General features: G+C 56.1%; 1 protein-coding gene across 8 annotated transcripts; it reads right to left on the reverse strand.

Moving 5' to 3' along the window:
* Positions 1-27,380: 27,380 nt before the first annotated feature.
* TTC7B (tetratricopeptide repeat domain 7B) lies at positions 27,381-243,020 on the reverse strand. 8 transcript variants are annotated; one of them, XM_036013151.1, is made up of 23 exons: positions 242,813-243,020; positions 219,711-219,865; positions 217,643-217,811; positions 195,257-195,387; positions 182,383-182,504; positions 181,699-181,722; positions 158,694-158,772; positions 151,825-151,997; positions 144,435-144,498; positions 140,521-140,658; positions 124,735-124,818; positions 123,670-123,774; positions 121,729-121,846; positions 119,581-119,638; positions 113,950-114,022; positions 111,200-111,360; positions 93,958-94,074; positions 87,667-87,764; positions 83,115-83,279; positions 71,313-71,453; positions 57,084-57,286; positions 28,135-28,356; positions 27,381-28,098 (listed from the first exon to the last, which is right to left on the reverse strand). In XM_036013151.1, the coding sequence occupies exons 1-22, from the start codon at positions 242,931-242,933 to the stop codon at positions 28,135-28,137; spliced, it is 2,721 nt and encodes a 906-aa protein (XP_035869044.1). In that variant the 5' UTR covers positions 242,934-243,020; the 3' UTR covers positions 27,381-28,098. The 8 variants fall into 8 exon arrangements, with proteins under 8 accessions (XP_035869044.1, XP_035869056.1, XP_035869039.1 ...); XM_036013163.1 differs by lacking the exon at positions 83,115-83,279 and adding an exon at positions 80,246-80,296 and having other exon boundaries at positions 27,381-28,356; XM_036013146.1 differs by having other exon boundaries at positions 27,381-28,356.
* Positions 243,021-254,571: the final 11,551 nt, after the last annotated feature.

Below are 254,571 nucleotides of genomic sequence, written 5' to 3' on the forward strand. Positions count from 1 at the left end.
GATGACTCAAAGATAAGAAGGCTTCATATGAGCTAAACGAGCAGGATTAGAGTCCTCGGAAAGACAAGTGTGATCTGGAGGGGGAGGGGTCCACACAGGTCCCTTCCCCTCCCCTTTGCTTCCCAAAGAGACAACCTCGCCTGTCATGGGGACCAGCGAGGTGGTTCAGGACCACGGAGAGCACCGCAGCCTCCTCCCCGCCCCCATCCTTCCTTGCTAACCCTAAGGAGCACAGCTCAGGCTAGGCCAGCGGGGAGGAAGGGTGGGGTCTGGGGGGGTTGGGGAGCTGCCCAGCTGGAACGGAGGCAGGAGAGTATGGGGGCGCTGGCTGAGGTCCAGGGTACCCACGGTCACCTCTCCAGATGAGTCACAGACCCAAGGGGAGCCTGGTGAGCTACTTCTAGGCCTGGGAACCCAGGAACCGCATCGGCTGTAAGAACGGGGGCAGGGTAATTGAGACAAGTGGTCCTCAGCCGCTCAGAATCAGAAAGCCTTCTGAGAATTGTTGAATAATAAAGAATACATTTAGAAACATAGCATAATAAATAAGTAAATTATATAGTGTGTGAGAGGTGACGAATACTAAGAGAAAAAGACTTCCCCTCACTTCCTCCCCAAACCCCAAGTGGATCTAAAGTTCAGGGCAGTTCAGGAGGTTTTGGGCATGCCCCAGGCCTCTGGGGATGCAGTTAGGAACCTGTCGTCCTCCAGGGTTTGGATGAGAGTAGGGGAGGGGGGGACAGGCCAGTGAAGACAGAAACCGGGCTGAGTCTGCCTGGACACCCCAGGCCATGACCGAGGGGGGACCCTATACCCCCTGGCCAGCTGCCAGAGGCGTCCCCAGGGCCCTGGCTCCTGACTTGCAGCCCCTCTCTCCACCGTGACGTTTACGGAGGGAATGTTGTTGAAGCAGTCACTGTTCTAGAGGGTTAGGGTATAACAGTGAGCAGGGAGAGTAATCACTGCTCCCAGAGAGCTCATAGTCTAGTGGATAGAGACAGATAATAAATAATAAAGTAACTTAAAATTATGTTGTACATCAAAAGTGGTCAGTGTTATGGGAGAAAGAAAGAAAGAAAGAAAGAAAAGAAAGAAAGAAAGAAAGAAAGAAAGAAAGAAAGAAAGAAAGAAAGAAAGAAAGAAAGAAAGAAAGAGAGAGAGGGAGGGATGGAGGGAGGGAACCTGGCAGGGTAAGATGGATTCAGTGTAACCAGAATGTGCTGGGCGGTAGGGGCAGTTGCAACTTTAAATATGGAAGTCGGAGTGGGGCTCACCAAAAAAGGGACCTTGAGCAAAGACTTGAAGGGGAGGAGGGTCTGGGCCTAGCAGCCATTTGGGGAAAGAGGCTCTGGGCCAAGGGACCAGCCAGTGCACAGGCCATGAGCCGAGGACTCTGCCGGCGGCGGTGCTGGGGGAACAGAGAGGAATAGTCAGGCAGCAGGTGACGGGGCCCAGGTCGTGAGGAGCTGTCGGGAGGACCAGCCTCTGCTCCGAGTGTGAGTGCGGCAAGAACCAAGGCAGACTTTGGAGCAGAGGGAGGGAGCGCCCCGACTGTGTTTAGAAGTTGGCTGGAGGGGCCCTGCCGTGCCCCAGACGAGAGGCGATGGGACTTGCACCAGGTTCGTAGCCAGGGCAGTGGATTCTGGAGAGTCTGGGGGCTGCGCCAGTGGGGTTTGCAGACGGGCCGAGTGGGGATGGAAGGGAGAGGTGTCCAGCAGGCCCGCCATTGGGCTTGAGCAGCTGGAAGGGTGGAGTTGCCAGCGACACAGATGGGGACAGCTGTGGGGGGGGGGGCAGGTTTCTGGGGACTGACAAGGGCTCAGTGTCAAACGGGCTCTTTTCGAAGTGTCCACTGGACATCCCAGGGGGGACGCTGAGGAGACGCGTGGAAATGTGATCCTGGATTGCCCAGCCAAGCGGCCCCAACGGGACGGGCCCCTTGGAGGTTCACTCCTGCTCACATTCCCACCACGGCCTGCCCACCGCCACGCTCCGCCAGGGCAGCCCGTCTGTGCCGAAACAGCCCTGCCCAAGAGAGTCCTTCCTGCACCGAGCAGCTCTCCGTCCCAGGGCCTCCGGCTCACGGAGATGGATGTTACTAGGAGACGCCATGGCCTCCAAGTGTAAGGGAGAGACATCTGGGTTCTTCCTGGGTCTTCATGCACCCTCCTGTGAGATCAAGTTTCCCCCAGGCCCCCAGGGGTTCCCCCCAAGTGCTCTCTTTCTCTCAAGCGGGCTCCGGTGGACTCGACGCCTGCCCCCAGAGGCCCCGGCCCAGCCAAGCCGAGTGCTGACGGGCTGGGAGCATTCAGTGAAAGGGCACACCTAATAGGTAGCCGGTGCCTGGTGCAGAGGAGGTGCCGGATGCAGTGAGGTGACCACCTGTGAGAGAGGCACTCACCTGCACTCTGGCAGCCTGGGGCTGGAGGTGGTGCTGCTCCAGGATGGAGACCCTTGCGTGCAGTCCTGAGAGGTGGGTAGACGTTAACTGGATGGAGAGGGGAGAGGCGTGCCAAGAATTTCACCAGTCCTGTGTCCCCAGGCCGTTTCTCCTCCGTGCTGACCACGCCTAGCTCCTGCCCCATCCCCTTCCTCCGTGGCTAGTGTGGTCTCGCTCCTTGTTTAAAAGGCAGTGCCTAAGACAGAGCCTTGAGGGAGAGCATAGCACAGGGTAGAAGCACGTGGAGACTAGAGCCAGATAGTCTGGATTCAAATCCAGGCCCAAACTTAACAGCTGTGTGACCTTGGATAAGTTACTTAACCTCTCTGTGTTTTCAGTTTCCTCATCTGCTGCCGACAAGGAGGATGGCAACAGGACCTACTGTGCAGACTTGTTGGGAAGATAAGGTGGGATAAATACCTAGAAAGAGTTTAGACATGGGGTGAGCATCTGTTATGGTTGAATCCTGAGGGCGTACTGGCCTCGGCTTCTGCTCAGGTCTGCCAGGGGTCACAAAGCCCGCTCCACTCTGCAAGCTCAGGGGGCCCTATTTTACAGAGAAGGCAATGCAGGCCACGTGGTGGCCAAATGACACTTCTCAGACCCTGTAGATAGTCCAGGACAAATGCAGCCGGAGGTCTGGGGTCTGGCTAAGGAAAGAGGCAGCTGCCAAAGGCCCCAGGGAGGCTGTGGTGGGAACTCAGGATTGGGAGCAGGAAACAGCAGAGACAGGAGGCGCTGAGGGGTGGGGGGAGCAGTTTCCAGCAGGAAGAGGGAGAGGAAATCCAGCAGTCTCCTGAGGGGCAGCGGAAGCTCTGGCCACAGGCACCCGGCTGTCTCATTGGGTCCCCTCTCCTCTCTGGGCTGCAGCAGAAAAGCCATTTGCTGAGTCACCCAGCCTCTGGAGCAGGCCTGGAGCGTCCTTGGTCCTCCTGCAGAGCTGAGCCAGCAGCCCTCAGTTCCACTCCCCTGACCAGCGGCTCCTCAGAGTCTCGGCTTCTGCTCCGGCCCCGCCACCTGCCGACTGCGGACCCCGGGGCAGGCTGCTTCTCCTCTTAGACGCTGAAGCTGTCCAGTGGCAGTTGCTGTACAAGAGTGCTGCCCCCAGGAAGCCGGGGAACGTGATGGCTGGCTGGCTGGCTGTGTATGCTAGGGCCTATGAGTAAGTGAATGAATGAGTGAATGAGTGAGTGAGCGCCAGCCTTGGTCTGAGGGCAGCAGTGGAGACCAGAGGAGCAGATAGAAGCAAAGGCCACCTCGGTCGGGGTTTGATATGTGCATATCCTGGCCGCTGGACCCTCCTTCAGGGTGATTGGGTCCAGACTCTCCATGACTGAACCCAAACCCATCATCGCCCACTCACACATTCCCAGCTCTGTACCGCCACCTCTGATTCTGCTAGGAATCCCTCACCAGCCTCCCACCCTCATCTCCCTCTCCCGGCCATCACCTGCTACCTCTCAAACAACTCGCAACCCCACCCCTCTCTCCACCCGAAGCCAGAGGTGATGGCCTCAGCCAGAACGCTTCTTCCCTCCTGCCTCCAGGGTGACCCCCCAAATGGCCTGTCTCCAGCACACACTCCCACCCCCACACCGCTCCAGCGCCCCACTGCAGACAGATACTCTTTTCCAGGGCTCGTCCTTGTCCTCAGGACAGAGTCCAAATTCCTCAGCAGGGCCTGCATGGCCCTTGGAATCTGGACCCCTGCTTATCTCTCCCGCCTCCTCCCTCTCCACACTCCCCTTTGCTTGCTGCCCAGTATCCCCCTTGTGGTTTGGGAACTGCCGTACTCTTTCCCGGCCCCCGGGCCTTTGCACGTGCCGCTCCCTTGGCCTGGAATGTGCAAGGGCCTCCCTTGTCTGCATGATAAACGTTCATCCCTCTGATCGCTCAGGAACATCCAGGGAAACTGGCACCAACCACCCCCGAGTTGACAGTCCCCCCCCCTCAGACTTGCACGACTTTCCGTAAACACATGTCTCACGTTGTGTCTTACGTATCTGGGTGTCTCTCTTCCTTTGAGATATTTCTAGAGTGGGCTCGTGAATATACATGTGGGCATTTACATGGAAGCAGTCTCTAGCTCAACTAGGTGTTCATAAATATGTAACCGATGAATGCATGGAGTGATAGAAAAGGTGGGTGGACAGACAGAAGGAGGAAAAAGGAAGTTGGATAAGTGGATGAATGGCAGTGAGGAACCAACGGAGAGGCAGCTGGTTGGAGGGATTACTGGTTGAATGGATGGGTGGCTGGATGGTGGGAAGGTAGATGGGTGGAAAGATTGAAGAAACGGTTGGAAAAGATGAGGGAAATATGGAGGAAAGGAAGGAAGAGAGAAAGGGGGAATGGATAAAAGAAGAGTTGGGTGCGATAAAGGAATGGAAGGAAGGAAGACAGGAAACAGGAAAAGATGAAATGATGGGTGATGGATGGGTAAGCCAGTGACTGGCTAGACGGATGGAGGGACTAAAAGGGAACGAAGAATGTGAGAGAAGACGGGAGGAGGAATGGAAGGACGGATGCGTGCTTAGATGTGATTCGTAAATGGATGTGATTGTTTTTATGCCACTGGGGCTGGTCAGCTTTCTCACAAGGCAGTCTGGGGCTCCCGGGGGGGTCCCTGAAATGTGTCCAGCTGCCTGCCTGGGTACAGGGGACCTTGGACAATAAACACATCCTCTCTGTGTGCTCATTCGGAACAACTAGAGTGCTAGAGGTCAGTTAGTTCAGGAGTTTCAAGCGTCAGAGAAAACGGGGCTAAGAGGGCGTAAGCGGCCTGCCTAGGTCACAGCCAGGGCCTGAGATAACCTGCCTCCAGCCCAGCTCTCCCCACTCCCTCTGGGCTCTGCATTCCACTCTTTCATTTGCTCGGATCCTCTCCCCGGAGGCTCACTCTGAGCAGGGCCAGCCTGGCCACGGACCTGGGGAGCGTTTTTCATGGGAGAAACGAGGAGAGAAAATGACCTCAACAGAGGGTTGAGGCTGGGGAGGTCTGAGCGGGAGCGGCTGCCCTTCCACACGGAACGTGACCCTGGGCGCAGGCCTGAGCAGGAGGAAGAGGATCTGGTTGGTGCCAGCTTCCAGGCGCCCTGCCAGGGCTGTGACACCGAAAACGTTTGGGCAACATTCGAGAGTGTCTGGGTGTCCTGAGGACCCCCAGGGAAGGTGAGCCTGGAGGCCAGGGTGCTCCTCATTGTACCCAGAGCACAGGCTGAGCGTGGAGGAGCTGTGACCCCTCTGCCTCCACCCCCATAGTCCTTTGAGGTCAAGGTCCAAAGGCTGAACTTCTACCCGTGTCTCTAGGTTGTCCTCCCGAGTGGCACTCACTGACCTCTTCCTGAGTTCTTCACCCTGGACTTCATTATGAAGTTTCCAGAAGGTGCTTGGGCCCCTGTGGTTCCCACAGACGGTCCGGCATACCTGCATCCCAGAGCGGCTGGAGGTGACCCAGGAGGCCTGTGCCTGGGGTGTCATTTGCTCCTTCCTCCTTCTGTGCTCAGCCCCACGCTGGAGGTAACCACCTGGAACTGGCACCTTCACCTTCTCATGGAACCTTCTTGAAGCGCCCCCCCCCCGAGGGGAGGGGCTTGGGGTTTCTACCACACAGATAGGGACCCCAGGACCCAGGGCAGAAGGGGTCAGAGCGGTCACAGAGTTTAGTTGCTTACTGCGGGACACAGATTCTGGAAGGTCCTCTTAAGGAGCCGTGAAGACTTCAGCTCTTTGCAGCCTCTTCATTTAATTTTGTAAGTCCTGCTGTTTTATTTTTATTTTAAGGCAGCCTAAGGACAAAGCATGTATTTTTGAACAGCAATGTTCTTCGTGTTTTTTCTCTTTCTCCCTTTCTTCCTGGAGAACAAGTCAGTGCTTTCTTTTCATGTTTCATGACCATAGTGACTGAAAAAAATGCCCGCTGTGGGAAGTCCGGGGGGAGTCCAAGTTTCCCAGGGGGGCCGGCCTGGCCGCCGGGGCGAGGGCTCGCCTTTTTCTCTGGTGCAGATGACAGCCTGTCCCTGTGGCCAGCCGCGGACACTCAGCCTGCTGTGGGCCCCGCACCTGCCACGGCTTTTAATGTTGTTCTTCTTCAGAGTTAAGAATCCGTGGTTTTGAATTGTACCTCGGGACTCCGCCCAGTGGCTCCCAACCCCCACCTGCTGCTCCCTCTCAGGCCGGACGGAGGCGCTCCGTCCAGGTGAGGTGTGGAGCTCTGTGGTGCAGAAATCGGTGTGTCCTCGACCAGAGACGCGTCCTAGAAACCTTTGCAAAGGACTAGATATAACGTCTAATTTTAAAACGTGCATTTGTGTGAATGAATGTGCGAGCTTGACACATACGCAGCAGCAGTCGGTGATACCGCACTTCAGGTCTTTATTACTGAGCATCTTTGCAGTCTCCTCTGACGGGCGTCTTTGCCGCGAGCCTGGCCCCTCGCTGTCCGTTTCAGCCTCGCAGCCAGAGTGTGCGCTCAGGCACGCACAGCTGGGACAGGGGCCAGAAAACATTTTCTCTAAAGGGCCAGACAGTAAATATTTTAAACTTGTGGTTCACATCGTGTCCAGGGCAGCAACCCCACTCCACACAAAGCAGCTGTAGACGATAGTAAACCAATGGGTGTGGGTGTGTTCCAATAAAACTTTATTTACAAAAACAGGGTAAGGGCCTGATTTGGCTCTGGGATTCTGTTTTGCTAATCCCTATTTAGAAAAAGGACAGACGTTAATGCCCAGTATGGTGAGCATTCCGGAGGTCCGGGTATATGTGGATTGGTGAAGATCTGGGTGGGGTTTAGGGAGGAGAAGCCTTGGAGGGTTAGACATTCCCTCTTAAAACATCCAGGGTGGGAGAGGGCCCACTCCGTGGTCCCAGAGGCAGGCCGTAGTGAGGCGGAGCTACAAGGGGGTTTAATTTCACTCATGACAAGACAAAATAAACAATAAGGGGGTGACTTCCCCATCAGTAGAGGTGTGCAAGCTGAGGCTGGGGCTTGAGGGGATTGGGCTGGGTGTCCTCTGCTTCTGCTCAAACTCCCCACGGCCCCTCTGTTGCTCCCGCTGCCCTCGGAGCAGAAGCCAAAGTCCCCACAAAGACGGACAACGACAACGCTGCACATCCCGGTCCCATGGGTCCCCCCCCGCCCCCCCCCCCCCCCCCCGGCTGTGATGCCTGCCCTGCAGGCCTCCGGCTGCTTCCTGAGCCCTTCCCCCTAGTGCCTCCCCCAGTGCCTCTTCTCTGGCTGGTCAGTCTCAGGCCTCCCAAGGTCAACTCCCATGTGTCCCCCGCCCCCGCACACCCTGGCCCTCCACCCAGGTTACTACTGCTCCTCCTCAGCACCCACCTCCGCTTCATCCGCCTTTCAGGGCACCTATTTACTTGGCCAATGGTCTGCCTTCTCTAACTGGACTGTTAGCTCCATGGGGCAGAGACAAAGGTCTCTCTGGGTCGCTGCTGTGCCCCTGGGTTTGGTGCGGTGCCTGGCTCAGAGTGGGCGTTCAATACATAGTTACTGAAGATGGGGCGTTGCTTTTTTCCTTTTTCCTTTTTTTTCCAGCAGGTTGCATCTCTCAAAGATGGCGGCCACCACACCTCCCACCCACTGGCTGGTCTGACAGCAGGGTCTGACCCTCCTCCCTTAGAGCACGGGGTCTGTGCCCTCTCCCCCCACGAATCTCGGGCAGGCGGCCTGGGACTATGTTGGAAGTGACATCACGTGCCCTCAAAAGCTGGCAGAAAAGGTGACAAAACTCAGTCCGGTTCTTCTGGAATGTTCACCTGGGAGCCCGGTCACCATGGTATGAGGAAGCCCGAGGTGCACGGAGGCCCCAGCTGCGGTCCGAGCTGACAGCCAGCCTCAACCGTGTGACAGGTCCGTGAGGAAGTCACTGACATGACTCCAGTCCCTGCCCCTGTCCCCCCGGGAGGCTCCAAGCGAGACCCAGGGAACTCCAGAGCTGCGGGTGCAGGAACGAAACGTCGTTGGAACCCGCTGGGTGCTGGAGGTGACGTGTCAGCTAAGAGCACTGGAAGAGCGGGTGCCGAGGCGTTCTCTGTGACTCTGCCTCGCTGGTCTGGCACCCCCCTTGGCCCTGACCCCTTGCTGGGAACCAGCCCCCCTTGCAGTGTGTCTGTCTGTTTCCGTGGGCCGTCTAGAAGCTTCTCCTGGGCAGGCAGCGGAGTAGGTAGGCTCTCTCTTCTGGAGTCTGCTGAGACTCCTCCTCCTCCTGGTCATGGCTCCCTGCTGGGGTCACTGCGGATGGCCTCCAGGCCCCGGGAGGCACGGGACACGGCCCTCTTCAGGCGGAGAGTGGCCAGAACAGACGCCCCTGCCCTGAGGCCGAGGGCTCCTGGGCCATTGCCCTTGAACCTGGTTGTCCCAGGAACTGATCACGGCTCCGGGCTTCTGCTGCCGCCCCCAGCAGCAGCAGCGGCGCGACCCGGAGGCCCAGCTCGTCCTGGACTCCCCGCCGCACGTGCCCGCAGGAAAGCCCACCCACCACCAGGGCCACGTCGGGCCGGGGCGGAGGGTGTGAGTCCGGGCGGAGGAGCAAATCCTGGCCCGCTCCTCGCCACCGCGCCCAGAGTCTCCCCTTTCGTGCACGTGCTTCCCCAGACGGCTGGCAGCACCCTTTCCACACAGATTTCACCTGATCGCACCGCCCACACCCATCCGGGACGGGGCTCGACGCCGTGGGGCCCACACGTGGCCCCGAAAGGCCCGGCACTGGTGTTTTCCTGGGAGTCCGGGATGTTCAGTGTTTTCCTGGGAGTCCGGGATGTTCGGTGCCCTCTGCTGAGGCCCCTGGCGGCGCTTCTCCTCTCCCTCTGGGGCCCTCTGCGCTGACCTCCCTCCCAGGTGGTGAGCTCGGGCGGCTCCTTTAAGGAACTCGGGGCCCCGCTCCCAGGGCCTGGCCCTGGGCTGTGGGCCGTTTGGCCAGCGCAGGGTGGCCCTGGGTGGGGAGACTTCCCCAAGACAGCCCGTCCCCCCCCACCTTTGAGGAAATCCACTCTGTTCCCCAAAGGGTTCCCTGTGTGAGTGTCCTGCCAGCTGAGGCACCCAGGGCCTTTGTTTGTGGACTGCGGGGTGCCGTGGGCGGGGACAGCAAGGGTGGGGCTCGGGCCCAGAGGAGCTCCCAGCCTGGCAGGAGTCCAGCGGGCACCTGCTTAAGGCCACGGTGTCCCCGGAAACCTCCCTTCGGAAGCTCTCCTTACCGCCAGCCCTCCTGGCTCCCTGGGCGAGGCGAGGCCGAGCAGGGACCTCAGGCTGGGAGAGGCTGCGCCCAGCGTGCGGTTTGCCCCGCCCCTGGAGGAAGGGAGCCAGGGAGGGTGGCGCTGCCTGGAGGTCACACGGGAGCCCTGGTCGCCGGCCACCTCGGGCTGGGCCTCTCACCTCGGGAGGCCTCTGGTGCCCAGAGGGCTGCAGCGGCCACCCTTTGACACTCTCTCCAAGGAGGGTGGCGACCTTTGGCATAACTGTGAGGTCAGCAGGGCTGAAGGAAGTTCATGTGAATCCTCCTTCAATCCCAAACAAAATCTTTTAACCAGCTCGTGGCTCCCACTCTGACGGTGCCCCGGGAGGGAGGTGAAGAGTGATCATTTATTCATTGCAAGCCCGATAAATAACAGCGTGATTCTTACTCTTGAGATGTGCTGGCTTGGTCAGAGAGAAAGAGCCTCGCAGGTGACCACGCCGTGGGCCGCCCTGCACCTCCAGGCGCCCGGACCCATGGACGGCGGGGGGCGGTATGCTCCGCCACCGCCTCCCCCCTCCCCCACACACCCCAGGGATGGCAGTGCAGACGCGAAAGTAAACCTGACGAACTCAGGGGGGCCACAGGACAGGCCTGACGAGCTCAGTGACCAAGAGTTACCACAGGAGGGCCTGGCCATAAATCCCGAACTGGGCAGGCCGGGGAGGGTAGAGTCACGTGCTGGACTGACAGCTTCCTTAGCAAAGGTCACTCTCTCCCCTTCGTGAGCCTGGCTTTTGTCTTTGTGCCTCCGGGATCACATACCTCTGAGAGGTCGGAGTGATCTTCTCTTCCAGACCCTCAGGGCACACCCACCTGCACCGGAGTGGGGTGCGGGGGCGGGGGGGGCGCAGAGCTCCTCCCTGTGATCCCGTTCCCCACATACCATCTCCATGCGCTGTGAACATGATTTACTCACGGCCATGCGCCCGCCAGTGTGGGAGGAGTGTGTGTTCCTGCACCTCGCTTCTCCTGCCCCCGTCACCTAGCCCCAGTGGACTTCACGCTTGTTCCTTAGGGCTGCTCCTTTGACTCTAACCCATAAAGTAAACCGCACAACTGCCTCTCTGCAGAGCGTTTTCTGCATTCACGGAGATCCTGCTTCTGGGCATGTCCTCAAACATTTGGCTCGAATACATGCGTATAAAACGTTTCTCTGGGTTTGGATGTTCTTTCGCCAGCAGCGGGAAGGTGGTGAGCGGTTGGGACCGAGCCAAACACTGACGACGACCGTTGTGTGAAGGACAGGGGACACCTCCCAGCTCGGCTCTGTGCAGAGGACAGAACCTCAGCGGCTGGGCCTGGCTGCGCCGGCCCCTCCCCTGTGACCTTGGGCCTGGGCAACGCCCCCTCCTGGGCCTCAACGTCTCTATCCCCCTCCTGAGCCTCGAGGCGCTGAGCCGAGTGACCTCTGGCGTCCTCCAGCCCTGCCCCTGTCCAGAGGACGCCCGGACTCTGCCCTGGGGAAGCCCCTCCGAGGTGGGGAATCACCCCCGGCCCGGTTCAGGAAGGAAAGAACGTGCTGGTTAAGTTGTCATAACAGCGCGGGCCTCCAGGCACCTCCTGTTTACCCGGGCTGAGCAAACACAGCCAGGCCCTAGCAACCGGCACAAAGGGGCCCTTGTGCCACCCGCCTCCCTCGGCTCCCTCCCTCCTTTCCTCCCAGCTTGGCCCAGCCGGGAGGCCATGGGAGGCAGGCCTGGCAGGTGACAGGGGTGGGGGCAAGGTCTGCTGTGGAGGGGGGCTCCGAGGCTGCCCACCAGGCTCGTCAGTCAGAGATGGAGCACAGTGAGCCTCCGGCCCAGGGGTTCAACGTCAGCCTCGGCTGTGAAACCTCGGGCAGTTTACGAAGCTGCTTTGAACCTCTGTTTCTGCATTTGTAACAAGGGGCCACCACAGCCCAACCACCTCCCTGGCCACCTGGGTATCAGGCAAGAGGAAGGTTCATTCTACCAACCCTACCCCTGTGCAGACAGAGGGGGTCGCTGTTTCAGGACAAGGGCAGACCTGGAGTTCGCGGTGAATGGGTTGGACCCCTATCCGGTGCTCGGGTCTCCCAGAGCCCCTGTGGATGACGCAGTGCCCCACCCTGGGAAGCCTGCCCTGTGCCAGGCCCTGGCAGGGGTGGGGGCGGGGCGCACAGTGTGCCCCACAGGCCCGCCCTGTGTGAGGACGGCGGAATACAGCAGGTAACGACAGAGGGCTGATTTGTGTAGTATGTAAAGCATCACTACGACTCAAGAAAAAGATGGAAGGCCTGGCTGAAAATGAGAGAGAGACGTGAAAAAATAATGTGTAAGGGGATTCACTAAACAAAGGACTGATAGACCCTTGAAATCAACCTTACCAATACCAAAAATAAAAATAAAAGCAACAATGAGACTTCCCCCCTGCCATGAGATGCTCAAAAGATTAGACAGCTCTCCCCCAGAGCTGGCAGGAGTGTGGGGAAGCGGGCGCCTTCAGAAACACACACTGGCACTCACTGACCTTGACCGCTGACGTGAACTTCCGTGCCCCACTGTCCTCATCTGGGAAATGGGTAGTGATCATACTCACCTTGGGCTTTGGAGGGAGACCCCCCGGCTTTAAACGCACTCACCAGTTCCAGAGGTAAAGGAATAATTCGACAAGCAGGCAAAGAGCTCTATACTTCTCTGATGAAAGAGATTCATCAGAGAATTGTGTGTAAAAACAAAAAGATTGGAAATAAATCTAAATGTCCTTAACAGGGAACAGGATGATTCGATTATAACCCACCGATTCCTGGAATACTGCCTAGCAATTAGATTAGATTAGATTAGATAGGGCGGGGGTGCTCCTCTGGACACGGGAAGTTCTACCTGTCTCCTTGATGGAGGGAAGAGCAGGTCACGTGACAGTTGATAAAAGAGATTCTATTTCTGTGAAATGGTGGACACGGATTTGTAGGCGTGAATGCACATTGAAAGGTATACGTAAGGATGCACACCAGAATGTCAGCAGCTGTTCGCTCTTAAGGGAGCTTTTAATTTCTTCTTTACACTTTTTTGTATCATTTATACTGAAATACAAACACACATGTATAAAGCTATTTTTAAAAAGCTTACCAAAACTATCTTCTTTTTCTTTTTCTCTTTTCTTTTCTTTTTGTCCCTTCCTTCCCTCCTTCCTTCCTTCCTTCCTTCCTTCCTTCCTTCCTTCCTTCCTTCCTTCCTTCCTTCCTTTCTTTCTTTCTTTTTAAGATTTACTTATTTTTAGGCAGAGGGGAAGGGAGGGAAAAAGAGAGGGAGAGAAACATCAATGTGTGGTTGCCTCTCATGCGCCCCCTACTGGGGATCTGGCCCACAAACCAGGCATGTGCCCTGACTGGGAATTGAACTGGCGACCCCTTGGTTCCCAGGCCAGCACTCAATCCACTGAGCCATACCAGCCAGAGCCAAAGCCATTTTCTTTAGTTTCAAGTTCAAAGGCAGTATGTGCTTAATGGAAACATCGAGACCTCACTTTCTGTGTCTGGAAAGGGACCAGGGCACAGAGTGACTTAAATTGGGGATCCTCTGTGGGGTCAGGAAGGGTCCAGGGAGGGCAGGAGCTGTGGGCGGGGAAGGGTGCCCCGTGCAGCCAGGCCCCAGAGTCCAGGGGACGGAGCCATGAGGGTGGAGGGCTTCTAGAAAAGCCAGTAGAGAGTGGGTCATCACGATCGGAAGGCCGGATGCAGAGCGTGATTCTATTTGGAAGGTGCCAGCAAACTGGGGGAGGCTCAGGCCCCGACCTGGTACCACTGCCCTCTTTTCATTGGTCACACCCGAGCAGGAGAGACTTGGAAGGGCAGGGTCGGGCCCGAGGAGGCAGCCGGATGCTCACACAGGAGCACGTCCTTCCGGCCGGAGGCCTTCCTGCCAGGGCTGCAGCTGTGGCCTCGCCTCTTCCAGTCCCACGGGGCTGGGCCACTCTGTGCCCTGCTGTGAGAGCTGGTTCCCCATGTGCCTGCTGGGACTCGGGGAGCCCGAGGAGGGGACCGCATCCTCCTGTGGTCAGCAGGCTCTCCCCACCAGTGCCCCCCTCTGGAGCTGTCCTCGGCAGCTCAATGGGGCACCACGGGGATTTTGCCAGGTGGCATCATCCAACTCTGGGCAGTCCCATGCTCCACTCTCTGCGCTCCGGCCACTCCCCCGCTGGTCCAGAGACGTGCCACTGACATTTGGGGCTGGATCGTTCTGAGTGGTGGGGCCGTCCCGCGCATGGCAGGATTTTTAGCAGCATTCTTGGCCACAGCCCACCAGAAGCCAGCAATACCCTCGGCCAGCCGTAACAACCCCAGATATCTCCAGACCGACATCGCCGAGTGGCGCCCGCATTTGGGAACCAGGGCGCCACAGGGCCCTAAGTGGCTGTTAGACTTGTCCCCTGGGCAGGGTGTCCACTGCTCCAGCTCTGGGGAGGCACCCGAAAGCGCTTCAGCAGTCGGCGGCCACATGGGGAACCCTGCCTGCCTGGCCGGCCCCCGCCCCTCCTCATGGGGAGAGTGGGGGCCCCCAGGGAGCAGCACACCTGGTCCCTGCCCCCCCTCCTCATGGGGAGAGTGGGGGCCCCCAGGGAGCAGCACACCTGGTCCCTGCCCAGGGGGCCGGGAGCCCTGTGATGTCCTCACCCCTCCCCCGGCGCTGGTCTCCAAGTGGCCTTGATGAAAAGAACAAAATCCTTCCAGTGAAGCGAACGTTAGCAGCCTTTTCAGACGACGGCCCGCACCCTGCTGTGCACGCAGGGAGCCAGTGCCCCTGGCCCTGCCCGGTGGGGACTCGCTCTCCTCCTGGTGGGCGGTAGGCGCTGCTCACAGGTCCTTCGCACCCAGCCTTCCTCGGCACCGGATCCCTCGGAGGGAAGGGCCACCCAGACAGATGGAGCCCCACACCCCTTGATACCCAAACACACTGCGGGGAGTTAGATTCTCAGAGCGGCAGCAGGAAGGGTGCTGCGGGTGACGCTCCTCTCGATCTGCAGGGAGGGGACAGCGTCGGGGTGGCAGGGGAGTCCTGCCACCAGTGTCCTGCCAGGGCTTGCACAGCTCGGACTCGGGCCAGGATGGGTTTCTGTCACCTCCCTCTGCCAGCGCTTGGGGCGAAGACAGCCCTGGTGGCCGGGGAGCCGCAGGGCCGGAGGGGAAGCCAGAAGCTGTTCTGGTCGGGAGGGAGGGAGACTCACGCCGGCTGCCCTCCGGGCCTGGCCAGACAGAGTGTTTGCAGGTTCGGGGGCCCCAACGTTGTGCACACGGTGATGGGGGCCTCGCTCAGGGAGGGCCCCTTCCCAGACAGAGCCCACAGCCAGGCCTGGGGCTCACGGGGGTCCCGGGCACCAGCAGAACCCCGAGGAGGAGGAGGAGGCGTTCGGACAAAAGCAGACGCACCAGGGACGTGCACCTAGGACCAGAATCACCACAGGTGCCTGGAGAGGAGATCGCAGGCCCGACAACCTACAGAGCCCGGAGCTCAGCCACGGCGGCGCTTCACCCTCAGGCTCTGCTCGCTGAGGGGCGGGCAGACTCCCTCTGACTCCGGACGGTGCCTGGCCGCCTGCCGGGCCCTTGGCAAATCGCCTTTGTGAAGTGCCACCACTTCAGGGCTGTCGGCTCTGAGTGGTCCCTGGTGTCATGGGGTCCCTGCAGAGGGACCCGTGCGTCCTCATGTGTTTCTGAAGTTAGGGGGATCCCAGGGAGCCCCGTGATGTCATCACACACAGGCAGACGGCATTTGGTGAGGGCTGGTGAGGTTTGGGACCCTGTGGGAGCGCGGCCGGCCGGCAGGTGCGTCGTGGTGGGAGGAACCTGGTGGAGAACCGCAGCATTCGATGTCTGGGTCCGGGGGGATGCAGGGCGTCATGACCACGTGTCTGGTGCCTGGGGTGGGCACAGCCAGGAAATGGCCCCCTCCAGCTCCCAGTGAGCTGTCTTCCGCAGGCCTGTTTCTGGCTGGGCTTTCTGCCTTTATGGGCACAGATGCACTAATATTAGGGGCCCCTTTCCTCTTGCCCCAGGGAGTTCAAACCCCTCTGCCTCTGGTGTCTTCTGTCCTCACATCGCCCCCTGGAGGACGGATGGAGAATGGAGCGCATGGCCACATGGCACAGGTGCCAGACATTTTAAATGGCCCTTCCGCCCCTCTTCCTGGCCATCAGAATCCCAGTTTGGTCCAAAAAACAGCCAAGAGCCAGGCCAGGGATAAATCTTGCCTCACTGATCAATGGTCCTGTGCCCCTTTGTCAGGTTCTTTCTTCCCAGCCTCCCTTGCAGCTCTGGGTGGCCCCTGACCCAGTTCCAAGCAATGACATAGAGGGGAAAGTCTGTGGAAGGAGGGAGAGGAAGGACATCTGGGGGAGTTTTTGCTTCTTCATAAAAGGGACAGGTGCGGAAGGAGAGTTCTCTTAGGCCACCGTTTCCCTCCTTTCACACTGGAACACAGACACGATGTCCAGAGCTGCAGCAGCCATCCTGTAATCACGAGGCACCGGGTTAACACTGAGGCTGGAGGGCAGACAGAGGAAACGAACCTGGGCACTCCATGACCTCACCAAGCCCCCAAACCCCCTGAAGCCCGCTATGCTCAGGGTCCTTGTTCCATAAGCAGTCACAGTCCTTGTGCTTTAGCTGAATTCGAATATCTATGGCCAATCACATCAGGGAGGCAGGGAGGTGTCACTTGCTTGGTGTGAGCACATGTGGAGCATTGTGCACAGCGACCGTCGTCACAGCCTCAGATGTGTGCGCTGTGTGTGCTGGCAGTCGCTCACACACTCGGGCACACGTGGGTGGATCTGCAAAGTGTGTGTGCTTGTGACACTCGGGGTCAGAGTGAGATTCAAGCCTGGCTCCCACGCCTTGGCTCAGGCCCGTGGGACACGCCCCGGGCCTCGCCGAGAGGGGAGATTAACGACGGTGAACCACACTGACAATATGTCAAGTCTCAAGATGACTCAGGGGCAGGGAGAGAGTGCTGGCCCCACCTGGCAGATGGGGGCACTGAGGCTCAGAGGGGTTACAGGTTATGCCAGAGTCATGAACCAGGATGTGGTGAGACTGGGACTTGAATTGGGTTTTCTGCTGTACCGCATGCTGGCCTCACACAGTGTCTGGGTGTCGGAGGGCTGCGTGGGCCTGAGTGTGCAGGGTGTGTGCCGGGCATGTGCGAGTGTGGCTGGAGGGTGTGTCCACGCACAGTCACGTGGGCCAGTCACATGGGCTCTCCCAGACTCCGGGGCTCCAGTGGGGCGGCCCCGTGTGACAGATCCCTGCGGCTCTCCGGGGCCCTGGGGCCTCCGCAGCGGTGCCTCCTGCTCCCTGCTCCAAAACATCAACAGCAGCCCCGGAACAGCTCCCAGGGGTGAGCCGCCTCCCTGCTGTTTACCACCTGCCTGGGCCTCACCCGCTGGGCTGCTCCAGGCAGCCACCAGCAGGCTTATTTTCCAAGCTCCCCCTTCCCCCTCCTGGCATCTTTGGGGGCCAGCTTCGGTACAGTAGGAGCTCCGAGGAGAGCTCCCCTCCCCTCGGATGCCAGCACTCCAAAAGGAGACCCCCAAACAAGGGGTACTTCCCAGGCTTCTCCAGCTGGGCCAGGCAAGGGGGCAGGGTGAGGGCTCCTCCCCGCTCCCCTGGCCGGAGCAGATTTTCAGGCTGTCCTGAGGATGCGGGTCCACGGGGACCTCAGGTCCAGCCAAGGCTGCCTGGGCACGGCAAGCATGCAGGGAAAGCCTCCAGCGCTCACCTGCTGCTCAAGGGCACCTTGCTCCTCCCCCTTGCTCCCGCCCTCACCTCGGCTGTGTCTCTGGCAGAAGGACGTTCTGGCCCTCTGCCCCAACCTAGAGCTCAGGCCAGTCCTGCCCCCCAGCCCACCCCCAGGCCCACCCACCCCTCCAGCCCCTGAGGCTCCGGCCAGCCTGCAGGTGTCACCCCCATGACCTTCTCACAGCAAACAGCCTGTCCTGTCGTCCTCCCCCCAGGAGTCTTTGATCCAGCTTGCTTGGGCGCTGATCCAAAAAGTCATTAAAAGAAAGTACAGACAAGAAGAGGAAAAACATTGCTCTTCTGACAGGCTGAAGCCAAACACTGTCACACGCCAGGGCCACTGGCCCTCTCCCAGGAGCTCCGGAGAACTTCTGGGGAGGCGGGGAGGCCAGGGAGGGTGGCAGAAGGGGAACGGCTGTGGCCGGGCCCGGCGGTCCCGCAGAGCCCAGCGCATCCTGATGCAGGCCTGGCACGAGCGCCCGGCCTCCTGGGGACGGCCACGCTGCAGGTCTGGGGGCCTTGGGGGCCTGGCACAGAGCTGGCCCCAGTGAGAAGGGCCTGCTGAGGACAGTGTCACCCTGAGCATTTCACAGGACAGGGGACTACGCGAGGTCTGGGAGGGGTGAGACCTGCCCGACAGCAGAGGACGGGTGGGAAACCTTGAGCTGCTCCCGCGATCCCCGAGGTCCCCACGCCCGTCCTACGCCTGGCGCCTCACACTCTCAGCCTCCAGCTGGGGAAACTGAGGCCCAGAGCAGGCACTCCGAGGGGACAGGGGCTGGAATATAAATCTCCTGGTTCTCTCTGCATCGTGCCCCGCTGAACTGACGGCTGCACGTGGGGCCTAGTGCTCTGAGCTTTCAATGCATGATCCGACTTGTTTTTTTACAACACACTGACACATGAAGTACCTTTATGACCCTGCCGTTCATGCAGGAGTAAGCTGGGAGGGCAAAGGTCAGACCCAAGGGCACAGAGCTGACACTCGGCGGAGGCTGGACTCGAACCCAGGCTGTCTGTTTCCAGCGCCCTAGGCCATGGTCTCTGATGAGGGCGGAGAGAAACGGACACAGTCCCCCACTCACTGCCCCTCCCGGGGCCTGGGCCAGGTGGTACTGGCCAGAGCTCCTTCTGCGGTGTACCTGGGGCTGCCCTGAGATGCGGCCAGATGAGGCCCGCCCCCTGCCCACAGAAGAAACAGAAGGGGCGGGGCTCACGTGCCCAGCACACTCGGGGCAGGGCACCAGTGCGGTAAGCGCAGTTTGAGGGCACGCGGTGAACACCTACTGCTGTTGTCGTCAGGGGAACAGCAGCGCTCCCAGGTGGGAGCCCCGCGGCGTGCAAGGTCCGGTGGGGAGTCTGTGAGGACGCAGAGGCCAGCGAGGGCTCTTGGAACGGGCCAGGGGAGCAGGGCGCAGGCTGTCTCCGGGAAGACCAGGCAGGGTGGTGGGAGGGGAGGCCACCGGCTGCAGGAGCGGGGGCTGCTTCCTCCAGGCGCCTGGCCCCCGCTGGGCCTGATGCTGACCGAACACATGCTCCCAGCTCCTGCCACGGTTTCCGCTCTCTCCGGGCCGGCCACAGGCCTCGCCTGGCTTCTGGAGTTTCTGCTCTGAGAGCCTGCATCTTCCCCTGTCCCACGAGGAAGCTGTGTGGGTTTCGGGGGGTGGGGCTAGGGCAGGACGCACCTCCTCTTTGAGCCCCAGCCCAGTCCTGTCCTTCTGGCAGCCACAGTTGGGCTCCATGTGCCCCTCTGCCCTCTGCCCTCTCTGTAAAAGCTGAGGCTTGGTGCACCCACACAGGGACCCCTCCTTGCACTGAGTGAGGGATGGGGAGCTGGTCTTTGGCTCCAGACCCTGAGCCTGGTTGGTTGCCAGGGCAACAACAGCCTGCAGGGAGGCGGCCTGGTAGCTGAGAGGAGACTGGTAGCTGGGGTGTTGGGGAGTCACAACCCAGCCCCCCTTCACTTCTCTGTGCTGTCAGGGAAGTATGTGTGCCTGGGACCTGCCTGGGTGTGCAAGCAGGGGCGTGTGTTGCTGTGTGTGCACGAGAACCCGAGGCCTATGAGCACCCAGCCCTCAGCTCTGCAGGAGCGGGGAGGTGGGGGAAGCATGCCTTTGTTAATCCTGCTGTGAGTCAGGGAGCGCTGGCTCCGTTTCATAGGTGAGGAGATCGGGGTACCTTACGTGTTTCGTCCTTCGCATAACAGTGAGGGGGAGCTAGCTCCCCCCAGACCTGCCAGCTCCACCCTTGGACTCTTCCCCTCCCCCCTCTGTCACTTCTGCCTGTGGGCGCAGGGCCTGCTGGGCACATTCTTCTCGATCCTGATGGCCTCCGGGCTGCTGCTGCCCGCAGGTCTCCTGGCGCACCTGCCTGCGGTCTGTCCCCCTGGGGTGCGGTGGGACAGCTGAGCAGAGGGGCGCATCCAGACGGGGCCCCCAAGCAGGGGCAGAGCATGTACCCTGCAAAGCTTGGGACCAGGGAGCCCCAGGAAGCCCCAGGAAGGTGGCAGGGGAAAGGGCCCTGGGCGCTGGGTCTGACCCCACCCTGGTCAGCTGAGGCCCAGCAGGCAGGTGGAGGGTCCGTCCCCTGCATCCCTGTCACAGCCCCTCCTGCCCCGACGCCTGGGGGACCAGGGGCCTCTGTGGGACAGGCTGCTTGGCAAGCCGCCCTCACAGTCCCCACGGTCTGAGCTCGCCCAGGGGACAGTGATGCTCTTCTTTCCAGAGGACCTGGCCTGGGGGACAGACCGTCCTGGCTTCACGTCCTGCCCCAGAGGCTCACCAGCCACGTGAGCCTGAATAAGCGTCTGCACGTCTCCAACGCCCGGGCCTTCGCCTCTGGGACAGGGCACAGGCTCGTCTGCGCGGGTGGCCGTGACAGAGCACCGCGGACAGGACTTAAACCCAGACACCTGTTCCCTCCCAGGTCCAGAGGCTGGACGTCCGAGACCCAGGTGTGAGCGGGTCGGTTGTGGGTGGCTACCTTCTCGCTACCTTCTCCCCGTGCCCTCTCGTGGTCTTCCTCTCCGTGGGACTGGGTCATCACTTCCTTTTCCTGCTTCCCAAATCCACCAGTCACACTGGAGCTGGCCCACCCACCTGACCTGATACAACCTATCACTGCGTTAAAGCCCCATCTGCAAAGGCGGTTGCGTTCTGAGATGCTCACTGGGGGCCAGGACTTCAACCTAAGAATCTGGGGGCTGACAGTACAGGGTGCAATGTAATGTGAGTACCAGCTTCCCCGATTTGGTGCGAGAGTTATTAACCACGAAGTGTAGCTAGGACACCTGGGCACTGCCACCTGCCCAGGGGTGGCATCACCCTGATGACCCTCCTAGCCCGGGGTGTGCTCAGGCCCGCACCCCGAGGAGATGAAGGGTGCTGGGGCTTGGTCCTTGGCTTGGGTGGGCCCTCGGTCGGGAGGTGGCCTTCCCACGCCTGACCTGTCCGCTCAGCCACAGAGAAGGGCAGGCATGTGGTTTCCAAAGCCAGGCCACACCCTCGGACCAGCGGGCACAGCCCAGCTCGGGAGGGGGGCGGGGCAAGGCAGTGGAGCACTCTGCTTGTCAGATGGGGAAACCGAGGCACTGAGGAGCCATGCAGGGCGCTGTGGCAGGGGGCAGGAACGCACTGGGCTCTGGGCCCAGCCCAGGGCATGCTGACGCCCACGGAGAAGCGAGGATGGGGAGGCGGCTGGGCTCCCAGTGGCCCGGCTCTTGGGAGCGGGGCGACGAGGAGTGAGCCTGGCCCGAGCATGGGGAGGGTCCCGGTGGTGGCTCCGGTCCATGGCCCTTGCCCCTTGCCCCTTGCCCCAGGCCCGGCTGGGCCAAGCCGCCACTTCCTGAGCCAGCTGCCGGGACAGGCTGGGCTGCCGAAACCCTTCCTAAAAAGGAATCGGGCTGTGGTGGCCCGGGCTATTTTTAGACAATTGTGCTGAAAATCCCCAAAGTACATGTAGCATCATGCGTTCCTTTGACTGCAGGAAGAGAAAAGAGACGGAGCGAGTGGGTCCCCCACCACGGGAAGGGCCCTACTTCGTCCCCTCACTGCAGGCGCGGCGACCAGGGCCCTGCAGCCGGCCAGCCCTGGGCTCGGGAGCTCAGGGCTCCGGCCAGGCTCACCTCGGCCTCGGACGCAGCCCAGCCTGGGCTCCCTGGGGGTGCGGGGCACACACGGTCGCCCCACATTACCGCTGGGGAGACTGAGGCCTCGTCCCGTCCTTCCGACAGACAGCTTTATTGAGGTGTCATCGGCACATCAGCCACGGCACACATGTAAAGCGTACGACTGGGCGTGTTTGGACATATGCAGACATCCATGAAGCCACCCCCACAGTTCAGAGCGTGAGCACACCCACCCTCCCCAACTGGCTCCCTGTTCTGCTCGCAGCCTCTCCTCGGCCCACCTCCACCCGCCTCTGCCCCCCGCCTCACCGCCCCCCCCCCCACCCTCGGCAGCCGGGAGTCTGCTTTCTGTCACTGCGGATTAGTTGGCGTTTTCTCCAGTTTTCTGTAAATGGAATCATACAGTATCTTCGCTTCTTTTTTTTTTTTTTTTGACTGGCTTCTTTAACTCATCACCCTAATGTTGACATCCACCCATGTCGTTGTACGCAGCCATAGCGCGTTCCTTTTTATGGCCAGCGGTTGCCCCCCACGTGAACACACCGCCGTGTGGTCGCCCGTTCATCATCGCGGACGGACAGACGGATGGACGGACGGGGGGCTGTTTCCAGTTCTTGGCTATCAGGAACCAGGCAGCGCCCAGCTTTCCCGTGCCAGCCTGGGTGCGGGCGGTGATTCCCTTTGCTGCGGGGTAAACACCTGGGACGGGGACTCCTGGGTGACGGACCGACTGTACGTTCACCTCTTTAAGAGACAGCCGAACTGTTTTCTGACGTGGCCGCACCACGGGGCATTCCCCCCCCCAGCGGCAGCAGCACAAGGAGTCATTTCGCAAGTGGAAAGGACCCAGGGACGAGGGCGGTGGGGGAGGGGGAGAGGGTGGAAGGTGGGGGGCAGGGGCGAGCCATGGGGGGAAAACGGGGACAACTGGAATGGAACAACAATTTAAAAGTTAAAAATAAAGAAAAAAAGCCCTGGCTGGTGTAGCTCAGTGGATTGAGCACGGGCTGCAAACCAAAGTGTCGCAGGTTCGATTCCCCGTCAGGCCACGTACCTGGGTTGCGGGCCACAGCCCCCAGCAACCGCACATTGAGGTTTCCCTGTCTCTCTCTTTCTCCCTCCCTTCCCTCTCTAAAAATAAATAAATAAAATCTAAAAAAAAATAAAAAAGAAATAAAGAAAAAAAAAGAAAACTCAAACAAGCACACACACAGGAAAAGGAGCCGTTTCTCCACGCCCTCACCAGCACCTGCTATCGTCTGCCCAGGCAAGGGGGAGAGGGGGCACCCCTCGGGGTTTTCACTTGCGTTTCTCTCACGACTGATGATGGGGCGCGTCCTCTCGAGTGCTCCTTTGCCCAGACGTCATGGTCTTAAAAAATAAACTTTTCATTCTGGAACAATTTGGGATTTACTGAAACGTTTAAAGGTCACACAGATCTTCCCCTCTCCCTCAGTCTCCCTGTTCTATTAACCCTTTATGTTCCCTGGGGCAACGGCCACAGCCAAGGAACCTCCGCGGGTGCGTTACTACTAAGCTCCAGCTTTTTTCTCGCGTCCCGGTCTGTAACGCTCGCATCCCTTTCCTGGCCCGGGGTGCCGCCGTCCTGGGACTGCTCCACGCCGCGCTCGGTGGTCCTGCCTCCACAGGTCCCTCGGCTGGTGTCTGTGTCTCAGACCCTCCTTGTTTCACATGCTTTTGACCGTTTTGAGGGGCCTCGGGCAGGCGTTTTGTAGAAAGTTCCTCCCGTTCGGTTTTTCTGCTGTTTTCTCACAGCAGGGCCGGGGCTGTGGGCGTTGGGGAAGAAGAGCACAGAGCTGAAGCCCCTCCTCACCCCAGCCCTGCCAGGTCCGTGCCCCCCACAGGACCGGGCCCTGGTGCTGCCCTGGGCCGTCGGTTAGGGTGGCGGCTGCCAGCTTCCTCCGCTGTGACGTTGCGACGTCCCCCCTTTCCTAACTCTGCTCGTTGGAGGCGAGCCGCTGAGTCCAGCCCACACGCAAGTGCCGAAGCTGCCCGGCCCCACTGCTGCTTGAGCGTCTTCTGTGCCCGGCCCCTCCCGCTGACAGTTCACTTAGTTCCCCAGCCCTGCGGCTGTGCCTCTGGGGGAGGGCCCAATACTCGCTCAACTTGGCGATGTTTAAAATCACAGAGGATCGGGGATCCTGTAGCCAAACCCGTTCTTACCCTTTTTACAGACGACGAGGAACTGAGAGGAGGTGACTCACTTGTGATCACACTTCAGCCAGAAGGAAAGTGGCCTTGGGGCCCCGGACCGGGGCGGAGACCTGGGAGGACGTCCTGGCCCAGAGTCAGCGCTCTCTCGGCATTTATCGGTAGGTGAGGCATGTTGAATGAGCGATAAGGACCTCTGTGAGCGATAAGGTGTCTTCTATGGACAACGTGGACAGCCCTGCAGGACCCCGGCCGCCTCCCACTGACCTGCACAAGCCAGGCAGGCGAGAACGCGTGATGCCAAAGGGCAGGTTTTGGTGCCCGAGATGCCAGCGAGCTGGGAGCCCACCCAGCCCCAATGCCCCGACGGCGCACCTGCCGAGGGTACCATCTGGCTGCAGCACACCTTGCGGGGGCACCAGCTGGCTAGGTGAGCTGGGGGGGAGGAGCCCCAGTACGGGTGGCCCACACTGCTGCCGCTGATCAGCCTGCACCTGGAGCCAGAGCACAGCATCTAGCCATCCAAGCCGACCAGCTGGGCCCTGGTCACAGGGCCTTACATGTGAAAGGGGGAGGCAGCAGTCAGGGTCAGAGGAGGAGATGGGACAGGGACGATCAGAGGTCAGAGTGACTCACTGCTGCCTTTGAAGAGGGAGAAGGGGCCGTGCACCAGGGAGCTCAGGACAGCCCCTGGACGCTGGGGGAGGCCAGGGACAGGTTCGCCCCTCTCTGCCCCCCCACCCCCCAGGAGGCCCCGGCACCTGGATCTTCGGCCCGTGAGGCCCTGTCGGAAATCTGATTTGCAGAGCGCTAATAAACGTATGTTACGTATGTTACATGGAGCCACTCAGTGCGTGGCAATTCGTGACGGCAGCCACAGGAAACAAACACAGTGGGCATGTGTTATATAATCACAGGAGGAGAGGGACGGCTGCTTGTTATTTGTTTGTTCAAGGCAGAGTTGTGGGTACACTAGCTGCATTTCCACACAAGGGCTATTTAACTTTTCTTATTTAGTTTTATTGTTTTTAAGGCCACTATTGGCTACATGAAAATACTTGTAAAAATTGACTTAGTTGCCTTTGAACAATCATATTTTTTAAAAAAGCAACAACCTCGAGAGGTCTTAAAGTTGGTTAATATTTTCAGCTTAAAGGATGCTTTTCCGACTTCAAGTAGCCGCCTCCCCAACAGCCCCCTCCCTGCACTACCACTTAAAACTTGCTCCAGGAGCTCAATCAATCGGGTCATTATTTATTTACACCTCTGCTTGCTGCCTGTCTCCCCAAGGCCGGGGGCCCTGTGTCTGGCCACAGGAGGTACATGATACGTGGGGACTAACAGAAGAAGTGAGGCCCAGTTACTGCTGGGTTTCACACCAGGCTGGGCGCCCAGGAAGCTGCCAGGGAACTTGGGGGTGGGGGGGTTGGTCCGCCTTCCCGGCAGCTGCACCTTCGCAGGTGCTGCGTGGGAGGGCAAGGCTCGGCTCCAGCCGAGAGTCATCACACACACACTGTGAGTCAGGTAATGCCCAAAGAGGCACCCCCTGGCTAAGCACGTGCTGCCGGTCCTGTCTGTGTTTCACAAGCTCGGAATCTCTGCGGCCACCTCCGTTTACCCATTTCACAAATGAGGGAACTGAGATGCAGCATGAGGGAGCCCCCCAAAGTCCTGCAGAGAGTGGGCGTGCAGGCCCGGGTTCAAGTTCCAGCCAGCGGACCCTGCAGCGGGAGCCCAGCTGCAGGTGGGAGCCGCCCACGGTGCACGCGGGCAGGGCTGGGCCCCGGCTCCCTCCTCACGGCTGGCTGGGCCCAGGGCCTGAGGACGACCCTCCGAGTCCCAGAAGGCAAAGGTGAGGAAGGCTATAGGCTGCACCCCTGCTTGCCTGGCACTGCGGGCAGGGCAGGACCCCAGCCCAGTCCCCTCGCCGCCGCCTCCACGTGGAAGGAGTGAATGAATGAAGTGCAGTGGGAGTCTCCGCGTGGCTTCGAGCTGTGCTGCAAATAGTCGTGCGTGGGAGGAGGGAGAGGAGAGCCAGCGCGTCCCCTCCTGCCTGGCCCTGGAGCTCCTTGGTGTGTCCCGGGGCCGCTCTCCCCCGGCAGGTCCTTGCAGGGAGCCCTTGGGCCCAGGCACAGCGCTGCATCACATGCCCAACAGCCCTGCGAGGGGACGCGTCACCCCCTCTGTGAGAGAGGAGCTGGGAGCCCTTTTCCAGTGGAGCTGACGTGACTAGGCAGAGCTGGGCTTCCAGCCAGATCGGGGTGACCTGCAGTGCACTGGTCACCAGGAAACCCTATTGTCCTCAGGGGGTCAGGGGTCACCCAGCAGAAGATGGGGGAGGCAGGGAGGGCTGTGGGGGCTGTGGGCAGCTGCATCGCCATCTGGAGCTCCTGACTCTAGACAGACCTGCAGGAGGCACCCTGCAACCCGCCCGCCCCTCCCCGAGGTCAGCCCGGCTCAGGGTCTGAGCCTTCAGGAGCCGTCCTCTCCCAGCCTGGCTCTGAGGCCACACTCATGGTGGCCCTGTGGGGTGGTGTTCCCCTCCTGGCACCTGGACTCCTCAGCTGCCTGCTGACTCATGTCTCAGCCCGGAAGGCAGGCTGGGCAGGCCGGAGGCCCAAAGGGACAGTGTCTTAGTGAGGGTGGCCCCTGGGTAGGTGCAGACTGGGAAAGGGCCCCTCGGGGTATTGCCTTGAGGAGGGGGGGCCTCCGCCTGACCCCCAAAGTTCCTTCCGGAGGGGGTCTTCGCCTGAGATATTCACAGGATGTGCTTTTCCTGGTCCCATCTGGTGGCGCGTGGGCGGGGCAGCTGGAGAGGAAGTGACCGTGGGTGTGTGGGTGTGGGAGGAGAGGGAGGCTGGTGGCAGGAGTGGGAGCCCCTGAGGACTGGCCAGTTGGGGGTGGCAGGGGTGCACTCGGGGTCCCCCGGCTCAGCGTGGCCTGTCCACTGCTGACTTCCCGAGACAGGCCCCGAGCAAGGTGTCAGGGGCTTTTGCCCAGGTGTGAGCTGCTCTCAGATGCAGGGACAGCGAGAGGAACCAGAGGGGGGCCGGGGCCGAAGAAGAGGCACAGGGCGTGGTAAGAGCTGCCCACCACCAAGCGGCCACGTTGTGTAGGGCCTGAGAGCACTGTCTCCAACGCTCCAACGCTGTTGGTGCCTCCGCTCGGACAACGCCCACCCTGCCGCCGTGAGAGAAGAGCCAGAGGGAGTCCGGTGGACACACGGGAACAGGGAGCTGAGCAGCGAGAGGAGGCCTGGGGGTGCTGGGGGAGGCGGGAGGTAATGCAAGAGGGAGACGGCGGGCATGGGGTGGCCTTCAGCTGAGCCTTACTGCCTTCCTGGCCAGTACTGGCTGTGCTGCGGGGGAGCTGGGGCAGGGCCCCTGGGCTGGGGCCAAGGCCGGGGGGTCGGGGGGAAGGCTGGTGAATGCTGGATGTCCACTGGCCAGGCCTGAGCCATGTGCTCCAGCCCCAGATACTGGGGGGAGTCGGGAAAGGTGGCTTCCCAAGCCAGAATCAGGGCGGGGCTTCCTGGGGGGGGCGGGGCCAGGGCGGACTCATCCAGAGCGGCCCCGGGAGCTGAGCCTGCAGCTCCGTCGGGTCTGGGGGGCTTTCACTAATGACACCAGCCATCGGTCCATTTAAAAATCATTTTATTATTAACATCATCTTCCCATTTAGCCAAGTGTCTGTCATGTATAAGGAATGTCGGTAAATATTCCATTTGAAGCTTCTTTGTACATATTTCCATTGATAAATAAACTCTGAATTCACATAAAAAAGTTAAACTTAAATAACTCATATTTCCTTCTCTTGTAACAGGCATATATTGGTAAAATATAAATATTCTCGGACTCAGGCTTTGCTCTACGTGAGGACGGTAATTGATCACGTGGTACAATTATCGACAACAAAACCAAGAGAGTGTTGGCTGGTGTCCTGGCTCGGACTAGCACTGAGGTGGGAAAAAGGAGATTCACATTCGGTTTCCGGGCCACGGGTGGGGCGGGCGTGGTGAGGAGGAGAGAACCGCTCCCTTTACAGCTCGGATAAAAATAATCTGTTCTGCCACTGAATTTTAACTTGGAATATATTTTTCTACTTTTGCTGATTAATTCCATAATCGTGTTACTTAAAACTCAGATGTCGACTAACAGAATATGGCACGGCAATCCGTCCTGAACCACGTCAGTAGACTCAGAAATGGTCGCTGGGCTGGCGGGAACAACAGAAACGCAGGTGGGGGGTGCAGTGTGTGGTGATGGGGGGCCTGCTTGGTTAGTCCACGGTGGTCCGTCGCGCATTCTCCCGGGGCCTCGGTGTGGCGGACCCGTCCCCTTGGTGCACCACGGGCAGGGGGTGGGGGGAGGGAAGGCTGGCGGGCGCCGGCTCAGAGCACGCGGGGGATGATGGTGAAGGGCACGGCGGGGCTGCTGGCCTCCAGCTCCAAGGCCGTCAGGAAGCACTCGGTGGCTGCTGTGTCGTTGCCCTGGGCTTGCAGGACCTCGCCCAGCCCGTTCCAGACCTCGTGGGCCGTCGAGTTCACCTGCACTGCGTCTCGAAGAATCTTCTCCGCTAGACTGTAGCGGCCCAGCTGGTGTAGGATCAGGGCCTGTGGGTGTCAGACACACAGACAGACAGACAGACACACGGTCAAAAAGGGTCTACGGCTCTGGGCTCCTGTCTGCTCCTGAGCTTCAGCGAGTGCCTGGGAGGTAGCATGGAGCTCCTTCAGGCTGGGCACATAGTAAGTTCAAGTTCTCCCTGCACTCAGGGGCAAGAGTCAGAGTAGTCGCTTGAACCAAATGAAGTTGCCGACAGTCAGCCACTCTTGGACGATAAAAACGGCAACGTCACACAGTTCGTCTGCACAGCGAACGCCCAGGAGTGAGCCGGTCGGAACGGCACGGTCAGGGGGCTGGCCGTGTGCGCCAGTGGACCCCTGCCTGCGTGGGAGGGCCATCTCTCTTTTTTTTTTAAACCTAAAGAAATGCCATTTGTGGCATCGTTATCGTAACAATGAGAACAGGACTATGAAAAATTAGCTCAGGGTCCCCTATTCTAACGAAGTCCCTAATCTCGCTGACCCCTGCCCACCCCGGGCTCGGGCCGGGCACAGCTGTTGCTTTTCAGTTTTAAGCACGGGGCCGGGGGCGGGGGGGGGGGGTATGTGTCGGTCCCCAAATGTTTTGTCACAACCGAGTTTCCAAGTTGCACATTCCCACACCTACGCGTCTGTGCTCGCTCACGCCCTGGCCTCACCCTCGACCCAGCCTCTCCCCGACGGGGACGGCGTTTAGGTTATGTCCAGTCTCCTCGCTATTATAAAGTCCTCGAGATGGGCGTCTTTCCAGAGAGTGCCTTCGCTTTTTAAAAAAGTTTAATTTATTCTTAGAGCGAGGGGGAGGGAGGGAGAAAGAGAGGGAGAGGAACACTGATTCGTGAGGGAGACATTGATCGGTTGCCTCTTACACGTGGGCCAAGCAGGGGACCAGGCCACCACCCCCTAACATGTGCCCTGACCGGGAATTGAACCTTTCGCTTTGCAGAATGAGGCCCAACCCACTAAGCCACACCAGCCAGGTCTTCTTCCCTCTGCTAGGTTAGTAATTTCAAGTCTTTTTTATAGCTCTGGAAGTCTTCGGTTCAATGGAACCTTCCTGAGAACACTCACACATTCCGGGTGTAAACACAGACAAAAAGAAGCTGCTGGGGGAGGGCAGGGCAGTGGGAGGGGCCGAGAGCCCTCTGCGGGCTCTCACAGAGGCCCTGGGCGAGGGTCAGTGGGGCCAGCTTGACAACCACTTAGAGATTCTTCCTTTTTTTTTTTTTTAAAGATTTTATTTATTTATTTATTTTTAGAGAGGGAAAGGAGGGAGAGAGAGAGAAACATCAATGTGTGGTTGCTGGGGGCTGTGGCCCGCAACCCAGGCATGTGCCCTGACTGGGAATCGAACCTGCGACACTTTGGTTCACAGCCCGCGCTCTATCCACTGAGCTACGCCAGCCAGGGCATAGAGATTCTTCTTTCAGGGCTCATTTCCTCAAATTGGCCTGATGGGGTCAAGGAATGTGACTCTTTCGAGGGTTCTCCAAATAATTTGCAAATTGTCCCCTCTAAGGGTCACATTGCTTTTTGGGCCATCCACAGAGTTTCAGTGGCCAGTCCCCGGCCCCACCCCCCCACGGTCATTATTCTTTATTTTTGCTGATTTTGCAAGTGCAGAATGTCCCTCCTCATTGAATGAAGGCTGCGTTTCTTCCCTGACGACCGATGTAACTACTTCCCATGACTTTGTTTACGCACCTTTTAGAAGGGGGGTGTTCGCCTGCTATCATCACTGTCTAGTCTGTTTTTATTTGAGAGTTTTTTCTTTGAACATTTTTAGTTTTTCAAATTGAATTCAATTGATCTTTGGCTATCTGTCTATCTAATCTGTCTTCAAAGTCGAGAAAGTTACCTTTCAAAGAACTGACACATGATTGATTCCATTCATTGTGATTTTTCTCTATGGAGCTGTCTTCTTTGCCTCGGCAGATGGAGAAAATCTCAGTGCATTTCTTCTACTTTGCTGGAGAGGAAACTAGCTACCGTATTTCGCCGTGTATGATGTGTATTTTTTTGCCCAAATTTTTGAGGGGAAAATTAGGAGGCTCATTATCCATGGGTAGTACTCATTCCACATCTATATAAATGTTTTTAATTCTTTTATTTATGCTTATGTGTTAAAAGTATAACTCTAGTTTTGTAATTGTTACATAAAATTTTTTGTACCATAGTATGTTCAAAAATAAGTGAAATTCCTTTATAATACAAAAAAGTATCTAAATATACATAATAAAAAACTGAATTAAAAATTAAAAGGTTTTTCCCTGGAAGTGTGGGCCAAACACGTGGGTGCACATCACACACGGCGCAACACGGCAACCCTCCCCTCCACTCGCTCCGGTGAGGCTCCGCCCTCGTCACGCGGTGAATTGCTACAGGAGACAGGGGCCTTTTCCCGGAGAAGCCCGGCCTCTGTCCAGTGTTCGGTCTTCTCACCCGGGAACGCGGTGAATCTCATCCCGAGTCTCCCAACAAAGGCCTGCACTTCCTTTCTGTGGCTCAGATGCACGGATGAGTCATCCCCAACGTCCTCACGCCTGTACTTTGCCAAGGGTCAAGGGCCAGTGGGTCGGCTCTCAGAGCAAAGCCAGCCCGTGCCGGGGCACGCACGTGCCTGCCGGTGGGGGGGGGGGGGTGGCTAGTCGTGGCAGCAGCCACTGGCAGCGGGCCCCACGGGTGCTGAGGGACCAGGTGGGGTCCACTCTGAAGAGCCGTGGCCCCTGAGATGAGCTACGGGAGGAAGGCAGGGCACGGGCCAGGAGGCCGTGGCCCCAGAGCTGCGTGTGACGCTGTTGGCGGCGAGGGGTTGGGGGGGGTGGGTTCCTCCACACGCCCCAGCTCTGGGTGGGGCAGGACACTGGGGGAGCCTCCCAGAGCGAGCAGGTGGAGGCGGCCTTGGGCAGACAGAGGCTGCCTTCCCCAGACAGGGGCACGCAGACTTCAAGGTCAGCTCCACCCTCTCCGAGAGGAAAACTGAAAGAAAACATCAGCAGTTCCCCCGCCTAGGGAGGAGGCAGGGACCAGGCCCTGGGTTGGGTCTTCCAGAGCAGAGGGCTCCGAGAGGGCGGCTGTGGCCAGGCAGGGGGGTGGCTCCCTTCCTGAAGCCTCAGAGCAAGAGCGGTGGCCGGAAGCCAGTGCTGGCCACGAGGACTCACCTTGGCTCCTGCGCTCTGCCCGCCCCAGACGGCACGGCCTTCGGGCTCTGCGGTGTGAGCCGCTGGGTCTCAGCGGCTTTCCCGAGGCCGGGCAGGGCCAGCGAGCGGTGCCGGGCCCCCCAGCAGGTGCCTCCCAGCCCTGCCTGTCTGCACGCAGGGGCCACCACAGGGAACTGCTTCCCCATCCTCATGGGGCCTTCTCCCCGCGCTCCCTCTCCCTGACCCCCCAAGGGGATGAGCGACTGTGTGCCGAGAGCGGGGGCTTCCTGCAGGACGACCGTTAATACTGATCACGGTAGCAAATGCTTTCACAGTGGCCACGACACACCAGGCACTGTTCTGAGTGCCCACTGTCAGTTCATGTGAGTCGTCTGGGGACCCCCAGAGCAGTTTCATGCGGGCACCTGGTGTAAGAGCCCACAGTCGAGGAGCGCCTCTGGTGCGGGGGAGGAACTCACTCATCGCACAGGTGAGTCCGTGCTGGCTCCTGGGGGCTCTGCACCCCAACCGCAGGCATGAAGCTGGCTGCTGTGCCGGGCCAGAGCCGCCCCTCCTACCCCGTGGGGCCCTCCTGAAACCCCTGAGGGAAGAGCCCATGGGGTGGGGGTGCTCTTCCCACTCTGGTCCTTGAGAGAAAATCTGAGAGCCCGACACCCTCGCTTCCCAGCGTGAAGGTCAAGTGGAAAGAATGGGAGGCCACCTCCCCAGGCTGCAATCAACAGGATGCGAAGGCCAGTGAGTTCCTGCCTCCCCTCTCCGAGGGCAGATGGTTGCTGGTGGCAGCCCACTCCAGCACGTCCCCATTCCCCATCAGGGAAGTGAGGGCTGGAGGGGGTGTGGGAGGGGTCTGGGAGGTGGCGGCACACAAAGATGACGAAAGGAGCCCCACCCTGTCCCTGGAAGGCCCGGCTTTCCTGGTGCGTCTGCAGTATCGAATGCACACCACCTTTTCTCCTGCGAATCGGGGAGAAACACACTGCCTGTGATTGGCACGTGGGTGGTGGGGGCAAGCCAGGTGTTAAGACACCAAGAGGCCTCGTAGGTTACTGGGCTGCAGGCGGAGACTATCACTTCGGTCAGGCGCTATGCTGGGCCCTTATTCCTGGCTCATTTCACACGACTGCCACTTTAGATGTAAGGAGACAAGGTTCAGAAAGGGCAGGTGTCTTGCCCGAGGTCACGGGCCCGAGAAGTGTGGAGCTGCGGGCCAGCCCAGGTCTGCCTGAGGCCCAAGTCCCTCTTCTCCCCACCGGGTCTCCCCGCCAGCTCACCGCTGCCTGCCGCTTTAAGAGACAAGCCCGGGGCCCCTCAGGCACTAACCCAGTTACATCTGAGCGACGGCGGATGCGCACCTGCCCTGCTGTGCCTTCCCCTTCATCTCTCTGACCACGGACTGTGTCACCCCTTCTCCCTTCTCCGGTCACTGCGCTCCGGGGCACAGCTTTTCTCCGGCTCGGCTCTGCTTTCTGGGCGCATCCTGCAGATTCTCGCCAGGACCAGGAGGGCTCCTCGCCCCCCTTCCGCACCCACAGGCTGGCTCTAATCTTGTAGCCTGGGGTAGCCGCAGGGGCCAAAGGACTGGGGGGCCCTGCTAGCCAGCAAGTGGGCCCAGGAGATGTGCAAACCCAGGAGGAGCAGGGGCTTGGCCCCACGGGACCCTGGCGTCAGCCCTCTGAGACGCCAGGACCTGCCCCCACCCTGCTGGCGTGGAGACCGGGACGCTGGTCCTTTTGCTGGGAGGGGTGTTGAGAAATGGGCAGGCCGCTGGACCCGGATGCAGCTTCCCGCCGGGCATGCGGCAGGAGGGGAGTCTGCCCGCCCCCAACAGCTTGCAGAGAACGGGCCAAAGGGCGACCCCGACCCACGACCCTGGGCATCGGGCAGCTCAGAGTCCCTGTGGTTCTCTCGGTTCTAGGGTTCTTGTGCGCCTGGAACTTTTCAGCCCGTCCCTGAACGTACATGCCGAAGAGGGGAACAGGCTGCCATTGCCAGATGACCTTGAAGCGTCCTGAGCAATCTGCTCAGTGGAACTAACTGTGAACGCTGGAGCTGCTCAAGGAGACAGCCAGACCGGCCAGGGCCGCCAGATCCGGCTGGGCAAGGGAGTGAAAAACCAGCCTCTTTCCCGAGCCCCAGCGGGCCACGATGTGCTCAGAGACCCGTCACATAGCGAGAGCACCCAGACAGGCTCTGGCCAGGGTCTGGGCTGTGTCTGCCGCCCGCGCTGCTGGCAGGCTGGCCAGAGGTGGGCCGGGACCTAGACGTGCTGGCCGCCGGGACTGACCCGCCGCCCAAGCCCCTCTGTCATGCGAGAGGCCCTCCCCGGCTTTGATGCACTGTTAGGTACCGGAGCCCTGACGCCCCTTCCAATTCCACAGGCGCCGCCTCCTCTCCTCTCCAGAGATCACAGGCGCAGCTCCCGAGGTTGGCACCGAACTCACTGTTCTCACCGGCAGCTGGGACCAGCAGGCGGCCACATGCACTCCTCGGCTCAGCCTGGCTAGTCGGCCAGCCCGAGGAGATGTGCCCGATGCAGCCCCCGGCCCCTCCCCTCTCCCCGACCATAGGCATCCCAGCCCCGGCCCCCCACTGGAGGGCCACCTGTCCGAGCCCATCTGCCGGAAGCTCTGACCATCCCCGTTCACCCGAGGGACCCGGTGACACAGGCCCCGAGGCCCCACTCCCAGCCCCCCAGGCTGGCAGGAGACAGAGGTTTCGATGTGTGACGTATTGCATGGCCACAATGACCTGCCCTCCCCCCACATCACAGTCCCCAAACCGACTGAGTGGCAGCCCAGGTCTCAGCCCTGTGTCAAGGATGCAGAGGAGGGCAAGCCACAGGCCTGCTCTCAAAGCTTGGGGCGCAGCGGAAACCCCGATGGCCGAGCATTTGTGGGGTGCTGGGCGCTGGGCTGTGCCACTGGCGGACAGGAGCCCCCCACCCCCTGCTCCCCGCTAAGGCCTGCCTAAGACGCCCCTGCAGGTGCGAGTGGCAGAGCCGAGACCCGAGCTCGAGCAACTGCGCTCTCAACAAGAGGCCTTCCCTCTTTCCTCGGAGAGAACGGGCGGGCGAGCTCCCACCTCTCCCGACCCCAGTGTTTCCGGAGCCACTGCAGGAGCGGAGCCGGCCCAGGCTGGCCTCCCCCGGAGGGGGCACCCCTGAGGAGGTGGCTTCCTAGTCCCTGTGTTCAGGCACACATGAAGACAGTCTCCCGAGCTCAGCTTGTAATTATTACAACCAGGTGTTTTGTACATTGCGCTCTTGGTGCTGCATCGAATTGGAAATGAGAGATTACATCGAACCGTTATTTCAAATGAGACAAAACGGACTGGGCCAGGTTGAGGGCCATCGGCCCCTCCCCCCCTCACGTCTTCGTCTGGGCGTGACGATGGCGCCCAAGGACTAAGCAGGCCGCCACACGCCCAGGGCGGCCGTGCCGGAGCCCTGCGCAGGCTGTCGTGCCCCAGGCGTCCTGCTGCGGCGCCAGCTCCGGGGAATACATCGCGCCCTGGCTCGGGCCGGCAGCGGGGCCGCAGGACGAACGCCCCTGTGGGAGGCTTCAGATGTCCCCGTGGAGCTCTCCCCGGGTGCCACGCCAGCCCTTCTGGGCTCCAGGGCATGCCACAGACCACTCTCTGCTGGTCCCTCTAGGGGACAGGGAGATAACATCGTGCAAGAAAGCATCCTTCCCAAGCCAGGCCGCCACTACAAAGAAGCCACACAGCTCGGCTCTGGTCTCTCCCTGTGGCTGCCGCTTGTTCGTGGGCACGACGGTCCGGAAATCAAACACTCCACAGGGAGATGAACCGCCCCCTCGTGCTTTCCCCGCTGGGCCTGGAGCCCTCTCCGCATGGGCCCCTCTCCGCGTGGGCCCTGCTCTCGGCTTGGCTTCCGGCTCTGCAGAGGCTGTGGGAAGGCCCCACCAAGGTCCCGGCAGGGACCGGAGCACTTAAAGACCTTTCTGTCCCACCTGGGGCGGAAGCTACACCACCACACCACTGTGGGGATGGCAGGGGGGTCTTAGGCAGAGCTGCCAGGAGGCTCCTGCAAAGACACAAATTAACCTGCGGGATAAATGCACAGGCCTACCAGGCCCCATTAATCTTCAGCGTGCGAGGGATTATAACCAACATATCACATGCTTTGCTGATTGAAAGGTGCATATCACATGCTTTACAGGTGCGTTCACACCTGTGCTATGAATCGGCGCCTCACTCACCCAGGTGGCCCCTCTGTAGCTCCGCTCCCCCATGAGGCTTCGCTGCAAGTGCCTGGTGGGGCGGGGCGGGGTGGGGCGGGGCGGGGCGGGGCAGGGAGCTGTGGTCCTCTGCACAGCCGGGCCTGACGCCACTCGGGTGGGCAGTCGCCAGGCAGCGGCCCCATGGGAGAACCGCTCTGTTCCCACAGGAGCCCAGGGTGTTGCCATGGCCGCCCTTCGGGCTCTTTGCTCCCGCACCACAGGTCAGACTCAGCTCCCTGGAACACTCCAGAACCCACCTACTGACTGTCTGGCCCGACACTCTCTCACATGAGGACACCCAGGGCCAGAGAGGAGCAGAGCCCTGCGGAAGGCAGCATGAGGCTGGCCCCTGGAGGTGTCGGGCGGAGAGGCGCTGGCATGTGGCGAGGGCCCCGAGTTTCAGGTCCCGAGCAAAGTGCTCAACCCCAGCCGCTCTCTGCTTATCCTGCCAAGGCCTGCCTACGGGCACAGCCGAGGGAGAGCTTTCTGGGAGACTACCAGGCCCCCTAGAGCAGCTTCCAGAACCCAAAAGGGAACGGGGACCCCACACGAGCTCCTGCCCCCTCCCAGAGGCTGTAGATTGGTTGGCTGGCCTGGCAGTCTGCACTGGCTGAAACATAAGCACCCAGTGAGACCAACCAGCACGGTGCGGCCACCATTTCTGTCCGGGTGTTTGCGTCTTCCTCCCGAGGATGCAATGCATCAGGGAGAAGCAGGCTGGGAGAGGTGGTGTTCTCAGACACAGCTTTCCTTTAAATCAGAACATGAACAGACTGCAAACCAGCGCCCCTCTGAGAAGACCACAGGAGACACGGCTTTGAAAGGATTTCCTCGGAGCAGCTGCAGGACCCCGCAGCTCAGGGCAGCCCCGCCTCCCCTGCCCGCCGCCCTTCTCCTCGGGCAGGCACCAGGGGCACCGGCAGTCTGAGCAGGGGCGGTCTGTGGGCACAGCTGAGGGGCAGCCCCGCGCCCCGCCCTGCCTTGCAGCAATGCCTTGAAAAGGAGCTGGAGGCACACGCAGATGGGGAGGGGGCAGTGCCCGGCTTCTCCACCTGGACGCCAGCAGCTCCGGGGGGAGGCCTGGGCCACACTGGACTCTGCTTTGCGTCTCGCTCTGTTTGTTTTGAGTCCTCAGAAATTGCACGGGCTTGCCAGGGGCCGGGCGGGGGTGCCCCTGCCAACACGCTCGCCGTGGAGGGCCTGCCTCACCAGGCCTGGAGCTCCGAGGCAGCCAGAGCCGAGGTGTCCCGCCGGAGGCCGAGGGCGACCGCAGCCCTGCACATCTGCAGCTCAGCCTCTTCCACTAGGTCAGTCAAGAGCGAGTCAAGGTCGCACTGGAGAAAGGCCCCCTGGGAGTTGGCATGACCCCACTTTCCTTTCAGCAGGTCAGAAGTTTTGAGTAGGGATTGGTGTGGGGCTGGGCTTTTCATTTTGGCCGTTTTACTCAATTTGACACAGTTTCCCCAAAGGCCCACCAGCCATTCCTGACGGCCTTGCCACTCGCTCTCCAAGCCGCGACACAGCAGGGCGTCCTGGTGTGTGCGCATGCTGTGGCTCTCTCTCCTGCAACATGTGGCCGCCACAGCCGGCACCTGCTGGTTGCCGAGTCCCACCCACCCTGCCCCTGGCCCTGGGGGTGGGGAGAGGGGGACAGAACATTGACCTTCAGAGCAACAAAGGGCTGTTGGCAGCCTGTTCTGGGGACCTGGACCAAAGAGTGTGAGGGGGCGCAGGCAGGAGAGGAGGGAAACACCGCTGAGCAGCTCCTGGCGACGGGCCGGCACTGGAGTGGCTGCATCGGGCGCAGCTCCTCCTGACCAAGGCCGGGGTGGGGGACGGAGAAGGGCCCCGGAGGGGCGGGCGGGGCCCTCGCCCACGGCAGCCGCCATGATGGGGCTGGAGACGTCACAGGGAAACCTCCCGGCCTCCCCGCGGCCTCCGTCCTCCACGCCTCCCGCTCTCCCTGCTCACATGTCAGAACTAAGCACAGGCGGCTCCTTCCCTCGCTCCTCTGCCTAGTTACTAAACCGAAGGCCCCAGGGTCCTCAGGCAAACTTGGGGGTGCGGTACCCCAGGGCCTGTAGCCTAAGCACCCAGAGCAGGAACAGTGTCGGGGACAGAGGGTTGGGCAGCAGGCAAGCCTGGGGCAGGGAGGGGCAGGAGCCTGGGCACTGAGGAGACTCCTCTTGGAGGCGAGCTGTGAACCGGTGCTGAGGATGCTAGAAGGGCCTGGGGGGGCGGTGAGGAGGGAAGACCCCGGCCCTGCCCCTCCCTCCCCCCACCCAGGGGCAGCCCGCACCTTTGCTCACTCGGGGCGTCTGATGGCTGCAGGAGGCTGTGCTCTCACGGGGCCCCCTTTCCAGGTCAGCTGTTTTATTTGAAGAAACGTGCCTTCTGGGGACCAGACCTTTCCAGCATTGAACTCGACTCAGGAGGAAATAAAGCTCAGTGTTTCAAAAACCTCTTCTTTTTCTCAGCCAGCAGCCCACTAGCTCTGGAAGCAGAAATCCTTGGGACTCTGCTCTGCGACACATAAGCCCCTGCTGCCGTCCCGACAGGCAGCCTCCTGCTCTTGCTTGTGCCCTCCAGCGACGGGGAGCTCACCACTTCCATGGACAGTGAACAGTTGATTAAAAATGTGGAGCCCACCCAGATGGTGTGGCTCAGTGGGCTGGGCGTCACTCTGCGGACAGAAGGGTAGCCAGTTCGATTCCCGGTCAGGGCACGTGCCTGGGTTGCAGGCCAGGTCCCCAGTTAGGGGCGTGTGAGAAGCAACCGATAGTTGTGTCTCCCCTCTCACACATCAATGTTTCTCTCCCTTTCTCTCCCTCCCCCTTTATCTAAAAATAAATGAATATAAAAATATTTTTTTAAAAATGTGGAGCCCTAATTAGCCCTTCTAATTCTCACTCATTGACATTTGCTGAGTCTTCTGGAGTCATGAAGGAAAGGCCCCTCCTTTTTTCCCTGACAGCCCTTCAGGGTCAGAAGCTTCCAGAACAGCCCCGCGCACCCCTCCTCTCACTCCAGGGTGTCAGAGAAACTGCAGATGCCGAGCCCCCGCCCCTCCCCCACCTCACTGAGTCCTGCTGCCCAACGGGGTCTGCGGGAGACCTCGCTGGGGGTCCGGCTGCGGGGGGGCAAGCCCAGGAAAATGTGAGTATGGCTTTCCCTTCTTTTTTTTTTTTAAAAAAAAAGCATCTGACTCTCAGGATCTTTTAAAGCTGCTTTCTTCCAGGGTGGTTTGGAATGTTCTAGAGCATCTTAGTCTGCAATCAGCAGAGCGACGGGCTGCCAGGCAGTAAACCCCAGCAACGAGGAGGGGGCCAGTCTGTCTCTGAGCGCACCTTGCAGGGACCCAGGCCCCGGGCCTCCTCTGGCCCAATGTCTCTGAAACAGGCCACGTCGGCATCAGGGTCGAACCGTGCACAGGCTGTGCTGGCTTTCGGAAAACAGTCGCTGGGGATCAGGGGGATGTTTGGGGGGGGACCACAGCCTGCCGGCCAGCAGCTTCTCAGGACCGATGCCCCACAACCCGTGCCCTCTCCGCAGCGGCACCCAGGGGGAGGGGGTGGTCAGCGGTGGCAGAGGAGGACACGGGAGCACTCCTACAAGGACCAGCCTTGTTTCACGGGCCAGAGACGGGGCGCCGGAGCAGGAAGGCAGTCTGCCAAGATCACAGGGCGAGCTGAGGCCAGCACCCGGGTCCCAGGGTCCTGCCTGGGGGCCCCTTCACGCTGCTCCAACCACAGCTGTGTCTGCTCTTTCCTTCCTTCCGCAAACTTTCGCCGAGCACCTGTGCACACTCCGGTGCCACCGTACGGAGCACCGAGCTGGGCACAGGCGTGCAGTGGCACAGGCTGTCCCTGCGGCCACGTTCCCTGCCCTCTCGGGCCTGGAGGGGCTGGGCTGCCGAGGTTCCTGCCCCAGGTGGACTCCGTGACCTGGGCAGGGCTGTCTCTCACGTGGGGAGGCCCAGGGTCTGGAGCAGAGCCAGGCCTTAGAAGGAGGCTGAGGAGGACATTCCGACAGAGATAACAAGATGCTCCCGCCCCGCCCCGCCCCTCTTTTTAAACAAACGAGAAGGCTGAAGGTCAGAGTCGGGGTGACGAGCTCATGGCCACGTAGCTACAGAGGAGGAGCTGTCGCCCCGACCAGAGCCGTCGCTCCTGCCTCTGGAGCTCCCTGCGGGCAGACCTGCGGCCCGCGTGTCCAGCTCTTCCTGGGGGAGGCCCGCTTCCGGCTGTTACTCGGATGGGGTGGGGCAGGCCCCTGGGGCATCCGCCCTCGGAGGGCGAGGACCCAGCTCAGGGCCCAGGTGTCCTGGGGACCGCTCAGGGCTCCCCACTCCACGTCAGGATGCCGGGGCCTCGGGCATTTAGGGGCCTCAGAGATGATTCCAAGAGGGCCTTGCTGGTGAGCTGGCTCTGGACCCCATGGCTCACACTGGGCTGCCGAGGGGGCAAAAACGCTCCTGGGGGAGAAGTCCTGGGGATGGGACTCCCCCGCCCAGCTCCGTGTGGCGGCTGCCAGACTGTGGGCTCATCAGACCTGGGTGACCGCTGCAGGGCCTGACCGGGGCGGGGCTGGCGTGAGGAAGGCCCACCCACCCAGCACCCTCTGATGGGGGCCTGGAGGGGAACACCAGTGGCAGTCCCTCCACAGTCTGGATGCTGCCGCACACGGCAGGGTGGGGGTGGGATGGGCACCCAGCTCCCCACCCTGGCGCACACCCCCCTACCCCAGCATTCCGCCTCCTGTGTTCCTCTGACGACAGACCTCTGGAAGATGAAGCAATTTAGGCAACTGGTCAAACTCCAAAGCGGAGATGGGGCACCCTCAGCAGTCTCCCCGCCCAACCCCAGCCCAGCTGCCTAGAACCCAAGTCCTTTCACTCACTCTCAGAATCGACGGCGTGGAGACCGGGCTAATCGGGGAAGAGAAGGCGAGCTGGCATCAACAACGGAAGGATGGCCTCACCTCAGCGCAGCGGGGCCTGAGTGGCTCTCTGACCTCAGCACCAGAAGACTGAGGAGGGGCCTGCTCGCCCCACTCCACGGCAGAGCGGGGGGTGCGGGGAGCTGCTCCCTCTTTCCATCCCCGGCCCCAGCCCTGGCAGCCAAATCACTTTTATCCACGTCCCACTGCCCGTGTTTCCCATGTGGCTGCAGGCGGCATCCTGGGATGCCAGGCCCACGGGCTGATGGGATGTCCCATGCCCGGGGGTCGGAGGAGCTCCCTGCAGGCTGCGGCCCGGGGCCAGGCATTTGAGGGTTGGAGAACACACCCAGAAACACCAGCATGAGCTCCTCCTGGGGGCTGCACGGTGCGTGACCTCACCGAAGCAACAGAACCGTCAGCCGAGCAGGTCCCTAAGGCAACACCACAGGACATCGGTGAGAAGGAACCTCAGGGCAGCCCCGGGCAGCTCAGGCTGGCAGGAGGCCGGGTGAGCGGCGAAGCGGGGACGGGAGGAAGCCTTAGGTCCCAGAAAGATGCGGGGACACTGGGCCTCCTCCTTACCCTGAAGCCTGAGACTGTTCCTGGCAACGATCCCGAGGAATCTGCAGCCTCCCCTCCCCCAGGCTGCCGTTTAAACCGCAGGCTTTGTCGCTGCGGTGAGCATGAGCTCCGAGGCTCCGCGCGACCAGGAGTCTCGGCTACCGGCCTTCGGCAGACAGAAAGCCTCAGTCGGGCCCTGGGGCCGTGGGACCCACCACACCCAGCCCGTGTTTTCTGCAGGTGCTAACACTTTCCATGGGTGACGGAAGAGACTCCTGTTCATTATTTATACTTCTCCCTAGGTGACTTATTTATTTATTTTTACCCACCTTCCCCAACAACAGGTCCGGCGGAGACAACAGCACGGGGCGGCCTGGAAGTCGCTATTCCCCACGGCCGAGCTACGCACGCAGTGGAAAGTTTGGTGCCGACCTCCCTCGGGAGCCGGGGCCCAGCCTCCCAGCCGCCCACCCCCCGGGGAGGCTGCCCTGAGACCGTGTGCAGAGACCGAGGGCGCTCCACCCCAGGCCCGCGGAGCCCGGCTGTAGGGGTGCGGGCCTCTGGGAGGCTGTGAGCGGACGGGCCCTGTGCAGGCTCAGCGGCTCCCCGGGGCCCTGGGACCAGGCTTCCTCAGGCGTGAGCAGAGGCCCAGGCGGCCACCTCGCCCCTCCAAGGCTGGCGGGGGCACGCGGGGGGCTGGGGGCGGTGGAGGTTCCCTGTGGTCAGAAAAGCAACTCACTTGCGACCACCGCAGAGCTGAGCTGTGGGGCTTCCTGGGAGAAGCCAAGAGGAGGAGGGTCCTAGAGACCTCGGCCCCTCCCTGAGGTCCAAGGCTGGGTCCCTTCCAGTGACCCTGACAGACCCTCATGGGGCCTCTGTGTCAACCTGTCCTCCGATGGGGCAGAGGTGGGTGGGTGGCACAGTGCCTGGGCCTGCCCGCCTATCACCAGCCACCAAAAGCAGAAGCCCACCCCAGGGTCTCCAGTGAGAAGGCCCGGCCAGGAGAGCTCATGGCCGCCCAGGCCTGCCCTGCGGCCCACCGCCGGCCGTCACCTTAGAACCTTCGGACACGCAGTCGGGTGACTACCTGCCACTGGGAATGCGGTCATTTTGGCGAGTTACCTCCCCCCTCCCTGCCGGGGTCTGGCACCAACTCTTTTTCCATTTTAAACAGGGACAGATAGAGACGATAAGATACTCTGTGATGGAGGGAGAGTGGGAATTGGTAAGCCTGGGAAAATTTTCCCCACAAATAACGAGAGGACCCACAGCCTGGAATCCAGGCAGGAAGGGGGGTGGGGACTCGCGGGACAGGACCCTGCTCCACCCGACGGCTGGTCACTCACACCATGGCACGCGCTTTAGTGAGGAGAAGGAAAACAGGCCGCTTGCTTGGAAATGTGGGCTTCCACTCCTGGCTTTTGTCATAAACTTTCTCCCCAGGCCTGCTGCCCTCCTGCGCCACACCCCCCCTACCCCTTGTCCCAGGGCTGGAGCAGCTGCCCCTGGGAACCACGTGGATACTGTGGAAATGGAACAGAGACCAAGCCTGGCACTTTCGCTTCCTGCACCGTTGAGCCACCTGCCTTCTCGACCACTGCAACACGGAGCAAATCAACGTCCAGATCAGAGCCGCTTCCCCACACGTGCCCGTCGGCGCCGAGGGGAAGAGCGCAGGGATGTGCCCCTGCTCTGAGCAGAGGCGCTGGGGCTGAGCCGGTGTGAGGCCCCGCCTGCCAGTCAGTGGGCCACGGCCAACAAGGAGCAGGGAGCCTGCTCCAGGCCAAGTGCCCGTGCAGGAGGCTCCGAAATGGATCCCTGAGGGGCTGCAGGGAGACGCAGGAAACCGGAAGAGAAAATCAAAGCCACTGGGAGTACTCCTGCTCCTGAGGCCAGGCTCACCTGCCTCTCACACTGTGTGGACTGAGGAAAAGGGATGCAGCGCCCATCCCTGGGGTCCACAGAGGGCGGCAGCCAGCGGTGCCCTGCGTGGGGGCTCTGCCTGCTCCAGGAGCTGGGGGCATCGCGTCTCAGCCTTCCTGGGCACCCCCCCTGCTCTCCGATTGGAAAGCTTTGCTGAGAAGTGAGCCCTTTCCTTCTCCCGAAGAATGGGGAAGGGCAGGGCCAGGGGGGAGACCCGATGTCCACCCCGCACGGCCTCTGCGGAGCCTCACGCGGCACACGCGACTCTCACAGCCACCTGCCGCGGGAGAGTGAAAGGCACAGGCCCGGCAGCTGCCAGGCTGAGCTCCTGTGCTGGGCAGGGGCTCAGAACTGACTCCACCCCCACGACAGCCCTGTGGTAACAGTCCGAGGTCATGCCATCTACAATGGAGGGCAAAACTAGAATTTAAACATGGGTCTTTTTTGCTCCAAAATGTGTCCCCAACATACACCCCACTGTGCCACCTGCCTGGGCAACTCCGAGTCTCATTCTTTCTCCCCGGGGCCTCCACTCAGCTCTTCTGTGTCTCCCTAGAGCGGCTGGGTGAACTCCGATGTACCTGTGCCATGAGCACCCTCCAGCCCAGAAGTCCTGAGTCAGGGTCACTGTGTTCTCCTCTGTCTAGGTCCCCTGCACCCCCTCCCCCATTAAACCATGTGGATCTGTGGGTCCACTGGTGTGCTGGCAAACTGGCTCTCTGAAAATTAAAAAGCCCCAATGTGTAGCGTTTGCCCATTTCCATGGTGTACATACTGCACCAGGGCCGATTTCAAGCCGCCCGCAGTGTCACCGCAGGTGGGTCCGGGGAGTGATGAGCAGAGGGGGCTTGCACACCCGGCCAGCACTGCCTGTACCTGTCTTGGCGGCAGGAGCCGCAGGAGGCCCCAGCGCAGCGGAGCCCACAGGTCACACGGGCGGTGCCAGTGCCAAAGGACACCCAGCCGGGGGCGGGGGGCCAAAGCACGCTGCTGTCTCGGTGCCTGAGGGGAGGCCACACAAGAACCCTGTTTTCAGGGTTGAGGACAGAGAACAGGAGGAAAGAGATGTGCCTTCTTTGTCATTGGGGACTCGACCTGGGGACACGTAAGGTACCACTGAAACGCCCTCAGGACACCTCCGACATTGGGACGATGGCAATGGGGGCTTTGTCTCCCCCCATTCAGTCTCCAAAAGATCACTCAGTCGCACAGCCTGCTGAGCCTGGCTTCCCTGGGGCCAATTATCTCGTAAACTGGTAAACTGCTCCGTGTCCCTTGTCCTGCTCCCGGGCGGGTGTGGGTGTCTTGGGGTGGCTGGAGGGGACTGCAGCCAGCGAGAAAGATAAGACTGTGGCCAGCTTTCCTTAATCTTCCCCAAGGCAGAAGCAGGCTCGTCACCTGGGGGTAAGATGCCAGGCAGCAGGTAAGGAACTTAACAGCTTGTGGGAGTTCTAATTAGAGAGCCAATTATAACTCAATTGACCTGCCTGGCTCGGAAAGGCCTGGAAAAACCGCATGTTGTCTCAGGAAGAAGCAGGTTTTGCCTCTCCTTGGTCCCAGGAGATCCCCACAGGGAGCTTCGGTTCCAGCCCCCGGCATCTGCCTGGAGGCCGCTGCCCTTCATGGGGACGGGACGCGCTGCCTGCAGGGGGAGGCTGCTGCCTGGTGTGCAGGAGACACGCTGCTTCCCTCCCGTCTTTATGGAGAGAGACGCAGGCAGCATCAGGCCCCGAAGGCTGCCCCGTGGGGAATGGGCCCGTTGTTTCTGCTTCCTTTGAAGGGACACCAGCCAGCATTTCAGTTATGGGTTTAATCAAGACTGACCTCTTGGCAAGGCCAGAGCCCAAGCGGGGGGTGTGCGCGCTCCTGCAAGGCTCCCAGGCCCGAACCCCAGCTCCAGTGGGGCTAGCTGGGTGGCTGCGGTAGTGCCGTGCAAACTGCCGGCACCTCCGTTTCCTCGTCAGTAAATTTCTCTCCTGCTCCGCAGATGCCGGCGCTCCTTGGGTTCCGCCCAAGCCCCTCTCTCTCTCCCTCTCTGTGCGTCACACCCCAGGTGGTCTCAAGGCCTCCCACACCTTCAGCTACCAGCTACAGGCCGCTGCCCCCCCCCACCACAGTGCCGGCCCCAGCCCCAGACATGGCCCGACCTCCAGACCCCCGGCCACATGCCAAGGGCAGCTCCTCCTGAACCCACCCGGGCCGCCCCGTCTTGATGTGCTGACCCAGACCCGCGTCCTCCTCCCCATGCCTTCTCATTGCTGGTGGAGACGCCTCGTCCTTCCAGCCCCAATACCAGCTGTCTGAGAGAAAGCCCGGAACCTCCCGATTCCCCCGCAGAGCCACCGGCCCCGAGTCTGCCTTCTCAGCGGCCCCTGGACCGTGGGCCGTTAGCCGAGTCTTGGTGTCACTCAGCTCCCACCGAGCGCGTCCCCCACCGTGGCCTCCGGAATACTCTCTCCAAACATGCAAACCTGATCACGTGACTATTTCTTTCCAACATTATCATGCAAAATTTCAGACCTGAAGAATAGGGGAGAGGCTAATATAATCAACATCCCCTACATTTAATAACCGCTAACATTTTTCATATTTGCTACAGCTATCTGCAGGGCAAGGGTTGGTGTCTTAAAGTAAATGATAGGCATTGTAAAATTTCACCCCTAACACTTCAGCAGGAATCTCTAAAAAAACAAAAAAAAAAACAAGGAGGTTTTCTTATCTAACCACCCAACCATATCACACCCACCAAAAGCAATGGCGCCTCCTGATCGCCTACTACCCGGCCCACGTTCGCACTTCCCCAGCTGTCCCACGTTTGTCTCCAGCAGCTGGTTCTCAAATGCCACCTGGGCCCCACCTGTGGCGGAGTCTGCAACTCCACGCAGCTGCTGAGCCTGGCCCCTGGGTCACGTGTTCTGTGGAGCCCTTTCTGTCTCCCGCCCCCCCATCCCAGGACAGATCGCCCTCGGCCCGCACATCTGCCTGTGAGTCCCCGGGACGTCTCCCGTGCAGACGCCTACACGAGCACTCTCAGGACTCAGGGTGGGGGCGGCATGCTCGTGCTCTCGGGATCCAGCCCGGCACCTGGCACAGAGCTGGGCCCCATGCCTCGAGCGCACACGTCATCTCACTGGGCCCGCACCACAGTGGCCGAGAGGCCACGTGCCGAGGGAAAGTGGAACACGGCCCGGCACAGAGCAGGCGCTCACACACTCGGTCCGTTCCTGCTTCCCGAGCCTTCGGGTGACCAGCCAGTTGATGTTCCGAGAGGCTGGCAAAGCGGCAAGACCTACACGGGTATTTCCAGAGGCAGGTGTTCCGTGAACACCCAGCGGAGGAGGAAAGGCAGGGGGCAGACTGGAGGAGGGGACAGGGCTCCTGCACCCCACGGAGCACCTGGTGGGAAGTGAAAGAGGTGGAGCGACCATGGGGGGTGAGGTGGGAGGGGGAGTCCACTCCCAGGCACGGTGCTCTGGAGCCCCCGGAACTGCAGCAGAGGCACCCCGAGCCGAGGGGCTCTCGAAGGACCTTTCTGAAGCTCCCAGAGATGTGGCATGTCTGGGACACTGGGGCCCAGGCCAGAGGGCTGGTGTGGGGCGCTCGGGCCATGGTTGGTTCTCTCCCACTGAGGCCCCAGGGCAGCACGAGAGGGGCGAGGCTCCCTCTGGACCCTGGGTTCTGCCGCTCTCACACAACGGCCCCGGGTGGCCCTCTGCACACCTGCACCTTCTTCCTCTTTAGGGAGCAGCACCCATGGTCTTGCCAACCCCTCCCCACACACGCCTGGGGGGTCTCTGAGGACAGGGCCCCAGAGCAGGCTCTGGCGGCTCTGTGCAGCGGGGAAGGGCCGGCCTTGGCTCTCAGTCATGACCTTCCTGGAACCTGAGGGCTTGAGACTTCGTGATTCCGGGTACATCTGTCACTGGAACATTTGTCATTCCTTCCTCCTGAGCAAGCCCTCACCCCGCCCCTTGGCAACAGGAAGGGTGCCAAAGGCCAGCCTGGAAACCGCTGCACCCAGCTGGGCTCGGAATCAGGGCCGAAGCTGGCGATCCAGGAACATCTGGGGCTCGGGCAGCTGTGCGAAGGGGCGCTGCATGGCAGGGAGGGAGAGACACTTGCAGGCGAGGTAAGAAGCCAGAGGAGAGACCGAGACTCTAGTCCAGTTGGGAGCGAAAGAGAAAGGAGGCAAGCTCAGCAGTTGCTGCTGGACCTCGAGACACAGAGCGGGAGCCCTCCAATCCCTGCGATCCCCAGAGACGGTGGGAATGCCCACCACTCCCCTCCAGGGCCTGGGTGGAGCGCTTTGGGGCCAGGGTCCCCGTGGAGCCACAGAGCTGATCAGCGAACACATGGAGCAGACCATGTGACCCTCGCCGGGAGCAGTGACTGCGGCGAGGCGGGAAGGCAGCGGAAGCGAAACGTCAAATCAGATGTGCTGGGATGACAGGGCAGAATGTCTAAGGATAAATGGTTTGCAGGGAGGATGTCAGATTTCAAATAGTCCTAGACCATAATTACTAAGGAGACACTGACTGCACTGCCTGTCATTAGTCATCCAAGACTCCGAAACAGAAAACAGGAATAAACGCGGCATTAATTTTTTCCTCAGGCTGCAGCACAGGAACACCTAGCGACGCGGCTTGCGTCTCGCCGCCTGCCCGGGGCCGTGTCGCTTCTGGGTCTGGGATTCCAGTCCTCGGGGAAGCAGGGGAGGCCTGATGCCACAGCTCCCCGGCCGGGGCGGAGACAACGCAGCAGGGGTGGGAAGAATCCAAAACCCCAGCCGAAAATGTCTGCAGAGACTGTCCTTGCGTCAGGGGACGCCGTTTGGGGAAGGGGCGTTGCTTTGGGGGAGGGGCTGGCACGAGCCCGGGCCGTGGCTGTGGCCGTGGGGGGTCAGGTGCATGCCCAGCAGCCGCTCCCCAGTCCGGTGATGCTGCTTTGGCCCCAAGGCGGACTCACATGCCCAACAACCAGGGGGTGTCGTAGCTCCAAAAGGATGTGAGGGTAGACCTTGCCTCCTAGAAAACCTCTCATTTACCTGGTTCCTTCCCCCAGTGATTTCCAACACCTCCTCTGACTCAGATGACCTCGCCCCTGGGGTCAACCTCTGACCCAGCTTCGGCGGGCTCAGTCCTGGCTTGTTCCTGCCCCTGCTGTCCTCTCCGCCCCAAAGAGGCTGCAGGAACTATGGAAACCCACTTAGAGCCATGTGGCTCCCTCCCTGCTCCCCAGGGGCGTGCCCCGCTCCCTGGAAGCTGGCTGAGAAAGCACAGCCATCTTGGTGCTGTGGGGACCAGGGAAGCTGCTTTCCTCTGGGTCCGGGGCTGGAGTGGGGGGCGAGAGAAGAGGCTCCCCGAGTCGGGACTGAGACCAGAAGACCACGCACGTCCTGCACGGGGCACCGGGCTCACGGTCTGGCAGGAACCGTGCAAGAAGGGCCAAGCAAGGGTTCAGAGTCACCATCAAAGCACGAGGGGTGACCTTGAGGAGACGTGACTGGGGCGGGGCCCAGGGGTGGCTGCTTGGGAAACGCCACTGTGTGCATTCGTCTGGCCTGAGGGCGTGGGGTTTTGGGGCCTGGTTTTTGTCCTTTTAACCAGGAAGTGATGTTTAATGATGTTTGTCTGGTGCACAGGGGTGGGAGGGCTGGGCTGCGCAAGGCCAGGGGTGACGAGCGCCCTCCTTTCCTGGCACTCCCAAGGCCTGAGGCTGTCCCTTCCTGGCCCGTCTGTAACCACAGGACACTGGTGGGAGGTTCTGGTCTAAGCGACAGGTGGGAGTGCGTGGAGCCCCAGGAGGGGACTGCTGCCTGCAGGTGCACCGCCCACCTGCCGGCACGTGCCACATCAACCTGTCTACTGGGTGCCCCGGCTGCCCAGGGGTGGCCAGTCGGCCCCTGGCTCTGGGCCTGGCCTTGGGGCCTGCTACCAGCTCAGAGAGTGAGCTCCTGGGGGGTGGGGTGGGGGAGAGCAAGCATGGGGTTCGAGCCAGGAAAGGGGCCATTCTTTGTAGCGGGCCGTTCTTTGTAGCTGACCGTGTTGGCTTCCGTGCCGAGCACACCCGACGGCAGCCTGACTGGCAGCCCCTCACGTCCTCTCTGGGCCCCGGCCTGCAGTACACTGGGCCCCCGCCGCCCCGGCAGGTTCTCTCACTAAGTTCTGCCCCGGCCTCCCCCAACCCCGCCTGACGCCACCTCCTGCACTCACGGCCAGAAGGGACTGGGCCAAGGCCAAGCCAACAAGCGCCCAGAGGCCGGCACACAAAGAAACAGTTGACCTGGCTGTTCGAAACCTGCACATTCTGGTGACGCCTGTTTGGAATCTCTTCCAGGGAGACAGCACCCAGTGCTTGGTAAAGGAGTAAAGACAGCTGTCAAGTTCAAGTTCCCTTATAGTCGTTTTCCACCTCTCCTTCCCCTACCCCGCTTTGCCCACCTGCCACCTGCGACCCACACAGACCGCTGCGCTGTCTCAGGTGTGGCGCCTTCCCCACCCCCACAGTCAGGCAGACAGACCGTGAACGGGACGGCTCCACGCTGGTGTAACACGTGCTTCAGGTGAAGAGACTCAAAGCGGAGGGCGGGAAACACCTGGGCTGGGCTCCAGGACAGGCCCTGCCCTTCCTGCCACTCGGGTTGGGGGCCCACCCCCGGTGTCAGTGCCACAGCAGCCTCGGTCTGGCTGGGCTGGCCTCCCCTGAGCCCAGGATGCTCTCAGTGTCTGCCTGACAAGTCATGCTGGCGGGGGCCTCCACCGGTTCTTTGCGCCTCAGCAACCCGGGCCCCGGGCTCCACGGAAACAGTCAGGAAGCCACACTTACAAGCAAAAGTACTGTGTTTCTGCCCAACCACATGCCACGGATGAGACATTCTTATTTCGGCTCCTCTAATTGCTCAAATTTGGTCTTGCTCGATCAGAAGGAAAGCCACAGTGAGCTCATTTATAAAGGAGATGTCTCACTCACTGTCCAAAAGTTACAGATGGGCTTCTGCCACAGGTGTGGTCTAAATTACAGGGGGTGACGGCACGGTTCGGCAGGACTGGGGAGAGGACGGCAGTGGTATTCACAGCGGGGGTTTGTGGGGGGCTCTGCAGCCCACACTCACTCGTTTACCCTGAACGGTCGACCGCGCCACTGGGAGGGCACGGTTGTCACCCCCATTTCACAGCTGTGAGCAAGCGGAAGCCCAGGAAGGTCCGGAACCTCATCTCCAGCCATAGTCAGTGGGTAGTAAGGCGGACGCTTGCACCCGGGCAGGCCGGCTCCTGTGCCACGCCCTTACCCTCTGTGCCGTCTGTCCTGTCTCTCCAGCTGAGACTCCTCAAGGGCCCTCCTGCCACACAGCCTCAGTGTCTCCCCGTCCGGTGCCGCTCCTAGCTTGCCGTGGGACCTGGGACAAGTCGCCAAGAGCAGTTTTCCCGTCAGTAAAAAAGAATTTCCCCACTGCACCTCATATCGTGAGAACAAACGCATCGGATAACATGGGAGGTTCTAGATTTCTTTGCAGAGGTCAAAATTATGTTCGTGCCAAGAATTAGTAATTCTCACAAGGGCCTCAAGCCGTCAAAGGAGCTAAGGCGCCATTAGGAGGAAGGAGGGGGGTGAAGTGAAGGAGAAAGGCCCAGGCGTGCAGCGGGCGGGACACACTGCTGTGCCATGGGCACCGCGGGTCCGAGTCCACACCGCAGTGCGCACAGGCGGCGGAGAATCAGGGCCCCTCCGCTCGCCAAGGAGCGCCCTCGGCACGCACGCCGATGCCCTGGAAGGGTGGACGTCTAAACAGTTCACAAGTCTTTCTCCAAAGAAGAGAGTTCTTAATTTTAAAAGCATTTTTGCATCCTGAAAGAACATAGAATACAATTAACGGATGAAAGAGCCTTCTCAGTAGACTGTGGTCAAGTCGTGTTTCCTGCCAATCATTGTTTCTGTGCTCCGGGAGAAAACTGATACTTGGGATGAAAGAGATCCACTTCTAAAGACCAGCATTGGAAAGAGGAAGGGTATCTCCATTCTGTTTCATTAGCTTAATTGCACCTGGGCCTCATCCAGAGGAGCGAAGGGATCAAAGGCCCCCCTTCCAGACTAGTTCTTCAGGGGGAAAGCTGTGTAACCCGGCCGTGCCTGTGCCCTGGGCTGCCTGCGGCCCCAACTCCCCCTAGCTGGACTGACGGATACATCAGACAGACACACAGACACCAGTCTCAGGCTGCGTCCTTCCTCCAACAACAGCACAAGTTGGAAAACATGCTCTTAACTCATAAAATGAGACACAAGCAATTTTGCCCAAATCTCATTAAAAAGATGGACGTTTTAAAACACGGGAGAGAGAAAAACACTGAAGCTCTGTAGTTCCCGGTGCAAGCTGCCTCGGGCAAGCCAGGCCCACCGCTCCCTCAGCTCGACACCGCCCTGCCCGGCCTCTGGCCTGTCTGGCACAGCATCAGGCACAGTGTCAGGCACAGCAGGAAGAGTCTCGTCCCACTGGAAGCTGCAGGTGAGCCCGAAGTGCGTGGAAGGAAGCCCAGCCTTCCCAGGGCAATGTCGTCGGTGAGCTTGTTGTGAGGAATCCACGGGGCCCAATGTCAGGGTCAGACGCTAGAAGCGTAGGAACCATCAGACATGCAGCAACAATCCCTGGGACACGTGCCCCAACCCCCATCAGCGCTGTGTGCGGAAGGCAGCTCGTTAACAAAATGCGCTTTGCAAGCGGCTTCCGCGTTCTCCCCGGCAGCCTCTGCGGCTGTTGGCTGACGCAGCCCTGGGGGCGGAGCCGCGGCCCCCTCCCAGAGCGTTCACGCAGGACGGACATGGGACGTAGGGCTTCTGAAGTTTCGGGAAACGCAGGACCCGGGAAGAAAGCCTCAAGGACGGCCTCCCGCACTCGAGGCCTCTGGCTGGAGCTGCGCAGGCTGAAGTCCGGGGCCCTCCCGCCTTGCTGCCTGCCTCCAGGAGACAGACCAGCGGGTTTGGACCCGTCCTGCTCCGGACAGAAAGCTCCCTCCGTGATTCGATCGGCCCCTTAGGGTGACCTCAACGCTGAGCAGCCTCGCTGGGGTCTCTCTTTTGCAGCCCGTACCCTGCGGCCCCCCACCCCACCCCTTCCCTGAGCTGGGGCAGGCAGGCCCCAGCCATACTCCCTGGGCGGGTCGCCTCCAGTGTCCCTCCTGCTGATCATCGACCCCTTTCCTCAGGGAGCTCCACCAGCAGGGTGGGACTCGCCGCCTCCCCGGCCTTCGAGTCACGTGCACGTGCATGATGCATGACACAGCTGTCTTCCCTTTCCCGGCTCCCCACCTTGCCTCGGGAACTTGTCATTCAAGGGGGTGGCGGCCCCTGCGTGCGTGTCATCTCTCACATCTCCCACACCAGCCCCGGGACCCCCTGCTGTCTGTGTCTGCTGCACCGGGCTCGCTCAGCTGAAGGCCGCCCTCAGGTTCACGCATCTGCTCTCTTCTTCCCCGCTGCGGGGTGGGGTGGGGAGGGGGGAGCGGGAGCTGCTGCCGGGGGAGGTGGGAGCGGGTGGGCGGTCAGCTGGGGTGGGGCTCTGCCATCCCCTCCCCTGCTTCTGGGCCAGTCCCCTTCACAGCTGCCTCAGGCCCGTCTGTCTCCCTCTCTCTACAAGCTGTCCATGCCACCAAGCCCCGACGACCCGCCATCTGCTTCTGTTCCACACCTTTCCCGACCTGTCAGCCGGCGGGGGCGGGGAGCCCGCAGGAGAGATGTATTTCTCAGCAGCGCTTTTCCCTCCCAGCCTATCGACTCCCCTCCACCACGCAACCTTCTTGGCTCCCCTCCACGGTCGTCTCCCCACCCCCCGCCCCCGCACCTCACACACCGCCCTCACCAGCCCGGCTGACTTTATCAGAGGACAAGCAGATGTCCCTGTTTGCAGAGCCTGTCCCTGTCCTGGTAACTCTGTCTTCAGCTACCCGGTGTCTCCGCGTCTCTCCTTGGCCGGGCAGTGTCTCCCAGGGATGCTGCTGCGCTCTCTGCCCTGTGTTCCCGGGGAGCACCCCCTCCCCTCCCACCATGTCCCTCCCCTCCCCCACTCCAGGTCACAGAAAACCTGGTGGGGACGACGCCGCCCTCTGCCTCATCGATCCACTCTGGACACTGGGAGCTAAAGGCTTTTGAACATAGCACGCGGATGCATGTAAATGTACACACTTGTGCAAAACTGGTATGGAAAGGTGCCTGCGGACTTTCTGGAAGACGTCTCCCCAGTCCATGAGTGCCCCCCCCCCCCCCCCCCGCGCCCGCCGTCAACACTGCGCTGTGCTTCCTCATCCCAGCGGCTCCCCGCACCCTTCACCGCCCACACGCAGCTCGCCGCCTCCCTCGGCTGTGCCAACTCACCGTTAACATTAAACACGTTATTTCTCTCCTCCCTCCTCTCTGTATGTGAATTTAAACACACACAGGAAGGCTAAAACAGTTGGGAAATTATCAGTTCTCATTGGGGTTCAATTTACATTTCTCTTGTGGAGCCCGACCTCCTGTTAACTTTGATGGCTGCCGTCTGCCTCCGAGTTATTCCTGCCTTTAAACAACACCAACGGGCCTGTGTTTCGGCCTCAGCCGGACCTCTCCGAGCTGGACTGGGCTCTCTGGCACGCACCGCCTCTTACGACCCTGGATGTGCACAAGTATTTGTTCTCTACGGAGCCAGCCCGAGCTTCTGTCCGATCACGCTCGCCGCCGTCCCCAGGAGCCACCCGGTCTCCCCCCGAGCAGACTCGGGGTTCCCTCTTTCCCAGCTGCCCGGCCGCCGGTCAGGCCGCCCCTGCTGCCCCCTCCTCCCCCGTGGGCGCCCGTGACCACGCAGACACACTTTCCTCCCTTGGGTTTTTCTACGAGCCACACACGGCAGGTTCCTGCACTTCCTTCCCCCGGGACCTCTTCGGTTGGCTCTTTGGTGGCATCCGGAGCTCACGTTCTTCAAACCCCTTCCGGCCTTGACCTTCTGAGTCTCGCCCTGACCCGGCGGGGGCAGGCATCCCTGGCCCACCCGTCACTGGCACTCCCCTCTCCCCGAGTGCCGGGCACACGTGTCAACAAACAGTATCTCCGTGCCCGCCTCCCTCTGCCACGTGAGTCCAGGGCCCTGGCTCTTCCCGAGGCCTGGGCCTGGCGACAGAGGCAGCTTCTGACTTCTCTGCGGGGCCCCTCCCCTGTGCTCAGGGGCTGACCAACCAGCCTGGTGTCCACGACAGCCCGGCAGGGTCTTCTGCGACCCAGGGAGAGGCTTTCCATTCCCATGCGTACTCTGTGTCTGGTGCTCACATGGTCCCCATTATACAGCAGGGAAACTGAGGCACGGAGCAGGTGAGCGGCTTCTGAGGCCCCAGAGGTAGTGAGCAAGGGAACTGGGATGCCAGCCCAGGCCGGGGTGGCCTGGGGTGCCCTCCTGGGCCACCTCCCTCCCTCCATCCATCCAAAGCTGGAGAAGCCCAGCTCTCCCACGCAGCCCAGGGTCGTCGGGGGCGAGAGCGGGGGGGCTGGAGTTCCAGGGCTGTCCCTCCACGGGGCAGGCTGTGAGTCCACAGGCCAGCCAGCGCTGCTCCTGAGGTCACCAGGAAGGAGCCCTGCAAGCCGCTCTGTGGGAGTCGCACTGATCCCAGCCCCCAGGGTGGTTCTGGACCTCAAGAACCGGAACCCCTCAGAACATGCACGCTCGCTGGTCTCTGCCTGCCCCCGGTCTGGAGCGTTCTGAATATAGCAGGACGCACTGAGAAAAGTCCTAAGAGTTTATCACTTTTCCTCTTTTCTCCTGGTGAGACCCCCAGAGTGGCTCATGTCTCTGAGCCTGGAGAAGGCCCAAGTGCGGGTGGCCTGCCCCTCCCTCGCCAGCCCTCCCGTGCGGGGCCTGCCGTGGCGGCTCCCTCCTCGCGGGAGAGCCCGGGCATTTGTCAAGGGCTCAGGTGTCCCAACAAGCTGCGAAGGCGAAACAGAAAACTCTCCTGGTGCGATTTTCCTACGCGATCTTCTGTCTCGTGTGTTCCCCTTGGGGGTGGAGGAGAAACACTCCCCTGAATAATTCATGGGCCCCGCCGAGGTGGAAACACGCGGCCTCTTTTCGATGAGAACGCCGGGGCCACGGCGCGGACGGCACCTCTGCTGCGGCGCCTGGGAAAGGGCACGGCGGCCTCAGAAGCTCTTCCAAGTGCCTCTTAACTACTTCTGATTAAACAAACTTGGAGTTCTGGATAATGTGTAAGACTATAAAGCTGTCTTGAGCTACAGAATGCTCACGGAAGGAAGTTGAAAACAAAATTAAGTAGCTGTAATTATTCTAAACTCTGATTTATTTGCAAAACTGAACATGGTTGTCATCGGTTTCCTACTGCATGAGCACCTACCGGGTGCCAGGACCTCCGTTAGGCTTGTTACTTGAATCAGCTCATTCTGTTGTCACCAGCGGACGGGGTAGGTCACAGCCCAATTCCCAGGGCCACCGAGGCTCCTGGAGGTCGAGCACCGGCCCCAGGTGTCCCAGGAGCGGGACCGGGGCTGCGCTGGGACCCAGATCTGACCCAGCTGTGACCCGGAAGCACATGCCCTGCCCATGATGCCCAGGGCTCGGGGTGGGCACCCTCCTGCTGCTCAGCTCCCTCCTCATTTGCAATGTCACTACCAGAAACGGCGAGAGAACGAAGGCTTTGGGATCCTTCAGGCAGCATTTTACGTATTAGTTACAGAACCATAACCTCTTGGCACCTGACAGAAACTCGGCCGATCCAGTCGGATGTTTTCATGTCGCAGGGAGGGAACAGTGCCCGGAACTCACGGGCTTTTCCCAAGGTTACAAGAGGGAGGCAGCGATGCCGCTGGGCCAGAGCCCTGCCCCGGGACTCCTCGCCCAGTGCTCCCTCCTCAGAGTCACACACCACCGAGGAGGGGCCCTGGGCTCCCACAGCGGCAACGCAGAGGGCAGCTCCGCTCCATCACATGGCCTTCCTTTCCTGCGGTTCCTTAAACGTCCCACCGCTAAGAATGAGGCAAGGGCTCAGAGCCGCAGCCCGCACGCAGGCCCCGAGAAGGCAGGCGGCTTCCCGCCAGCTCCGCGGGCCCAGGTAACGGCTGCCTTCCGATTCCGACTCTCGCAGGAAGAGCAGACCGATGGCTCTGCGGCAGGCTCGCTCGGCGTGTGTTCTCAACAGGACAGACCCCCCGGAGCGGCCAGTCCGCTGCCCCCCCCCCCCCCCATGGATACGGAGGCAGCCAAGTGGCCGACTCCTGGGCAAGGGATGGGGCGGAGCAGCGGGGCAGCCCCAGGCTCCTGGCCCGGCCGTCCAGGGAGCCACGGGTGTGCACGTCTGCAGGGCCAGCGCCCACACACTGTGGACACCGCAGTGACTTACCTGGTCCTTCTGGTGGGACAGGTCCCACCCGTCCCCTCCTCCAAACAGGATGACAGGGAGCCCTACTAGCCAGTGGCCTTGGAGACAAGCTGGAGTCCCCAGTTCCCTCAAGGTAAGAGAGCCCCCGGTCTGTAAAGTGCTCTGACTTTTGTACTCAAGTCTCTCTGGGGGGGGGGATGGACACCCCCATAAGGTGGCTGCTAAAAGCAGTGCAGAGGCCAAGATGACAAAGACAGTGCCCAGAGCCACAAGGAATGTCTTTACCAAATCCAGAGCCACAGGGTGGCTTGGCCTGGTGGCTGGGGACCACAGCCTCGAACTCTCCCCTGCCGCGCAGGGCTGCCAGGCAGGGCCGCTCAGGCTGGGCCCTGCCAGCTCCTTAGGGCTCCATTTACATCGGCCACAGCAGGAGCGGTGCCCGCCGGCCACGCGCACCCGGCCTCTGGAACCAGAATGGGGTCCGAGGGTCATGAGCTACTTGCTGCTTCCAAGGGCAGCCCTGCCTAGGAGCGGGGTCCCGCCGCCGCCGCTCTCAGACTCACCAGCCGCTGCATGCTCTTCACGTGGGTGGGGCTGATGGACAAGGCTTCTTCGTACCACCGCCGGGCTTCGTCGATGTGGCCCCGCAGCTCGGCAACCTGGCCCCGCATGTACAGGACGTTGTGGGACATCGGGAAGAGGTTGGCGGCCTCCTGGGTGCAGGCCGTGGCTTCAGCGGGCTTCCCGATGCCGATGTAGACCTCCGCTGCGGGGGAGGGAGCACAGGCAGGTGATTCCGGCTCCACAGGCCTTCGGAGGCCCTGCCGGCGGCTGCGGCTCTGGCTGGGGACGTTTATGTCCCCCCACCCCCGCCCAAGTCTGGCTAGGGCCTGTCAGGAACACACAGGGTCCGGAGCCGGCCAATCCCCCTCCCGGGTGGGAGCAGCTGCAGGCTGACAGTCCTTCATGCCCACGGTTGCACGGGGACCCGAGTCTCTCACACTGTGGGGCCCTGAAGGGACACGTGTCACCACCAAGAGGGGAGTGAGGACTGTGTGGGATCCCCACACCCCTCTAGGACACCCATCCGCAGGGTCCACCTAGGACACCTGGTGGCTCGGACACCTGGCCTCGGCTCTGACAGCCACTGGGAGGGCCAGAGTGAGCTCACGGAGAAGCGCACAGCCCCTCAGAGGGCAACAGCCCTGCCCTCCGGCCTGGTCTCCTGACACCAGAGGCGTGGCGAGGGCAGCCCGCTGGGGCTTACTGTCTACAGGCTGAACCTGAACAGTGACCCTGCCCGCCAGCCAGGGGGCTGCTGCGCCCTGGGGACTGTCCACTGTATCCCGTCCACGAAGCTCTGGGAAAACCAAGCCGTCGCTTTTAAGACAGCAGGAAAATGGCCTGTCTTCCAGTCTCAGGCCTCAACTTGCCCAGTTCCACACGGAGGGTCCTCAATTGCCCTGCAGCCCAGGCCTCCCCGAAAGAGCCCATCACGTGTGTCCCAGTGCCACCCGTCTGTGTCTCAGGGACACGCAAGCACCTCCTCCACCACCTTCCCAGGGCCCGGCTGTAGGGCTCCGCCCCCCCCCCCCCCCCCCAGCTGTGTCTGCGCGGACCACTGTCCCGGGCTCCACTCAGGCGGCCACTGTGCCTGGGACCTCTGACCCCTCCTGCCTCCGGGCCTTGACCACTGGCCTCCAGCCCTGGAAATTACTTTTATGCACATTAGTGCACTGTGTAGGATACAATGCACATGAAAACAGAGCTAGAAGAACAACACGATAAAAATAGAGAAGGTTTACCATTTTCCTTGCGTGTCTAATGAGGTATGTCCTGGAAGCAAGGGCTCCTCGAGCCCCTGGCCTCCGCCATCTGCCCCGCACAGCTGCTGCCAGACCACGCCCCCCACCCCACTGAGGCATGCTCTGGGCAGTCGGGTCCCCCCTTCCTTCAGGCTATTCCCACCGCTCCCCACCTGCCCTGCTTCTTCCCCTCCCCGTGCCAACGGACAGGTCTGTCTCGTCTCACTGCTGTCTGCCCCTCTAGGACGTAAGCCGTCCGTCCCACATGCTGTGCGCTGCCATGTCCCCAGTGGCTGCCACAGTGCCGGGCGCACAGCTGGAGCTCCGGGAGTCGCAGTGAGCGGAAGGATGAATGACAGCAGCGACAACAGTGACTGGCGTTCAGGAAACGGGGGCTTTGCCCAAGGGAGGTTCTCATGTCCCCTCCTATCTGCACGGCGGTCCTACGGGCACTGTTACTTTACCCCATTGCACACGTGTGGAGACTGAGGCAGAGAGAGGCGGAGTAGCTGGTCCACGGCCCTGGGGCAGGGTGGGGGCGGAGCCTGGCCTGGAGTGGGCGCTCTCGGCCTCTACAGAGAACTGTGTCGCCCCGGCACCAAAATAACACCCAGACCCCTTGGCTGCGCATTTGGGGCCCTCAGAGACCGCCTCCCTGCCCTCACCAAGGGGGGTTCCTCCTGCTCCCTGCACCCTGGGCTCCCGAGGCGAGCCCTGCTGTGCCCATACACGCCTTGGTCTGTTTTCCTGTGAGCCCCCCCGCCCCCTGCAGCCTCGCTTCAAGGCCTAGCTCAGTCACCACGGTTCCTGGGCACCACCTCGGACCCCACCCCTCCTCTCGGAGAGGGGCCCAGCCTCTGCACCTCTCTGTGGCTGTGTCCCCAGCACTTTGTGGGAGGGGTCTTGGGTCCGCTCCTGACAGCAGGCTCTGCTGCAGATCCGTCCCTCCATGTCCGCACCTCCAGCTTCAGGCCCGGAGGCGGGAGAAGCCCAGGTGGCATCCCAGGGCTGCGGTCTGTTCTGAGGCGGCTGACGCTCTGACCGTGACCGGCCTGCATGGCCCCTCTCCCAGCACCCTCAGGCCCTTGGTGGTCACGTCCACACGGGTGATGGCTCCATAGGCCATGGGAAAGCCTGGGAGGATACAGTCTCGCCAGGGTGCAGACCCATCCCGAATCTGGGACCCCTGCTGTCAGGGCCTCCGTCCATCAGTCCACCCTCAGACACGGAAACCCAGGCCATCAGAACGTAGCCTCCGCAGCCCTAAGGTGGCCGGGCCAGCCGCATGTGCTCCAGAGGCCCCGGCACCCGGGACCCGCTAGTGTGCACGGCACAGTGGGCTCCGCAGAGACAGACGATGGGACCTGCCCTTCGGTTGGGGCCCAGGCACAGCCTGCCCTCCTGGGACACGAGCGCCCTCCTCCCGACACCGCAGGGCCGGCCGATGTCCTCCTGTCATAACACGGTTCCCTCCAGGCTCTTGCTAGAGAGAGTCGGAGGCGCACCCACCGCGGGTCTGAGCTCCCTGGGCACGGCGGCGACCTGGGGGGGCTGCGTAGGCATGCCTCCTGCTGAACGCTGGCTCCTGCCTCGCTTCCACTGTGGGGGTGAGCTCATTTCCGAGGTCCTCAGGGCCCAGAGCACGGTCTGCGGGCGAGGGACACACACTGGGCCTCTCCTTCTAGGTAGGTCACTGGGGAATTCTTAAGAGGCCAAGTTGAGAGAGGGGGTCTAAACACTTCCAGAATTTTCATGCCAAGAGTCAAGGCCGGGGGAGCCTCACACCAGCAGCACAATGGTGTGCGTGCTGGCCTGTTCTCGGAGGGTCCCCGCGAGACCTCGGACCTCCCTGACTGACCGCCGTGTCTCCATCGGCCACAGGTCTGAGCCTCTGCTCCCTCCACGTGCTGGGGAATGGAAGACGGGGCTGAGCTGAGTCACCATCAGAAGGGGGAGAAAGACCCAGGTTCCCAAGGACTCTTCCAGCGGCCTAGAAGTTGCAGGAGGAAACCCCTGTTGCTGGTGAGGCTTGTGCTCCGAGGCCGATGGGGCAGGCGAAGGCCCGGGCTGCTACCGAGCGCCTCATTTTAAGTTCAAGTGGAAGGACGTAGGATGCAATGCGCTACAGTGATTTGCAAGCCATTTTCCCCAGTGGAGCCTCCTTTTTCCAAAGAGATACTGAGAGTAGGTAGTGCCCTGACCGGTGTGGCTCGGCGGGCTGGGTGTCCTCCTGCAAACAAATGGTAGCCAGTTCAATTCCCAGTCAGGACATGTGCATGGGTTGCGGGCCAGCTCCCCGGTTGGGAGTGTGTGGGAGGCAACCAATTGATGTTTCTCTTGCGCATCAACATTTCTCTCCATCTCTCTCTAAAAATAAATAAAATCTTTAAAAAAAAACCCAGAGTGGGCAGCTTGCCCTCCTCTTGGCTTGGCCCCTCTCCTGGCCTGGGAGGCACCGTTGGGGACCCCGGGGCTCTAGGGGACCTGGACTGTAAGCCCTGGTGTCATGAGAACATCGAGGATTCGGTCCCTGTGCCTGGGCCTTGTGTGTGGCCTTGGGCAGGGCGGTCGGCCTCCCTGGGCCCATTCACTGGTCTAGGGGGCCTGGTGCCGGCCCACATCCCTGCGAGGGCAGCAGGCCCACCAGGAGGAGGAATCCTGCAGCCCAGGGGGGCTGAAAACGGTGAGGGTCATGCTCAGCGGGGCCTCACCCCTCGGAGACAGACAGCAGTGTGAGGAAACTAAGGGGACAGGAGGTAGAATGGCCCGTCCAAGCCCCGCGGCTCTATGCGGCCGAGCCAGTGGACTTGGGAGGTGCAGGCCCCGCCGCTCCACTTTACCAAGGCTCCTCTGAGACGAGGGCCCGGAACACAGGCACAGCTCGGGGGCACCGCGAGCCGGGTCCCGCCCGACCGTGCAGAGTGGGTGTCGCCATACAGACAGAGAATGTCCCAGTAAAACCAGTCACACGAGTCCTTGAGTTTCCCAGTGCACGTGAATTATGTTTCCACTACACTGTCGTCTTTCAGTGCGCAACAGCATTACGGCTAAAAAACAATGTACATGCCTTAATTAAAAAGTGCTTTATTGCTAAGCAATGCTAACGGTCACCTGAGCCTGCAGGGAGCCGTGACTTTTTGCTGGTGGAGGGTCTCGTCTTCAGTTTGTAAAACTCGCAGTGTCTGTGAAGCGCAACCAGGTGTGGCTCGCCTGTAGTCACTCCTCCTTCCTGAGGACCGGCCGTCTTAACGGGCCCCACCTCTAAGGCTCCGTCAATGAAACCTCAGCGGGGGGGAGGGGGGCTTGGACGTCGGTCCAGCCTTCTGCGCTGGGGTTGAGGTGCTAAGAAGAAAGAGTAACCTGGAAAGGCCCGGGGGGGCAGGGGGCATTCCCGCCCAGGCACGTGCTGGTCCCTCCAGGGGTTTACAGTGAGTTCGGAGCCTGTCTTCCAGGGAGTCCGAGGCTCAAACGAGGACCGACGTCTCCCCAGAAGCCACAGCCATGCCATGGGCTTCCCTTGGTCCCATCGACTTGATGCATTTGGGAGAAGGACGTGGACTTGCTCACGGCGGCCCCCCAGGGCTCTCTCTGTCCAGCGCCCAGCGCCTGGGCTGTCTGTGTTCTCCATCTGCTCTCTCCGGCACGACCCTGGGCTCCGCCCCTGCACAGGGAGGCCCGCAGTGTGGGATGGGTGACTTCGACTCAGCTGCGATGCACCGGGGAGCCCAACCACAGTCAAACCACGTTCTCCGGCTCAGCTGCCCTAGCAACGCAGCTGGGAGTTCGCTCTCCATCACCTGCTCTATTTCTTAACTGCTGAGAACTCAGGAGGGAAAGAGCAGAGTATTATTTATACGTCCCTAAAGCCTCCAAAATAGGATCACTCATTGTCTTTTCCAACCAAAACTATGAGCCACTCCTGCCACGGTCACCTCTGGTCCCTGAGCGCAGGCTCTGGCACTTAGGAGGTGCCCAGAGAAACTTGCAGGTGAATGAACACTGAGTGAGGCCGGAGGAGGGGGACCGCTTCCATGGCCCAGGACGGCGACCCACGTCAGAGGCCGGAGGAGCAGCAGCAAACGAAGCTTCTTGGGCCCTTTCACCTGGGGCTAAGTTCAAGTTGAAAAAAATAAGTCAGCAGAGGGTCTGTGAGCCAACGGAGAGATGTAAGCGCTCGTGCGGCAGGGACAGAAACACAGAGGGGAGCTGCCTCTGGGGACCGGAGGCCGAGCCGACTGGCTTCCCCCGAGACCGCACCCGAGTGCGGTGTCAGGCCCGCACTGCGGGGAGGCTCTGAAAGGCCCCTTGCTGAAGGGTCACGGGACAAAGACTCTGTCCTGGCCGCTGGCAGCTGGCAGTGAACCAAAGGTCAGGGGCGACGCAGGGTCTCGGACATTTCTACCTCATTCTGAGAGCTCAGCCCGCACTCTGGCTACCCCGCTTGGCTTGTCCTTGTTACCGGGTTACTATGAAGAATGCTGCAAACAAATTCCCTCCTCTGCTTGCCAACCTTCAGCGGTTCCCTACTGCAGGTGAATGGAAGCCGCGTGTTTGCTTAGCATTTAGAGGTGGGGCCCTGCCACCTTTCCAGTTCCGTCCCTCCTGGTCCCACTCACGGTCTCGCCTCCACACCGCTGCTTGAGCCGCTCCTTCTGCTCCACGCGCCTTTCCTGAACTGCCCTCTGTTGCAAACCCACCACTCCTCCCTCTGGGCTCTGCCCATCCCTGCCCGGCACCTGACTTCCCCAGATGCCCTGGGGTAAACCATCCCTCCAGCACCCTGGGTGCCCCGGGAAGTCCCGCTCCCAGGCTGCCTGCACTACGGCGACCTGTGTGTGTGTGTGTGTGTGTGTGCAGCTTGCCCACTGGATGCCACGGTCCCGGGGGGCCGGGGTCAAGTTGGTGCCACTTCTGCACGGTACAGAGGGCTTGCACAGCGGGCTTCTGAAATTGCTCTTTCAACCAACCTACAGACGTGATCTGAGGAGGCAGAGCTATGCCGAGAGTCTGAGGACTGCTTCTTCCTCGAGGTGAAGAGGTGCTCCCCACCAGGGGACTTCGCTGCTTGGTGGAGCGGTGGCTCCCGACGAGCACGCCTGGGGCTCGGGGTTGCACTGTGCAGAGAGGCGCTGGGCAGAGCGGGGCTGCATCCAGCCCGGGCGCCACTGGCAGGCTGTGTGTCTGGCACATGGCTGCGTCTGTTCCAGGAATGTGAGGAAGCTCTTTTCTTCTCACAAAGGTGCCATTGGCAGGCCAAGCCTGCTCCCTGGGGTCTCCATCTAGCCAGAGGAGACACCTTTTCTGAGACTCACACAAAGAAACAGTACATGTTTCTAAAGGGCTGAGCACAGTGTGGTTGCCATCACACCTGCCATTCCACCTGAGATCCGGCAGGTAGGGAGGAAGGGAAGACCGGTGTCCCGTCAGGTCCTCTACAGCCTTGCAGGTCAGGCCTATGGGTGAGCAGGCAGGCAGGCAGGGGGGAGCTCAGCCAGTGAAATCCCCGACCCCTCGAAACCATTTCCTTTACCCCAAATCCAGCTTCCCCTGAAGGGCAGTGACTTGTGCTTGGGAAACAAATCTTGGCCACTTGGTTCTGCGACAGTGACAGTGCCTGCCCAGTGGGGCAGAGGAGTCCCCAGGGGAACGCAGGTGCCCGCCAGGAGCGGCAGGCACCCTTTCTCATGTAAATGAGCATACGAGCCCAGGAGGAAAGGGGCCATGTGTGGTGAGGCGCCCTCCCAGCTCACCCTCCCAGCTCACCGAGGCCCCGGTGGAGGCCTTCCTTCCCATCAGCCCTCACCGGAACTGCCCTTTACTTTCCGGGAACTGGGGAAGGGAGGGGAGTTGGTGGTGGTTTTCATGCGACGGTCCTACCTGAGCTTCTCTGGGCCGGGCCCCGAGCTGGGGTCTGCAGTCCCCATGAGGAGCGCCGTGTAGGGCCTGTCCTCACTGAGGGCTTGGCCAAGTGCGCCTCCATCGGGGGGGGGCGGGGGCGGCTGCACAGCTGACATCCATTTCTGAGTCTGCGGATGGCTGTGTTGACCTGTGCAGCGTGGTCCCTTCGCCAGGGGCTCGGTGGGACGCCGAGACTAGCTCCTCCCCCCCTGGCTGCATTGCCACACACGCCACAAACCCGTCCCGTCACAGTCCCCAACAGCAGCCGCACACTGCATCCGACAAATGCTTTTGTCCCCACTGGACTCAGTTTCTCAATGGTGTCTCCTAACGGCCGTGTCCTACTTCAAAACAGTTATTTGAATAGGCGGTAAGGGCTTGCTACCCACGGGGCACTCATGGTGCACAGTTGTGCAACTGTCACAACCGTCCTCGCCTTGCAGAGCAGGGCGCCTGGCTCAGCGGGACCAGGAATAACCTGCCCAGATCACCTGCTGTGGACGCCACGCTGTGGGCCGAGATTCCACTGTCCCAGCCCCGAGCCCTTGCTGTCCACTGTAGCGCGGGCCCCTCTGTGTGCCCTTTGGCGGCCACCCCACTGCTGCCTCTTCTGGCCCCCCACACTGCCTAGCTGACCACTCCCTTCTGCTTCTTTGACCTTTCCTCACCCTCACAAGATTTTCAATGTTGGGGGGCGGGGGTGGGACTCAGGTCTCTGCTCCAGCCCTCTCCCTCCTCCACTGACGTTCTGTTCCTAGCCGTTCTCATCACCCCCCCACCCCCAGCTTTCACCCCTGCCCCCGCATTTCTGTTTCCAGCCCACATCTGAAGGACAGGCTTGAACATCCAGCACCTGCTTGATACTGTCGCTTGCATGCGCTCGGGCACCTGACACGTCCAAGTTCAAACAGGACTCAGCTTCGCTTCCCTGCTGACCCCAAATGTCAGCTATTCACCCAGGCTTCCCACTGCAAAACAATGGAGCCACCGGTCACCCACGGACCAACGGGAGCCCCAGACGCAGCGTGGGGGGGGGGGATCCTTTTCTTTCCCCGCCCCCAGATCTGACCCTGAACAAGTCCTATCAGCTCCGCACAGCGCCTCCCAGCATCCTCATCCCTCTACCCGCACCGGCTCCGCGCCACCCCCGGCCGCTGTCCCCTCTCCCGGGGGCCGTGGGCCGATGCTGCCAGCTGCCCTGCTGCCCCCACCTCACTGCTTCCACTCGTTCTCTGCACTGAAGGGGAGGGGCCTTCAAAAACCGCCCTCTTATCCTTTCCCGCTCCTGCTGGGAGGCCCTCCACAGCTTGTCAATGCTTTTAGGATTAAGTTAGGAGACTGGGCAAGACCCTGCCTCACCTGGGGCCGCTGCCATTCCCTGCCACTCGGAGCTCGGGTGGCCCGCAGGCCTGGCAGGTGCTGTTCTGGGGCCCCCCCACCGTCTTGACCGAGTGCTCACTGGCCTGCGGGTCTCTGCTCCCGGTGCCCGGGCCCTCGCTGGCCCCCTCGGGGGGGGAGGACCTCTGTTAGCAGCCCTCACAGGCGCCCCACTCTGCCCCTCACAGCACCGGGCACAATGGGAACGGCGTCTCCCGCCCCCGCTCTGCCTAGAATCTGTACGCTGTGTGGGACGTCATCTGTCTCCATGACCGTCGCACCCCAGAGCGTAGCTCCGATGTGACAAAAACAGATGCTCGAGGACACGGTGCCCCAGAGCTGAGTGCCACCCCAGGTGAGAGCTGGGATTCTGGGCCCACACTGGGTAGTCTGGGCTCGGGCCTCTCTGCCGCTGGTAGCCCTGCAACCTTAGGCAAATGGCAGCTGTGCCTCAGTTTCTCCATCTGTAGAATGGGACAATCAGGGTATTCATGCCCCATATGGCTCTCATGAGGGCTGAATGAGTTAAGACATATGAAGCTCATGGAATGATGTCTGATGCACGCGCTGTCCTTGATAAACGTCATGCCTGCAAGTTGCAGACCATTAACTACGACCCACCCCCGGGAAGAGGAAGAGGTAGGTCTGGGGGGTAGCTGACTGATCAAGGATGACACAGCATCAGGCAGGCATGGCCCCCCCGGGGGACCGAGTACGCCCTCCCGCAGGCACTCCCTGTGCGGTGACGACACCCCACCTGTATGGGAGCTGTCATGTCACCAGGGGGGCAGCCCACAGGGTCATCCCTCTACCCTGCTGGTGTGGCCTCCTGGTGGCAGGGAGGAGCCTGGGAGGGGGAGGGGGAAGGGGACAGGCCAGGGCCCAGGAATCTGTGAGAGTATCCCAGCTTTAAATTCCCAGCAGAAATCAGAAAATCTGATCTTGCACATCTAAGAATAGCCGTTGGTTTCGACTGTGAGAGGTGCCGAATGAAAGCTATAATTATTAGTAAGTAACAGGCAGAAATTAACCACCTACTGCAGAGTCATTTTTAGCTGCCATCCCGATGTGGAAATTGAAAGACGGGCACCAAGAGGTGGCTGGGCTGGGGACAGGCCCTGGTCCCACTCTGAGTCGAAGGCACGGCGCTCCAGCGGCAGCACGAGGCTGGCATGCTGGAGGAGGAGTTGGGCGGAGAGGCATCTGGAGGTGTAACAAACATGAGACGCTCTGAACGGCCTCCTGTCTCTCTGGCCTCCGGACTCTCGCCGCCAGGGCTCCAGCTGCTGTCTAGCCTGGGGTTTCCCTTGTGCAAAACGCAGGGAAGAACCCCCTGACCTTCTCTGTAAGACGGTGAACGTACAAATTGCACTGGAAGAGACTTGGAACTTTCAGGAAAAGAGACCACAGGATAGGCAGTTGCTTTCTAAGTACCATATAAGGCCCAGAGATCACAAGGAAAAGATCGACAGATGTGTTTTTTAAAAACTGGCCAAAAAAAAGGACGAAAAACTGAAACAAAATTGAAATGGAGAGATGTGGTCTGGCACATATCACAAACACAAGCAATTTTCTATGACATGTAATAAATGCTTACACGTCAAAAGCTTAGTGTCTAAGATACATGGAGAGGCGTCTCAAACAGACCACTGAAATTCTATTTTCACCTATTAGGTCGGCGAAGACCCGGAAGGCTGAGGATTCCTTGTGTCAGCAAGGATGAGAGGAAGTGAGTGATCACACGCTATGGGCTGGAATGTGAACTGGTTCAATGCTATAGAAAGTGACCCAACTCTATTTTCCAAAATTACAGAGTCCACACCATTTGATCCACCATTCCCGTTCCTGGGAATTTGTCTTAGAGATGCAGAACACCGTCTGGTGCATTGTCTGTAACGGCAAAACGCTGGAGATGGTCTCAGTGTGAATTGAGGGGGTCCTGGTGAAGCTACGGTCCATTCGCACGATGGCTCTGCCCTCCAGGGCTGTTGAAAAGGGTGAGTCGGCCTCCCGTGCTGACGAGCAGGGGCCCCCAAGTGCGCAGCATCTCTGGAAGGCGCGCACACTGCTGGGAGTGGGTGCCCGTGGTTGGCGGGGACGGGCTCGGGATAGGAGGGAGCCTTCCCACTCTGTGTCTTCTGTGCCTCTTCAGTGGTGTGCCGTGTGCATTCATTATTTATTCAAAAATCATTGAATACATAGGTGCCAAAATCATTGGTTACGTAGGTGCAAACAGACCAGGGGAAAAACACGCACAACCCATGTGGATCTGCCACCAGGGATTCCAGTGAAGAGTCTGAGGTTTTGGGGTCCGAGGGGTCCAGGACAGGAGGACGAGGTGATGAGGGAAGAGGGTGCAGAGGGTGCCCAGGCTGTGGGTCCCACTACACAGGAAGGGAAGGACCCTGCACTAAGCATCCCTGTCCACCTGGGTCTGTGCTCCCCTCCATTGGCCTCCGGCCCGTCCCCTCCCAGAGCGGATGAAGGGTCAGGTGTCCTATTCGTGACGTCTTTGCCACTCAGATAGACATGCACGCGGCCCAGGGCACCTCTCACACGATCGGGCAGAAACCTGAGGGCATCTCAGAGCGACCTGCCTGTGAGCCTCAAACCTGGGGCGAGGCCGCGGCTCCTCCCCTCACGGGTTTCCCCTGCGCTCACCGGAGAAACTGCCACGAGAGGACAGACCCACAGACACCACAGGAGCACCCTGGCCTTGGGGGTGAGCCCCTGATCGAACCAGTTTCCTCGAAGCCTCGCAAACCTTACAGAATCGGGCGGACCTGCTGGGGCTGATAATGGACGCAGGTGATACCTGGTTCCCATCAGTTAGTTGTCAAGAAAACGGGTCACTTTTAGTTCCCTGCTCAGAGCAGTAGAGCTCAGACTGCGTGTGCGAAAACGTCACCCCTCAGTGGGGGCTGTTCTGTGAATTCCTTTGGAATTGACCTCTTCAAAGACTACGCGACCACATGATAGGATTCCAATTCTTGACTCTAACGAAGTCACTGCTTGGAGCCCACACGGCACAAACCCTACAAAGATTCTAACCCACTCCATCCGCCCAGGTCACATGTAGTGCTCACTGTATGTACGCACATCAGCACTAAGCATGCTGTGCCCGGGGTAAGGCGGGTCCGGCCTCTGTCTTCCACAAGTGCAACATCACCGACACGCAGGATGGTAAACGAGCCACGAGAGCTGTACTGTCCTACGGACTATGGCAGCAACAAACGGATGTTACACGATTCACATAAAAGTTCAAGGACAGCTTCAAACTGTTTCTCAGTGTCCCAATAAGCAGCTGCAGTTTCCTGCCCAGAGCCCCAGCCAGCTGCGCCGTGCCATGCCACGCCACGCCACGCCACGCCAGGAGGGACAGAGCCTGGGCACCTGAGTGAGTGAGGGCGGTGTGGCCCAGGGCGGAGCGGTCCCGTCCACCGGCGTTTCCGAGAACTGAGCGAGGGAAGCGGTGCCTGTGAGGTCGAGAGCGCTCCTTCCAGCCTCGAGGCCTCACCTTCAGCTCTTCCGGTTCTTCCCCGTCGGCCCTTCAGACCTGGACTTCGTGGCCCACGGGAAGGACAACCTGGGCCCCCCACTGGCCCTACAGGTCCGGCCGGTCTCTCCTGGCCCGACACTAGCCTGTCCTCCTTTCTTCCCTGTTTCCTGCCATCTCAGCTCATGACGGCTGCTGAAGTCAGGGCAGGCGCCTGTTCGGTGTGTGGGGGGTGGTCCTTCCTGTAGGACAGCGGCGGAGGGGGGCCTCGCTGTGCTCACTGCCCAACAGCCCCCCTCCTGGGGCCGCGAGAGAGCCCAGCGCTGGCCGGCGCCGCGCGGGAGGAGCAGTCGGCACACTCGTGAATCATCCCTCGCTTGTGTCTCTGCTCGGAAGGATGTAATTTTTTAATTTACGGCCACTGTTATGACTCAGTTAAAGGTGCCCACACCGCAGCGGCTGGCTGAGCTCGCCTGTGCAACACGCCAGAGCCAGGTAGACCCGACTGCACTTTCCTGTGCCAGCATCCGCCAGCGGCGCCACACACGGACGGACATCGTGCAATTAGCCCTGCAGGAAAGGCATCAACGGGGGGACCCCTGGCAGAAAAGGCATAAAAAAAGGCATAAAAGGGGGGATAATGAGCACTTTCCCAGCCAAACCTGGGCTCTTACCATACGCCCTGAAAGGCAAGCCTCGGAAGGCCCTGGTAGCATCTTGCAGATTGAGGGATGAACCATGAGGAACGGAAGTTACCTTTTATGTAAAAATATAAGTGAATCAATAGCCATCATTTGTGTGGAGTCTCTGTAGAATGGGATTCTGGTTGCTAAAACTGCCTGCATGCTGGATTTGTTTTTGGGATTTCCAAGTACTGCTTTTTCCAAAAGAGGCCACGTGAAACTCAGGTGTAGCTTTGTACCTGCTTCCTGGGCCAGTTTCCTCTTTAGCAGGTGCGGCACCAGCCCCCATCCCTGTGGGTCACCAGGAGTGCCACCAGAGTGGGGGAGCAGGGGCCTCAGAAACACTGCCCTTCTCCAGCTTTAAGACCCCCGTGTCATCAATAGGCCCGGCCCCTCGCCCAGGCTCTCCAAGAATGCACTGCCAGGATGCGCCAGGCACTGTGCTCATCAGCCCTAGGACACAGGCGCCATTAACCCCACTGTACAGATGAGGAAACTGAGGCTGAGAGGAAGCCATCAACTCAAGTCTATATAGCTGCTGAGTCACAGAGCTGGGGCTTCCCTCCAAGTCTGCAGGACGTCCAGGCTTCCTGGTCTGGGCCACCACGCTGAGCTGTCTCCCGCAGAGAAAGTCTGGGGCGCAGCTCTCCGGCCCCTGCTGCACCCTAAGCCCCGCACTCCGTACAGCAAGCTCCCTGCGACGACGCTCAGAGCCCAGTGTGGAAGGTCTTTCCTGGACGCCTGCCGTGTGCCCGGCTCTGGGGCAGGGTACGGACGTGGGGGCGGGGTGGGAGCCACTGAGTGACCCGGGGGTCCTGCAAAGATGTGCAGCTGTTCCCCCTTATGTGCACTTTTACTTTCCATGGTTTCAGTTCCCACGATCAGCGGTTGCACAAAAATATTAGATGAGAAGTCCCAACAACGAGCAATGTATAAGCTTTAAATCGTACATCACCCTGGGCGCCATGATGACAGCTCGCACCGCCCTGCTCCGTCCCACTGAGGACAAGAGTCACCCTTTGTCTAGTGTGCCCGCCCTCTACGCAGGACACGCCCATTCATCGCTCAGTAGCCACCTTGGTTATCGGACAGACCGCTGCTGTATCGAGTGCTTGTGCTCAAGCCGCCCTGATAGTTTACTCAGCAACAGCCCCAAGTGCAGCGGTGACGCCGGCAGCCCCGATCCGCCAAGGGGAGTTGTAAAGTGCTTCCGTTTCATTATCAGTTATGGTTGCTAATCTCTCACTGTGCCCAGTAACACTGTGCTCAGAGTTACAAATGAAACTCTATCACAGGTGAGTCCAAAAGGTAAAAACACGGTGCATGGAGGGCTCGACAAGTCTTAGGCATCTCCTGGGGTCTGGGAACACATCCCCCATGGCTCAGGGGTGGGGAGAGCCGCATGCGCATTTCGGGGTGACTGCAACAGCTTTGGTCTCTCCAGAGGAGGGGCTGTGGGCTAGAGAGGCGTGTGCCCGCGGCTGGCTGTGGGTGGGGTGGGGTGGGGGGCCCGGCCCGGGGGCGGGGCAGTACCTGCGTGGAGCCAGATCTGTGCCAGCGTCATCCAGGGGTGCAGCGGGCCCTGCTTGGGGGCGCTGCTCTGCAGCGACGAGGCCACCTCTGACAGCGCCTGCTCCACGCGGGAGGCCGCCACCGACGTGGCATGGATGGAGCCTGTGAGAGGTTTTCGAGAAGACGGGCATCAGACGTGAAAGGGCGGGCCCAACCGACCTCCCGCCCACCCCTCCCACACACAGACAGGAGTTCCAGACGCACACACAGCCCCTGCCCCACGATGTGTCTGACGGTTCCGAGTTTCACTGCCCGAGAAGAGACACAACCACGACAGCCGGAACCTCACTTTCAGTCCCGTGCTTCAGCGGATCCCTGAGTCAACAACCAGAGCTCATGCTAAGCCCCGGAAGCTCAGTCTGTACGCCGTGAGGGCTGGGGCAGGGAGGGGGGCTACGGCTAGGACACAGCTGCGTGCGACACACCCGGTAAGCATGGCGTAAACGAGGTCTACACAGTGCCTTACAGAGCGCCCCTGTGAGGGCCTAACCCCGGCAACGATGGGGGCGGAGGGGGGCCCTGCACCCGACTCCTGGGGTAGCCTTTGGAGTAGATGGGGGCCATTCCCAGACACACCTAGCGACTTCCCACGTCATCCCCCGGCCGCCAGGAGGTGGGCAACAGCCCTAGATTTGAACCCGTATTCTAGAACATGGCTTGGCTGTAGAGAGAGCACCTTCTGCCCCGCGTCTGAGCAGACAGCTACTACTGAGGCTACTTGTTAGGGCAGTGGAGGGCAGGCCGTATCGCAAGGATGCCTGGGGCTCAGAGGCTGAGCCTGCCTGGCTCTCGAGTGGACCCTGCTGCCCTGACAGGTGAGGAGGGGAGAGCGGGCACCAAGGATCTGGTTCGAGGACTTCCATTCAGACGCCAAGTGAGTCCGAGGACTCCTTCCTCCCGTGCTGACCTTCCAGAGGCCCTGGCGCCCCGGGACCTCCTCAAGCAGGGGCTCGGTCCGCCTCTCTCCAGCGTTCCCTCTGCATGGTACAGTTTCAGAGGTCAGAGCGGGAGTCCCAGTTGTTTCCAGTGGAAAGCTTCTGATGTCTATCTTCACTAGCAACATTCGTGATCTATAACTCACCACGAAATTCAATGGGAAGATGAACATTGCTAGTGGTGGCTGCCAACTCGTCGTGTTTCAAACAGGGATAATCCACGAGACAGATGCTGACGGCTCAGGGGAGTCGAGTCGGTGGTACGGAGTCGTGCGCATGGAAATACTCTCTGTGGGGCTCTGCGGTGTGCATGCTTGACTCACTTTCGGAGCGTGCGCAGGGAGAGGCTGGCCTCCCGTGCTGCGTTCTGGCTCCCCCGGCAGGAAGGGAACATGGATTTCTCTACAGACACTCACACCCTTGGGTGGGCGTCTGGTGCAGGGTCCCGGGAGGCGGATGGAAACCCGACAGGCAATCTGCCTTCTGTGGGTCGTCATCGGCACCCAGACGGTGCCCACAAGGACTGGCCACCAGTGGGCACTTGGACAGGGCCACATGCCCAGGGAGACGTCTGGTCCCGACGAAACCCTCCACGGGCACAGAGGGCCCGTGCCAGGTTGTCCTTGACATTGGGTCCTGTCACACATGTCTGCCCTCGGGAGTATCCCCGGGCTCCAGACGTCAGGGATCCTTTCGGCACGGGCCACATGTCTCAGTGGACATCTGGGAAGGGACAGACGTCCTGCAAGGGAACGAGGTGGAGGGCAGTACCCAGGAAAGGGCCGCTGAGTCCGCCCCCGTGCATGCTGCCCCACGAGGAGGAGGAGGATGCCGAGGCCCGGGGAATCTCAACGGCAACTTTGACTGACATGCTATTTGTCTGTTCTCGGGTCTTATTTTGTTTTTAACTTTTTTAGGGAAAAACAGTACTTTAACTTTGATAACAAGGACTTGCTGTGATTTCCCTGAGACTTTTAGCAGCAACTGTCAGTGGAACAGAGGAGGTCGTGGCTGCTCTGTCCTGACCCCGCAGGGCTGGCTTCCCTTCTCATGGGCCGTCCTGAACAGGTGGTTCTCAGCCATGGCTTCACCTGGAAATGACCTGGGGGGGGAAGGTGCAAATGTCATGATGCCACAGATGCACCCCAGACCAACCGACTCACTGGCCCTAGGGGTGGGGCCAGGCGTGTGCTCGTCAGCTGCCCGTGGGGTTCTGAGGGGCAGCTGAGGCCGAGGCCCACCGCCCTGGGGGCACAGCAGGTGGGTGCTGCCACCGTTTGGCCAAGAAAAGCTCGAAGGCAGAGGCTACATGCGCCAGCCAGCCCGGGTCCTACCGCCTCGCTGTGGCTCGGCAGTCCGGGGACCAGCTTCCTTAGGCTTCCTGGCCTCACAGTCCCTTAGACTCTGCAATGTCGCTGTGACCCCCGGAGGGAGTCTGTGGGCACGAGCTCTGTCTGTGGGTATCTACCACCTCAGAAACCAAACCGAGAAGTGTGCAAAGTCGTTCGCCATGGGTTCATTTCAAAATAACAACGAACGACTGTTCTGAAAAAATTCTGCAAGTTTTCCGCCAGGTCCTGTGGCTCCTTTGCTGCAAGAATTGAATGACTTCTGGAGGGGGCTACTTTTGCTTTTTGGATGCACTGTTTTGGTTTGGGTTTTTTTGGTCCACAAATGAACTAATCAGAAGTTTTGCCAAAATTCCTTCCTTTGTGGTATCTGTATACAATTAAGTCCATGAACTGTCCTCATGAAAATACGGCTGATTCACTGTGAACAAAGTCTGGGAGGTGATGATGATGATGATGATAATGACGGCGGTGGCCATGGCAGTTATCTGTTGTAGAGAATATTCTGTGTTTCAGCCATCGTGATGAGCACTCTGTATATATTGTCTCGCTCTTTCAACAGTTCCTTGCGGCAAAACTGAGACGGAATGAGGTCACATAACTTCCCCCACGTTACACAGACGACAGAGCACAGAACCAGGGCTCAAACGCCAGTCTGATCCAGGGCTAGCCTTTACATCCAGCTCTGACGGCCACTCCCCCAGGAAGGCTGCCGTGAGCCCTCTGTCTCTTCTCCCGTCACTGTCCTGTGCGCAGCTGGGCCCCGTGGGCAGGTCCCACTGTCTTACATTCCAGTTGATGCGACCGTCTCTCCCGCTGGACTGGGCGCGGCTCCGGAAGACAGGACCCTGCCTTCCATTCGGCGCTCTCAGGGGCTAGCCGCGCCAGGCCCACGGTAGGCGCTTGCGGAATGAGTGGGTGGATGCAGCTCATTCCGAGCAGACATGCCACTGGGCGCAATTTCAAAGAGTGGCCCCCTCTTTCGGATGCTCTGCTCTCCTTCCCCAGTAAGGGCTCCGAGGCCAGACCTTCCCCGTCTCAAAGGGCTTCTCAGTGTGGCTGTCATCACGCCCAGCAACCAGGGCTGGAAACGACAGTGGTGCACAGAGGAAACCGTGCCCCTCCCTGAGTGACCACCCCCCCGTCTCACTACCCCATTGAAATACGGAGCATAACTGAGCTTCACCAGAAATAATTTTTTCCTTCCTGGCCAATCCCTCCGTCTGCACGGGGCACAAAGGCAGCCATCGGGCCTGGGCGACATTCTAACGCTCTGAGCCAGGGGTGGGTATCAGGGCATTCGGATGCTTATTAATAATGGCAGGGGATTAACCATAATGGTAACACTCTTTAATAGTTAACATCTGCTATTCCTGGCAGTGACACAATACATCGAATTCTTCCACTGGATTAGAATCTGGAGGGGAGAAAAAAAGGGCTTAACATCGGTTATGAATCTGAATGGATACACCTGATTAAAAACCATCAAAATATAATCAAAATAACCGGTGTCTCGCTATCTCGTAGGACTGAAACGGTCCACGTCAGAACAGACGGTGAACCTTGATTTACGTGCGTGAACAAGGAGAAGGGCCGGTCTAACCTACGTGTCTCTAGAGCAGCCCTCGTCTTCCTCACCGGAGCGGAAGTGTCCCACAGCGCCCTCGGGGGCGAAGAGGATTATTCCCCCAGGGCAGTGCCCAGGTCCAGGCCTGAAGGAGGCATGGGGGGGGGGGGGGAGAGCACAGGACGTGCCCCTAAATGGAAACCCGAGCCTGGAGAAACGAGCTTCCTAGTAAGCGGGTCTGACGGGGACCGTGACCCTTGGGCTGGGCAGCTGCTGTGCACCGGCAAGTCCCTCAGTGACAGGGCCCAGGGGCTCCGGCGCCACGGGCACCGAGCGCTGGTCAGGCAGGGACGGCGTGCCCCAGTCCTGGCCCAGGTTCCGTGACCTACTTGCCCGAATGGTCCCGGGGCCACGAGAGGCCACGCGGCCAAGGAGATCTGTATTCCTTCAAGCCCACTGCTTTTCCTTCCCTCGCCCAGACAGACGCCCAAGAGGAAATGTCATCTCCGACACCTGCCGCAGGGGCAGAGTGCCACTCAAAGAGCTGCTCTGACCGCTACATCCAGGGCGCTCATCCGGGCTCCCTGAGGACCATCGTGTGTGGGGGTGGGGGTCGGGGAGGCAAGGCGCGGCCCCAGGAACTGCGCCAAGAGGACCAGACACCAAGGCCGCTGACCTCCGGGAGCTGCGAGGCGAGCTCTGAACGCCGCCCGAGGATGCCTGACCCGCGCTCCTATCGGATGCTGGAGCCTGCTGAGAAACCCTGTCACGAGTGGGACGGCGGGAGCCGTCAGCGCCAGTTGCCTTTGTGGCGGAAGCCTGTGCACGAATCCCATTCTCCGAAGCACACTGCATCTGTGGTGCATCTTGCACAGACCTGGAGTGTGGCAGACCCACACGGGCCGCATCCGCTGTTCAAGTCCGCTGCTAACGGGGTCTCGGAGGCAGTCGTTTTGTTCCGCCACAGGCATAATACGTCGAGTGGCTTGGTCATGTTCGCCGCCCCTGGATCCTCACCAGCGGGGTCACCGAACACACGGCCTGGATTTACAGTCCAGCTGTCCCCTGGGCCGTCTGTCGTGGGGGGGTGCCAGGAAGGGGCTGCTGCCTGCAGGACGGCCGCCTCCCCGCTCTCCTCCTGGCTTTCGCAGCGTGTGGACGGTGAGCCAGATCTCGGACGAATCCCTGCCCGCCTAGTGACTGGCAAGCGTCACGGCCCGGACACAAGGGACAACCGTTACGTCGCGTGCAGATGAGTCCTCCGCCGAAGGCGCCTTGGCAGACACGCCTCCCACGTGTGCTCAGGGTTCTGGCTGCTCTTTGCTTCCCGGCCCCAGAACACTGACTCAGGAGCCTCCTGTGCAGGAACACGGGACCGTGACGGAGCACGTGGCCCCGCCCCAAGTCCCCTCTCTGCCCCTCCCCCGCATGCCTCCCCTCCCCGCCTGACGCCCCAGCAGCAACCTGCCCTCCCGCGTCTGCTCCGTGGAGAATCGGAGCTGCCCCAGTAAGGGGCGTGCTCGCGGATCTCTCTGTTTGTTTCCCCTCGGTCCTGGAGTGATTCATCGTTCTCTGTCGAGAGAGTCTATTCAGCTTCCAGTTCTTAGAAGCTGTGTCCCTAACCCGTTAAAATACGAAGGAGACAAGGCAGCAATTCACCCCTTCAAGGCCCTGACTACCAAGGAGCAATCTGGATGACTAAGCATTCTGCGGGAGAGCTGTGCTGAAACCGTTTCTTTCTCAGCAGGAAAAGAATCTGTTTCCCCAGACGAGACCGGGTTGTGCAGCACGCGGGTCTGCTGCTGCAGACTGCTGGCCGCCCCGCGAGCCTCTCACACCTGCCGACCGACTGCACCTGAGCACCGACAGCCAGGGCGTCCTCGGGGCTGAGGGGGCGGGGCCGAGGAGCTAGTGATGATTATCTCTTACTTTTTGCAGGGGGAGGACGGAGAGAGAGTCCCCGCCCGCTTCAACCCTCAAATTAGGCGCATTTTCTCTGGAGCCCTTTTTTAGGAAAACATCAAACACGTTGGCCCCTCGCCACACCCTGTGGGCGTCAGGACAATGTCCACCTTTGCTGGAGGGAGGGAGTCCTGTCTGCCCGAGGAGGTGGATTTGGGGCGGTGGCCTCCTCGAACCGCACTGCCACGGACCCCCCCCTTCCACATTTCTAATTCCAAAGGCTGCCACCTCCCCTTCCTGGTAGCGTGACCACTAACGTGAGGGGACACGGGGCTGGGGCCGCTTTATGGGCAACTGCCTGGTCCCGCCCAGTTCCCACGGGCAGTGAGGCCTCCCACCGCGGTCGCTCTGATTGGGACCCTTGGTCACGCTAGCAGACAATTCCTTTTTTCACGGAGGGTGACAGAGATTAAGACAGCCAAGTAAGCCGTGACCACCCGACCCACTGACCCCAGACGACACAATTTCCCAACGACTTGAACAGAATCGCCAACACACTGTGAACCTGACAACACGTGTCTTCCCCTGAAAGGGAAGGTTCCTCCCGGGGAAAGCTCCAGGGAAGGGTCACACCGAGGCAGGGAGAGGCTGGGGCACGCGGTCACCAGAGGCATGCGGGGGTGGCCCGGCAGGCTGCCGGCGGTGCTAGCAGGGCCAGGCGGTCACACGGAAGCGTGGAGGGACGCCGCTCACGTGCAAGCAAGGAGGATGCCAGCTGCCTGGGAGCTGTGCCCTGGCCCTGGGCGGGAGACAGTACCTGCCGGGGGACCACACTGGGTGGACACCCCATCTCCTGCGAACCCTCCCCGGGCATTGCCTGTTCACGAGGCTGGGTCTCTGGACTGAAGTGCCCTCCCTCCCGCCTGGGAAAGGCTGTGTTTGTCTCTGAAGGCAGGCAGCCCTCCTAGTCTGGGCAATATCCTAATTCCTAGACACATGCTCCTCAACTCCTGTCTGAGAGCCATTTGCTGTTGACTTGTCCATCTCCCGAAATTCCACTCAATCTTGTTTAAGGAAAGGCACCGCCGAACTAATGGAGGAGACGCTAGTTAGACTAGCAAGGAAAGGTTTATACATGGATGGTTAGGGCTGAACTTCTAACAGGGCCACGCCTCGGATGCAGCGCCGTCGGCCGCAGGGCAAGCTTTTCATACAGAGGTTTTTAAAAAGCTGCTTCGTTCTATCAGGGAGAGGCCAGGGTGCAACACGCCGCCTGACTGGTTACTTCCTGATCGTACTACTCGTTTTTGGAGTGTTAGAAAATGCAAAGTCAATAAGAAAACGGTAGCCAGGAAGGAAAGAGAACAGTCGAGTTCTCTTTCTCTACCTTGAGTTTATTTCTCAACCTCGTTTCGGTTGAGAGGCGTGCTTTGTCTCTGGCCTGTTTATTCTCTCCTCCTGGTTACGCATCTCTGAAGGGAGCAGCAGGCTCGCCAGGACCGGGGAGACGAAAAACTGAGCACTGAGCCAGGCGGTCTCGATTTTAGCAGGCGTTTGGGGAGGAGCATCAAACGTCAGCACACATTTTTCTCAAACTGGCGACCACGGGGGCCCAGGAGTTGGGGGCTCGAGGGTCTGGAGTTCTAAGGAGCGACGGGCGGGGGCAGCGTGGACAGAGCCCTGGGCAGCCGCCCTCTGGGAGCCACCCCTACCTGGGCTGCGGCTCGGGGAGAGGGGCACCTGGCTGAGGCTGGAATCAGGCCCGGCTGCTGGCACACCACGGAGTTCTGGGTGCTGGGGGTGGGGGGGCGGGGCTAGCCAACCTCCCTCTTTACAAAAGAGGGAGCTAAGGCCACGGAGTGGGCCGGAGTGGGGGGCTGAATGCGGCGCCTGGGTCCCCCGGGCAGAGCTGGCTCTCAGACCCAGGGTTCCTGGCCTTGGGGAGACGGAGCTGGGGCTGCTCCCACGGGAAGTAGAAAGGACAAGGCCCTCGTATGAACCTGTCAGCCCTCAGAAACAAGCAGGAGCCCGCTGTAACTAATGAGGGCTGCGCGGGGACTTCAGCGTAGCCTCGCTTTCTAAGAACCACACTGTTTCAGTGGACCCCAGCGGCCTGGGGTCCGGGGTCCCCAGGGAAAGGGTCCCTAGGGGCCCAGGGTCCCTAGGGAAAGGACCCGGGCAGTGAAACCTGCCCCGCCCCGCCCCGCCCCGCCCCGCCCTGCAGAACCCTCATGTGAGGGCAACACCAAACATGTGTTTTCCATCACGGGCTTCAGGTCGAGCTGGATTTCAGGGAAAAAAATCACCTCCCTGAGGGCGTATTTGCCACAAGCAGGATTCGCTTTCCTAAGATCGGAAACAAGGAGGAAGTCAGCTGGGGAGGCTGGGCCACAGCTGAGGGCGCCTTCAAGTTTTTTAAACTGTGGGACTTCTCAGAGCCTTTCCCGCGCTCACGCCAACGGTGAGTCTCCAAGGACATCTGACCAGGGAGACTCAGTGGTCTGAGACACAGCCTTTGGGAGACGCTGTGATTCACTAAGGCCTTGAAAGAACACCGCCCAAAACGCCAGTCCTATACACCCGGGGAATGGCTGAGTCTCCTTTACATGTTGGTAGATGTAGCTTAAGTTTTACGATGTCTATTTAGCTTACTTTGGGAAAATTAATGATTAGAGTTGCTTTTCTAAAAATGGTCAAACTGCAAAGGAATTTCGAGATTCAACTGGTTCCCTGTACCCCAGTTTTGCAGATGGCCTGCCCTGGGGGCACCGGGTGTCTCACACTTCCCAGTGACACCAGGGCAGGGGTGGGGGTGGGGCGGGGGGCGGAGCTGCTGACCCACCTACCCACCCACACCCTCACTTGGGCGTTTCTCCTGCAGTGCCTTCCTCTGTAGTCCCCCCCAGACAAGTACTGCCTCCTTGGCAGGGAGATCCCAGCAGCAGCGGGGGAAGCATTGGGATGGCAGGCGGGGCGGGGGGGGGGGGCGGGGGGCGGGCCCGGGGGGCGGGGTGGGCAAGCGGGCAGCGGCCGAACGTCCACACCATCTCAGCAACCAGCAACCGCAACACGCATGCCGTGACGGAGGGAAGCGTGATTCTGAGACCCTCCGAAAGGTTAATAGATCGGTAAACTACTTACTAACTGAAAAAAGGGAGGGGAAACCATGAAAGTATACTTCTGGAGAGGTGCCTTGGAACAACAAATCAAACCGAAAATTAAAACCAAGAAACAAAACATTTGGAAAATCAAAAATTATGGCTAAAGAAGCAAACAGAGCTCTAATAACCTTCCAACTGTAAGTCTGGCTGTCGGGATCAGATTTCAGTTCAAGGATGACACATATTTTCCCACTGACAATTTTTTTTTTTAAGCCAAAGAAAGGCCAACGGGGCATTCCCCTCTACAGTCCAGTGCTCACCCAGCGCACGAAAGCTGGCCGGGCCGTGTAATCTGTTTTGTTTCCAGGGCAGGAAATTCCAAAGGGAAGGGGAAAAATAATCAAACAAGCAGCTTTCAGACCTTTCCACACATTAACCCTGATTGCGACTGCAAGGGTCTGTAGGGTTTGGCTAGTCCTCCTCCCTGTGGAGTGGAAGGATTGGAGGGAGAGATTCATAAAGTCCAGGTCGGGGCTGTCTGTCCTGATGAACCGACTCGGGATTCAAATTCGTAACGATTTTAATCGGGAAATCCTACACGTGTCACTAACGTGTGGCGTGTTTCCTCCTTCTCTGACCAAACACTGTATCTGAGGGGGTAGAGAAGACCTGGGTGTTCCAGTCTTTGAAGAGACACCTGGTTCCTGGCCAGCTGCTCCCCAGGGATGGAAGGTGACTCACAGCCTCATAAACAATGAGCACCTGCGCCTGTCCGGGACGCACACAGTAAGCAGAAAGCCCAGCAGTGCTCATGGCCCTAATATCTTACTCATCAATCAACACGAAGGTGCCTCGCTGGACGAGACACGGCCTCCATCGGACAGGTTCAGAGGAACGCAGGGGCCTGGGGTGCAGTGTGATGAACGCAGGCGGGGTGGGGAGGTCGGTGGGTTTGTTGCGTGAACGAGTGAAGGGGTGGGGAGGCAGTGGGAGCGTTATTAATGTATTCTAGAGCAGGAAGATCCCATTTTATGGCCAAAAAACTGGGCAAAAGTCAATGTAAAAAAACAATTTTTATGGAAAAACTGAACTTGGCATTTGCCCCAAAGCATTGTTTTAAGGGGAAAAAATCTATTTTAAGAAACAGATTAAACACAACATACATAGCCCTGGCCGGGTGGCTCGGTTGGCCGGAGCATTGTCCCCGTGCACCAAAAGGCTGCAGGTTTGATTCCTGGTCAAGGGCACATACCTAGGTTGAGGGTTCGATCCCTGGCATGGGAGGCAACTGATTGATACTTCTCCCTCACATTGATCTCTCTCTCTCTCTCTCTCCTTTCCTCTCCCTCTAAAATCAGTAAACATATCCTTGGGTGAGGATTAAAAAAAAAAAACATAGACACCTTAAGCATTAGCTTCGTCTTCCACTTCATAAACCTGAGACTGCCGCCAAAGCCAGTTCTGACACCTAGCTCGCAGACAAGCAGGGTCGGACAGTGCCTTGGTCCGGAAGACTGATCTCAGGTGCGAGTCTCGTTTCTGCCCCGCCTGCGCGTGTGCGTACCGCGCAGGTTAGCCATGGAAAGATGAGCACGCTGGAGGAGGGGTTCTTCCTGGCAGTGGTTGCCCTTAGGAGCTTTTCGTTCACCCTACAACTGAGCATTTGGAGCAAAGATAAGCCCTCACAAATCATGGATACAGAGATTAAATGTTCTGGCACTGCTGGTAACACGAGCATTAAATAAATGAGTCACAGACAACAAGGGTGGACGCTGCTGGTGAGATCCATGTGAGGTCCTGTTTAAGGACTTTATCAGCCAGTATTTCATCTTAGTAAAGGCATTTTTTTTTCATTGCCAGGTTTCTGGACACCCCGAAACAGACTTTCAAATGTTTGCATTATTGAGACGCAAAATTAGATGAAAACATGGTTCGATGCTTCTTCAGTTTCATGACATACACCCTACATTTTCCTTCTTTGCACGTGGGAAATAGTGCATAGACTTGGTTTTCAAGATGCAGTGCATGACCCGCAGGCATGGGGGCCACGGGGTGTTTTGTAAATGCAGACTCCTGGGCCCCGCCTCAGGCCTGCAGAGACCGAAACTCTGGGGTGGGGCCCAGGGGGTCTGCCCTGCAGCTTTCAAAGCTCTTAGTGTGATTTTAATGCACAGTAAAGTTCCAGAATCACACGGTTAAGGGGCATACACGAGCATTATCTTTAGAGAACGGGCCGGACTATGGCATACTTGTTGAATTAACTTCTAAACTGAAAATCAGAAATATTTAGGATACATTATTTGCTAGTTGTTCTATTTTGCCTTCTTATTTTTTATCTTATTTATTAAATATTTTATTTATTTATTTTTAGAGAAAGGGGAAGGGAGGGAGGAAGAGAGGAAGAGGGAGAGAAACATCAGTGTGTGGTTGCCTCTCGTGTGTGTGCTACCGGGGACCTGACCTGCAACCCAGGCATGTGCCCTGACTGGGAACCGAACCAGCAGCCCTTTGGTTCGCAGGCCAGCACTCAATCCACTGAGCCACACCAACCAGGGCTAAGTTGCCTCTTTAAAAAAAAATAATAGAACTTGAATGCATTTATATCAACTCCAGGAAGGCACGGAAGTACCTGAGAGCTAGAAACAACATTCTAGAAAAGCTTTATATATTCTGCTTAAAACAGGTTCCCTTTGCTTTTCAGAGAGGAGGCTGGGACTTGGGCACCAGTATCTCTTCCTGCCCTGAACAGCTTTTGGATTTTCCAATTGGCAGGATTTTTTTTCCCTCGGATAAATTTGATGGGGTTTCCTATCCAGCTTATCAGTTAGGAAGATTATCAGAGAATGGAACGCCAGCAGGCAAACGAAGCAGATCGAACGAAAAACGGAAAAGCCATAAACCGTGTTTACACAGAGAGGGCTCCTGGCGGGGGCCGGGGTCACTGAATGAGCGCGCGGCGGGGGGCCACACAAAGGTGTCGGGTTTGGGATGAGGATGGAGATGAGAAGATACAAACAGGTGGAGAGGAGATTCGGTTCTTGAAAGAGAACAGGAGGAGGAGGAGGAATCTGACACTAAAAAGGTGAAAGAGAAAAAAAAAGGATAAAAGCAAAAAAAAAAACTTTAGAAACACAAAAGAAAAATAAGCTAGCTTTTAATATACTCACATAAGCTGCAAAGAAAATGAGGTCATGTAATGCACAATCATTCCTCCACTTGACAAGAGGATACAAGTGTTTTTTTAAAGAAAACAAATTTGCTGTTTCCCCACGAGTTACTTAATTCTTCTGCGATGACAGCATGGAGTAAAAATAACGCAGCTTTACCTGGGCACAGACCCAGCAGGGCTGCCCACTGGAAAGAACACATCTTTAACCTACAACACCCGGGGCGTTCTGGAGGAAGCTATCTGCTTTTTAGCTGGAAAGTGTCAGAACTTGACTGTTTTTCGATGTGTTTGTTCTGAGAAGCACTTACATACAGTTCGTTTGTATTTTCCTGGATGCAGACACACTGTGTGCAATGACAGGTCCCAGTGTCACGGGGCATGAAGGGCTGGGCTGTCTAAGCCGGCCCGAGGCTGGTGGTGCCAGCCGGGCACCTGGGAAGGGAGCTAGGGCCGCACCTTCCTGTCTTACGGCTGGAGAGAGCCACCGTGATGGGGAGACCGCTGCAGCGACACTGGGAGTTTTCCTAGACGCGATGAACCGGGCTTTCAAGGTAACAGGATTATTTTGTGTCGGGCAGGTGTCTGGCCACATCTACCAGTGATTAAAGAAAAATCCCCTGACTCTGCATCCTTAGAGGCCAGAGGACAAAAAAAAATTTTTTTTCATCCTCTATTTAAAGAGCTACCAACTTATTCCCCCCCCCCAAAAAAGGCAGTGATCCATAGCTTCAGAGTTGCGACTGTCACCCATTGGATTCCTCCTTTTCAATGGCTGGGACCATTCAGTGACAGGTTTGGGGGGAGGGGAGCTGGGGTGATATTAGAAGGCAAATCATGGTCTTTGAGGGGGGGCTTTTTCAGCTGGCCACACCCACTCCATAAAACCACCGTCCAGGCGATTAGCCGTGGCAGACCGGGCCTGTCCATGCTCCCAGACGCGGCTCCCCTGACCTGCACGTGGATGGCTTCAGAGGCAGAAACTGTGCGCTAACTCAGGAACCACTTCCAAAGTCAAGGACACTGAGCCTGCACCTTACAGTGACCCAGAGGTAGAATAATGGCATTGTGGTTATATTTTGTAAAGGTTCTAATCTGTAGGACATTTATACTGAAATTTGAACAGGTGAAATTTGAACAGGTGAAATTTTAACAGCTGGAATTTGCTTTAAAATACTCTACAAAAACTAAGTGGAGACAGAAGAGGCGGACGAGAAAAGAATACTAATTGCTGAAAGCTGGTGGTGAGGTACAAGGGGATTCGTTATATCTGTAGTCTGGTGTCGTGGAATATTTCCCACAATAGAAAATAAAATAAAGAAATAGGAAATAAATTTTAGTTCCGAAACATAAAAGTAGGTGACTTAAGAGGGCCCGTGGCTTCACAAAGGACCCAGTGTGCACAGCAGGTGTTTGGGAGTCGGCAGGGTCCCTCGCCCTTGTGGAGGCCGACACTGTCGGGCTGTGCTTGTGGCCGAGGCCCGCGCCCCTCCAATGAGGGAGTTCAGAAAGGCAGCAGGCACTGGGGGTGGCGGGGACCAAGGCTGTCTCCTGCCAGGGCTGGGCTCTCTCCAACCACAGCTGATCTCCGAGTCACGTCTGTTGGGATTCGGGACCGTTTTTATCTCAGACACGTTCCTGCCCTCTTTGTCCCCAAAGCCCAGTTGCTCCCCTAAAGGGGTGGTGCTGCACTGGGCATTCAAGATGAGCCGGCCCCCTCGGCACCCCGTGCACTGGCAGCCGTGACGGGAGACGGCTGTGGCCGTGTGGATGGGTTGGTGTGGACTGCGAGTCTGTGTGTCGTGGAGGAGTGGGGACCACCTCTGTGGATGGAGGTGGGGGCGGTCCAGGGTGCGCTGTGGAGCAGAAAAGGCCAGGGGCCCACGCGGCATGCGCACTGGGCCATGTTTAACGTCAGGGGGCACGGGAAATAACGTCTACCCTTGGTTACATGAAGAAATACCCCGAGGGCAAACAAAGAAAATAACAGAGATGGTTATCTTTAGGGAGAAGGAAGGTGCGGGGCTGGGATGGGAGCGAACCTTCTCTGTTGACCTTCCAAATTGGAGCTGAGATCCGGGGGTCGTGCACGAGACAGGCCGCCCGCACAGGTGCCTGAGTGAGAGCGTGTGGGCCCTCCTGCACTGAGCTCATCATAGTGGGCTCTACTCATTGAGAGGGAGGCACCTTTGCCATTGCTAGGTGGGCCTTCTTAATCCTCAAGTCTTTGACTTGAAGGATCACTTCAGTGTGTTTTGCTGTCGTCGGTGGCCAGTTCACAGTCGGCAAGGCCTAATGTGGCCTCCTGTTGCTTGGACTCCTGCCCCCTGGGTGAGTGACCGCTGGTGTCAGCACCGCCTCTGCGGGGCTCTAGGGGCAGGGCCGGGGAAGGGGGGCCTGGAGGGACCCCTGGGGGTGGTGCAGGTGCAGCAGCAGCAACAACACCGCGGGCACTGGCCAGTGCCTGGGAAGCTGTGGGTTTCTCTGCTTGTCCCAGGGCGTCCACATCGGCAACCTGGACCCGCGGGCGCCCAGAGTGAGAGAGTGGGGCGTGAACACCATGAGGGACAAGGGGGCCTCAACCCCAACTGTGCCACACAGACACCCCTCACCTGGATGCTGCGGCACCCGAGCTTTAACCTGAAGAAGGGGACCCCTGTGGGCTTTGGGAAAATGTCCCCGGGGCAGAGGGGAGAATGGAGAACAAGGGCCTCCCTTATATCTGCCTCCGTCAGTAGTCAGTGGGACGTGGCATAAAAGGCTTGAGGAAATCAAAGTCCAAGCCAGCAGAGGTACAGGGTCCGGATTTCAGAGGGCTGTCCTCACAGGACCTGGGAGGCCACGGCAGCCGAGCCAGCCCGAGTTGGTGCGGGCACCACGGTAAGCCTCACGCCTCTCCCTCCTCTCCCGTGTCTGAGCCTCACCTTGCAGTCACGTGTCCCGACAGCCTGACCTTCCCATTCTAGCAGCACCGGGGGCGGGGGCGGGGGGGAGGGTGTCTCTAGCAGGACGGGACCCGCGAGCAGAGCATCGCTGTGCTATTCCAAGGCCGTCTCTGCCTGGTTTGCCATCTCAGCCCACCCGGGACGGCTGGTCGCTCCCGGGTCGAGTCACCGTAAGGAGGGAGTGGGCGTGGTGTTGTCAGGCTGCATTTGGAGCGGAGGCCGCCAGCCACCTTGCACTGCGCTAGCCGGCAACTCGTGCTGCTCCCAAGGCCCAACGTTCTTTCGACCCAGGGTCTTGGGATGGGGCTCCTCCAGCTGACTCTGAATTTGGTAAAAGGGAGCCCAGCGCAGGGATGTTGCCTGTGGGCCGAAGGGAGGCTGGGCTTGGGCGAGGACCGCATCTGGCGGCCCTGAGGCCCACCCCCTCCCGCCCCCACCGAGGGGAGATTTCCCAACAGATGGCTGTGCACGTGTCAGGCTCTCTTTGCAAGGGCCTCGTCGGGAGCTGGGGCCAGGCACAAGGGCAGCAGAGCCTGGAGGCTCCCCTCAAAAAGTCAGCCCCGTGGAAGACCAGGCTCACCCAGACGGGAACTAAGCCTCACACTGGCCCCTGCAGGGTGGCGGGAGCGGCAGCGGAACCAGGTTCCCAGTGACGCACCGGAACCACTTTTGAGGCTCAACGTGAAGTACATTTCTGTATGTCTGGCGGTCCTGTGGAGTTCTCCAGAATGTCACTGAAGAGCCGGTGTCACTACCAGAACTGCTCGTTTGGAGTAGTGGACGTGACAGAGGGGTGTTTGCTCCTCTGTGCTTAGGCAAGTGTGGGGGGGGGGGGCAGCAACTGAGGCATATAGCCATCTGCTCAGGGGCAGGAAGCGCTCCAGGCCTCCCTGTGCGGACAGCGCCCTCGGGAGCTCAGAGCCCCCCTGCCTCCCTTCAGGGTCGTTTGCTGGATGTATGTGCCCGCAGGTGCGACGGGTTAGAAACCAGAACCTGGGTTTCAACTGGGTCTGAAATCAGAGCGAGAGGGAGAAACAGCAAAGCGGAGGAAGCTGGACGGAGATGGGAACGATCTAATTTTAGTTTGGAGTTTTAGGCTCTAAGAGCGAGGGGGAAAAAATAGAAAGATTTTAAAGGGCTGTGTTGGGCATGTAATATTCCTTCCCCCACTAGGAACGCACTTGAAAGAGACTCCGGAGAGAATGCACCTCCACTGTGAGCTGCACCGATTTGTGGGAGCTCTTTCCCAGCCCCGGTCCCTGGCCGTCGTCACCCCCCGAGTCACTCAGGGGGGACAGGCCTCACACTGGCGGTGGCGCCGTTCCATCCCCTCTGGCTCTTTATTCTCACCTGTCTCCGGGTCACTGAAGTCCGGCAAAGTGATTGTGTTAAGCTGTCGTCTGTCTGCAATGGTTCTATCTAAGAGGCTGCTCCCACGTCCAGAGTCACTGAAAAACAACAGCTCCAAATGTCAGTCATTTGCAGGGTGGGCGGGAGGAAGCAGAATCAACCAATACCGACTCCTGAAACGCAGGAACACCTCTGGGTGCATTTTCTTTTTGACATTCCTCAGCACCTTTTTACCGATCACAAAGCGCCCTGTTTCCCGGCTCGGCTTTGGCTTGCAATTGCTTTCAGCATTCAGTATCTCGAACACAGCTTAAACCACGCCCACGGACCCTTGCTAACTTTAGCCTCTTTTTTTTTTTTTTTAACATTATAAAATACAAAAATAAACAGCAAGCCCAGCTCTCCGTCCACCTTATGGGGGGACTGCCCGGCGTCCAGCCCACACTCGCCCTCCTCGGAGTTCGGAGTGCCTGCAGACTGAAGGCACTCCAGGCCGGTGCCTTGGGGCCCTTGCCACGCAGGGACGACACGGGGGCACTTCTGGGAGGCCCTGATGCCCAGGCCCTGCTCCAGAACAAAAACACCGGAGTTTCTGGGGCAGCCAACATGTATGTCTCAAAGCTCCCCAGAAGGTTCCGGTGCACCCCCGGCCCCCACTCTTCCAGGGGCGGTCACAGCCAGGGCCTCATACACGGCCCAGCAGATCAGGCCTGTAAAATGGGCCTGCATGCTCCTTGCCCCTGGTGCACAGGTGAGGACGGGAGGCGGGGGTTGCACAATGCTCTGGTCGGTCTGGGGCAGAGGCAGAGCCGCAGCCCCGTCCAGTGGTCCAGTGATCCCGAGTGGGAAGAAGGGGCGCCTGGGAGGGGACCCAGCAGGAGCTGGGGAGAGCCTCCAGGCCACGCCCCTGCCTACTCCCTGCACTGAACCCCTCCCCCCATCCTCCATGGTGGGGGAGGGGCACTGGGACCAACAGGAATAAGGAAACTTAGCTAAGGGACCTTGGCTCACGTGGACTCTTGTTTTCGTTTTCTTCAATTCTAAGAAGCTCAGAAGCAAAAACAATTCTTTTTTCCTCTATCATGATATTCCATCAAAGAAGCGCCAAAAAGAAGCTTATCTGTCTTTTCAAGTTTGAATCCTTAATGCTTTTCTTTGAATCCATTTTTTTTTTAAATCAATCTGGGGGCTCTAAGGCTGATAATTTTTTTGGTTAAGAAGTTCCGATTCTACAATAAAAGGACACAATCTCCTTCCTCATCGCAGCAGCTGTTGCTAGAAGGGTACAAACAAGATTTCGTAGGTAACGTGATATGGTTTTTGGGCTGCAATTCCCACATTCAGTGACGGAGTCAGAGAAATCCACAGGCAACGGAAGGGAACTTGCTTCAGTGTAGAAGACTCGGCAGCCTACACTTAACGACATCACTGGGTACATGTTTTTTGGAAACTGTCCTAACAAATATTCCTGCAACTAAGAAACAATAAATGTCTTTGAGCAGAACACAAAAGTCCACACAAATTTTCATTCATCACATGACTGACTAAATATTTCTAGCATTGGTCTATTCGTGTATGTGTTTTTAATGTAAACATTACAAAAATATTACCAAAAAATCTGAATATTGCAACTTTAAATGCTAGTCACTAGTAAGTGATTAAAATGAGAATTAGGAAGAAAGAAAATTTTCTTCCAGTCGCATGGCTGCATGATGGAGATGGTCCCAGTGGCAGCGACAAGTGGGGGGGAAAGAAGTGGTTCACAAGAAAAAAATAAAAATGAAAGGAGCCACTGTCGGCTCAGAGAGGCGGCATGCACGGCAGAGGGGGCTCTACTGTTAGACAGACCCGGGTTTGACTCAGAGCCCCGCTAGCTACTTCACTGGGGAAGCCTGGTTGAAGGCTCAAGTTGTTTAGTCTTGTTTAGCTTCCCTTTTATTTTCTGTGAAATGGGGAGGATAGGCGTTACCCAGCGAGGCTAACAGCCCAGGGCTGAGGGTCACCCAGACAGTGACCTCCCAGGGCCGCTCAGGGCAGGCTGCGCCACGCCTGGCTGAATGCAGGGAGGCTCAGCCCTGGGAGGCCACTGGGGCTTCTGTGGAGGTGCTCTGCCCGGAAGTCACACGGTGTCGAGTGGCCAAGTGAAAACGCACAGGCAGAGGGGCCTCAGAGACAACTAAGACCAAAAAGACAAAACACAAGACAGATTTCTACCCTAAATGTGAGCGAAACTGCAGACGTGGGGAAATAAATCCAGGCTTCTGAGGGGATGGACGCCTTGCCAGATGCACACTCGAGAGAATGCCACCCAGCATTTTGCTCTCAGGCTGCAGGTGGAAGGCAGGCTCTCTGCGAGCTCCCTGAGGCTCGGTGCAGTGACCTGCTCCTAGGGACCTGCCTCCAAGCAAAAGGAAGAGGAGGGCCGGGCTGCAGAGAACACGAAGCCGGGTTTGTTCTCAGTCTGGCCCCGGGCCCGCCCGTGTCTCCCTCTGTGCTCTGGACGCCTGTGCCAGCCTCAGCATGGAGCTGGGGTGGGGGGGTGGGGGGGGTAGGGAGCCATGGGAAGTGGGCAGGTTGAGCAGAGGGCCCCCCGCCCCTCCCAACTGATCAGGCTCCCAAACGAGGGCGCCCTGAGCTGGGACGTCGGTGTGGACCTTCTCCAGGTGGAAACTAACCGCCTCCTGCCCAGACTGAGCTTGCTGCTCTGTTTTGTTTTGTTTTTTTTTCTTTATTTCTTTTTTAAGCAGGGATACTTCTCATGCACTTGTTCATGCGATTCCACCCTTTTCTAAAACCCCACGTGACCTGATTGCAGATCCAAGGCCGCTGGGCCCAGAGCTGCCTTTATCTGGAGGACTGCGACGGGTGCTGTCCCTGGTCACGACACGGTCCCCTGACCCTGGGGCTTTATTCTGTTGCCAGGGTCACGTCTTCCTGGACCGTTCTGGGGACGTCTAAATTTGCACAATGGTATGGGCTACAGGAGAAACATGTACTTATATCCCAGAGAGAATAAAGTAAACAAACAAACAAACAGGAATATCCTTACTAAGATGCTGCTGGATTACCACCCCTCCCCTCAAGGCTCTCAGAGTAGCTGGAGGGAGGAGTAGCTGGAGGGAGGAGTAGCTGGAGGGAGGAGTAGCTGGAGGAAGGAGTAGCTGGAAGGAGCAGTTCTGTGACGGGGCCCCCTCTCCCCACCCCCTACCCACACTGCGCCTGCAGCCAAGGTGCCTCCCTGCTCTGGCCCTGAGAGCTCCTTCAGGAAATGGAGGCAGCAGGGACACAGCCCAGGCATTTGGTTAAGTATTTTTAAAAAGCTTTCCAATTCTGCTATTTTTCTCTCCTCACATTCAATATTCTTGGTTGCTAAGTGGGAGGAAATGTGGGGAGGTGGGGGAGGTGCGGAGAGCTGAGGGAAAGCTGGCAGCGTGAACGCTGACGGGTTTATGTTCCCGTCGCTAAAGGGGGCGGGGGCGAGGGGACGGGCTCCAGCCTGGGAGGCAGCTGCCGGCCAGGGCTAGTCGCCCGTGGGCCGGGCTGGCGGCAGACGCCCCCCTCACCCCCCCGACCCCCCCACCAGTCCTGCCGCTTCTGACAGGCAGGCGGGAGTGAGGGGCTTCGGGGAGCATAAATACGAGCATTTTCTATTTCTGCCTAAAGACTCAGAAAAGTAGAATCTTGTTAAAACTGAAATGGTCTTTATTTTCAGAACATACCCACAAAAGGGAAGATCATCTTTTCACGGAGAGGAAGACGGCGCTGCGCCGTGGGCTACGGTTAGGGAGGGGACTCTCGGCTAATTCCCGCGCCCAGCTCTGCCAGGGGTCCCGCGGCTTTCCAGAACGCGCTCTCTCCCTGCGAGCGGCCCTGCCCACGGGCCGGGTCACCTCTGTTCACATCAGCTCGCAAGGACCCGTCCTCTTCACAGGGCCCTGATCTTGACCTTCTTTTTTTTTTTTAACTGTAGAAACTTTTGTAAAATGAAATCTCGCATGGAACCCCGCCTGCCCCCTGCTGCTTCCCCACGGCCCATCTGGCCTTCTCTCTCCCCGGACCAGCAGCGGCAGGCCAAGGCCACCAGGTCACGTGCCTGCCTCCTGGTGGGCTGGACTGGGCAAACCACATGCTTACTAGACGTTTAGCATTTGGGGTTCACACCCTTTCAGGCTCCTGACTTTTAAGAGCACAACGGGGGCTGCCCGTACATCTTGCAATGGGCTTGAGACACCTTCTGAACGAATGAAGGAGCAGCTGCTGGAGTTCACGGCGCTCACTGCAGCCCGCTCCGTCACCCTACTTCCTCTGCGGGGCAGGTACGCTCAGTCTCCGGACGTGCGGCCGGGGAGACTGCCCAAGACTCGGAAATGGCCACAGCAGGCCACCAGGTGTCTTTCAGTGGCCTGCTGGGGGTCAGCGGCCCACTGTGCTCAGAGCATCTGCCTCTGCAGGGTGGGGCCCTCGCACTGACTCGGCCTGCCCAGACCTCGCCATGGCCCTGAAGGGCGGAGGGGGCCTGTGGGGAGCTGACAGCAAGGGCAGTGAATCTCATCCGGTCAAGATGCTCTTTCCGCCTTGTAGAAAAGATAACCTCAAATACGTTGTATTGTCCTAGAGTTCACTGATTTTGCGTTTATCTGCAAATTCATTTCAGCATATCTTTTTTTCAAATTCTTCTTTGAATAGTCCTTAACATTGGACTGATTCCCTCTTTAGTTAATGAAATAAATAAAATCTTTGATACAGGCTTAATTTGTTTGAGTCATGACTTTTTAAAATTTTTTGAAAATAAAACTTTCATGCCAATAGAAATCTCTGCTCTCCTTGGCAGGTGGTGGCCCCACTGTCCATGCAGGTCTTTTAAATATTCCTGTAAAAATCCGATCTGGAACAGAGAGGGTCCGGCAGAAGCGAGGCCTACTTCAGTGTGGTTGGCAGGGTGATAACATGGGTGTAATAGTTTATAGTTTTAGATTGAACATTTCACCCAAAATGTCACCTGGTGTACCTAAGAATGATATTGTTATGTTACAGAATTACATGCTTATGATTTTGTAATAAAAGATGTCACAATAAAACAAGGGGCGTTATTTGTGCCACACTCTGTATGGCTGACCAGTCTAATCATACATCCTCAGATAGGCATCTGTTGGGAACTGCCCTGCTTGGTTTCAGAAGCTGTAATCCCCAGTGGCTAAGGCTGAGTAAAAAGGCCTTGGGACCATAAGCCACTTAGGAGACAAAGCCTTATCTTCCTTGTAGGGGTTTGTCATCCCTTTCTCTTCACCCTGCTGGCTCTGGGTGGATGACTGGTTAGCCAATGATGGGTAAGATTCCTCGAAGGAGGGACGACCTAAGACAGGCACAGTCAAGAAGGGGCCCTCAGGGAAGGACTTGGGGGGGCTGTAGTAAAAGGGGGTGATGGACCCTCGCCCCTCGGCTTCGACAAAGCCTGAGTCCCCATTCTGTGTGCAAGAAGTCTCCTAATCTCTTGGCTGCCTTACTTCCCCTGCCTGACTTAAGCCTGAAACAATGCTGGAGGTGGGTGCGGCCCTGTGTTGGAAAGGGCAGGTTCCCTAGGGTGATCAGGCCTAAGAAAGAATGCATACAATCCTATGAAACCTACTGTGCTAATACCCTCATTTTAAATGATAAGGGTCCAAGCAGGAAGTGAGTTTGTTCCCCAAAGTTTTATAGCCCTTTAACTATCCGACCCTGACTCAGAATAAGCCCTCAGAGTTCTCTGAATGTTATCTATTATTTAATCATTCCTGCCTGACAATGCTTGATGAGTTTTATGTATACACCCTGTATTCCTGTGCAAATTGAACCCAATAATAGCTTGCCAAGGCAAGGGTCAGGGCGCTCTCCTCTTGAGAGGGTGGCCGAGGCTCTCCAAGGCTTTTTCTCCCCTTGAGAGAGAAGCCGCACCGTCCCTTTTCCTCCACAGGACTCGGTAGTCCATGTGAATTTGTCTCATCTCATGCATGATGCCACGGACCCCAGGAGCCGGGATCCGCATCAGACATCAACTGTGAACTGAACCTAGTGGGTCGCTATGGCAACAAGAGCAAAGAAACCCATGATTCGGTGGCTTCATCAGCAACCGGGAAAATGATCCCTTTAAAGCTGGAGCACAGGAGGCTCCCCCACTACCGTCTGCTGTATCTGGGGACCCGGAAGGGCACTAGGGTGACAGAGTAAGTGCCTGCTGAGTGCCAGTCAGAGACGGCACAGAGGGGCAGGGACCCGTGCGGACACCACACGCGCCAGGGCCTGCAGGCCTCTTACCTGGGATTGGTCAGGTTGTAGCAGGACTTCCAGATCTGTAACATGTGCTTGCAGGTGAGCAGCGCCTCGTCCGGGCCCCGGCACAGCGACTCCAGCTTCACTTTGGAAAACAGCAGTCTGTGGTGGGGACACACAGGGGAAGACGGCACTCGCACCGGACGGCCTCTGCCCGGACAGAACGGAGTGGCCGGGCTCGGAGGCAGAAGCCACCACACTCACTCCGGAGTCGGGTGTCCGAAGGCTCCCCCCCGACCGCGGGAGGCCGTGGGAGCAGGAGCAGGGGCTCCAGGACTCCTGGCTCAACCTGGGGCTTCGCCCAAGTCTCACCGCGAGGGCAGACGCAGGCGCCTGACCGGTGGCGGTTGGGCGAGATGCTTTAGAGCGGCTCGGTTCATTCAGAACACAGGGATCCCGTGAAGAGCACGCTTTTAAAGGACAACACCAGTATCTCTGCGGAACTTCAGAAATTCATGAGACGCTAACCTTGACTTACTTACAAAATCACGCCGGAGATGGCCTTAGTTGCTGTAACTGTCTACAAGTAACCTTCCTCATCACGTGCGGGCGAACAGATCTCGTAAGCTGGGAAAGGCCGGAACTGAGGGCCCAGGGGGAAGGGGCACCTAGCCAGCAGCCTCCCCGCTCAAGTCTCCCCCGGCCCTGCCTCTTAGGGGCCAGGACTTGCGCAGTTTGCTCCATAGCCACCACCTCGTCCCTGTGTTTGTTGCCACTGACGGCTTGCCCCTCCACCCAGACCTCCTGAGTGTTAACCTCAGCCCCTTCTCTCTCTCCTGGCCCCCGCCCCCTGCATGACCCCACCCCGAAATCTGCTTATGTCCCTCTGAGGACATCAGCTCCCTTGGTCCTGGGCTCTCCATCACTGTCCCACGAAAGCCCCGGCTTGGGCCCACACACCTTCCCCGTGCACTTCCTGTCCCTGGACTTGCCCGGCCCCACGAACCCGTCTCAGAAAGGCCTCCGAAGGTAACTTTCCTTCCTAGCTCAAGAAACGACAGGGACCCTCACTGTCTGCAATAATAAGTCACCATCCCACACGGAGTCCTGTACGGCACTCCGCCCCCCGCCCCCTTCACCCTCCCGTTCTGTGCACCACGCCCGCAGGGCCCTTCACTCCTGCCCACAGGAGTCCCTGGCCAGAGGCCGCGCTCCCCTCCTAGCGCTATGAGCATACAGGCCAGGTCCTCGGCCTTGACCTCTCCTCATCCACGTCCCTCCTTACCTCTCCCTAAGTTCACCTAGGGCCCCACCCCCTCAAATGAGTCTTCTTCCATCCATGCCACTTCCGCACCTTGGCGGTCTCTGCTCAGCAGGTGCCAGACTAGCGCGTGTGTGCCGTTCACAAGGAGAGAGAGAGAGGGAGGGGTTCCTGTCTCCCAAAGGCCTCCCACGTGCCTGGCCCTGGGTTTGGCACTTCGCGAACACGGTCCAAGTCCTCTCTGCAACACCCCTGCTCAGGAGCGGGTGTTCACCTCCTTTTCGATGAAAGCACCCCAACCCCTCTCCCGGGCCTCACCTCCACAGCACCCGGGCTGTGCCTGGCGGTCAGCGGGCCCTAAGTCAGCATCTGCTCACCAACTACTCTCTCTCTAAGTCACAGAAGAGAAAGAAATGTGTTTCTAGTGACTTAGGTTAGACATAAAGGAGAATTCCCCAACCACGCACCGTGTAACGACCTCATTGGAAGGCACGTTGGAGGAGAAAAGCCTCTTTTTCCTCCGTGGTGTTGAGATGGAACGAGGTTGGAGCTAACCAGCCGCTGCCCAAGCTCAGGGATGAGTCAGCCCCGCCCGCACCCTCTGAATGGAACCCAGGAGACCCAAGGGGCCGCTCGGGGCTCCCAGGGGGTCGGGGTGGCAGGGTCCTCAAGCCTGGGTCTGCAGAAGCCTGTGGACGCAATGACGAGCCAGGTGAGGAGAGGGAGGAGGTCTCCGACCTACAAGCGGCTGGGCGCAAAGAGTGACCCGAGGCGTGGGGACAGGACTCGGCTTCTGCCCAAAAGCTTCTCGTGGAAGTTCCCCGGGGCCTTTCCAGGACCACCCGCAAAGCAGCAGGGCCATGCAGGGTGTCTGGAGGGGTTTTAGGGAGCCAGAAGCTGTCACCTGCTGACGTCTTCCTGAGCGCACGAGGGGCAGACCTTTCCCACTGGACTCTCCCGCCAAACTGGGGTCAGCGTGTTACCACGGAAGCAGACGCTGCCGAAGGGTCACCTGTCCGCATCTGCTGGAGACCTACTGGAGGCCAGAGACGCCCCTGAAGGAGGGCTGGCTGCTGAGCGGTTTTGGCTGGGGAGCCCCACCCAGGACTGTGGGGATGCTCTGTGGGAGGCAGCCCCCGCTCCCCCAGCTCAGCCCAGCTCGGAGGGTGGCTGCCGCAGGGAGGGCTTCCAGCAGGTGGGGAGGGTCTCCCCGCACAGGTGTTGCTGAGGCTCTAAGAGTGACTATGCGCGAGCCCTCCACTGTCCCCGAACGCCAGCGCCCATCCCAAGCCTCAGCTTGGGAGAACAGCTCTGCGCCAGCCTTCTTGGCTGGAAAAAGAACTTCTAATTAACATGGAAAACAGCTTTCAAACACTTGACCGAGGGTGTGGAGCTGAGGAGGCGTGGGCTGGGTTTAAGGGAACCAGACAGGAAGAACAATAGCGGGACTCTGAGCACAGACGATGGAAAGAGGCAGAGGAACAGCATGAAAGAGCGAGCGCGGCGGAGAGGAGAGGCCAGAAGGCGCAGGCAGGGGAGGCAAAGCCAAGGAGTGAAGGCAGGAGACGGGGCCACCGCCTCAGAGAGACCGCTCCTTGTCACCGTGCCGCCTTCCCCCAGCCCTCAGCTGGTGCACGAGGCCGAGACAGTGCCTGCAACAGAACAAGGGGCACCGGTCATCCTACTTGCCAAACGCTGCTCGCCCATTTGAAGACTGCGGGGAAACCTCCCGCCGGGCGGGTGTCGCCTTGGTACGGAAATGGAGAGGGCGCAAATGACGATTAGGGTTCATCTGCCGCCGCAGATGTCCAGAGGTGGCAGAGACTCCACCCACCGGGGAAACCCCGAGGCAAAAACAAGAGCAAGTTACGGAAACACCTGGGGCCAACCAGCATCGACGGCATTTCTGTGCGTGGAGCTGCCGATGGCTCAGACAGGGCAGCAGCGCGCACCAGGCAAGACCGTTTGGTGGCCACGCCCCCCGAGTCCAACCGCGAACTCAGAAGTTTCTCTGAGTGAAGAAGTCACCTGCTGGGAAAATGGCCTATTCCTATACCCTGTCCCTGGATCAAAGTTCACTAACCTCATTCGAAGTTGTTTTGTGTAGAGACTCATGGAAAACTCACAGGAAATTAATAAAGACTAGGAGAACCTTGCTGACGTATCAATGGGACTCTGTCACCGATAGCCCCCACCTCTCGTCTCGCGCGATGCCTTCCGTTTCCTGGCTCCTGCCCGGGCTTGTCCTTGGTCTGCCCACTGCCTGTCTTGCACATCCCCCATTCTAGCCACGGTCACCTTCTTCCACATGCCACCCTTCTTCACGTCCCTGGGTCTTTGCACATGCCCTTTCTCCCACCTGGAATGCCTTTTCCATCCACTTCTTCTTAAGTATCCACTCATCTTTCAAGATCCAGGTTGAAGAGCACCGCTTTCCTGAAGCCAGCCTTAAGTAACAGGAGCTATCTGTTTCCAAATGGAAATCCAATTCCAGAAAGGACGAGAGCTCGCCACTGTGGAATAACCAGCTATAGCCGGGAAACTTCTGCTTTTGGGACAAGTGACATAGTAACTAACAGCGGCAGCTGTCGGGCACCTGAGATATTTAACCACTGATCCTTACGATGACCCTGCAAGTCAGGTGGAGGGTGCAGCCCTGGCCCCAGTTCACGCTGTGAGTTGCTGGTGGAGCAGAAGCGCAAACCCAGACCCGCGAGACTCCAAGGCACTGAACAAGAAACCAAGGAGAACGACTTAAAATAGTCTCGGGACACTGCTGACACTCGTGAGGACTCACGGCCCTTCCTGACCCGCCGCCAAGTACTCACCACCCTGAGATATGCACAGAGCTGTGTTAGCTGCCGTGTGCGGTAAAACGTGGTACCAAATACAGCTCCTTGTTGGTAAAACCAGCAACCTTTTGGTCCGCAGGCCCGCCTTTAACCCACTGAGCCACCCCAGCCAGGGTGAGACGATTCCTCATATAGCAGCCGTGTTTGGCTTGGGACAGAGGTTAGGAAGAATTTATCAGGGTCCAGGTGCAGCTCTGAGCCACGTGGCGTTGTGACATCACTGGGCACCTTAGGGAACGTATCCAAGTGTCCTCTTCTCAGAATCAGGTTTAATGTCTAATGATTAGCCCCAGAAAGCCTTCCTGATGCCCAGGAAACTGTCCATCACTCTAGTTTAGCTCTATTCCAGGCCCCACCCCGCGTCCCAACTCCAGATGCCACTCCTGAGCTGTCTCGACCCTCGCCTCTCCCTGCACGTGCGCATGGCGACCACCTGCCTGCCGGGAAGGCCCCCGCCAGCGCCCCTCCCACCGCAACTGGGAGCATCTCATTGTCTGACATCTTCCATGACCCCTGTCCTCAGGCAGAATTGACCTCCTTCCTCGTCTCACACGTATAAACTACTTTTATAACCTGTTTACCCATCCCACATCTGTACAGGTGACTACCTGTATGTCAGGGCCCAATCACGAATTTGTTCACCCTTTTGTCAGTCACCTTCAAAGCGCCTAGAAGCCACTGAAGCCCCGAAGGGGAATCGGACACGGTATCTTCCTCCCAAAAGCTCACGGCCCAGCATCCTATTCCCAAGCTACGGGACGAACGCAAACACGTCTGAATAAAGCTCTCGGGCAGCATGAGAGGCAGGAGACAGATTCTGCCGGGGGGGTCACAGAGACGCCAGAGAAGAAGTGGGACTTCCACAGTTGAGGTGGGGGAGGTGCTGGGGCGCAGGGGTGGGGGCGTCCCGGCTGACAGGTGGAATGCCGGAGCCCAGGCAGGGCGGCGTGGCATCCCACCGGGAGGGAGCTCAGCCACGGTGTCTGGATGCTCGGATTTCAGACTGGGGCCCGAGATGGAGCTAAAAGGGTAGACATCTCCAAATTCTGAACTCGAATACATCTCACAAAGCTTTCTGAGGAAGACCTCTGAAGGGGGAAAAAAACCCAGAAACGTTTAGAGAAACACTGGAGCAATGATTCCCTCCAATCTGACCTGGCAGTACAAAAACCACACTCACTAAGTGCAAGGAGGAAGAAGCCAGCGCATTAAAACACGAAACGCTTGCTAATTAGCAGAGCTGTAAACGCGCACTCAAGGCAGCTGACTCAGAAGCGAAGTCGCAGGAACCCCGAACGTCTGCTGTTCCGCGCTGATCTGTGTGTGTGCACGCGTGTGCGCGGTCGCCTCTGGGCGCAGCACGCCAGGAGCCTGCTCTTTGTCTGATGGATTCGGGCAGGCGCGCAAAGCCGCTGGGCAGCGGAGCACGTGGTGTCTGCCACGGGGGCCCGGACCGCCGTCCCGACTCTCAGTTCCGGGGAGCCTGACCCGAGGGCGGCAGGGGCATGGCTGCCAAACACCCAGAGGGCGGCCAGCACCTTTCCCCAGGTAAATGGAATGATAGATGGGGCGGGGCAAGCGTGTCGCGATAAAACTCTACCGCAGTAAGGCAGTTTGGCAGCCCAGGGTCGGAGTGGTGAGGGAAATGAAAGGGCTGTGCTGAGGCACGTGGTGGCCAGGAGGAGAGAGGTGGAAACTGGAAGCCAGGTGAGTCACCTGGGAACAAAGCGTGACAGGATGGAGAAGCGGCCGTTGCCTGGCAGGGACAGGCGTGTTACCGGATACACCTAACCAGCTCTTCAGAGGGGAGCGAGGGGTTTCTTCCAGGTGCCAGCGTGGCTTTCGTGAAGGAAATCCATCTCAACTCCCTGTTACCGACATTTTGGATGGCCTACTGTGTGCTGGCCCCGGAGCCCCTGCTCCCCTGGCGGGGTTTCCCAAGCAGCCAGAGTGCAGAAGATGTGGTTGTCCATAAAGAGCGGCCCCAGACCCCGGGCTGGATCACTGTCACCAAACATCAGTGCCTTCCCCGGCCTGTGTGCTGCCCGGCCTGACACAGCGGAACGGGGTCCCGTCACCGGCAGGCCGGCAAACGCCGCCGGGTTTGCCGCTGTGCAGGCCCCAGAGCCCAGACCACCTTGAGGACCCTCTGACAACTGCTGGAAGGCACTGGGGGGCATGCGGACTCTTCCACGAGACCACAAAGGCTGTGTCGGGTCTCACTAACGGTGAATGTCCAGTAAACGTCACCCAGAGGAACGGTCTGCCTGCTCACGTGTCACGCAGAAAACACAGCTCCTTTGGTGGTCTGGTTTCCCTCATCGCTGTACTGACACGCTCTTCACCGGCTTATTTAAAAACACACAAATTTTTCCAATGAGCCAAAAGCCGGAAAAGGCCTTGAGAGGGCCTGTACTGGTTTGCTGCTCAGGGTGCAGTGCGGGGCGGGCACCCTGGGAACCGGTGAGCGATGCGGAATCCCGCCCACTCCAGATGCAGGGGCCGGAGTCGTCCGGGACGAGGTTCCTGGCAACCCCTGTGCGAACTGCGGTTGGAGAAGCACCACGTGAGTTCCCACCCAGTTCCTAACTCTCCGTCCTAACCTTCGATGGGGAGATTTCTTTTTAAAGACCTCCAAGAAAGAATTCCCAGAGCCCCTGCACTTAGGAAATTCTCCATGTATTTCTTTCTTTCCTGTAAGAATTTTGGGAGTATTCCTTTCTTAAATTCAGTGGGAATTCTGGTCAACCGCTTACATTAAGGTCACGGACGAAGGGCACCCCACCCATGATCCTGAAGAGAACACTTCCCCTCGTTCTGGAGGGGGGTCCTGACTGGCTTTCCGATGGCTGTGCTGTCACCTGTCCGGGCCTTCCCTGCGTGGCTGCAGGGAGGGGCACCGCTGACACTGTCACCCACATGGAGGGAGGGCGCCTCCAGAGCCTGCAGAGTGCTGAGCAGTCGGTTCTGTGCCGGGCGCTGTGCTGGCGCACCCCAAAAGTCAGCAGGTCCCAGCACCTCTGAAACATGTGCAGACCTAAGGGAACTCCGCTAGCGGGTTCAGTTCACGGGCCTCCAGACGGAAACCCCTGGTCTCCAGGCTTCTCAGGGATCGAGTCTCAGTACCTGCGCCCCTTTACAAACCCCCCAGAGCCCACGCTGAGTCCCGGTCAGTGTGCCCACGGAGCCACCCAAGGAGGGTGTGATGAGCAGGGCTCTTCGTGTCCCCGCCCCCTCCAGGGACAAAGCCCCGTCGGGTCACTGACCCCGGTGGCGCCCTGGCAACATCCGTCTGGGAGCTCTGAGCCACTGAGGGAGTTCTAGAAGTCTGGCCACGGTCACTCAAGAGGGAGGCGTGGTACGATGTGCCTGTACAGTCTGGGCAGGTCGCTCAGCATTTCTTCCACGATGGCCTTGCTGTCACTGTGACTGTCAGTCACCCCAGCCCAGGCTCTCGGGTCTGCTGGTTGCTGGGGAGACTGCCACCACACGTACTTGGCAAAAGAAGGTACCAGGACCAGGACGGTCCCCGCGTGGTCCCAGAGGGTTCGGCCGTGCCTCCTGGCCGCCTCTTTCTGGCAGGCAGGGGCTCCTGTTAGATCCCGTATCAGTTACACTTTGCTTCTCATTTCAGTCAAAGTGTCAACAATCTGGAATACTCCCCACATCCTTCCAGCGGTATTTTTAGAACAAACAACCGACATATTGAGCTGAAATAAATCACCTCAAGAAACCCCAGTTTGGCTCATTTTTTGCTCCTGCTTCAGCTAGTAATCCGATTCCCATCCCAGAGCCAGCACTAAGCTGGAAACGACCCGGACAGGTAGGCTGAACAGAAAACACGCCACCCAGGAGTCACACCGCCCTGCTGCGGGGACCTGCTCCCGTGCCCGAGTGTGCCACCTCTAGCAGGGCAGCCACTGCATGCAGCGCCGTCCACAGAGCAACACGGCCCCGGCCCCAGGGGCCAGGGCGGGTTCCTGGGGGCTGTCTGAGCCGTGGGGCTGGGGGCTGGGGGTGCAAAATGAGTGCGGGGCAGAGAGCCACCCCGGGGCTGCGAGTGGGCTGGTGAACACAGCGGGCCTGGTGGCAAGCCTTCCCATCAGATCACCGGCTGTAAGAAGAAATCACCCGTCCTTCCTGAACCACACGGCCACTGGCCGTCTCTCAATGGGGGGCAGGGGGGCAGAGGGGGGGGCGGTGAACGGAAGAGGGTCTACTGCTCTGCCGCTGCCCCAAGGCCATCTCTTGGGCTCACGTCCCTGTCTCTGTTTCTGACTCAGCTCTCTGGCCCCGGTCTCCCCACATTCCCGAGTTGGAGGCTGGGAGCCCAAGTGAAGAAATGAGACGCTGGGGCCCATCTCGGCGGCCATGGCGGGTGTCAGGAAGATGGGACTCCCCGCCCTCACTCAGGCCTGGAAAGGAAAGCGCCTGGACCAGAAGGGACCCACGAAGTCCCGTGAGACGGGAACAGCTCCTCCCACCCACAGGAGGGAAGGGGCCCGGGAGGAAGACCCCGCAGGGTGCTGGGGAGCCAGGCCAGCTCTTTGGGACCTGAGATGGACAGAACGTCTCTCTGGCCGGGGGGCCACGTGGAGTCCTGCATCCCTGCCCCAGGAGCCTGCGGCTGTGACTCCCGGCCTATTCTGTGAGCCCCGCCTTCTCTGTCTCACCCTCCTGTGTGTCCTCACTCGGGCCGTCATGCAGAGCTCAGCTTTGTTTTGCTCGGCTTGTCCTGGAGGTGCCAAGGGACACCAGGGGCAGGACCTCTGTCCGAGGGGGGCTAAGCGCTAACAGGGAGCCCTATGCCCGACGGTGGGGGGACGCTGGGCACGGTGGTGAGCTTGGTTGCGTCTGAGGCCCTCAGCACCTCCAAAGTAGTCCCCCCACGAGGCTCTGTGGGCCGTGCGGAGGCAGGGACAGTGCTTTCCTCGCTGGGCTCACGCTTGGCAGAAAGCGGGGGGCTCCCCAACTGTGAACTCGGGGGGATGCTCCAAGGACGGTGAGTCTGATCACCTCCTGCTGGGTCACAGACCCCCGCCAGCTGTCCTTGGCTCTGGGTTCCCACAACAGTAATAATTGGGCAGATTTGGAGAGTCTCTTTTTTGCTCTCTGATGCTTTGGTTTTATTTGTCAATAGTAAACTTTACCTTAAAATGCAAAAGACAGCTACGAATGACCTGACCTCCATTCACCTGTCTTTGTGCGGTCTGACGGCTCCTCACAGCTGGTTGGGTCACCACTAGGAGGTGCTGTGTGCGACACCCTCACAGTAGGCTGACACCGTCTTTCTAGCACATGGGGTCCCCGGGCAGAGGACACACCGAAATGCACAAGCGAAGACACACAGGGGGATGCACGCGTGGGGCCGTCAGCGTCAGCCACGCAGCACGCCGGGTCCCGAGCTGGGTCAGGAGGCTCACAGGAGACGCCCCAAGGGAAGTCTGAGGCGGCCTCTCCCTGCTTGGAACCGCTGCATGACATTTAGGAGCACCGGAGGTCTCGTAGAGAAAAGCACTAAGTAGGCGAACCTTCTGCACGCCACCCCTGGGGAGGGAGCTCCGACGTGGCTGCCCAAGCCTGGCCTGCTCCCCTGGCTGCTGCCAGGCCTCCTGGGCCTGGACATTCCTGTGCGGGCTCTATGCGGGGGACAAACAGCCACTCGCACGCCTGTCCTGGACATGGGGACACAGGCCAGCAGACCCCCCACCTGAGTCACGGCTGCCCTGGCCCCAGAGAGAGAAGGATCCTCTCACGAACCAACTCGGCTTCAGAGATATTTCTCTTCCATTTTCTCTTTCCAGTGCCTCTACGCTTGCCTCTTAAACGCACGTTTCTGTTTCTAAGTCACTGATGTTTTTTTTTAAAAAGATGATTTATTTTTAGAGAGAGGGGAAGGGAGGGAGAAATAGAGGGACAGAAGCATTGATGTGCAAGAGAAACATTAATCTGTTGCCTCCTGCACGCCCCCAACCAGGAACCTGGCCCGCAACCCAGACTTGTGCCCTGACTGGGAATCGAACCGGAGATCTTTCAGTTGGCAGGACCACGCCTGAACACCAGTCAGGGTGATTTTTCATTGATTTCTGGTGGGAGCTGGGGGGAGTCAAGCACCTGCATTTCCTGAAGGCAACAGCAGAGGCCCCAGACCTCACGGAAAGTAGACACAATTGGGCTGGTGCAGCGGAAGTCTGCTTCCTGCGCCAGGAAGTCCCCTCCGGAAGGACCGTGGCTTCACCATCCGGAGCCACAGAACGCCGGGGCGGAAAGGGCCCTCACCACCTATTTTCCACCTTCCAGGGATGCTGCACACCCTCTACCACCACACAGGTCAATAAGGAGAGGCCAGAGAGCTGATTAAAAAACAACTATGGTAAAGAACGTACAATTCACCATTTGTAAGTGCACAGCTCGGTGGCATTAAGTACACTCACACTGGTGTGCCACCGTCCCCACCACCCGCCTCCAGGACATTTTCCATCTTGCAAAACTGAAACTCGGTCTTCATTAAACAGTAACCCCTGCTCCGCCCTCCCCCAGCCCCTGGTCACTTCCTGCCCCTGGGACTTTGATTACTCTGGGAACCCTGCATAAGAGTACGTTTCTGTCCTTTTGTGACTGGTTTACTCCATGTAGCATTCGGTCCTCTCGGTTCCTCCACGCCTCAGAATTCCCTTCCTTGTCAAGGCTGAATGATATGTGACATTGAAGGCAGACCCCACGCTCTGCTGGTCCCCTCCTTCCTCAGTGGACACGTGGGTTGCTTCTGCCGTGCGGCTGCTGTGAACAACACCGTGATGGGCATAAGTGGACAGTATCCGTTCGGGTTTCTGCTTTCAGTTCTTTGGAGCACTGACTCGGACGTGGAATTGATGGATCGTATAATGATGTATTGTCAATTCCTTGAGGGAGTGCCTTCCACAAGGACGACCCATTTTACAGTCCCGCCAGCAGAGCACAAAACCTCCGTTTTCTCTGCATCCTTGCCAACCTGCTATTATTTCTTTTAAATACCAGCTACCCTAACGGGGCGTCTCATGGCGGTTTTGATTCGCCTTCCCCTCATGATCAGTGATGTTGAGTGTTTTCATGGGCTCATGGGCCGTTTTACTTTGGAGAGATTCCATTTGAGTCCTTTGCCTACTCTTCATTCAGGTTGTTCTTTGTTTTGGAAAGTGGATTTTGAATTAGCTACCGCACCTCTGGATTCGCTTCGATCTGGGGGGCCCTTCAGGCTGCCACCCACTCTCCTCTGGCTGAAAGCCCTGCTTTCCAACCTGCATGCGAGGACCTGGCCTCCTGGGGTCGGTGACCTCGCGCCCGTCCCCCCCGGCTGTCCTTCAGGGATCCATGCATCATTGCTCCAATTCAACGTGACGAACAGCTCCTTTCCTGTGGTCCGACCTTGTATCAAATGCAAGTTTAATAGGCATGCTCATCGCTCCATCCCCGCACTCAGACATGAAAATGGCCCAGAACCCCTGGCCCTGGAGTAGTCACTGCGCCACAGCACCCCCGGTCTACTCCACCTTCAGTGGAGTTTCTCTGAGAGAGTGCGTGCGAAGCAGAGTGAGAAGGAGGTGACGTCCTACCTTCCAGGTAATGACTTTTTCAAACCAGATACAGAGTCCACTCAAGTGAAGGGCGATGCCAACCATGTTTCCCAGCTCGCTGCTGAGACTGACAGGGAGAGCACGACAGCCCCGCTCACCTGTGCGGGCGGCTCCGACACAGCACTCACCATCTTCCCCTTGCCGGCGGTGGCGGCAGCATCCCCAGCGCCCCGCATGGTGCCTGCGCCGTGGCAGGAGCTGAGTGCTTTGAAGGCCGGGGTTGAGAGCACAGATGTGGAGGCGGAGGCCAGACGACCCGGGTTCAAACCAGGACTCCACCACTTTCTAGGTGTATGAACTGGCAGCATGATCTTGGACAGATTACTTACCCTCTCTGTGCCTCAGTTTCCTTATCTGTAAAATGGGGATAATACTGCCTACCGCAGTTCCGAGGCTGGTTAAAGTATTTGGACTGTGTTAAGTGCTGACAGGAGTTGACTCTAGCAAAGCTGTGTGTAAATGCTAGCGGTCGTGATTGCACGTGAGCGAGTGCGTGTTATGTATGTTCACTTCTTTCCATGGAGTTCACTCCCGCTGGTGTGAAAGGAAGCGTGACTGTTCCACGGAGTCTGCTTGCACACATGCAGGGCAGAAGAGCACACACACAGAGGAGTGCTGTGGAAGAGGTACGGTCTTCCTTCCCGTCAGGCGCCTGAGCGTCAGTTTCAGCACTCAGGACACAACGGGGTCTCGTCCGCAGCAGGAAACGTGGTTGGCAGAGCTGCCCGAACATCTGTAATGATCCCCCTGGTACTCGAACCCTTCAGAGGTTTCCAAAATCACTTTCTTGCGCTTTGTGGTAACACGTGATGGTTTCCTAAGTGTGCTATTGACCTGATACCCTCTCTTCGAGCACATGAAAAGGGACTTGTAGGTATTCTTTTTATGTAGGAAAAAGTACAGTTAAAACCAACTAAAAATGTGTCATTATGAAAGGCGCACAACCTCAGTTTGTTTCGGGGCAAGAACTCAGCACTGGCAGAGCCCGCAGCAGCCATGGGGGGGGGGGGGCCTGCCCAACTAGAGTAACACACTGGAGTTGCTCTCAAACTCTCAATGCCGCCGCAAGGACGATACTACCTGACGTATTTTCCAAAGATGACAAGTAACAAACCGCCAGTTCTCATCCCAGCATCTCATCTGAAAAGGACTCTCCGTGGCAGAAACGCAGAGCCTGTGAGGGTCTGGTCAAAGCCCAAACTGGCCGCCCTAGGAGGGAGGGACCGACCCCCCCACCCCCCCCATGGAGGGTAAAGCGGCCGGGTGATAAAAGCCAGGTCACACACAGTGGAGGGCCCAGTGGCCAGTGGAACCGAGCAGGAAGCTCAGACACGGGCTCCCACACGCATGGACATTCAGGACAAAAGTGGCACGGTGGAGCGGGAGGGAGAGGAATCTGTTCAGCACGGCGTGCGGGACCACTGGGTGTCACACGGGAAGAAGTGGCATCGCATGGCTCACACCGCACACAGGTGCGGCGGGCAACTCCAGGAGAACTCCCGGCTTTCAGCGCGGAGACAGGAGCGCTTCGGGAAGGCAGGTTAGGGGCCTATCTCTTTGACCCTGGAGACGGCCAGGGTCTCTAACTAGGCACAGGAGAACTACCCGTGGAGACGTGGAGACGTAATTGAGAGATTCAACTACTTTTAAATCAGTGACTTCTGTTCATCGAAGGATGTCAGTAAGAGAAAGCAAAGAGTAAGCACAGATCGGGAGACGTTTGCAACACATATAACCAACAACAACAAAAAAAGCACACGTAACCACAATCTATAAAGAAATCCTACAAACTAGTATGAGAAAGGCAACCCAATCAGAAAAAGGACTTCTACACGTGCTTCACAAAGGAGAGAAGCTAAATGGCCAATAGACTAGTGAACAGGTGTCCAACCTCTTTAACAAGGAAGGACACGCCACGAAAACTCCCAGCGGAACACCACTAAGCAGCAGCTGCACGACCAGAGAAGTAAGTCTGACGACACCCAGCGCTGGTGTTTGCAGCCAGGTGGGCCCCCAGGCCCTGCCGGTGGGAGGGCACCACGGCACAGCCACTTGGGAAAACAGTTCGGGATTGTTCGGTCGAGCTGAGGATTTTACACCTATCCTGTGACCCGACAACTTCGTCCTGGGTGTCGCTTCAAGAAACGCTTACTCATGGGCGTCGGGGGACGCGAGCGGGAGTGTTTACAGCAGCATTGTTCGTAACAGCTGAAAACAACCCACATACCCGCTGAGAGCAGACTAGGAAAATACATCTTGGTGTACTTACACAACAAAAGCCATTCACACGCATAAATGAATAAATTGCTGCTCTATGCACTGCGGACGAACCTCCGAACGTGATGGTAAGCAATGAAAGCAGGCAGTATGGGGTACTTTCAGTGCAATTCCATTTAAAAATTGTAAACATGCAAACTAAAGGTTTTTATTTTTTAGGAGTACAAACGTATATGGCATCTATAGAACCACAAGTCGCTGCTCAGCACACAGTTTGGAACAGTGGTGGACGGCGAGGCGAGAGGTTAAAGGGACAGGAAGGGGGCACACGGGCCACTCACGGGCCGTGTTCGTGCTCTTTTCCTTAAACAAAGGGCTATGCGTGTATTAGCTGTATTATTGTTTTAAATATGTTTAATAAAGTCTTTTTGTTTCTTCTTAATATTTAATAACAATTTTAAAAGATTCTAGAATACCATGTTTGAAAACACTGTATTAGTGATAATAATAATAATAATTCCTATGAATTATTGAGTGACTACCACGTAATGATTATGACTAAGGCATCGATCCCAATGCCTTAAATGCTCTGGCTGGGACAGTTAAATGCCCTTGGAGTTCCGGCCTCTCTGTGTCCATCCTTGTGGCTAACTCGAAATGATAAAAGTTGGTATTTAAGCTTTCTTTAATGGGGACCGGAAAGTTCTGTAATTCTCTCTGCACTGGGCCAAGAGGCTGGCGGGGCCAACTCTGGGTGCAGTGGTTCACCAGGGGGAGGAGTTCCCACGGGGGTGCCCGACCTTGTGGCGGCTCTGGGCCACAGTGGAAGAAGAAGAGTCGTCTTGGGCCATGAGTAATCGCAAAATAATCTCATAATGTTTTAAGTAAATTGACGATTTCATGTTGGGCCGCATTCACAGCCATCCCGGGCTGCACACAGCCCACGGGCCTCGGGTCGGACGCGCCTGAGGCAGGTGCTGACCGCACGTCAGGTCAACTACGCACCCCGTCTGTGGCAGGGATGGCCGGGGGGACACAAGGAACACGACAACGCATCCCTGGCCTCCCAGAGTCTACGGCTCTGCTGGAGACGAGCCTGTCACAAGCCAGAGGGGAGTGCTACGCGACAGGTGCCCGCATCACCTTGCCGAGGCTGGCGCTGGAACGTTTCACTCAGGTTGGGGACAGCGCACGGGACCTACTGACCGCATCCGGCCCCACGTGTAATCAAGTGTGCTCGGGAAGAAGTGTCTCATCGCAAAGGGAGGAATACAAATATTTAAAAAGCAAACAAGTCATCGGCTGCTCTCAGACCTGCTGACATATGCTTTGCTTTTTGAGCTTCCAGCTTAACATTAAAATAACAGGCTTGCATTCCTCAAATACCTCTGCTGCTGCTCCTTACTTATAGTGCTTGAAAAGGCTGTCAGCTGCTGGCACTTGGAGGCACTGCCATATTAGCCACCGCTGCTTACTGCTTACAATGTGGTGTGGCTGCTAGTTTAACAAGCTGGCTCTGGATGACACCCCAGGCTGTGTATGCAGGAGCCACAGGCGGGAGTCTCACATCTAATGAAGGTGCGGGGGCGGGGGTGGGGGGGGGAAGCAGGGAAGGCTGCTTTATAAATATTGATGAAACTGAATTTAATTGCATCGGGTGGTACTTCACCGATGGGTAGAGGACCTCGGGTTTTTTCAAGTGCTTTCACTGCTCTAAGGTTCCATGGGCCGACAGGGCTCAGATAAGATCCAGAAATACACTCCGCATGCGGAAGAGCCAGTCTGAGGTCTGCAAGAAGCAAATGCTGCAGCAAAGCTCTTTCATTCCCTCTGCATAAGCAGCTGCACCCACAAAGGAAACCCCTCCTCAGAGTCTCCCGGATTATAATGAGAATCTTCTCTCGCTGGGGCGCAGAGAAGTGCTCTTTTCACTGGGAGACAATGAGATGTTTGTAATGGAAATGTGAAAACACAGTGAGGTGATGAGGCAGAGACATCAAGCCCAAGACGAAGAGGATCCACTTAAAGTTTGCGATTGCTCTTATTTCACGGAAGCGAAGAGCGCTGGCCGGGGCCACGAGCTCCACTCCTTCCTCCGCCCCTGTCCCCGCGGCCCCCGCCCCATTACTGACCCTGCCACGGAGACGATTCGAACCTGCCTGGCATGCAGGGCTGTTGACTGTGTCTGGCAGCAACAGTGTACCGTTACCTAGCTACCCCACGGAGGATAAAACAGGAGCCGGGCAGCCCGGGAGACAATGTCTTCTCGGCAAAGCCTCACCAGCAAGCCTGGATTCTGGGACTCCAGGGAAACGGAAACGGAAGCAGACAATTCAAACATAGGGCCGTTTATAGTGACAGTTCTTACGTTATGTACAAATATTGATTGACCCATGTAAGGAATTCCGTTTCCTAGAGAATGAAACCAAGGCAGAAAGGGGTCAGGTTACCCTGGTCAAAGTTGCCGAAATGTAACAATCAGCTGAAACTAGCAGAGGCCCCAGTCCCCGCAGGACCGACAAGCTCTGAAGCACTGTGTTGCCCCAAGTGTCAGCCATGGGAGTTCGCTCCCTGTGACGTTTGCCACTCCCAGGTGCATCGACCAGTATTTTCTTAGTATTTTTCTTCAAACTGACTTTAATTCAACTCCTTTAAGAAACTCTGTCTCCCTCTGAGCGATACTTTCTTTGAAATCATACTTCGATATGTAGTTATCTATTTTTCAAATGTACATTTAAAAATAGATAACTATTAACATAAGAACGTTCATCCGCCCCCGTCTGAGATCACCCCCGTGTGCCCCAAGGGGTACCAGCGGAAAAACGGATAAAGAGTTTGAACTGGCTAGGGACGGGCTCGCAGACCTCAGCTGCCCTCCGGACAGCACGGGTTCCAATGCGTGGGTCCACGTCTACGCGGGTGTGCTTCAATGAACACGGTGAAGAAAGGCATGTTCTCTTTCTCAATAGCACTTCCTTTTCTCTGGCTTACTTTATTGTAAGAACCCGGTATACGTCACATGGAGCATACAAAAAATGTGTCATCGACTGCTTATACGTATGGATAAGGCTTCTCGCATCAGCAGGCTGCTAGTGGCTAAGCTTCTGGGGACGCGGAAGCTCTCCGCGGGTCTGCCACTGTGCTGGGGGCCGGCGCCCCTAACCTTTGCATCTCAACCACACATCTGTGTCTGAACACCGTGAGAAAACACGGAGCACAGGGGGCTTTGCACTGTTCACCCTCGGGACGTCCGTGAAGGACTTAGGTCAGCGCGAAGGAAGTCGGTGTGAGAGTGGGTTCGGTAGCTTCCGAGTCAGGGAAAACCGGAGCCCGGGCGCACTCACATGAAATTTTCCGGGTACTCGCTCAGGGCCATGTCCACGATGTTCAGCGCGTCGTGGTGGTGCTTCTGCGCGGACAGCAGGAGGGCCAGCAGGTGCAGGGCGTTGGCGTCGTCGCCTTGCAGCTGCAGCGCCTGGCGCACGTACCCCAGCGCCTCCGGGATCTGGCGGAACACACAACGAGGACGGATTTTCGAACACACACACACACACAGCCACCGTGTCCCTATCTGCTTCTCTGTGACCCTCAAAGGCCGTTTCGCCCCGGACCGCACTCCTGTTTTAGGCCCCGGCCTCCGCGGGCGGAAGCACCGGGACGTTCGGGGCAGACGGGGAAGCGGGCGCTGTCTTGGAGCCAGTGTGACTCCCAGCTCCAAATCTGTTCTCTTCCCCCCACATACGCCCTTGGCCTTTTCCCACCAAACGGATGTGCTTTTGGTCACACTTAAGATAATGTCGCTAAAGGGAGGCACAGAGAAATGGCCAGAGGTTTTCAGTGGAATTGAACTGCCCAGCCTGAACGGTTCTCAGTTTCTAAAGGAGGCCTGGAGTCGAAGTGCTGAAGTCACGAAAGCGTTAACCGAGCTTCCCGAGTGACCAGACACCTGCGGCTCCGTCCAAGTCCCTTTGCCCTGGTTCCCCGTCAGATGTCAGGCACAAACACGCCCGCAAACAGAAACCCCACACCTTCCCACACTACGACCCGAACACTCGACCCGAGAAGCACGTGGCGATGCCACGTTAGACTCGAGCAGGACCAGACACGGCCTTAACCTTCTGTGTACAGCAGCTGTTCGAGTCTTTCTTCATAACACTTGGTGAAACGCACACGCAGTGAACAGTGAGCACCCCAGCTCCCACGCGGGTTTAGCAGCAACGAGGGAGGATTAGCACTGGAAGCTGGGTTTTGAAGGAGAGCTCGAGGTGGGAGCTTCCTGCACCGCTGGCCCAGGGACCCCTCTGCCGGACCCCCTCTCAGCCGTCCTGCTTCTTCCCAAACCCTCGGGAACCCTTCCCAAACGCACTCCCGAGTGGGAAGCCACGACTTGTGTTTTTCCCCTCTCTGAAACCCCATTTCTGGTGGGTTTAATGATACTTGCTGGCCATGGGGGCTTTCTGCTCGCAGCCATGGAATCGTGGCTGTTGCAGCGAGAAGGGAGATCGTCTGCCCAAACCTTCCTTCACGGGAGGAAGCTGAGCCCAGAGATGAAATGACTCGAGCAAGGTCACCCCGCCCTTGAACTCCTGAGACGGATGTGGCACAAGGGGTTCCGATTCCTCTCACACCCTCTGCTCCTAGACAAATGGCACTGGTTCTAAGGAAAGGGGGCCACAGGCCCCGTGCCCGTGGTCAGCAGGGAAATGCTGCCACCGAGGTGTGGGGCTGTCGTGCTGCGTGCCCACAAAGGCCGCTCACACCCACGAGGCTCAGCCCTCGGGGTGAGCGTGGGTGGTGTGAACAGCACCCAGCCCGGCACTGTGGGGAGGGCTGAGAGGCAGGGAAAACCCACAGTGTCGATGTGCAGGGGTGACCAGAGCAATCAGGGCCACACTGGCCCAGGGTTCGACAGATGCCTTGGAGGGAGAGCTGACTCGAAGGAATTCTGAGCTGGCTCCTTCATTCCGTGAGTATCCCCGAGTGCCTGCCACCTGCCGGGCAGGGTTCCCGCGGCCCAGGAGAGCAGCGATGATGATGGACACAGGCTCCTGCCCCCGCTGAACCTCAAGTCCAGTGAGAAAGACACGGACCGGCAGAGCTGAGCAAGAGGAAGGAGAAGTGCAGGCCGCTGCAGGGAAAGGCTCCACGGAGGTGGGGAGAGAAGGTCCCGGTGGGGAGACAGGCCAGGTGGCCGGTCCCCAGCGCTCAGCTGTTGCGGCAGCCCCCCATGCTCAGCCCCGCTGTGAGCCACGCCATGCCGGGTGAGAGGACCTTTACAGGGGAGGGGGCCGAGTCTCCTCAGCCCCTGGGTCCCCAGTGGGAGCCACCGTTCTGGGAAGTCGGATGCATGCCTACCGCCTGGGCTGCCAGGGGAATGGCATGTCTGGGGAAGTGACCTTCCGCTCACCCTCCAGTCAGCACTCAGGAATGCGACGGGGTTACCACCAGTGTCTTGCACCTGGTGGGCAGGCGGACATGTGGCCAACGTCTCCAGAACAGCTGGGAGGGGATGGGAAGGGATGAGAATGGCAAAGGCAGCTTCTGGAAGCTGCCAAAGAAAAGATGAAGGCCAGCAAAGTTTGTCTCTCCTCTAAGAACACTGTCGACTCTCCTATTTCAAGGAGCCGCTATGTGGAATTGTTGCTACCCTGTACACGTTTAGAGGAACTGGTGTCTTTTGTCTGTCTCCTGGCATCTTCCTGTCAAGCACCCATACCCAAATGGCACCCAACCCCTGACCAGTGACTAATCCCCACGATGCTGAGGGCTCAGCGCTGGGCTCTGCTGGCAGGGGACATGGGCTCTTGGACGACTCCTAGGTACATGCCCAGTGCTGCGCCCAGGTTGCCGTCCGACTCCAGGTAGGCCCTCGGATCCAGGGACTGAACCTTCCAAAGCAGAGCCTGGCGTGACCAGAACACCAGGGTCTTGGCGGTGAGGAGGCCACATCTCATGGGCAGGGGGTGGGGTGGGGCCCAGCTCCGGGGTCAGCCTCGGGTGAGTGGAAGCCCGGCTACTAGCTCAGACGGAGGCGCCGGAGGAGCCAGACCAAGCAGAGCATGCACCCAGTTCAGGAAACGTTCGAGAAACCGACCTGTCGGGAGATGGCGAGCTGCAGAGCCAGGTAGAAAGCTGCTTGGTGGTCGGTGGGTGACAGGCTGTGGGCCCTGAAAGAGCAGTGACGGCTGTTAGCACGAGGGAGAGGGTCTCAGACAGGCATTCACATGTGCATTTTTACACCAAGGCCACGCATTTAACTCCTGACTGTTTCATTTAAACTCCCCGCCTTCGTTCACTAACAAATAGGATGCGTTTTCCCTTTTCTGCACGTAGCTAGGACACAGCAGCGTACTTCTGAGCTTGGCCCTGCCTCCAGAGGGGCAGCCAGTGATGCCGGGTTTCAGCACAAGCTGCGGCACGAGCTGCAGGCCCCGAGCTCCAGCCCCCGGCACGCGGAGCAGAAGAGGCCCTCCCGTTACGCTGGGACACCATGAGGCTATGGGTGCACTTGCTCAGGGGACGGCTACTTCGGTTAAGTTGTGGCTCAGCCTTACCGCTACTTCCTCCAAATTTCTGGATTGCAGAGAAAACAACCTGAAAATCAAGACCCGGCTTTGCTTGTAAACGAGGCTTTGGTTGTCGATGGACTAACTACAGGGAGCAAAGAAGGCTACGCACTCAGCCCTCTGAAGCTGCCAGGGTCCGTGCGGCTTGCTAACTTCGGCTACGTGACTCTGGCACGTCAGGCTGCGGCTCAGCCCCGGGTCTGGTTTTATTAACTGGCCTTGGACGCCAGATGGGAAGGGGCTGCGCTGGCCTCCTAATGACCTGCGAGTGTGGTGATTCTTGCTTTTATGTGAACGTCAATCATAGTTCGCCAAGAGCAACTCACAATGAGACTGCATGTAACATACTCTGCGCTGAAAGTCTGGAGGGAAGAGAAAACAAACTCACACTTTTCTTTAAAAGGCACAACGGAGCAGACTAATTAAAAACGGGAGGGCCCGGATCGTAAACAAGCCTTCACGCTGCTCTGCCAGCGTTCAGTGATTAAAGGAAGTCTTCTAGCGGCAGAGACCAAACTCGGGATAGGGAAGCCAGCCGAATCACGACGGGGCCAACAGCAGCGAACGGGCCAAGGAGGGCACTCTCCAGTAGGGAGGCCTCTCGGGGGTGTCCGTCTGCCGCGGGGACAAACACGACAAAGTCGTCCGCGTGTCCGGGACATTGTCCGGGCAAACGCGGTCGCTCAGGGGGGCGGACTGGAGGGAGCAAGGGGGGCGGGGATGGTCTCTGTCCTTTCATTGCTCTTGACAGCAAAGCACCTAAAGTCGCCTCCTGGTTACCTCACCGGTGACTCTAGCTGGAGACACAGCCTTGGGACTCTCCTCGCCTTCGGGGAAGAGGCTTAGCCTGTTTGCCTGCGCTGCCCTTTTTAGCTGTCTTGTTTCTGCCAGTATGCTCCAGTTTTTACTGTTTCATCAGCATTGGCTCTCCCGTGCATTTGTACATCAAAGACTTTTCCCCTTTGGTGCCGGTGGGAGATAGGATCGGGATGTCACCGTTTCTATCTCTCCCATTATCCAGGGAAAATGAATACGAAATTAGTTGTGAAGAGACAGTGAATTACTTAGCATTCTTTATTTTATCTCATTTCTTTCATAATTAAGAAAAAAGCCAGGTTTCTACAACCATCAAAAAAGAATTCCTCCGAGCTGTCATTTTCTCAGCCCTGTTTAGATTTTGCAAATGTGAGGTTAAATCAGACCCGTGGTTGCCTCTACTCAACACCAAGCGAGTGAAAAGCTGGCAACGGTCTGGTGGGTTTGGGGCGATGGATAAGGATGGTTCTGACCCCAGGCCCCACCCTGGCACCAGCGAATGATCATTAACTGTTGGCCACAGCACTCTGAAGAGACCAACCCGGAAGTGCTAGAGATCTTGGCCTTTCTGGGTGGGTTAGGGCAGCATCTGGAGAACTGCAGACTTGGCCAATGGTGGATACCCACCTGCCAGATTCCTCATGAGGCACGACTGAAGCACAGAGGTCTCAGAAACCTCATTTTTGTAATTAGGCTAATGAGTTAAACTGACCACTTTTGCTGGGGAAAGAAAATAAGAACACCCAGCAAAACAAGAAAAAGTGCATGGTGTTGATCGCATGAGACTCTCGAAAACTCGCTTCCGTCGTGCAGAACAACTCAGCAGCTGTGCTTCCTGTGGCAGAACCACTGCGGTGTGCCCGCAGCCGGCCGCTCAACAGGTGTCGCCGAGCGGTGCAGGTGAGAGGAAACTCACCCGTGATCTTGAGAACTACAGGCCTGCTGATCTCTGCACGTGAGTACAAAGCAGCCCACAAACCCCACCCCCATACAGCGAGTATCTGGTGGTGCTGCTAAGAAAAACCACGGGGGTGCTCACTAAGGGCTTCCCTTGTCAAAGCAGCTCCATACCCACTAATTTAATTTCTTGTCCATGAACAAAGAATTGTTAGACTGCTGGGTCACCAGGCCACCCATCCATCCTCTATCCACTCGTCCATCCATCCATCTACCCATCCATCCCTCTGCCCATCCATCCATCTATTCATTCATCCATCCATCCATTCCTCTGCCCATGCATCCATCCCTCTGCCCATCCATCCATCCATCTACCCACCAACCCACATTATTCAGTCCCTATGTGATGCCTGTGCCAACTGCTGGGGAGACGAACCATGCACATGCCTTTCCTTGAGGAACATCCCTTCTCTCCACAGAGCCCGGGGAGACCCATGGTGGCCATTGCAATGCAGTGGGAGCGAGGCCCCCAGAGAAGCGTGCCAGGCTGTTGCTGCAGAGCAGAGGATAGGCCTCCCAGACCACCTGTCTACAACCCAGGATGCCTTGAGGTCCACCCCAGTGCTCTCCTAGACTCTCCAACATGCTCCAGAACTGAACCAACAATACAGAAAAAGCTGGTCAATTCTGACCCTGGTCACTAAGATACACAGTTTGTAACAATAATAACTACAACTTATAAAGCATCTACTATTGAGCATCTGGTCCAAGACCATCCAGCGAAGAGCCAGAGCCAGAAGTGGAACTCCGAGGCCTGGAGCTCTCTACTGGGTCATCTTGCTGCCTCGTTTGGTCCGTCCTCTCGGGAAGGCCCCTTCAGTCTCGATCACCGCAGACGTGTGGTGGGTGCATTGTTCAGGTAAGAAAACAAAATGCGCAAACCTGGTCAAATCCACCATTCAGGAACTTCCCGTTCGTGACGCACACAGGATGACCAACATGTCCTGGTCTGCCCGGGATTTCCCTGGCTTAGTTAGCCCTGAACGTCCCACGGTCCGGGACACCGCTCAGGTCCCGGCCAACTGGGGGCGGGGGTCACTCCGTACATACAAATCGCACTACATTCAGGCTTGAATTCAAGCCGGGGGGAGAGAGGGCAAGGACGTGAGATTGCGTATCGTCCCACTGAGCGACAACCATGAACGACATACGCCACCTCTTCCTCGCGGAGCGGCCCAGACTCCTGCGTGCCGGGCGCCGGGTCTCTGCGCATGCTCTCTGCCGCCGCTTCCGGGCTTCCCGCTGCGGGGTGCGAGCGTGCGCAGGGGCAGCCCCCAGGGCAGTTCGGCGTCTTAAGCACATGTCTTGGTGTGTGCAGTTTGTACACACTTTTTTTTTTTTTCTTTGAACGGGGCAAATGAATTGGTTCCGCTGCTTGGGTTGAGCTTCCGTATGAACAGCAGAGATGCGAATAATATTCTGCATCTCAATATTATGATGCAGAAATGCAAGTGGGAGGCCTTCAGAAACCTTTGTGAACCTTTCTGAATTCTGACTCTACAAAAATGGAGTTAATTTTTACATCTGCATTGGCACCTTTTTTCCTTTTAAACAAAAATTGCCAAACAATAGTATAAATAGCATTGTGGGGAGGAGATTTAAATACATGGTAAAAAAAAAAGTACTTCTCATCCAAGTGGTTTTTAAATATCCATTTACATTTAGGGAGCAATACAAATCATTCATATTTACTTAAAATCTTTCCTTACAGATTAAGTCTACGAAGCACTAGAACAGTCCTGGTTAATGTGTACTTGAAACAAAATAATTTTATTTCTTTGAAAAATATTCTTTACTTCACGTAAATACTAATTTAGTTTACCCTTCCACAATAAACCATGTAGGTGAGTAGGATTTTATTCCTCTTCATTCCCACACGAACTGATGTTTTAAAAATATCTTTGAATTCCAACCTAAAAGCCTAAGTCAGAGGAACAAAAAGGAATCCGGGCCAAGGGAACAGCTGTTACAGAACACGGAGCCATGAATTCCGCCGCCTCGGGGCAGACGGCCGCCAGGGCTGCTTCCACGGGGCCAGTCAGGTGCGCAGACCTAAGCGAGAGAGAGGCGGTGACCAGGTTCTCAGGCATCGCTGTGTGTGTTTGACAAACTGGAGACTGGAGAGCTGGAAGCTCCCGATCCCTCGAGATGGAAACGCTTCCCGCACTCCCGTGCTGGAGAATGCCAGCAGGAGCTCAGCACGGGGACAGCCGCTCTGTCTGCAGAAGTCAGTCGGTGCCCTTTGTCACCAACCAGGCTGGGCCCAGCAAGGCGAGGAGCCTCGGGCTGGCCTGGTGGGTGGGCCACAGAAATGGGATGAAGTTCGGAATGGCTGGAACCATGTGAGGGGGCGACGTCTCAAAAAGGGGACCGTGCACGTGGCGGCAAAGCTGCAGGCCACCCGGCTCTAGGAGAGAGACCTGACACAGGTTCTTAGGTGTTGAGGGATCCTCATGACATCCGGGGGCAGGTTACCAACTTTCTAGTACAACTTCCAAGGAAGCAATGTGACTTGGATATCTTTGTAGCGAGAAAGAATCCACAGCAATTAGAGATTTGACATCATGGGCCTGTACTTCCAGGCGACGATCCACTGCAGCGATTTATTACAGCTGCAGTGAGAATGAGATGAGGGCAGTGTGGTGTGGCGGGCACCGGAAAGGCTGGGCGAGAATCGGGAAACCCCGAGCCTGTCCTGACCATCCAACGGAGACGTGACTCTGGCAACTCTCCCCAGCCCTGGATGGCGGTCCCTCACCTGCAGTGAGCATGCTCCTGGTCCTGTCTACCTTATGGGGAGGGGTTGAGGATGAGGTTACATAAGGGGTGTGAACAGACACTACGATACTCAAGCGTTCGCTGGCTATGAAGTATTCTCCAAATTCCACGAAAGGTGCATGGACACAGACGAACACAAGGCATTGTGGAGCGTGTCCGGGCTGGAGGGGCCGGGCTGGCTTGACTCATAGAGTATTTCAGAGACTGTTCTAAAATCCGGCCTTTTTTATTTCTTCATATAAAAATCTGCAACTTGACAGGTTAAAAAAAAAGAGCTAGAAAGAAATGATCCCTTTTCTAGATGATGACAAATGTCTTTAATAAAAGGAATCATCTCCCTAGACGTACAAAGTGTCTGTCTTCTTGGAGCTGAACTGCTTTATTAGGAATTGATGAAGTGTGCCCAACGGAGGATCAGATGAAGGATGCAGGCTTACACGGCAGCAGACGGTGCAGCGAGTTCTGATACTGTATAATCAGTGCTCAGACGAGCACTCCCAGGGGTGAAGCACTGTTTACATAATCTTTATAAATATCTCTGCCTTTTATACTTATCACACCGTGGTGTCATTCTGCACAGCCGAGCGAAAAGATGAACTCCCACTCACCTCTGAAATGCAAGGAGCGCCTTCTTCTGCAGGACCTCCTGCATCCCTCGCAGCGAAGCTGAGAAGAGGGTTCAGTTAGTCGGGGGCATGGAAGATCGGGGAGTTTTGAACAAAGACAAAACCTACCACAAAAACTATGCATTCGGTTGGATTATAAGCAACAGACTCCGGGTGCCTGTGAGCCCAGTGCCGTCCCAGGCACCGTGGAGGACGAGGCCCTGGTCCTCGTGGGGAACACGTGGAATGGTGTCGAGGGGCCAGTGTGAGTTGCATGGCCACTCTTAGTGCCCCCAGGCGTAGGGGGCCACCTTTCAAAGACCACCTGGGAACTCCTGGGGAACGACATCTGTTTTCTCAAGCGCAGGCTGGGGTGAAGCCTGGCCCTGCCCATTGGCAGAGAAGACAATCAGGCCCCAGTGGAGTTGGACCGGGCGGCCTCCAGAGGTGCTTCTGCACAGAGAAGCTACGACCCTCGGCCCAGGGCATAGCTCGATGCCTGGAAAGGCCAGTGTAAGTCACACTGTGCAGTGACAGGGCCTCCAGTACCTGGAGATGCGCACACACACACAAGGGGCGGACCGGGCAAGCCCAACACTGAGACAGGAAAACCAGCTCCGCGGTGCGAGGCCATCTTGCTGTGAGCCAGCACTTTCCCTGCGGACGGCACGTGGGTCTGGAGCCCCCGGAGTCTGTTGCGGGCACTGAAAGGGCACTTTTCACTGGGGCACGCGAAAGAGTCCCGGAGGAGCCTGTTTATGGCTGGAACGGGAGGAGGCCCTTATCTACTAACCGCGCTGCGGCGGATCCCATGCCCACATCCCCCTGAGGACGGTCAAGGGCTGCCCCGGAGAGCTGGCTGTGCCTGCCGCCCGTGGCTCACAACAGGACCCGCCGAGCCGGAGGACCACAGAGGGGCCCAGCTGGGTCACAAATGCACGGTGGGGCCCAACATGGTCAAGCGCCTCTCCCGGGTAACAGGGCTAATTAGGGGTAGAGTCCAAATGAAGAATCTGTATGGATAAATATATGGCATTAAACTGACACTTCACCGAAAGCCTACCGTAGGTAAAATAATATGCTGGGTAGTGCCAATATCTCGTGTATATATAAAATATTTGCAAAAAAAATCTATTATTATTTAAAAAATCAACGAATAGGCAACACTTCTTCAGGGCACTTGAAATTTTCAAGCAGAGGAAAGAAAAATTGAGGGTAGCTTATAAAAATGCTGTAACAAAACTATACAGAAAAAGGAAGCAAGTGGACGCCATTAAAGAGTCCGGACAGTATTTCCTCCCCGGGCCCGCGCGGGAGGGGCGCACGAGGAGCCCACGGCGGACGGGCTCCGGGCTCCGGGCTCCGGCTCCCGAGCAGGGTGGGGGCTGCAAGGCTATGTGCCTTCTGCCAATGCGCTCACATTCGTTTCCGAATTTTTTATATTCAACAATAAATTTTAAAGGAATACTAGATAGAGTTCAGAGAAAACAATTTATCGGTTTATGCTTTCTGCAAACCTATCATTGAAAACTTCATGAAGTGTATGAAACATTTTTTAGCCAGGGCCTGTCCACCAAAACCCTAAGTGTATCAAAAACATATGCTATCGCTGCATGGGTGTCTGGCGTGCTATCACACTGAACGCGTGCATATCTGTGAACTAGAGTGTACACCTGGAGAAGGGGCGGGTGCTGGCCAACCAAGGGGAGCTCCCGGGAAGCGGCTGGCCCTGGACTAGTCTGCATTCCTGTGCCGAAGACCCAACATCCTCTCGCACTAGGACAACCCAACTGAGCGCTGGGGCACAGGCAGGCACAGGCTGGGTCAGGTGAATCGGCTCTCAGGGCGTCCCACTCACCTTGCACCTCATGACAGATGCCCTGTACCTGCCAGCTGGCCACCTGTGCACCACCATCCCCATGCGCCTAGAAGAGAGCTTGGAAGCCCTGGTGCAAGGCCTCAGCCCCTTGCCTCCCATTCTCCACGCAGTCCAAGCAACAAGGACAGCAGCAGCAGGGCCCCTCGGGATGGCACACCAGAACGACCCAGTGTACGAGGCCCCCAAGGACGGAGGGAGCTGTGGGAGTCCTGCGGTGCAGACGGGCAGCCCAGCCCTCACCCACGGCGCCCACGGGGTGGGGCTTCTCTCACCGTCAGTGGCCTGCAGACTGTACGTGAGCCCCAGAGCTAAGTAGCCTTTGGCCTTGAACTCGGACGTCTTCTCTCCCACATCGACGACTGTTTTGGCAAACTTCTCTGCCTCTTCCAACTGAAAAACCAGACAGATGAACAATAACAATAACAACTTGCAGAGCTTCTAACACGAGTTACCATAACTGCCGGCTGCCGGAAGCAGATTCCTGTGAGTCACCGCGAGAACGACGCCCAGATCCCCCAGTTCCACGCTGGCCGTCATTCCATGTTTCAAACTCAGAGCCTAACCGTCCTCGGGACGCCTGCCTGGCCTTTTCTCTTTAAAGTTTTCCTTTTGTCCTCTCTTCCAACGTCACTGTCACGCCTGGCAGGGGCTCCTGTCCCTCTCATCTTCCCTTTAACTCTTGGCTCTGCAGTCAGGCTGGGTGAGGCACTCAGGAGTTGCATCTCAGATACAGGGGTGGGTGAAAGTAGGTTTACAGTCGTAGTACAAATAAATAATCAATAAGGAATAACACAAGAATAAACTCGGCTGCGTGCACTCACAACTGTAAACCTCCTTCTGCCCACCCCGTGCATGTAAATAATAAAGTTTTGAAATGTTTTGTGTTTGAATCACACATTTTTTTTTCAACATAACGAATCCATTTAGACTTGGATGCTCTTTCCCACAGCCTGTTAAAAACGTCAAAACTCCGTCTCTTTATTTCACAACCGCACAGCACGTGGACCTGGCATCGGCAGACGCCAGCGGGAATGTGCACCTATAAACTACACCCACGCCCCGGCCTTTCCCACGGTGACTAGAGGCAAAAACAATAATAAGGCCTGTTCCTTGGAAGCATGGTGCATGTTGATGCTTTTGAAGCTGGATGACAGGGCATGGGCGTTCATGACTCTCCTTACTTCTGTGGTGTTTGGAAGTTTTAATAATAAAAATGGAAAAAATATAAACAGAAGAGATGGGTTGCTTTCATCTTTGGGAAAAAAAGAGTAGGTTCATCTTAGGTGTTGCAGACAGACGTGCCGCGGTCCGGGACAGCGCCCCTCTGGGTGGCGTGCCCAGGGCCACAGCTGGGAACCGGCGTTTCCAGGTGGAGGGGGTTGGGGTCGGGGTCGGGGTCGGGGTCGGGCGCCCCCCCATCCGCCCTGCTCCGGTGCCCCGGTGCTTGTGGCCTCGTGGCTCCAAGCCAGCGAACCCCGCGTGGGCCACACGATGCCTTCACTGCCGCCTGTTTCCGGCGACAGCCTGCTCTTCCAACAGGTCTTCTTTCTCTCACATTTTTCCGAGTAAAATGGAACAAAGGTAGGATCCATTCTTCACAAGGCTTACTTTTGCCCTGTTGCATGAGAATAAGTGTGCAGGGAGTGGGGGAGGGACAAACAAGCAGCAAGGACCATAATGGTAAAAAAAAAAAAAACCCTTAGCAAGGCCCCTCCGTGTTTTGGGAGAATTCTTCTTATCACCGATCTTGATATAAAGTCAGAGAAAAGAAACTAAAACCTCTCTCAGTAATCGGTCTGACTTTTCTACTTTCCATTGAGAAGCAGATGGTATACGTTTGAGGGGCACTAACACGGCCACCCACGGGGCTGCTCCCAGGTTCGGACCTGGGCCGGACTGCCGGAGGGGGAAGGCGGAGGAGTGAAGAGAGGTGGGTGGGCTTACGCGTGAGCAGCACACACCTCGCAGCCCCATGTCGCCTCCCCACGGCCGGGCGCGCCTGAGCGTGGACCCCGGTTCTGCCGTATCACTTCTGCTTCTGAAGCCCGGTGCCAGGGCACAGGAAAGCCTGGCGTGTGAGGCCCGAGGAGGCCAGGGGTCTGGGGCGTGAGCAGCCCCGTGTCGGCGCAGCCCGTGAATCGCCATTCTCGCTCTCAGTGCCCAGGAGCACGCAGCCTCGCAGCCCTGCCCTGCACGGAGCTCACCACACTCACCCAGTGAAGGGAGCCCATGCACAGCTTGGCGGCCAGGAGGGGGATGGTGGCGTCGTCGGGCTTCAGCCGGATGCACTCCTTCAGCACCTTCACAGCACGGGCAGACTGGGCAGAGGAGGTTATCTCTGTGAAACTCGGAATGTTGGGCAGGACCAAACGCTAGAACCTCCCGCCAGGGGAGGTTTTCCAACTTGGAGCTGCCACCCGTGCAGGGGGGACCTGGGGCCAGCAACCACCAGAGTGTGGGGCCCCTAAGTGACGGCGGGTGAACTGTGGTTCGGACAGGTGGAAACACTTCCCTGGAATCACCTGCATTGTCTTCCCTATTGGGTAGCCATTGTAAAGATAAGGCAAAAATAAAGATGGTGGAGGCTCCTGTTATTATAAAAAAGTAAACTGTCCAATCTATAGCATACTATAATAAATTTGTCTCCACTTGGCCCAAATAATCTTACATCACAGACTTAACGACTCACTAAATGGCAGACTCACTAAATGGCCCAAATAACTTCACTGGGTATGTACCACGTGGGGGATGCTACACTGGGCACCCAGTGGGTGTCATCTCATTTACTGGATCACCCTTCCATGAGGCAGGTCCCATCACGACCACATGTCACGGAAGAGGAGGCTGAGGTACTACGTGACCTGGTCACAGAGCCCAGACTGCAACTCCGGCAGGTGGACTCCAGAGCTGGCGCTTTCTGCTAATATCACACGCCACCCGGCACCCCAAACTGCTAAAGAGAACTAAACGACTCCCCCTTCAGGAAGAAGTCTGCACTCCCAAATGAGCGGAAGGGCTTCAGTGGGAAGAAACTAGCCTGAGCTGAAGCCCCATATCACCATGACGAAGTTACAACGGCTAGAAAAAAGCAAGTATTTCATGATTCGTCCCAATGACGTGTCCACGCTCACAATGAAACGTGAACGCTCATTTTCGAAGGACCAGAGGGCAGATCCGGACAGCTGGTTTAGACCTCCGAGGGGCGGTAGGTGACCCCGCGGGGTGCGAAGGCGCTGAGCCCCGACGGGCGGAACTGCGCGCCTCGGAGGGGGGCTCACCTTTCCGGCAGCCATGAGTGACAGAGCGAACTGGTACCACAGGTGGAACTCCTCAAAGGCGAACTTCATGGCTCTTTCCAGGCACTGGTGTGGAAAGAAGGACAAACGCAGACCTCTGAGAACCGCCAGGTCCGCTGGCCACGTGGGGGTTTGTGCCTGTGCATACTAGAGCTGCCTTCCTTCATTGCTCAAAACACAGTCTCCCACCAAACCCCTCCCGCGGAGTCCCCACAGGGGAGGATGCCCCTCGCTGGAAGTCCGGACAACCCATCATTGACCGGGATGACCCGTGACCTTGAGCAGCTTCTCATCCAGCACAGGCAAAGGGGCAGGCACACGAATAGCTCAACCACAAGGCCCAACCGGACCAGCGCCCCATGAGTGGGAGACACAAAGCACTCTGGGACAGTGGTAATGGGATTCAGGAATGGCGTCTTGGAGGAAGGCATTTGAGCTGGGCCTCGATTCAGGAGAATGGAAACCTCAGCTACGACTTGGAAATGGCACTCCAGGAAGCACGGGCACGGACGACAGGGTGTGCCTTTGCTCAGCGACGGCGAGGGGGCCAGTAGGAACCCAGCTGCGGTGGTGCACGGCAGGGAGGGAGGAGTCAGGCTGCAAGACCAGCCTGGGCTGTGGCAGCTCCTTGTCTAAGTCACTCCATCTCCCTCGTCCACCCCAGCCTTGGGTCTCCCTCCTCTGTGCTCTGAGAGTCATCCAGGGTGGGACGGCCACTCTGGAATGACTGAGCAGGAGGAGCGAAAGAGCTGGGCCCCTGATGCCACGAGACGCTGTGGCCTCCCTCCAGACTTCTTGTCGTGGGGGACAAAGTAAACGCCTGTTTGGTTAAGTCACTGTAAGTCCGTTGGTTACATCCGGGTCCACCTCTCACCACCACAGACACTGAGTGGCAGTGCCGGACCGTGAACCTGACCCCAGAGCCCTCTTAGCTGCTCTGCTTCATTGGTAAGCAAGAGGATCCTGCTTCTGTGCCTTTAAGAAGCCCAGAGGGGAAAAATACTAAAGCAGCTTCCGGGAAAGATCAGCGGGAAAGTAGGCAGCAGGGGTAGTGGGGGGAGACCTAATCCCACTGCGGGGTGGCAGGGGCTGGGGATTAATGGGGGAGATAGGTGTTAGGGAGAGAACACTGAGCAATGAAAAGCCAACAGTGCTTAGAAACCGATTCAGGGAAGGGAGCAAGGGATGATAAAGGCGAGACAAGAACAGTGATCACGTTGCCTGAGATTAGGCAAAGGGGAGGGTAGGTGGAGAGAAGGGGTAGGAGATGATGATCAAAAACAGGTTTGTTCCAGCGGCTCCGCTCAACCAGTTCAATGCAATAGAACCACTAAGTACTTAAATGTGTGCTCAGAAACATTTAGATGTTGAAATGTTTTTTTTTCTCCTTTTGCTAAGAGGAATGATAAACATCAACTGTTTTCCTGATAAACGAAAGGAGTTCAGCAGCTGAAACAGTCTGTTCTGAATCAGAAGCTAGATGATACAAATAAGTGTGCATCCTTATTTTCCTTTGTGCCAAAGGCTAACAGGGTCGTTACACTCAGTGAAAAACGCGTCCAGGAAGCTTCATTCCAGGTGTTACAGGAAAACACCAGGCCTCATAAAGGGCAGATTCAGAATTTTGAGGCTGCGAGGGAATTTGGGGAGCATCTAGGCAAGGTCCCCAAAGGAGAGGACATTTGTCACTTTGGCGGCCTATCACCATAAATCTCTTCTGACTTCTTGTTTCAGGGGTTGGGGCGGGGGGGCACCCTAGGCAGAAGGGAAGCAGCCTCTCTGCTCTCCAGGAAGGGTGAGAGGAGGAGGGAAACGCTCGGAGTGTCACATGACCCAAGCAGGGCCACTCAGGTGCCCCTGCCAGCCCCTGGCCCCTGGAGTGGTGAGGCTGGACGAGACCCTCAGCTATTACTCCCCGTGGCCGGGCCTGGGGGGCCGCAGAAGCGGCGGGGTTGGTAGGGGCCCTCCAGAGCAAATGGGGGCAGGGGCCTGGCCTCCTCGACTTCCGCTCACGCCCACCTTTCAGCCTTCTGTGGCCCCGGGGAGCAGCGGGCCTCGGTAAACCTCTTTTCCGCCTAACTAGTCGGCTCCGTTACTTACAACCAAGGTCCTGAAGGTACACCCAGCCGAGTGCTTCGGGCCCCTCCCCTAACAACCCCTTAGTTTCTGCCTAAGAACCTTCCAGAACAGGGAATTTGCAACCTGAGTAGAAATAATCTTGTAGCAGGAAATAATGCAGGCGATGCGGCTGCAGAGGCAATGAGTGAGTTTGGACAAGCCGGTGAGCCGTTCCATGCCTAGGCTCCTCGCTGTAAAATGGGCACTGTAACAGTAATTAATGTAGGGTTGTCGAGAAGGCTACATTAGTTAATACATACAAGCATGATTAGTTAATACACAGAAGAATAGCACCTCAGATATAGGCTTGTAAGGGCTAAAAAAAGGTTAGCTATAACCCCTTTTTTAAAAAACTTAACATTCTTATATTAAGAAAGACAACGGCATAATACCTATTACTTTACCCAAATTTAATGTATAAAAATACAAATGTATTTTTTTTAGCTATGAAATTTATTTACTTATGTATTTATTTTTGTTGTTCAAGTACAATTGTCTCCATTTCCCCCCCCCACCACTCCCCGCCACACCCTGGCCATCCCTGCCTCCCTCCCGTGATCCGTGATCCTACCCGCCTTTGGCTTTGTCCGTGGGGCACAATAGGGGGGAAGGGGAGAAGTGTTATCAGGAACATGTATAAAGGACACATGGGTGAAAATTCAATTTTATAAAGCATTATATCAGAAATAGTTATTTGTTTTACAAAATGTTTCCTCATTTTAGAAAAGGACCCCAGCTGAGGTCCTCGGAAATGGCGCACAACCTCACAGAACCAGACGAGAACACGTTTGTTACTTGTTCCCTTAACCAGTGGTGCCCCCCGCCCCCCCCCCCCCCCCAAAGTTCCTATGCTGAGACCTGGCCCCAGGGGACGGTGTTAGAAGGCGGGGCCTTTGGGAGGTGCCTGAGTCCGAGGGCAGAGCCCCCAGGACTAGGATCAGGGTTCTTCAAAGGATGGGAGACAGGCTCTTTGTTCCTTCCTGAGCACGAAGCAGCGAGACGCTGGCGCCTGCATCCCAGAGGTGGGCCTCCGCCAGACAGCGAATCTGTTGGAGCCAGGATCTTGGACTTCAAGTCACAAGCAGGACTATTGTGTCCCTCCACTTGCAGATGAGGAGCCTGGAGCACAGACTCCAGCGAGGCTCCACAAGGTCTCCGTGGCTTCCTGAGGAGCTGGAGCAGAATCCAGGCAGTCGGGCTGTGGGTGGAGCTCTGAGCACAACAGTCGGTGGCATCGAGGAGCCGCTCACACCTACTGTCCCAGGCCCGCCCACGCTGCATGAAGCAAACACAGCTAAATTGGAGGCCCCTAAAACTGCCACCAGGTCCCTGAACTATTTCTGAGATCCAGCAAGACTTTTCACTGCTAATGGGGCCCTTGCGCCTTTTGGGACCCCTGAGGCTACTAAGGACTGAGGCCTTTCCAGCTCGCAGAATTTTCAAGAAACTTCACAGATCCCACAGTCCCCTCCAGCCCCCCCGCAGCCAGGGATGCCGCGTCCCCAGCCCACGTCAAAGGTGCTCAGTTCACGCGGGTCGTGCTCTTCCTCTGCACTCACCGCCGCTTCTCTCACAGACCCCCTCCCAGCTCGGGCCTCCTCCTCATCCCTGTAACAACCCACACCCCCCAGTAAGCCACAGGGTGTCACACGGGGTGTCACACGGGGCGTGAAGGGACACGAGTCCACAGTCACAAACTGGCCCCTCCCCCCAGCGCTGAGGAGCCCGGGCCCCAGTATCCCAGCCGAGGCTCTGTCTCCCCGTGGGGTCCTGGCATCCCACGTGCAGTGACGCGCCGCCTCTGAGAAAGCGCCCGGGCGGCTCCAGATGCTCCTGCAATCCCAGCGCCAAGCACATCACTTGATACATAACATGTCCTCCCCTACATTCCTGCAAACATCACGGTTACGTAACTCCTACGCAGCTCAGGTCAGTGTGCCTGAGTCACACCCAGGGGCCTCTCCCAAAGACCAAAGGAGGACACCGAGGAGAACGGGGCTCAGGCATTTGCTGTCCACACCTTCTGCCCCCTAGACGGGGTGTGTGCTCACCCCAAGTCCGTCTGACTATCCCTTTTAGGCACCTTAATCAGAGCTGCACGTGACAGAGTAAAAACCTCCAGTTTTAACAGAGTGGGGAGATTGGGAAAAGAATATATGCTGTAAAACGAACAGAAGAGCAATTTACATTTTAATAATGGTCCCAGCCTAAAAGTGCTGACGGAATGGACATTTAAGAAGACACAGGCGCTGAAACCTATATAGTTCTATGAACCAAGGTCACTCCAATCAATTCAATAAAAAGGAAGAACAGACGCAGGTGTTGAGTGCATGCTGGGGGCATTTCCCAGGCTGCGTCAATCACCCAGGCTCAGCACGGCGGGTGGCTGGGAAGGGGACAGCAGAGGCAGACACGCGGCTGAGGACAGCAGTCCCGTGGCTCAGGGGCCAGACTGCCCCGGGCCTAATCCAGCCTCCTTACCCTCCAGCCACAGGGCGGTCATGGGCCACACGCAGTAACCTTTAAAATGCACGTGAAATGCTCTGAAGGGTGTCTGGCACAGAATGAACGCTATAAATGTGTCGCTGTGGATGATGTTTTCCTGAAACAAAGCAGCAGCAGGTCCCACGAGGTTTGGGCTTCTGCCTGAGGGGGCCAGCGCAGGGGAGGAAGAGGAGCTCCAGGAATGGGGAACGGGGAGCCAGCTCGGGGCGGAGGGAGAGTGGGAGAGGAGACAGCAGGTTCTGGCCTCTTTCCCTTGCGGTGTCCGGTGAAGACACGGCGGCGTGGGCCCGGAGCGAGGCACGCGGTGTCCAGTCCAGGTCTGCCGGTCCCTGAGTCACCCGTGCGAAACAGCAGGTGACGTCCCAGATCACCCCCCTTTCCAGGAAAGAAGATGCGTTTGGCAGCAGTACTGTTTCTACCAGGAAGGACCGGCCCTTCGCTGCAATCGCCTTGCTGCTGCCACCTCTCCAGAGCCCGGATAACGCTCACCCAATACCACGGATGTTTTAGTAGAACAACAACCAGGGTCTAAACGGCATCCTGACCACTTGAGTGGCCGTCAGAAATGTCCCTTGCAAAAATGCTTCCTTCTGTAGCGAAAACGTATCCTTTCCGGGCTTCCGTCTCGGCTCTTCGCCCACCAGCCGTCTCTGAGGGGCGGCAGGAGGGGGCAGCTCCTCTGGCACAGGAACGGGATTTAGCAATTACCTTCCTCGCCCGCAAAGCCCAATCACACGCCCCGGGCGCAAGGCAGCGACAGCTGTACCGTACCACGGCGAGGAGAAGCCAGAGTCTATTTTCGGAATTCGAGAGCGAGATTCCGCATCCAAAAAACCCATGGAGGAGGGGGCAGGAAGAAGAGAAATCAGATTTCGCCTCAGATGTAGCCTGGAGCTTCTGGAACTCCTCACCGTTACACCAGAACACATGACACCGTGAGCTGTCGGCATGACACTCGCCCGCGTGGGCGGGCTGGCCGGATCCTGAGTTGCCCTGACACAGACCCTTCCGTCGGTGAGGAGGAAGAGTTTCTCTCTGTGTCCTCTGCACTTCACTCCAGCTAATGCACGTACTTCTTTGCAGCTGTGAAACAATGTTTTTTATTTTCCTGTGGTGGTACACGGACAACATTTTGTGTCTTTACTTTTGGCAGTGGGAAGTGCAGCAACTCAGACACTTGGGACTGTCAGCTGAGACCCGCAGGCACCATCAGACAGAATCAGAGGGTGGGCTGCAACCTGTGAGATTATCTGGACCCATTTCTACTCTGCAGGAGACGAAACGAAGAGCCAGACAGGAGACTGGGCCTGCCCAGGGTCCCGCAGAACCCGGGTCTCATAACAATCAGTCCAGAGCCCTGATCTCTGAGTTAATGAAACAAATTAAAACATTTTTTTAAAAGTGTAAATTAAAGTGGAACTGGAGAGAGCTAATCCACAAGGGCCTCGAGTCTAGGAAAGGCTTCTTAAAAGTGTGCTTCTGGGGTTCTCAGCTACCAGCACAAACCCCTCCCAACCCAGGTTTTGAGAAAACACAGATGGTGCCCATCGAATCCTGCTCAGATCTCTCTCCCCTTAAATTAAAAATAAAACAGAGCAAACCCCACATCCATGCTCCCCTCCCATTTCTCTTTTTGCTTTGAAACCACATGACCGCCCCAGGCGAGGAGTCTCAGAGCTTTATTACTTTGGCAAATGCCTAAATTAAAGGACACCGTCGCCTCTGGCCAGAGTGGAGGCGCAGAGAGGGAGCTGCTTTTCAAAGGCCACGGGCTTTACTGCGGACCTGGATGCGGGCGCCGCCCTCCAGCACGCTCCCCCCTCCACTGCACGACGCGGCCTGACCGAGTCTGCACAGCGAGTGAGGGTCTCCCGGGCCCCCTCTCATACCACACACTCCCCCTGTGGGTTGCTGGAGATAGCTGGTTCTCTGTCATTCTCGCAAAATGAATCACTAAACTCAAGACACGGACATTTCCTTCTTCTACCTCCTGCCTCTTCAACTGCCTCTCACCTTTTGGTGTCTGTCTGTTTTAGGCTGTCTCCCTTGGCTTGGGGCATCCGGTTTTAACCCTTCGACCCCAGCTGCTGCTGCCTCGCCTGCCCGTACAAGGACTGAGGGAGGGAAGGGAGAAGCCCTGGATACGGCAGCCCAGGGTGGGAGGGGGGGAGTGTCATGTACTGTGTAGGTGCTCATGAATCCTTGAACAAAAGAATCAACATGGCCCGAGCGTTAGGATCCATTCTTCTGGGTATGCTTTGAGGGTGGCCACAGACAAACAGGAAAGCACTGTGGGGAGTGCAGGGAAATGCAGAGCACCTGGAGGTGATACCACGGCAGGCGCCCTGCGGCCTGGGGGCCAACTCCCACCCGCTGCGCGTTCAGGGTCCGACAGCTGGGAGTCATTTATAGGTGGGCACCGGCCGCCAGTTGGAAGAGAGGCAACACTAACTCTGAATCCAATAAAATAATTTATTACCCCCAAACAACCCCATTCTCCTCCTCATTAATGCACCTGCATCACAAAAACTGTAGTCATTACCACATGCTAATTTAACCAATAAAAATTTTGTGGAGACTTGTCTCCTCTCTTGTTATATTCTACACAATATCCCTGATTTTGCTCTTTGGTTCTCAAAGACTAAAAAATTTAGTATCTGGCCCTTTTTAGAAAAGTTTGCCAACCCCCAGGCTGACTTTCTGGGGCCCTCTCTGTCACTGAGGCAGGACGGATTGGCCTCGTGGTTCCGAAGAGACAGGCCAGGCGAAAGTTACCAGGACACAGCTTCCGAGGAACCCCTTCCGATGGACGGAATGGTTTGCATTGTCTCCCATGAGCTGTGCTGGCTCTTCAAACCCATCAGTCTCGGGGGTAGCAGCACAGAGTGGTTAGGTATCTTTCCCGAAGTTGCACAGACAGGAAAGGGCAGCAGCAGGATTTGAACCCAGATACACCTAACTCCAACACTGTGTTATTTCACCGTGTGATGGAGGACGCTACTCAGGGTCCAGGGTCAGCGTCCAGGGTTGTTACAGGGAGAATGTTTACTTTAGAGAGCAGATTATCAACACCACCAATAAGAACAGGAACATACACTTCGCAAACATTATCTCTTTTACCATCACAATAGCCCTCAGAGGTAGGTCCTATTACACCTGCATTTCCCCCATAAGAGGGTGGGTTTAGAGAAGTACAGGAACACCTCAAGTTCACCCTTGGCATGGGAAGTAGGAGAACTGAGAATTCAAACTGAATCTGATATCAAAACATGAGATACGATCCAAATACTATCCAAAGTGATCTAGAGATCCAGTGCAACCTCTATCAAAATTCCAACAGCCCTTTTTGCAGAAGCGGAAGCCAATCCTCCAATTCATGGGGAGCTGCAAGCTGCCCAGGACGGGCAAAACAATCTCTAACGGGAGTGAAGTCGGGGAACCCACACGTCTCAATGTCAAAGCTTACGGCAAAGATGTGGCAACCACACCAGCATGGGACAGACACATAGCGCGAGGAGACAGGACTACGGGCACGGACATCAACCCACACGCCTGCGGCCAGCTGATTTCAGTACGCCCATCTGAGGGGGGCGGGCAGTCTGAGCCAATGTGGGAACCACTCAATTCCGTGTGCAGGAGAATGATGAAGGGGTGCCCCTACTGACGCCACACACAAAAACTAACTCAAAATGACAACCACCTAAACAGAAGAGCGAAAATCCTAAAATCCTTACAGAGAAACAAAGGAATGAATCTTCGTGACCTTGAAACTGGCAACAGACTCTTAGATATGACACCAGTAACAGAAGCATCAGAGGGAAAAAACTGGCATGTCGGACTTCATCAGAATTAAAAACTGTCGTGCATCACAGAACGTCGTCGGAAAATGAAAAGACGAACGACAGAGCGGGAGACGATGCCTGCAAGTCGGGTGTCTGCTAGGGGTTTATTAGCCACAATAAGGAAAGAACTCCTGTACCTCAACAGCAACAGCAACAAAACCCAGTTTAAAAATGGGCCGGTCTTGTATAGACATTTCTCCAAACATAATATCCAAAGGGCCAAACAGCCAACAAGCACAAGGAAAGATATTCAACTTCATCAGTCACTAGGGAAGAGCAAACCAAATCCACAATGAGACACCACTGCACAGCTGCTGGAATGGCTATTACAGCAAAACAACAACAAAAAACAAGTGTTGGTGAGAATATGGAGAAATTGGGCCCCTTGTGCCCTGCTGCTGGGATTGTAAAATACGGCAGCTGCTTTAAAAAAAAAAACACCAACCCCCCCCCCCCCCCAACAGTTTGGTGGTTCCTTAAAAAGTGAAACAGGCCCTGGGTGGTGTAGCTCAGTGGATTGAGCTCGGGCTGCGAACCAAAGCATCACAGGTTCGATTCCCAGTCAGGGCACATGCCTGGGTTGCAGGCCACATGAGAGGCAACCACACATTAATGTTTCTCTCTCTCTCTTTCTCCCTCCCTCCCCTCTCTAAAAATAAATAAATAAATCTAAAAAAAGAGAAATATTTTTAAAAAAAGAACTACCCCCCAAAAAGTGAAACAGAGTGACTATATGACCCAGCAATTACAGCCGCGTGCGCACACACGTGTGTGTGTATCCCCCAAAGAACCAAACACTGGAACTCAGACATGTGTGTGCCAATGTTCACTGCAGCAGTATTCACAATAGCCAGAGGGTGGAAATAATCCACATGTCCATCAACAGATAAGTGGACAAACAAAATGTGGCATATGCATACAAAAAAAATATTATTCAGCAAAAATGGGAACGCGGTCTCAAACGTGCTGTCGGATGTATTACCACAACGCGGCAGAACCTCCAGAACGCCGGGCTGGTGAAATAAGCCACACGCGAGAGCAAGTACTGCGCGGTCGGGGGCTATGGGGGGAGGCGGAGTGGGGGGCTACCGCTTAATGGGTGAAGGGTTTCTGCCTGAGGTGATGGGCACTTTGGAAACAAGCATGAAGCATGGTGTCACACAACACTGTGAATGAAGTTAATACCACTGAATTATATACTTTTAAAAGGTTAAAATGGCACATCAAAAAATGTTTAAGTGAAAATAATTTTTTTGTTGAGGACCCTAAGAAGACAGCAATGATGCCTAATTCCAAACCCGCTCTCACACAGCGGGACGGTGGGTACCGGTGGCCACAGCAACAGCTGAGTCCTTCGGAGCTGTGATACCTGTCACGTAAAAATGCCGTGGCTGGCTCCCGCTGGGCTGACCCCCAACGCTGCACCCGCGTCGAGCTTTGTACAGATGCTCTGCCCCGGCATACGCCCACCTCTTCCTCTGCTGCCCATCTGCCAGCGAAATGGCCTTGACTTTATCTCAGAAACCCGAGAAGCGGGTGCAGGATGAGGAGGTACACGGCTTGAAGCACCGGTATATTCGGTGGGTTTTTGCGGAGCACCTACCACGAACCAAAGACTGTGCCTTGATTTCTCAGAAGTCTGCGGTCCATTTGCATCAGGCCACACTGATGCTTTCCAGGGACCAGAGCCCCAAGGTCAAGGCTGGGTTTCTGCAGTACAAGTGGGGCTGCACGAAACGCCAAACTCTGATGCACACCAACAAATGGTGGGCCTGGGAAGCAGACTCGGCCGTCCAAGTGTTTTTCGCCGTGCTCCCTGATCAAGTACGTGTTTGGGTTGGGGATGTAAAAATGGCCCTTTGGTACGAGCCAGCACTAGCCAGACAGCTCTACCCACAGAGCTACAATGCTGCCGAGATTCATCATAAACAAATGAAGGCGAGTTCAACCTGAAAGACAAAAATACCGCTTCCGTCTTTACAGCTGCCATGTTTATGTATGGGGGACACGGGCTCCCTTTCTACAGGGACCCCACGACGTTCTGTCCAAACGGAGCCCACTGACAGTCAAATTTAAGAAACAAACCTCCTTAGCAGCTTGGGCCCATTCTAAAAAACAAGCGAAGCTGGGCTTGTGGCTTCGCTTTTAATAGTGCGGTTGTCATGCCAACTAGCGCTGCTGTCTAAATTGAAGGGGGGAGAAAGGGTTCCTTCCTACACAAACCTTTCAGCAGAGCTCACAATTAGTCTTTCTGAAAAAACACGAAAGCTCACAGCCCCGGAGCAAGGTAAACATTGTGCTGATATTGAAACCTGTCAGAATGAGGACGCGATAAACCCCTGGATTGAATTCCCTTTGTGCAGCGCTGCTTGCGGGCCCTGGCTGAACAGTGCCCTGGGGAGAGAGCGGCATTGTGTGGGCAGACATGAACAAGGCCAGTCTCGAGATGGGAAAAGGGCCTTCCATCTTGAATAAATACAACCCAGAAGGAGACCGAGGGGAGGGTTTCCTTGCAAAGGTGGCTCTGCTCCTCCTGGGAGCACGGTTGTTGCAAGCCTGGGTCTTCAGAGCGCTGCGTGACCCACCTGAAGGTGTCGGTGACAGCAGGACGTAAGATGAGGAGACAAGCTAGGAACCAGAGCAGAGGCACCGCCACCCTGTCCCTTCTGGTGCAGAGCACCTCGGGGCTCAGGTCAGCCAAGGGGAACTAGGGGGTGGGGGCGTTGGGAGACATGCACATGCCCCGATGTGGAAGTGTGCACGCTGGCTGGGGACAAGAGGAGGAAGGGCAGCACGAGCACGTGGCAAGGAGGCGGCCAGGCCTCTTCTCTCACATGGCCCTGCGGTGGTTAGCCTTCCGTTCACAAAAGGTCTGCCCGTGTAGAGGAGGACCTGTGCAGTGTTGCCGAGGCAAAGGGGGCCTGCTCCCAGCCAGCCACAGGGGATGCGGTCTGACCATGTCAGCAAGGGGCCCAGAGCGTGGGCACCAAGACCCTGGGTGCCTGATGATGTTTGCGCCCTCTGTCTCTCCTACCCTCTCCTCCTCTGTCTCTCCGCCCTGTCTCTCTCTCTGCCACCTCTCCCCAGCGCCACCCCGCTCAGGCCGAATGCTCTCAGTCCTCCACGATCTCGATGACAAAGGGGGTCCCTCGCTCTCACACTCTGGAATTCCCATCAGGCCTCGAAGAGCCGGCTCATGCATCGGCTGTTCACGGCCTCCCTCTGAACCCCCGCCCTGCAGACTCCACTGCAAGGGACGTGCCCGGCACCGCCCAGTCTTCACTGTTCTGGCTGACCCTTGGACAGTGCAGGGGTGACGCCAACAGCCTACATACAGCTTGTGACTCCCCCAAACCTAGCTGTCTCTCGGTATCTGAGGGGACTTGGTTCCAGAACACCACGTGGATTCCATAATCCGCGGGTGCTCAAGCCCCTTCTGTGAAATGGCATAGATTAATGCGTGCAGTTGGCCCTCCACGTCCGCGGCCTCCCAGCCTCAGGTGGAAGGCGGTGGAAAACAGGTGTCTGCTTTTAAAAACCCACATGTAAGCGGACCCCATAGTCCGCACCCACGTTGTTCAAGGGTCCACTCAGTCATCCTTCCATGTGTTTCCATTTGGCCACCCTGACTAGGCCGGAAGTCGTTGGGACCCAAGGGGCCTTCTCTGTGGACATCGTTGCCCCCCGGGGCGTGCGGCCCCCAGCACACGGGGGCAGGGACCGTGCAGATGCGCGCACCGTTCGCCGAGCTCCGCGTGCTCTGCCCCGAGCACTCTGTGGGGATTAGTGAGTGATCCCACGGTGATGGGACAGGCGTGATCCTTGTCCCTGGTTTACGGGAGGAAGACCTGAGGCACAAGAGGTTAGTAACTCCCAGGATCACACAACTGGCGAATGGCGGATGGGGGACGCAGACCCAAGCTCCCTAGGGCTGTGCCCAGGGCGCGAGCTCGCTGGGGTGGGGGCCGAGGGTGGGGGTGACGGAGGCAGGGAGAGGACGGGGTACCAACGGGAGGGAGGACAATGATTGGAAATATCCACAATAAAACATGGATGACACTATCCCATCCCTGGAAACTTACATAAATTTACATTCATTAAAAGATACATGAAAAATGGTTTCTAAAACGCCAATGGGTAGTTAACTGTCTCAGGAGAGGGGGGTTCCAAGTGACTTTTACTTTCTTTTTCATATCTGTAGGTATTGCTTGGTTCTTCAAGGACTCTGTACGTCTGCTGCCTGTGGCAGAAACGTAAACGGTGAAGTCAACTTCATTATGGGGTAAAAAGTAAAACAAAACAAAATAAAAAGAGGAAAAAGGGGGCAAGGGAAGAGCCATGAAACGTTTAACAGAAGGGCGCGGGGCCGTCCTGTGTTGCAGAAAGATCTGCGAGGGCACGGGAGATGAGACAGGGAAATAGACCGCCGGGCTGCGTGACAACGATGGTGACCACCGACCACCTCGGGGCCCAGGGGGGTGGTGCAGGAAGGTGGAGCTCCAGTCACCCTCCAGGGTGGCGCCGCTCAGCACGGCCGAGAGCCTGTTGGCTGGTGAATGGGTGAGCAGAAATGGGTGAGCAGATTGTGACGAACCCCTCCCATGCAGTGCTGTTCAGCCGTCAAACAGGAGCGGTGCACCAGCTCGTGCTACAACACGGATGAACCTTGCTCTAAGCGAAAGATGCCAGACTCAAAAGGTCACACACTGGATGACTCCATTGACACGGAATCCCCAAATTGGGTAAATCCACAGAGGCCGGATGCAGGTGGGCGGCCGGCAGGAACTGGAGGTGGAGGAACGGAGAACAATGACCGAATGGGGATGGGGTTTCCTTTCAGGGAGATGAATGCATCTTAGGACTTGATAGACGGGGTGGTTGCAGAATAGTGGGAATGTACTAAATGCCACTGAACTGGACACTGAAATGGTTACATGTACATTATATGGATTCTTAAAAGGCCAGTTAGCCTTTTAATCTGAAGTCTTGAGGAAAACGGAAAGGCGGGTGAGAAGGAAAGGAAAAAAGAAAAGCCCAGCGAACTCGGGAAAGAGGATCCTGTAGGTAAGCTGTGGCCCGAGACCGAGGGAGAGAAGGCCGGTGCTCGCCCAGGGTGGCTGAGCCCCAATCTTTAGTGACTGAGCCTTCCAAAGACGGAACCACTGTCCCCAGGGGTCATGTGTGTCCGCCTTTCGCCTACGACACCTGCAGTTTGACTTTCAGGAGCCGAGACAACGGGGCCATTAACTGTCTGGCTGGGAAAAGTTCCAGCTGCAACACTAAGCAGAAATAGCAAGAAAGGCCAAAGCGCCGAGTACTCAGACTCTTCACGACTGATGCAGCCCCAGCACCGGCCACACCCATCGGCAGCGGCCAGCCGCCTGGCTGCCTCCCTGCAGACCAGGAGCTGCTCTCGGGCAGGGCCCGGGCCTGGAGCACGTGTCCTGGCCTGAACCACGGCCCCTGGCCCCGAACAGGCGGCTGCAAACCCACGTGTTGCAGACAGGCGTGCCCTCTATGTTATCAACTGATCTGTATTTTCAACAGATAAAACACAGATATGGTACACATTTCAAAAGGCTTTGAGGGAGAGCCGGCGATAAATCCCCCATCCCCCACCCCTCTACTCCAGCACCTTCCGGGGAACCTCTGGCAATGCCACCACTGTCTTCAGTGGGACTTGTGCTGAGGAGCTCTGACTCGCAGAGGCCCCGACAACCACCCCGGACCACCTGGGGACTCGGGCGTCAGGTCATCAGCACAAGATGGAAGCTAAATGGGGCATCGAGATGAAAGTCATCTGGGTGAAAACAAGGTCCCAGCCCTTCGTGCCAGGAGGAAGCGGCTGCCAGGGAGCGGCCGGCCGGCCGAGGAATGCTGCTAAGGTGACAGCCGTCCCCCTGGAGTCATTCATGGCATGACGAGAAGTCCGTGGGTGGGGGTCATCCGGCCCGTGGCCAAGTCAGCCACTGCCGGCCGCTCACACCGGTGCCAGGCTCAGGCCCACTGCGAGCTGGGGAGAGGCTGGGCTGCTGCAGGGTGGGACGGGAGCGGACCCGTAAACCACACTCAGCCCGGGGCCCAGCGCGGGGTTTGGTGGTTCGTTTGGGGAGAGGTTCACCTTCGGTGAACTCCACCACGGGCCAGGCGGCACTGTCCCCGCAGATGGGCTCTGTGGCGGACAGAGGGGACAGGGGCCAGGCTGGCCAGGAGGCGAGGGTCCCAGAGAACCAAAGCACCTGCAGGGGTGACGAATCCAGGCCAATCCCAAGCCCGGGCAGAGTCCCAGCAGGCGTGGGGTGCACTGGGTGTGACAGGGACATCAGGATATATTGCCTTCTCTCGCCGGACTGTGAGGGGCTTTTTTTGAAGAGTGAGTAACTGCTGCCCTGCACAGTCACCAAACCGAAGACTAAAAAAAGATCGGAGCCACGCAGGCTCCTCTGCCGCCCAGGCTCCTGCCCAGTGCGGCGCTGCTCCGGCCGGCGGGCGGGCGGGGGGTGAGTCGGCGCTTATCTGATTTCAGCCCGTCTGTCCCTGCGTGTCACTCTCCCTGTCCTCCTGCCCAGGGGCTGTTGCAACGCGTGTAAATTTAGAAAAAGAAGGATTAATACCGCAGAAAAGTGCGTTTAACAAAATGGGCTGTTTTCTTTCTTTCTTTTCGCTCCGCCGAAAGAGAGATAAGGTGACTCTGTTACGTGCTGAGCCCCCACCACGGTGGAGTCGGGTGTTCTGGGCGGCAAGTCAATCCTGCGTGGCCGTGGCCCCAGACAAACGTGCTGCTTCTGACACTGCGAAATCATAGTTAAGCTCCCCTCCCCGCCCCGGAAAGGTTTCTTGGGAACCGAGGGGAGGAGAGGCCAGCACCTTGCGCTCGATCTGCACTTGCCCGGGGTCTCCTAGGAACGGCCAGTGGCCCTCCAGGAAGACGCGGTTTACATGAAAGCCCGCACGTGCCGCTTCGGCACGTGTTACGTCTTGATACTTCAGATAAAATGCAACCTGTTTTATCAGGGAGCTGGTATCACAGGTGGAAGGTTTTGCGTCATGGTGGAAATTACACTAAAAGAGGAACTTCTGGAGAAATGCTTGCCTTCCCGCACATGCACATTCACGGCCGGTTGGTGTTTAGGCCCCCGGCAGGAAGTGACCGCCTAACTGCTCCGCCCCGTGTCCCGTTCACAGAGCAGGAGACCGGAGCTGAGCCCAAAGTCACGGGGCTGCCAGTGACAGAGAGGGGGTCGGGACCGGGCCCCACGGCACCACCCGCCGCCTGGAAGGCATCCCGACTCGAGGGCCATACCTCCGACAGCATCTCATACTGGCCCCTTCTGCCCAGGGCGATGGTCAGCAGGTCGTAGACCACGGAGGCGCTCTGTAGGCTGATGAGGCGGTCGCTCCTGTGCTCGGGGATCCTGCTCAGCACAGCGTCCCGGTTGGCCTGGAAACAGCACGGAAGAGACAAGCAGATGGTGAGCCAGCCCGCGCACGCAGCCGCCGCTCTGTGCAGAGAAGCCGTCTAGGAGGCCCTCCTGCCGCTACCGGCTCGCAGACGGTTTGGAGGTGGGGGCGGGGATGGCTAAGGGGCCTGTCACCTCTGGTGGTTTGTTCAACATCCCAGAGCACCACAGCACGTGGTACCTGGTGTTCTCCAGACAGTGGAGGCCTGGAGGCGTGATCCTGCAGACACGTGCACCTGTGGGCAGGTGTGGGCAGGAGGGTGCAAGGGCCGGCGCACGGCAGGGTGAGTTCCCCTGGGCTCAGGCTCCCAGGTGGCCTCGGGGAAGGCACCGCTGTGCTCTGGCGGCAGAACCCTCCGTCAGCTCGGGCCCTGCCGCTCCTCACATGCTGGTCCCGCTTCTGCTCTACGTGACACGGCGGGAGAGCACTCCCCGCCCCACGCTTCCCGTCACCAGATGGTGTCATGGGGTTCCCTCGGTCCTACAGAGACACATGCCACACTCTTCCCCCACCACCAAAGCAACATTCAAATCCCTACATGACACTTTCACTGGCACAGACTACAAAGACGGATCGATCTCGTTTAGGGAAGCACAACACAGACGTACAAGAGACAGCGGGGAGCAAACAGATGTTTGCTCTGAAGACATCGCCACGGAGGACTCAAGAGAACACCCTGTCCACTTCACATCTCCGCTGCTTAGCGGAGAAATACAGCGGGCACGGCCGGCTCATGAGCCTCATCGATCTAGAAATCACAGTGCCGTTTCTCCGCAGGTTCCTCCAGACGAAACGCACGCATTAGAGGCTCTAAACACCAGCTCATTTTCCTTCTCTCCCCGATCGGGAAATTCAGCACCAGCACAGTCAGATTTCTCCTGTCTTTTTTTCCCCCTCCTAATTAACCCAAGTCTCCAGATCCATCCGTCCCCCAGGGGCACAGAGAGGGACCCTCAGTTCTTCCTGTGGCAGTGGTCCCATGAGGCATCGGGGCCACCTCTCCCGGCAGGCTGACGTGTATCTTCCTGCCTGACATTCAGAAAGGCTACGCACACCCTTCTCTCTCACTAACGAGACGAAACGCTTTCTTTCCTCGAGTCCGAGGCACTTGCTTTTAGCCACCACCCATCGGTGCATGCTCGCTTTAAGACTCCTTGTTCTCAAATGTCAGAAGACAAATAAGAATGCACAAGACAGGCCACTTCCTACAAAGTGAGTCATCTCTCATGGAAATAAGCCTGCTTTTAAAGATTTCATTCTAAGTTTCTCTTGTTAGGAGTGGTTTTTAAGCCAACGCAAGGAGCTCGGAGGGAAGCAGGGATTGCTGTGAGTGCTCTCTGTTTATTTATTTGCTGTAAATGTTCCACGCTGAGACCGATGTCTAGAAGAGAAGTATACAGAACAAAATAGTATTTAAAAGAAATGTTCAAGTGATGCCGAACGTATTTCTTTTCATATTTAGAGAAAGTCTATGGGAACCTTCTGATTAAAAAGGTTCACGGTAGAACCTCAAAGGGATCCACAAATAATAAACGTCCCAGAGCACAGTGCCAGTGCTGGCTGTGCAAATGGGGTTTTGTGAGCGCCTTTCTCCCAGGGAAGCCTCGTGTGACTTGAGAAGGCAGGACAACTCCCAATGAGCTCTCGTAGGTGGCGAGACTGGACACATTCACACTCCTAAGTTAACACCAGAACCAGCAAAGAGTGCGGTTCTCCCAAACACCAGCTGAGCATCTCCTTCCTCTGTCTGAAAATGGAAAAATCAATCACCGAGTCAAGGAGCAGGAGTAAAGGCTCCCGAAGGCAGCCTAACGCAGGTTTCCACCCACACGATCAGGGGGCGGTTTACAGACCAAGCGCAGTCATGCTGGTGGGAAGCTCGTCCCTCCCACTGCCTGATGTCACTGGACTTCACCAGCCCGTGACGAGGTTCTGCTGGAAACTAAATCCCACAGATGGGCCGAGTCTGCCCGTCTCACAGGGATCTCAACTCGGGGCCCTGTGAGTTCCCGTCGCTGCAGTGCAGGGGCAGGAGAGGTGAGGCCACCGTGACCACGACACTGCAGCTCAGAGAAGGGGCCAAGGTTTCCAAACTCCAGACGGGATCACATGCCCTGACGACGGAACTCAGTATCTTCAGGCCACTGTCTGAGGAATCTGAGATGCGTGGTCACCACGCTTCCAGAACTTTCACAACATAACCAGCCAGGCTCGCCCAGAGGGAACGTGACTGCCGAGTTGTGAGGGGTTCACGGTGCGCGTGGGAAGGTTGGCGGGGAGGCCGGGGAGGCCGCCGGGAGCTGTCCCAGCGGAGCCCTGCTGACCAAGCACAGCGGGGCCCGCTCAGAGGGATGGAGGAGTCGCTGAGCACCGGTGCCAGCCGGCTCGCACGCACGCACGCATGCACGCCTTCCCCGGCACGCCAGGCAGCACCGAGAATGTAAGTAGCACCGAGAATGTAAGTGACACCGTGCTAAGCGACCAGCTGACAGTCAGGGAAAGATGAGCCCACGGGGCGACCTGTTTCCTTCGGAGGAGGGAAGGCCAGTGACGTCAAAGGGCTTCCGAGTGAAAGCAGTGGTAACTCAAGCAGCCCTGTCCCGGTAAACAGCTCCGGGCCAGGCCGAGCTCGCCCACCCCGCCCCCACTCAGCACCCGGCACCCGCGCGCTCTTCTCCCGCTCCGTTTCCAAGTCTCTCTCACCCAAGGGTGTTTCAGGCCCCCATTGAAACTGTGTGCTGGGGCGAGAAGGGACAGGCTTCTCTTAGGGTTCCTTTTTCTCCTCCTCTGTCCTCCTCCCTGCCGGGTGCGGCGGGAGACGTGGGAGGGGACCGTACGATCTGCCAGGGAGACCACCGCACGAGACGAACCCGCTGTGCCTGCCGGTGGGGCCTCAGGCTCCTCGTGTGAAAAACGCGTGAATGGACGAGAGGGCCTCTAGGTCCTTGCAGGTCCCAGCCTCCTGCGCCACCCACACGTCCGAGCCACGTGCTGACCTGCCAGGGTATGAGCCACTGTAACACGTGTCACTCCTGAGGGTTTCAAGGCAGGGCCGTCACACCTAATGATACGCAGAGTAGAAGCCCATTAAATGCTGGGTTTCCAGACCTAAATCTGATATCCTGGCCGAACACGAAGAAAACATTTTAGAGGAATGCAGTGGCCCAGCAAAATCGCCCTCCCAGGAGCAGAGCCAGGTAACCGTGAACCCACGCAGCCCGGGCTGGGCAATGCCTGGGGAGTAGGCGCGGGCTCGGCAAAGGGACCTGCGTACGAGGTCGGGGTGATGCCATCTGGCTCCTGCCACACACACCACAGGTGCAGGCACACAGGTGACTTCTCCCGAGCCTTTCCTTCCCTCCCACCAAGGCAGATCGAGAAGGCTTGTGAAGGGTACCACATGGGGGCCTCTTCCCCCTTGTGAGGTCCCTTGGTGGCCACTGTGGCTGTAGTTTACCTACGGCACATACCTGTGTTAGTGGTCCAGCAATGCTTGGTGGATAAAGGAGTAAACTCAGGTGCCTGCTGACTGCTAAGGGAAGAGAAGCTTGTCCCGGCTCCAGGGTGACCCAGGAATATGCTACCCAGTCCAAGAATTGAGAAACACCCCTCCTTTTAAACCCCTACTGTTTTTTCCCACCTGGGGAGCCCCCTATCTTCCTCCCAAGGGAAAGAGCCGTTAGACCCATGGAGCAGCCACATAGAAAAGGGACCACAGCAACAGGGGAAAGAAGGAGGAAAAACGCATCTACTCACCATAGATTCACTAATCAGCAGTAGTAACAGGGCTTCTTCAGTATTTTCTTGAGGACAAAAAATGCTGTACAAAGAAAATCGACTTTGATATACGGCAATTTCAAAACGACACAAAGCACTTGACTGTGAGCTGAACAAAACGCTACAAGCTTCACGGTTTTCCTGTGCAGCCCATGAGAAGTAGCCTGTGGCCTAAACACTTAAATGAGCTGGCTTATTTCTACGGGACTCTGTAGAATGTATACATTCTGACTGTGCACCCTAATACCAGGCAACAGAGTGAAGTGCAACTGTGAAAACCAATTTAAAAGCCCAAATGACACGCATGCTCATGACAGAGGCAGAGACGCAGACTGCTATTAGCTGACGCTATCTCAACACCAGCTTCCCCTACACCTGCTGTGGCGGGGGACAGCTCAGGCGTTTCGGCCAACAGGACTCTTCTTACTTCTTTCTTGTTGACTGGCACGGCTCCCCTCGTGCTTCAGATGAGAGAGGGGAAGCGGTTTCAGAGTTTGAGGAGTTTCTAGAATGCCGTCAGAGTGTCCAGCGCTGTCTTCCTTGACTGCACGTTTCTTCCGGGTAGCAAGAGCTCTTTGTCTTACTCATCAATTTGACGGAATTTGGCTGAATTCTACCATTTTGGATCTTTTTTTTAAGCTCAGTGTCGCTCAGGCTTAGAGGACAATAAAAACTAAACACAACCCAGATAGTCATTCTCTATATGCTTTAAGCATTTTAAAAACACAGTGATTTTTCCCTGTTCCGAAGCTGCAGAATCCTTTGAGTCGAGTTGCGTTTTCACCAGTTGGGCCAAACTCAACCCTGTCTCATGCTGTGGGACAGGAGTGCGATGAAAACAAACCTGCTCACAGGAGCCTCCTGGACGTTTCGGAGAGGGCTACGTAAAGACTGAATTTACACCTTCCCAGCGGTAATACTGCAATCACTCCATTCAAGAGAGGAAACGATTTCTCCCCAAAATGGCAAAAAAAAAAAGGTTTTCCAAATTATTATAAATACTTGCTGTCTTTGAAGTGCTGGCAACTGTGACGTTGTATCGAAGGACCATGAAAAGCAAGACGGAAAAGCCCAGTGCCTGGTGCTCCCTCGACAACTCTGTGACTTCCCAGGAGGAAAGGACACCGCCTGTGGAATCCTTCCTGCTGCTCTCCAAGGGCTACAGCTTTAGGAGAAGGCTGGCCTGTACTAGAGGAGTGAGACTCTGGAATCAGCAGCAACTTCCTTAAAGAGGCAGCCTCAGCGGATCTGGTTTGGAGAAGATGGGACCCTTCTTTCCCCTTAAATTCACAAACAGAGCCTACGGGCTTTGAATCAATGGTGCATGTATGTGTGTGTGTGTGTGTGCGCCCACCCAGCCATCATTTCCCAATATCCTGGCTTGTGTGTACATGCAATTGGGACCTTACAAGAAAACAGGACCATTAACCATGTTTTTCATGGCTAGCCAGACCCGCATGGTCCAGACTAATTGAAGAGAGATAGAGAGAGAGAGAGAGAGAGAGAGAGAGCACGCGCGCACAAGCGCCAGCCCATGTTCACTGGGATTTAACACAAGCCAATTCAGTCCATGGATAATCTCCCAGTTCCATCAGTGCCATCCAGACTGCTTCAGTGCAAGCCTGTGTTATTTTCACCAGAGCTGCTAGCTGGTAGCACATTGATTTTTAACTCCACTTCCTCTTCCCTCCCAGGCAAGAGGAGACTCAGGAGCTCTGCGGAGCTCTCGGGGCTGGCAGGGGGAGGTGCGGGTGGGGAGGAGAAGGGGTCGTTTTAAGAGACATGCCTGAAAAAACTACACACTGGCATGCCCCCCTCAGTAATCACTGATTCTCTGGACCCATTTCTGGCCATTCCTTCCCTCTTCCCTACTCAGGGGAGTAGGGAGCTCAGGGCTCAAAGTCGGAATTGTTGGGGACTTCCCTTTTGTGACGTTCCCCGCATGGGGCCCAAGCACTCAGGCAAGGTCCCAGGGCGCTCAGCCCTCAGCCTTGTGGGGCTGGAAAACTGGGTCCCTGACCCAGAGGAAGCCGAGTAAAGGGTGGGGGGCGGGGGTGGGGAGGCAAAGGGACGGGGAGAAGACGGGGACCAGCGGGCAGCGAGGACAAGCTCCTGTGAGTGAGACTGGGGGCTGGCGGAGGCGGCGGCAGCACAGGATGCAGGAAGGGAGGGCTACAGTCCCATCCCGGCCACGGGGCCAACTCGCGGGCTGAGCTCCGGGGAAGGTGCTCCTTTTCATACTCTGGATGGGTTGACCAGCACGTTTTCTGATTCTACAGGAGACACAGGGAGCCGGGGCAAGGACCGTCATTCATAAACAGCAACCCTGATCTTGCTGAGGCTCTCAGATAATAACGGCCCTTTCTTAAATTCCTTCCTGACACGTGAGAACGTCACTGTAGGTGGTGGAAGCAATAGTACAAACGAAATCAATCCCACTTTTCCCAACCTGCATTTCATCTCTCTGTCACCTTCAGCTATTGTACAGCTAATCACCGGCTGGATGTCCTAAGGTCAAGGGCACCATCCAGGAGTCAAAGCAGACTCTGCCTAGGCGTGAGGAGGGCCTTGAGCACCTCTCACCCACAGGAAAGTCCACTTGTAAATAATGACAACATCAGCTCCAAGGCCCGTGATGGTGCCTTTATCGGTTCAATGAGCCTGGCTAGGCCACCACTAGGGGATTCCCGGAGAAGTGCAGTTTCTGACCCACGGCCGGCCAGATGGGAGCTGAAGGATCAGTGCCGACGAAGGCTGCGGGCCCAGCCCTTCCCCTAGTCGCACTGTTTGTTAAACACGCGCAGGCAGAAAACCTGCCTGCCAGACCCGGGTCTGTGGGGAAGGACGAGGGTTCTGAGAGAAGAGGAGGGTTCGAATTGAGCGCTGAGAGTGCCTCTGGACTATGAGGGGTCGGCTGGTCCAATCTGAAGATGACCCAGGCCTGTACATAACTCTCCCCCTTGTTTGTCTTCACATGTGGTCGCAATCCGCCCAAGACAGAGGGGAAAAGGCCCTTCGCTTAGATCGGCCCCCGTCTGCTGAGCTGTGCCGTGGCTGGACTGGGCGAATCCCACAGAGCTCTCCGCCTTGCACAGGGGCTTCCATGCTCTGGCCGAGGGGACAGGCTTCCCCACGAGGACACGCACGCAGCTGGGCTGTGCGCGCTGGAGCTGAGCAGAGAGCGGCCACCGAGGCACAGCTGGTCACGCACCCAGCTTTGCTCCGCCGTCACAGAGCTCTCCTGACCTGTCGTCCCGCATCTCTGCACTCTGCACAGTGTCTTTGTTCCACCCCAGACCGCTGCCCCGGCGACCGGGAGGTTCACACCCAGAGTTAGCGCCCCACAACCATCACTTCCTCCTCCTCGGCCCACAGAACGTTTAGCGCTGCTGGCTTTCAATAAATCTTCTCATCATGCACTTCCTGGCACGAGAGTGGCTTTTAATCACAGTCTTTACTCTGTGCTGATTTTGAAGGCAAACATGCCTTTTGTGACCTAAGCCACCTTACATGCTTTTTACGAGGAGGAAGACAAGGAAAGGGAAACATGCCTGATGGACACGCACGTGCGTGTGCACCAACACACGTGTGCGGATGCTCACAGCACTGTTCCTGCTGGCACCACGTGAGAAACAACTCGAATACCCATCGCATGTCCACTAGGGCAACACGCTGGACTGTATTCCTGCGATGGAATACTATGCAGCGATGAAAACAGACTCTTACTGCCTGCAAAAATGTAGGCGAATCTCTCAAACATGTTAGACAAAAGGAGTGAAGCAAAAGTTGTTAACGTATGATTCCGCTTCTACAAATGTCAAAAGTGGGCCAGTTAACCATCGTGCTGGCAGTCAGGGCCAGGCCTCTGTTGGGCGGGGGTGGGCGGGGGTGGGCGTCGGGAGAGGGCGCCGAGAGGGCTCTTGGGGTTCAGGCGACGTCTACTTCTTGATCCGAATGCTAATCCCATGCGTGGGTTCACGTGGTGAAACTTCATTGTATTTTATACTTTTTAAAAGTAATTTATTGATTATGCTATTATAGCTGTCCCATTTTTTTTCTTCCTTTTATTCCCCTCCCACCAGTCTTCCCCAACCCCACCTTAGGTCATGTCCATGGGTTGTACATATAAGTTCTTTGGCTTCTCCATTCCCCATACTATTTTTAACCTCCCCGTCTATTCTGTACCCACCATCTATGGTTCTTACTCTCTGTACCTTTTCCCCCATTCTCCCCCCTCCCCTCCCCTCCCCACTGATGACCGTCCATGTGGTCTCCATTTCTGTGAATCTGTTCCTGTTCTAGTTGTTTGCTTAGTTCATTTTTATTTTTGGTTGTTTTTTTTTAGGTTCTGTTGCTGATAGTTGTGAGTTTGTTGTCATTTTACTGTTCATATGTTTTATCATCTTCTTTTTCTTAGATAAGTCTCTTTAATATTTCATATAATGAGGGCTTGGTGATGATGAATTCTTTTAACTTGACCTTATCTGGGAAGCACTTTATCTGCCCTTCCATTCTACATGATAGCTTTGCTGGATAGAGTAATCTTGAATGTAGGTCCTCGCCTTTCATGACTTTGAATACTTCTTTCCAGCCCCTTCTTGTCTGGAAGGTTTCTTTTGAGAAATCAGCTGATAGTCTCATAGGCACTCCTTTGTAGGTAACTCTCTCCTTTCCTCTTGCTGCTTTTAAGATTCTCTCCTTATCTTTAATCTTGGGTAATGTAATTATGATGTGCCTTGGTGTGTGGTTCCTTGGGTCCAACTTCTTTGGAACTCTCTGGGCTTCCTGGACTTCCTGGAAATCTACTTCCTTTGTTAGATTGGGGCAGTTCTCCTTTATTATATTTTCAGATAAGTTTTCAATTTCTTGCTCTTTTTTCCTCTCCTTCTGGCACCCCTGTGATTTGGATGTTGGAACATTTAAAGTTATTCTGGAGGTTCCTAAGCCTCTCCTCATTTTTTTGAATTCTTGTTTCTTCATTCTGTTCTGGTTGAATGTTTACTTCTTCCTTCTGCTCCAAATCACTGATTTGAGTCCTGGTTTCCTTCCCTTCACTGTTGGTTCCCTGTATATTTTGCCTTATTTCACTTTGCACAGCCTTCACTTCTTCCTCTATTTTGCATCCACACACGGCAATTTCTGTGAGCATCCTGACTACCAGTGTCATCTTTTATACTTTTGATTTGTGTGTTTTTCCTCAATGTACGTGTCCATGAAAAGCTTACTTAAAAAAATAAGGGAACAGAAGTCCATAACACTTTTCACAGAAAGACTTGGCAGAAAGGAAGTACAGAGATCCACGGCATGTGACTCCTCCCCTCTTTTCTCTCTAGAATGGCCAACATTTCATTTCTTTTCAAAATCCAAGATGGGGAGAGAATGAGCATCCTGTTTCCGGTTCACCTCCAGACACCGGTGACAGGGAGTGGGACTTCCTGGGAGAGCGTGCCTTTTAGTTGTACTCTATTGTCACCGATTCTCCTGGGTGGTCCTTGTGGTGTGCTGCAGCTGGAAGGGCCCTGCCCCCTCAGGTCTGCTTTGTACTCGATTGGATTGGTGACAATGGTTATTTGTTTGTTTGTTTGTTTTTGTCAGAGAGAACTGAGTGATCAGATAGTCCTTCCTGGGGTATATTGGAGCCCCAAGCCAGGTATAACCCAACAGGTTTTCTCTCTTTACTAGTAAGCCAGAAGTAGGATTGTGAACATGTAAAACTAGAAAGTTAAAAATTGACGGTGATAAAGGAACGTAATGAAATAGAGAGTAGATACACAAAAAAGAAAATCAACAGAACCAAAAGTTGGTTCTTCAAAAAGAGCAATAAAATTTGACAGAAGTTCTTAGCTATAAAGACCCAGAAAGAGAGAGGAGACTCAAATTATGAAATGAGGAATGCAAGAGAGGACTTGACTGCACCAACATTACAGAAATAGAAAAAATTATAAGGCAATACTGTGCATAATTGTACACCAGCAAATTAGATAATTTAGATGAAATGAGCAAAGTTCTAGAAAGAGAAAAACTCCCAGAACTGACTCAAGAAGAAATAGAAAGTCTGAATAGACCTATAACAAGTAAAGAGGTTAAAGAAGTAAGGAAAAATCTTCCCATGAACCAAAGTGCAGGAGCAGACAGCTTCACTGGTGAACTCCACCACATTTTAAAAACAAATAATATCAATTCTCCACAAACTCTTTCAAAAAGCAGAAGGCAAAGGAATATTCCCCAACTCATTCTGTGAGGCCAGTGTTACCCTAATACCCAAACTAGACAAAGACCTCGCAAGAAAACTACAGAGCAATGTATTTTGTGAACATTGATGCGAAAGTCCTCAACAATATTAGCAGGTCAAGCCTGGCTTCACATAAAAAAAAGAGTATGTACCACAACAAGTGGGATTCACCTGAAAACGCAAGGTGGGCTTAACCTCAGAACATCAGTTAATTTAATACATCACATCAAGAGAATAAAGGACAAAACCCACACGAGTATCTCAGTAGATGCAGAAAAGGCCCTTGATGAACTTAAACACCCTTTCATGATAAAAAAAAATACTGAGACCAGTAATAGCAGGGACCTCTCTCCCCCTGACAAATGACGTCTAGGAAAACCCACAGCCAGTATCCCACTTTGCGGAGAGAGACCGGCTGCTCTGCCCTCCCCAGGATCGGGTACAGCCCGAGGATGTCCGCTCTTGTCACTTCTAGTCAGCACTGTCCTGGAGCTCCCAGTAGGGCCGTTAGGGGAGGAAACGAACTAAAAGGCTTCCAGGTCGGAATGAAAGAAGCAGAGCGAATCTCTCTTTGCAGGTGATGTACTGGGAAGACCCCTACCGAGACCACCTTGGTCTGTTTTCCTCACAGCTAATCGAGTCCCGGATTTAAAGCCGAAAATAACCAAGGAGTTCTAAAGAGACATCGCCTTCCAAACACTTGCACATTATTTAATCCTCTCTCCTATAGCTAATTGAGTTAAAACAATTTTTTTTTTTTTAAGGAAAAGGACCAGGGAATTGAAGGAAAGAAAAAAGGTGCACTCTGGCTTACAAAGAGCTTTGCCACTGGCTGCTGTATTACTATAAGGCTGCGGCTCTTCTCGTAAATGGGCTGAGAATCCCGAAGGCCAATAGCGACGGCTGAGATGAGAGCCTTTTCCTACTCCCAACGGCCCACCCCCCAGGGCACAGATTCTTACTGGAAGCGTGAGAAGTGACGAGGTACCTCTCCTAAGTTGGTAAATGAGGTTGTTCCTCTGGTTTTCTTTCAGGGGAAAACAGAACCTTCCCTTGAACTTCCACTCGTCCTTGAATTTTCCCCAAGTTCCCCTCCCACCCCCTGACCCCTATAGATGAGGATAGCGACTCTCATACTTCTCTCCTGAGTAGACGCGGGCTTTCCGAGTGAGGGTGTAGGTTTTCGAGTTCGCTCCCTTCCGGAGAGGGTCGTCCAGAGGCGACTGGCACGGCGGGTCCTCCAGGGGGTTCCAGTAGCTCTGCTCGCACATGCCCCGCAGCAGGATCTCCGCCAGCTGCCTCGCGATGGTCTGGGGGCACAGGGTGGGGGCAAAGGCACAGCCGTGAGCGGGGCCGCCTCGTCCGTTCACTCGCTCATTCACCCACGCACTCACCTGATGAGGGTTTCTCAGTCGTCACTTTGTGTTCTGCGTGCTGCCAAGACTCACAGTTAGATTTTTTGGATGAAATTATATCAGTTGATGGCAAAAAAGAAAAAAGACGTGATACACTAAGACATGAACGATTTTAAAAACACAAGTTCGTGCCCTTCAGATGTCACCGTCCTCGGTTGCACTCCGGAACACTAAACGTGTTGACACCCGAAACAACCGAAACTTGAATTCAGCTCTTTTCCAGAAGCCCTTATAAATAACAGGTGAGCTGCAAATACTTTCATCACCTCCCAAATGATGTCTGCTAAAGCCCAAACTTGGCCCCCCAAAAAGCCAGGACTCAACCTAGGTGATGTAATCCCTGAGGAAAACCTCTTCGCTGATGATAAGATGATGTCCAGTGTAGCTTTAGGACACCTTCCTTCTTGGAGTGCCACGGGCACCGTCCTACACGGCCCCACTCTGGGACTCGGCACCCGGGAGCCCTGTTCTCGGGGACCCTGGGCCTTGTGCAGCACAGAAGGCCAAGTGGGGAGTGTGGCTGCTGATCCAGAAAGACCTTTTTTTTTTAAAGATTTTTATTTATTTATTTGTAGAGAGGGAAGGGAGGGAGAAGAGAGAGAGAGAGAGAAACATCAATGGGCGGTTGCTGGGGGCCATGGCCTGCAACCCAGGCATGTGCCCTGACCAGGAATCAAACCTGCGACACTTTGGTTCGCAGCCTGAGCTCAATCCACTGAGCTACGCCAGCCAGGAAAGAAGACCTTGTTTCAGAGCTGGACGGGCACCGCTTTTCCCCTGAGTTAGATGCAGGCTCCTGTGCTTCTCCAAACACTATAACCCCACTGCCTGGGACTGGCCCGTGTGTGATGCCTGGGGGAGGGGTGTGTGGCATCCATCAAGAAGTATTCTGTGGGTTGATGCATGTCAGTGCATTTCCAGTGACAAAAAGAGGAAAGGTAAAACAAAAAGAGAAGGAAGAAAGGAAGGAAGGGAGGAAGGAAGGAAGGGAGGGGAAAGGAAAGAAGGGGAGAAAGAAAGAAAGAAAGAAAGAAAGAAAGAAAGAAAGAAAGAAAGAAAGAAAGAAGAAAGAAAGAAAGAAAGAAAGAAAGAAAGGGGGAGGGAGGGAGGGAGGGAAGGAAGGGAAAGAAGGGAAGGGAAGGAAAGGAAGGAAGAAAGAAAGAAAGAAAGGAGGAAGGGAGGGAAAAAGAGAGAGAGAGGAAGGAAGGAAGGAAGGAATGAAGGAAGGAAGGAAGGAAGGAAGGAAGGAAGGATCCCCCATGAAAGCAGAACCCTGCACCTGCACCTCAGGTGGCCATGGCCACCCCGCATCGTCCAGAGGCGGCAGAAGACTTCAACCAGCAGGTCCCCCCTGGTGAGAGGGCTGTTCTTCCCTGCAAAGGAGCCTTTTTAAACAAATACGCTCCAGAAGAGAACTTCGCTAGCCTTTCATCCAAGTGAGATCTCTCATCCAAGCGAGATCTCTTAAAACAACCCAATCACTAGCTTAGTGGTTCCTGAGATTCTCTGTGTAAAGGCAAATTTTCTTGATTGTTCTCCAGTAAGACCCATCAGCTTTAACTGTCTATAAAAATGTGAAATTAAATCACTCCTATCATCCCCGACTGAGCCATCTGTAAAGATCTCATAAGAACACAATTTCCAGGACCTAAACGAGTCCTGGATTGTTTTCCTAAACCTTCCGTTAGAGCTCCATTTCGATCTCACTGCAGTCATAGAAGCTAATGACTTCTGCTGCAAGCGTCAACGGGCAGAAATTACCTCCACTCACGATAGCTGAGGGGAAAAAAATGTTCAAGGGAAAAATGTTAAAGGTGAAAACCTGAATGAGGACCTTCATTTTCTGGATATGGAGGGATTCTAAAATTATAAAAATGTCTGCCCTGCACAGTTGGTGTGTGTGTCCATTAGCAGACAGCACGTGATCGATGAAATAATTTCCCCCCAGGGCATTAACCTTCCAGAGAGACTCCTCAAATGAGGCTTTGATGTGAGCGCATGCACGTCACAAAGGCATCGCCTCATCAGCACCCCACCCGTTACACAGGATGCTTGCTTGCATTCGTTGAAAGCTGAAATGAGGTTCAGGAAGGAAGATTAAATAGGAGAAATTATCGGCAAGATCACCAGTAGCTGACGTACCTTTTAATTTTTACACTAAGGTTTCATTTAGATGGCAGTTTAAATGCTTCAAAACTGCTGGTAACTATTAAATGAATCTAGAATTAAAGGAAAGAAAGGAGCAAAGGGGGCCCGAAAGAAGACTCAAGATTTTATGCACAAACTTGGTCATGAAACACACTTTTTGTACGCATCTTAAACTGGAGTGAAATTCACCCGACACAAAGTCCACTGCTCTCACCATGTAAAGTGTACACACCTACAGCATCTAGCACATTCACTCGGTGAGCAATCGTCAGCGCTGTCTAGTTCCAGAACACGTGCACCATCCCCAAGGGAAGCCCCAACCCCTCTTACGTGGTCACTGCCCACGGCTCGCCCTTCCAGACCCTGGGAACAACTACCCTGCTATCTGTGTGTCTCTGTAGCTCTGTCTGTCTGGGGTCTCTTCCTGTAAACGGAACCATACACTGTGTGGCCTTGTGTTTCCGAGGAGCATCCACACTGCAGCAGGTGTCAGCACCTACCTCCTCGTTGTGGCCAAATGCCGCCCGTTGCACAGGTGTGCCACATTCTGCTTATCCGGCCACCGGCTGACGGACATTTGACTGTGTCCATCTTCTGGCTGCTGCGAATAGTGCGGCCGTGACCATGCACGCCCAAGTTTTTGTTTGAACGCCTGCTTCCAGTTCTTTGGAGCATTTACCCAGGAGTGAGAGGCTGCTCTGGGTGTACTTTTAAACCCTTCTCTGCCCAGGCTCACACCAGACTGAGTTTGACAAAGCAGCTTTTCCATTGCGTAAGAGTATCACAAATTTGCAATTATTGGCCAATTTAAAAAGAATCATGTGGTGAGTAAGACGACGAAAACACCGTCTGAGGGATGGCGCTCGCTGGAGAAGCTTTCTGGTACCCAGGGGGAGCCAAGAGCCCTGTAAATAAGACCCGGAAAGTGCTTCTCAGCGCGGGTGGGCAGAGGATCGCCGTGGGAACGACATCAGGTCCCCCAGTGGTGCCCCAGAACGCCCCGGCTGCCCTTTCTGAATCAGGCACAGGGATGTGTGTGTTGGGGGCAGGGATGGGGCACAAAAGTAGGTCTGCAGTTGTGAGTACCCGAAACACAGTTTATTCTTGTGTAATCACTGATGAACTACTTATCATTTTCTATACACACAACTGTAAACCTACGTTTGCCCCATACTGTAGGTGTTGAGCACTCAAAGGACTAAAAACAGTGTAACTTAGGTCAGGTGAGGACCGCCCCCCAGATCAAAGGTCTGCGGCCCCCACAGTGACACCAGCCAGGCACCAGCCGAGAAGGTCCGGGGCGGCCCCAGGCCACCCGGACCGAAGGAGCCTCTTCACTCCAATTCTCAGAAAAAAGAAAATGTCAAAGAAACCTGTCTTCCCTCCTAATGTGTATCTATTCAGAATCCCACCTTACAGGATTTTCACAAGTGCAAATACGTTGATTTAAAAACCATAAACCTTACCACGAGAGATACTCTCCACTTCTAGAAAATGACACTGAAGACAGCAGTAGGCAGGCCCCTGCAGTGAACTCAACACACTCCTTCCTTTTCATGGGAAAAAGCATCCATTTCCTTAATGAATCAGTACATGTTTCTGAGCGTCAACAGTATGAACAAGTGATCCGTACTTAAGCAATTTTGAAAGCCTGGCTTTTTCAATCTGCTTTTAAGATAATTATAAGAACATTTGGCCAGTACGAGGTCTGTCCGGAAGGTATCCAGCCATGCTCTGTGAAAAACAGAGACATTCCCTGAAGAAGACACAAGATACAAGAAACATTGCACACAGGACAATGATGCCTCAGTTCCCTTCAAAGTAGGCCCCTTGGGACCTCACACAGTTCTCCCAGTCACCATCAGCTGCCCCACTGTATTTTCCTGAATCTCATCAATGGTCTAAAATCTCTTCCCTTTCAAAGGTGATTTTAGTTTTGGGAAAAGCTGGAAGTCACAGGGTGCCAAATCTGGGCTGTAGGGAGGCTGAGTCACCCAGGTGATTTGATGCTTTGTCAAAAAACTCTGCACGAGACGTGATGCGTGAGCAGGCACATTGTCTGATGAAACTGCCAATCACCAACTGCCCATAGCTGCGGCCTTCTGAATCATTTGAATAGTTTCCATGGAGGAATGTTCAAGCTTAATGCAAAATGTAATGCAGATTCATTGCTCTACTCACTCAGTCATTTTGAATGCGACAGCCACACAGTACACATGCCCACTCAGTGGTGTCTAGGCTCAGTCATTTTGAATGCGACAGCCACACAGTACACATGCCCACTCAGTGGTGTCTAGGCTCAGTCATTTTGAATGCGACAGCCACACAGTACACATGCTCACTCGGTGGTGTCTACTGTCCCCACTGACTAGTACAGTGAGGTTGTCATTGTTCATGCGTGTGCATTCCAGTCCGCTTTCCTCAGCTGCCAGGTTACACAGATGGCATGCAGACTGTCACTCGTTATATTAACAGTGGCTGGACTTTTTCGGGACAGACCTCGTACCATCAGTTACTTACATTGTGCTTCCAAAGCTTGGAAGACGCTGTTCTTACTGAGCAGTTGAAAAGTTGTACGGAATGTTGGGAGTAGATCAATTTGAGGAAAAGGGCAACAATTTTTATCCATATTTTGCAAAAATGGATAATGTAAGTTATCCATTAAAATGTAAATAAATACTGAAGAACAAGTGAACTGTGTGTGTGTGTGTGTGAGAGAGAGAGAGAGAGAGAGAGAGAAATCCATCTTCTCTCACCACCCCTCCCCATATTCCAGGAAAGCCTGTGGCCCAGCCATCTGGCCCCCTGAGTCATACGTCTGCAATTAAAACTCTGGACACACCAAAAGGCAGGTACAGCCTCATGTTCCATGACAAGCACTTGCCTTGCCCAACCGCATGCTGTCCCACAGCACTCAAAGGACCCATGAGAAAGGGAGGGCCACGGCACCAGTGACAAAAGACACTACAGTCTTCCATGGGGCGGCTGCATCAACGGTGACAGGTGGCTCTGCCTGCTCCCGGCCAGCACCAGGCCTTCACCCACACACGCACGCGCTGGCTGTGCTCTGAAGGGCCAGCTAGGAAGACGTGGTTAAGGAACGCCCCCCAGAAGGGAAAGGGAAAGGTTTAGAAGGGAAGAGGGAGAACTCAGCTCAACAGGAGAGCCAAGCTGATGATCAACCAGATTATTTGACTGGGCCAGTTTATTTTATATTTCTCTCCTAAGTCTCACAGTGAGCACCATTAGTTGGACAGCGAGGCACTGCCCAGGGTCTGATCTGCTCTCCTCTGTCTGGGTGTGTATGACTCATCCGCACTGGCGTCCGGGAGGGCTTACGTTCCACCCCCCTCACAGGACTCATTTCTGATGTTTCCACAGAGAGCACCACTGAGAGGCAACTGCAGAGATGCCCAGCATCAGCAGCCGTCAGGGGAAGGTAAATCAAAACCACGGTCAGACCTCACACCCACTAGGATGGCTACCGCTGAAAAGGCAGACAATAACAAATGCTGTCGAGGATGAGAAAAACTGCATCTTTATAACTTCTGGTGAGAATGTAAAACGGTGCAGCCGCTGTGGAAAACCGTCTGGTGATCCCTCCAAACGTCACAAGCAGAGTTACCGCAGGACCCAGCGGTTCCACTCCCAGGTGCATGCCCAGGAACAGGGAACGCACGAATCCACGTAAGGGCTTGTGTAAGGATGGTCACGGCAGCATTATTCGTAACAGCCAAGAAGTGGAACAACCCAAGTGTCCACCAGCTAATGAATAGATAAGTGAAATGTGTTACATCCATACAACAGAATATTATTAGGTAGTAATAAAAGTGAGAGAAATACTGGTACAGGCTACAATGTGGATGAACCTCAAAAACATAATCCAAAGTAAAGGAAGCCAGTCACAAAAGGAACACATATTGTCTAATTCCATGTACAGGAAACATCCCAAACAGGCAAATCCATAGAGACAGAAAGTAGGTCAGTGATTGCTGGGGGCTGGGTATGGGGGGAATGAAGACTGACTACTAATGGGTGTGGAGTTTCTTCCTGGGGTGACACAATGTTTTGAATTAAATGCTAGTGATGGCTGAACAAACCGGTACATGAACTAAAAAACACTGACTGCATATGGGTGAATTGCATGGTATTTAAACTATATCTTTTTTTATAAAGATCTTATTTATTTATTTTTAGAGAGGGGAAGGGAGAAGGAGAGGGAAACATCAATGTGTGGTTGCCTCTTGTGTGCCCCCTACTGGGGACCTGGCCTGCAACCCAGGCATGTGCCTTGACTGGGAATCAAACCAGCGACCCTTTGGTTTGCAGGCCAGCACTCAATCCGCTGAGCCACACCAGCCAGGGCTGTAAACTATATCTAAATAATATACATGAGAGAGAGAGAGAACACACTTCCTCAGTCGAATCGCTAATCACACTTACCATCCGGAGGTTTTGGGTGGTCCTCGTTTCGACCGCTCTGAGGAGCTCTCTGAATCTCCCGACCCCTCTCGTCAGGTTCCTGTGTGCACACAGAGTTGACAGGGTTTCCATCTGGTGCGCATTCATAGTCAATATTTTGTACACATAGCTCCATGCATTTTGTCTACATAAAAGCTGTTGGCCAGATTTTAAGCAAACAATTATTCTGAATGCATCTGTCCATCTTTGTTCCAATCTGGAAAATCTGACCTGGGGCTGATGGATTTTTCTGCTTCCACAACCAGATTTTCTCAAGAAAGCAAAAGTTGGAAACTCAGTTCTGAGGTCCCCCGCTCCGGCCCCCAAAGCAAGATATCGTGCGAGAGTCTAGCTGCACCCCTACAGCGGCTCTGGGGTCTTCCTGCTCTGCTCAGTGGCGCTGAATCTGTCTTTGCTGGCAAAAGGGGAAGAGGAGTATCCACAAGGTGCTGCATGCAACGTGCGGAAAGGCCTCTTGTAACGTGTAACTTTTATGGGGCAAGACGGAGATCAAAGGTGTGAAAAAGTGAGGGGCTCCACCAAGCAACCTTCCCATCTTTGAGACCACAAATCACCGCCCCATAAATCCACCAATCCACCCCTCCCCACCCCCCCAGCCCTGCAGAGAAGCAAGGGTCGAAGGTCCCTTCTGCCAGCAACTGTCCGAACACGGGACCTGAGCTGCCCGGCTGTGCTCGGAACACCTCTCCTCTTGCTGCCCCGCCCGCCCCACAGACACGTGTCTGCTGACACATCTCGCTCAGGGACAAACGATTCTCTGGTAACACCCTGGTCAACACATCCAGGCCCCGCTCGTCCTCCCCGAAAGCCGGCGGCTCATCCAGCGGGGCGGCACTTCCGCGCCGGCCCCTGCACATCGAGCGCTGCCGCCACCTATGACATAACTCGGGGATATTTATAACCTGCTCATTAGGACACAGCTCATCTTTCCCGAGCGCCGCGGAGCGGGTCAGCCGGTGCGAACCTGTCAGCCAGCCCTGCAGGCTGTGGCAGGTGCTCTAGGCATTTGGCTCTCTTCTTGGATGACATTTTAAATTGCACAAAGGTATTAAATCAAACTGAATGCGGGTTCTGTATGTTACAAACACTCGCAAGGGCTATTAATTCGTCTCTTATGCCGGCACGACATCCCGGAGCGCTCATTCACAAGAACAGCCCCAGAACCTGGGTAAGCGTCTATTGGCACAGGTACACACAAGTACTCCCGTATTCCTCTCACCCACACGTATCAGGTGGTGGCAGATCAGAGAGCTTTACGACGGGCATAAAAAGAGAAGCTTGTGCTCAGGACACCAGGCAGCGCTAAAGGGAATCTAACAGCGACGTGAATAAAAATTAGGTAACAGGCCCTGGGACACGCAATCCGCTTTGCTTTTCCCTTCACTGGTTTTTATGGGACCCGGTTCTCAGGCAACAAAGCACATTTGCTCTGGACGGAGGCTCGGTGCTCTTAAGCAGCGAGGGGGGGAAGGAAGCAGTGACAGCTAACAAATGGATGGTAGGACGGAGCGGTCTAATTTTGTTCCGGAGTCACAGACTGAGCTCCCACGATGTGTGATGTGCAGCAGGAACGGCATTCTGACCTGTACGACACGGGTGGGGTGGAGGCGGCGTGACCGGAGAGACCCGGGTTTCAAGGGCTGGAAGCTGGGGTCTGAAAGGGCAGTTTCAAATCTAAGTCCTGCGGCTCAGGAGGGGCTCCAAGATAGGGTGTGGCCATTCAGAAAGTGCCCTCCTTGCGGAAGGAGTTATTAATCCAGGGGCAGAAGCACAGAATATTCTAGCTGGGAGCGACCCAACACTGGCCAGTGCTTGGGGCACAGAAGTGACACGGCTTGCTCAGGTTCCCAGACCGAGCAAGAGGGGGAGCCAGGAGCCCCGCCACCTTCCCGGGAAAAAGAGATGTAAGCTCCCAAGCGGAAGTGCAGCTCTAGGAGAAAGAACAAGACGTGAACGCAAGGGCGCGGGTCTCTGATCTGTATCATTAATATGCGAATTACTCAATATATACACATAGTACAAACTGCATGCATTCCAGTGACCACAGTGAATGAGAAACTCCTAGGAAGGAGCTCACAACTAGAAAAGAAAATCCGCTGGCCCAGGTAACTCGGTCCAGTGCCCGAGCCTAATGCCTCTGCCACCTTAAAGAGAAACGACAGATGAATGCGCCTCCCCTCCAAGGCGCCGGGCGGCTTCTCCCGTGCAGGACCGGGGCCCTCTGGTGGACGACTGGGGGAAGTCTCCGGGACGGAAGGGATGCCCACACATCCGAAGGCAAAGCAGCCGCAACTGAGGCCGTATTCCCAAAGCACCGACATTACCTTGGAAGCCGATACAGGTTTTTCCTCGAACTGTTTCTAGTTTATTTCCGGAGAGAGTTAGCATTCAGAATCAAATTCCCCCCCAAACTGGGAGGCACCGTGCTTGTAAACAAAGGGTCCCCAGTAACCGAGAAGGCCTGTCTCGGCAGACTGGGCGCCATGCTGGTCACAGGGCCCGTGGTGCCGTGGGGACGGCCGCAGGGCTGGCTGTCCGACCACAGATCCATGTGACAGCGGGGGGAAGGAGGAACTGAAGGTGAAAGACTGTGCATTATAAATAAGAGAAAAATAAAGAGTATCCTCAACGCAAAAACATACAATTCTCATCGACACCTACACCATTCACACATTTTTTAGCCGCCACATAATTTTATTTAACCAAGCACTTTCACTGCTGATGGCAGAATAAAAAACTTTAAAATCTGGGTGGATCATCATGATAGAAAGGAACAAAAAAGGAAATCAACTTGCAAGAATTACATTCTAAATGCTATGAAATAACCCAGTTTGAGGGGAATAAACAAAAGCCACAGGACTGCTTTCCTGTCTCTGAACTATTAGTTTATTCTGAAAATCTTGAGATCTATCAGCTATCTGGACGGAACTGTTGCTTAAAATCCCCACTCCGAAACGAAGAGAAGAGGGCCACGGGGTCTCCCTGGTTTTGAGGGTTTCCAAGGACCCTTGACATGAGGTCACTTATTCCATTTCATCACTCCTGGCAGAGTGGCATGATGTCAGCATTCATTATGGTAAACTGTTCTCAGAATGAGCAGCGGGTGCTTTGGCAAGCTGTCAGAACTCGGGGTTCACCTCCTGCCCCTTGCTTCGGCCAGCTTCCTGGGCTGGGTGCATGTCTGTCCGTGCCGAACAGCTCCCAAACAGCTCAGCAGTGACCGAGGAGGAAGGGCCAGCCAGTCCCTGAGCACCAGCCGGTCGTTCAGCTTGACAAACAGGTGAAATCCCGCTTCCCCTGTCTGACATGGCTGCCTGCCCCCACCCCAGCAGGGGGCGCTCAGGCCAGGGTCCCTGCTGTGCTCTGTGCAGACCCAGGCAACCCGCCGCTCCGTCTCCGGCAGGATCGCCCACTCACTCGCCATGGCAGCACATCCCTCTTCCCCCTCGACCCACCTCCACTCTGTCTTCTCTCCTTCCTCTCCCGCCAGGTTTCATCCGCCTCCTTCTGCATCTCTCCCTCCCAGGGCTCGTCTGCTGGCCCTGAGGCCAGTGCGAAAGCACGACTTCCTGCAGACCTGGGAGGGCACCCCTTGCCAGCACTCGCCAGCATGCAGCTCGCCTCTGGGCCCCTGGGCCTTGCAATTCGCACTCTATATACAAGCCTATGGAGGGGCCTGGCTCTGTCCTGCGACTCTGAACCACGGCCTCAGCTCCCGAACACTTGTCCCCTGGGCTCCTGTGCCGGCACGCCAAGGGGGAAATGCACGTGGGAAGGAAGCCAGAGCTCCCAGATCCGACTCAAAGTGGCGAAATCAGAGACCGAGAACCGCGTCACCTCCCGATGGGTGGCAGCTTCAACGGCAAGCTCCAGATAGTGTTTTTGCACTTTCTCATTTCGTTTCTTGGGAGTACGGTGGGAAAATGCAATTCTTCCCCTTAACTTATCCTTATCTCCGGCCTCAGACGCTGGCCCAGGCCAGCAGTGCATTTCAGGATCAGCTGTCACTGGTACGCAGGCTCAGCGTTCTGAAGCGAGTAAAACACTGTTTGTGCTGGACGTCTTCTCCCCAGGTAATAAGAAAAAGGTTCCCTCTGAGAGTATGTTCAGTACTTTTTGCCCTTCTCTGTGATGGAGAACTTTATAACTGAAGGTCAATGACAGAACACGTCAACACAATAGGTCTCTTAGAGTGAAGAAATCCTCTGGCTTTTTGCTTGATTATGGTATCAAGTCCCGGGCCTGTCCCTGAGGAGACCCTGGTGAACCAAGACCACCATCCCTGTCCCAGGGGGCTTAGATGGTCTCACATCCCCCGTAAGAACATAAGTGCCCCGAGGACCAAGCTCTTGGTTTTGCTCACTGGCATGTCCCAAGTCCCTCAAACAGAGGCTGGCACATAGAGAGGGCCCCGTTGGCATTCATGGAGTGAGTGACATTCAGGACTACTAGGGGCACAGAAACCAAGACCACAAGGGGATGCATTTCCCACCTGTTCTCGTCCCCTCCTCTCTCGCCGCACATGACTGGCAGGCAGTCCAGCCAAGCACCTGCTGAAACGGAATACAGCTCCTGCGTCCTCGGTGGCTTTGCAGCACGGTGCCACCCGTACCAGGTGACGGCGGCCCTGGGCTGGCCGGGCCCGACAGCTCCCAGGCAGCCACGTGGATAATGGGGATTGTCCAGACGTCTCAGGGGAGCATTTCAGGGGAAGTTTCCAAAGGAACTTGAAGCCATCCTTCAAGACGCAGGTCAAAGGCTACCCTTGGGAACCCCTCCCAGTTTCTCCAGAAAAACAGAGGCACTCATTCCACCTGCTGCCTACCAGTCTGCCCGGACTCAGAGCCCACGGGCCCTCAACACACTGAGTTCTGTGTTGGCGTCTGTGCTCCCGCCGAACCGTGACCCCCCCGGGAGCACAGGCCCTCTCTGCACCCGCCCCGCCACGCCCCAGCCGCCTCACAGAGCCAGCCAGGCACCCGGCGACACTTGGTAAGCTGTGCACCAGCCCCCAAAAGAAGAGAGTGAGCCCAGCCTTATGTTCTGAAATCCCTCTCCCGTTCTCTTTGCTGAAAAGACTTTCCTCAATCACCAAGGCAACAAGCAAAGCAGGTAAGTCTTGCCGCGGGAGATGGGCCCGTCGGCATTCTGCACACGGCCCACACCAAAAACTCGAGAAAAACAGGGGTCTGTCACGCGCCTCCGGGCCCTTCCCTCTCCGTTCTCAAGCTTGGGAGCTGCTTCCCCTGCGTTTATATAACCGTTAGCATCATCTCTCTCTGGGAAAGTCTGAAGTGAGAACCAGACACCCCGGCCTGGGAAGTGGGAGAAGAGAGAGACATCCTTCACCGTCCGAAAGGACACCCCTGGCCGGCCGTCAGGGCGCCGTTTTTTCCCGGAACGGGTCCCAGCTCCTGTTCCCTGTGTACACACGCCTTGCTCGTATCCAGTGACATGCATTTGTGAAGACAGATGGCTCGCTGCACTCGGGGGCCAGGGATCAAACCCACAACCTTGGCCTCGTTAGCAAGGACTCTCTCGGATCCGCGGGGCGAGCCAGCTGCAGCCTAGATATGGTGACGGAGGGGGTGGCAACCGTCCACTCTGGGACCTGGACAAGCAGGCAGAGCTTCCGGAAGTCTCGTTGCAAACCTAATGAGAGTTGTACTAGGCTTAACAACATTTTTTTTGGACTGCCTCAGCAGCAGAAGCTTCCTCGTGACACAAGGCGAGTGAACCGGGCGCTAGGGTCAGCCGGCCGGCGGCAGGCAGCGCACGGGCAGGCCCTGCCCCCGGGCGGCAGAGGCTGGGGCCCAGAAAGGCACAGAGAGCCTGCTGGGGGCCGGACAGGGACACGCGCACAGATCCTTCCAACGTGGCGCGCGGAAGGCCCACGGATGACAGCTGGACAAACGGCCCCAGGGGCTGGGGTCGAAGGGCAGCTCGCCCTCGGCCTGTGCCTTCCCGCTTGCCCAAAGCCCGAGTCTCCAAGGAAGAAGGATCGAGGCAGGCTCGCCGGGCCTCCTGTCCTCCGTCCTGCCCACCCTTCGGGAATGTCAGAGGATACCGATCCTCATCCACAAAACACACAAGGAGGGCCTACTGTGTGCAGGGGAGGCGGCAGCGGGCCAGCCAACAGGCACGCCTCCTCGTGGGCTTGGGGTGACGCTCGGCTGGACCCTGGAAGCCCAACGGTGTGGGGCCCAGTCGGACTCCTCAGTCTAACACAACGTTTCCCACAGACGAGGCCAGGACCCAGCATAGGAGGAAGGACCGCCCTTCAGAGCATTCGCCTGGAAACCCACATGCTCGTCTACAGACCCACACTTCGGTGAAACCAACAGGGCCTCTGGGCCCCAACAGTGCGGGCTCAGGTTCGGGCTTCTCGACTCGCCAGCTGCTGGTCTTGGGGAAAATGCCCGCGCCTCCGTTTTCTCATCCGTAAAACAGCACTAGCAGATATACCCGCCTCACAGACTGGTTGCAAGAAGTCATTGAGTTAATGCGTGTAATAAGAGCTTTCTCGGGGTTTGCCATCATTACTACGATCATCCTCAACACTTTGCCCTTGCTTGGTTTTGGAATTCTGGAATCCATCTCCCAGTCCGTTTGCGGCACACGAAAGTCTGTTTTACTTCTTTGGGGCCATTTAGTTTTAAAGGAAAAACAGAAGGTGTTCCCCAGTTGGACCCATTCCTTCGCTTTGCTATTTACTGAAAGCCTATTGTGTCCTCAATAACAAAAGACACCCGGTGTCAGGCAAGGATAGAAAAATGCTCCTTCCGTGGGACCCCATGGCCCTTCTCCCAGGAAACGGGGGTGACATCCCCCGAGAGTGCCGGTGTCCTTGGGGAGGAGGGCGGGGTCTCCGCCCCAGGCCCCGGGACTGAATACACCACTAATTAGCAGAGGGACCGAGGGTGCTGGCCCCCGAGTCCTTCCCGTTCTGCCTCAGTCAATAGAGCTGACACTGGAGGCTGCCCTGGGTCCATCGACGGCCAGGCCACACTCGGACACGTGAACTTGGGCGGCGGAGCCACTGGCGTGGTTTCAGTGGCTCGGACTGGTGGTTTGGGTGGCCGCACAGCCGAGGTGTTAGGAGAGCGTGACGCAGAGCTGGCGAGGGAAAGCGAAGTGCCAACATAACTCGCTTCCACCGAGGAGCACGTCCGCTCCGGACCCAGCCCGGGCTGGGAGACAGGCACGGGCGGTGTGAGGCCGGGGCCCCGAGTGGCCTGCCTCGTGAGCAGAGAACCACACGGAGCAGGGTGAGCACCAGGCCAGTTCAACACGCATTTTAAAAGCCAACGATCTAGGAGGGAGGGGCGGTCTGCTGCCACGACGGCTCCAAATTCATCGGTTCATAGCAGCGATGTCACGTAGATGAAAGGACTTCCGACTGTCCCGTGTGTCCGGCCAACTGGGCTGTGGGGAGGGGGACAGGCGGAAAGGACAGCAAGGGGAAGACAGTCCTTCCGCACGAACCACAGCCCTTGAGCCTCATGAGGGTCAAGTGCGAGGGTAAGAGCACAATGTTCACTTCCATTTCAATCAGCAGAGAACAGAAGTGCATTTCCAAAACCACCTCTGGGGACGACATTTCACAAGCTATGCCTGAAAATGTCCAAGGGACTTGTTTGTTGTTGCTGTCATCGTTGTTTGAAGACCTTTAAACGCAGGGGTCACAGGTCCAAACGGCTTCAGGGGCCGAGCCGGCAGCAGGCGTGGGCAAGGAGAGGCTGGGAGGGGGCCGGGAGCGGGGCAGCCCCCAGGGTGGGGGTGCCAGTGGGGTCCTACTCCAAACCAGGCCACCCAGTCGGGAAAGGAGAGGCCTGGCTGGTAAGCCAGTAAATAGAAGCCTCCAACACTGTCTGCAGGGAAATAAAGCAGTATTATTGCCCGGCCGGAGGGAGCACGGTGCCGTCCAGGATTTTCACGCATTCTCGTGAGTCACGCCGCCGGATAATGCACTGGGGCCTGGGAAAGAGCTGTGAGTTGGGGATAAAAAGAAGAAAGGGGCGAAGGTCGAGAGCGAAGGTGAGAAGAGGAGGAGGAAGGGAGAATGGAAAGTGAGGCACGTGGAAACGTGGCAGAGGGTGCACGCGCCGGGTGCTAGGCGCATGCACTGGGTGCTAGGGGCAAGCCTGGGAGGGCAGGCCTCACCCGCTGGGCCTGTGCCCGCTAATGCCCGAGCAACAGGACACCTGGAAAGCTGCTGGCCCGGCGCTCAACATGATGTCAAACGTCCCACTGCCCAACCGTCCGCGGCCTCCCACCACCCGCCATCTGGCCCTCCACTCCACAGATGAACATTTGCTGGGCAGAAGCCGGAAAGCAGCCACTGGTATGCGTGTGCATCTGTGGTTTAGCGGAAAATAGTGCAACATCAGAACTGTTTTCTGTTACGTGCTATGTCAAAGTTTTCCTCTCAGCTAACAAGCAGCTTTATGAGTGGGAAAGCAAAAAGGCTCGGAGAAATGATCTAGCACGCCCGGGACCGCCCTACAGCCCCCAAAGAGAGGAGCTGGCGCCTGAGCACAGGCCCCGAGTCCGGCGCCCAGAAAAGCGGAAGACGACCCTGTCACTCGGGGGCCTGCAGACGAGCTGGAAACTGTGACTAACCCCCGTGACTCCACACAGAAGCATCGCGGGGGCAGGGGTGCAGCAAGAGAAGGTGGGAGGCAGAGGGCCAGATGGGCCACCCCGCAGGGGCTCTGAAGGAGGGAGGGACCCTCGGCCCCTGCCAGTGGGGGTGGAGGACAGAGGGACAGCAGGCACGGTGCCAGACTGACCCAATGCTGACAACAGGGAAATGGGTGTGTGCACAAGCGGTTAGGACAGGCTTCTCGGTCAAATTCTTTCATCCTGGCTGCTTTCAGTTCGGCCCTTCCCAGCGAAAATGCACAGCCGGTCCCTCGGTGAGCTCGACTGCACCTCTGCACCATCCACACAAAAAAGCTTTGCTCGGCACGTGAGCAGGGCGAACGGATCTGTGGGGCGAGTGCTTCACTTGTTTGGGGGAAGGAGCTACGGCCAGGCCCCTCCAAGCCATCCACACGAGCTGACGTCTACTAACAAGCCCACAAGATACACTAAAAGTTATTTTACTGTCTTATCCAGAGAGTCGCCCACGACGTCCGGCTCCTTCCGGCCAGAGTCTGGGCGCTCACATGCATGCGAGGGCAGAGCGAGAAGACCAGCTGGGCCCCCGGGTCCGCAGGGCTGCTGCGAGGGTCCCGTGAGGCACCATCATGGCTCAGGAAACGTCAGCCCCCATCAGCAGCTTCTGCTGAGACACGAACTAGCTCCAGGCCATGCCCCAGCCTGTTGAAATCTCGTTTAATCTACAGGTTCCCTTTCTACCTCTTTCTTTTCCTTAGAATCTGCTGGTTAAAGAAGCTGAACTGTTGGATCTGGAGAGCTCCCTGTGGGCTGGAAAAGTGCGCAGCCGTGGTGCAGCCCGGCACAGCCCTCTGGTCTCTGTATCTCTCTCTCTCTCTCTCTTTCTCGCAGGCGGCAGCTGGGTTTTGGGGAGTGGCCACTTCAGGGTCCGTCCCGTCGCCGGGCTCGCCCGGTGGCGTGCGCATCCGTCAGGAGGCATGTCGTGCCTGGGGACCACTCCCTCTGTCACTCATTAGCAGCCCTCGGTGCTCCGTGGTTAGACATATCAAGTCACTGCGGGTTAACAAAACGGCAACACGCTGGTTCTTCTGCTGCATTTTCATGTATTGGCTGGAATCATTTCCGAGGGAGGTGTTTTCGTTTAACATTTGGTTTTCTAGTTCATATAGCAAAGGAGGATACATACTTGGTTCTCTTTATTTACTTTGCTGGAGACTAAGACACAACTCGTGAATTTAAACGTATTCGATGAGTCTGTTGCGCTTTTTGCCCTTCTTGAAATTCAAATTGTCCCATAGTTAGCCTGAATTCTTTTAACGTGACCCTGGAAATCTTTAGTAGTTCCCTTGCAATCTGGTAGGCAAAGGGGCTCCAGGCTCATCTCATGTACTTCCTACTCTGGAGCTGGACGGAGGTTTCTTTCATTGAAAGAGGGGTCTTCAGGACCACAGTCTAGGCGCTAGGGACGGTCACTGCTGCCGAGTCAGGCCTCCCTCCCCTGTCCACCCCCCTCTCTCCCCCCTCTCCTTTCTCTCTCCCTCTCTCTCTCACACACACATACACATGTGTATACAGGGTGCGGCAGAAGTAGGTTCACCGTTGTTCGTATGGAAAGTAATACTATAATTAATAAATAATAATACAAGAATACACTCCGTTTTGTGTACTCACAACAGTAACCCGACTTTTGCCGCTCGGTATGTACACACAGACGTGTGCCCTCATACGTACACGTACAGACATACAAATAACAATCACTTCATACTGATATTCCCGATACAATCAGTCCAATTCAGGAATTCAGAGGTTTTCTATCTTAAGTCTCTTTTGCCTTTCTCCCATACCAAGAGGATTGGCTCTCAAGGACACAGGGGATAACGGAATCACAGCATTCCGTAGGTACTCATTTTCTCTACTCTGTGTTACACGGAACGTTTCAGAATAGCAATACTAACAATATCGCCATCAATTTCTGGAAAGTCAAAAAACTTATCTTCTGCAAACACTATCAACATTCTCCTTCTATTTTTTTTTTTAAGAGGGGAAGGAAGGGAGAAAGGGAGAGAAACATTGCCTCCTGTACGCACCCCAACTAGGGGCCGAACCCGCCACCCGGGGATATGCCCTGATAGGAAATCGAACCCGTGACCTTTACCAGATGATGCTCCAACCAAGCGAGCCACACCAGCCAGGGCTCCTTCCACTTTCTAATGTATGGTTGTACCACATCTGCTGTAACACAGACAGAGAAACAGGAAAACGGGACCTACGTTCAGAAAAAGAAGAGTCCGTACACACTCACTCCGAATGGGCCCACAGGCGGGATTTAGAGGACAAAGACTTCAAAGGAGCTGTGAGGAGTACGATCAGAGAATTAACAGAAACTGCTTGCAAAGATTAAAATAAAATAAGATGGCAGTGACTGAACAAATAGGGAGATCTCAACAGAGAAATAGACACTATAAAAATTAACCAAATGGAGATTGTAGAGTTAAAATGTATAACTCAATTAAAAAAATTCCCTAAATGAGCTCAACAACAGCCTTCGAGACAGCAGAAAAATCACTGAACTTAAAGATAGAGGAAGACAAATGATCCAATCCAAAGAACAAAGAGAAAGGGGGCTGAAGAAAACCAGAGACAGAAAATTATAAAAGTGCTGACAGATGACCACACCTTGAAGGTAATGACTGAAAAATGATCCCATACAGGGGACAACAGTGAGATTAACAGTGACTTCTAATCGGACACAGTGGAAGACACACTCAAAGTGCTTAAAGAAACTGCAGGTGAAACTGTCATCCGAACAGACGGCAAAACAAAGACACTGCCAACTAAACCAAAAGTGAGAGAATCAGTAGCTACAGACACGCCCGGTACAAAAAGCTACAGGAAGTCCTTCCGACCACAAGGAAATGACAGCAGAGGGAAATCGGAATCCCCAGTAATAAATTAATGAAAGTACCAGAAGTGTAAATATGTGGGTAAATATAAATATCATAAATACAGTATTTTAAAATCTTTTCTTTTAGTTTCTAACAAATAAGATTGTATTAATATAAGGGAATAATTACTGCACTGCACTGTGGTGTCTGTAACATACAGACACTAACAGCACAAAGAAGGGAGGAAATGCAGCTGCATTAGGGCCACACTGTATACTTCACTGAAACTAAGTCAGTATTAACCCGGGGCAGACTGTGACCATTTAAGATGTACCCTGTAATTCATAGAGAAATCACCATAAAACATTTTTTAAAAATACAGGTAAAAAGTCAACAGAGAAATTAAAATGCAATATCAAAAACGTATTTTTAGCCCTGGCTGGCTTAGCTCAGTGGATTGAGCTCGGGCTGCGAACCAAAGCATCACAGGTTGGATTCCCCATCAGGGCACATTCCTGGGTTGCAGGCCACAGCCCCCAGCAACTGCACATTGATGTCTCTCTCTGTCTCTTTCTCCCTCTCTTCCCTCTCTAAAAATAAAAATAAATAAAATCTTTAATATATATATATTAAAAAAACATACTTTTTAACACAAAAGAGGGTCACAGGGAGGAATGAAGATGCAAAAAAAGACATGAGACATGTGAAAAACGAACAGAACGGCAGATGTAAAATAAAGCCGACCACACCGACAGCAAATGTAGCGAATGTGAATGGATTAAACAGTCTGATCAAAAGGCAACAACTTTTATGCGGGGTAAAAAAGTCAGGTCCAACTGCATGCCGTCTGTAGCTGACAGATGAGACGCTTTAATCCAGAGACACAAATAGGAGGAAAGTAAAAGGATAAGAAAGACACACTGTGTAAGCAGCAACCTCGAGGAAGCTGGAGTGGCTCCAAGTAACATCAGAAGAGACAGTCTGCAAGCGGGGAAATATTGCTAGAGACGAAGAGGCATCTCTAAAAATCTTACAGCTCACCTGGTATTAACTGGGGAAAGGCTGAATGCTTTCCCTCTGAGGTCAGGCGGGAGCAGGATTAACACGTCTGCTCGCCCCCCTTGCATTTAGTACAGCATTGGAGGTTCTCGAAAATGCAATGAGGCAACAGATAGAAATAAAAGGCCTGTGTAGAAAGGAGGGAGCAAAACTGCTTCTATTCACAGATGACATGATCCCATGTGTAAAAATCCTAAGTGATCTATGTAAAAATTACAAGAACTAATTAGTAAGTTTAGCAAGGCTGCAGGATACAATATCCATATTTAAATACAACAACCAGTATTTCTTATACTAGCAAGAAATAATCTGAAAATTTTAAGAAAACAATTCAATTTACAAGAGAATAAAATGCTCATCAAAAATTTAACAAAAAAGTCAAAACCCATAAAATAAAAACTATACACATTTTTGAGAGAAATTAAAGATATAATTAGGGAGACCTTGGATTGGAAGATTCCCTACTGGTAATACGACAATTCTCCCTAAACTGATCTAGAGATCGATTGCCTACAGTCCTCATCAAAATCCTGGAGGGCTTTTTTGGGTAAAAATTGACAAGATGACTTTAAAACATATATAAAAATGTTAAGGACTGAAAATAGCCACAATAATTTTGAAAAAGAACAAACTTAGAGGATTTACACCATCTAATTTTAAAACCTGCTATTAAACTATATATGCAGGACAGTATGGCACTGGCTTAAGAACAGACATATAAGTTAATAAAACCAAACAGAGACTCCAGGATAAATCTTTACATTCATGTTCAACTAGTTACCTGTTTACTAATGTGTCAAGGAAATTTAATAGGGATGGAGAGAACTTTTCAACAAATGGTGCTTAGACAATTGGTATCAAGATACCCCAAAAAGTAACTCAGATCCTTACCTCATACCGTACATAATTATTAACTCAAAATAGATTAGACACCTACATGTAAAAGTTAAAAAACTATAAAACTTGTAGAAAAAAAATATAAAAGAAAATCTTTGTGGTCTTAGATTAAAAATTTCTTGCCTATAACACCGAAAGGAAAATCCATAAAAAGAAAAGAAAAATTGAAAAATTGGATTTCCTTAAAATTAACTTTTCCTCTTTAAATAACATAATTAAAAAATAAATACAAGCCATAAATTGGCAGAAAATATTTGCAAATGCTGTATTTGGTAAAGAGCTTGTATCCATAATGCATGAAGAACTCATAACTTGATAATGACAATCCAACTGAAAACAGGGCAAAATACTCCAACAGATGTTTCACCACGGAAGACGTGCGAATGCCTAGCAGGCACATAAAAAGTTACTGAACATCATGAATCATTAGAGAAATACAAATTAAAATGACAGTGAGACACCACTACGAACCCACCAAATTAGCTCTAATTTGAAAACTGACGATACCAGGCACCGAAGAGAACAGAAAGAAACTGGAACTCACAAATGTAACATGGTGCAGCCACTGTGGGGAACAGTGTCTTGAACAGCTAAATGTGAACTTATCACAGGACCCACAGATTCCACTCCCGTGATTCCGTCCAAGGGAAAGGAAAAGAAGTGCCCTCGGACACATTTGTTCGCAGATGTTCACAGGAGCATTATTTATAATAGCTACCCGAATGTTCACCGGTTAGTGAATGGGCAATTCACTAAACGTTCGTCAATTAGTGAATGAATAAACAAAACATAGTGTATCCATACAAGGAAAGAACTACTTCATGATAAAAAGGAAGGAACTATTGAGACACGCTACAATGGGGGTGAACCTCAAAGACACCTTACTAAGTTGAAGAAGCGAGACACAAAGGGCTACAGATTCTGTGACTTCGTTTCTCTAAAATCCCTCCAGAAGGCAGCTCTAGAGAGACAAACAGCAGAGGGGCGGCTGCCCCCGGCCGCAGGCAGGGTAGGGGCCTGATGGTGAACAGGCGTGCGGACCTCTGGTTGGGGGGGGGGGGGGGAGATGAGATGTTTTGAAACTAAACTGCCAGTGACCGCACTGCTGTATAAACTTATTAAAAACAACAAAACTGTGTGTTTGCGACCCGGGGATTTTTGATATGTAAATTATACCTGAATAAAGCGGCTAAAAATACTATATAGCAGCTTGCTTTCTGGTAATTCCTGGTTTCCCTTCCCCCCATGTTACCTCTACCTTTTCCTTCTTTTTTCTCACTTCTTGCTCCATTTCCATCCACTCTCAGCGGTTTGTGCTCATTGCGGGGCCCGTCCCAGCACAGGGAGCACCCTACCGGGTCGGCAGGGCCAGGGCTGCTCCAGCCCCTTGCCCTTGGACCTGACTTGGCAAGTCCCTCTCACCTCCAGCTGCTGATCTCAGACTGGCTGGGGGGTACTTTCCAATATTCCAACAAATATTTGCTGGCTGTTTTAGGGCCTCCTGCTCTCAGGTCCACCAGGCGCCCCTGGCTTCCTTCTGCTCTCGGCACACACATGCGAACTGCCTGCTGGTCTATAGCTGTTGGCAGCTGGTCCCCACCAGCCTGTCCTTTGGGATTCTTGAGCATACCCTGCCATCTAGTTTTGCTGTAAATGGGTTTCTGGTTTTCCTCTCTGGTTACTGTGTCATTTTAAAAATATTTTATTTATATTTTTAGAGAGAGGGGAAGGGAGGGAGGAAGAGAGAGAAAGAAACATCAATGTGTGGCTGCCTCTCATTGGGGCCCCCACTGGGACCTGGCCTGCAACCCAGGCATGTGCCCTGACTGGGAATCGAACCTGCAACTCTTTGGTTCACAGCCCATATTCAGTCCACTGAGCTACACCAGCCAGGGCTGCTGTGTCTTTTTTATGTGGATATATGTGAAGATCCAAAACCATGCTGCCACTGTGGTTATTACCTTCCCAGATTTCAGTTGCCAATTCTTACCTTTCTGTCCCGGGAGCTGGCCAAACCTTCACTCTGTAGGGTTTTATTTATTTATTCATCTGGCCCGTGTTTCGTGCTCACCATGTGCCAGACACAGTCCAAGCACACTATGATTAATAAGTCACTGAATCCCCCGAACAACACTCTGAAGTAGGTTTTATTATTATCCCCAGTTTACAACTGAGAACATCCAAGTGCGGGTCAAGTAAGTCACCAAGGTCACGGTAAATGCAAGAGGGAGCCGGATCCGGAGTCAGCACTCCTTGACCACTGGACCTCGCTGACTCTCCAGAGTGTAGGACATGGCTCCGGTCCGGTAGATCTCGCATTCAACCATGACTACCACCCCCGCCCCCTCAGTCCTCCCTAAAACACAAAAATCTTACCCCTGCCGTAGGGTGAATCTTACCCCTCCCTCAAAGACCAAGTTCAAATGTCAACTATTCTAAAAAACTTGATGGACTCAGCCTGGCAAGTAGCTTCTTCCTCCGCCCTCCCCGCCCTCCCCCACTTCCCATCTTCCCCGCTCCAGCTTTTCGCCAGGTGTTACGCTCGCCGCCTACACCCTTGTCTTGCCCGCAGCCCAGAGAACATCGTGTGTTCCTCTCCTGTCTCCAGAGCTCACCCCAGTGACTGGCCCCTCGCAGCCTCTCCACAAACATTCACGGAACTGAGTAGGCACTATTTTATTTGTTTTTTCGTAACTAACTCAAAATCTACTTGAAAAACAATAAAACTGCATATTTTAAAAAAATAATCTGTAATTTAGAGATTTTACCAAGTCTGGCTAATCATTTTTTCTGGGTATTTTTGGGAAGAAACACAGCATCGGATTCTTTCTGATATTTGAACTCCTGGTTTCCAACATGCAGAGACGGCTGCTTCTGACATTAATTTGCCGGATTCGAAGGCGAACCGGCTGCCACGCCCACTAACCCAGCACCCGCCCGCAGAGAGACGCTGCGGGAAGAGCCGGCAGAAGGGTGCCGTGCATTTGGGCCAGGCCTGGAGGGTATCACCAAAGCCACCTGTGAATTGAAAAGTAAAAATTCAAACCTAAAATAGAGAGGAAAGTGGAATAAACAAACATCAATTTAAAAGCTAATTTGTTAACTTTATTTTTATTTTTTAAAGATTTTATTTATTTTAGAGAGAGGGGAAAGGAGGAGAAAAGAGAGGGAGAGCAACATCAGTGTGTGGTTGCCTCTCGTGAGCCCCCAACTAGGGACCTGGCCCTCAACCCAGGCGTGTGCCCTGACTGGGAATCGAACCGGCGACCCTTTGGTTCGCAGGCCTGTACTCAATGCACTGAGCCACGCCAGCCAGGGCTTCATTAACTTTTTAAATCTTGTAATTTAATGCAAGACTTTGCTATGAGAGCACACGATTTTATTGTGCATTTCCTCATTGATAAGCAGATCTACCGCAGACATCTCCATGCGGACAGTGCGCAAAGGCAGGCGTAAGGAAACCAGTGGCCCCTCTCCTTGTCAATAGATGATAGTGTTTCCTTTTAAAAAAGCCACAAATTCTCCAAAAATGTCTCAGTAACTTTCTGGGCTTTAGCTCAATCTCTAAGAATTAACCAAAAATACCTCTGGAAAACAAAAAGAAGAAAAAAACTGATGATTTAGAATGAAATAAAAATCTTTAAAAAATAAAAAGAAATAGGTAAGAAGTATCCCTTGGAAAGAGCTGGGGCCTCCACCCCACCGCCCTCCTGTAAGGTGTGACTGCATTTGGCACCTCGGCCAGGGAGGAAGACCTGGGTTAACCACGAGCCAGGACGGGGCAGGGACTCTGCCAGCTTTCTCCACACACCCTCCTCCCCAGAGTGGGCGCAGCAGGGCCTGCTCTGCACCCAGACGTCACTAGGTTACCAGGGAAGCTCCCCACAGCCCCCGAGCATGAGCTCCCGCTTCCTCCTGCACTGGAGGGGATGTGAATTCCTCCTTCCCAATGTGCACGAGCCGTTTCCACGGTCTGCCCTTGAGGGGCGGGGCCTGCAAAGGCAGCACTGGCACGCTTTCCTCCCATGCTTTGGTGTCCAGTTTGTTCAGCCCTCGAAGAGCGGCGTCATTTTATTTTTAAAATGTGGGTCTGGGAGGCCCTGGGAGCAAATGTCCTCAAACCAGTAAACCGCAGAGACCGCAACTCCCCTCCCCGCTGCGGGGGCTCTGGGATCCCGTCCAGAAGCGAGTACAGTCCAACAGCACCCCTCCCGGACCTCGGAGACAGGGCGGACCCAGAAAATGTACCGTTTTACTCTGAGATCAAGGAAACCGTCTGATCTGACACCTGGCCCCCTGCACCCTCTTTTAACAGAAGGACGTCACGTGCAGGGAGGGAACCCTAACGCCGATGGTCAAGGAACACCTCCCTCTTGGCCACCGAGGAGCCTCACCGGAGCAGCAGGTCCCGGGAGCTGGCCCAGGTGGTTCTGTCCATCCTTACATCCCCGGCCCCGAGCGCAGGGCTCAGAGAGTCGATCTAGCTCTCAGCAAATGGAAGCTGCGTTAACGGACCTTAAAGAAGACACTCAACTGCTAGGCATCTGTGAGCCAGAGCCACCTCAACTGAAAATGAAAAGTTCATTCACTCACTCATTCATTCCTTCACATACAACTGTATTCCAGACACTGCTCAAGATCCCTTCCCCAACAGAACAGATACAATTCCTCCCCAAGTGGGACTTGTGCTCCAGTGAGGGAAGACAGACAGTAGACAAGTCAGGTAAGAAAACAGACAGTGTGGACAAAGGCATAACGAATCACTTTCTTCTCCTGCATGAGAATCTGACCTCTGGCTAACTTTCCAATTCCATTTCCTTGGAAACCTAACCAAGATAAGATGTCAGTTATGTTACTAGGCAACACTGACTATGTTGAAAATGACCCTGGGGGCTCGGGATAAAGTGATCGAGAGGGTCCAACACTCGGTAGTGGAAGGAAATGGAACTCCAGGTGGGGAGCGCACAACAGAGTACACAGATGTCGTACCCCCTCCAACACCCCCCTCCTGCACTCTGGACACCTAGAATGACCTTCCGGTTCTTCTGCTGAGCCCAAGGGCAGACCGACACGGATGCACGCACCTCGGTGAACACCGACAAAGCTCTCGGAAGGCACGGGACCTTAACGCTCACTGAGTGTTAAGCACTTAGGAAGTAGACTGAAGCGATTACCTGTCCCCCATAATTCACCGCTGAAAGCGGTCTTAGAGTTCCGTAAGTAAAGTGGACAAAGATGCCTTGGTTCCCGTTTTGATGGCATTAAATGCAGACCTAGTATGCATTTAAGCAAAACAGAAAGTTGGCTGACACCTTTTATCACATAAATAGTTACATCTACACTGGCTTTCGAAAGTCCTTGTTTTCCAGGTGTGACACCGTATACTCCTTCACACTGCCAGGTCCTCCGCTTTGAGAAAAGAGCCCTAACTGGGCGTGGGCAGCATGGTCCGAGGGTGAGAAACCCGGACCAGGTGTCAGAGAGAGGTGCGCGGGTGCCAGCTCGGCCCCCGACCAGCTGCGTGACACCGCGTGGATCCTATTGCCTCCTTCACCGACTGTCTCCCGGGGCAGAGTGTAAACTCCCCGAGGCAGTGACTGGGTCCAAAGCAGGTGACCCCTGCATCCCACGGGTGGCCCTCCCGCCCCAGGCAGCCGCTCCACAGGTTGCCCCCCTTTATTCCACATCTGACTCGAGCGGGTGTCCACGCCGGGCCCTGGGCTGTCCTTGCTTCTCCCTCTGCCCTCTGCCCCTCACTGGCCTCATCCAGTCCAGGGCCTTAAATGTAACCAACTGCTGAAACTCCCAGTTTATAAGTCAAGCTCCACCCTCCCTCTGCGCTCCTGTATCTTCCCGGTTGACGAGTCCGCTCAGGCACGGGTCTGTCTCACAGGCATCTCAAACGCAGCACATCCAGAGGCAAGTCCTGGACATCCCCATCTCCAGATCTGACGCTCACCATGTCCCCACTCCATCTAACTGTTCTCAAGGAAACCACGAGATTCCCCTAACAGCCCCATCTCCAGCCAGAGCGACCCCCTTACGCCCCGAGGGCACACAGCCCTCTCAGCACAGGCCCGGGTGCGGCAGGTCGGGTGGGCACCCAGCAGGTGTTGGCTGAGTGTGCCACGTGCCCGAACTGCGCTTGGTGCTTCACTGGGGAAACTGAGAAGCTCAGTCCAGGTTCTCGGGGAGGATGGTACAGCCTAGCAAGGGGGACAGATGATAAACAAGCTCACCAACGTGTGCAATTACAAATTGCGGCAAGTACCGGAAAACGAGTGGGTACGGCGAGAGCAAACAACGGGGAGCACTGCTTAATAACGGGGTGACGGGCCAGGCCTCCCAGGGAAGCGACGCTGCAGGAAAGAAGTGCCATCCCAGATGCCACTTAAGTGGCTTCCCGGCAGTTCCGGCTGCAGAGACTCGGGGTGGGGGGGGGCGGGGGTGGGGGCAGGGGACATCTCTCTTCGCTTCAGCAGGCTGAGGCTGTTCTCCCACCCGGAGAACAGCCAGCACCCCCATGTCAGGGCAGTCAGCTGACCTCCCCGTCTGGAACGCCGGCATGGCTGTCAGCGACCGGGCGCTACCCAAGCCGACCCCATGCATCAGCAGCGCTCTCTCTGTTAAACAGCAGCGGTGGTAAGTGCTGCTCCTTGAGGACGCTGGTGGTGTGAGGCTCAGCCATCACGCGAGTGACGGGGTGCCTGCTCCATGAACTTCCCCGTCCGTGGGAGCCTGACCTTCACCCAGCCCCGTGTCCAGCTGGAAAGCCAGCCGGGCATCGCCATGGTGGGAGGTGGCCATGTATCACTCGCTGCCTGCCTGCCGCTTCCTTCCCCAGGGCTTCCACACGCGTTTTCTTATCTGCACCTCACCACCGTGCTTGCATAGGTGGATGAGCCCTATTTTACAGACAAAGAGGAGGAAGAAGGGCGGGTTCCAGATCAGGCCTGCTGGCTCGGGGCCCGGGGAACCCTGGAGGTGCCATCCTGGTCCCCTGAGGCTAAGGCTCTGTGATCTCGCCTTCTGCAGAGGCTGAGCAGGGTTTCTCGTCCTTACCCGGCTGGCCGCGGCCGCCCACTGGGATGAGTGACACAGCTGCGAGACTGAAGAGAGTGCGTTCCGGGTCAGACCGTGCCCGGGGACACACAGGGCTGGGCGGCAACCAGAAAGGGGACCCAGGGTGCGAGAGAAAGGAAAAGGGGGAGGCGAGGAGAAGGAGCAGAGGATCTGGGACAGGCTGTGGATGAGGCGGGAGGAAGGGCATGATGGGGACACCCCGGGCACCAGCGGCTGGGAACGTCCCTGGAGAGGCCTCATGCCAGGGGCCGGGTGTGCCCTCACAGAGGGGCAGGGCGCTGGCCGAGGCCACTGTCTGAGGGTCCGGCCAAGCCCCTCCACCCAGAGGGGCGGCATTTCGTCCTCGGAGGTGCAGGGCTAAAAGGCCCGAAGGCAGAACGTGGGAGCCAGGTCCCCGGGTGGAAACGGGGGCAAGGCCACTCGCACCGCCAACCTCGCCACAGGTGGCAGCGCACACCGCAAGATGCCGCTGTGAGGGTCAAGGACGACGAAGGAAAGGTCCACAAAAGTGTCACTGGGATCTAAGGGGCTCGGAGGGGCCCGGGAGCCGGTCCGGGGCTCGGGTTCTCTCTGAGAGAGGTTCAAGGGCACCAGTCTGGCTCCTGGACCACTCACTCTTGACAGAGATGGGGACTCATAGAGGAATAAGAGTGATCACTGTAACTCATTAAGTCCTCAGGGGTGACACCCCCAGAGCGGATTATCCTTCAGTATGTACCCCAAAAAGAAAGTGCTCTGTCAGTCTCTGCCTCTCGCTGCAGAACTCTTCTCCGCGGCACTTCCCCGCCCCGGGAGGTCAGCCAACCTGCACCCGCGGCACCATCCCGGATGCGTACGCATTTAAAGGATTTCATTCATTTATTTTTTAGAGAGAGGCAAAGGGAAGGAGAAAGAGAGGGAGAGAAACACTGATGTGCGAGAGAAGGTCGCCTCTCAGATGCCCCCAGCCCGGGACGGGACCCGCAACCCAGGCACGTGCCTTGACCAAGAATCAAACTGGCGGCTTTTCGGTTTGCAGGGTGATGCCCAGCCCACCGAGCCACACCAGCCAGGAGAGCATGGAGATGATTTTTGGATTTCTGCATATTTTAAAAATGCAGGAAACAGAAAAGGAATGAGACGGCCAGGGAGCAGGTGCATTGGGAGTGGAACTGCGGAAACCACGGGTGCTCAGGGGCAGCAGCCGCCTCCGTGCGCCTCCACTGGCACCCTGGGGACACTGACCGCAGGTGCCCGCTGACCGCAGGTGCCCGCTGACACATGACCCCCAGCGTGGCTCTCGGGCCCCGAGTAACCCTGATGGCACTTGGCTTGTCCGAAACCCCCGATTTCTCTCCTCTCGTCCACATGTTGCGGTCCCAAAGCTGGCCTCCCCCTCCACCGCCCCCAAGAGTAATCTCTTGCTGCGCAGGCCCAGCCTTCAGACGCCGCCGCAGCGTGCAAAGACCCTGCAGAACAGCCAGGCCGATGTAGCCCCTGGTCTCTAGAGCCCAGAGGGAAGGGCGACGGGCCTGTGGTTACGTCAGGGCGGCTCCCCTTGAACTTGGGTAAAATGAGACATGAGGCAGCAAGCAACTCCCGGCATGGAGTCCACCATCGAGTGGCAAATAATGAAGCTCTCGTCACCATCATTCTCCAGCTGGATGGCAGTGGGCAGTGGGCGTCTCACAGCAGGAGGTCAGAGCCCCAGGGCCCTGCTCCTCCCTCCTCAGCGGACAGCTCTCACGGGTGAGGGTGTGCTGCCCAGCCCGCTCTCTTTAATCTCACACAGGGCGTTTGCAACAGAAGGGGCCAGTGCAGCACCCCCGACAGCCCCCAGGGAGAGCTCATTCCTGTCTCGGGACTTGCATAGCGGCCTCCCACACATGCACAGGTCAGAGGGAGGGACAGCAGTGCTTGGGGCATCCTCTGTGATGGGCGCCTTTTATTGTGAAAGGGAGAAGAAACAGACCGCTAGAAAAATGGTCCACGTTCCCTCCCTCCCTCCGTTGAAAACAGCAACGAAAACAGAACTCAAAACTCAGCTCAGGGGACATGCGCCGTCACTCAGACGATCTCAGTCGGTGTCGGCTGAGATCAGATTTGAGCACACCGTTGTGCCAAAGCCGCCGAGCCATTCCCAACCTTGGGGCGCCAGCTGTGGCGATGCCAATCTGGACCCCTGGCCTTCGGGCAAAGCAGGCCTTGTCCACAGTTTAAGGAGGGTCTGAAAAATAAGTGTGCACTCCCAGCAGGGTGAACTCCCACTCCCCGGAGCTGCGCCCCAAGGTTTGAAGCTCGTGACAATGAAGAGGGAGTGACTCCACTGTTCATTTGTCCCGAGGCTGGGACCCGTGTCCTAGAGGGAGGGGACCAGGCCTGGGGGGGGGGGGGCCCATGCACAGCCCAGTGGGGGGAGCTACCGGGACCCGGATACCTACTGTCGGTCTTCATACACATCTATCCTGCAGCACAATGTCAAAACAAGGGACAGCTGAGCAAGTTGGCACAGAACCGTGGCGTTTCTCATCAGACAACACAGAGAGGAAAATAGACAATCAAACGCGTCAGCGAGCTCCGTCCCTCACACTCGGGCTCTCGGGCCGCTCTCAAGCCCCCTGCACAGGCGGCTCGAGGGGAAGAGACCCTCGTGGGACATTGCGGTCACACTCACGTTCATCGAAGTACCGTCGAGACTCGGCCAATCCAAGTCCCCGAATGGATCAGCCATTCCAAGGAGGGGGATCCCGTGGGCCAGGTTTCCAACTCATCACTTCCCCCCAACCCTGGGAGTGGGCAGGGGGGCGGGGGCGGCAGCTATACAGTACCATTCCCAAGGGGAAGGGCAGCATGAAGCCCGGTTCCCATCAGATGCCCCCCCTCTGGTCTTGGTGCTCCTTACATAGGACCCCCCTCCCCGCCTCCCACCTTCAAATCTCGTGAGAAAGTGACCGAGCTGGGTGGCGGGGAGAAGAGCGAGCCTGTGTTCGTTTGTTTTTTTTTTTAAAGAAATCCCAATTATAGTTCATTTTTAAAATCGTTTTTGTGATAATAACTAAACTAAAGGCAGTGTTAGTTATGAAGCTTTCTATTCTCCTTCTTTAGAAAAAGCGAGGAAGGCTTACCCATTTTTGAAATAGAGGACATGGGCTCTCTGAAGTCCTGTTTCTAGGAAAAAGCCTAGTTCTTGATCGTGGGGAGCAGGGCCAGGCTTAGGGCTTCTGTTTTGGATATTAGTAAGGATTACCTAGAAGGGGAGAAAACCGAAAAACTAATCAGATCCACATCCAAGTCTGCTTTCTTCAAACCCTATTGCTGCACGTACGGCACAGCTTGAAAAATGGACTTCCTTGCGCAAACAGACGTCGGTGCAAAGGCCCCGGTGCAGACGTGCCAGGGCCAGGAGAGCAGCGAGAACGACTTCTCGGAGACAGGAGGCAACCGAGCAACCCAGGGGCACGTGTGGCCCTCCTGGCACCAGGGGCCAAGGCGTGAAGGACGCCGATGCGTGCCTGGAGCCAGGAGAAGCATTAGGGCCGGAGTGGCTCTGCTAAATGCCAGGATGTTGACAGAGAGGCTGCGTAAGACAGGAGCCAGTCCCAGCAACAGGCAGAAATAGTCGTTATCCACCGGAGGCCAAGGCCACTGACGGGCAGGCTGCAGCTTCAGCCCCGCGTGAGCTTCGCGAGCTCCCAAAGAGCTGAGAAGCGCCATGACCGGCCCGGCCTAAAATTAACCAGGGACGGACGACCGACTCTCCAGGCTACAGAAGGGAGGCCTGTGGACTGAGCGGCCGTTGTCTGTCCTCAGGGGAGGAGCTGAGACGAACAGCCTAAGCTTCTGGTCTCCCGGACTTGACCTCTCGTGGACAGATAACGAGGTTTCAAAAGTTTAAATTTTTAGCCTTGCGAGAAAGGCTTCCAACTAATCGGGAGAAAGGCTTGCAAGTGGAGTGGGTTATGGTGAGCTCTGCATAGGCATGGACTATCCCACAGGCTACTCTCCTTTAAACTCACAAGTCAGGTAAAGCACTCAGCAAACAGAAGCTACTGTGGCCCATTAAACACCACACAGGGGCTCTCCAAACACTGTCCCCGCATTTGCTGAAAGTATTCAGCAGCTCTTCAAGGACCCTGATGTCAGCCAAACCCCAAAATATTCTAGGGGCCTTAAAATGACTCCCCAAAAAGAGTTGAAGAAGCAACTGCTAGTTCTCTAAGTCACGAGGTCTGGGGAAAAGAAAAGCAGCAGACACTCCATGAACAACATGTTCTGGAGTGAAGTCCAGGTGGGCATCCCAGCATCTCACCAAAGCTGTGGGGCTGCTTCACGACTTAGCACTTGGCTCTGCAAGCGCTAAGAGGTAGGCGCTCCTCCTACCTCCAGAAAGCGTGAGCGTTTCTGTGTTTCACGCAGGGCCCTCCTCCGCTTACTCTCTAAGTGATGGAGGTGCCCAGAGCAGGGTCCTGAGCCCACGGCCAAGATGATCGCACTCACTCCTCTGAGCTTCAGAAATCATCTAGGTGCTATCCCGGCTGGTGTGGCTGGGGGGGGCGGGGGGGAGCAGGGCTGGGCGTCGTCCCACAGACGGAGAGGTTGCCAGTTTGATTCCCAGTTGGGGAGCCTGCCCCGGATGCGGGCCAGGTCCCCAGGTGGGGGCATGTGGGAGGAAACTGATTGTTGTTTCTCTCGAACACTGATGTTTCTCTCCCTCTTTCTCCCTCCCTTCTCCTCTGTCTAAAATAAACAAATAAAATATGAAAAAGATCATCTACACGCTGCCAACTCCCACACCGGAAGTCTCTGGTCCAGACCTCCCTTCTGAATTCCAGGCTCACACATCGAACTGTTTCCTTGGCATCTCCATTTGGGAGTGCAACTCTGAAGCCTTTAAAAATTATCCTTCGTGCGCTTTAGAAAATAGTTTTTAATTTCAAAGAATGCCATGATTATTTTAAAAGCAAAAACAACTCAGAAGAGGACAAAAAGAAAGTTATAAATTATCTTAAAATTCCACCACAGATAACCAGTTAACATCGACTGAACAACAGTCCAGACATTTCTGTATCCGCATGTATCAAGAGGAGAGAAAAATGAAAATCGTTTTCCAGAAAGTGAGGTTGTGTTCTTTGTCAGTTTTAAATTTAAAGCATTACATGTAATTTTAATTAAATTTGCTAGAAGAAATGAAGGTGCGACCCAAGTAATCATTCCACTTCGGAAAAGTGTGGAGATTTTCCCCACATAGTTCATAAGAGGTCTCTCTAGAGTTAAAAATATTTCATATTTATTACGTGTGTGTGGGCGTGTGCAGGGAGAGAGAGAGAGAGAGAAGGGGGGTGCTTCTTTTACCAACGTATTTCAATTTCATACGGTATCTCCGGAGTCATAGTAAAGACGAGGAGACCGGCATAGTTATACTTCATGTTACCTTCTATTCTGCCTTCTCTTCAACCTCCTGGTTTTGTTATGTTACTTTTTACATCGCCAGGGCTCCCGAGGTTCCACCCCGTAACTGTTTCTGCATCAGCGCCACGTGAAAATGCACTCGCTGCTTCTTAAGTTCTCTAGTTTGAACCGATTCTTGGCTGGTGGAACGCTGCCGAGAAGGACTGGTGTTGGAGAAGCCTGTCTCTCACCTCTCCTGCTCTGAGCCTGACCGGGCAGGGCCCCCTGGGCTTCACGCTGCCTCTCCCTCCGAGCCCTGCAGACGACTCCCCAGCCTCCCGGTGCTGAGCGCCGCCGTGGGGAACTCGGGAGCCGGCCGACTGCTCTCCCTGTGGACACGATGGGCAGAGAGCAATCCGCTTTCCCCACCACAGTCTAGAAAATCTACCAGGAGCTGTCCTGCCTTTCTTTCATCCCTCTGTGCCCGGTCTTCTTAGCACACAGAAGGAAGGCTCAGCCTACAAATTCAGATCTGCAGTAGAAAGGAATGCGCTGGAGGTGGGCCGCCGCTCTGGGTTCAAAGCCCGGCTCCTCCACTTTGGTGAGTCCCAGCCTCTCTGGCCCTCAGTTTGCTCAGTGGTAAAATGAAGACGGCGACAGAACACAGTTTTAGCACGGTCCCACAGACTAAACGAGATTTTGAGATTTTCTTCCTTTCTAACCTAAGCATTTAATGTTATAAATTCTTCTGTACGTTTTCTTTTCTATATCTAGAAGCTCTATTTTTAGGTACACACAGTTTTAAGATTACAGCGTCTTGCAGATGAACTGACTCCTTCTATTAGCTAGTATCTCCCTTCATCTCCTGCACTGTTCCTTGTTCCTAATTCTACTTTCTGATACAATATTACAGCCATTCTAACTTCGTTTTGATTTTTGTTGGCATAGTATACATTTTTACTTTTTGTCTACCTATATATCAATATTTAAATGGTTTTCTTGGAGCTAGTATATAGTTAGGTCTTGCTTTTTTGTCCAATCCAAAAATCTCTGCTTTTAAGTGGGGTGTTTAGGCCATTACCATTTAAAGTAATTATTGACACAATCAGGACCGTCTTTCTAGTTGTTTTTTATTGTTCCATATGTTTTGTTCCTTTTTTCTCTCTCATTCTGCCTTTTTTTAATTGATGATTCCCATTTTATTTCCACTATCAAATGATTATCTTTTTTTCCTTATTTTTAGTGACTGTCCTAAGGTTTACAATATAGCTCTTTAGTTTATCACAGTCTATCTTCAAATAATATTATACTAATTCATACATAAATACCTTGTAACAATATACATCCATTTCCTCCCCTAGCCTTTGTGCTTTTCATCACTAAGCCCAGCACCTCGGGGACAGGGCTCGCCCTCAAGGGCCCCTCTCTGGGCACTGCCCTCCCAGCGCCCAGAATGCCTTCCTCGGACAAGTGCTCTCTAACTCCCACCCCCTCCGCCGCAGGAAACCTTGGAGCATCATCACACTCTAGGAGTCTAGGCTGAGCTCAGAACGGAAGCCTCCACTATCACCATCTTAATAAATAAGGTCATCCACCCAGCTGCCCAAATCAGACACCAGAGCGTGAGCATGAACTCCTCGATGCTCTAACACCTGATCTCTTACCAGGTGTGTCCAAACGGTCTCCCAGGTACGACCTCATCTGCCCATTTCCAGAGCCGCTATTTCACCTAAGCCACCGTCGCTTCCTGTCAGATTTCTACACCAGCCCCTACATGGCGTCTCCACGTCCTCTCCTGCCCTTTTCCTTCCCTTTCCCTCTCCACAGGCAGCCCGAATAATCTTTTTATATATTTGAAAAATATCTTACTTATTTTTAGAGAGAGGGGAAGGGGGGGAGAAAGAGAGAGAGAGAAACCTCCACTCTAGAGAGACACATCCATCAGTTGCCTCCCGAATGTGCCTCGATCGGGAACCAAACCAACGACCCAGGCACGTGCCCTGATGGGGAATCAAACTGGCGACCTTTCCCTCTGCAGGACGACGCCCAGCCCACTGAGCCACCCCGGCCAGGGCCTGAATAAACTTTTACAACACAGTCTGGATCATGTTACTCGAGTTCCTTCTCATCTCTCAGGGGTCGGCGTGACCGTCCCCTGCCCAGGAGGGCCTGCACCGACCCTAAGACAGAAGGAGGCCCACCTCTGCAGTCCCCTCTCCACAGAACGTCCCGTTCTGCTCCTGCCCTGCGTCTATCAGTGTGGCTTCTAGCTTGACCTCTGGTCGCTGGCCTCCATGGTGCCACGGCTGTCACAAGCCAGGGCCACCTCTCTTTCCTTTACTGACACATCCGGTGTCTACTGCAGAGAGTCCTCTGCAGGGCAAACTTTCAACACATGCAGTAAATGAATGAAGTGTGCAGTAAATGAATAAATGAATGAATTCGCAAGGCCAATCAGAAATGCAGGAAAAAAAAACAACCAGAAATAACCTACTATGCATTAGGCACTACGTAGGTACAGAGGTTACCTCATGTATTCTCCCCCCAAAACCCACGGGGAGACACACCCTTGTCCTCTCTTCACTGAACGGGACACCCGGACTTTGCTCCACTGAGCGAGTTGCCCAAATCACATGGCTAGAGATTTAGAGTTCTGGTGCCCAAACTCAGGTCCACCTGACTGTGCATGCTAGCCCCTCCCCCTCGGTCCTATCCATCTGTGTCTGCTTGCAGAACGGAGCCCAATGGACAAGGGGTGAGGGCGGCTACGGTGGAGCTTTAGTTTACCAATGGGAAACGTGCAAGTGGGGAGGCAGAGGGAACAGCTCAGCCCAGGGCTTGCTCTGAAGCCCAAGCATCTTGGATTGAATCCTTCCTTCACCAAGAGCCTCTAACGCATGGGCCTGGGCAGGAGCACTGTTGGGCGGCATTAAAGCCACCACTTGTTCTGCGGATAAACACCTCCCCGTGAGAGGATGCCAGCACGCATCCTGACCAAGCACGGCCTGCTTTGGCGTGTGCACACCCCCAGCGGCTGAGGAAGCCTGGAAGCAAGGGAGCAGGGGCCAGAAAACTTAGATCAAAGGACCCAGGTTCAAGGTCTGGTTTTGACCCGCTCTCCACGAGTGAACTTCAGAGAATTCCTCTGACCTCTCAGACCTTCACTGTCCTCATCTGTACAATGGGATAATGATACATAGCTCACATGGTTGTGATAAGTTGCAAATGAGACATTTAACGAGAATATAAACACAGTAATCTTCAATGGAGATATGCTGAAGAGTTATCTTCAAGTAGGAACAAAATACGGACATTTTCCACCTCCTTTATATTTTGACATTGTTTTAGAAAGTCCAGAGATAGGACGCAAGAGAGATAAGATGGAAAATATTAGAAAAGAAGAAACCACAACAACAAAAACGATTCTTCTGCCATATATCCATATTCTCACAGGAATAGAAAGAATCAACTTTACTTTCATAGAGGAGGTCAATGTCGTGGTTAACGATCCTCTATCACTATCTTGGTCAGCCTTCAAGATATGGCTCAGGTATCCTCTCTTCAGGGAACCAACCCTACACTTCCATGCCGGTCCGGTCCGAAACCCTTCTCTGGGCCCGCAGTGCCCTCTGGGCATCCCCACCCCGCCCGGTGCCCTCACGAGATCCCGTTTCCTGCAGACTTGCTCCGGGGCTTCCTCACCCCAGAGCCCCTGGCGCCCAGCACAGTGCGCGGAACACAGAAGGGACTCGATGACTGTTTGCGTCTGCGAACTAGAACTCAACAGAATGACTCTGAAATTCACTTAGAGGTGTCCACGGAAAAGGGCAGAGGATATTCCAAAAATAAGAATAAGCAGTTACGAATCCTTTCAGATGTTAAAACCCATGACAACGAAGTTCTTATTAAACAGAGTCATATTGGTGCAATGTAAGAGGGCAGAACAAAAGAGGAAAGTCAGAAATTACTGTTATATTAACACTTTCTTGAATGACTTAAAGTATATGACAGAAAACGTGAAAAAGAGATGTAAGACCCCTAAAGTGGCATGGAAATTTGGGGGGAACATGAGTCATGCCTGATATCATATATAAGGTAAATCCCCAGAAGATTTGGAAATGAAAAGTTATCTTTAAAAACATGGAAAAATGGTTAAAAACTCCTTAAATCCTAGAAGGGGGTTATCCCAAATTTCATCTTTAAAACAATACAGATTTAAAATTTATGAGCAACTTAAATTGAAAAATTACTGATTGGGAAAACATTCTGAGTAAACATGATACAGAGTTAACATATTTATGGTATAAAGACTTTATTCACATTGTAAAAAAAACCCCTGCTACATCCCAAAATTGAACAGAAAGTATAAACAGACAAAAAACAAGCATAACAAGGTTAAACATAAAGTTACCATCTTAGCAAACCCACTACTAAATATATACCCAGGACAATGAAAACATCTGTCCACACGGAGTCCTGTACATGAACTACAGCAACGCTTTGCAACAGCCAAAGAGTTAAAGGACAAAATGATCACTGGAAAAACACCTGCAGTGTATCCATGCAGCAGCCACGCTATTTGACTACGAAAGGGCCAAAGGACCGTGCATGCTGCAACAGGGTGAATCTTGAGACCCTGAGGCCAAGCCCAGAAGCCAGTGGGCGGGCGCCAGCTGCACGGTTCTGCGCGTCTGACACACCCTGAACTCGTCTGACATGCCCTAAACTTGCAGATCCCTGGAGATTGGGCCAACTGCAGGTGAGCGGGCACAGGGGCTCCTTTGGGTCAGCAAAAATGTCCTGGAATTAAATATCGGCGATGGTTGCCCAGCCCTGTGAATCTATTAAAAACCACTGAAATGTACACTTTAAGAAGATGAATTCCCTGGCTGGCGTAGGTCAGTGGATTGAGTTCAGGCTGGGAACGAAAGTGTCCCAGGTTCGATTCCCAGCCAGGGTACATGCCTGGGTTGCAGGCCACGGCCCCCAGCAACCACACATTGATGTTTCTCTCTCTCTCCCCGCCCCCCTCCCTTCCCTCTCTAAAAAAATAATAAATAAAATCTTTAAAAAAAAAGAAGGTGAATTGTATGGTATGTAAGTTATATCTTAATAATGTTGTAACAAAAAGGAAAAAAGATAACTACTAAACAAATAGATGAAAAAAAAAATCCAGCCTGTCTCATAGTCAAAGAAACGCGAACTGCAACTGCAAGGTACCGTCTTCACCCAGCAAATCAGCAAAGTAACTTGCATACAACAGCAAACTGTCAATATAGCGAAAAATCCACTACCCGCCCGCACGGCCAAAGGTAGAAGAGGACAGTATGACTCACAGAACGCAATGGGGCACATTACGTACTAACAAGAACGTTTAAAAGTGTCCCCACTGCGGGGACCTTGCCCTCAAGGGACAAGGCAAGGGCTGCCTGAGGAGTGGGCGTGGCGGTGGTGTGCAGAACAGGCGCCACCCGCCAGCACGTGGATCTTGCCCCGGAGGCCACCCACTGATGGAACAGGGCATAGCCTGGGAAACGCTTTGAGGTTCCAACATAACGTTGAGTGAAAACGAAGACAGATTAAAAACACTTTAATGCTGCAAAATGATGAGGGCAGAGGCGGACTGAGGAAACACACACACAAAAATAAAATAAACTACTCTTCCCAACTCTGGTTTAAGTGTGTCCTGGTCTCCCCTTCCGGCTCCTCGGCTGGCAGGCCCCGTGTCCGAGTGCACGCCCAGCCAGCCGGTTTCTGGACGTTTCTCTAAGGAGGTGCTCCTCCAGGTACGCCGCATCAGGCTGTGGCTCGAGCGGGGAGGGAACGGGAAGGGAAGGGAGAATCTGTTCTTTTCTTACTGTTGCACACTTAAAGCCTGGGCACAGCCACGTGGACCTCCAGAGACCGCCCTGCCTCTCCGGTGTCAGCGCCGGGTGCTTCTCCGCGGCAGGGCCTCTGGTCTGAATCCCGTGTGCGCACGCGCACACACGGTAACCTTCACCTCCTGCAGTTCTGAGTCCGGCGCCTCGGATCCTTCCTGCAGGGCGAACACCACGAACTGGGGCGTGACCACGCCCACGGCTGCGCAAGGGAAGTCTGGGCGGGGCCCCGCCCCAGGGCGGGGCCCGGTGTTTCCTCCCAAACTCCAGCGCTGCACAGCCCATGAGGAGTCTGTGGATGGCCCAGAATTCAGCGCTGCCTCCCTTTCTAAAAGAGGGCGTCAAGGAATGAACTGTCAGCAGAAGGTAGAGTTCCACCCTGGCACCGCTCCGGCTCAGGAAAGCCATCACCGGCTGGCTGGCGGATGCGCGCCAAGGCCAGGGGCAGCGTGATTTCATTTGCCAAAAGCAGAGCTCGCATTATAATATTCAAGGATGAAGTCATCTTTATTCCGGTCGCTGCAGCACTAGCAGCTCCTCGCGGGGCAGGTAACGTTATTGAGCGCTGGCAGCGCGCCACCACCTAAAGATAAACTAATCAAGGCCGTCCCACGCCCATTCTAATTCTATCTGCTCTAATTTGATTTGTTTGATTAAATTATTTTATGGGCGCGGTGTTAGAGGGACCTTTTATTCCCCCTCACAGAACAAATTGTCAGTAGGTGCCTCTGGGACGAGGACACGCCGAACAAATAGTTAACGCGCACGGCTTGCATGGGCTCGCGTCTCCCTCCGCCCTGCCTCTGCGTTTGCAACCAGCGACGCACAGCACAGCGGGAGCTCCTGGCGGGCAGGCGCTGCAGACTCGCCGGTTCTGTAGCCCCTGACAGGCGGGGCAGTGTGAGGCCCGCCCAGAAAACAAAAGCTGAAACAAAGGACTGGGCCAGGGTCACATGGTCAGAGGTGAACAGAGGTGCAGAGCCCAGGCATCACCTAGTCCCTACTGCGGGCAAAATGTCCCATTATCCTCCGCCCAAGAAAAAGAAAGCAACACTTTGCTGAAAAAAATCACTCGATTCACATTCCCCTGAAAATTCTTTAACATTTTAAATAAAACAGTGTGTTTACAACATTCCAGATTTTTTACCTACATATCTGAAATCTCCTAAGGTGAGGAAAGAGTCCACTGCCAGGTGACACAGGGACAGAGAGTGACGACAGAACCAACGCTGACTGTGTGCCAACCGCGGACGTGCGGGGAAGGGCATGGCCAAACCACGACACCCTGACTACCACGGCCGAGCCACTGGTGTGCTCTCGTACTAACAAGGATCCTGAGGCAGCACAGAGAGGTTGGCAGCACCGCCCAAAGTCACACAGCTAGCAGGTGGCAGGGTGAGGATCCCAACACCGCAGCTGCCTGATCGCTGTGCTCTGCTGCCTCCCTCGGGTCAGTAAGTCAGCTCCAGGGGAGGCCAAGGTCATCTCCCTCTCTGAGTGTCGCTGCTCCGCAGGGAGCAAACAACTCGAATGTCACTGGACAGACCGGCTCTTCGGGAAACTCAGAGAGCGGGGCCGCCTCGGGAGTGGGATTTGGTGTTCCCCGAGGGTGAAAGGCGCTGGCCGCAATGCTCCACACGGTCCTCCAGAGTTCTCCCCAGATTTTACCCTTGCTCATACATGAAGTTTAGAGCCTACGCTAATAAACAAAGCACCCAAAGGTCCCGGCAACTGGGAGCTTCTTCTCGAGAGAACGGCTGGGAAAGGAGAGGCAGACCACCGAGCGTCTGACCGCGTCTGCCCAGCGGGGCAGATACAGGGACAGAGCCTGTGGGAGCCTCCACCAAAGAGGGCCGCCGACCCGGGGAATCGAAGCCTGAGCAAAATTTCGGTTTTTAATTTAGCATACTTCTAAAAAGTCATTTAAGTTCAAATTTTTTTTTTTGTTTAAGTCCAAGAGGTTTCCTCGGCATAGCACCCCTTATCTCACCTCAAAACCCCTGAACTTTCACCTGGCCCAGCGGGCACTTAAGGAAGGTCCTTTTCCCCCTCGACTCCTCCTCAGACAACACCTATTTCTTAGATACCTACTGCGGTCAGAGCCGACACTGGGTTCACTCAGTCTCTCTCATCGCTAACATCAATGCGGTCCCCCCCCCGAAGGACAGCGCAGGCAGGGCAGTCTGAGCCAGAGACGTGAGAGCTCCCGGAGAGGGACCCGGGGCCGAGGCTGCGTCCCCGTGCCACTCGGAGCTCCGGTCGCCTGGGAAGACACCACAGAGCACTTTGCACACATAAGGGTGTGGGGACCACAGTGGCTGGGGACAGGGGAGGGAGTGCATGCTGGGCTCGGGAGAGAAAGGGCGGAGCTCTGATTCTAGCACCGGCCCTAAACTCCTCTGCACCCTGGGCTCCCCCTTTCTGGGCCTCCGCTTTCTTCTCAGAACCTAAAACCCTACGATCGCTATTTCCCCAAACCCACAACAAATATTTGTTTCCTATCCTATGACTGTATCTTTGCAAATCTAGCTAAAGCACCCGCTGGGGAACAGGCGGTTACAGAAGGCACGCGACAGGAAGGGACCCAGACCTGCCAACGTCCCCACCATGAACAGCACCGGTGACAGAGGAACCTCCTTTCTCCCGGCCCGAAAAGGCAGCCTCAACATGACAGGGCTGGACAACCGTTGGGGAGTGGGATGCAAAACAAGGGCCCCTGAGTGGCAGGGGCTGTTGGGGGGACAAGAGCGGCTTAGCTGGGGTGCGCTGGGTTCCCCACTGCTGAGCACGGCAATGGCAGAGACCAGCGGCGGAGGTAATGGGGGTTCTGAAAGCACGGTCACTTCTCTAGAGACCCTGCCCTAAATTTCGAATAACAAGAGATTCCTTTTTCGTGGCGGCCTGCAGACCGGACATTCAGGCAAGGCCTTTCCGGAAAAGCCCAGCCACTGTCAATAGAACAAGACGGATGTGACCTGGCCGCCAAGGAGAGGGGACTGGAATGCACATGCAAGAACAATGATGATTTCACTGTACTGGTCAGTGGGGGTGGCAGACGCCATGGAGTGAGCCACGTGTAGTGTGTGGCTGTTGCATTCAAAATGACTGAGCAGGTAGAGCCACAAATCTGCATCAAGTTTGTATAAAGTTTGAACATTCCTCCGTGAAAACTATTTGGATGACTTAGAAGGCTGCAGCTATCGGGAGCTGGTGATTGGCAGTTTTATCCCGACAACGTGCCCACTCATGTATCATATTTCATGCAGAGTTTTTTGGCAAAATGTCAAATCACCCAGGTGACTCAGCCCCCGTACAGCCCAGCTTTGGCACCCTGCAACTTCTGGCTTTTCCCAAAACTAAAATCACCTTTGAAAGGAAAAAGATTTCAGAATGTGGATGAGACTCAGGAAACTACAATGGGGCAGCTGATGGCGATTGGGAGAACTGTGTGAGGTCCCGAGGTGCCTACTTGGAAGGACACTGAGGCATCATCACCGTCCTGTGTACAACGTTTCTTGTGTCTTCTTCAGTAAATGTCTCTATTTTTCATGTTGTGTGGCTGGGCACCTTCTGGACAGACGCCGTGTGCTCCCAGGCACGACGAGCCCTGATTTACAACCCGTTCTGGTGCAGGCCGGGGCACATACCATCTCCCTGCTTCTCACAAGGCAGCTCTGACCCTCACCACTTAACGTTAACATGCAAAGACTTATTTTTAAAAATCACTTCCAGTCTGTAGGTTACTAAAAAAAACCAATAAGACCTTGGCAGCCCCCCTCTACCCTAACCCTCCCAGAGACAGGGAGCCTATGCCCCTGATGGGGACCAGACCGTGGTCGTTTTCAGCCTCATGGGATTTCCCGTCATTTCAGAATACCTCCCAGGATACGTCTCTGGGCCTGAAGGGGGAGCGTCGCTGTCAGGCCTTGGTCAGGACTCCAGAGAACTCTGCTGGGGGCAGAGATGGCTGGGAGCTACTGAGTAAAAGCAAGTGACATTTGTCAAGAATCCCGGCCTCTGTGCCTTCCTTGTTTACCTGACCTTTTATAATCCCCGCAAGAACCCGAGAGGTAGGAACCACCACTAATCTCCTTTTGCAGGTGGGGGAACTGGGGCTGAGCAGTGCAGGAGCTTTCAGGGGCTGAGCCAAGACACAGATCCATCTAAATGGACGAGTGACACGGCCCCGCCCAGCCTCCCTATTCCCCTGCCTCTCCGCTGGGAGGGGGCGGGGCACCCTCCCATCCCCCCCGCACCAGAGGCACACAAGTGACTGCCGGGAGGAACCGTCCCAGATGGCCTCGGGGGATCCACCACCTGCTTCCAGCAGGGCAGTCGAGGGTCCCCAGCAGACCTCTGGAGTCACCACTGAGGTCAAGCCCCCCAAACCCAGCTCTACAGATGGTCCACGCAAGTACAAACGAAGATCGACCCATTTTGCAAAACAGAGCAGGCATAATTAGCCAGCTTCGGGGTGCTAAGGGATAATACGCTGGGGCATACTGTCGTTCTGCTCTGAGGACGCTGAAACGCTTCCGACACGGGCCCGGCCATTTCCCAAGCCCCCCGAGCGCCGCCCTGCTCCCCTCGGCATTGCAGCGAGTGTGGGACGCTGCGCCCCCCGCAGGCCGGCAGGCGGAAGGTTTTCCGGAGGCTGACCGCGGTTCTCTGTAACTGGCTGGGAGATTTGTAGAAAGCCATCCGCGGGAACACACGCACAGTCCACACTCACCCTCTCTATCTCTTGGAGGTACAGCAGCGCGATGTCGCCGGCCTTCTCGTAGCAGGTGACCACGTCCTGCTCCCGGTCCACGTGGAGGTTGCTGGCGGAAGAGGAAATGGGCAGCTTCTCCAAACAAAGTCCTGGAAAAATGAAAACACAGAAACTGGGAGAGTTGCTTTTCACGGGCTTAGCTTTTACAATGTTGCTCTAGAGGGCCAGAACGGGGTCCCGGGAGACCACACACGGTCAGGGGAGCGGACCCCCTGCCCCCTCCCTCTTCACGTCCAGAGAGAACAGCAAAGCGGAGGAGCGCCGAAAAGAGCATCCACAGCTACGGACCAAAGAGGCACAGAGCGCCGTCTGGCTTCTGATGCCCGGGGCTGAGAGCCTGGTCGCGGTGAGCCACTCAGACCTGACCGAGCTTCTCCACCAATTATGTCCCAAGGTCCTTACGGGGTTTTTAAGGTAAATAAAGTTAGGCTCCCAGAACAATACTAGCTAAGGAATATTTTCAATCTCCAAGTGTAAATTTAAAAAAATGGGATGCTCTCAGGAGGCTCGGTTACTAGAAAACCTTCAAACCCTCAGCCTTAGAGTGTGGGGGGACAGCAACCTCTCAGGGCTGGGCGGAGAAATGCCCCAGAACTGCGCTCTGTGGGCGTCTCTTTGCAGGTGGAGGAGGTACCCTTAGCCAAGGGAGGCGCCAGGGCTGGGATGTAGGAAAGGCTGGAAAAACCACAGAGCTGTGGGGAGCAGCTGCAGTGGGGACCCAGTACCGCCTCCGCCCCTGCCCTGGGCGTCCCGCCCAGAACAAGGGGCACTCGGGCTCTACCCACACCCGGAGGCAGCGGGAACTCCGTGCGGGGAGGCCTCCGGGGCCTCAATGCCCAACAGGGCTGCTGCTGCACCGGGTGCCCTTGGACTCACACACACACACACACACACAGGTCCCGCACACCCCACTCCCTGTGGCAGTGCGAGGAGGGTCCCTGCCGACAGACAGGGGTCTGCAGTGGGAAGGCACGGCACAGAGTCCTGCCGATGCAGAATCCGAGGTCTGCCGTGGTGAATAAAGCAAGGGACCAGACCGAAACTTGCAGGTCAGCTCCTGGCGCCACGGGAAACAGAAGCCGGGCCTTTGGCCTCCCCAGCAATGCCCATCAAGGCTGCCGCTGACTTTCAGAGCGGACGCTGCCCCAGAGAGGGGGTCAGACACTCTGAACACACCAGAACACAAGTGGCCCAAAGCCCCCTGTGCGTCACTCTGACCATGGCCTCATCCCTGTTGCTCTTCAACAGTGAGTCCCTCTGGTCTGTGGAAAACTGCAGGGGGCGCTGCACTGTCCGGAAGGAGGAGAAACCACTTCTATTTCTCTGGAGCCAGAAATGCCGGGGCGGTGTGCCTGCGAGCTCCAAGGTTACCTCTAGGTCACAGACGGTGCAGCTCTGCTGGAGATTCTGATACGATTTAACAGCTTCATAGGGGTAAGATTGGCATGTAACAAACTACACATTCTTTTCAATGTTTCAATATTATTGTTGTTATTTTTTTATCAACTCAAGTCCATAATTTACACCTGGATTCACTCTTTATGTTGCACAGGTCTGTGAGTTTTGACAGATGTTCTGATGATGTCAATCAAATACCCACCGTTCCTGTGTTGCACACGGTTAGTCTGCTTTCCCAGAAATGCCCCCTGCTCTGCTCTTCATCTCTACACCCGCCCTCCCGAACCCCTGGCGGCCACGAGCTTTTCCACCGTCTCGCAGTTCGGCCCCTTTCAGAGTGTCACAGAGCTGCAGCCGCGCAGTAGGGACCCTTTTCTGACTGGCTTCTCTGCACTGAGCCGCGCCGACGTGGGTCCCTCCATGGCCTTCGGTGGCCTAACGGCTCATTTCTTTTTTTTGCTAAGTAATAACCCACTTCCCAATCAGTCTATTAAAAGGCACCTGCACTGTGTCCGAGTTGGGGCAAACGTGAATAAAACGGCCACAAACATCCATGTTCAGGTCTTTGTGTGAACACAGTTTTCGACTCGATCAGGTAGAACGCCAAGAAACACAACGGTGCCTCGAGTGGGGAGAGCACGTTTGTAAGACGCAGCTAAACAGATACATCTCACTGACAACGCGACTGCGTAGTTCCAAGGGGTCTCGGCCCTTTATGGACCCGCTGTCTGCTTGTCCTCTCACTTGCTGAAGTCTCAGGCCCATTGGTGGCTGTTCTGACGGTGTCACTCAACACGGTCTCCTTCGGACGACGTGAAATCATTTCACATACAGCACAACCCCTTGATAGTCACATCACTTCCGTCCCTCTTCCCAGTCCCTGCTCTCTTATCATGTACGTTTCCCTGTTACACAGGCTACAAACCCCAGCCCACGTGGTTGTTATTTCTGATGAGATGGTCAGTTATCTTTGGAAGCCACTTACATAAGAAGGGGAGCTCGTACCCCTGCAGTCTGCAGCACAGCCCCGGCTCCCAGAGCTCTCCCTCCTCTGCGCTGGCTCCCGCGTCCTTCTCCCCGAAGGGATTCCCTGGACGCCTCTCTCGGTGCAGTTCTGCTGAGCACGACCTCTTTCTGTCACTGTTTGTCTGAAACAGGTTGTTTGTGGCCTTCCTCGTTGAGCAGTATGTTCGCCAAGTACGGGATTCGGGGCGGGCAGCTGGCTTCCTCTGCCGCCCCCCAACTCGAAACATCCGCCCCACAGCAGTCTCACCTGCTTGACCTCTGACCGTGAGCCTGCCCTTGCCCACCCGCAAGGCACTGGTGTTCCTGGCTGCTTTTAAGACTTTCTTTCACCACCAGCAGTGAGCAGTTTGGAGGACGAGGTGCGTTGCTTTAGTCTTCCCCATGCTTCTTGTGCTCTGGCTTCGCCGGGCTTCCTGAACCTGAGGGTTTCGAGTTTGCATCAGATCTGCAAAGTGTGCAGGCATCACTTATTAAAACGTTTCTGCTGACTCTCCTCCTTCCCGCGGGGACTCCAGGGACACGCGCCAGGCCCCCTGTGGCTGTCCCGCAGCTCGCTCACGCTCCCGCCCCTTCCTTGTCCCTCTGTCTTTCTGTGTCACTTCCAACGGGTTCTGCTGCTGTATCTTCAAGTTCACTAACCTCTTCTTCAGTGTCTAATCTGCTGTAATCACATCGGTGTTGTTCATTGTCCTCTCCAGGAATGTTTAACTTCCACGTCTCTACCAAACTTTCTGAACATAAGGAATGCAGCTGCAATAATGGTTTTAATGTCCCTCCAGTCCTAGCGGCTTAATTTCCTTTCCATCCGGAGCCAGAATTGCTCCTGCAGCTGCAACTGAAATCACCGAGCAGCCTCTCCAGTGTGAAGTCCGTTACCACCTCTCGAAATTTTCTTTGAAGAACACCCGATACACCGAACAAACTGGCCATTTGGTAGGGCGGCTCCAGAACCACTGAGAAGCAAGGACCTGCCTGGAGTGACCACATGGGCTCTGAGCTCCACTCTGTGTAAAATTGTAACTACCAGACTACGCCAAAGGGGTAATTGTTTTACAATCTGCCTCCTACTGTGTGAGAAGCAACCAAAGAATGTGCACATTGGTATCAGATTTAATATAAAGAAAACAGAATCTCCGGTGTGCTGGAGGGCCAGGGAGGAAGGCACCCGGTACCCCTGTGGCTGGCCTCGGGCCACTGAGACACACAGAGATGCCTGGGGCCCCCTGGGCCCTGGCAAGCCCACGGAATCAAGGGAAAGCCCAATCCAATTCAAAGCGGTTTGACTAGCAGCTGTATTTTGAACTCTGCATTGCTGAGACCCAGTCATCTAGGGCTGCGGTCTGTGACCATTCACGGTCAGTAAGGACATTAAATGACCTGTGAAACTTCACCCTCCGCCGTGAGGGGAGACTGGTGCGTCCTGTGGGTCTGTCTGTGTTCTACGTGGGCAGATAGTGGACACCCAAGGTCTCGGCTGGCAAATGGGTCCCCGGCAAGGAGCCCATCCTTGGGTAGGAGACCCCTCACAGTAAACATTGTCCCTTCCCCCAAACGCTGTGGCACTCAGCCCATGTGCCCGTGGGCACCTGCAGAGAAGAGGTGAGTCTTGGTTCACCCAGTGGCCACGCGGCTCAGTTCCAGAATATTTAGTTCTCTGTCGAAAGCTGCTCACAGGACCTCTGGGCTGGACTGTCCAATGTCAAGTGTCTGAGAAGCCGAGTCCCAAGGTCGCAGGCCACATCGGCCCTCATTGAAACGTCAGGCGACTCCTTGTCAGTCTGGGAAGCTATCGTCAGTCGTGTTTTTAGTCACTTCCTTTCTCCCAGGGAAATGCACGACAAAAAGGCAAAAACCGGACTGAATAAATAACTGGTGTGACAGCAACACCGAGTGAACGTCTCGGTAAGACGAGCACGCCTACAACGAAAAGGGGAGAAACAAAGCGTTTCCCGTCCAACCATCAGGGCCAACTGCAAAGCATGGCTCCAAACAGTGGCCCAGCACTGGCTGCGATTTAAGGACGTCAGAGCGGCCTCCCCACCACAGCAGGGGAACCCCACGGAGAGTCACTTCTGAAACGTGCTTTCAGTGCAGGGTGACACACATTCTAAGTAACTGAAGGATAAGAGAATCGTCGAGATCACACTTGACTGCCTTGGGCGCTCTCCTGCGGGTGTAAGCTGCTGTGGGCCGGTCGCACGGGTCCTACCGCCCTCCCATGCTGTGGGAGAGGAAAGCCTCAGAGAAGCTGATGACTGCCCCGGGTCTGCGCGGCGGCCAGCGCTGGAAGTTGTCGGGAGCCGGGAGCTGAGGCAAATGCGTCCTGCCCGAGGTAACGTTCTGGAAGGAAATAGGGCTGCTGAGTCTGACACAGGGCGCGGTGTCGAAAGCAAAGGTGCTGGCCAGATGCCAGGAAGCAGGTGCGGTGTCAGCAGCTCCGAGGGGCGCCAGGCAGCTGAGGACCCTGGGCAGTTTGGAGATGTCTGAGCACGCTTGGCTTCCGCCGTGTTCCGTCTGGGTGTGACTCACAGAACATAGCCCGGCACGCTGGGCTCCACGCCGTTGCCTGCACATCAGGCCCTCGTTGTCTGGGGGAAGGCGCTCCATCCTCTGCCCCCAAGGGCTGTCTGTCCCTGCAGCTTTGGCTGAGCAAGTGGAGAGCTGTACATCGCATTGCCCAAAAAACCCAAAGCCTTTTCGGGATCCCTCGGCCAGGAGCCTGGCCTGGCTGTATGCGACCAAACCGCTTCAGTAATATAAAAGGTTCACTCATCAGGGCCTCACTCAGCACCCAGCACTATACCCGAGGGGTGACAGGCACCATTCAGAACCCCCACAGCCCCCTTGCAAGGCAGGTGTTAACGGCACCGTCTGGATGGGGCTGAACTCAGGGCTCCGCAGCTAGTACACGATGAAGCCGAGTTTGGGCCCCCGGTCTGTGTGACTACCAAACCCTGCGTCTCACCCAGCCGCTGACGGCACATTCGCTGTCTGAGGGCAACGATGACGATAAAAATGAGTTTCGAATTGTAAAGGCAGAGAAATCGGAGCCCAGAGCCCTAGGGCGGTGACTTTTTCTTCTTCCAGCAGGAGCTGCTCCGCCTGAGGCAGTCCCATGGACAGTGGCCTCCTGCTCCTCCTCTGTGCTCCGCAGGGGCTGGCCTCAAGGGATGCCATCTTGAGCTGTTCAACTTTAGAAGATTAGCAGGCCCTGGCTGGTGTGGCTCAGTGGACTGAATGCAGGCCTGCGAACCAAAGGGTCACTGGTTCGATTCCCAGTCAGGGCACATGCCTGGGTTGTGGGCCATGTCCCCAGTAGGGGGTGTTTGAGAGGCAACCACATGTTGATGTTTCTCACCCTCTCTTTCTCCTCCCTTCCCCGCTCTCTAAAAATAAATACATAAATAAATAAAAAGATGATGATTAACAGCCAAAACAAGTATTTTGATTTTATGATCACATTAAAATGAACAGGGAATTCACTGCTTATGAAGTCGTGCAACACGGTAAAGGCTGTCCAGTGCAGTCGTGTGAGCTCGGCCCCACGGCCGGAAGCACCGTTTCCTCACGCCCCTTGGCCGCCTCTCTGGCAGCCCGGCCCAGGGCAGGTGCGCGCTGCTGCTTTGCCGTCACCTGACCCACAGGGGAGCTTGCAACTGGAAACACCAGAAAAACTTTCTGATTATACCCTGTCCCTGATGACCCAGCCCTGCGGCATGGACTTCAAACACACTAGGACAGTTTCCAGGGATCTCAGTTTCCAAGGCTGAAAAGAAACTCGGGAAGAGGGATTTGAGATCCTCAAAGCACAGTGCCGGCACAGGCGGGCCTTCCCTGCGCTCTTGCTGGGAGTGGTCGCACTCCCACGGGTGTCGGGTGGACTCAGTGAGGGGACAAGGCCCTGTAGGGCTCGGGGAGGGGCCGGACGGTGGAAACCTCCACGTGCCGAGGGGGGCGGGGCGGGGTGCTGCGGCTACCCTAGATGTCCTGAGAGGCCCCTGTCGACCCCGAGCTTCCGTGCTTGCTGGTGGCCCCTGGCCTGGGAGCCACGGTCGGGCCTTCTCGGTGCTTCACAAACTGCTCTCTCGTGCACGTGTACACACACACACACACACACACACACAGAGTCACTCAGAAGAAGCGCTTGCCAGGGCCTGAATTAGACATTCACCTGCTGCTGGAGCATGTGCCCTTTCAATGTCCCTTCCACAGTTCTGTGAGCAAATGCGATGCTTGGTCAACCCGAAATGCTCATGGAGGAGAGTCTGCAGTTTGAACGTGTGCTCTTTAAGTCTCCACTTCGCAACCTCGTCAGAGTAATAGCGTGTAGTGAGCGCTAGCCACATGCCAGACACTGTTCCGAGGGTTTGACACAATTCTCCCAACCTTCACGAGAACGCGGGAGGTTTTGCCGTCACCCCCGTGTTCACGCTGGGGGAACAGGGCTCTGAGCTGCTGAGTGACTCACCCGCGATTACACAACTAGTAAGTGGCAGAGCGACAACTCCAACCAGACACCCCGACTCCTGAGTTTAGCTCTGAGCCTTTACATGACACCCTCGCCCCTGTCTCTGGTTTGTCTGTCTGTCTGTCTTGGGCTGTAAGGCGGCTCTGAGAACGTGGGCAGTCCAGACTCCCCGGTTCCTCATCCGCAGGCGGCTCTGTCTGTGCAATGCGGCGTGCTCAGAACACCACACAACGCCTTCTCTGTCTAGTTCCAAACACCCACTCCTTGTTATTGCTGAATAATATTCCATTTTGCAAATATAATACATCTTATTTATCCATCCATCAGTTGCTAAACATTTGATTGTTTCAACTTTTTGAATATTATAAAGAATGTTACTATAAATATTCATGAGTTGGTTTCGGGGTGGATGTATATCTTCCATTAGCTTAGATGTAAACCTAGAATGGAATTCGTAGGTCATAGGGTAATCCTATGTTCTATAATCCGTTGTTTTATTATTTCTCATCTTTGTGCCAAAAGTCGTATCTATCACTGACCTCCCCAACTGCTGGAAAAAAATATTAAGAAGTAAAAATGCATGGACTTCTGAGTCAACAGGCCTGGACTAAAACCCTGGCGTCTCCATTTCTAGTTCTGCGACTCTGGCGAGCTACTCAGCGTCTCGGAGCCTCTGTTTCCACAGCAAGCAGATGAGAGTAACAGCATCTGCTCCAATTGATTATTCTGAGGCTTAGCTCAGTGTCTGGCATAAAATAGACAGGTACTTGATAAACAGCAACTACTCCTATATTAACAAGCACCTTTCCTGGGGACGGTGACAATCCTCAATTTTTTTTTGACGGGTGTCCAAAAAAATACAGAAAAACACGGAGAAGAAAATAACCACCATCCATAACCCCACCACTGTGGATTAGGCACGGCTAACATGGTAGCATGGGCCCTCAGCCTCCATAACACATGGTGCCGTGTACCCTTTGGTCTTGGCTCGAGTTTCTTTCATCACCCAAGGAGATCCCACGGGTGCAAAGTGCACCCGGACAGCGGCAGGAATGAGAGCTGCCAGTGAGAGATGTACGGGTTCTTTCTGTTCTCTGTTCAGCGAATTCTCTGCGGAGCACCATGCCTCCTAGAGCAGGATGGGGGCTTCCACTACAGAAGCTCCACCTCCAGCGGAATGGAGGGGAGAGACGGTTTGGAAACAATGCAGAAAGGACATCGCGGAAGCAGATGTGGTGGTGTCACGGAAGAACTGAGGACAGGCCAAGGCTCCAGCCCCCAAACTCTCCTCGGGCTCTTCGGGTCTCCGCTCGCCAGACAGAGACCCCACGAGGAGCCGACTCACACAGCCAACATGAAACACGAATGTGGGTCAGAGGCAGTAAAAGGGCTCTTACTCTTCTTACACCATCTAAATATAAACAGGAAGCTTCGACTAGCAACCTGAGATGAGCGGCTACATGCAGCACAGCGTCTGCCTCCTGCTGCTCGCAGAGCTGTTCGTTCCAGGTGGGAGGAGGCTGGGAGGTCCCTGGGTGGAGGCACACGGGAGCTTACATGGCAGCTCACACACAGGGGCCTGGGCTTCACAGCCCCTCCCACTCCCAGGCTCCTACCCCTGCGTTTTCGGGGCTTTGCCCCCGGGCAAAAGCACTCTGCAAGCATTCCCCTGGCCCATCTCTAGCACCCCATTCCCTTTGCTCATGCATTCTTCAATAAAACTAGTTTTTTCACTGCACCTGAAGAAATCTCAAGGCTTCCAAATGAATGAATGAATGAATGAATGAATGAATAAACAAACTACTTCTCAAGGGAAAAAAAATTGGAGCCGCTGTCTCCCCTCTTCCTCTCACTCTGAGGCGGAGGAGACTCGGGCTCAGAGAGGTTCCCGAGCGAGTCCGCAGAGCTGGGACGCAGCCCCCGCAGGCTGGAGCACTTCCCTGCGCGAAAGGAAGCAAGGCAGCGGTTACTAGTCTGCCCCGCGGTGCAGGAGCCCCAGAAGGTCATGGTCATTAGCACATCTCCCATTTGTAAAGGTCAGAGTTAGATGCTGCCACTTCAAGGCCTGAACATTCATCTACCAAGAAACGCTCCGGGAAGATCCTCCTTGGGCTCCTACAGTTCTCATCACCGCGGGTTTTTCAGTCCCGGGGGGGGGGGGGGGGAAGCAGGCGGGTCAGCTCCCACTAAAGCTCCACCACCAGGAGTACACACTCGGAAATCCCTCCTCTTTTCAAGTGATCGGTGCACCGGATGCTCTAGCGCCTCCGTCAGAGCACTCGCAGAGGGCAAACGCGCACACACGGCAGACGCTCGGCCTGGGGCCTAGGAAGGGCCAGCCAGGTGGTGTGTAAACGCTTGGGAAGGCGCAGCTCTCTAGACACGGCCCTGGACTCCCTTACGAGGCTCACTGATCCAAGGTTAATCGAGACGCCTGTCAGATTCACCTTTCCCCTCCGAATCTCTGACCTCCCACATTTCAGGGCCTCCGAGTGATGAGCACGCCAGGAGGCAGGCGCCCTAGACTGGCGGAGCGTGCAGGACACGGGAGCCTGGGGGCGGCTGCGCGCCTGCGCAAGCGAGAGGGCGATGGGCTCCTGCGCCCCCTGGCGGCCATGGCTGGCACCGCGGGACGGCCTCGGAGGGCTCCTGGCTGCAAGGCCCAGGTGGTGCGGCCCAAGGCAGAGCTTTTAGTGTGCGACTTGCTCCGAGGCCTTCTGTGGAATTCCAGTGTTTGAACGTGCCCAGGACACCCAAGAACCCTGCTGTTTAAATAAGAAGCCCGAGTGCTGTCAAGGCACAAGACATTTTCCAAGACCTCCTGCAATGTGCACCCTGGTTCTGGGAGGCACTGGACACAAACCAAGGCATCTCGCAGCACCCCGGGGTCACCTTGGCCTGTGCCAGTGGCCACGGCAGTCTGGGCACCTGCGAGTTCCTACAAAAATGGCACGCCAGCCTCGACCACGAAGCAAGCCCGTGACAGCAAGGAGAAAAAGCACCAGGGCTGAAACAGGGGATCCACCCTCCCCTCCTCCGATGGAATGGGGACTCTACCCACTTCCCTCTCGGGATCCTTGTGAGGATTAAGGGTGTTAAGGGGCAATTGTTTAGAAGGTGTTAACAAGGAAATTTTAATGCTGTAATTATTCATAATTTACTACTATTCCTCCAGAACCTGGCACATAGTAGGAGCTCAACAAGCATGAGTTCTCTCTGTCCTGCGAGGCCGCGCTGTACCCTGGCCCGTTTGACTCGCAGGGTCAAGGCCCCCTGGAGGACGAGCCCCGCCCAGCCCCACTTCCTGCTCCTTCACACCAGCCCCGGCTGACTGGGGGACGGCGCCCTCCTTCTGCACAGAACAGTCTGTGCTCCGCCCCCGCCCCCGGAGAGCGCTGAGCTTTCCAAATGTGAATACGTTTTCACTCCCGAAGCATCGGGAACATTTGAGGGAAGAAAATGAACACCAGAGACATGATTCGAAATGAAAGAAGCTGAGTTACGGGTGGTGGCAGATGAGCACTGTACGAGGAGTCACGAGTCCTGGTTTTAAAATACTAAGTGGGAGTCTGGGCTAGGTGACTTTTTAATAACCTGGCCCCAAGAAGATGCTGGAGGGAAGGACTCAAATCCTAAGAGTGAAAGATGCAGCGGCTAGCCCACAATGCAGGGGAGAAAACTATGTTAAGGAAGGAGGTCCGAGGAGTCACTGGCTCGCAAAGAAAATGAGCCTCAGGAGATGGCTCTTCAGAGCCAAAAGGAGCTGAAAGACGGTCCACAAGTTGGCATGACCCACCCTGAAGCTGAGTGTGGGCAGAAGAGAGATCGAGACAAGATTGTTTTATAACAGGCCCAAAGCAAAATGTATTTCCATCTAAAAATGAGAGGGTTTCAGAACACACTGAATCATTGCACTTCTCCGTAAACAACTTGCGTGTTGCTTAGACACAGTGTATCTTCAATAGCAGCGTGCCCCTGGATGCCAGGGGAAGGTGTCTGAGGACCACCCCCACACACGCACCCTGTGTGGCAGGCACGGCCCCTGGCGTGAATACAGGAACATGGAGCAGGCAGCTGAGATGAGACATGGCCCCGGAGCCTGGCCCAGGACGGGCACGCACTTAGTTGCTGGTTTAATGAATCGATTATATAGTCTAGACTGAGAGAGGCAAGTGAAAGGTGTGAAATAATTCAATAAAGACCAAACACCCAATTGGATGGCACCAACTAGAAACAGGTGGGTCAGAGGAAGGAGAGACTCAGTGGACAATGGAGCTGGAGAAGTGGTCACCGAGATGTCACTGAGGAGGGACCGCTCACAGGGAGGAGGAGAGGACTCCAGGCTGGATGGGAGAAGACGAGCAGCGGTGGGGAATGGGCCTGGCAGTGGTGAGGGCAGGCAGGCGTGTGGGCACGCCGGCAGGCAGCCTGGACCACAGCGTGGGCACAGAGCAGGACATGGCCTCCAAAATCTAGAGAAGTGTACGGCCACTTGGAGATTTGTATGGTTAGCAGGAGGACTCGCTAGGAGCCCCAGCTTCCACGATAAGGGAAAAGGTGCCTTCTGGGGAGGCGGGGGTTCACTCAGGATTACCACACTATGGATTTTTCCATGGTTAGGTTAGACCTCAGAACAACGGGTTCTGGCATCCAAGCCACTGCCTATTACTGCCTTCCCCACATTTTAACTTCCACCTGCTTAGGAACAGAAGTCTGCCACAAACATTCAAATGCTCGTGTATCTCATTCCCTGTGATCCCCAGGGTAAAGCTTTGTGTCACTGCCCCCTCCCTCCCTCCCCCGGCCCTTTCATGAGCTCAGAGTCCTGGCAGGCACCCTGTGTGCTGGAAGAGGTCCCTGTTACATGCTGGGGCCTTGCTTCTGGCCTTCCTCACTCTCTGTGGTCCTCTGAGTGAGCTTCAGCCACCCCTGGGTTGTATCCAAATCTGTACATAGCCAATTCCTGAATCCTGAAGCCAAAAAAAACCAATAGCCTAGAGACCCTTAGGCAGAGCAGCAGCCCCAGAACCAGAATGTCTCCCTGGACACGCCCTCTTGTGGCCACGGACGTATCATCACGTTCAGCTCCTATTCAGCATCCTGTCCTGTACTCCTTACCTGGTTTAACCATATCATTGCCTGTTCAGCGAGCTGCACAAAACATCTCAGTCACTTCCCTCCCTCAACCACCTTCCCACGCCAGCTCTCCAGCACAGACTCTCTCCATGGCTACTGCAACCAGCCAGGGCAAAGCAATCAATCTAGTTCTTCCGAATAAAGCAGACAACGTATGGAATTGTCTGCACCGGGGACGAAACAGATGAGAAGACGCACGGGATGGCACTGCACCCCAGAATTCTGCAACAGCAGGAGGCCACTAGCCCACCCGGGGGTGGAAAGAACAAAGGGAGGGGCCGGAGCCACTGGGTGGGGAACAAAGGCCAGCAGAGGCTCCCTCAGGGAAGCTGAGACCCCAGGGGAGGGTTTGTCTGACCGAGGCTGGAGCACCTGAAGAGACCACATTGCTGTCAATGGTGCTGCCTGAAGTAAAGGAGAAACAGCCCGGATTCCCTCCCCTCCTGCCCTCCTGTTTCCTGCCGGGGCTTCCTGCCGGTCCAGCCCAGGCAGAGGCAAGCTGACGTGAGCCTGCACAAGTCAGACCCCCTGGAATGCAGAACAATGGGTGGTGGGGGGGGGGGGGGTGAGGCAAAGCCAGCTCACCTCCCCAATCAGTCCCCAGCCCCATAATCTTTAATCCCTTCTAATCTGTTTTCCGCTCTGTGCAGAAAAATCTTTCTCACTTATAAACTTAATTAAGTGTTCCTGCTCAACACTGGCAATGGCTGGCAGTTTCCTGCAAAAAAAAAAAAAAAAAAAAAGCACTCGTCCACCAGGCTGACTTTGTCAATCAATTGCAAATGTAGGAAATGCTGCTTCCCTTTGACTAAACTGAGCTTACTTTATAACACGGGATGCGCTGCTACTCAAGGTATCACCATAGAAGAAATAGGGACTGCTCCTCAAAGTCGTCCACCCTAAATCCTTTCGGACCAGGACATTTTGCTGTGACCAGGAGGCTCGGGGCCCCAGTGGAAAGACGCCATGTAGAAGGAAGTGGAGAACGAAGAAAGGCTGTCAAACTCTATTCAAGGGACAGAGTAGCAAGAGACTGAATGAGTAACTAAAACAAAACAAGGCAAAACAAAACAAACAAAACAAAAAAACCTTCCTACAAAGAAAAGTGCAGGCTCAGATGGATTACCGGTGAGTCCTACCAAATGTTTCAAGAATCAGCGTCGGTCCTTCACAAACTCTTCCAAAAAGCAGAAGAGGAGGAAACACTTCACAGCTCATTGTGTGACACCAGCATTACCTGGGTACCCACACCAGAGAAAGACATCGCAAGAAAAACACACCGACCTCCATGATGAGTATAGATGTAAAAATCCTCAACAAAATACTAGCACACCAAGCCCAGCAACACTCCCAGTAAGAAGGAGTATGTACCATGACCAAGTGGGATTGATCCCAGGAATGCAAGGCCGGTTTAACATACGAACATCAAAAGATATAATACACCATAGTAGGAAAATAAAGCACAAAAATTACATGGTTATCTCAGTAGAAAAAGCATTTAACAAAATCTAACACTCTTTCATGATAAAAACACGCAAAAAAAACCCCTAGAAACATAGAAGAACTTCTTCAGCCCAATAAAGTCCCTGTTTGAAAAACCCACAGCTGACATCGTACGTACCAGTGAAAGGCTGAAAACCTTCACCCTGAGACAAAGGCCTCTGCTCTGGTCACCTCTATTCAAGGCTGTACTGCAGGTTCCGGCCAGTGCAACAAGGCAACAAAAAGAAATAAAAGGCATCCGGACTGGAGAGGAAGAAGGACAAGAATCCTATTTACAGGTGACATGATCTTATATATAGAAAACCCTAAAGAATCTACAAAAAATTATTGGAGCTAATAAGGTCAGCAAGGTTATAGGATAAAAGATCAATGTAAAAAAATCTGTCGTATTTTTTGCATACTAGCAATGAACAATTTAAAAATGAAATTAATTAAAAGATTTCACTATGATAGCACCAAAAAGAATAAAAGAAATAAATTTAACCAAAGGAATGTAAGGCTTGTACACTGAAAACTACTAAACATTCTTTAAAAGAAATGAAAGATACCCGCGTTCATGGATTAGAAGGCCTAATACTGTTGAGATGGCTGAACTCTCCAAACTGATCTACAGATTTACCATAATCCTTATCAAATGTCCAGCAAGCTTATTTTTTGCAGTAATTGACCATTCTATACTAAAATTTATATGGAAACATAAGGGACCCAATACAAGCCAAAACAATCTTTTTTAAAAAAGAACAAAGCTGGAGGACTCACCCTTCCTGATCTCAAAATTCACTACAAAGCCACGGCGACAAGAACAGCAGGGTGTTAGCGCAAGGTGGGCACACGGGCCAATGGGACAGAACCAAGAGTCTGGAAATGACTCTCTCATCCATATTCGTGTTTGACTGACTTGACAAAGGTGTCAAGACAATTCAATGGGGAAAAACAGTCTTCCCCACAAACGGTGCTGGGATAACTGAATACCCACATGCACAAGAACGGAGTGGGGCCCCTCCCCCACACTATATGCAAAAATGAACTTAAAGGAGACACAGACCTAAATGTAAGAGTTAAAACTATAAAACTCAAAGAAAACAGGAATAAATCTTTGTGACCTTGATTAGGTAATAATTTCCTAGATACAATACCAAAAGCACCAAAGCAATAAAAGAAAAAAAACTGAAAAACGGAATAAATTGAAATGAAAAATTATTGTGTTTCAAAGGACACCATCAAGAAAGTAAAAAGAAAACTCACAGAATGAGAGAAAATATTTTTAAAAACATGTGTCTATAAAGGGACTTGTATCTAGATTCTATAAAGAACTAGTCTAACTCAGTAACAGAAAACAAATCACCCAACTAAAACAGTGGGCACAAGATCTGAACAGACATTTCTCCAGGAAGACACAGAAACAGCCAATAAGCACATGAAAAACCGTTCGACACCACCAGTCATTGGGGAAATACCAATAAGAACCGCGATGAGACAGACACCACTTCGCACACACTAGGATGACAGTGTTCGAAAGATCAAATTCAGTTCAGTGTTGACAAGGTGGTGGAGAAACCAGAACCTTCAGAGTCGCGCAGCCACTTTGGAAAACAGCCTGTCGCTCCTCAGAAAGTTAAACACAGAGTTATCACGTGACCCAGTAATTCCCGGAGTACACAACGGAGTTGTACACAACGGAGAGTAACGGAAGCACATATCAACGCCAAATTTCATGCACAAATATTCACAGCAGCGTGACTGATAATTGCCAGAAAGTGGAAACAGCCCCATTCCCACCACCTGGTGCAGGTCCTAATAAAATGGGGCATATCTGCATGGTGGAATATTACTCAGCCATGAACAGGAAAGAGACAGGCTGCAACACGGGGGAAGCCTGAACACATGGTGCTAAGTGGCAGCAGCCAGACAGAAAACGTCACGGACTCTGCGACTCCATCTACACGGCGCGTCTAGAGCGGCAGACCCACAGAGACAGAAAGGAGCTCAGCGGGTGGCCGTGGCTGGGCACTCATCGGGTGATGGGAGGGACTGCTACGGAGCACGGCTTGTCTCTGGGGCGATGAGAATGCTCTAAAACTGATCACGGCGACGGCTGCACAGCTCTGAAGATGCTGAAAACCACAGAACTGTACACTGTAAAGGGTTTTACTTTATGATAGGTGAATATCTCAATAAAGCTTTTTTTAAAAAAAGCTTTAGAGCCCAGGCTGATGTGGCTCAGTGGACTGAGTGCTGGCCTGCGAACCGAGAGGCTGGATTCCCCCAGTCAGGGCACATGCCTGAGTCGTGAGCGAGGTCCTCTGTGCGGGTGCACGAGAGGCAACCGATAGGTATTTCTCATGCACATCAATGTTTTTCTCCCTCTCTTTTCCTTCTCTCTAAAAGTAAGTCAAATCTTTTTTTTTTTTTTAAAAAGCTAGAGTATATTGGTAACACGAAAAACTGAAATAACACATTTGTTCCGTGGGTAACTGACTCAAAAATACCCACAAGGCACACCGCTGTGCAGTCATGACAGTGGTTCCAAAAGTCCCTCCTGACGTGGAAAAGTAACCGTGCACACATATGCACACACGCAGCGAAGAAGTAGAGCACAAAAACAGTACGCATAGAATAACTCTAACCATGTATAAAATATTATACAAATGTCTTTCTGTTTATAAATTAAACATATAGATATATTTAGATATATAAATATATTTATATATAATTTAAATAGAGATGTATATTTATATATTTAAAATATAATTTAAATATATAAAGATATATATAGACATACACAGATGGTACACAGAGATATTTATAACTATCTGTATCTTCAAAAGTGGTTAACTAGCTCAAATGGCAGCGTGGAGGCTGATTTTATTTCCTGCTTTATGTTTTTCTTCATCTTCCAAATGGCCCATACTCAACAAAAAACTGAAGGATAAAGGCTCCCTTTCGCATCAGAGGGATGCCATTTGGCGTCGGCGGGAATGACAGGCGGCTGGCCCCACACACGGTGCCAGGACAGCACACAGGTGCTCCACCGCTAGGCAGAGCGGATCTGCAGGGCAGCCTGGGAACCCTTCCCCCTCCGCCCCCCAGAGACCCCGCCCCTGAGGAGCCCTCCGGGGGAAAGCATCAGGAACAGGCCCCAGAGCCCGGGCTGGGAGGCGCTGGTCGCAGCAGCCTCACGGGCCACGGTGAAAAGCTGACAAGAACCTACATGCCCAAAAACAGGGGCTTTGAGTTCACCGTCACAGCTCATCCACACAATGAAATGCTGCACCGCTGCCGCTGGAACGATGCGCAAATGTGTCTTTTGTCATGGAAAGTGTTATGAGCTATAGTGAAGTGGGAAAAGCAGGTCGCAAAGCAGCATATGCAGTATAATCACATTTTTATTTTAAAAATTCACACATGGGGCCAGCATAGAGAAATACACTAAATTGTGAACAGAGGTTTCCTGGTGTCTGTGGCCCTACAGTAACTTCTTACCCATGAACTGTCACTACATCTTATGTGTGTCACTCCCGCTCACCCTGGACACCGCTCTCTTCCTCTTTCTGTGAGCTGAGACATCCCAGCGACCCAGCTTCGATTGCACAGACGGGACTGCGCCCGGCAGGTGCGGGAGGGGGCGGAGCCTCAGAGAGCACAGCCGCCCGCCAGCCTGGACCAGGCGGACAGCTGCCAGGCCCCCTCACACTGCAGCCTGTGCCCTCTGGTCTCTGTCACAATGGGGTGCACGCCAAGGCACGTACGGAGGCTGCCTCTAGGAAGGCAAGCCACTTCCAGCTGCCACTGTCCTAGCTGAGGAAGTTACCCCACGTCCTGTAGACCTAGGTCCCCAGACAGACAGTGGCCTTGTGTCCAACGCTCCCAAGCCAAGCCTCCTCGTTTGGGAAAGAACGTCTGTGGCCACTCGGTATCTGAAGGTTCCCTTTGCTGTCTCCCTCTGCACCCCAGGGCAAAGGTCTCTCCTCACCTGGCTGACCCAGTACCGCTGGAAGCTAGAGCTTCTCCTTTCTTCTATTCTCATTCTCTGTTTCTCCACTTAAGTCTAAGAGACGGGAGGGAGGAGCTGGGGGCTGGAGGGGGCAGGGACTGAGATCCACATAGGAGCTCCCCGGGGATCAACAGGGTCTGAAACGTGCCACCTTTAGGACAGGGACCCATGCCACGTGCTGTCCCAGGGAGATGCCATCATGCTCCTACAGGTGTTCCTCGATTGGCAGAGGTGACTCTGAATCATCGAAGTATGCTCAGAATGTCATCTACAGACAAAAACCCCCCCACCCACATCTGACCATGACAGGCAAAAGCGAGGACACCCAGAACCCCCTGAATCACACCACGGGCATCGCAGCAGGAACCCGAGCAGGGGAAGTTTTACACGTTCCATTCAATAGTCGAGCCCCCCTTAGACGTGCTAGGTTCTGAGGATCACAAACGGACAAAACAGAGCCTTCTCCTTTGCGGGGTGGGGGGCGCCAACCTGTGGTCCACAGGCCACGTGCGGCTCAGGATGGCTGCGAATGCGGCCCGACACAAAATGTAAAGTTACTGAAACCATTATGAGACTTTTCTGTGACTATGCGTCACCATGTACTTAACGTCTGGCCCGAGACAAGTCTTCCTCCTCCGGTGTGGTGCACAGACTCCAAAAGGTGGGACGCCCTGCATCTGGAGGAGCTCGCTCACCAGCGGGTATGTCTGATAACGGCACCCCTCCTTCTCCGATGAGTCCCAAGTACCGCCGCTCTGGGCTACACTGGTCCTGAGCGTGACTGACTCTGAACGGGGGAGTCCCAGGGGGCTCCAGAGAAGACGGAACACGTTGACCTTGAGGGACACAACTTACAGGAAGATGCCCGGCCAAGGGCAAGGAGTTCCGGTGCAGAAACAGGGGGGCAGAGCTGAGAAGAGGGGGGTAGGTGCAAATCTAGGGTGTCCTCCAGGGACCCGACTGCCTTCTGCCCGAGGAGACCTGACCTGGCCCCAGCCAGCCAGCTCGGACCGACAGGCCAATGGAGCACGTGACCGGAACATGCACCCTGGAGGGGCTGAACCCTCTTCAGACCCAGTCGGCCCCCGCCTGCCGCCCCGCAGGAGAGCACGGGCCCTGGGTCCACCTCGGAGGCCAGTCCTGCCCCTGCCCCTTCCCAGCTGCAGCGCCCTCAGCAGCTCACCCACTCTCCCTGCACTCGGTGTCCTCATCTATAAAATGGAAAGAAGAGCAGCGCCCACCTCGCAGGGTGCTTGTGAAAATCGGCTGAGACACCCAAGTGAAGGGCACAGCGCCGGGCACACAGGAGGCCCTGGCGTCATTCCCAGCGACCTTACCAGTCTCGCTTCCTCTGACTGTCACGTAGGGAACTGGAGGACGAACGAGGCAGAAGAGCCCTAACGTGGGGTTGGCCCACGGGAGATTCCCCGTGACTGAATGATGGTGGCTTCTGCTTCCCAAGAAGCCAGGCTCACCACCTGGCAGGGGGAGGAGCTCCCGGGCATGGCTGGAAGAACCAGTCTGGCTGAGAGCCCTGGGTGAGTCAGGCCTCGGGAGACCGTGGAAATGCCTAGGCGACCCACGAGCACGTGCAGGTCAAGGCTACCGCCCACAGCAGCACACAGGTGGCCCAGGGGAGGGAGGTGGGCTGGGGGGGGGGCAGGGTGTGGCCATCCAAGGGGCAGCTGCGCTCAGCTCCAGCCTGGTCTCACCCTGGGAGAATGGAGGGACAGCTCTTCCCCCCTTTCCCAAGAAGACAGAAAGCCAAATTGTTAACTGTTCCCAGTTTGGAAACGTTAGCCGCCATTTAACTCGGAAGCGCTGGCAACCCCGAGCAGACTGCACGGGCGCCGCCCCAGGTGCCTGCAGGCCGGCGCTTCACGGCTGGTGCCAGAAGAGCACCCGTGTTGTGCCGTGTCTAATGCGCACGGTCTCGCCCAGATTTTTTAAGGAAAAGGTAAGGATGCGCATTATACACGGGTAGTGCTAATTCTGTACCTATGTAAATGTTTTTAATTCTTCTGTTTATGCCTATGCGTTAAAAGTGTAACTCTAGAAAGCAATAACAATATGTGTATGCAAAATAATACCCTGAAATACAATAATCAGTTTTCTTTCTAAATATAAATAAATAATTGAGCTCTGGCTGGCGTAGCTGAGTGGATTGAGTGTTGGCTACGAACCAAAGTATCGCAGGTTCGATTCCCAGTCAGGGCACATGCCTGGGTTGCAGGCCACGGCCCCCAGCAACCGCACATTGATGTTTCTCTTTCTCTCTTTTTTCTCCCTCCCTTCCCTCTCTAAAAATAAATATAAATAAATAAATCTTTAAAAATAATAATAAATAAATAAATAATTGAATGAAAAAATTAAAATTAAAGATTTTTTTCCCTGAAAATTTGGGCCAAAAACATGGGTGTGCATTACACATGGGAGCACATTGATACACGCAAAATGTGGTACTTTGGACACTAACATTCATCAGATCTTTGTTGGCAATCACCCTTTAAAAATTCTCAAGGGCCTGCTGAAAAAAGGAAAACCAAAGTTATTCTGACACAGAGCTCGGCCAAGAGCCTCTGGAGCTCCTCAGAGAGCTGGCCTATCTGTGGGCATTTCTGTGAATGGGAGGGGCAATTTTCTGTTATTTTAAGTCACTTCTGGTGCCCCCCCCACCAGACACTTACCTTTTAAGCTAACTTTTACGTCATGTTCGCTATGTGCCAGGTACTGTTCTACGCATTCAACATACACCGTCTCACGTAATCTTTACGACAACCCAACAAGAGCCTGAGATGGGGAGACGGAGGTGCAGAGACGTTGAGAGCTTGTTCGAGGTCCCACAGCCAGTACCCGGCGGAGGTGGGAGTGGGGCCTGGCGGGCGACTCGGCACCGGGACTCATAACCATCAGTGCACACGGCCTCTCACCTGGCCCGCCCAGGCCCTCGCAGCCGGGGTCCTGGGGGCTGCAGGCCACTTCCTCCAGGCAAAAGTGACCCTTCCCTCTCCCTGTGTGGGTGTGATTCCACGTGTGTCTACAGAAGTTGGAAACCAGCCAGGGCCGGGTCTCCCATGAGCCAGCCAGTGTGCCCCAAGAGCCAGGTGCCTCAGCCCCATGGCTGGGGACCTGCTGCTAACCACGTATCACCCAGGGACAGACTCAGGGCCCAGGCCTCCTGTGTCCCCTGCCCCCTTTGCACGGCAGCCGTAAGAGGAGGCTGGCAGTGCCATCTGTAGACAGGCTGTCTCAGGGCCAATACTAAGACCTGAGCTCTCCATGCTGAGCGGTCCTAGAGCCGTCCCCCAGCCCTCACTAGCAAACTGACTTCTGGCTATGATCTACCAGGTCTCACGTCAATCAGGTGACTGGAAACTGCCAGAGGAAGCTCTGCTGTCTTTGCAGGATATCATTCCTGGCCCAAAATCATACACATACACACACACACAGCTCCCATGAGCCCAAGGCATGGGAGATGGTCCGCTGAGTGTCAGCAGGAGTAGAGGGCAGCCGTGTGGCACAGGCCCCAGCACACCGCATGGCTCGGACAGAGGCAGACACGGGCCAGGCGCTCTCAGGGCCCCGGAGACAGCCTGAAAGGACTGTGCCTGTGAAACCGCCAGCACGCCCTGTCAAGAGTGACAGCATCTTTTCACAGTCCACGGGAACATGACAAGATTAATGAGACGAACCTGGCAGCACTCGGGGTTCCCCAGGCAACTGGGGGACTATGTTGCAGCCACCACAAAGCTCTCCAGTGTGCCTTGAGCTGGGTCTTTGTTCACCGCTGCATGGGACGCCAAGTGAGACAGCCGGCACTACGCAAGTGGCCGGCTCACCGCTGTTCCGGAGGGTCAGCCCCGCCCCCCGAGGCCCCTGGCCTCTGGGCCAGCCGCAGTCAGTCACGATGCCTGGTTTGGGCATGAGGTGGCAGGAAGGAAGGAGCTGTTTCCGATGGTCCACTTCTTACAGTGGCCTTTAGAAAAGTCTGAAGTGTCTCTCCTCCAGGAAGCCTTCCGGCCCTGCTGACCTGCAGTGACCTCCCCTCAGAAAAGCTGTCACCTGTGCCCAGCTTTTACCACTTGCTCCCGTGTTTGGGGCTGACACTCTAAAATACCGTTCAGTAAGCATTTAGTAAGTGCCGGGTACTGTGCTGAGTGCCCTGCAGACGTGATTTGACGTAACCTTCACGACTCCATGAGGGGACCGTGATTGCACCCAGGTCACAGAGGAGGCAGTGGCAACCTGAAGAAGTCAAACAACACGTGTGCCCTGCCCCTCTGTCATTTCTCTTTCTAGGGGGCTGCATTCTCTCCCATTAGGTCACAAATCCCTCCGTCACAGCCAGGGTGGCAGCCACCCTTCCTTCCCTGCCCCGAGCCCTGGGCACACGGTTCAGCACTGATGGCCGACATCCACTCAGCCCTGCATGAACACAGGGGTGGCAGCAATGAACAGAAATGTGGTCAGACATGTGGCCAAGTGGCCACATAAAAAGAATCCCTGCAAATGTTCTGCCGCATGTTAAACACCAAGAAAAGTCCCTGCTTAGGTTGCACATTAATTATCAGGAAACTTCTCTGAAATGTTTTCCCTTCACCTCCTCCACTGATAACTGAAGACTTCGGGCTCTGAAGACACCACGTGTGGCTGGCTTCAAATGATCCCATGCCAGCAGGGGGCCCACCCCGGGGACCTTGCTGGGGGCCGCCGGAGTCGATCACCAGCCAAGGGCAAGGGGTCAACCTGCAGCCTCTGCTGGCTCCGAGTGGCACAACCCCCGGGGCTGCCCCCCGGGGGCAGACGACGCAGCTCTCACCTTTGGTGGCGTAGGCCTCCGCCATCAGCCGCAGCCGGTATGGAGGGACGGCCGCCAGCGGCAGGTCTTCCAGGCCCACGCGCGCGTAAATGTTGAGCGCTTCCTTGTAATCTCCTTCCACGTAGTTCAGCTTGGCCAGGATCAGATTGGACTCTTGCAGCAACTCTGACTAGAAGGAAAAGGAGAGGAAACTCGTTTTTCCTACCACGGGATGGGGGATGCTGCCTGGGGGGCCCGGCCACCTGCGGCCAAGCCCGGCGCCCCACGTGGAACTGGCGCGCGTGCCTGATCACAGCGAGGTTGCTCACGGCAGCCCCAGAGTGGGAACAACCGAAACCTCCGCCCACTGAAGACGCACGAGCAAGACGCGGTGGAGCCGCGCGGCGGAATATTACTCCGCCACAGCGGGGAAGGAAACTCGGAGACAGCGCCGCAGGGGCGGACCTCGAGAACGCTCGGCCCGGTGAAAAGGCCAGGCACAGAGGGCTGGTGAGCACGGAGTGGCCAGAACGCTCGAATCCAGGGGCAGCATGGGGGCCCGGGATGGGCGGGTGGGAGAGGGAGGAGCCTGTTAACAGTTGGGGGTTTACGTGGGGGATGAAGAAAATGGTCTAAAATCCAGGTGAAGGCTGCGCAACTCATTGAATAGTCTAAAACCCACCGAATCGTACACTTTCATGGGTAGATTATGTGGCACGTGAATTATATTTCAATAAAGCTGTGGCGAAAGAAAACAAAAAAAACCCAAGGCTCCCCTCAGGCGTCTGGGCTGGGCTCGGCTGGGGTGAAAATAGAAGGAATGCTTTATGGACAAAACCTGTAAGTGCTTGTCTCAAAAGGGAAGCTTCCACAGGCACCCTAGGGGGTGGTGCCCACTGCGCTCACTGGGAGTGTATCCCAAATTACCCGAGGAGAGGGTCTTTCTCAACGGGGGCAAAAACCAGGGCTGCTTTCTTTCCAGGGGCGAGCTGCTCTCCCTGGGTCATCCCATCGCGCTAAGGTGACCGGCCCTGGGTCCCCTCCCCAGAGGCCACCAGCTCCAACTGTCCCCCTGATGGTCAGCTTCCCCAGGCCACACCCAGCAGCCTCAGACTCCTGGCTGCCCCTGCCCCCACTCCTAGCAGGGGCAGGAGAGGCCGCCCGGGCTTCTATATAAGGAAACAGATTCATCACCCTCTCCCAGGCCTTCTCCTCGGAACCTAAGCCACACAAGGCCGGATGTTTCAGCTCACAGGCGCACAGGTCCTGTGACCCAGAGCTGCGACAGGAGGGACGGCACACAGGGAGGCAGGCAGGGCGCGGCTGGGCGGCTGTCTCGGCCCCCTCTTGAAGGCGGCAGTGACCACAGGCAGTGCTAGTGAGGATGGTGGGGAGGGGGCACGGCAAGGGGAGGTGAGATGGAAGGGGGTCGGCAGGAAGCGAGAGAGACCAGAGCAGGAGACGCACTCGGAATATAAACAGGGCAGCTGCACGGATGGGTGGCACCCCGGCTTTCCTGTGCCTGGGGGGCAGGGGCGGGGGCGGGGGGAGGGGGGAGGCCACCAGGGTCATCACCCTGCAGGGGAAGTTCCCGTCCCAGTCCCCTTTCACACCAGGGTACGGGTCTGCCGTCACCGGTGTGACACCCACACTGCTCTGGGCCACAGTGGCCTGGGACATTTGGGGACCACAGGTTTCAGCAGGAGATGGTGCAGTGAGTGGCACCCCGTGCCACCCCCTCTTTCCTGCAGTGGGACAGGGTGTGAGGCCAAGCTCTGGGTCACACATGACCTCTGCTTATTCCAAGCACCTGGGGAAGGTTAGTGCCACTTTTCAAAGTAAGAGATCGCTGAAGGCTCTCAACAGGGAGACTCGGCTGAGCCGGAAGCCCCCACGAGGTGTTCGGCCAGCCTGGGGGCTGGTCCGTGGATCGCACAGGGAACCGCCCGAGTCCAAGAAGACCAGCATGGCAGTGGGATGCCCTCCAAACACTGCTCAGGCATCCCTGGGCATCGCCCACAACCACGCCACTCAGACGAGGGGGCCAGCAACTCCCCAGGAGCCCCCTCAGCCCAGGGGCCCACGGTACCTTGAGGTTCCCTCGGTCCAGGGCGGCGGTCAGATGCTTGCGGACCTCGGTCAGCTGGGGCCTGGGGCCGCGGGGGCTGGCGCCCTGCCGCAGCGGGTGCTCCTTCAGGTACTGCTCCAGCTTCGACTCCCCGAGGAGCAGCTCCGCCATGTCATCTACGAAGGGCAACGTGAGACGGTCAACGGGGGCTAGGGCTGGTTTCTGCACTGGGACCCGCCCCCTCACTGCGCGCCCCCAGCCAGGCCCTTCCGGGACGTTGTAGCCTCCGGTGGGGTCCAGGGGGCACCGTCTCACACTGCGGTCGTTCATCAGCAAAGAATGTTCCAGAACATTCAAACCCACTCAGACAAGTGGTGGCTCAAGCACTCTCATCCTCTGTCATGTAATCACTGAATCGAGAGAGACGGATACACAATAACCCGGAGCGAGCTGTAGTTCAGTAGAAAAAAAACACAAAGTTGCCTTGTGATTTACTCAGTGTGATCTTCACAAGACACACACAAAACCCAGGACTGTGTCTTTTCCGAGAGTCATGCCGGGGAGCCCCTCGCCCTTCTGTGCTCCACGACCTTCAGCACGGATAGGAGCCGGCAGAATGTCTTGTACAGTTAGATTCTTAAAACGAGATTGTGTCTAAACGCCCTGAATGCAGGCGGTCTGGCTGTGTCTGAAAGTCAAGGCCGTGCAGACGCGGGTGCCGGGGGTGGCGGCGTGGGGCCTTTATTCCTGAGCGCACAGCACTCGCAGCCACGACTCTCGATGTCGCCGCTGGCTGGCTAACGGGGCGAAAGGCTCCCTCCAGCAGCAGCTCTTTGGAAACCAGGCTGCTCCGGACAAACCCAAACAATTCACACGCCAGCCTGAGCTGTGATGGCACAGAACGTAATTGTACTGAATGTGAGGGCAGCTTTAAAAGGTCTGGAGGGGGACGCCTCAGACCCACGTTAGCAGTTCCCACTGTGATGCAGGAAAAAGAACCTCAGCTGGGGTTAGTGGCCAGTAAGGATCTTCTGGTCCTGGGGGGGAACAACAACAACCACAGGTGTGTCTATCACTTGTGCAATCTAAAGTTAACTGAGATTCGGGGCAGGGGGCAGGTCCACCAGAGGCCAAGAGCTGCAACGAGAGCCTTTCCAAGTCCCCTGGTCAGCGACCCAAGGCTGCCGAAAGTACATTCAATAGTTTTTAGCGGCGCCTCTGTCTGTGTATTGGGAAGCCAAAAATAACCCTTTAGAGATAAGACCTAGGGTCCTGGGTGATGCTGAACAACACCAAAACCTGGAAGAGTTAAGTTGCCGAACGCAAGAACTCTTTAGCTGCCCAAGAAGAAAAGGCAGAAAAGAAATTGCCGAGAACATCAGGCAGGACCCACAGCAGAGTCGGCCGCCAGAAGACAAGGAAGCCATGTCCGCAGAGGACAGGGGGACACGAAGTGCAGCCTGGGTGGACTGGACCCAGCAGGACACCAGTCAGGCTCGAAGGCGATGAGCGGCCTCCTCCCGGAAGAACTGCAATCCAGCTGAGAAAGAAGTCTCGGGCTCAGGGGTGGAGGGCGGCAGGCAAAGCCTGCTGGTGAGTTTCAGGGTGCTCCCACACACAGGAGCACCAACTGCTTCCAAGCAGCACTGCTGCGGACAGAATCTGACTGTTACAAACCAACACAATGCAAAGACAACAACATATCAGAGACTGGGAGGAGCCTCCAAGGGCCATGTCCTCATCTTTCAAAACCCTGGAATATGGGTTAAAAGAAACACACACGACACCAATACTTTTTAAAGATTTTTATTTATTTAGAGAGGGAAGGGAGGGAGATAGAGAAAGAGAAACATCAATGTGCGGTTGCTGGGGGTTATGGCCTGCAACCCAGGCATGTGCCCTGGCTGGGAATCGAACCTGCGACACTTTGGTTCACAGCCCGCGCTTAATCCACTGAGCTACGCCAGCCAGGGCCAGACACCAATACTTTTAAAACTTGATTGGACTCTTCTAAGAAGAGATGTCTCGTGGTGAAATGTTTGTTTGGAGCTTGACAATTCCTTCAGGTTCTCTTTTTTCCCACAAATAATTACTAATGCCTTTTTTTTTTTTTTAAATAGAGTGCTATACTGTTCAATTGAAATATTTTCAAGCCGCATGTTATTTTAAAAATTTTAGTAGTTATATTAAAAGTAAACAGTTGAAATTAATTTTAATAATATAGTTCACGTAACTGAATATATTCAAAATATTATCAGTTTTAACGAGTAATCGATATTTCTAAATTACTGCAATATTTGCATTCTTTTCTCATGTTGAGTTTTCCAAACCCAGTGTGGACTGCACACCCACAGCCCAGCTCGATTCGAACCTGCCGCTCTGCAGGTGGTCGAGAGCTGTCGTGTCGGACGGGAGCAAGACCACTGCGGAGAGAGGTATGGCGGCTCGCCTTTCTATCTGCCCCTGTCCCTAGAAAGACACCGAGAATCTTACATTGGAGTAAAAGACAGAAACTTCTGAATGACAGGACTCGGGATATTTTTAAAATCCTCATCTTTCTAGCCAGAATTACTTTTATTGAGGGGAACCATTCTATATTACTGTCAGAAAAGAACTCTAAGTCTTCTTTGAAAACAGGGACTTTACCAGTGGTAACCTCTGACTAGAAAAATGACCAGTGTGCACTGAATTTCTTTCCTGTGTTGTTAATTTCCAAAAAATAAAATAACATACAACGGGTTCACAGTCCTAGATTTAAATTCCAGTGTGGCGCTCTGCGACTTGGGCCCTCAGGTTTAACCTCAGCGCTTGGGGGCAAGTCTAGGGAAGCCCCCCTGTGCGCCGGAGCTGAGGGTTCCTCTCTCCCCTCATCCCACGCCACTCCCTGTCAGTCCCCGTTTTCCCCGTATCCCGCTCTGGTCTCCGCCCTGCTGCTGCAAACTCCTGCGGCCCTGCACCTGAGCGTGGCTGCCCTGAGCAGAATCCCCCGGCAGGCAAGCAGAAAGGACAATAGACCAGGACCCCTGCTACCTGCGGCCTCTCTCCAGCTGTGGGGTGGGCGCACGTTATTCACCCTCTTCGTGCGTCAACACCCCCACTGATAAAACGGGGACAGTACCACGACTGCGGCAGGAGTGTGGACGGGAGCTAACGAGTTCCAGGGGGGGAAACGCCGTGTCTGGAATGACCGCACCTCCCTAGGGGGCCTTAAAGAATGTGGACTGGCCAGCAGGAGAGGGAAGGGCGCACCAGGCTGAGGGAGGAGTGTGGTGGTGTAAGAAAGGTGCGAAGGCACGGGAAACACACGGAACCCAGTGGCGGAGAACAGGGTGCGCGTGAGGGAAGCAGAGACCAGAGACTGAGCTGGGAGCAGAGGGTGGGGACTCGCTGGGTCCTGTGTCCCCGTCCCACCCACCCCCGACTCAGCGCAGCCCCACAGGGTGAGGTCCACAAGCCTCGATGTGGAAAACAGGTCCTGGCGAAGTTCTCTGCATGCGCCAGCCCAGCTCACCCCTGGAGCGTCCGGAATGCTTCAGAACTCGGGGAACACCACTCGCCGTCACTTGTTCCATACCTACTAGTCCTCCCAGCACTGATCTCCCCAACATGCCCCCTCCCAAGCCACCCCCAGCCGCCCCAAGAACCTCCATCACCCCAAACCAGGCAACTGTCTGTCTGCCCGTTTTAGACCGCACCGAGAGGCTCTGCAGGAGAGCCGGTGTGCGTGTTTCCACGGCACGGACTCGGTGCTCGGTGGATGGCGAGGTCGGTCGAGGACAGGCCGGGGCATTGGGCCGCATCCTCCAGCGCTAGGCCTGACCCCACCTGTGGCAGAACCTGCCAGTCGTTCTGGATATTCGTGCTCCCCTCCTTCCTGGAGCAGCAGAAGCCCCAAGTCTTACTGGCGCACACGGCTGCCCAGGTAAAGACCACACCTTCCAGGCTCCCTGGGAGCCAGGTGCTGCATGTGACTAAGTTACAGCCCACAGGCTGTGAGCAGGAGCGTCACACGCAGCTTCCCGGCTGTGCCCTCAGAGGGAATGCGCTTGCCCTCCGGGGCCTCCTCACCCCACCACCAGCTGGAACACAGCGTGCTGGGGGGCATGGCGCATCTGTCCTGGACCACGAGACGGAGGCCATCCACTGAGGACGGCAGAGCCGCCGCCAGGAGGAGACTCGGCCGCCTGCACCCGGGAGCCGCCACCAGGCCCTGGCCTGCTGCTGCTGCTGCTGCTCAGTTATTCCACAAGACAGGAACATTAGCTTCCCCTCCCTTGTTCTCGTCCAAGTCACTGTTACTCCGACCTTTGTTCCAGTGGCCAAACTGGTACCCTAAGTGGACCTCCCGAACACGAAACAGGCTCCAGGCCGGGAACCACCGGCTGAGAACACCTTCCCGACACCCACCCCCACGTTCATGGTTTCCCCGCAGACTCCACAAAAGCTGGCCGGGGCCAGGGCAGCCAGAGCCCCCACTCCTTGCCTGTCCCGCTCGCTGGCTTCACATCCAGGCTCGCAAACAGGCCTCTTGCAGCGCAGGGCGGTGTAGTTGAAGGAGTGTGAAACCCACTACCGTCGCATTATGTGGGGTTTACATCCTTTTACTATTTATTTTCTAAGTCCTCTCTGAGGATATGTTTTTTTATTGGTTTTAGAGAAAGAGGAAGTGAGAGGAGAACATTGATGTGAGAGAGAAACATCGACTGGTTGCCTCCCGCACACGCCCCGACCAGGGATTGAACCCGCAACCTGGGTATGTGCCCTGGCCAGGATTCGAACCCGCAAACTGTTGGGGTACAGGGTGATGCTCCAACCAAGTTAGCCACCTGGCCAGGGTGGGCTTTACGTCCTTTTAGCTAAATGACCTCCTGACCCTGGGGGGATGCACTAGAGTCTGGCTACCCAGGTGTGGAGGAAGCCGAAAGCTGTCAGGACAACTGGGCGGGCTCTGGGGAAGCCTCAGTCGGGAGGAGGAGGATTCCCCCCCGAATTAGGAGACACAGTCCCTTTCCTCATGGGGGGTCTAGTCCTCCAGGCCCAACGAACACATGTGGCTCTAATGACGGCGCATGTAGTCCTGGGTGGGTGCAGGAGGAGGCGAGGCCTCTGCCAAGAACACGACAGGTGAGTGTCTACAAGGTGGAAAGTGTGGGGAAGGCATTCCAGCAAGAGGGAACAGAATGTGCAAAGGTCTGGCCCAGCTTGGTGGTTTGGGGGAGCTCCTAAGGGGTTTGTTGGAGCTGGACCACGAGGGCGGGGAGAGGAAGGGGGGATGGAGGTGGGCGTTCCCCGCCAGGTGGGCAAGGACCAGCTCCCCGTTTCTGGAAGGAGCCACACACTCTGGGCCAAGAGCTTACAACCTAATTTAAAATTCAGCGTGGTGCCTACAAAATCATTTCTGAAGCTTTTAAAGAAATTCCAGGCCCCAATTAATCTCTCAGGCAAACTGTGTTTCCTTTGCTCTCCTTGGAAAAGCTGAATTCCCTGCTACGCACCCTCCCACCCCCAGGGCATAGATCTTAAACCATCAAGGAGCTCGCGCCAGAGCAATTCTGCAGGGGCTGCGAGACTCGGTCCTGATTGAGAAGGTGGCTCGGTGGCCCGCCCGACACCCCATGACCCCAGCTACACCTGCCCAGGACCCCACGGACTCCCGTGCAGAGTCCACCAGGAACAAAGGAAAAAGACGTCACCTCACCAGCTGTTCTCACCCAACGCTGCGCCTGGCTACCTGCTAGGACCGTGAGCCCCAAGGGGAAAAAGACACCTTGGGGCACACAGGAAAATTAATTTCAGAAAGATGAAAGAGTTAAATATAAAATAACTCTTGGCTTCCAGCCATGGTGGACCAAATTTAACCTCCCCCCGGAAACAACCACAAAACCATGACAGGATATATTTCTAAATAAAAACCATTTTCAAGACCTCGGACATCAGACAACAGAGGAAAGCCATCCCTGAGAACTGGGTAAGAAACGAGGTCAGCCCCAGGACGGCCTCGGGGGTTTCCGGTGCCCCTGGGGGGGAGAGGGGGGGACAGGGGACGCTCACACCGGAAATCTGCTTCAGGAAAGACCGCAGTCTCCGTCTCTCCTCGCTCTGTGCCTGCTCACTCACCGGGCACAGAGCAGAGCGCAGCTGGGCATTCCACCGCCGGGGGCAGAGCAGCAGGACGGCCAGCTGGGGCCGGTGCACCTTCCAGAATGGAGAAGCCAAGCGGCACAATGTGGGAGAAAGAGCTCTGGCCTCAGGCAGCCCTAGGCTCGAATCCCAGCAACTTTGCTTACTAGCTGTGTGGCACTGGGAGAGTTACCTAACCTCTCTGAGCCTCGGTTTCCTCGCCCAGCTACCAGAAGATTAGAGATAATACCTGTAATGCATACAGTACAAAGCAGGTCTGAATAAAGGTTAGCTACCGTTGTTTTCATTCACTTAGGACTATTTCCCAGAGCAGTTAGGTCAGATCTAGGGGGGCCAGAGAGCCCCATCAGACCTGATCCCTGCTCGCAGGAGGCCTGCGATCCCGTAGGAGGGTGCGCACGCCGTGCTGCCCTCAGGACAAGCCGCCCCGAGCTCCCGCTGGCTGCCGTGCTGAGCAGCTTCCACCACCCTGTTGGTCATCCGAACACCGCCAGGGGGGTGACGCTATGGTCTCCGTTTCACAGGCGGGGATCCGGGCGTGAGAGGCGCGGCTGCGTGCCCAAGGTCACGGAGCTGTCTGTCCTGGAGCTGGGCACTGAGCCCATGCCGTCTCCCTGCGCTGTCTCCTCGGCCTGCCAGGCACAAGCCGTCGGGAGAAGGAGCCCGTTTCCCTCCCAACCAGCCATGTGCCCCTGGCCCAGCAGCTCTGCCTTTCCACTGCAGGGCCAGACCCACAGTTCCCCATCCCTGTCCTGCCCCCACTGCTGGGATTCCCGGGCCCCGGAGGGGGGAGACGGGAGGGGCGAGGGAGTGCTCAGGGCTGTGTCCACCTCTCCCACGAACATTTGGAGGGGGGGGTTTAAGTGAGGCTGCAGAAACCAGGTCCCCGGTGATTTGGAGCAAGATAAAGCCTGAGATCGGGTAGAGACCACTCCTAAGGACAGCGTGGGACTCGGCCCCCAGCCGGGGCCCCTGGTCCCGGGGTTCATCCCCAGGCCGACAGGCCCCAATCCCGTAAGCCTGGTGGCTGGCCCAGCTCAAAGCCCAGGGGGCCTTGGCCTCCTGATCCCCAGGGAAGGATGGGTTGTGGCCTTTGTCACTTCAGGTGACTGACCCTCTGTCACAGCTGTCTCCCTTGCGGGATAAGCAGCTGACACAGAGATTCCACTGGGTGATGGAGAAAAAACTAGCATTTCTACTCTATTCCAGGGAGTACTTGATATCAATACAAAGAAAAAAAAAAACTCAACAACTCAGTTTATATGTCAAGAGAGAGGCATTTAGGGCTGTTCAAACAATCCCTGCTGGGGCTGCGTCCAAGAGGAAAAACACAAACCCTATTCAGGCAGCAGCCGGTTCTGCCGTCCCCTTTGTTACCCAGCAGACACGGCCAGGTTCTCTGTTTCCTAGTCTCCGTAGGACCTCGGGGGCCCCACCCCTCTGTCATCTGGCTTCTTGTGAGTCACAGGTAACTTAACATCTGGTACCAGCTGTCCCCCTGCCCAGCAAACAGTGCTGGCTGGAAAGCAGGCCCCGTCGGACAGTGCTGGCGGGAGCGTGAATTGGTGTGAGTGGCTGCAGAGGGCAACCTAGCGGCACCTGCAGAACAATTATGTGCTGCGCCGTCGGACCCAGAAATTCCAGTTTTAGCAACTTGCCCCGTAGATGCAGACGCTCTGCAGCACGAGGGGGCGATGGGGACGTTTGCTGCATGCAGCTGCCTCCTGCGAGCAGAGGGCGGGAGTAACGGGGGCCTGTCACATGGACCGTGGGGCAGCCCACGCGAGGGGGCACGGTGCACCCACCGAGCCAAGGGGACAGGTCGAGACACAAGTCCATGTGGCCAGACCCCCTACCAGCCCCAGGCTGTCAGCCTCCCTGACTCCACAGGCTCTGCGGGCCTCGCAGCCTGGGCACGGCCACAGGACTCGCTCCGATCCACCGGACAGCACAGCTCTGACGCACACGGCACCTGGGAAACGGCTCGCCCGCTTCTGCTCCTCTGCAGGCTCCTCTGTGGCCGCCACGAGAACACGCTCGGGCTGGCCTGGGGCGAGCAGGCTGCCGGGCAGCAGTGTCACCGAGGTGACCCGCAGCTGGCCGGGGACGCACAAGCAGGCCCTGACAAGCCCAGAACCGTGAGAAACAACAAAACGTGGCTGCGTTAAGGCACTGAGCTTCTGGTGGTTTATTACAGAGCAGAAGGTAGCAGCCTCAGACAGACACACAAACCAGCGTGTGCGGTACATCATGATTGCGTGTGGAAACCCAAACCAACAAACTGCCTTGTACATGTGCAGACACACGTACAACATATCTCTAAAAGGACCCCGGGGAGTCCTCCGAGTGGTGTTTCTGTGGAAGGGCCGAGGACACGCAGGTGATGCAGGTGTGGAAGGGCCGAGGACACGCAGGTGATGCAGGTGTGGAAGGCCCGAGGACACACAGGTGATCAGGTGTGGAAGGCCTGAGGACACACAGGTGATCAGGTGTGGAAGGCCCAAGGACACACAGGTGATGCAGCAAGGCTGCTACTTGTCACTACCTGCCGTTTTGCACTGTTTGGGCGTGACCACCACACACACCCGTTACCACGCAAGACGACAAACCAGGTGATCCAAAAGAGAGGGGCGGCCATGGCACCTAGTGCTGTGAGCCTGCAGCAACCCCCAGCCCGCTTGCCCACATGGGGGTTCACACAACCTGGTCTGTCACCTCAGAACCAAGTGACGGAGTCACAAGTCTGCGGTTCCTACCGCCAGCCCATCTCCGCTGTCCCTGGGCCACCAGCCTCTCCTGACACACCCTCCAGGCCCTCGGCGTCCTTCCCAGGCCGTGGCCATCTGTCTCACCGGAGGGTGCCTGCCGGGACATGCTACACCTCCTTCCCTTCTCCTGCCTAAAGCCCGGGCATCAGCTGAGTTGCATTTCAGGGTCACCTGGGAGAAGCTTCGCCCGGCTCTCCTGGCCTGAGCGACCCTCATGGCACTCTGCACACTCACGGGTCTCAACCAGCATTCCCTCCGCACCTGCGTGCGCCAGGGACCTTGAGCAGTGAAGGAGACTGGGCAGGCCTCTGCCGCAGGGAGCTGATGTTCCCAGACAGGTGAGACGAAGAGACAGACCAGGAAAGGGACGGACGGTGGTCAGAGATGTGCAGGGAACTAAAACATGACAGGGAGGGCCGGGCGGCTGCCTGAGATGATGGGGCTGTCCGATCAGGGAGAGTCTCCAAGGGGGCCTGGGTGACGAGAGTGAGCCAACGGCGTAGGGAGAGCCTTGTCCAGTGCACAGAGGGCCCTGGGGTGGGAGCTAGCTGGTGGGCACGGGCAGAGGGGTGGGCGCAGGGAGACCACAGCAGCGTTCTTGCTCACTGGGGTAAAGAGCACGGCATTCATTCTAAGTACAACTGCAAGTCTTGCAGTGGCGGGGGTGGGGGGCATAAGCAGTGGACAAAATATACCAATTTAGGTTTTAAAAAGCTCCCTGTCTGCTGTGTGGGGAAGGAACTCGGGCTGGAGCTGGGCGGGGGCAAGAGCAGAAGTGGTTAGAAGGCCATCTGGTGAGAGGTGACAGACACTTCGACAACGGGGTGAGAGTCCAGAAACGGTGCACAAAGGGAGAAAAGCCCCCAGCGAGGGCAGTTTGGAAGTAAAAGAAACAAGACTCACTAATGGACTGGCCTGGAGGGGCGGCAAACAGAGTTAGCGCCCCCCCCCCCCCCCCCCGCAACCCCACCACCACAGACGTCTATGTCCCAACTGCTGGAGCCTGCAAAAATGTCACCTTGCATGGCAAGAGGGGCTTTGCAGCTGTAATGAATTTCAGGGTCTTGAGATGGGAGGGTTATGCGGGTGGGCACTTCGGTCCCCAGAGGAGGGAAGTGGGAGGGCCACAGTCAGAGGAGATGCGGTGAAGGACGCAGGGGCAGTCACGGAGACACTGGGGGAAGCGAAACTGCTGGCTTCGAAGAGGGAGGAGGGGCCGTGAATGTGGGTGGGCGCAGGGGGGCCCGACCTGCGACCCAAGGGCCGCACGTGGCCCAGGATGGCTGTGAACGCAGCCCAACACAAAGCTGTATGCTTACTTAAAACATGACGAGATTTGTTAGTGATTACGTGCTGCACTGTAATTTAATGTGTGGCCCGAGACACCTCTTCTTCTTCCGGGGTGGCACAGAGACGCCCAAAGGTTGGACCCCCCGTGAGGCTGGAAAAGGCCGGGATGCAGAGCCTGCAGGAGGTCACAGCCGTGCTGACACCCGATTTCAGCCCAGTGAGACCATCTCCCACTCCAGCCTCCAGAACAGCGGGAAAGCAAACCTGCGTCGTCTTAAACCAGTACACCGTGACGTGCCAGTAGGAAGCTGATGCACGGGGGGATGAGGAAAGGGGAGGGGCTGAAGGTGAATTAGGTGCCAGGCTGCCCGACGGAGCAAGCAGTGGTACCATGTGCCCGTCTGCTGAGGTGAGGAGGAGTGAAAGCAGGAGCTCCGTTGTGACCGACCTGAATGACGTTCGCTGTCCACACCGGAAACCGCGTCGGCGGACGGGGGCCTGGGTCAGAGCTGGCGCAGACTGAGCGGGAAGGTCCAAGGAGAGAAAACCAGGCCCGTGTCCGTTACAGAGACTGAGAATAAAAGGTCTCCAGAAACAGAAACAGGTCGAGTGAGTTCAAAGCAACGGGACTATCAAGGAGGAAAAGACAGCAAACAGCCATCAGATTTGGCAACACGGAGGCAACAGCAGAGGGTGACCTTGGCGCCGAAGTCTCTGGGGCGTGCAAGGGACACAAGCTGGGCTAGCACGGCTGGGGGAGCCTGACAATTCTGCAAGAGGCTTTGCTGAAAAGGCGCAGAGAGAGGGGGCGAAGTTAATGAAGGTTTCTAGGAGGAAAGGCCAGGGCCTCAGCGTCTGCTGAAGGGAGGGGTCCAGGAGGAGACAGAGGCAGAGACTCGACCCAGGGGAGAGCAGAGCAGAGCGGCTGCGGCAGCGACGCCCTGAGAAGGCGAGAGCAGGGGGATTCTGAGCAAGGGTGGAGGGGCTGCCGCCCTCGGACAGGAACTGAAACCTCCGGGCGGTGGCAGGAGGAAAGCGGTAGACTCGGTGGTCGGAAACGAGCGGGTTTCCTCATTGTTTCCATTTCCTCAATAAGGAATGAGGCAAGGTCCCGGGCAAGGGTAAGAGGAGGACATCCAGCGGATGTAAGAGGCCTCAGGGGAGAAAAGGGCATCTGAAGCAGACGTTTCGGAAAGCGGGGATACAAACACACCGTGAGAGTGGCAGAGCCTTGGAGGTCATCGGTCGCCAGGTGTGAGTGGCCAGTGAGGCTGAGGGCTTCTCCAGAGCGTGCAGCTGCTGGGCCGCACGCCCCGGGGGCGGAGCTGGGTGTGGCCAGGGTACAGGCACCGACACGCAGCAGGATGGACAAGAGAGGGGCACGCACTTCACCTAGAAAACAGTGATCAGTTGTCCCCACACCTGCTTTAAAATGTAAGTCGTATCATGTCGCCCTCCCGTCAAAACCCTCTGATGGCTCCCGTCTCCCTCCAAGTGAAACCAAAATCCTTGTCACCTATCACTCTGGCTCTCCGACCTCCACCCCCTCGAGCTCCTGGCACACAGCAGGAATTCCCCACAGATTTCTGGACTGAATCCATAGGTACGTCTCCCCTGCATGCACTCGGCCCGGCCAAGCACCTCAGTCTCGGCAGACTCGGCATCTCCCTGGGCTGCCTGGCACACAGTGGGGGCTTGAGTGTTGACTGAGATGTGGGCCTGGGCACCTCTACCTCCGGGCCCCACGGCTCCCCCTCCTCCGCTGTCTTTGTTTTGACTGTGACCCAGTTCAGAGGGCCGGGCCTGGCTATTGGGAACTCCTGACTGAAAGGCAAAGATGACAAAAGCCAGAGATTAAAGGACTCAAAACAAGTTAGCAGAAGTGATATTTTGAGAAAACCTTAGTAGTTGGAGTCCAGGCTCCATGCCAAGGCCTCCTCCCCACGTCCACACATAATGCAAAGGCTGGAAGGCTGGGATGGGAGAGTAAAGTGTGGAAACAGAGACAGTAAATCTGCTGTGCTGGCCACACACACGTGCACACACATGCATGAACACACACACACACACACACACACGCACTTCCCCTAGAGTCCGAGCTTGAGAAAAGAAAAGGTAAGTCAAAGGTCATGATCTTGCAGCGGGTTTGGCCCGTGCCCAGGGCTCAGAAGCACAGGAAGCGACTCTGACTGGTCCGGGGCACGTTATCAGGCCGGCCCAGAAGGCTTGGAAACGGCTCTTTTCCGGAAGTCAGCTCCACACAGACAAGTTAAATGTGCACCCGCAGCGTCAATAAGCACTTCTTGAAAGTTCAAAGCCCCCATCCCGTCCCTGCCCTCGAGAGGAATGGTCTGAGGGGGGACAGGTACCACCGAGACCCGGCACGGCGGTGTGGAAAGACCCCCGGGGACACTCAGCAGGGCGTCAGAGGTCTGGGCCAGGCCTGAGGAATTCCTTCAAGTGAGACTGCGGGCAGAAGGGAGACTGGACACAGTTGGTGTGTCTGTGGTCGGGCAGGGGCAGGGGGTCTCCGACAGCGAGTAGGCAGCTGTGGAAGGCCCAGGAGAGCTACTTGCCCAGGCCTCCAGGCCCAGAACTCCGTAGACAGCTGACTCCCTCGGCCTGCTGGGCCAGGGGAAGAAAAGTGGCACTGGCTGCACGTCCCAGGGCGTGGCCGCCCTGCCAGCACGCCCTCCCCGGCCGGCCCTCCCCCAAGGCTGGCAAATGTGAGGAGGGAAAACACTGCTTCTTACTAGGGGGTGACCCTGCAAGGCCAGGGACAGCAGGTCCTCAAGGGAGCCAGGGATCATGGCACAGGGGCCGAGCCAGCCACATGCGAACAGAGGGGACAAGGAGGGGCAGTGGAGGGACCCGGAACCCTGCCCTGGGAAGGGCCGAGCCACAAGTGTCCACCCTACAGTTGCACAAGCAACAGGGTGAGGTCACCTGCAGTCAGTCAGTGGAGAGAGCAATCTGTCAGCCGGAATCCACCCAGGGCCCCGGCAGGGAGGGCCACAGTCACCACCGGATGACACCAAGGCTCTGAGATGCGGGCCCAGCCCTGGGGGGATGTGCCTTCTCGTGGGCCTCCACAGCCCTGGCCCCCCCACCACTCCAGCCCTGACCACACATGTGCCAAGGCTCTATGTACTAGACTCGAGGGCACAGACAGTCTCAGTGATCTCGGCCCTCCCAGTCCTCAGGGCAGGGGCTGGCACACAGTAGGTGCTCTGTAGGCGTTTGATGAATGAATGAATCCAACTCAGCTCCTCAAGGGCACAGGCCCAGTCAGTCATTTGACAATTACTTGAGTGCCTACTGTGTGCCGAACATGGTATTGGTGCTTGAGATTTAGCAATGCGGTTTCATTCATCTTTGTGTCCCCACTGCACGCCGCTGCACCCGCACATCCTACCCCTGGCTCACGGAAGTGCTGAGTGAAGGACGCAAGAGGAGGCCTCGGGAGTCTGTCAGACCTGGCTGCAGCCCTGCTGTGCCTTTCCTAGCTCCGTAACCCAGCTGAGACCCTGTCATCTGCTTCAGGCCTCAGTCATAGGCCAGACGACAGGATCCCCACCCCACCCACAGCCCCTCTTCAGTGACATCGCTCTGAGCGAGATCCAGCCCGCTTCCCTGCCCCTGTAAAGGACTGAGTATTGGGACCCTCCTTCCACACACAATTCTCCTGATTCCGTTAGGCTGCTTCTGATGATAACGCTGCTGCCAGAAACGGCATTATCTCATTCACTCCCCAAAACCACCTTTGAGATAAAGGGTGAGGCTCAGAGAAGATAAGGGACTTATTTACCCAAGGCCAGACAAGCAGTAAGTAGCGGATGGAACCAAACCTGGGTCTCACATGGCAAAGTCCACTGCCTTCTCCTGCTTCCCCCTCAGCTGAAGCACCCCCGTGCGCCTGACACTGCTGAGGGGTCCCTGGGAGGTGGGACTTCCGGTGTGAAAACCAGGTACGTCTCAGGTCAGCTGGGATGTGTGAGTGACCCTAAGCCTTGCTCTGCCCAACAGCCTCCCGGCTCTCTGCCAGACCCTACCCATCGCCACACAGGCCCACCCTGCCTCAGCCCCCTTGCAGCCTTGTGAGGGATGCTGTCACTGTTCTCCTCCGGCTGCAGGGTGACACTCCGTCCCACCCCTTGGACGATCGTGGCCAAATCTGGTCCTTGAACCCCTTGCGCCTCAATCACTTGGGCGCTGGTTCACAATCCTGCTACCAACCCCGCCGAGGCCTCCTGAGGCGGAAGCTGGGGTCCTGCCTGGGAAGCTGAGGTGCTGACCAGCCCCCGGGGGGCTCAGCTGCTCAGGGGTTGAGCAGCTGCCCCGAGCTGCAAGCTTCCTGTGGCAGGTGACCTGCTCGCCCCGTTTCTTCTGGTGTAGGACCTCCCGCCCCCCAGGAGGTGCTCATTAAACGCTGAGGGTTGAGGTTGAGGGCAGGCGCTTCCAGACCTGCTGGAGCACACAAATCACCTGAGGCTCTCGATTTAAAAATGCAGGTTTTCAGCCCCATCTGGGACCCAGGGAGTCACCACTCCAGAGGAGAGGTCTGGGGGGCCACGATGTCCAGGCTCCCCGAGGCCAGGCTCCCAAAGCACGGCCACGGGCCAGCGGCATCAGCTTCACCGCCCCAGACCTGCTGCATCAGGCAGTGGGACAGTCTGGGTTCTCCTCACAAGCCACAGTGCTGATTTTGGGGTCGAGTAAGTTTAGAAAAAGATGCATGAAACAGAGAGCTAGAATCTGGCTCCATGAATATCTCCGAGCCTCAGTCCACATGTGCCCTGCGTGGGCGTTCCGAGCCTGACCCCAGTCCTCAGGCAGTTGCTGTCATGGCAGACTGGGACCCACATACAAGTTCATGCCCAGGACCCGGCACACAGCAGAGACTCAGAAATTCCGTTCCTTCTCCTTCCCTGCTGGCACCGTGGTAACTCCTGTGCAGTAGGAAAACGAAGGGGCTGGAGGAGCCAGTGATGTGCACGAGGGCCCTTGGAAGAGAAGTGGCTGGGGATTCGGACTCCAGGCCCAGCAGCCTCTGGAAAGACCAAAAACTATCTGTTCTGTTCTGCCTGGTTCTGATGCCTCTGCCACCACTACACTTGATGAGCAGGGACAGACAAACCTGGAGGGCAGCAGGAGAGCAGTTGCCACACCATTAGGTTTCCTGTGGCATGCGGCTTCTCTTCAGAGTTTATGCAGCACCAGTCTAATCCAGCTACCAGCACCGCTCAGGCTGGTCCTGGCAGCTGATGGGGGCGGTTGTCAGGGGTCTCAAAAACCCCTCTCCCCTCTTTCTGGCTTCTCCGATGGGAAACGCTGGCTTTCATACAAGTCAAAGGCCTGCAACCCTCCAGCCTCTGCCAAGCATGAGGTCACCCAGAGGGGCAGGAATCCACCCACGTGAGGTCAGTGTGAGTCAGGAGCAAGGGCCATCCCTGCTGGAGTGCCCAGTGCAAAGCTGGCCAGTAGCGGGGGGGTGCTCCCTGATAAGCACAGAAGTTTGCCAGTTAGAATGACCTCAGCAGCAAGAAATGGCCAAATGCCTGACTCAACGTGCCTTCAACAAGAAGGCACTTATTCTCTCTCATAACGGCAAGTCCAGGGAAGGTGAGCAATGTAATGAGGGGCCATGTCCTTTTGTCTCTGTGCTCCACTCTCCGGGGCTCGGCCTTACCCCCTGGACCGGGTGCCTTCAATGGCTGCAGCTCTAGGCCTCAAAAACCAGAACAATCTCTGCAGTGGGGGGAAGACAGACCATTCTCCTTCCCTCTTAAGCATGTATATGTCACTCTTAAGCACGAGGAAATCTTTCTCATAAGCCCCCACTACAGCAAATGTCCTTGATGTCTCATTGGCTTGAACTAAGTCACATGCTCAGGCTTCAACCAATCACAGGCAAGGGGGTGGACCCACTGGGGCGAGGCCCCACCCCCACCGTGAAGCATATGGCCCGTGGTACCTGGTACACGGCAGGGCTGAGAGATGAGCAAACTCGGGGCTCAGTCGGAAGGAGGAAGACGATGGAGGTGGAGAATGCTGCACTGACAACCAGGGCGCCTCCGACTGGCCGGAACTCACCGGATGCCTGCATCCCCAAAGGTGAGCACCGAACCCCTGCAGGACGCCACTTCTCAGGGACAGAATGCTCAAGTGTACTTCGGCCCTCTCCCCATTTTGCGAGGCCCTCTGCTTCACATCCTTACGTCCTCACGCCCTCACGTCCTCACGCCTGTTCCAGCTGCTCCAGCCCCGCCTCCGAAAGTCTGCGGGCTAGTTCAACACGCCCGCCCTCCAAGAAGGGGCCATGAGCCCAAGGGCTTGTTAAAGCAGACCCATGCCCCCTGGCCAGCAGAGGCTGACCGCCTTAGTGAGGAGACAGGGCACACGCCCAGGTGGGCGACGTGGGGGAGGGGAAGCACCCCTGAACTGGGAAATGGGAGTCGACAGGTGGCCACGAGATGCAGGAGGGCTGCCCTGCGCAGGCGGCAGCCCGCTAAGCACGTGCAGGTGGATTTTTGTGGTTTCGTTCTGCATTTGGTCCTTACTGCCACCCTCCAGGTTGGGCACTGTCATCACAGGCTCACAATCCATTATCCATAATTTCCAAAATCGAGAATTCTCTAAACACCAAAAGCTGATTTGTACTGCTGTTAGCTTCCTGGGCAGCAAAACCTCACTGAACCGACACCACGCTATTTATAGGCTATTTACCCCTTTTGCAGCGACTGTTCGTATGTGTTGACGCAGAAACACTGACGTGTCGAGTTACGAAGCGCTGCCCTGACTGCCCCAGAGGGTTGCATAGGGTCCAGCACATCTACCCTATTCTGAAAACCTCTGCATTCTGAAACACGTCTGGCCCCAGGGGTTTCAGAAAAGGGATTTGGGCGCATGTCCCCATGGCACAAATGGGGTATCTCAGGGTGAAGTCGCTCTGGTTAGGAGACCGCAGCACCATGCCACGGGTTGAGCGACTGAACACCGGGCCAGGGCCCTGACCCGCCCCAACTGGTCCCGCCCCCACCGGCTACAGAAGACACCTCCCCCTCTGAGCTTGTTTTCTCATGTGACTAGGTCGGTGGGTTGCAGATGTGTCTTTTAAGCTTATTAACTGTCCCTTCAAAGGGGACTGGAAGGAAAAGTGTCGCTGCTCCAGTGAGTGAGGCCTGCCCCTCTAGCCGCCAGGACCCACGAGCACGTCCCCAGAGGGGCTCCGTGACAGCACAGTTTGAAAACCGCTGTGCAGTGGGCCCCCTCCCATCCCAGCTGGTTCTGACGATGTGTGGTTGTCTCCCTGGAGGCAAAGCACCTTTTCCGAGAAGGAAGGACAGCTGGGGGCAGGATCTGGACCGGACCTTGACAGAGGGACGGGCAGGCTTCTGACCCACAGAGAGGCCTCCAGAGCCGTAGGGGCGCCAGCGCAGGTGGAAAGACAATGCGCAAGGTGAGCGAGGGGAGGCCCCGGAAGCCAGGGTGAGGAGGACGGCTGGGTGGGTGGGCTGATGAGGGGAATGAATGTCAGATATCCTCCTCCCTCCCCAGCCAGAGTCTGAAATTCCTCCAAACAGGAGGCTGGAGTGGGGGGGGGGGGGGCGGGGAGTCGAGCCGTCCTGGCCCCACTTGTGCAGCCACAAGGCCACGGTCCTTCTGTCCTGACTACAGTGACCACGAGCTCCAGCGCCCAACCAAGCCATCCGTGTTCACTGTCGAATTAGTGAGTGTTTTGAACCCAAAAGTGAAGACTCGTGGTCTACCGCACAGGTATGTCTTTCAGAGGACAACAGGCCAGAGTATTGGAACACAGGATGGCCGCCCTGGGCGGGTCGGGATGGAGGGCCACTGAGGTCCGAGTGTCCTTCCCTCCCGTGGAGGGCAGTTTGACTCCCAGGAGACTGCGATACCCCGGGAGTGTCCAAAGATGTCATTCTAAACAACAGTGCCACCTTCTCACCCCAGAGCAGACTCGCAGCTAAACCTCAGCCTTGCTTCCAAAGGAGACCCTGGGGCTGGCCCACCATTAACTCCCCCACGCCCCCGCCACTTTGGGACGGTCCAGAGGCCTGAGTTGGACCCGGAAAGGCCCAGGAGCCCAGTCCGCCCCCAGAGGGGAACCCACAGGGCTGCAGGCAACAGCACCACCGGGAATATCAGTGACGGGCAAATGCAAGAACCTCACTCCCACTCGATGGTCTAAATGCATTTTGTCACCAGACGTTGCCCCAGAAGTCATCTGTATTCAGGCACCATTTCCCTACCAACCCATCACCAAGAGGTAATTAAAATGTCTCAAAAATCACACCTAATCCGAAGGGACATGATCCCTTAAAGGAGAAACTACATCTGGGGCCCAAATGTTCTAAGTGAGTTCAACAGCTGAGCTTGTGCCTGAGAAGATTAGCAACTGGGAGAGGCGGGGGGGGGGGGGGGGGGGGGGGGGCGGGACACTGCCTTAGACAGGGAGTGGCTGTCCGCTGGGGCTGACACAGGCCCCCAACATGCCTGTTTCTGGCGTTGACATTGGCAAGAGTCTTGACCAGGCACAGGCATGTCATTCCTAGGTCTCCTCCTCTTTCTTCCCACCCAGGTGGTGTCTGGGATGCGGCTGCCTTGCCCAGAGCTACACCGAGTCAGCCGGAGCTCGGACGCCAGCATTCATATGCACTGGAGTCGGCCTCTCTCAGCCCACGCGGCCCTCACGGCCACTCTGTCGTGCCCCGAGGAAAGGCAGGCTCTGAGTGACGGGCTCAGGGCTGCCCGGCCAGCCATAGGTAGAGACCAACCGAGGGCCAGCCGCCAGGTCACCGCCCACAGCAGGGGACCTCACCACTGGGAGGCTGGAGGGCGACATTCTGGGGAGAGAGGGCAGCTGGGACCACCCTGTGCCCATGACTGCCCTGGGGACCTTGGGTGCTAAGGTGCGGAGTCTGGCCCGGGAGGTCTGACGTGGGACCTAAGAGTCGCCTTCCTCACGTGCTCTCAGGTGATGCCCACGGTGCCACGGCCTGGACCGCATCTCGGGCAGCAACGGCCTAGACTTGAGTGGCTTTTTCTGCCACCCCTAACTTGTGTGATCACTTTCTCGCTGGGACTCACGGGGCCCTGGCATCTTGTTGCCACACATTTTAGTTTTTTTGAGATGAAGAGATTAAAATGGTGACGATGCACAAGGCGGAAAACAAATATCTGGGTTTTCTTTTCAGTTGGGCATTTGCCCTTTTCTTCCTTACCCACCTCTTGGCTAAGCTGTCTGCACCCATTCACCTCCAAGGAGTCGGGCCGGAGCAGCGTGCTCCGGAAGTGCCACCACTGGGCGCCCTTCACGGAGAGGGACCGCCACGCTCCCTTCTTCCCATACGAAACTGATGCTGCTGGGAGGGGGGCGTGGGCTACAAGCAGGGGCCCCGAGAATGCAGGAGTCCTCTGCTCAGAGCCCCCAGTGGCTCCCACCTCCCTCAGAGAAAAGCTGAAGCCTGAACCGGGCCCCACGAGGCCCCACATGGTCCGGCCCCGCCACCCCTCTGCCCTTGAAGTCCCCTCCCGGGAACAGGCTTCTCCCCGACCTTTGGTGTCACCTCCGGTGCGGCCTTCCCAGGGGGGGCCATCCTTGGCCATCCTTTGGAGACTAGCTGTCCCTGTGCCCCCACGACCCCACTCCAAAGCACTCTCTTGTCACCCCCCTCATCCTTCCACCACCCTTCCCCCATCCGCCACCCTGTCCATTTTAGTTAATGAGTTCACATCTGTCTCCCTGCCCCCTTGTCCACTGGAACGTGGGCTTCACACGGGCAGGGATGTTTGTTGTTCTTGTCCACTCTGTTCACTGACACATCCCCCGTGCCTCAAACAGAGGGCAGCACGTAGCAAGTGCTCAGTATTGTGAGACGGATGAATGAGCGGCCCGCCTACCACGGTGTCGGGCTCTGGGACCAGCCCTGGGAGCCATTAGCTCCTTTGAACTTCGTAACCAGCCCTGCAAAGTTAAGTCTTTGAATCCCCACTCTAAGATGAGGAAACTGAGGCTCAGAGTGGTTAAGGGACTTGGCCAAGGACGCAGAGTGACGAAGGGGCTGGTCTGGGACTCAGGCACCGGTCTGGCTGGTTTCAGAGAATTGCTCTCTTCTGCCTGTGGCTGCCTCCGAGGCAACAACCGTCTTACTAAGACAAACGCAGCATTAACTCGCTTTCCTTATTGTAAGCAGCAAATGCTTTTTTTTTTCCTTTTTTAAATTTTATTTTAATCATTGTTCAAGTACAGTTTTCTGTCCTTTACTCCCATCCCAGCCCACCCACCCCTCCCTCCCGACCTCCCTCCCATTTCCACCCCTCCTAGTTTTTGCCCATGTGTCCTTTATATTTGTTCCTGTAATAAGCAGCCAATGCTTTACTTAAGAATTTTGCCACATCTCCGCCTGGTCAGCAGGGTTCAGTGGGTTGGGTGCTGTCCCTCAAAGCAAAAGGTCACAGGTTCGATTCCCAGTCAGGCCACACACCTGGGTTGCGGGCCTGGTCCCCAGTTGGGGTGCACTCAAGAGGCAACCTACTGATGTTTCTCTCCCTCTCTTCCTTTCTCTCAAATAAACACATAAAATCTTAAAAAGAATTTTTCCAAATTTGCCCGGAACTTGAGGTCTAGTGCATCCAAGAGAGTCTATGGGGGAGCTCATGCCCCCAAAGGAGGAGGAAGTTCCAGCACCCACCCGTTGGTTCTAGGGAGCCCCTATCAGCTGAAGGGAGGGAAGGACCCTCCTTTGATCACTTCCTGAACCCCAAACGAGAGCCACAATAATTCCGGTTTTGTTTCAAATTTTCCTTTTTTATTTTTTAAGTCTTCCTGAGCAATCTCTTTGACCTTTTGAAGCCTGGGTCACCATTCATCGCCATTGGCTGCTGCTCACCATGTGGGTTCTGGGGCAGGAATCTATCTCTGATGAGTTTCCCAAAACCAGCCTTACACACTGACCCAGGGGCCACAGTGCCCCCCACACTCGCTACCCCCCCCCCCCCCGCCACCAAGGCCCATTAATGGCTGTGGCTTAGGCCACAGGGACAAGACCCTGGAAAGGGAGCCGAGTCTAGGGGGGCCGTGAAGGCAGGAGGCGCCCGTGCCACCAAGAGCCCGTCTGCCGCGCATCCCGCTGCGCTCTGGGCTGCCCTTCTTCCGCTGCCCATCCTTCTCGACCGAACGAGCCCACCTGTTTTCTTTAAACACTCACTGCCTGATGCTGCCCTGCTCCCTGACTTCCACATTTGCTTACTGTCGGTCTCCTCCGAGGAGGGCAAGCAGGGCGGGAGCTGGCCCGCTCCTGGCACAGGTGGGCACGCTGGCGCCGGCTGGATGAGTGAGTAAATCAAGCAGGAACAAGTGGCTCTGAAGGAAGAACCAGGGGGCTCGCACGTGAACCCATTTAATCCTAACTTCAGCCTGCCCCGAGATATTACATGCCTGCACAGCTGGGCAGCGACAACATGAACCCAACTCCAAGGAGAAACGAGAAAATGCTACAGGCAAGGAGAGGAGAGGCGGGAGGACATGCCAGGGAGCCTTCCAGGAAGGGCAAGGTCAAGCTGCCGTGGGCCCAGATGCCTTTGCCTCGAACGTGTTTCCACCACCCTGAGCCCAGGGAGGTCTGTGTTTCCTCCACGCCCCTGGCACGGCCACGGCGCCTGCGTTGGCCCGAGATGAGCCCGCCCCAAGCGTGATAGGTGCACAGTTGCGAGTATGCAAAACCAAGTCCTTCTCTCCAGGCACAATGAACATAAAAGGCCCAAATATAAACCAGTCTGGAAGAGGACATGTGACATCCCTCTCTATTTCTGGGTAGTTGGAGGTGAGAAGGTTGAACATAGCGCACGGATGTCCTTCCTTAGAGCAGTGTCGTGCAGTGTCATTCATTCATTCATTTGTTCTCTCATTCATTTGTTCAGTCAGCCGTGTGCTCACCCAGCCTCAGGAAGCCTGGGATGAACCAAGACAAAACCTCTGCCCTCTCTCCAGCCCTCTGGTGCCTGCGGTTTTGGCGGGCACTAAAGGACAAGCAAATATCAACAATACTTGCTTCCAAAACAAATAGGGCCACGTGGAGCTGAATTCTAAAATGAGAGTTTTGGATGCAACTTAGAGTTGAGTGGGTACAGGAACCAATTCAGCCCGTGGGGTCCTGGGCTAACTCCAGGCCCAGGTCCCCACTCAGCGCCTCCCTGGGACCCCACCAACCCCACTTCCCACCACTCTTCAACCACATTCCCGCCTTTCTCTACAATATTCTCCATCTGGACTCCCCTGAGTCTGCTTCCCCTATAATCCTAAACCTGACTCCCAAGGTCCACCGCTTGGACACCGGCTCCCTGAGCCCCAGGGCACACATCTCGACCCACCTTCCACTACCCTCCCCCCCACACGCCAAGCCTGCGCTTCCACCTGGAGCCCCGTGAAAGCCATACGTTAACAAACCCTATTTCCCAGGGCTCTCTGTTCAACACCCCTATAAATACATCCTGACTCCCGGGGTACACCATACACACACCCTGGAATCCCCCACACACTCACACCCATGTCCTCAAGGGAGCAGCCTTCCCCAGCACCTCCAACTTCTTAGAACCCCAAGGCCGGCCCCTGACGCCCTGGGACCCAGGCACAGCAGGCGACTCCTCGAGACCCCCTGCACCAGACTCCACAGAAGCTCGACTCTGGGGCGCCAGGCACAAGCCCTCACCCGCCAGGCGCCCCTCCACGCGATTCCCAGGGATCCCGGGCTCCCGAGGCCCTGGCCCCGCGCACATCCGCGCCCCGTCGCCCCCGCGGCCCAGCTGTGCCCCTGCCTGCGCCCCGCGCTGCGCCTCGGGGTCCCGGCCCATCCCGCGGAGGCCGCGGCGCCCCCCGCAGCCCCGGCCGGCGCGCCCGGCGCGTACCGTTGGCGATGAGCTTGGCGGACAGCTGCTTGACGAGCTCGGGGATCCGCTCCCACTGGCACTCGGAGCGGCAGCGCTCGATCTCCGTCTCCAGCCGCGAGCCCGCCTTCTTGGTCGCCATCGCGGCCTGGCCCGGCCCGGCCCGCCCGCCCGCAGGCCCCGCAGCCGCGCCGCCGTCGCCCGGGCGCCCCCTCGCCGCCGCCCGCCGCCGCCGCGGGCTCGGGCTCCGGCTCCCGGCTCCGCGGCGTAACGGGAGCGCCGGCTGGGAAGGGGCGGGGAGGCGGGCGGCGGCGGGCGGCGGCGGGGCCCGGGCGGCGCGAGGAGCGGCCCCTGCCGGCCAGGGCCGGAGCCGCAGCGTGGGCGGGGGTCGGGGCTGGAGGAGGGGCCCGAGCCGGGAGCGTGAGGGGCCGCGAGTTGCAAGGGAGATCAGAGAGGGTGAGAAAGGCGCGTTGGCGGGGCTTGGAGGGGGCTGGGGTCTACCCCAAGGTAGAAGGGCTGGGGACTCCGGGCGCGGTGGAGGGAGGGAGGAAAGGTCGGGGTAGTGGGCTAGGGGGTCAGGTAGGATGGGGCCAGGAGACAGAGGGAGAGAACTGGGTTGGAGGAAGGGAGATACTGGGAGTGGGAGTGGGACGGACCCCCGGGCCTGGAAAAGGCAGCGACCCTGGAGAAGGTCACCGCACAGGGCGAGCTAGTGGTAGTGGTTTGGGGCCTGGTATGAGGCTGGTGTGAGGGGCAGGCCTGCCTGAGCTTGTCCTGACAGCTCAGGTTTCCAGTAGCTCCCTCTGGGCCTGGGTTGGCTGGAGCCCCTTAGTGGGCCCCTGCTCTGCCGCTGGCAACGTTGACGGCCGCACAGCTCCGGGTGTTCCGAGAGACATCCATCTCGGGCAGACGCAGCACCGGCCGGGGAGGGGCTCCATAAATGTCTGTTGGGTTGAACCGAGCGAGGCAAACACTGCTCTGGCTCAGAGGCCAGCTCCCTCGCCCTCTGAGAAGAATGCAAAGTCACCAGTGGGGATTCCTTGTCTCGGCCCTGCAGACTGAGCGCTGGGGCAGGTGTCCCCGCTATGCATTCTCTCGGCTACTCGGTAACCATGTTGAGGTCACCTAGTACATGCCGGGCACTATTTTAGGGCCCAGGGGTACAGTGGAGAACTAAGCCGACAAAACCACTGCCGTGGTAGAGCTTCGCTCCGTCTGAAGATGGAGCTGGACAGCCCAGAACACCAGGCACGAGGAAGCACCAAGTCCTCATCAGCATCACCCCCTCTAGGTGCCTTCCCTCAGCCCCCAGGAGTCCTCACAGGCAGGGTGACCTCCTACCCCCTCCGCAGCCCTGGGGCTGTTCTTGCAAAGAACAGATGTTGTGGACCCGGGTTTACCAGTGAGGATGCTGAACATTCAGACATTGAGATATGTGAGGAGGGACATCCATGAGATGCCTCCCAAAGTGACCAGCATGACCTCCAAAGGCACCCCCCAAGGCCAACGGGGTGATGGAGGTCGATTTGATGGACCTCCAATGCCGTGGAATGTTAGGATTTCAGCAGGGGACCCTTTGGTTCCACCAAAAGGAAGTAGGGAGGTGAGGAGAAGGAGCCTCTGCCAGAGACATGTCGCAGACCTTTATGTTGTCCTGTTAATTCCAGCACAGAGTCCTGTCCTTCCAGATGTTTGCCTGGAATGTTCTCTCCCCTCTGGTCCGGGAGGGAAATGCCTGCGCATTCTTGTAGACTCAGCCCAAAGGTCACCAGGAAACCTTGCTCAACGTCTGGCAGAGCCTGCGAGATCCCACAGCAGCGGCGAGTCCTCTGTGGTAGGACTTTGCACAGCAAACCCTGCCGCCTCAGTTGCCCCACTGCAGTGTGGGCATGGGGGTGGCGTGGAGCTTGGACCCTGACTCAGCTTGTGCCGCCGGGGCAGTGGCATCGAACCTCTGCGTGCCGTCCACACCTACAGCTCCCCCGCTGCAATGCCCACCCCACAGAGCCGGTTGAGGATTACATGAGGAAGCACAGGCAACACTCTGAAATGGGGTTGGTGTGCCTTAAGAGTGCAAGAAGTGTGAGCTGTCACTCTGTGTTTCTGTGCTCCTTCCACTCAGCGTGGGGCCTGGCACAGCGCAGGAGCGTGAAGGAGAGTGCGAATGAACCGGTGAGCGAATGAAGATGGAGATCTCCAGAATCCGGAATCAGCCCTCAAATATTTCCCTTTAGGGGTTGACACAATAATAAACATATGAATAGGACTATATGTGAGGTTTCCACCTTCACTGCAGGCCGCCACAAAAGTGGCCGACAGCCACCCGAGTACTTTTAGACCGTCTGCTTGAGCGCTGAGGTCGCTGGGGGGTAGGGGTTGAGAGCAAAGGCAGGCAGGCAGTGTCAGCCGGACCTAGCAGAGGGAAAGGACTTTCTGAGCCCTCGCTGTGTGGACCCAGGGAGCGGGGCCTCCGAATCTCTGGGTTCATTCCCACGCCTGCGAGGCTTTGATCTCCACCCACCGCCCAGGGTGCTCTGGCAGCTGCCACAACCACCGTAGAGTCACGATCACGTGATCCCATGAGGAGCAGGTCCCCCAATGGTTTTGCAGGTGAGCTTACCTGCGGGTGGCACTGCAGGTGGTGTGCAGGGAGTAGAAAGTCATTTACGCTAATAATAGTAATTAAGCCAACATCTTTTTTTTCCAGGCATTGGTATTACAGGTTTGACAAGGATGTGAAAAGTCACTGCCTATGGTCGAATCTAGCCTTGAGGCCCTGCGGGAAACAAGCTAGGTGAAAGATGTCCCCAGGTTATTCTTTGAGAAAGGCCGGCTTGCTGGGGACTCAAGACCCAGACTTCAGCCTCAGAGCGAAGGTCAGTGCAAATGGGGGCGCCTCTGGGGTCTGGAGACCTCCCGTCCCTCTTTCCGGAAAGCCTGGGCTCCCTGTACAACTAGAATAGCGGAAGAGGTGAGCAGGGAGGGAGAGGGCTTGAGAGAGACCCCTGGCGTGGGGGGTGGGGGGCTCAGGGGAAGCAGACACAAGGGAGAGAAGGGGCCAGGGCCTTTGCCCCGTGTCTCCCTCAGCCCGGAAGCCTCTCCCCCAGACAGCCACCCCATCCTCCCCCCCTTCCGTTAGGTCTCTGCCCCAAGGTCACCTCCCCAGGGGGGTCTTCCCTCAGCAGCCATACAAACCCTTCACTCCCTAACCTCTCGCTGCGCTGTGGTTTTCTTCTTGTCACCCCTGACTTACGTTTATCACCTTAGTATTTCTTTCCTCTCTCCCCTCACTAGAATGTAAGCTGCACTCGGGCAGGGATTTTTGTGTGGTTTTGTTCACTGCTGCATCCCAGCCCCGAGAATGGCACCCGGCCAGCATATAGTAGGTGCTCAGTAAATATTTGTCTAGTGGGTGAATAAGCAGACAGGGGTGGGGGGGGCTGGGTAGACCAGGTGGACTCCAGGCCTGCACATCCCAGCAGACAGGCCCACGGAGAAGCAGGGGTCAGCCTGCTGAAGCAGATGGGTCCGATTTCAGGGGCAGACAGAAATCCTGCAGCAGGAAAGGGCAGGGTCCTCTGTGTAGTAACAGGACAGTCACTTCTAACCTTTGACCAGCCCCCCATGCCAAGCAGCAGCCTGTCATCTGGCTGCCTGAGCACGTGCCAGCCATGAGCAGCTGGCCCTGTGGACGGGAGCTGCGGCCGTCTTGGGGGGCACCTGGACACTGCACCACAGCTTGCAGGCCTGGGCCTTCCGTAATGACAGTGGCAGTGCCTTCGGGTGGTTTTTAATTAGGAAATATTTGATACCTATAAAAACATATATAATCAAGAAGCACCCATGTAATAAAATAATAAAATGAACACCAGGGAACCGACTGGCCACCCCAGAGGCAACCACTAGCTTGATTTTTGTGTTTATGATACCCTTGCTGTTTAAAAAAGGAGTTTTATTGCCCACCACAATCACTTTCTGCCACCCTTTGTGACATGAGCATAATACGCAGCCCTGCATGTGCTATTATTTGGTGTCACACTTTCTAAAGATGGCACCATGTTCTTTAACTTGCTCTCTTGCTCACTATGTTCCTAGACGTGTTTTTGTTGCACATAGCTGTGCTTCCTTCCTTTTCTCTGGTGTGTGATCCTCTCTGTGTGACTCGACCACACTGGAATCGTCCATCCTCCAGGTCTGTATCGCCAGTGCCCAGGTTTACGCCTTTCCAAACAAGGCTGCTGTCCATAAAAGCTGCATCAGGGCCGTTGTTCTGAGCAGGGCTTCGGAAGGGGACTTAAGATGGCTCTGTGCCCTTCCCCCTTGAAGATCTCCTGACCCCCTGCCCAAGGGTCACCCGCTGCTGCCTGGCGCCATGGTCCCCGCTGCAGGGACAAACCAGTGGGAACCTTGCTGAGCCACTTCGGTGCAGGCACTGAGCTGGCGTCTCTAATTACCATCTGTTGCCATTTGAGAGGAATGGCCAGGTGCAGGAGGCTGGCTGGCCCCTCGAGGAGAGTCTGTTCCTAGGGTAGCCTTCAGCTCTGTGCGCCCAGAAACACGTGGGTGCTGCAGGGTGCTCCCCCTACCCCCACTAATGAAGCTCACCAGACACCACCATTTACACTCCATGCCCACTTTCATGTATGATGGGAGTCGTTCCCCTGGGACCCCACACCCAGAGACCCCAATCCCAGCGTCAGGGTGTGTACAAAGCAGAAGTGGTTGCTAGGAGGTTGTTTGGTGAACATGGACTTGGAACAAGAGAGGGGAAAGTCCCAGGAAGGTCATCACCTGGAAAAGCTCTGTGGGCTGTCTTGGTCCCATTCCTGAGACCACCGCTCCAGGGCTGAGGATACCCACATGTCTGCACCCCCCGGCCCAGGATGTGGCTGGACCACCTCCATGAATTTTCACTTCTCGTCTGCACGCATGCCCGCCTTTCCTACAGGTGGGACCCCATACCAAAGTCAAGTCAAGCTTTGGTTTAAGTCTGTGTGATAGGAATCCCTTACCTTCTTGAGTGTTTTTTCACACTCAGAGTTCTGGGGACATTTTCCTGTTACCTTATATATCACCTGCCCTACTTTCCTCCAGAGGGGTAAAAAGTGGCTTATGATATAATATCCACTTACACGTTTGAATAAGAGCAAAGTAAAGATCATCTGACTGGCTAGGCAGCCACAGAAGCATGCAAACACTTCTGATTGTTTTCTTGCTCTCAGATCAGATGCTTGCAGTGCGGTCACCGTGCAGGGCTCTCTCCCTGGGGACTCTTGGGCATTCAGTTCCTTCGGCATGTGGAGGTCACTGCTGTGGGAAAAGAGCAGGAGGCCTGCGTCGAGGCCTGCCTCTGCATCACCAACCGCCTTGTGACCAGACACCCCACAATTTTCTCATTTGCAAAATGAGATCACTGCTCCAGGAGGCTGCTGGGCTCCCCCACGCGTGATTCTGTCTGATCAAAGTGAGACTTGGGCAGCTGCTAGAACGTGAGGAAGCCCCGGTTATCCCTCACTGGTATGGGGGTTGTCCCGCAAGCCACAATTCCAGGACTGCAGCCCCTTCTTCGCGCTCTGGCCGCTGATTGGGGAGCCGGGGGGGGGGGGGGGGGGGGGGGGAGGGGGGGGAGGGTGTGGAGGGACCAACGAGACACTAAAGTTGGAGTGAGGAGGCTGGATCTGATTTTCACCTGCTGTGTGACCTTGTGAATGCCATCCCCCCCTGCCTGGGCGTCAGTTAATTCCCACGTTAATTAGTCGCGGGGAAGACGATCTCTAGCATTTCCACAGTAAGGTCGGGCTTGAGAAATCCATCCGCTGAGAAGCAAGACAAAACTCGCTTAAATGCATGGTTAGAGTAAGTGGGAAGTAAGTACCATCTGCCAGGTACTTAGGAAGGCACCGGGAAGGCGAAGGCACCAGCTAACCCCCCCCCGTAACGCATCAGCTAAGGTCCGCGCAGCAAACCAGTGCCGTACTTCGGCTGGTTCAAAGGAACACTGAGGTCTGTGTCGGCGAGCAGTTTCCTGCCGGGAAGAAGCCGGCAAGGCCAGCGGACCGGGTTCGGAACTCTGTCTCCGACAGCCTAGCGGGTGGGGCCCGCGCAGCTTTCCGGAGCTCTAATGAAAGGGGCAGACTCGGCGCTGCGGCGGCAGCCAATAAGAAAGCGGACCGATGAGGTCATGGAGTTCCCCGGCCTTTCATTGGCGGATCCGTAAGGCATCGCCGGCTGCGGGGCGGGGTGGTGGGTCGCTGTCAGAGACCAGGAGCTGGGAAGGAGAGTCCCCAAACTTTCTCCGGGCGTTATCTACCCTGAGAAAGCAATCACACAATGAGTCGGGCCCCGTCTCCTGCAGGAAGAGATGAAAATGCCCAGCAGAAAGGCCTCTTACTCACCCCAGAGGTTGGATTTACTTATTCTGGGGAAACCCTCATTTTCTTTGGTGAAAGTGGAGGGTTGGTTTGTTTAGTTCAGTAAAACAGCCTCATTAACCAAACATTTAGCACGCTGAGCAAAGCCTATTGGCTGACCGTCTGTTATTTCCCCCAGTCAGGTTGGGAACAAAGACATTTCTGACGGATTTTAAATCCGTGATTCTCAAACCCTGAGGGTGCAGAGGGGTCTGGAAGGCTGGAGTTGCACGCCAGGCTCCAAGCCCCGTTCTCGACGCTGGACTCTGGAACCTGCAGGTGGAAGAAACTGGCAGAGCTCGGGTGTGGGCCCCACTATGGGAAAGGACACATTTAAAGCATTATCAGAACTCGTTACAAATGCGAATGTATAGGCTGAAGCAGCCCAGACCCACCGAACCAGAAACTCTGGCAGGGGTCCAGCCACATGTGTTTTAACAAGCTCTCTGGTTGCTTATGATGCACAAGCAAGTTTGAGGGCTGATTTAAATAAACTTATGATCAACTTAACGGCCTTTGAGACTGCTTCTGGGGTAGACAATTTAGGGGTGACTGCCCCGTTACTGCCATGAACTCCTGGGAATTGCTGGGGCTCCCAGCAGCCACGGTGGTTTTGGCTATAGGTAATTGGACCAGAGATGCGCTTGTGACCACTCTTTCCTGGAAATTGAGTGAGGTGGTCCCGTTGGGCAGCGAGACCCTCGCAGTGAACTTGGTACTCCAGGCAGCCCTGTTCTGCCATGTGGCCTGAGGAGCAGAGGAAGCCAGCCTGAGGAAGGAAGAAGAGTGAGGCAGACCCAGAGACCTACAGATGGGAGACAGAGAGAATCCACTCAAGGATGCCCTTCGGGCCCCAGCCTCCTTCCCAGACCTTCCCAGGCCACGGGCTCTGGCTCCCGGGACTCCCAGTACTCCGGGCACACACACTGGTCTTCCAGCAAGCACGCTCGGTCCCACCTGAGACTTTCACAGGCCGTTCTCTCCGCCTGCAACTCTTGCCCCCTGTCATTCCCTACACTTAGGAATGCCCTTAAATGTCATTTCCCCTGAGTGACGCTCTAAAGCAGCCCCGCCTCCAGACACTCGCTAGCACATGAGCCTGCCTTAGTGTCTTCATTGCATGTGTCATCTTCAAGGCTGTCACATGCATTTGCTTACTGGTTCACCATAAACTCCTCAAGGACAGAGATCCCGTGGGTTTGCTCGTCACTGGATCTCATGGGCCTTGAACAGGGCCTGACGCCTGTAGTGGTAAATCAGGAAACATGAGTCGAAGAAACATCACTCTCCTCACCTTCCTGAGGCCACGCTGCCTTCTGTCCTCGGGTTACGGGGGGGCTCCCCTGCCCTGTTCTCTGATAACAAACACCCCTCCTGGCTGACCCACGTGGATTCCTGTTATTCACCAATGTTAACCTAAAAAGTAAGAGGCAATAAGCGTTTATTTGAGGTCCAAATGAATTGCTGTTTGGGAAGCAGTGATTCGGGCAGAACTCCAAATAGTGTTCGGATTGGAGGGGGAAGGCGAGGAGTTTTTACAAGAAAGGGAAAGGAAATCATTACCTGAATAGGAGGAAGCACTTCTACTGGTGTTAATAAGCCAAGGAGGGCATTGCTACAGGTGTAGGCCAGTGACATGGTTCTTCAGCTGTACGTGGTGGTGCTAATTCTAAAGAAGGTCTATGATTTCCAGGCTGGCAGTCAAGGGTGTCTGCCTTCCTATTAACTTGGCACAGCTGTTGTTGGAATCCGGTGTTGCTCTTGGCCAGTCCAAAGGTTCGTTTGCCCAGTGCAAACCTTCCGGAGGTCTGAGGAGTAAGGTGTCCAGGGCATCTCCTCGGGGATGGCCGCTGCGACTCCATCTTGAAGTGGCTGTGGTTTGTATTCTTTTCCACCCACCCAAGGACTCTTAAGGGGTTCCGCTTTGTTTCACAAACAAGGAAACTGAGACCAAGTGACTTGCCCAGGGGCATGTGGCAAAGAGGGACATAGTGGAACAGTGGGGACAAGAGAAGGAAGCTTTCAGGCCACTGCTGCATCCCCAGGGTGACTAGTCCTCATGACCTGGGGTCACAGCCTGGGGCTCTCCCCACAGCAAGGCGGTCAAGGCAGCCGTCCCGCCTCCTGTTGCGAGCTTTTAATAAACGAGTTGTTTTTCGAAACGCAGCCCAGAATAGTCTGTGGTCAGCAGAAAGAGGCTGACAGCAGCGTCTATTCCAGGAAGCTATTTTATTTTTTGATGAGCTACCACGGACCGGGAGGTTTGCATGTGTCTGTTGCTGGAGGAGCAGGACAGATTATTATTACACTGGTCCTCGCCCCACGCAGTTTTCTGTTTTAAGATGTAAAAGGACATCTTTCTAAAGATGTCCTTGTCTTACAGCCCCTGCTCTGCTGCAGCCGGGCAAGCAAACCCTTTTTCCCCAGAAGAAAACAGTCCTCGCAGCTGCAGAACACGCCCGCCCCTGAGGAGCTTTCCCAAGGAAATGGGGCCCTTGAACTCGGCCAGGGACCTCGGCAACTGTGCTGAGTGGCTGGCTCCGCCACGACCACCTGGGTGACCATGAGCAAACTCAGAGAGAGCGCTGATCAGGGAAGGCAGGGAGCAGGAGAAACAGAATTAACTCTTACTCTCCCTCGTGTGGACACGACATTTCACTCCCTCCCTCCTCAGCGGCTGGCAAGGGCGGTTCCCACGTCTCGGCTGTCGGGAAGGAAGCTCCCTGGGAGGCTGGCCCCTGGGCCGCCCCCCGTGAAGCTTTCTCGGAGAGAAGGCACGACCCTTGTTACAGCAGCTCCCTCCCCGCAGAAAGTGCACTAGTGATTGGGGGAACACCCGAGACCTTCGACCTTCGACCCAGGTGATGAGTCGCGGTCTCCCAGTCCTGGAGGGAAAGACCCGGGGCCCCAGCGTCAGGAGGCTGAGCACCTGGGCACAGCCCTGCTGTGGTCTGCATTTCTTCCTTCCTCGAACGTGGAAGTTCATTTTTGGCATCTGCTGAGCCTCTTTCCAAACTTGGGCTCAGAATAAAACCCTCATTGTTGGGTGCAGTCTCTTGGCAGTAAATGGCAGAATGACTCCATTTCTCTGCGATGCCAGAGGGAAGGGCCTGACCCAGAGGGGGCAGAGGTCATGGTGACCAAAAAAGAGCTTCCAGGGCGAAGTGGCCTCAAAACACAAAGCTGGTTTGGTGTGCAGGTGTGGGGGCGAAAGAGGGTTGCCGTTGTAACCTGAAGACGTAATCACACAGGAACACACTGTTTCGTGTGCTCACAACGGGACCCCTCATTTGCCCACTCCAGTATTTAATCCTTGCCACTTTACCTTGAGTGCAAAATGTTTTAACAGCCAGAACATACTTTGCAAGGATCTGCATGTCCATTTTTCTTTGGTTTCATTGAATTCAGCTCCCTGCGCAGTTATTAAGCAGCTCCTAAGGGTTCCCGACGGCGCGAGTCCCGGCCCTGCCTGCCCCTCCGAAGGAAACAAAAGAGGAGGAAAACGTCCCGCCCTCCTGGAGTTTGGGGTCTGCTGGGGAGGCGGATGGGTCCTGGAAACGGCCAGGGGAGAAAACAAGGCGGAGCAGAGGACCTGGGGGCGGGGCTCCCGAGGGGTCTCTGCCCAGCACCCATCTTCTGTCATGAGCCCACTTGCCTTTTGAGGAATGACCTCAGACTGGCACGTTCTGTGCCTGTCAAGGAGATGCCCAGCCCTCCTCCAGCCAGAGCCGGCACGTGACACGCCAGGCAGCCAGGAGCCTCCTAACAGGAGCAGAGTCTGGCTTGGAGGCGCACAGGAGAAAGGGATAAAGAAACGCACATACTCACTCAGCCTGACGTGCCCCGCAGACCCCCTTCAGCACCAAGGTGCGGTGAACCAACACGCCTCCACCTCTCATTCCCCAGACCCCGGGGGGGGGGGGGGGGGCAGCCCAGCTTCCTGCCCTTGCCACGCCCGGGTCTCTGATCCTTTGGCTGTCCCGTTTCCTGTGACCCGTTCCCCTTTTCGCTTAAGTTACTCAGAGGTGGGTTTTGTTGCTTTCAAACAAAGAACCTGAGTGGGACATGGTTATTTTTAAGTCCACCGGAGTGGGAAAGGACCCGAGAACATGGCGCTGGTGGAATTGTCCAGAGCTGGACCCGGGCAGAGAGGCGAGAACGAGACTGACTCCCTGACTACGGAGAGCATGGGGCCCTTCTGTGTGGTCAGACCACCAGAGCTCCCAACCCTCCTGCCTGCTCCTCACCCCGCCCCAGCATGGTCCGAATGGGATACCCCACACATGGGGGTCGCTGCCCAGAGGGCCTGTGGGTGGAGCCAGCTCTGGGGGTCCCTTGCTGGGCCAGGCCGGCGGGCCCCAGGGGCCTCCTGGCCGGCGAGAGCAAGCACCGCAGGTCCTCAAACAGAACCTTGTGCCATCCACTCTCTCGCCCTGGGGATCATCTGGGTTAAACTTAATCCTCGAGTGGCCTCCTTTCCCCATTCGGCGTGCTCTGGGCGGACCGTCTCCCTCCCCAGTTGTCCGGAGACTGCTGTAAGACTAGTTGGGAAAAGCAACGGAAACGCCGACCTGTGGCTGGCGGCCCTCTCTCTCCTGGAGTCTCTGCTCCTCTCTTCCAGGCCACGTGGTCAAGCGCTGGCTGCTCTCTGCCGGTGGGACTAGGCCCCGTTGTCCTTTTATAAAAATCGTTACGACGTATTTCCAATGTGCAAAAAGGCGTGAGGAATACCACCCTGACCGCCGGTGCGCTACCACGGAGCCCGAGAAAGAAGACATCAGAAACGCAGTCAGGTAGCCGGGGTAAATGCCTGCGTACGGAGCCCAGCGCTGTGCCACTGGCTCGTACGCTTGGGGTGGACAGCAACTCGAGGCGGGCTGCGACTAAACACAGTTTCTGAGTCTGATGGGATCCAGAAAACTGCTAACATTGTCATCCTTACGCCTGTATTTTTCTACATCCAAAATAGGCCAGTGCAGGCAGGCCCAGGTGTTGAGTTGATGTTTTGACTTCAGCCCACTATGCCCCATCTCATCCACACAGCAACCACACAGCCGAGGTGGGGGGTGCTGGCCAGGCCCGAATGCCCCAGACCTTGCCCTCTGCCCAGGCCTCCCAGCTCCCGCGGGTCATGCTGGCTCTTACTGCTCTGGGCTGCCCCGTCAGGCTGCACAGCATATTGCTGGCCTTAGACACTCCCTCATTGGTTGTCATCCATCCATGTCTGTTATAATGTTGGAGCACTCTGAAAGTATCGGACACTTTACAGCATAAAGAATGCCCCAGAGAATATTCTAGTCTTCCGCAGCCTGACAACCTGTTACTGACAAAGAGTGGCTGGAGGAGGACAATAACATGACCCCTGTTTTG

Source organism: Phyllostomus discolor, chromosome 1 (genome assembly GCF_004126475.2).
Source record: "Phyllostomus discolor isolate MPI-MPIP mPhyDis1 chromosome 1, mPhyDis1.pri.v3, whole genome shotgun sequence".
NCBI classification, from domain to species: Eukaryota; Metazoa; Chordata; class Mammalia; order Chiroptera; family Phyllostomidae; genus Phyllostomus; species Phyllostomus discolor.

What these genes read in the sequence shown, in the direction of transcription:
- TTC7B (XM_036013151.1), bottom strand. Translation starts at nt 242,933, where the DNA reads ATGGCGACCAAGAAGGCGGGCTCGCGGCTGGAGACGGAGATCGAGCGC. An exon ending in ACCTCCAAGAGATAGAGAGG is followed by an intron (nt 182,505 to 195,256) that starts GTGAGTGTGGAC and finishes CTCCCCTTCTAG; the next exon opens with GTAATCCTTACTAATATCCA. An exon ending in CAGTCTGCAGGCCACTGACG is followed by an intron (nt 119,639 to 121,728) that starts GTGAGAGAAGCC and finishes CCCTCTTCTCAG; the next exon opens with CTTCGCTGCGAGGGATGCAG.